The 277,877-nt window shown below is 47.5% G+C and overlaps 31 protein-coding genes, 1 long non-coding RNA gene and 5 pseudogenes across 44 annotated transcripts; 13 read left to right on the forward strand and 24 right to left on the reverse strand.

Annotated features, from left to right (window-relative positions):
* The first annotated feature begins 6,538 nt into the window (after positions 1 to 6,538).
* On the forward strand, positions 6,539 to 7,527 carry LOC117859801 (uncharacterized). The gene has a single exon (XM_034742981.2). It carries the CDS (start codon positions 6,691 to 6,693, stop codon positions 7,123 to 7,125), a length of 435 nt encoding a protein of 144 aa, XP_034598872.1. The 5' UTR covers positions 6,539 to 6,690; the 3' UTR covers positions 7,126 to 7,527.
* Positions 7,528 to 17,231: 9,704 nt separating this feature from the next.
* On the reverse strand, positions 17,232 to 20,048 carry LOC117861204 (uncharacterized; annotated as a pseudogene).
* On the forward strand, positions 19,963 to 24,141 carry LOC117861205 (AP-3 complex subunit sigma). 8 transcript variants are annotated; one of them, XM_072294470.1, is made up of 9 exons: positions 19,963 to 20,102; positions 20,224 to 20,340; positions 21,540 to 21,663; positions 21,860 to 21,902; positions 21,982 to 22,043; positions 22,346 to 22,442; positions 22,874 to 22,944; positions 23,341 to 23,432; positions 23,522 to 24,141. In XM_072294470.1, exons 3-9 carry the CDS (start codon positions 21,595 to 21,597, stop codon positions 23,586 to 23,588), a joined length of 501 nt encoding a protein of 166 aa, XP_072150571.1. In that variant the 5' UTR covers positions 19,963 to 20,102; positions 20,224 to 20,340; positions 21,540 to 21,594; the 3' UTR covers positions 23,589 to 24,141. The 8 variants fall into 8 exon arrangements, with proteins under 8 accessions (XP_072150571.1, XP_072150569.1, XP_072150570.1 ...); XM_072294468.1 differs by having other exon boundaries at positions 21,569 to 21,663; XM_072294469.1 differs by having other exon boundaries at positions 19,974 to 20,112; positions 21,522 to 21,663.
* Positions 24,142 to 26,456: 2,315 nt separating this feature from the next.
* On the reverse strand, positions 26,457 to 28,396 carry LOC117861948 (BTB/POZ and MATH domain-containing protein 1). Its single transcript, XM_034745459.1, has 4 exons — positions 28,379 to 28,396; positions 27,213 to 28,154; positions 27,017 to 27,119; positions 26,457 to 26,893 (listed from the first exon to the last, which is right to left on the reverse strand). The coding sequence occupies exons 1-4, from the start codon at positions 28,394 to 28,396 to the stop codon at positions 26,457 to 26,459; spliced, it is 1,500 nt and encodes a 499-aa protein (XP_034601350.1).
* A 1,983-nt stretch (positions 28,397 to 30,379) lies between these two features.
* LOC140223258 (BTB/POZ and MATH domain-containing protein 1-like) lies at positions 30,380 to 31,463 on the reverse strand (annotated as a pseudogene).
* A 9,700-nt stretch (positions 31,464 to 41,163) lies between these two features.
* On the reverse strand, positions 41,164 to 41,703 carry LOC117859909 (BTB/POZ and MATH domain-containing protein 1). The gene has a single exon (XM_034743107.2). It carries the CDS (start codon positions 41,701 to 41,703, stop codon positions 41,164 to 41,166), a length of 540 nt encoding a protein of 179 aa, XP_034598998.1.
* Positions 41,704 to 44,163: 2,460 nt separating this feature from the next.
* Positions 44,164 to 45,614, reverse strand: LOC117862170 (BTB/POZ and MATH domain-containing protein 1). The gene has a single exon (XM_072294564.1). The coding sequence runs from the start codon at positions 45,359 to 45,361 to the stop codon at positions 44,345 to 44,347; it is 1,017 nt and encodes a 338-aa protein (XP_072150665.1). The 5' UTR covers positions 45,362 to 45,614; the 3' UTR covers positions 44,164 to 44,344.
* A 1,336-nt stretch (positions 45,615 to 46,950) lies between these two features.
* On the reverse strand, positions 46,951 to 47,604 carry LOC117861949 (BTB/POZ and MATH domain-containing protein 1-like). Its single transcript, XM_034745461.1, has one exon. It carries the CDS (start codon positions 47,602 to 47,604, stop codon positions 46,951 to 46,953), a length of 654 nt encoding a protein of 217 aa, XP_034601352.1.
* A 3,100-nt stretch (positions 47,605 to 50,704) lies between these two features.
* LOC117861950 (BTB/POZ and MATH domain-containing protein 1) lies at positions 50,705 to 52,301 on the reverse strand. Its single transcript, XM_034745462.2, has 2 exons — positions 52,280 to 52,301; positions 50,705 to 51,748 (listed from the first exon to the last, which is right to left on the reverse strand). Exons 1-2 carry the CDS (start codon positions 52,299 to 52,301, stop codon positions 50,706 to 50,708), a joined length of 1,065 nt encoding a protein of 354 aa, XP_034601353.1. The 3' UTR covers position 50,705.
* Positions 52,302 to 58,352: 6,051 nt separating this feature from the next.
* LOC117861951 (BTB/POZ and MATH domain-containing protein 1-like) lies at positions 58,353 to 62,220 on the reverse strand. The gene is made up of 4 exons (XM_072294780.1): positions 62,196 to 62,220; positions 61,170 to 61,357; positions 59,658 to 59,728; positions 58,353 to 59,145 (listed from the first exon to the last, which is right to left on the reverse strand). Exons 1-4 carry the CDS (start codon positions 62,218 to 62,220, stop codon positions 58,353 to 58,355), a joined length of 1,077 nt encoding a protein of 358 aa, XP_072150881.1.
* Positions 62,221 to 62,343: 123 nt separating this feature from the next.
* LOC117861952 (uncharacterized) lies at positions 62,344 to 63,775 on the forward strand. Its single transcript, XM_034745464.1, has 2 exons — positions 62,344 to 62,530; positions 62,964 to 63,775. The coding sequence occupies exons 1-2, from the start codon at positions 62,344 to 62,346 to the stop codon at positions 63,773 to 63,775; spliced, it is 999 nt and encodes a 332-aa protein (XP_034601355.1).
* A 1,153-nt stretch (positions 63,776 to 64,928) lies between these two features.
* LOC117859611 (BTB/POZ and MATH domain-containing protein 1-like) lies at positions 64,929 to 65,550 on the reverse strand. The gene has a single exon (XM_034742752.2). It carries the CDS (start codon positions 65,496 to 65,498, stop codon positions 64,929 to 64,931), a length of 570 nt encoding a protein of 189 aa, XP_034598643.1. The 5' UTR covers positions 65,499 to 65,550.
* Positions 65,551 to 74,857: 9,307 nt separating this feature from the next.
* On the reverse strand, positions 74,858 to 76,727 carry LOC117861954 (BTB/POZ and MATH domain-containing protein 1-like; annotated as a pseudogene).
* A 2,175-nt stretch (positions 76,728 to 78,902) lies between these two features.
* LOC117859579 (BTB/POZ and MATH domain-containing protein 1) lies at positions 78,903 to 83,137 on the reverse strand. Of its 3 annotated transcripts, none has more exons than XR_004641221.2 (3): positions 82,819 to 83,137; positions 80,767 to 82,591; positions 78,903 to 80,634 (listed from the first exon to the last, which is right to left on the reverse strand). XR_004641221.2 is itself a non-coding variant. In XM_034742712.2 (2 exons), coding segments are annotated over exons 1-2 (1,020 nt in total). In that variant the 5' UTR covers positions 82,820 to 83,137; the 3' UTR covers positions 78,903 to 81,572. The 3 variants fall into 3 exon arrangements, 1 of the variants encoding a protein (XP_034598603.1); XR_004641223.2 differs by lacking the exon at positions 82,819 to 83,137 and having other exon boundaries at positions 80,767 to 82,295; positions 82,415 to 82,554; XM_034742712.2 differs by having other exon boundaries at positions 78,903 to 82,591.
* Positions 83,138 to 84,788: 1,651 nt separating this feature from the next.
* On the reverse strand, positions 84,789 to 86,122 carry LOC117862110 (BTB/POZ and MATH domain-containing protein 1). Its single transcript, XM_034745620.2, has one exon. The coding sequence runs from the start codon at positions 86,001 to 86,003 to the stop codon at positions 85,113 to 85,115; it is 891 nt and encodes a 296-aa protein (XP_034601511.2). The 5' UTR covers positions 86,004 to 86,122; the 3' UTR covers positions 84,789 to 85,112.
* Positions 86,123 to 93,253: 7,131 nt separating this feature from the next.
* On the reverse strand, positions 93,254 to 94,696 carry LOC117861955 (BTB/POZ and MATH domain-containing protein 1). The gene is made up of 2 exons (XM_034745466.2): positions 93,956 to 94,696; positions 93,254 to 93,614 (listed from the first exon to the last, which is right to left on the reverse strand). The coding sequence occupies exons 1-2, from the start codon at positions 94,694 to 94,696 to the stop codon at positions 93,381 to 93,383; spliced, it is 975 nt and encodes a 324-aa protein (XP_034601357.1). The 3' UTR covers positions 93,254 to 93,380.
* Positions 94,697 to 96,461: 1,765 nt separating this feature from the next.
* LOC117861957 (BTB/POZ and MATH domain-containing protein 1) lies at positions 96,462 to 97,466 on the reverse strand. Its single transcript, XM_034745467.1, has one exon. The coding sequence runs from the start codon at positions 97,464 to 97,466 to the stop codon at positions 96,462 to 96,464; it is 1,005 nt and encodes a 334-aa protein (XP_034601358.1).
* A 1,625-nt stretch (positions 97,467 to 99,091) lies between these two features.
* Positions 99,092 to 100,724, reverse strand: LOC117861958 (BTB/POZ and MATH domain-containing protein 1-like; annotated as a pseudogene).
* A 1,480-nt stretch (positions 100,725 to 102,204) lies between these two features.
* On the reverse strand, positions 102,205 to 103,449 carry LOC140223259 (BTB/POZ and MATH domain-containing protein 5-like; annotated as a pseudogene).
* Positions 103,450 to 106,273: 2,824 nt separating this feature from the next.
* LOC117859933 (berberine bridge enzyme-like Cyn d 4) lies at positions 106,274 to 108,148 on the forward strand. The gene has a single exon (XM_034743128.2). It carries the CDS (start codon positions 106,320 to 106,322, stop codon positions 107,895 to 107,897), a length of 1,578 nt encoding a protein of 525 aa, XP_034599019.1. The 5' UTR covers positions 106,274 to 106,319; the 3' UTR covers positions 107,898 to 108,148.
* Positions 108,149 to 112,630: 4,482 nt separating this feature from the next.
* On the reverse strand, positions 112,631 to 113,660 carry LOC117861959 (BTB/POZ and MATH domain-containing protein 2). The gene has a single exon (XM_034745468.2). It carries the CDS (start codon positions 113,529 to 113,531, stop codon positions 112,719 to 112,721), a length of 813 nt encoding a protein of 270 aa, XP_034601359.2. The 5' UTR covers positions 113,532 to 113,660; the 3' UTR covers positions 112,631 to 112,718.
* Positions 113,661 to 121,699: 8,039 nt separating this feature from the next.
* Positions 121,700 to 129,303, forward strand: LOC117860623 (type II inositol polyphosphate 5-phosphatase 15). 3 transcript variants are annotated; one of them, XM_034743970.2, is made up of 11 exons: positions 121,700 to 122,754; positions 123,646 to 123,898; positions 123,980 to 124,784; positions 125,472 to 125,596; positions 125,726 to 125,810; positions 126,252 to 126,405; positions 126,502 to 126,539; positions 126,628 to 126,895; positions 127,067 to 127,190; positions 127,329 to 127,689; positions 128,486 to 129,303. In XM_034743970.2, the coding sequence occupies exons 1-11, from the start codon at positions 121,911 to 121,913 to the stop codon at positions 128,873 to 128,875; spliced, it is 3,447 nt and encodes a 1,148-aa protein (XP_034599861.1). In that variant the 5' UTR covers positions 121,700 to 121,910; the 3' UTR covers positions 128,876 to 129,303. The 3 variants fall into 3 exon arrangements, with proteins under 3 accessions (XP_034599861.1, XP_034599862.1, XP_072150754.1); XM_034743971.2 differs by having other exon boundaries at positions 126,502 to 126,533; XM_072294653.1 differs by lacking the exon at positions 121,700 to 122,754 and adding an exon at positions 122,801 to 123,200.
* A 2,199-nt stretch (positions 129,304 to 131,502) lies between these two features.
* On the reverse strand, positions 131,503 to 134,089 carry LOC117861388 (cytochrome b561 and DOMON domain-containing protein At3g25290). Its single transcript, XM_034744933.2, has 3 exons — positions 133,349 to 134,089; positions 132,087 to 132,341; positions 131,503 to 131,989 (listed from the first exon to the last, which is right to left on the reverse strand). Exons 1-3 carry the CDS (start codon positions 133,952 to 133,954, stop codon positions 131,690 to 131,692), a joined length of 1,161 nt encoding a protein of 386 aa, XP_034600824.1. The 5' UTR covers positions 133,955 to 134,089; the 3' UTR covers positions 131,503 to 131,689.
* Positions 134,090 to 143,353: 9,264 nt separating this feature from the next.
* Positions 143,354 to 144,591, forward strand: LOC117859861 (auxin-induced in root cultures protein 12). Its single transcript, XM_034743041.2, has one exon. The coding sequence runs from the start codon at positions 143,447 to 143,449 to the stop codon at positions 144,233 to 144,235; it is 789 nt and encodes a 262-aa protein (XP_034598932.1). The 5' UTR covers positions 143,354 to 143,446; the 3' UTR covers positions 144,236 to 144,591.
* A 2,766-nt stretch (positions 144,592 to 147,357) lies between these two features.
* LOC117861411 (large ribosomal subunit protein eL32z) lies at positions 147,358 to 149,528 on the forward strand. The gene is made up of 4 exons (XM_034744965.2): positions 147,358 to 147,506; positions 147,628 to 147,719; positions 148,910 to 149,091; positions 149,214 to 149,528. Exons 2-4 carry the CDS (start codon positions 147,630 to 147,632, stop codon positions 149,341 to 149,343), a joined length of 402 nt encoding a protein of 133 aa, XP_034600856.1. The 5' UTR covers positions 147,358 to 147,506; positions 147,628 to 147,629; the 3' UTR covers positions 149,344 to 149,528.
* A 26,785-nt stretch (positions 149,529 to 176,313) lies between these two features.
* Positions 176,314 to 180,530, forward strand: LOC117861960 (large ribosomal subunit protein eL32z-like). The gene is made up of 4 exons (XM_072294781.1): positions 176,314 to 176,325; positions 178,558 to 178,698; positions 180,078 to 180,130; positions 180,257 to 180,530. The coding sequence occupies exons 1-4, from the start codon at positions 176,314 to 176,316 to the stop codon at positions 180,384 to 180,386; spliced, it is 336 nt and encodes a 111-aa protein (XP_072150882.1). The 3' UTR covers positions 180,387 to 180,530.
* Positions 180,531 to 183,059: 2,529 nt separating this feature from the next.
* LOC117860317 (uncharacterized) lies at positions 183,060 to 185,770 on the forward strand. Its single transcript, XM_034743587.2, has 2 exons — positions 183,060 to 185,324; positions 185,444 to 185,770. The coding sequence occupies exons 1-2, from the start codon at positions 183,885 to 183,887 to the stop codon at positions 185,621 to 185,623; spliced, it is 1,620 nt and encodes a 539-aa protein (XP_034599478.1). The 5' UTR covers positions 183,060 to 183,884; the 3' UTR covers positions 185,624 to 185,770.
* A 10,106-nt stretch (positions 185,771 to 195,876) lies between these two features.
* LOC117859610 (transcription factor bHLH62) lies at positions 195,877 to 198,378 on the forward strand. Its single transcript, XM_034742751.2, has 8 exons — positions 195,877 to 196,609; positions 196,708 to 196,947; positions 197,037 to 197,102; positions 197,212 to 197,280; positions 197,376 to 197,447; positions 197,545 to 197,760; positions 197,848 to 197,941; positions 198,034 to 198,378. Exons 1-8 carry the CDS (start codon positions 196,199 to 196,201, stop codon positions 198,069 to 198,071), a joined length of 1,206 nt encoding a protein of 401 aa, XP_034598642.1. The 5' UTR covers positions 195,877 to 196,198; the 3' UTR covers positions 198,072 to 198,378.
* A 3,042-nt stretch (positions 198,379 to 201,420) lies between these two features.
* Positions 201,421 to 208,936, reverse strand: LOC117860887 (jacalin-related lectin 19). The gene is made up of 3 exons (XM_034744308.2): positions 208,096 to 208,936; positions 207,761 to 207,958; positions 201,421 to 207,645 (listed from the first exon to the last, which is right to left on the reverse strand). The coding sequence occupies exons 1-3, from the start codon at positions 208,096 to 208,098 to the stop codon at positions 207,397 to 207,399; spliced, it is 450 nt and encodes a 149-aa protein (XP_034600199.1). The 5' UTR covers positions 208,099 to 208,936; the 3' UTR covers positions 201,421 to 207,396.
* Positions 208,937 to 209,083: 147 nt separating this feature from the next.
* On the reverse strand, positions 209,084 to 211,866 carry LOC117860886 (ras-related protein RABA5c). Its single transcript, XM_034744307.2, has 2 exons — positions 211,292 to 211,866; positions 209,084 to 209,485 (listed from the first exon to the last, which is right to left on the reverse strand). The coding sequence occupies exons 1-2, from the start codon at positions 211,626 to 211,628 to the stop codon at positions 209,169 to 209,171; spliced, it is 654 nt and encodes a 217-aa protein (XP_034600198.1). The 5' UTR covers positions 211,629 to 211,866; the 3' UTR covers positions 209,084 to 209,168.
* A 779-nt stretch (positions 211,867 to 212,645) lies between these two features.
* LOC117860888 (uncharacterized) lies at positions 212,646 to 213,817 on the reverse strand. Its single transcript, XM_034744309.2, has 3 exons — positions 213,433 to 213,817; positions 213,187 to 213,263; positions 212,646 to 213,109 (listed from the first exon to the last, which is right to left on the reverse strand). Exons 1-3 carry the CDS (start codon positions 213,506 to 213,508, stop codon positions 212,843 to 212,845), a joined length of 420 nt encoding a protein of 139 aa, XP_034600200.1. The 5' UTR covers positions 213,509 to 213,817; the 3' UTR covers positions 212,646 to 212,842.
* A 2,466-nt stretch (positions 213,818 to 216,283) lies between these two features.
* On the reverse strand, positions 216,284 to 219,533 carry LOC117861961 (uncharacterized). Its single transcript, XM_072294782.1, has 3 exons — positions 218,669 to 219,533; positions 217,052 to 217,266; positions 216,284 to 216,872 (listed from the first exon to the last, which is right to left on the reverse strand). The coding sequence occupies exons 1-3, from the start codon at positions 219,435 to 219,437 to the stop codon at positions 216,549 to 216,551; spliced, it is 1,308 nt and encodes a 435-aa protein (XP_072150883.1). The 5' UTR covers positions 219,438 to 219,533; the 3' UTR covers positions 216,284 to 216,548.
* A 1,429-nt stretch (positions 219,534 to 220,962) lies between these two features.
* On the forward strand, positions 220,963 to 229,829 carry LOC117860452 (uncharacterized). The gene is made up of 14 exons (XM_034743744.1): positions 220,963 to 221,356; positions 222,045 to 222,144; positions 222,258 to 222,385; positions 222,583 to 222,772; positions 222,865 to 222,977; positions 224,382 to 224,465; positions 224,541 to 224,589; positions 224,674 to 224,765; positions 225,165 to 225,294; positions 225,442 to 225,518; positions 225,608 to 227,244; positions 228,181 to 228,537; positions 228,619 to 229,356; positions 229,468 to 229,829. Exons 1-13 carry the CDS (start codon positions 221,328 to 221,330, stop codon positions 229,155 to 229,157), a joined length of 3,525 nt encoding a protein of 1,174 aa, XP_034599635.1. The 5' UTR covers positions 220,963 to 221,327; the 3' UTR covers positions 229,158 to 229,356; positions 229,468 to 229,829.
* A 2,939-nt stretch (positions 229,830 to 232,768) lies between these two features.
* Positions 232,769 to 241,256, forward strand: LOC117860453 (uncharacterized). Its single transcript, XM_034743745.2, has 14 exons — positions 232,769 to 232,976; positions 233,675 to 233,774; positions 233,915 to 234,042; positions 234,278 to 234,467; positions 234,568 to 234,680; positions 236,225 to 236,308; positions 236,385 to 236,433; positions 236,520 to 236,611; positions 237,029 to 237,158; positions 237,317 to 237,393; positions 237,486 to 239,128; positions 239,350 to 239,697; positions 239,779 to 240,515; positions 240,753 to 241,256. Exons 1-13 carry the CDS (start codon positions 232,948 to 232,950, stop codon positions 240,306 to 240,308), a joined length of 3,513 nt encoding a protein of 1,170 aa, XP_034599636.1. The 5' UTR covers positions 232,769 to 232,947; the 3' UTR covers positions 240,309 to 240,515; positions 240,753 to 241,256.
* A 985-nt stretch (positions 241,257 to 242,241) lies between these two features.
* On the reverse strand, positions 242,242 to 244,471 carry LOC117862101 (uncharacterized). The gene is made up of 2 exons (XR_004641890.2): positions 244,328 to 244,471; positions 242,242 to 244,235 (listed from the first exon to the last, which is right to left on the reverse strand). It is a non-coding gene; the product is annotated as an uncharacterized lncRNA (long non-coding RNA).
* Positions 244,472 to 245,378: 907 nt separating this feature from the next.
* On the forward strand, positions 245,379 to 250,198 carry LOC117861544 (putative disease resistance protein RGA4). 2 transcript variants are annotated; one of them, XM_034745114.2, is made up of 3 exons: positions 245,379 to 245,793; positions 246,223 to 248,728; positions 249,829 to 250,198. In XM_034745114.2, the coding sequence occupies exons 1-2, from the start codon at positions 245,488 to 245,490 to the stop codon at positions 248,710 to 248,712; spliced, it is 2,796 nt and encodes a 931-aa protein (XP_034601005.1). In that variant the 5' UTR covers positions 245,379 to 245,487; the 3' UTR covers positions 248,713 to 248,728; positions 249,829 to 250,198. The 2 variants fall into 2 exon arrangements, with proteins under 2 accessions (XP_034601005.1, XP_034601004.1); XM_034745113.2 differs by having other exon boundaries at positions 246,223 to 248,724.
* Positions 250,199 to 263,864: 13,666 nt separating this feature from the next.
* LOC117862210 (uncharacterized) lies at positions 263,865 to 273,783 on the reverse strand. Its single transcript, XM_034745740.2, has 2 exons — positions 273,311 to 273,783; positions 263,865 to 268,186 (listed from the first exon to the last, which is right to left on the reverse strand). Exons 1-2 carry the CDS (start codon positions 273,596 to 273,598, stop codon positions 263,993 to 263,995), a joined length of 4,482 nt encoding a protein of 1,493 aa, XP_034601631.1. The 5' UTR covers positions 273,599 to 273,783; the 3' UTR covers positions 263,865 to 263,992.
* Positions 273,784 to 277,877: the final 4,094 nt, after the last annotated feature.

Raw genomic sequence — 277,877 nt, forward strand, 5'->3', positions numbered from 1 at the left:
TTACTCCTAGGCAGGAAGAATCCAGCACCACTAATCTCACCCACCAAAAAAGTCTCCCAAAAACGAAGCTGCAAATCTGAAGAAGAGGGAGAAAAAGGAGAGGTGGCGTTGGATTGGAGATGGCCTGAAGCATCGTGGCGAAACGGGACGGGAACTGATGCGGCCTGTCGCTTTGCTCCTCTCCTTCCTTCCCGATCGCGAGGGAATCGATAAGGCGGCCGATATCGCCCTTGTCCCCTTGCTGTCACATGCCCGGCCACGGGTCCCCGTCGAGCAGATGGGATCTTGGCGCCTGGTATTCTCGTGGAGCCTCTCTCGCCTCCAACCACATCATCGTCTCGTCGCCAATTCGCCATTGATCCACCATCCATCCTTGAAGAAAAGCTGGCCTTTCTGCGGGTGGTTGGCGGGATATTTGGCGGGAACGAGGCTTGCATTGCATTGGCTGGAATTGGACGGTCCGTGGTTCTTGGGCACGGGCAGGTGTCGAGGTGAGAAGGGGACGTTCGGATCCATGGACTAATTTTAAGTTCAAGTTATACCGGATGTTTGATACGAATTAGAAGAATTAAATGTGAACTAATTATAAAACTAATTGCATAAGTTGTGATTAATTCGCGAGACGAATCTATTAAGACTAATTAATTCATGATCCGCACATATTTACTGTAGCATCACATGGTCATATCATGAACTAATTAGACTTAATAGATTCGTCTTGCGAATTAACCTTCATTTATGCAATTAATTCTATAATTAATCTATATTTAATACTTCGAAATTAGTAAATATACTAAACTTCAATCCTGGAACAAAGGAACAAACAGACCTTGAATTCGCGTGGAAGATCTGGGGCATGATTGATTTGATTGGAACGGCTGCGACGATTGGGGATTGGACAGGACACGCCAGCGCATGCAAATGTTCAGTCGCCAGTCGCCACCGGGGCAGCGCGGCTTTTAATTTACCTTTTGAGGTTTGACTTGGCTGCTGAGTGGCTGCACAGGCCAGAGACAACAGAGAATGCTCAGTTTATCCAGCTGCTGGCGTTGTTGCTATGCTAGCTGATGATCCATTGCTTTTCCTCGGGTTCAGGCTGGATTAATTCGGCGGAACAAAGTGGCTGTCAGTGGATTCGACTGTCTGCCGTGTGTGAGATCCTGTGGGCAGTCGGTCTATGTTTTATCCAAAACCGTCGCTGCGATTCGCACGGGGTTTCGCTTTTGCCGTTTGGGGTTCTATTTTATTTTATTTAGGCGACGGCTCAACGAAAAGAGGAAAGGAGCCGGGAACGGCGCGAGACTAACGAACGAACTGCCGGGCCGAATGGCAGTCGCACCGGTAATGTAGGCCGTTGCACCCCGAGATCAGCGAACCGGGCCGAATGCCATCTCCCTCCCCCTCATCACGACGGGCCCGCTGGATTTAGTTAGGTAGGAAGCCGGCGGCCCGTCGCGCGCGCTTCAATCCATGGGCCGCGGCCCGGATCGCAAGTAAACTGGGATCAGACACTATCAGAGGCACACCATGTATCATCGTGCTCCTGCACACAAAACAACTCGCACGCAGACGATGATCAGCAGCGCTCTCACATTCGACGCGCCAGATCAAGAGATGACGATCTACAAGCAGTTGGAGGCACGTCCTTGGCAGATCCTGCATCCTTGGAATCGAAGGAGGCAACGCGTGAATCCATCCACTGGCTGGCTGCTGCACATGCCGATGCCGCCAACGCCCATGAATATTGTCAGCTCCATCGGCGCGGCCGACCGCGGTGGGGTCGTCGGCGTCCATGCATGCCCGTGGCCATGGATAGGATGAACGCCCGACACAGCACTGCGTGGGATCTGCAGGAGCCACTGCTTCCTTTCCGCCGGCTGCAGATCGGGCCGTCGATCGATACCTATCTTCAATGAATGAAAAAAAGGAAGATCATCATGTCCATCAGTACGGCCGGGCGCCGCCGCGCGCGGTCCTGCCAGCGGCATGCGGTCGGCCGGCCGGCCGGCGCGGCGCGACGAACACAAGGTCCCCCAAATTCAACAAGCAGCCCACCATCGTGCTGTACGTCGTCTGCCGAAAGGAGCTTCTGCTCATCCACCGCGCATCGCTTTTTACAGGTTTAATGTGCTTCTAAAGTCAGCTCTCGTAGCCATGCATAGGGGCCACTCCATCCTGCTCCCTGCTTGCTGTCCGTATTTCGCCCGTACACGAATCTGTGTCGTTACGCACGCATCAGCTGCGATGTTGCATGTGGTACACGGCTTTGGTTGCGATCTCGCAAGCAAGAACGAGATCGATCGGAAGTGGCTACGCTGCACGCCTAGCTCCGACCTCCGGTCACGTATAAATGATGGGAGCCACCGTGCATGTGCCGTGCGTGTGCTACAGTGCAAACTTTCAGCACTTTCCCTGACCGCACTGTAGACGAACGTGCAGGATACGCTCCTCCCGACTTTTCCACCCCTGTGGGTAAATCTCGTCACACGTCAGGCCACGTCACGCACAGCACCTTTTTTTATTTTTTTGAGAAAAAAAATACAAGAAGGAAAAAGATACAGTGCGTGCAGTGCGCTGGTACTAGATTACGTACCAAAGCTTTTGTTTGGTCCACCAAATATAATCCATTCAGATTTTGCTGTTTAACTAACAAAGCAGAGCATTGGATCCCTGCGCTCAGTCGTAGGTTGCATGGGAAGACAAATGGATGAGCACGTCCCGCGACCAGCGGCCGTGACAAGGACGTCGACATGACGTACATCGCCCGCCACATGGCCCACATGCATGTGGGACCCCATGCAATGTTACTTGTCCCGCCGCGGGCCTTCTTCTTAAGTTCTGATCATCCGCCGTCTTATCCTTTTAACGGGCAACTTATAAAAAAAAAAGTACTCCTGCATGCTAGTCTGGATTATACAAGCATGCATGTTCGCAAAGTGGAGATCCGTATTAGCCGGCCATCATTATCCGTGCGTGCTATATTGTTTTATTGTACTAGTACATTTGAGGGAGAGCTTTAGCTTAGGACAAACAAGCCAAAAGCCTATCATTATTGCATCGCACGCAGTGCATGTAGAATTATAGCAGGGTGGCCTTTTAATTGACATCAAGAGCGCCGATCCAGCTCTCCTACTATAAACCGGGAACAATGGATAAAGTCCATCGCATGCTTCGGGTTTCGAAAATTAAACCTCGCAGGAAATTAAAGCAATCCTAAAGAGAGACAGCTAATAGTGGCCGTCCATAAGATACAGCTAGCAGCACTGTACCACCTACTAAAGTTTAGCACCTGTCACATCGGATGTTTGATACTAATTAGGAGTATTAATTATAAGCTAATTACAAAACTAATTGCATAGATGGAGTCTAATTCGCGAGATGAATCTATTAAGTCTAATTAGTCCATGATTTGATAATGTGGTGCTACAGTAACCACTTGCTAATGATGGATTAATTAGGTTTAATAGATTTGTCTCGCGAATTAGCCTGGATTCTGCAATTAGTTTTATAATTAGCTCATGTTTAGTCCTTCTAATTAGCATCCGAATATCCGATGTGACATTGCTAAAGTTTAGCGTCTAGTATCCAAACACCCCTGTCTGTCGCTCCTAAAAGGATAGGAAAACACCCACTGTGGAGTAAGAAATAACTAAAAGGGATTCTTCGCTAGTTCGATACGAGGTGAAGCAGCCTTTTGAAAATTCCACATTCGGTAGTCCGATTCGATCGGCAGAGGCAAGTGATGCGCGCGACTCCACGAGCGCGAAATTTATAATAAATGTGGATAATGAATGTGAATTGATGGAGGATGTAAATTCAAAAGGGTGCGGTGTCGAAAGGAACAACGATTAAATGACATATTAAATGACATCTTATTTAGAAACCTTTCATTAAAAAAACCCCAAAGAAACCCATTCGGGGGCAGACAGCAGAGGCCCCATCATCATCAGCCTTTTCTGTTGCTGCCAACTAATTCGGCCCGCTGGGTGGGCCGGCCCCGGCCGGGCGGGTGCGGAACGAAGATCTGGCCCACCTGAGGCCCCCTCTTAAACTGATCAGTGATGTCCCTCCACCTTCTCATGCAAGCCAGTGGCAATCTTCGAAATTCCTCCACAATTGGAGGGCGTTCTCCACCTCGCGAACCAGATCCGTCGTCGTTTTCCTCAGAGAAGCAGCACTGCAGCAACGTACACCGGAAAAAGGCCATCGACCATGCAGTTCATCTCAAGCAAAGCTACTAAAAATTCATGTCTACCACAACTGCTTCCTGAATGCAAATTTCAAATTCGAAATCCTGTGTCCACTAATAGCAGTAGTAGAACTTCGGTCGAAAGAAAAGGACGCAGCCGCCAGACCCCTTTCTAAAAACCGCACAGTTTCCCGCGCTCGCGCGATCGTCCAACCCAATCATGCACCGATCCTTTTTTTTCAAACGAAGGCCATGTAGTAGGAGTATGCTGGATGGTGGATGAGTGGATCGGTTGGCGTCTTGCCTCACTCACCGGCGTGTCGCCACTCGGGGAGGCGCTTCCGTCTACGCAAATACTACTCCGTGGTCGTAGTCTACGCCACCGATCATCATCATCTATCCCAACCAATCCATCCATCAGCTATTCAGCTACAGCCCACGAAATAAAATGGGAGAAAAAAAAGGGTGCCGGGAGATGAGAAAGATCGACCAGATATATAGATGGGTAGGACAGGACGCCATCTCTGCATCTAGGGCATTCATTATTGCGAAGCTGACTGCGCAAATCAATTTCAAACCACCCAATTTATTAGATATCCACCCCAAAGCTGACTGCGCATATCGATTCAAATCGTGGATTCGTGGTTCGCAAACAATTAATTCGGATCAAAGTTTTTTCTACTAGTACTGATAGACAAAGGGGCCGTTTGATACGAGGTGCTAAATTTTAGTAGGGTCACATCGAATGTTCGGATGCTAATTAGAAGGATTAAGTATGAGCTAATTACAAAACTAATTGCACAGATAGAGTCTAATTCGCGAGACGAATCTATTAAGGCTAATTAATCCATCATTACCAAATGGTTACTGTAGCACCACATTGTCAAATCATGAACTAATTAGGTTTAATAGATTCGTATCGCGAATTAGACTCCATCTGTGTAATTAGTTTTGTAATTAGATTATATTTAAAACTACTAATTAGTGTCAAACATCCAATGTGACAGGTGATAAAGTTTGGCAGAGAAGGGTAATTCATCTGTCAGTCAGGACAGTAGGGGCCGCGTGCACGAGCGCAACGTCACCTCGGCTCCAGGCTCTCTCGTGCGCAGTGTGCTAGTGCCTAGTGCTACAGCTATCGTAGCTCCTGCCTGCAACCCTGCACCGCACTGCATTGGACGTTGGTGTTTGTTTTCTGTCAGTTGTTCTGTCCAGCCCTACCAGGTACCAGCGGTGGCGCAGGCGGCAGCGGCGACTAACCGGCTGAGCTGTGCGAATCAACGTCGCCGGCCGGCGGCGTCAGATGGGGCCAAGCCACGCTGGCGCCGCGCGCGCGGCTACTTGCAAGCTACGACCCTTATCACCAGCGCCCGGGGCGATGCGCTTTCCGGCCTCCTCCCACTACCGGCCCATCTCTTTTGTGCCGGCGACGACACCTCACCGCATGCATGCGACGGCGCGATGCGTGCCGGTGCCGCGCGCCTTTACGCCCCGTTTTGCTTTGCTCGCTGGTGATTCCTCACGCCATCATTGCCTCTGCCCGCCCGCCCAGCATGTCTTCTGCGTCTCATCTCACGCAAGGGATCGATCGTCCCCGTCGGCCGGCCGGCCGGCCGGCGCGCGCGGCACGCGCAGGGCGTGCACGCACCGATCTGCGGGCATCCGGCCGGCGATGTTCATGTGTGTGCTACTGCCACGGCGGCACGCGACCCAACGTGCGTGAGGATTGATTGGCATGGTTCGAGCCTGTCCGGGCTTGCATGGGAAGGATGCGAGAGATCCTGTCTGTATCTATCCACGTCATGTTGTTTTTGTTTTTCCTATATAAAGTCTGTTGACATGGTAGTGTAGTTTACCTCAGGGGGGACAATTTAAAAGGCGAATTTATAAATTGTGTTAGCAACAATTGCTATCTCCCCTCCACCTCCCTTATTCTTTTTTTTTTCTCATAATAATAAAAATTGGTATATCCGTTGGACTACCTAATAAAAATTCTTCTTCTTGCTAAAACTAAAATAATTTTTTTGTCTTAATTGTGCCATAATATCTTGTGCCATAATTTTTCCTTTTTCCTAAAAATAAAATATAAACAGCATTTACTAAAGCCTTCTACACAAAAATCCAAGACACCAATTATTTATTTTCAGGAAAATAGGATTCCAAAATTGTTAAATCCAGGATATTTTTTTTGGAACGCATTAGTTCCAGGATTGCTATTACTCCTTGTGCCTTTTACTACAAGGCCAAAGTCGATGGGAGCAATAAAGCTGGGCCCACCCAAGCCGATCAAAGCGGTTTATCCCCCCTGTTTCCTTCCCCTCCCCTCTCTCTCTCCCTAGACGACGACTATTTAACAGCCTCGGCGGCTTGGCGCTACCGCCTTGCATACGCCTCCCCTCGTTTCACCTCCTCCCTCCCCCAATCTCTTCTACTCCCTCGCACCCAACGCCTGCGCTCGCCCGTGCCCCCCTCCCGCGGCCAGAATTGCGCGCGCAGGCCAGATGAGCTCCACGGCCGCCACGGGGGACGTCCTCCCGGCGCTGCCGCCGATCAGGACCGCGGCGTCGCAGGCGCCGGAGCCCGCGTGCTCCTCGGCGGCCTCGTCGTCGACGGCGCCGGCGCCGGACGCGGAGTCTGTGACCTTGCCCGCGCCGGGGCAGGGGAAGGCAGAGGAGGAGGCGGAGGCGGGAGGCCAGGATCAGGTGGGGGAGCCGACGACGCCGACGTCGGAGGGGAGCAGGCTGCGGGCGCCGGCCGAGTGCCCGCCGGCGCCGCGGAAGCCCGCGTGGGCGCCCCCGGCGACGCCGCCCGCCGCCAAGCGCAAGTTCCCGTCGTCCGCGGCGCCGTCGGCGCGGCGGGCCTTCTTCCCCGTCGCGCGCGACCTCACCACCGTGTTCCGGGCCCTGCCGCCCAAGAAGCGGATCCGGGCGGGCTGACGGCCGAGCGGCCTTCCGGGGGCCGACCGGCGATCCGCGCCGCCGAAGCTCAATTGGCAGCCGATTACGGGCTCCATGGTACCATGGTCGTCGTCGATTCGTCCGTGGGTCCGTGGAGTTCTTGCAAGCCGTGACTTTCTCCTCGCCCTCTTCTTCTCCTTCCTCTCTTGGTTTGCACGGCCATGGCATGGTACAGAGCTCTCGTACAAATAATGCTTTGGTCTATTTTTTTTATTTTTTCCTCTGTTTATTTAGGGGGGTTGTGTGGAGTAGAAATTGTAGAATTGGGATATTTATAGGTGATGATCTGATGAATGGGAAAGTGAAAAGTTTGTAAGAGAATTCCCAGAGATCTGTTCATTATTTATTAAACTATAGCTCACAGCTTATCAAAATTACAAACTTTTGCCTCAAAAAAGAGACCATGGGCTCAGCTCTGTTGCTGTGTACTTGTGTTTGCTTTAGGATGGCCTTGGTTCTTGTGTCAATTGCAGAGGAAATATCCAGTGGCATGAACAAAAGCTCAACAAGAATTGTGGGCTTGTGGCTGACAGTAGACGGGAGAGAAGCCATTCTGCACATGACGAGGCAAAAGCAAAGATCTTTCCAGTTCTAACCGAATTTGATCCAGATGTGCAAAAGTGCATTGTGAAGCCTGGTGGTGATCAGATCTTCAGAATTAGTTGGTTGAGCTTGTTATGCATGGATCCATGGATGCCTGGATGGAGTGGGGTGGAAGGAAGGCGAAGAAACGTGGGTGGGCTGTGGATGTACTTTCTGCTCTTTTGTCCCGGCACTGGTGAGGGGAGATAGGCGCTGCTGCAGAGAATCTTCTATTCATGAGAGCAGCATGCAAGGCAATGGACCAATGGTGGCCAATGGCATGGTGCATTTTTTTTCCCCCTTTCACCTCCCTGGCTAGTCCTTATTTATCTCTGTAAATTTCCTGAGCTACATGCCTGCCTGGTGATCATGGCACATTCCCCCTGCGGGCACGGTAAAAAAAAAAAAAAGAAATCCCAAGTTGCAATTGCAACAGGTGTCTGTTCTTCAGATTACTGCAGAATGGCAGGCAGGGATGAGGAGGAGAAGCCTCTTGTCTCTCCGGAGAAACAGCGGCGTCAACAGTCACATGCAGCCATGTGGAAGCCATTGGGTGGATGGATCCATGGTGATTGGGCGCGTGGTGGGAGGTTGGGTTGGTTGGAGCGGAAGCTGGGAGCTGTGGATGCATGCTGGGTGACTTGGTTCGTTCGTTCTCCCTGGTCAAGTGGGGGAGAGAGAGGGAGAGAGAGGGAAACAAGGGGAAGAGGCTGCAGAAACTTTCTTTCTTCCTCCCCTCCCTTCACATGGGCTGTTGCACACTTGCATCTACAGGCAGTTACGGGCTGCTATGCTCCTGCCTCGGGAGTAGGTCTCAGCCTCCTAGTTGTTTTAGGAAAGCCATCATGAGAGTGAGAGAATCTGAGAAGGGAGAGACAGGAACAGAGCATCTTGTTGCCTCCTACGCTGGGCGGAGCAGCTGGTGCGCGCCCGTACACTGGCGCGGAGGTGGCGGTGGTGCTTGTGTGAGACGGGGTTGGGGTGGGATGGTGGCTAGGCAGGCTAGATTCTCAGGGGGCCATGTGCAGGGGATGGAGGAGGACGACGCGTAGCGGCAGGGGGAGCTCGGAGAGGATCAGGGGAGGCGCAAAAAGGCAACGCCATGGACGGGGCAATCGTGTGGCTGACTGCCTGTGATCTCGCACACACGCTACTGGGTTTCTGAGGTGCTAAATTTGGCCAGAAGATGCGCGTTATCGGCGGGTCCAAGCGAAGGCTGAGCAAGCATGCATCTTCCCTTGAAGCTGGCACTAAAAGAAGCATGACATTTTTTTTTGAAAAAAGGAGGGAAATTGTGTACACTGTCGGTAAGACGGTAACGTAGTATTAACTGCATTTCTCCGTTCCAAATTGTAGATCGTTTTAGATATAGTGTACCTATAATTTGGAACGGGGATAATAGAGAGCCACTTGGTTTTGTTAATAGCCCCTTTCCGTTGGAAAAAAAGCATTGCCAAATCAACATTTACTATTCTGTAACGTCGGGTCGGGCAAGCAGAAAAAATAGAAGAGGAGGCGATCGGGGATGAGTTGGAGCTGCTGCCAGGTCCACACCAAGATTTCCAGAGTAGGTGAGCAGAACGTGAGAAGGAATAACTTCTTCCTCTTCTAAAATAAAATAAAATTAAAATTAAAATAACCGTACTACCTTTCTCACCAACCTTCCTTAACAATGTGTCCTCGTAAACCCCTACGAGGAGTGTTAACGAACCGGCAGGCGGTATGTCCGGGATGATTCCGTTGGTTGGGCGTTCGGCCACCATAAAAAAAAAGAGGAGGCGATCCATGCCAGGGCTGCCAAGTCAACCGGGCAAGTAGCAGCACTGCAGCAGCCTAGGATTCTTGGCAACGAGTTAACGCCACATTGACCTTTCCCCCCTCCCTCTCTCCATCGCACGAACGCACGGCGTTACCACAGCAACAGCAGTTAAAAAAAAATTAACTGTAGGTCACTTGATCAGACAGAGCAGCACGGCATCAGCCCCCAGGCAGATACGGGCTGGCAGCACTCTGTAGCCTCAAGACTGTAGCAGCGTGCGTGCGGGCAGTAAAAACGACAAGGCGTACGGTACCTGGCGGCGTCAGTAAAATCTGGCGACGAATTTTCCACGCCCCCTCCGGCCGGCCTGCAACTGCATGCACGCTAGCTTTGATGATGCTTCGACGGTGTCCTTTGCCTTGGGCTCTTGTCACCACCACTGTCCCCGTCCCGTCGTCTCCCATATAACACTCTATGCGTGCAGTTGCATGGCTCGTCTGACAGAGGCGATCTGATCTCCCTCTGCTGCCTGCTCTGCTTGTTGGCATGGCGTCCCTGACAGCGCACGGGCACCTCGTTACTGGTTCGCCGTGACCGAGCCCTGTCTGTCGGCGTGGGGGATCGATCCTCCTCGTCCCGGTCCCGGGGCGTAGCGTAAAGACAGCGGCGTGGCGTGCTGGCTTGTTGCTGCCAGGAGCAGGAGTAGTAGTACTTGACTGTTACCGGCAATAACTGCCCTCATCAACGCAGCTTATTATCGCTGCTCTAATCAGCCAGGTCAGCACCACACACCAATGTACCCTGTGCCATAAAAGAACCCAGCCAGAAAAAGTACGGCGCATTGCATTTTCGTTGCTTATTGCAAGGTTACAAGTCACCACCACCGACACGCTTGTATAATGTTGCTTCTGGATCTGAACTTGATCCATCTGGTAGATGCGTCTCTGTTTATTCACTTGCAGAATATATTGGAGCCATATTTTCTTGGGGGTGATCTGACTTTATTTTACATGCAACTGATAACCAACCAGCTGCCACTGCCACTAATTCTTTCTACTTGTGGTTTCTTTAGAGCGAAGAAGAAGAATAACCTAATCTAATCAACCTGGGATCTGATCTGAGGGAGAGGGAGAGGGAGAGAGAGCAGCTGAGGTGGGTATGCATGGTACATACCTTTCACTTTATCCTTTGCTTTGCATCCAATGCAGCATTACATTATTGTAGTATACTAACATAACAAAGAGGATCAACGCACCCCATCCAGATGATTCCTTCCCCAATAAAAAAAAACTCAGCGGGAACGAGCAAGGCAGGCTGATACTGTAGATCCAGTTGTGGCCACTTTACCCAACCACTACCAGCCACCCCCGATCTCCCTTCCAGCCAGCTTCCTTCTTATTCCCTTGCAAGACAGTCGGGATGATGGCATGGCTCCTGATTCATTGGTAGAGAAATGACTTTCCATCCAACTAAAAAAGTCTCAGTCATTTTTGATCCGGGACTAAAGAGCCTCCTTTAATTCCAGTTGTAATAGCTAGGAACAATGAGGGAATGTGGTGGGGCATTTAGTCCAGGTTGGTGGTTCCAACCGGGACAAAATCCTTTAGTCCCGGTTGAAAACAACAGTCGGGACTATATCCTCTCTTTTTTTATTCCTCCGATGGACTCTCTCCACACCGGCCTTTAATTTATCACCCCCACCGGCAGCCCCATCTCTCTCCCCACTACCTTATCCTCTTTCCCAACCCACCACCGGCCTCTCCCTCCCTCCACCGCTTCCTCTCTTCCCTCTCCTTCTCTCTCCTCCCTCCACTATCTGCCGCGGGGCCTCCCCGGCCGGGCTACCTAGCCGCTGGGGCGCGGGCCCTCCTTAGCCGGGCCCCAGGGCGCTGGCCGCCGCCGGTGTGCAGGCGAGATGGCGAGCGGGAGAGCTTTTGGATACGAGAAGCCGGTGAATGTTTCGTTTGTGAGTGATTCTGTAGTTTGTGATTTGTTTGTGAATGATTCATTTGCGATTGTGCTGGTGAATCCTCCGTGTGTTGTGAATCAAATCGAACTCATGTGCTGTGAATCAAATCTTGTGCGAATTGATTGGTTGTGTGTTTTCACTTGTGTGATGGTCATGTGAGATGAGCATATATGTTTTTTTGCTTAAATTTGTGAAGAGTTAATTATTTTGATTGTCTCTGTGGTGGAGTTGGAGCCCAAGGAGGTGGTACGGTGGTTGAGGCGGTGTGAGCAGGGATGGGGGGGCAGTTTTTTTTTATTTTTTTGAACCTTTTAGTCTTAGTTGGTAATACCAACCGGGACTAAAGATCGACTAAAGGAGATCTTTAGTCTCGGGTGAATGACATTGGACTAAAGAGGGGATCTTTAATCCCGAATAATCAGTTCCGATTGGTTTTTCGAGAGATACGAGGCTTACCAACCGAAACTAAGACTTTGCACTAGCGAGAGGTACGGACCCATGTGTGCCCGACGCTAATTTCTTTTGTTTTGAGATAGCACGCAGTATATGGTGGAATTTGGTTACTGAATGTTAGGATTTTTTTGTTCGGTTCAGGGGGTCTGTATATTCTGCAGGTGCAAAGTGGCAACAGAGATCCAGATGAGGGAGACGGCCATCGGATCCTGCATCTGCCTTTGTCAGGGGGGCACCGAGCTGACATGAGTAGATGGATGAGATCCACATCAGGATCAGAGTTGCCCCTGCATATGGACGGATCATGCATGGCATGGCATGGCAGTGGCACACCAAAGTGTGGTGTGGCAGATCTAGAAGGAAAGGAACAGGCACCCTCCCTCCCGGGTCTCTGTAACAGCAAGCAACTTGGACGCTGCCCAAAGGGACCCACCCCTCCCTGTTTTGTAACGGCATTTCTTTAGGATAGAAAAACAAAACGCAACGGAGAGAGGGCGTCACTACTGTTCTAGGAGTGCTGTAGGTACTCTTTTCTTTTTCTTGAAGACTGACCGACCGTGACGGTGCTTTTGAGCCCTGCAGGAGGACAGTTTGGTTGGAAAGTGAGGCCGTCACATCACTCTAGCTAGCCTGTGGTAGTACACTGCAGTAACACCAACACAGTAGCAAAAGCAAAACGGATACTGTTACATTTCTAGTTGGATTACCCTTACTTTTTACAAAGCATAGAAATTTATTGAGACTGAGAAAAACGATTACTGCTACTAAATTTTTAAAAAGAAATGTGTTTTACACCCTGAAAGGCCGGCCAAAGCACCTTGCCTCTACGGCGTCCTCTGAAGTGTGCGCTTTCAGCAAACGCCTTTCCTTTCCTCACATCTTGCAACTGAAGCAACACTGATGAGGGTCCAGTGAGAGTGGCCTGGCACCAGTTGGTCTGGCAGGACAGGCAGGTGAGAGTGAGAGTGGCACGAGTCCAAATCTTGATTCTCAAGCAAAGGCCATGTTCCCTCTGCCCTTGCCATCCCCATCTCTTTTTAGCCTTTTGACCACCCCCAAGCCTTTTTGGGGTCTGGGTTGGGGCGCACACACCGCTGCTGCATGGGATCCAATGCCATCAGATCAGAGAGATCGCTTCCTTCTAGGATGATCTCCCTCTCCCTCCCTCTCTCTCTGTAGTATGTGTGCCGGCCGGTGCTGAGGTGAAAGAAGAAGCTGAGCCAAAAGCCTGCAGCTGGAAAGGCAGCACGGCGAGATGGTGGAGCTGTTGAAGGGATGCTTCTGCATGCTCCGACTCCGATCCCCCACCATTTGGTGTTTGATATTGTTCCTGTCCCTCCAAAGCTGGGGGTGGCATCATCATGATGTGGAGCCACCAAATTTAGTACTGCAAACCCCCATCCATCCATTGTCCATCGTCGTCTCTGATGCCGGGGTAGGATCATAGGAGCACAAAAATAAAATACAAGATACCTTCTACGATGCATGAGGAAAAGGTGCCGTGCCGGCCTCGGAATTCGAGCAAAGTATCCAGCTTATTTTAGGCGATGAGCTACTAGCTCTCCGTGTGGCGGGTGAAACAGTTATCACAAGCCTTGCCTTGCCTTGCCTGTGTGTGTGTGTACCGTTATACTGTACTATCCAGCTTATACTCCCTTTGTCCCTTCTCATGTCCTTTTTCGCCTGTTGCCTGGATCATCTGGGCCGTCCGACCTCCGATCGAACGGCCAAGATTGCTTTCCAAGGGCCCATGTGTCGAACACTGGTACTACAGGTAGCGCTCGACAAGCGCATGTATAGTATAGTAGGGCCGGCGCGGCAGCATAGGATGCTGAAAGGAAGGAGCAAGGCCGTACGGCGCCGGATACGGCGTACGCTTCCGTGCCTGGCTCGGAGTGGCAAGAAAGAGCGCCGCCAGAGGTCCAGACTTGAGAAAGCAGAAGTGGCCCTACGCGTATATGCTACGGTCCAGGAAAAGTTCATCCCATACGGCCACGGCGTAGTACGTACGTACAAAGGCGCGTTTAATTCAGGGGGAAAACCATCATTACACGCGTCATGCATGTGGAGAGAGATGGCATTGGATGCTTAGAAAGGGTTGATGATTTTGCTGGTCGATGTGATGCTGCTGGTACTGGAGCTGTAAAGCAAGGCTGGCTAGCTGCTGATGCAGATTTGCAGCAACGAAGAGAGCAATGCAGGAGTGGTGGTAATTGGAGCTGCAAGGTCCAAACCGTATGTGTCGGGGACGGATCTATCAGTATGCTACCACGACTGCAGGTCGATCGATAGCAGGCGTGTTACGGTTACGGGGGATCCACACGTTTAATGTTACGGCGGCGAGGAGGATTACGGGGCGTTACTGCATGCGTATACATCTCATCACCCCCACGCCGCACGGCGATCTCCAAATCCGATGGTGCGTGCGCGAGGCGCCGTGCCAAGTTACGGTGCCCGGCGATCAGTAGTGATGCACAGCGCTCGCTTTCAGCCTCCTGTTCGCCGCCGGTAAAAGACAACCCGCACGGGCTCAGCTGGCCTCTCTGGCACGTACCACGTACGGATGGCCGGCGTTGTCGTCGTGACAAGTTAACGTGCTCACGTGAATCCGATCCACCTCATCAAACTCTCTCCGAAGCCAGCGAAAGAAATGCCTGCAGTAAGCCAGTAACGGAGAAATGATCCCGGTCACCGCCGGCTGATCGATCGACCTGTGCGTCGCGACGACACCACCGGCACGCACGATGACGGTTAAGCGTGTCGTCACCGTGCACGCTCCAGGCAGCGCTCTGGATGGATATCCAAGCCGCCGCCTCCAACCAAAACCTGCGGCCGCCGCATGGAGGAGTCGCGCACGGCCGATCGGAGCCCCCAATCGTCGTCACGGGCGATTGGAGGCCATGGAGATGCACGTCGCTACCGTGTCTGTCGTCCGCGACCGCGGCGTGCTGCCCATGTTGCCCTGTACGTCCTGCCTGCCTGATGCGACCGATCGGATCCAGCGCCAGCGCCGGCGCCGGCGCGGGGTGGCAGTGGGTCGCTACGGCCTAGGGCGGCGTGCATATTCTATCCGGTGGATTCGATCAGGATCAGGTTCGCTGGGAGTCATGATGACACGCGGCCTTTTCTTTCGCCGGGTGTTTGGTCGTCTACCACTGTTCCGGGTTCCGGTTGCGTCTGCTCGGCACGGTGCGAGCGTCACTGCAGGCTGACCACCTGCGTGCACATTTGCAGTGGCTACTGCTTACTCCTTTCCTCCATCTCACAAAAAACTGTTCGTTTATCTTTTAAAATTTATCCCACAAAAAATATCTGTACAACTTTCAGATAATCCAATAAATACTCTCATAATACCTTCTGACTTAGTTAACAAATCATTATTTACTCCCATGATATCCGAGCTAGACTCGCTAAACAAAGAACGCTAATAGTCCGACAATTACTGCAAGCATGCATGCATAATTAATTCTACTTGGTAATCCATCCAATTAAGAAGAGTTATTAGAGGTACCTTTAACTTTTAGTATTGCTAATAGTTTGTCTAAAATTTTTTAAATGAACAATTTTTGTGGAAAGGAGGGAGTACTGGCTAGGCGCGCTCCATCCTTTTTGTCACCTTGCTCCGATTCCTCATCTGGTGACACGACTGAACATAACCCAACTGTTCCTCTTCAGAGTTGAAAACGCTAGCTAGGTTGGTGACCGAACGTGGCCACATCATCGTTTTCGCATGGAAAATAGGCATGCTATTCGATAATCAACACTGCTAGACTGCTTCAGTCTTTTTGTTCTTTTGTTACCAGGTAAATAAACTCCAGTTCAGCTGCGGATTGTAGGAGTTGACCTTCTGCAACTCTCAAGGTGCACGCATCTACAAGCCACTATCCAGAAGACAAATCGTATCATTTTTTTTGAAATTAACGAATCATATCATACCACTATATTTTCTCTAGGTATACCGGCCTGCTAGACTTTTGACAACCCTGAGAGCCTGCTCCTTACGTACTCCCAAACCGCGAGTCAACGAGCTGAGGACTACGCAGAGCCGATGTGAAGACAAGACAGCCCGGCCAAACCTGCAGAGACTTCAGAACCAGAGGCACTCCGCACTCAGGCACAGGCACAGCCTGAGAAAACACCACACGCGACTCATCCGAAAGTGACGTCGTTGTCCACGTGGTTTATCTGGTCAGCTGCACAAATTGGACGTGACACAGACCTGACCAACTTTCTACGCACGATTACACGTGCAGCGTGCCTACCCGTTCCAAGTTCTCGACGCGAAACGCACGTACCTGACCGATTTTACATGCGTGAGTTTCGCCGTTCAACGTTCCACGAACCTGGCCAAATTTCCAGGAGCGAGTCCATCTCACCGACTACCTTTCGTTCAGCACTCGAATTTGAATGAATTTGAAACGAGCTGAGACAGTAGTGCAGCCGTCAGAAATGCAAACGCTACCCGGTAAGCGGTTGTGGCCAAGGCCGACGGTAGGTATTGCCGACACCTCGTACAACTCAGAGTCAGAAAGTTGAGGCTTGATGAGACAGGATCAAGATCGTTGCCAAAGGTGCAAGAGGATCTTGATCGGTAGCGACAGGCGGTATGCACGTTTCATCTGGCACTGGCACCAACCGGCCGCGTGACAAGGCCGTCAGAGACGAGTCCTCGTCAGCGTTAGCAACACCTGTGGCCCCACTTTTGGCCCATTGCTCCGTTTCCTCGTGCAGTGACAGGACTGAACATAACTTATTCTCTTCAGCTTTATTTCAAAAAAGAAAAGAAAAGAAGCAGCATCACTTGCGCATGGAAAATAGGTCTGCTTATCAAATGCTGCTACTACTTTAGTCCTTTTGTTCTATTATCAGGTACTGCAGTGAACTACAGTGCAGCTGCGGTTTGTAGGAGTTGACCTTGGCAACTCTCAAGTCTCAAGGTGCAGCTACAACCTGCTATCCAAAAAGACAAATCATCATGCCACCCGATTTTCTCTACTAGGGTATAGGTATAACGGCCTGTCTACTTTTGACAATGCTGAAAGCCTGCTTCTAAACATAATCCGAAATCACAAAGTCAACCAGCTGAGCTGCAGAGGACAGCTAGGCCGGAGTAGCCCATCAACCATCAAGTGCTGTGACAATGAAGCTGGGCCTTTTTCGGTCCGATTATTATTGCTCATGGACTTATGTTTCATTACTGTGCTTGCGTACAGTGTTTTTTTAATAAAAAAATCAGTAAGTGCAAAGAAAACTTTGAGCAGCTGTTGCTACTAAAAAGTTCTACAGAAGCTACAGGATTACACAGATGCAATACAGTACATGTAGATAGCAACTTTTGCTAATTTTACTCAACAAAGTGTTTACATACATAGAACCCTTCATATATACTCAAGGTAGAAAACAAAATATTGCAACAATTGGTCATTGGTGTTGCCTTTACAGTTGCTTTCTCTAGTGAAGATGGCATTAAAGATTATATTCCAAGGGCGACTTTCTCTGCATATAAATGATAACTGGTAGTCTGGTACAACGTAGCAGCCGTACCTTGCTGTTATAGAAAGGATATACATGGCTGTGTCAAGCTTGCTAATCCATGTGGCTGTAAAGTTTCAAATGCACTACCATCAATCTGACCGAATAGGAAGCCTGAAAGCTGCATTCATCCATTGTGGATGTCCCCACAGGCCACAGCTTGATTCTACACCGAGAGCTCCATGAAACCCACCTTCTAGCTATGCAGTGCCAACTTTCTACCAAATGAATCACAATTTGGAAGGAAACAACTGAATCCTAATAACCAAACAAGCAAGCCAAATCGACGGAGGAGAAGCACAGAAATGATTGGACGGCAGGAAAGGAAGCAAGAAACACCGGGGAGCATCATAGCGCAGCTGGGCGGGCAAGAGACGGCACACGCTTCCACGCTGAAACCGCGCGCACAATGAAAACTTTGTCAGCCACCAGCATATCTGCCAACGTCACAGAAAAAGATATCTGAGTGAAGTACAGACTTACCGCCATAACACAGGTTCAGGACTCAAGATTCATTTGAAACTGCTCACCTCTCGAGCCACAAACACGAGGTAAAGCATTACTCTTCCTGTCAACGGAAACTACAAGGCATTTCCCTTGTACATTGCTGGCCATAAGAAACAAGCGCGCTGGCATTTAAGCTTGCAAGCTGCATTAGCCGAATCCAGGGGGCACCGCAGGATCATCATCATCACCTGTTGTGTCATCCACAACAACTGGCTCACCTCCATTTGGCTTCCCTTCACTACAATTTTCCAAATTTGGCGGTGACTGCTGCTTCTGCGCTGCTGCTGCTGCTATGTTATTGTGCTGATTATCTCTGAAACCAAAACCTGGTGGTTCCAACGGATCATCATCTTCCACCTCGCTGCAACGGTGGTTGGTGTTTTTGCTGGCAAAACTTGTTGCTCTTTGCCCATCCTCTTCAGCTTCTTGGAAGAAGGTTCTGGGCCCTTTTCAGGGTTCAGTATCCTAATGTAGACAGCTTCCACGGTTCCCCTTATATCAGTTTCATTTGACTGGATGGTGTTCCATACCTCATCCGATATTTGACCCATTATTTTGCTCCTGATATGGAAGAGCAGTGTAGCAACAAGTTGAGTTAGTAATCAATATCTATTGTGTACATTTAAGAAACAATAACATTTGAAAGCTTTTACAAAGATGGGGCTCAACTTACCCAATATCTTTATTGATTGCATCACAAAGGTCTTTTAGTTTTAACTTCTCAGATCCATCTTCTTGTAGTACCACTGACTGTTTTACCTCTGATGATTTTATTGCGCAGCACCTCCTGCAACAAAGATATAGCATGCCATCAACTTATAGAAGTATACGCCATTAATAACCGTTATAGTTTGCAATCTACATCTACTGAGCAAGACGCTGACCATGTAAGAGGTTATACACCCATCTAGCAACATATATTGTCACAAAGATTTCAAATTTCCCAAGAGGCAAGTGATACAACATATGAGCTGTAATTAAGATGTTATCACAGGAAATCTACCAGATGCGCACTAAACATGGTCGAAAGGTTCATGTCTCAAAAAAGAAAGAAAGAAGGAAAGAAAGAGATCAAGGAAATTTCTATTGACAGAGCTTACAAAAATAAAGTCACTATGAAGAAGAGGGCATTTTCATCAGATAGATTGTACAACTGGGAAAAAATATTAAAATGAAGTTGAGCACTTGGTAATCAGCACAGCTCATGAATAACAATAAACAAACTCAACCACAGCAAGAGAGACTCCCTGTCCCTGGCTTTGTTCTAAGGCAGGGGAGCACAAAACCCTGGCTGGGTAGAAATGCGAATCATAAATAACAACACAAAACATCATGCTGACAACATGTGTTTATATGAGAAAAAAATATACAAATTACAGTCTCTCACATTTATATGTCAACAGATGACCGGATAATGATAATTATGCAACATCACTAGAGGTGTACCAAATATTCCCCGAAAAGCAAGAACTGACAGATGACTGGAACAATTGGTGCTCTCCACCATTTGTGTTGCAGTTTCGGATAACTTAATACGAACAGCATGATACATGGAACTGAGGCTATGATTTGAGTAGTTATCTCTACTCAACAGCGTTGCAGCAGCTCGACAAGGTCAAGCCATAATGTCAAGACCATCAGTTCAATGTGAAAAGCTTTTAAAATATTTAGCAGTTACGGATCACTAGCTCCAATCCACTGTAACCATCTCTGGCACGGCACTCACTAGTGGTGGATGATTTAAGTCTCCACTCCATTTATAGTCCTAAATAAGGGAATGCTGCATCGCAAAACCGCTCCATCTAAAATGATCCCTACAGAGCCCCGTATCCCTATAGGCCTATCAAGTGACGGCGATGAGCAATACACCGAATAGACTATACGCATCAAAGTTCCACAGCGCAGGATTACGGACTAGGAACAACCAAATCGCAAAACGTTAGGGTAAAGGATTTGGGGTGTTGATGTTTGGGGGGAAAAACTTACGTTGTCCTTGACCTTCCGAACGATGGATCGGCGGAGGGCGTCGAAACCGCCTTCGTCCTTGAGCCGCCCCACGACCTCCGCCGCCGTCGGCGGCCGCAGCTTGGGATCGCTCATGGGATCGGGGAGTGCCGGCTGGAAGCCTCTCGATCCCTAGTTTTGCTGTGAAGGGTGAGCACGGGTAATGTGTTTGTGGGCCTGTTTGGAACTTTGGATCTCCTCAATTGGGCCCTCCCGACTCGCGCTGCACGCGCCTCTCACTTCCCACCGGATTTGCTCGGCTCGTCCTCAGGCCGGCGACCTCCGCTCCCGCAATCGCATCATCGTCACACCGGCGTCGCGGGGCTGCAGCTTTGGTTGCTGGACGGCAACAAGAGGCCAAGAGCGGCAGCACCTTCGGCTACCTCAGGTAACCAAGTTCGTTGGTGGCTAGGTGGGATTCGAGGAAGATATGGTCGGGGTGTTGCCTAGGGCGATCCGATTTGGAACCGATCGATTTGGGTTCTGCTGGATGCCTTCCGAATTTTATGGTTTCGCACTTCCGGAATAGTAGCGCCTCTGCTCTAGTAGAACATTGCTCTACATTTCGCGGTTTTTTTTTATCCCCAAACGATGGCACCAAGTACTAGAAACCCAGTAGATAATTCCTGTGATGAATGGCATCGAGTCAATCGCTCCTAGCTTGCCGGTTTAGCATTCAGCTTGGCATCTAAATTCTGATTGCTTGATGCCTTGACCTGTTCGATGCAATGTCTAATTCGAACCGTACCACAGGTTCTGAATGTCGTAGGAACAATTCATCCCAAATGCATGCTCAAATAACCCAGAATCTTTTTGTGCCCTCTTTCGTTTGTTGCTGGCTTGCTGCACACATAAAAATATGGCTAGTGTTCACGCTGGTACTACCGTACTAGTACTATGCGGCTAGATGAAATTAGAAAAGGGAAGGAAAACAAATAAATTTGTTGACTTGGATCTATTAATCTGAAAGGGAACAGCTAATTAATTTCTGAAGTGAAAACAAGGTCAGATGTAGTTTAACAACAGTTGTGGGGAGCAATCTATTCGGATGCGCAGATATGGGTCTCTTGAACATGAGCTGTGTAGAGCAGGAAAGGAAGGTTACTTAATTTATCTAGCTACAACAGGACTTGCATACTGGCCGGTTTGCAGTATGTCCAGATTTGCTTTTCTGTCACCTCTGATGCAGGATGTCGAAATTTGGTGCAGAGCTTCTTGTACAAACTAGAATTTTCATTCAGTACAACAGTGCCGGATGTCAAAATTTGGACATAACTACTGCATGTTAGGATTGGAATGGTACACTTTTGACCTTATTTATACCAAGGAAATGCAATGCAAGTGGATGGTCTCAACAGATGTATAGGTCAATGTGATAACCTATGTTGGCCTTGTGTGGTTAGTGACCTATATATTGTCTATCTATCCCATCGTCCTCCTCCACTAGTCCACTGTACCAATAAAGAAGCTTATAGGGGCAGTGACATCAAGGTTACATTTGAATTGTTGTATTTCACACCTTTGTTGGAGATGTCTTCCAAGTTCACAACGATGGCGATTTCTAATCAGGACTCCTCTGCTGACCAGCACTCACGATCTGATCATTAACCTTCCAGCCGCTGCCACCTCCTTGTTGCCGGCCATGATTCAGGCGGTGATGGTGATCAGTACCCAGGCGAAGCCCCGCCTCCTCAAGTTCTACAATTTCCAGGTTCAGAATCCTCTCCTCTCTTCTCCATAGTCACCCCCTAACCCCCTCTCTTTCTTTGCCACCCAACAAGTGCTCGTTCAATTTCCGCACCCAGATCAAGCACTGCTTCATCCATGGATCATTTCGCATGGATTACGTTAATGAAGCAAATCTTAAATTCCCTTAGTTCTTTACATCTTCCTTTTCATGGTTGCAGCCCCCGGAGAAGCATCAGGACCTCGTCCGCAGTGTCTTCCAATGTATTTACGGTTCGCTTTGTCATTTCTTCCTGAATTTTATATGGATGCTGTCATTGATCTGTGGAATCTCTTGTTGCAGTACTATCTGCAAGGCCGGACAGTGCGAGCAATTTCGTCGAGGTCGATTCAATCTTTGGCCCGGTAACAATATAAGGGAAAATCTTATGCACTGTATGCAAATGCTAGCAATGGATGAGAATATTAAGATTTAAGTGCTCGAAAGCCAATTGCTTTCTTTTCCTTTATATATACAGATCTGTATGTCAGTCATCTGTATGTAATATAAGCTGTGCTAACTGCTCAGTGAGCATGCAATGTTGTAAGCTAAGTATTCCTTACTAAGTTTGGGACTTCTGTCCCATCTAGGTTACATTTGCTCATATTATTGACAGAACGTTGATGAAGGTCAGAAAGGTTTGATTTTTCTTCTTTGTGCTTTCCAGGGAACAAAAATGGTGTACCAGCATTTGGCCACTCTATACTTTGTTTTTGTCTTTGATAGCTCTGAGAATGAACTCGCCATGCTTGATCTCGTACAAGGTAACCTGACTTATTGATTCTATTTTTTTAATTTAGTGGATGTGACAGGTATATGTGTCATGCCTAATTAAAAGAGGATGTCATTCTCATCTGCATAAGGAATGAAGTATATTCAGTGCGCAATCATGTTCATCTGTTTGACTTGTCTTAGTAGTCATTAACTGTCTACTGTGCTTGTTCCAGTATTCAAACATCGTTTCCTGCAATTTTCTATTCTGTATTTGCGATGCAATATTTTTCTGTTGCTAAGTACCTGTGGCTGTGATGTAACTACAGTAGCACGTTTTTAACACTCTTCTCTGTCCACCAATTCTGTCTAGCTGCTAGAATTTTCATATTATACCTCACTGTCACAGTGTCATGCAAGACTTCTTTTGTCTATCTTCAACAAGGAGACTGATTACTTTGTATGACCTTTGTCTTGTGCACAGTTTTTGTCGAAACATTGGAAAGATGCTTCAAGAATGTATGCGAGCTTGACATTGTATTTAACTTTAACAAGGTGCATTGTTATATTCCTGCTGAAGTTCCCGTTTAACATTGATCCTTCATTTGCATATTGCATGCCGTTGGGTAGCAAAAATGTGGAATGTAGAAGTTTTTGGATACTGCATCAAAATTTTTCAAGGGTAACTGGGTTATCTCTAAGTACAATAGGAGGGCCAAATTTTGGCTCATTAGCTCTGTTGATATGCTGGTTTTCCCTTGTTTCCTGTATTCTGCAGTGTCCACAGTGGATAATACTTTGACATGTTTGTATAAAAATGCTCAATTTATAAGACAAAATGTCCCAATGATTCATTCCACCGGCCTTGCATTTCTTCCGGTTCCTTTCATAGTGACGTCTTGTACTACTTGCATCATGCTCTTCCTTGGCTCATGTTAATATCCGGTGCAGCTGCACACAATTTTGGATGAGATGATTCTTGGGGGACAGGTAATTGAAACAAGTTCGGAGCAAATAATGAAGTCCGTGGAAGAGATTGCAAGGTTCTACCCTCTGCCTTCACCGCTCCATATATAGAGCACACTCTTAATTATTGTCTAATTATAACAGCACTCTCCAATACTTGACACAGGCTGGAGAAACAATCAAGCACAACCAGCCTCATACCCAAGTCGATTTCAGATCGTTTCAGCCGTTAAGCTTTCACTCACTTCTTGATCTGAAGTCTGAACATTGACGGTGTGAGCAGAACCGCAGAAGACATTTGGTTGGCACTCAAGATTACATTCAGTTTGCTTTAGTTCTCTAAAGACTCGATCGTCCGGAAACCTGTCATTTGTTATTGGCAGACATGCATGTCTCGTTGAACCATCTCATTCTTCAGTGCTCGTTTGCAAGGAAAGTTTGGGAACGAATTAGAGTGTGGTCTGACAATCTCGTTCGAGTGCTGGTACAAGACCTGTCAGCAGAAGATTGCTGGAACAATGCAAGAACCTGACCAACTTACCTTAACAAATTCGAAGGCGCGAAGCAGCTGTGCTCATGTACACAGCATGGAATATCTGGAAAGATAGGAACCGGAGAAAATTTGAAGATAGAGCAATGACAGCGGCGCAAGTCGAACAAGAGACTGAGGCAGAAATTGCAATAACAAGGCTGGCCTGATGAGATCCCATAGTTGTTACGTTAGTCAAATAATACAGTTTGTGTTTGAGACACAATCATTTTATGAAATATTGTGTTGGAACAACATGCATTTTTCTTCCCCTTAAATGATAATAGACGTGGCCGCCGGCGGAGAAGTTGCCGGAGACCCGGAGGCCGGATGGCGAGCTCCATGGCTAGTCGAGCCTGTACTCGAAAAATCCGGAGTCCAACATCTTGACACGTTTTGGTATTCGCAGCATTGGAGAAGTTGATTGGAGATATATTCTGCTAGTAGGATCAACAAATTTCCCCGCGAATCATTTGGATTTGGAGTTGGAGCCCCTCCAAACTCGACGCGCTTGGAAACGAAAAACAAACAGAGCAGCAGAGTCTTGGGCCTGAGAAAGGGAGTGTTTTCAGTACAGTTGGGTTTGGATTGGGCTGAGCCATTTTGCCTTTACACTGTGTTGGACCGCACAATGTTGTCATGGGCTTTCATTGCGTGCCTTTTCACTAGTGAAAGTGTGTTGGACCGCGTATATGAAAATTACCGGGGGCTCCTATATAACTTCCGTGTGATAGGAACAACTGGAAACAAACAGCCCACCACGGCCCAAATCTACTGCAATCCTGCAAGCAGCGTGCCAGGACCAGCGAGGCAGCACAGCAGCGTGAAGGATGGTGGCAGGGTTTTTCTTTTTGTTTTTATAGTCCGTGTCAACGATTCAATATCTTTTGTAAAATACTTTTCATCTAGTATGTTGAGAACGCACTCAATATTTCAAATTTCTAGATTCAACATCTATTCAAACTTAGTTCAACAATTTCAATGAACAAATTCAACATTTTATATGCAAATGTTGAAACAGTATATCCAAATTGCTGAACACGTATAGTCAAAATGTTTCAATGTCGAAACAGTACATTCTAAATGTTTATCTTTAAAAAATATTTTAAAAAACAGAATATATTTATATTGAATCTTATTTTGTTGCATAAATTCTAACTAAGGCCATGGTTTAAACGATTCCAAAAATGATTTATAGTTTGGAAGAAAAACGAGTTCACTCGGAATCAATTCATCCGTGCAGCCACCCATGTGCGCACAGCTGTCCAGGTGCACTGCCGCTTGCCCTCCCACTAGACTCAATCGTGTTCGTTCATCCCGGTCTGCACAAATCTCAAGCATTGGAAGTCATTTAGAGAAAAAAAGTTCCAGAAGCCATATAGGATCCCTCTCTCAACCAATGCGGCATACCACCTACTTCCAAGATCCAAAGATTCCAAGCGCTTCAAAATTCTTGCAAATTTTGCGTAAGCATCTGGTCACTTGCAATCTTCAAAGATTGTTGACATAAAAGATACAAGGCTAGCAACAACGACAAACAATAATAAAGCCTTTTTTAGTCCCATGCAAGTTGGCGGCTAAATTTGAACTGAAACCTACAATAGCCTGGAACTGTTCTACTCCTCATACAGGTGCAAGAGTGCCGAACCTAGAAGACCATTAGTCCATTAGTCCCATCGCACCTGTCCCTTAGCTGAAAGCACATAGAATTCGACTTCAATATTTGGACGACACATGCTGCGGATCTTCTCACATGTCTCCTCGTTAGTGGAGGATTAGAGAACATTATATTCTTGATGACCAACTTTCTTAGGATCGGTGCATTGCATCTGAATAGGTGCTCCACAAATTCTAATGATGAGAACTTGTATAGGAAGAGATTTTTAGCTCTTCAAGTGAATTGAGAGAAATGTCATCAATCCCGCGACTCTCTTCGAAGCGCCAAGGGCAAGAAAATGGGCAAAAAGCCCTGGAAATAAGAAAAGGGCAATATTACTGTACTACTGGAGAATATATATACTAAAAAGTTCAACTTCAGGATGTATAAAAAATAAAAAAACTAAAAAGCTTAGGAATTACTGATAAATTGTACGAGCAATTCAATCCTATGGAAAGCGTCCGGGTACTATTGCAACTTCTCAAGAGATGCACCACGGCGGGTGCCAAGCCATGGCCATTATTCGATAAGGATATGCTTAAGGTTTTACACTTGGGCAGCTTGTTCGTTTCATTCAGGAAGCTTTCATAACCCGCTGTTCCCTGACATGAGAGTAGACACAGAGTAATGGCTAGATCACCAAAAAAAAACAATTCTTTTTGAAGAAATTAATTGATACACAAACATACCCATGGAATGTGGATTCGCAGTTCCAACTCATCGACTTCATTTACTCAAAAAAAAAACCTCATCGACTTCATCGAACTGCCTCATCAGGATGCCACAACGGATCCTCTACTCCAAATTTCAAGCTGCCGGAGGCGACGGCCGACATGTACAAACTGGTGGCGGCGAGGATCGTAGACATCACCATGCCAAGCTAACTCGGCAAGCTACGGGGCAGAGATACGAACCTCAATGGCGTCGGATAAAGACAGGTGGTGCAGTTTCGGGGCGACTATCTCCAGCCGCCGTGTGTTCTTGAATCTTGACCCATAAGAAGACTGAACACAGCGAGTCGGAGCGTATGGTGAAATCCGAGGCAGCAACCAGTGTGACGCAGAGGGTCAGGATCCTCAGGCTCGGGCATCGGGTGCAGACAAGAGCGGTGAGCTCGCCGCCTTCCATGCGGCCGTATTGTATCGTCAGCGAGGTCAGCGCCGTGAACGAGCCCGGCGGCGGCAGCCGGAGCCTCCATGGTTTTGCGAGGAATAGCGTGACGCTTTTCGTTCCCTTGCACGCCGGGAGCTCGAGCTCCGCCGCCTCTTCTTCCCCGCCGTCGCCCTCCGGCGGCGAAGGCACGAACAGGGAGAGCGTCCCCACCACGCGCTGCGCGGACGTGACGAACACATCTGAAAACGAAGTTCTACGGTTTGGCGGATTGTGCCATCGATTGTACAGAAATACAGCATGCATTCAAAGTGTCATTGGATCGCTCGAGTTCTCTTCGGATACGAAACAACTGACAGAATTACAGTTAGGTGCACAGAGATGCATCTCAGTTGTAGGATCAGGGGCCATCAAGAACAGTAATACAGTGTCGATCAGAAACTTTTCTGAGACGATAAAGAGAGAGAACTATTGTTCAAAAAAAGATCAAGAGAGAGAACAATTAACCCTGCACGTTGGTAGTAACGTACGCAGATGCAGATGCCGGTTCTAAGTCTGAACCCGTGCTCTTATCTCATCGATCACGGATGGGAAGCTCTGCATCAGCCGCAGGTACCCCTCGGTCAGCACCGCGCTCCTGAAGTTCTTCTCCACGACGAAGAAATCAAGGCACCTGCTCTTCAGCTCCGGGCAGCTGTGCGTCTCAGCGCAGCCTAGTATTGTCGCGACATTCTCCGCCGATACACGCTCCCACAGCTTGTGGGCGCACATGAGCTTCAGCCTGTCCAGCTGGTACATGTCAGCTGCTGCGAGCAGATGCTGGAACAACTCGATGGGGGAAGAGCCCTCGAGCTCTTCGTCTCTCGGCAGCGCATCGGTGTACATAAACCGCAGCAGGATCTGGAACGTCGCGGGCGTGATGCCGTGCAGCGAGATGCAGCGCATCTTGGCCTCCGCCATGGAGCCGAGGAGCTGCGCCTTGAACACCGGCGAGCGGGCGGCGAGCACCGCCCGGTGAGCCCGGAACTTCTCGCTGCCGACGGTGAAGGACACGTCCGAACCGTCGGCACCATCCAGGAGGCGCCCAAGATGGTCGCCTATGTCAGAGCATGGCACAGATATCGGGTCGGCACACAGAACTATGGCTCCGCACATGAACGTGATACGGCCATCCATTATGTAGGTGGATTCTAGATCTGCCCGCTCCACGAACTGTGGAAATCCCCATGCCTTGTTGGTGCCGTACACTTTGACGCACCGCCGGGCGTGCGACGGCGACGGCGACGGCGCGCCGTCTCTGCCAATCAGAAATGCGTCAAAAATGGCCTTGACCTTTTCGGATTCGCTGACGAGCTTTAGAAACAGAGAGAGGTAAACGCCATTGTCGGCCTTCCGGTCTCCGTGTGGGTAGCAAAGTATCCTCCAGATGTGCCCCCCAGAGGAGATTTCGTCGGAGTGGATGAGGTCGCCGATGGCAAGGCTCTTGGTTCCTGCGTAGTCGAGCTTGAATTCGGTGAAGCCGGAGGCAACATGTTGACAAGGAGCTATTGCTAGTAGTAGAACACATAGAGTCGTCGTCAGTGCGTTGTACTACTATAAATACAAGGGCCACGACCGGTTGGAGTGCGGAGTGCCAGCGGGTTTGGAATGTGAAGGGCTTGGTTCAGAGAACGGGACTCGGGAGTCGAAACGACGGTCACGCGCTGAGAAGTATCGGACGTACGCACCAGCCGGATGACGCCCATTCCCGCGCGCGCAAAGCGCCTCGAGTCACAGTATATGTTGGCCATTCCTAATGGGTGATTTCATATTTATATTTTCTAAATACAACATAAGTAAAACATTTAATTCATGGTTAAAATACTCATTGTTTTTTAGTTTACAGGTAAGACACAAATTACCTTGAAAATAGTGTATACAGAGTTTCATCCCATGTAACTCATTTCACCTTTCTCTTCGTTAACTCTTAACTCTTTATCACATCATCAAAAATGCTGACATCCTACCCTATTTAATAAGATTAATGAGAATGAAACTTCTTACCATCATATGGCATATGCATGTAGGTGAGAGAACAAATCATCGCTAGGGGCAGTGGCACTCGCTAGCACGTGATTCCATGCTAGCGAGCCGGAGCAATTAGTGCAGGACACCATCGTGTTCCAGTGCCGCTCCACCCAGTTCTCCTACGACGGCGGCGCCGGCGGGCTAGGCTGCTAGGCTGGCGGTGGGATTGGGACTGGTGGTGGTACCGTGGTAACAGGGGATGAGAAGCCGCCGGCCAACTGACGGGCGGCGGACCCCTGTGATCTCGCGCAGATTCTCCGGCCGCACGCACGCTTCCTCGGCAGCTCCCTTCACCAGTTCACCTTCGCCGGAGCGGACCCTCCTCGGCTGGACGCGCCCAATGTTGTAGGCCGATGGCTCCGCGGTGGCACACCGCGATAAGCCTCCGCCTGCAGCATCGGCTGCCTCCTGCCTCCGGTCGCCAGTTCCCGTGGCCGCCAGCTTGCCTAGGTTTCATCTCGCGGCCGCGCAGGCGCCTTGCGGAGCGATGACGGCCGGCGCCACCTGAGCTGTGTGGGGGCGGCGGCGCGGCTCACGCTGTACGGCCCGTCAACCTATGTGTGTGTGGGCCTTGAGTAGACGGCCGAAATGGAGGCCCAGGTGCTAGCCCGCAGCTTGAATCCGTCGCCTTCGAGCCCAAAAGGACTGGTGTCAGTGTGAAGAAGGCATTGGCTACTGAAAGAAAATCTACGCAAAATTGACTGCTAGTTTGTGTTTTGTTAGAAAAAGGACTGCTAGTTTGTGTAAGCAGATGCAAGAGACATCATCAATTTGCCTACCATCAGGTTTTGCTTCCTCTGCAAACCAAAGTACAATACAATATAATAAAATGAATAAAATCAGGGTATGCCCAAATAATGTTTTCGCTGTGCACAAAAGCCGGCCAAGAATTGGGGGCAAACATTGAAAAACAACATAACGTCCGGAAATTCAGAATTTCAAATAAGCTTTCACCTACTAAGCTGGCTATCATGAAATTCCTGCATGTAAGCAAGCGAGCAATTCCCGGCTCAAATTATGAAAACAAAATATAACAAGAGGTTTATGAAGTTGTCTTGCAAATCATGAGGGTGTCCTGATTGATTCTTTTTAGACCAAGAGCACCTTCTCTTCATTCATTATCACAGTACAGTACATGTCTCAAGGAGACAGGCATTGGGATAGCCAGAAAAAATAACTCATATAGTCATATATGCCAAGGCCTCCTTAGCACAAACATGAGCAGCTAGGTTTGCTGAACGCCTTACAAAAACAATGGAAAATGAAGAGAAGTTCAAGCTAAGCTCTTTGGTTTCAGCAAGTACCGACATGATCTCCTTTGAGTTACCGCTTACCAATGCATCCGAACAGAAGATCAAGGAGAAGTCTGCAAATGGCACAGAATTGTGGCGCGATAACATAAGTACTTTAAGCATGCTTCGTGCTTGAATAGATGGGATAGCATTCATGGAACTACAAGATTAAAGGTAGGTAGTCTATAGTACCATAGCAAAAATAAACATCTCATCAAGCGCAAAAAAGGTTCAACATCAACCGCAAACGTAACCCTGCTTCATGACAGTACTCCCCAGATAATAAAGAAAATAAAGCAACCATGCAAGTAACCTACCCAAGGCAGGACAAGGCCAAGAGAATAAGGAGAAACACGGCTAGGGTACTAATTAATATAGCATGATCTCCACAGCTTTGGGTCTGGTTTGTCTGAAAATATCCTTGGCCTGCGTCGCCTTCTTGTAATCACTTGGCAGCAATTTATTCCAAGACTGCAAAAGAAAGAGTGTTCAATGAATGAATGATCCCATTTGATAAAACCCATGCATTTAGTTTCAATATGCTAGAAATATAACGAAGAGCACTCACCAAAATAAATGAACACCAAGCACTATGTCATGTCCCAACCCGGCTTCGCACCTCAGTGATGATAAACGGAAAATTCTGCCTCAGCTGCATGAAACCCTCAGTTAAAACAGCCTTATTGAAAATTTTCTCTGCCACAATGAAGCCAATGCACTTTTTCTTCAGTTCTAGACAACTGTACATCTCAGCACAAGCTAAAGCATCAGCAACTGTATCCACTGACATATTTTCCCACAGCTTTTGGGCACATATAAGTTTCAATCGGTTCAATGCATAACGGTCGGCAGCTGCTAACAGATGCTGCAACACCTCAGAGTGAGAATCCCCAAGCTCATCTTGTACAGGAAAGGCATCCATGTACATGAATCGAAGTACGATTCTAAATGTTGCAGGGGCAATGTCGAGTAGGGTGATGGATGACATTGTAACCTCGGCCATGATACCGAGGAGCTCGGCTCTGAAGACTGGTGAACGGGCAGCAAGCACCCCACGATGAGCATGGAACGTCTCGCCGTCAACAGTGAAGAAGGACACATCTAACCCATCCATGCTATCCAACAGCATGCCAAGATTTTTTCCAATGTCCGAAGGCGGCACTGGAATGCCGCTATCATGTAACACCATGATGGAGCATACAAACGTGATCTGTCCGTCCCTCACATAATCTTTCACCAGATCCATTTGACTCATGAACTGAGACCACCCAAACCTGACACTGTCCCTCTGGAACAGATAAACCCCTGTCCTTTTCGCAGCAACTAACGATGGTTCACCATCCTTGTCCATCAAAAAGGCCTCAAATACGGCCTTGACGCTCTCGGGTTTGCTGAGGATCAGCTCCAGAAAAATTGCGAGATAGCCGTTCGTCTGGGTTCCGTCCCGCGGGGAAAGCAGTTTATCCTCCTCATGTGCACGCCGGCAGAGATGGGATCAGAGTAGACGGCCTCACCAGCGGAAACATTCTTGATTTTCACGAAGGGCAGTTTGAACTCGACGACGGCGGAGGCGGAATCCATCGTGGTGGTCTGCATCGCCGCCTGCGCCTCTGACGTGCGTTGCCGTTTGATCCCCTTCATCGTAATCGGCGAGGAAACTAGCACAAGATCATTTTTTTTTGAACAGACAGTAAGAGCTTTGCCAAATTTTTATTAGATGAGAAAGCAGAAAGAAAAAGAAAATACAACTAGCAGAGCCAACCGGCCCCCCACTAGGCAAGGAACAACTGATACTCAACTAAAAACAGAGAGCAAAAGAACAACGACTGAAAAGGAGGAGGCTCGCAACTCAGGAAAATTGCATGGGTTTCAGCCTGAACTCCACTTGGATAACTGTAGTTGCTGGTGGTCTTCCTTTATAAGATAAGCTACCTCCTCCACGGTCTTCTTTGATGATTAAATGTCCTACGGTTTCTTTCCTTCCATATGTTCCACCAAAAATATATGACCAATCCATTAAAAAATGATCTGTTCTGTGTCGATATGAGTTTCCAGCCTTTTTTTTGGTCCGTTTGTGACTGGTAGATGCTATAGGGTAAATCATGTTGCCAACTTGTTCCAGACCGCTACGGTGTAAGTGCAATTTTTGCATAAATGTGTCGGCGTTTCCGGCTCAGTGTTGCAAAGTTTACAGATCGGATTGTGTGGCCATCCCCTTTTTGCTAAATTATCTGCCGTAAGAATTTTTCTATGTAAGAGAATCCAGGCAAATATCTTGCATTTGGGTTCTGCTTTTGCTTTCCACACCGAAGTAATGTTCATTTGCTTTGTTCGTCCTTGCAACTGGATGAGGTATGCACTTTTGGATGAGTATTCGCCGTCCGCTGTCCAGCGCCATTTGATGTCATCATCAATGTCTGGGTTGCGCTGTTGCGCGTTGATTTCCTCCCATAATTGGACATACTCTCGTATTTCCTCTCCAGTTGTGAGGGGGCAGATTTGATCCAACCAATAGTTGTTCTGTAGCGCTTTTGCGACTATGAGATTTTTTCGTCTAGATTTCTGAAAGAGTTTCGGTGCAAGGTTTTTGGGAGCTGATCCATTTATCCAATAGGAGTGCCAGAAAGAAGCCTTCTTGCCATTGCCTACTGTCACTATTGTTGATGCATTAAAAAGCTCCCTATCAGCTTTGGTACAGGGATATCAAGTCCTTTCCATGGTTTATTATCATTTTTCTATTGAAACCAACACCACCTTAGTCGAAGGGCCCTTGCTAATCTTTCTATGTCCAAAATGCCCAATCTTCCCTACTCCTTTGGCATACATGTCATTGTCCAATTAACCAAGCAATGTCCCTCATGGACTTTCTCCGGTTCTTCTCCTTTCCAAAGAAAACCTCGCCGCAACCGATCAATCTGTTTTATGAGCCATTTGTGTATCGGGAAGACCGTGAGGTGGTAGATTGGTTGGGACGTTAGCACACTTTTAACAAGTGTCTCTCGTCCTGCCAATGATAACATCTTTCCTTTCCAACCTGGTAGTCGACCTCCAATTTTGTCTATGAGCGGCTGGAATTCAACTTTTCGTAGCTGGCGTGTGTGTAGGGGTAGTCCTAGGTATTTTCATGGGAACGAGGACACCTTGCCCGGGAATTCTGTTAGCGCTTCATTGACAACTTCGGCTGTGCATCTTATGGGGAAAATTTCAGTCTTTGCCATGTTTATTTTGAGTCCTGAACATTCCCCAAAAAGTTTTAGAATTTGGTTTATGCGTTGGAGTTCTGTCTGGTTCGGGTTTGCAAAAAGTGCGGCATCATCGGCATAGAGGGAGCAACGCAGTTTCGCTGCCGCAGGTAGGACCGGTTGGATAATGTTCATTCGTGCTGCGAGCTCTAGTAATTTGTGTAGTGGATCAATGGCAAGAATAAAGAGCATAGGTGACAACGGATCCCCTTGTCTTACTCCTCTGGCATGTCGGAATTTTTTTCCCAGGTGTCCCATTGAGCAGCACTCTGGATGATGACGTGGCTAGTAGCGTGGCGATCCAGTTCTGCCACTTTTGTCCAAACCCCACCGCTTGCATTGTGTCGAGCAGGAAGGTCCAGTTGAGAGAGTCAAAGGCCTTTGAGATGTCAAGTTTTATGAACAGGGCCTGTTTCTTTGCTTTATATAGTGCCTTGATTACACTCTGGACGTATATGAAGTTATCATGAATACACCTTTTCTTGATAAATGCACTTTGGCAGCTTGAGACGAGATCATTTAATTTTGGCGCCAGCTGGTCTGCTAAGATTTTAGTGATAATTTTTGCGAGACTGCTTATGAGGCTGATAGGTCGGAAATCTGTAACTTGCATGGCCTCCTCTGTCTTTGGGATAAGGACAATATTTGCCTCATTTATTAAGTACAATCGTCGGGTCCTGAGGGAATGGAATGCTTGTAGGGCTGCGACGAGATCCACCTGCACTATTGCCCAACATTTCTTATAAAAAAGGCCTATGAAACCATCAGGTCCCGGGGCCTTCTCAGATGGCATGCTCATGATCACTCTCTTGATCTCTCCTGTTTCAAAGGGGCTTTCTAGTTCCCGTAGATCATGTAATTGGTAGCCTAAATTGGCCCAATTTAAACTTTGTGTTTGTATTTGCGGCGTGCCCATTAGTTCAACAAAGTGGTTATAGATGATTTCCTCCTTCTGTTGGTGATTATTCGTCAGTCCTTGTGCTCCCATTAGTGCCGGAATATGCAGTCTGCGCTTCCTATTGTTTGCGTGGAGCATGAAATAGCGTGTGCAGGCATCCCCTTGTCGTAACCATGTTAGTCTGGAGTGTTGTTGTGCTCTTGCTCGCTGGATTGTCGCCAGGCCTACTATTTTTGCTTTCAGATATTTACGGAAATCCAGCTCCGCCAGTGTGAGTGATCTTTGTTCCTGTGCTGCATCTAGGAGGAGCAAGGCTTCATTTGCGATGGCTTGTCTAAGGACCAAATTCCCTATGGTTTGCCTTCTCCATAACTTTAATGCTTTTGCCATTCTGATGAGCTTGACGTGTAGGCATAAAATTGCATCTTGTGTGTTCACCTGTTGGTTCCATACCGCTTGCACCGTCTCCATGAAACCTGGCATGTCCACCCAAAATGATTCAAATCTGAATCCTTTGTAGTTTTGTCGCTCTACATCTCCAGTTAGGAAGAGTGGGCAGTGATCCGAACCTCTTGTATCCAGTGCCTGGAGGTCTACATTTGGAAAGAGGAGGTGCCATTCTGGTGTTCCAAAAAATCTATCTATTCTTGTTAACGTTGGATTTCCCTGCTCGTTACTCCATGTATATCTCCTGCCACGCAGGTCAATTTCCATCAGCTGCGTCTCATCTAGAGCTTGTCTAAAACTATTCATGAGGTGCCTATTGAGCCTGTTGTTATTCTTGTCTTTAGCTTTATAGATCAGGTTAAAAACTCCTATGATTAACCACTCTTGGTGGGATCGTTCTTTTAGTCCTTTTAGCTCTTCAAGGAAAACCAATTTTTCCTGATCACCCTGTGGTCCATAGATGCCTGTGAGTGTCCAGGCTATGTTGTTATCTTTCATTGTTATGGTAGTTGAGACCGTGTGCTCGGTGGTGGAGCTGTTGCTCATATCAAAGTGTTGTTGTGCCGCAGCTATGAGGATGCCACCTCTCGTGCCTATCGCAGGCAGAGTTGTATAATTTGTTGCAAACTACACGCCCAATGTTTCTATTACTAGGCGTGTGTTCCACTGGCTGATCTTTGTTTCCTGTAAACAGATGATTGTTGCTCCGGTCGAGTGGACTATATTTCGAACAGTCGCTCTACTGGACGAGCTATTAAGACCTCGCACGTTCCAACACAGGATATTACAATTTTTTTGAGACATGAGGAATGACAGACCAACTTGAAAAGAAACGACTTGGCTTGCTCTTATGGTGAAGCAAAGCCTGCACAGTACCCAACTGGGCTGACTCACAGCTTCTACTTGGGCCCTGGTTAACAGGTTCAGTGTACAACAAGTAGGCAGTCATAGACCCCCTAGGCCACACCGTCCCATTTGGGATTACATGCCAGCATAGTTCATCTAATTTTAAGACTGACATCAAAATAACAAAAGCGACTAGATTGAGGCTCAAAGCCTGTCTACACTTCCTGTGCCTGACCGACAGCATCTGGGCTTGGGTTGATCCTGCTGCGCTTTTTCTTGCTTCTCGCCTAGTTGCCTTGTTCTACCAAAACTCTGATAGCCTCCATCTTGGCATCATTTATCGGCTGCGGAAGGTGTTTAGCAAGCTGATTAGTATCATGGAGATTTGTACATTTTTTTCGAGGTGACAATTCTCCCAGTTTGTTGACAAGAACCTGCTGGGCCAATTGGATTGTGTCTTTTCCTAGATTTAGTTTTGCTTTACTGGCTCTGGAGCTTTTCCTTTGTGTTGGTGCTGTGTGGTGAGCCATTGGTGGAATTGGATTTATGTTTGGTGGAGTACTGAGCAAAGGTTTAGAAGGCTTGCCTGATACAAATTGTAGGAATGTGGCTAAATCATCTATCTGGTTTTGCTCATTCTGAGCCACTCTAGGAGTTGGGGTGCTTTCGGTGTAGGCTATTGTGTGTATCTCTGGTTCCTGGGTGTTGTTAGGATCAGCAACTATGGGTGTCTCAAGCTCTTCACAGTCAAGGATACTCTCTGCCTCAGGTTCTTCACCGTCAGGGAAACTCTCTGTGTTGGGTTGTAGTACCGTCTCTGAATGAGGTGTGATTTTGGTTGCTGCAGTTGGGTTGTTTTGCTCCTTAGTGAGACTAAGGTTGTAGTGTTGCTCAACTAGTAAATGTAGGGGGGGACAGTAAGGATGCCCTCCGTCTCAGGCTCTTCATTTACAGAGACACTTTCTGTGTATTGGATTTGTTTAGTGGGCTGTTGTGCCGTTTCTAAAATGGGTGTGGTTTTGGTTGTTGCAACTGGGTTGTTTTGCACCTCAGCAAGAGTAAAACAATTTTCTTATTCAACTAGAAAGGGACAGTAAGGAGTGCTGGGCAGACCTACCGTTCTGCAGTCCTCAACTCTTCTTCTTCCCTCTCATTCTCCCTGGCAGCCATCCCCCTTGGCGAGGCTATTGGAGACCATGTCTGCACGGCCTCCAGCATTGCCATGATACGGCTCTCCTTGGATGGTTGTCCTGCATAGACAGTAACGTTGCAGCACTCATCTAACATGGGATCCACCCGCTGAATGTCCTGGCGCGTTTGATTTTTGACAATAAATTGTTCAGGACATAAAGTGCAAGTGTTGTTTAGCTCACCTATGACTTGGACGAGTGGATCAGCGAAGGAGACTCGTTTGCCTGTGCATTTCTTCCTCCACATCGCCTGTTGTCCCAGCTTCCTTCCTGCTCCTGGTTTCGTCATCTTCTTCGCAGCTTGGTTAGGTGGGAAAGGGGCTTTGTTGCGTCCTGAGTGGCCCCTATTGCCTCCTCTGTACCTGTTGGTGCTGTAACAATCCTCCACCGCGCCCCGACAACACGTCATGCACCCCCAGGATGACTGGCTGCGTTGGCGTCTTGTCCCGCGATGGAAGTTTTCGTCGTAGTCGTCGTAGTCATCCCGGTGTGGGCAAAAGTCACGTCCGTAGCGGTCGTCATGGTACTGTCCGCGACGGCGTTCCCCCTGGGAGTCCGGTGCACCATAGTTCCAAAGGAACTCGCGCCGGGGCTTCCTGTTGCCTTCTCCTCCTTGCCCATCATTGAAGGAGAGGTCCTCCACAACGTCAAGGTGGACGTGCAGCTTGTAGTCGTAGGTGCTTTTGTACCCCCTGGGCTGGTTGTGGTGGAGCTCTCCATCTTCCTGTTCCCTATCTGGATTGAAAATTGTCAGTAGTACCTTCTTTGGGATCTTACTCAGATTGGCACACCACGCCCACAAATCATATGTGTGTGTGCGATCCTGGCGGCGAGTGTGCCCTTCGATGAAGTGGATGGCGCAGTTGGGGATGATCTTGGCTAACACTTCCTCAGACCACGCGTGCACGGGCATGCCTTCTATGCGGAGGCGCACCCTGAACTCCATCATGCTTTCTCTCTCTCCTCGCCGCTCGGTCTATGGCTCGAAGTTGTACACTCTTCCTCAATGCAGCACCTCTCTGTGATGGATGGCGCGGTGGTAGGCGCGGCTGTCGGCGAAGATCAGGTACTGCTTGGGGAAGTGCTTGACCACCTTGATCTCGTGGCGGTCGATGTGGAGCTTCTCGTCGAGGGTGTCGATGATGTGGTGGGGCGCGGTGTCGTGGCTATTGCCGTTGAGCCAGCACACAGCCGTCTTGCCGATCATAGCTTCCCTCTTGCGCTTGATTGCCCCTGTCGCCGAGACAGCGCAGACCGCCTGTTCCGGCCTTGCATGTGGGTCACCTGGGTATGTCGCCATCTGCCTTGCTTCTCCCTTCACGGCTTCAAGGTAGGAACGGCCTGCTGTTGTTGTTCTTGGCTCTGTGTTAGTTTTGGGCGTTGGTGTTGGCAGAGTGGTAACTGCTGGGGGTGGGAATGCTGTTGCTGCTCCTGCTGTTCCTTTATGCTTGCTGTTCCTAGGTGAGCAGGAGCGGGCGGTGTGCCCTTGCCCAGAGCAACGCCGGCATTTGGTGTTGTGCTTGCAATTTGCCACTCTATGGTTTGTGGATAAGCAGTTAAGGCATTTCCCCTTGACGTGCTCCCTGTACCTCATCCTTCCCCTCTCCTCCTCAGTTGGTTGCTAGCTCTGTTGGGCTTCTCTTGAATGCTGCAACTGCTCTCTCTTGTGCCACCAGTACGCTGGCCTCACTACTTGAAAACCGTGCTCATCAATGGAGGCAAGAAACTTTGTGCTGCCACTACATGATCTTGGCGGGGGATGTTGCTGCGATTCCTGTTGATGTTTCCTGGTTCCTTCCCAAGGGGTAGGGGCGCGAACATTTACTGAGTTCGCCGGTGACCTCTCTGCCTGCCTTGAGCTGTTCTTCTCCCCTTTGCTGTCCGCTGCCTGTGCCTGCTGTAGAGAGTGTCCTTGAGCTGTCGCAGCGGCTTCATTGCTCTTCTTCCTTGCCTCCTGCACTGGTCCCTTCTGCTCTGACTTCCCTCCTTGCTTGCTGACCTTGGCGGTGTCGGTATGATGCTGCTCTGTTGGCGCGTAGGGGGGGTGCTGTTTGGTGAGCCTTTGAATGAGATCCAAAGTCAGTGGGTCTTCTCCGGCATGGCCTCCCTCGAGCTCCACGGCGCCTCTCCCTGCCATGAATGCCTGGTGTACTTGAAGATCCTCCACTAGATCCGGCAAAATAATGTCTTCCTCCGTCTGATTCGCGGTAGAGCATTTCTGCTTGATTTCTGGATGCGCTCGGCTCGACGACTCAATCTTCCAGCGGATTTCCTCGGCGTTCGGGACGGGAAGTTGACCTGGTGCGATCTCCTTTGTCTTGGGGTCGATCTGGTTGGGGATGGCTTGGGAAGGTGGATCTGGTCGGGGTGATGCTGTCTCGGTGGTGGATGGGTTGACAGGGGTGAGAGGTTGAGGGGATCTGGATTGGGGGTGTTCGGGGTTGCAGACGCCATGAGCGTCGCCTCGCCCAGGTGGGAGGTGGGTGGGGGGTGAGCTGGCCATTAGAATGCAGGATTGCAGCACAAGATCATTCGTTGATGATAATTTCCAATTCGATTTCTATGGACATAACAGCCATTTAAAGAAGAAGAAGAAGAATGAAGAGGAACCGGAGAAGATCAGCACGCCATTGGGAGACGCTTATACCTTCTTGCGTCAGGGTTTGTCTTGGATTAGCCCGCCGCCATCTTCCCGCTTCCATCTCCCTCACCACCTCCTTCATTCACGATGCGGTAAGCCTAGGGGAACTCCTCCGCGACATCATGACGGCGATGGCGATCAAGCAATGACTGGAGTCTCGATGTAAACTAGATACGTTCCCCGTGCGACCTTGAAAACTTTGAATAATACCACAAGATGCTAATCCAATGGATAGGGTTAGAGATAACATTATTTTACAATTTAGTGCGCGCTGGCCAGTAGGTTTTTTTGCGAATCCCTGCCCCTTCCATCGCGATTCAAATCGCCACCACCACCCCTTCCGTCGCGATCCGCCGCCGCCGCCAGGCGCTTGTGCTCGAGGTCGCCGTCAAGGCTAAGGATTTGTCGCCAGAGAGGGAGACCATGCATGATGCGTGTCTTGATGTAACAGTAGATTCTGTCGCCGCACAGAGAGAGACCATGCATGATGCGTGTCGGGCGGACTCGAGAGGCCCAAACAGGTCCGTTAACCGTGGAAGGCTTTTACTTCCGTGGACCGTGGTAGGCTGCCCCCGCAAGCACGCAGGCTTACGTTGGGCTAGACTGGCCACTGAAAGAATAAAAAAAGAAAATAAAAAAAGAATGATCACTGAACGAAGCTAAAAGAAGCGATAGCTGACACCACTTTAAATTTCGTGCCCGCTTATGGTACATTAGTCCAGGTTCTTTTTTTTTCCGAGTAAAGAGAGCTTTACTATACTTGTGGAGTTCTTACATTCCTTGTCAACCAAATGTTGCACGCGCAGGTTGCAGGATGGAAATTTTCCTCACCAGGCAGCACTGGGAAACAAACGTCTTAGCCAGGGACTAGCAAACTCGTGGGCGATCTTGTTCTCTCTCTTTACATGGCTGAACACATTAGTCAAGGTTCTTGTGATTCATGTGCTCATGAACTAGGTGTGAGTGTAGAGGCTAGACCTAGTTCCGATATGATCCGGTGTTGGTACGTTGTTCCTGGGTGCAGAGGGACCGACTCAAAAATTGCTAAAATGATTTAAAATGGAATGCCGTGTAATTAATTTATGAGACATAAATAAACTAAAATGACATGCCATGTAATTAGTTTGCTCACTCATGTGTTGGAACCTGATACATTATCACACAACGGCATGGCTTGATCTCGTCCCGCATTAACAAGTACAACAAAAGAATTGCTAGCAAAGATGCAAATACTATAGCCAACAAAATGGCACGAGATAGAATGTGAAATATAATGTTCTAAGATTCAGATCACCTTCTTTCACCTTCCACGGAGTGGTCTTGCGTTGGCTATACAAAGAACGCCCCCTGCCCAGTGGCTAATATCCCAGTGCATTGCATCATGATATTAAATATCAATCCATAACGATCACATCATAGAATTGATTTCCCATTAGATTGGTACATATGTAGATATAGTACATTTAACGCAAAAGTGTATCATGCTGTTTCTTATTTTGAGCTCTCACATCAATTAATTGGTGTGGTATTTGTGTATGAAAATGGATCCATGATATTATATTTTGTGCCCAAACATAATATCATATGCTAAAAATTGTTTCTTGTGCAAGATGCAACTTCCAGCTCCTTATTATTTAACTCTTTGTCACATCAGCAAAAAAGAAATCGTAAGTGGAGTAATTAATATATACATGCTTAATCGTAAGTGGAGCAAGAAATTCTAGCCCCCAGTTTGCCAAAAAGAAGCACTTCTAAACACCTCACTGAACTATATACATGCTTAATTGGACGCCTGAACTATATATACGCCGCCGAGATGTCTCACACTATGTCATCATGTCTCAACCCGCTAGCTCTCGCACTTCAGCTATAGTAGATGGGAACTTCTGTCATAAGTTCTTGAAACCCTCGGTTAAGACGACCTTCTTGAAATTTTTCTCATCCACAACAAAACCAAGGCACCTGTTCTTTAATTCTTGACAGTTGTACATGTCAGCACAAGCTAAAGCATCGGCAACAGTATCAACGGACACATTGTCCCACAGCTTTTGTGCACACATAAGCTTCAATCCGTCCAATGCATACAGGTCAGCTGCAGCCAGTAGATGCTGCACAATCTCAGAGGGGGAGTCACCAAGTTCGTCGTCTCCAGGAAAGACATCTGTGTACATGAACCGAAGCATTAGCCTGAATGTTGCAGGGGCGATGTCATGTAGGGTGATCGACGACATTGTAGCCTCAGCCATAGAACCGAGGAGCTCCACGTTGAAAACTGGCGAACGGGCAGCAAGCACCGCTCGGTGAGCATGGAACGTCTCGCCGTCAATGACGAACGGCACATCCGACCCATCTGTGCTGTCCAGCAAGTTGCCTAGATGTTTTCCGATGTCATAACGTGGTGTCGGGATAGAATTTCCATGTAACACCATGATGGCGCACACGAATGTGATATGTCCCTCCTTCAAGTAAATTTTGACCAGATCCGTTTGCCTTACGAACTGAGGCCAATGCACCCAAGCTTTCCATTCTCCATTTGGAACACATGAACCCCTATCCTTCTCGCAATACCCAACGATGGTTCGCCGCCCTTGTCCATCAAGAAGGCCTCAAAGATTGCGTAGACGCTTCTGGATTTGTTCATCAGGAGCTCGACGAAGATAGAGAGATGGCTGCCATCGTCGTTAGCCTCTTCTATGCCACGCGGGTAGCAGTTTATCCTCCACGTGTGCCCGCCGGCGTGGAAGGCGTCGGAGTGGACGGCCTCACCGGCGGCGAGGTTCTTGGTTTGCTCGTAGTTTACCTTGAACTCGAGGACAGCCGAGGCCGAATCCATCATAGTGGTCTGCGCGTGGGCGTGCGCCTCCGGCCCTGGCGTGCGCTGGCGTTTGATCGCTGAATATATAATTGAGACGGAGTAAGTAAATTTGACAAGAAATTATCAAAGAATTATCCGTTTTATCACTGAACGAGACATCGATATATACAAGAGCTAAAGAATTAAAATTAATCTTGATGAACTGCGAGAACCAACGAAGAAGGCCGGGAAGAGATCGATGGGTGCTCACTGTCTGTGTCCGGCATCCGCGAGTGCTTGGGCTTGCTAACGAACATGCAGCGCCGCTTGACTCCCCAACCTTTAGGAACCAGCGGTTTCATTCGCTCTCCGACCTCCGGCCACCGCGCCTCCGCTTGCCTCACCGGATTGTTGGGACGACGCACCCGCGGCCTGAGCACCTCCACCTGGGGCGTTGTTCTGATGGAGCGGCCTGTTGGCGGGAGGCCCTGGATTGCGCGACGACGACCCTCCGCCTCCGCTCGCCTCGTCGCCAACTCCCGTGACGAGAACTCGGGACTCGATAGGGTTTGTTCTTGTTCCTCTCGAGCCAAGGCGGTGGCGGTCGGAGCTGTCAGAGTTGGGTACCGAGTCGTCGTGGGTGCGGGCCAGATGGGCTCATGTGGCCCAAACAGGTTCATTGTGTGGTGAGTTGGAGCTAGCCCAGTATACTTTGAGGACCAAAATTCCTTCTCTCGAACTTGTAGGCTGCTGCAGTAGGGGAAGAACACTCTCTCGAACAACTGTCTTGAGATATTGTAGGGGACTAGGATGTAGGCTATGCATGTAAACTTTGTAACTACTCCCTCTGTTCCCAATTTACTCCCTCTATTCCCAATTGTAGATCATTCAAGAAAGTCAAATCATTTTATATTTGATCAAAATTATAGAGAGGATTATAAATATTTATGGCAACGAGTAGATATGCTATGAAAATATATTTAATGAAAAATTTAATAGTACTTATTTGATATAATAAATGTTAGTACTTTATTATATAAATTTGGTCAAACTTGAAATGTTTTGAGTTTCCAAGAAAGTTGGAATAACTTACAATTTGGAACGGAGGGAGTAATGAATAAATCCTCCAGCTTTAAAAGAGAACTCCGGAACAGTGTTGCTGCTGCTCCCTATCAGCTGGAGTATTATCGTGTCAGCTGCAACGAAATCATGAGACAAGGGGACCTGCTAATCTGAATATGATGGGGAAATGTTTCCATTGCAACTGACTGCAATCAGGTCGTTTGAATAAATTCCGATCCCTGGCTTTGTCTAAAAAAAGCTGTCTCCAAAAATGTTGCTGCCGTTCCCTATCAATTCGATTGTTCAGCTGAAAGGAAATTGCAAGACGATGGAACCTGTTAATCTTACTATGATCGGGAAAAGGCTTCCGTTGCAACTGATCGCCATCAGGTGGTTTCAAGCCCGGAGTACAAGGCCAGGCGCAGGTTCATGGTCATCCTAGAGGACATAAAAAATACAAGGGAGGACTTGGGCTGCTAGTATGTGCAACAGTGTAACCACACGTTTAGCAGCTCTAAATCTGCTTTGCGTCAGGGTTTATTTTCCTCAAAAATAGTGCAGGGGGAAAAACATTATGACGAACCTGAGAAACATCATAATGCTTAATTCTGAGGTTCGGAACAAAGCAAGTGACCAATTCCGCTCATGCATGGGCCCCCAAAGCAAGGTTAGGGACACCAGCCAGGGAGGCAGGGAGGGAGGGAGGGACACAGGGTATCACTTATTTAAGTTACCGAGCAAATCAAATAGCTAAGTCAAGAAACACTTCTACGGATCAGCCGTTTCAAAAAAAGAATTATATGGATCGGTTCGATAGCATTCATGAAAATAAGACTACAGATAGTTAATAGTAGCAAGCAAAAGTAAACATATCGCTTTCAAAAAAATTGTAAATTTTGTCAAAAACTTCCAGTTTAACCCATCTTTAGGATGCTTTTCTTAAAAAAAAACATCTTTAGGAAAGAGCACAGGGCCAAGAGAACAAATTACGGAAACATAGATAAAGACAGGATACTAGTAGTTATGAGCAATCTCCACACACTTGCACTGGAGCTAAGTGGCAATCTCCACATGTTTGCACTTAAAACATAAAAAAGAAAGCAAAAATTTGTTCCAATAACAGGCTTTAAAATGTATGAGATTGCAGTCACTAGAGATATCTGAACACCATGCTACTGACACTATGCTTCAACACTTCTGAGCTTCTCACTGCGTCATGTCCCAACGCTGTCTCTCAGCTCAGCGATAATGGATGGGAACTGGTGCACTAACCTCGCAAAACCCTCGGTTAACACGGCTTTCTTGAAGTTTTTCTCCTCAGCAAAGAAGTCAATGCACTTGTTCTTCAACTCTGGGCAGCTGTACATTTCATCGCAGGCTAATGTAGTGGCAACTGTATCCACCGATACATTGTCCCACAACTTCTGAGCGCATAAAATCTTCAGGCGGTCCAATGCATAGCGGTCAGCTGCAGCAAGCAAATACTCAAACATCTCCACTGGAGAGTCCCCAACAAGCTCCATGTCTTCAGGCAAGGCATCGCTGTACATGAACCATAGCATAGCTTTGAACGTTGCAGGAGCGATATCATGTAGGGCGATGGATGTCATCGTAGCCTCGGCCATGGAACCAAGCAACTCCGCTCGGAAGACCGGCGAGCGGGCGGCAAGTATAGCTCGATGCGCGTGGAACGTCTCGCCGCCAACGGTGAACGACACGTCAGAACCATCTGCCGTATCCAGGAGCGTTCCGAGATGTTTGGCGATGTCTGAAGGCGGCGCAGGAATTCCGGGAAGTCTGACGAGGCCAGAATGAACAGAGCTGTCATCATGTAACATCCTGATGGTGCATAGAAACTTGATCTGCCCGTCCGTCATGTATTTGCGAACCAGATCGGTTGATAAGGTTCCTGTCGCGGACTGAAACCACACGCAGGTCACACAGCAATCTTCAAGCCGCCATGTCCTTTTCGCGGCAATCAGAGCTGGTATCCCGTCCTTGTCTATCATCATCACCTCGAAGATGCATCTGGACTTGCTGCTGGCCTTGCTCAGAAGCTTGAGGGTGATGCAAAGCTGCTCCGCATTGCCCTGATAGGGATAGTAGCTTATCCTCCACATGTGCCCGCCGGCTGGGATGGCGTCGGAGTGGACGGCCTTGCCGACGTCGAGGTGCTTGGACTGCTCGTAGTTGACATTAAACTCGACGACGGCCGAGGCAGAATCGATCATGGTGGTCTGCGCCGCCGTCGCTGCATAATTATAGGGCAGGGAGGGAGTAAATCAGCTGACAGCAAGATTCAAAATTTACCGTTCGTAATACAGTAAATCGGCGGTACCATCATCGTCGCCGACGCTCGTCATCCCGTGGCGCCGCCGGCTCTGTCGGACTCGGTAGGTTTTGTCTCCAGCGACGGAGGCGGCGTAGCCGGAGTAGGTAGCGAAGCGAAACGGCGAATCCCCCCCTGGGTTGGTGGGCGTTCTCCTCATGAAGTCCAAGAAGGGTACGGCGTGGCACAGGCTGTGCGGCCCATCGTAGCGCGAGAGACCACGCGGGTAGCCCAGCCCATGTGTGTGGGGCCGGGCTCAAGTGTCCGAGATAGGCCCATGGGCTCTGTTACCCATGCCTACTTAACTCTGGAACGCCTGAACGGAAACAGAGGTTGAGAGGCAGCAGCATCGTGATGTGCAACGTTTACCTTCTCCCCCTTTCTATGGAACAGGCAGAAGCCTCTCGGTCGAGAAAATTTGATGCATTTTGGAATGTGTTAGAAGTCAGAAAACACAACGTACACCTGCAAACGAGAAGAAACGAACTTCTGCATCTGAATTTGACTTGCAACTTGCAAACGACGGGACCACGAAATCCACAAGTTCACTCATGAGACCCTTTGGACCGAAGGAAAGTAAGAGAAACAAAAACGCCAAGTTCTGATTTGTAGGTTCAGAACTTGCTTGGCATCACATAAATCAGAATTCAGAACTTTAGAATAATTGTCTGCATTCTTCGGCGGATGCCATGGCTCACCGTCGGCATCGCCATCAGGGTTGCTTGTCATGAATTTCGACAATGATGAGGGGCCGGCACATCTATGTGTTCCATGCAGCTCCCTCGCCATGGAGGAGGAAGACCAGGAGGGAAGAACGGCCATCTATCAGTATCACAGCGCGTGCAAGATCGATCTGATCGCAGCTTGCTGGTGAATATCTAAAAGAACAGGCAAGAAAAGGATAGGGCGGTTAAACCATTTAAATTAGAAAAGAAAACTGAGATAATATAATGTGCTAGGATGAGATTGGCTTTCATCTACAAAACAGCTGCGCTCGCTGTCAGAAAATCCATTCACCTAAGTAAGTGCACAACTCCAATCCTGTTAAAAACTACAAAAAAAAATGAACTGTTTCCATAAAGGGGTCCCGGGTATAGTGTATAACTGACTTCAGCTACCGAATGAATCAAGAAGTAGAAGCTCACAATGAAATCCACAGAAGGCACAAAATTGTGTTCCGATACTACATGTAAACATGCTAAAAAACTGATTCGGATCAGAGATGATGAAATGCTTGAAGAGATCGCATAATAGTATAGTACTCATCATGGAGTTAAGATTACAAATTGTTACTAGTTGATACTAGAAGCATAGCAAAGGTAAACATATTTTCTCATAAGCTTAAAATCTTAAACTAAGTTCAGGACATGGCCTGAGAACAAAGAAACCGAACACCTGAGCTACGCATGACTGCTTGAACTAAAAAAGATGACGATTAAGTTTCAATTCATGAAAAGCATGCCCCTCAAATTCCAAGAGGCTTGACAAATATCAGATATCACTCGCCAAAACAACCGAACACCACACTGAGCTATGCTTGACTGCCTGAACACAATGCTGAACATTATGCTTCCCGCCATGTCTTGTCCCAATCCTCTCTCGCACCTCAGAAATAATAGATGGGAACTGCTGCACAAACTTCACAAGACCGTCAGTTAACGCGGCCTTCATGAAATTCTTCTCCTCGGCAAAGAAGTCAATGCACTTGTGCTTCAACTCCGGGCAGCTGTATATTTCAGCGCAAACTATGTTAGTGGCAACCGTATCCACCGACACAATGTCCCACAACTTCTGGGCATGCAAAAGCTTCAGCCGGTCCAAGGCGTACCGGTCGGCCGCCGCAAGCAAGTACTGAAGCGTTTCCGTTGGAGAGTTCCCAAGCTCGTCATCTCCAGGTAAGGCATCTGTGTGCATGAACTGAAGCATGAGTTTGAATGTTGCTGGAGCAATCTCATGAAGGGTTATTGAGGACATTGTAGCCTCAGCCATGGATCCAAGGAGCTCCGCTTTGAAGACCGGTGAGCGAGCGGCAAGCACGGATCGATGTGCGTGGAATGTCTCGCCATCGATGATGAATGACACATCCGTTCCAGCCCTGCTATCCAGTAGAGTGCCGATATGTCGGTACAGGTCTATCCTCCACATGCATGTGCCTTGCCAAGATCAAGGTGCTTGATTTGCTCATAGTTTACTTTGAACTTGATGACGACCAAGGCAGAGGAATCCACCATAGTGGTGGTCTGCACTTCCACCTCCGGCCCTGACATGCGCTGTCGCTTGCTCACTGCATGATTAGGGAGGGAGTAAATTTTACTTGAAATTATCGAAGAATGTATCGTTCATAGTACAAAATTTTGGTCGTGCCACTGGAGTTACCATCATTGACCACATGGCCGACTCCATTCATCCTGTGGCACTGCTGGATCTCGGAACGCAATAGGTTTCGCGTCTAATGGCGATGGGCGGAGCTATGTTAGGGTCAGTGAAGCGAATCGCACCTGTGATTAGAGGAATAGGCATATTACTTGCGGGTAGAGACTACTCAAACCTGTATGCAAAATATCATACCCAAACCTACGCCCTCACCTTGCTAGTCATCGTTACCCATCTGGGGTCAGAAATGAAACCCATGCCCGTCACCCGTTGGTACACATGTATCCCTGACATACCCTTAGCAACTTGGTCCTCCAGTCAAGGCTCCCGCAACACGGAGAAGCTCTGGCATGGCGAGCTCAGGTAGATCTGGCGCGTCGAGCTTCAATCTGGTGAGGTGTGCAAATCCAGTAAGGACTCCGACGAGGTGGGGCGGATTACAAAGAGAGGATGAGGTTAGGGTGGGTGGCGGCTGCAAGCAGGAGACCAATGCGCAGCTAGGAGGAACAAAAAAAAGGAACCCTAGAATGTACCTTATATATTAGTAAGTGGGTACCGCCAAGAACTTGAGCTTGGATTCGAGTCGTTGAGCCGATCAATTTGTGTTTTCACCACTGAACTGGCTATTGCCTCGATTGGAAGAATAAAAAAAATAGTGGAACTTAAGGGGTGCAACGTAACTCTTGGTGGCAGAAAGAGTTCAACTGGAATCTGACTTGAGAGGGTGCTTGAGGCAGAGGATACTTTAATGGGACTGGCAGCAAACGGAAGAAGAAAGAAATCTGTATCCTGTCATTGGATCATGAGTGAATCTGTTATTGATCAGAAGAGAATTTATCAGATACTTCACGAATACTACAAGAAACTCTTTAGTAGGCAAAGTGCGTCTAATGTGATTTGCCTGAGAATGCTTGGGAAGCAAAATATTGCAGTCCGACCAGGTGATGGCACACGAGGTGCAAAACAAGAAGACAACAAAGCTAGAACAAGGTAATTAGTCAGGGTTAGTTCTTCCTTGTGATTTTAATTGGGAAATTGGAAACACAAGAATGGTAGTACTTATATTGTTCATTTATTTTTTTGGTTTTGCCAAATGAGCATATCTTCCAAATTTTCTTAAACAAAACTAAATTGCATGGTATTGGTAGTTGCAAATGAGTTATACAGTTTAAAAATAAGGATTGTGCTGTTCCATGGTTCAGAAAAAAAAAGATACTGACATAGGTTTGGTTTGGTTTGGTTTGAGTACAGCCACAGCTCATGCCTAGGAGACATAGGAGAGAGCAGGAAAATAGTGGAAATAAAGCTTAGCAATTGTTGTGGTATCGAAACTTCTCTCACCAATCTGTTTCGCTTATCTGTGACGAGGAACTCTGAACACCAGCCCTCTGCGCGGTTTCTCTCTGCATGGATCGACACACCAGAATCAGACCAGACATGGTGACGATTCTGCGGGAGTACCAATGATGCAGCTCCATCGATGACAGCGACATGGTGTCGAACAGGATGGAGACCTGGCGTGTTGACCTCACCCATGGCATCTCGGCTCGTACTTACGCCCGCCGGATCAGATCGACTATACGATCCCCAGCTTCTGCCGTCGTCGGAGGAGAGATTCTTGCGGCCGCCGGCTTCTGCCATCATGGGCGGTGCAAGCAGTCGTGCGCGACAGGAAGAAGAAAAGGCCATCTGTGCTAATTCTAAGGCGCAGAGAGATCCGATCTAATGGCAAAAGGTACGAGTTCCATGTAGCTCGCCGTGGAGAAGGCGCCGGCTGCATCTCCAGACTCTAGTCTTGCTGACATCGATGTGATCGCGGATGAGATCGGACTCTGCTCCATTTTTCACCACAAAATAGAGGAGGAAACGCGATAAAGGATGGAAGTAGTCAGGTGAAGCAAGACATCATAGCCATATCGCACAACTCCAATCATGTTAAAAACTACAGAAATCATATGGACCGTTGTCATGAAAGGGACTCAGGGTATCACTGACTTCTACTGCCAAATGAATCAACAAGTAGAAGCTCATACTGAGAACAGAATTGAAGGTAACAAAATTTTGTTCCAACACGACAGGTAAACATGTTCGAAACCCAATACCGGTGGAAGATCAAATACTTGAAGATATTTGATCGCTTTCATGGATTTAAGACAACAAAATTGTTGTACTAGATTACAACTGAAGCATAACAAAAGCAAACATTTTCTCATACACTTCAAACATAAACCAATCGCAAGACATGGCCGCAAAGAAACTGAACACAATAATGGGCTATGAACTCGGACTTTGCTCGATTTACCACAAGATTTCAGCAAGAATGACATGTTTATAGGAGAAAAAGCTATACAAGATGCAAATAGTCAGGTGAATCAAGATATAGCCATGTCATCGCACTCAACAGATCCAATCATGTTAAAAACTACAGAAATCATACGGAGTGTTGTCGTAAAGGGACTCATCGTCATCGCGGTATGACTGACTTCTGACTTCTACTACCGAATGAATCAAGAAGTAGAAGCTCACACTGAACACAAAAGGTACATAACTGTGTTCCGAGGCTGCAGGTAAACATGATAAAAAAAAACCAAGACGATTGAAGATATAAATACTTGAAGAGATCTGATAATGTTCATGGATTTAAGAAAACAAACTTGTTTCTAGGTAATACTGGAAGCAAACAAAAGCAAACATTTCTCACAAACTTCAAACATAAATTAAACCAACTGCAGGACATGTCTGCAAACAAACTGAACACAATAATGAGCTATGAACTAGCATATATAACAAAGAAGGCAACTTTAAAGATTAATTTCCCGCCTCACGAAAACCATGGTCTTCAAGTTCCAAGAGGCTTCAGATGTAGCACCACGTCATATCCCAGCAAGCCTCCTTCGCACCTCAGTGATAATAGATGGGAACTTCTGCCCCAGCTGCATGAAACTATCTGTAAGCACAATCTTCTTGAAGTTTTTATCTGCCACAACAAACTCAATGCACTTGCCCTTCAGTTCCGGGCAATTGTAGATCTCGGCACAAGCTAAAGCATCACAAACTGTTTCCACTGAAACATTTTCCCACAGCTTCTGGGCACACATAAGCTTCAGCCTGTCCAATGCATAGCGGTCAGCCGCAACAAGCAGATTCTCAAACATCTCGGTTGGACAGTCCCCGAGCTCTTCGTCTCCAGGCAGGACATCAGTGTACATGAACTGAAGCATAGCTTTGAATGTTGCAGGGGCAATGTCGTGCAGGGTGATGCACGACATTGTTGCCTCGGCCATGGAACCAAGCAGCTCCGCCCGGAAGACCGGCGAGCGGGCAGCAAGAACAGCTCGATGTGCATGGAAAGTCTCGCCGTCGACGGTGAACGACACATCCTTTCCCTCATCGGTGCCATCCAGTAGAGTGGCCATATGTTTCCCAATGTCAGAAGGTGGCACGGGGATAGGATTGTCAGGTAACACCGTGATGGTGAAAACAAACTTGATGTGCCCATCTTTTACGTAATTGTGAACCATGTAGTTTTGGCTGGCGAGCCACTGGTAGTTGCCGTAGTACCTTTGCAATGGCGGGGGCAGCTTTGAAGAGATCATCACTGGTTCCCCATTCTTGTCTATCAGTAATACCTCGAAGATGGACTTGATGGGTCTGTCGGACATGATCTGACGCTCGAGGAAAATAGAGAAATGATCATTACTTATGGCTGCTATCTCATAGGCCCCGCGCGGGTAGAAGTTTATTCTCCACACTTGCCCGCCCACAGAGATGGGGTCGGATTTGATGGCCTGGCCAGCGGGGAGGTGCTTGGTTTGCTCGTAGTTTACTTTGAACTCGACGACGGCCGACGCAGAATCCATCATGGTGGTGGTCTGTAACTGCGCCTCTGGCCCTGACGTGCGCTGCCGCTTGCTCTCTGCATAATAAGAGAGGGAATGAATTTGACATGCTAGAAATTTACTGTTCCTAGTTAACAGAGGATTATAGTCGTACCACTCGTGCTAGCCTCATCGCTGACTCCCGTCATCCTGTGGCGCGGCTGGCTCTCCTAGGCTTCGACTCCAATAGTGGCGACCGGAGCTAGAGTAGGGTAGCAAAGAATCACACCTGCATCATGGGGGACATCGAGATTAGCAATGGCTACATGCACATAACTCGTAGTTACAAAGGTATTCAAACCCATGTCATGGAGGACATGCGAAAAAAATCTATCTCCTCGTCAAATAACGGAGTTGTTGTTTTTCCATCAATCACCATACAAGACGGTTGGACCTAGATCTAATGATCCATATCGTCTCTTCTTTCCCCCTATCTCCTTTCTTCAACGCCCGACGTGGCTGCGCTCGATGCCCGACGTGCAATGTCGCCTATGGCATAGATGACATGCTCGTCGCCACCGCCCATCGGTAATCCGTATGGGCAATACCTCCTAGCTACCTCCACGTACTGCCCATCGAGGGATTCCCCATCGCCTGACTCCCCCCTCACCGCCAGCTTGCGATCCCACAGGCTAATCCCAAGATCTAAAAAATCCCCATCCTTAGGAGAGATTGTGGGTGATGGACGGACAAGCAAATCCTTACAAGGAGTAAATCTGGTAAAAAAACTATCACAAGTAAGAAATAAAACCCACACAATCGCCCCACAAGCACCATGTACCCACGCACACAACCGTATGTCTACCATACCTTTGACAATTTTGGCATGGAGTTAAGGCCCCGGCACAAAACAACTTGGGTAGATCTTGGACGGCGAGCTCAGGCGGCCTTGCGGTGAGGTATGAAGATCCGGTGAGACTGCACTCCAGTGAGGTCAGGAGATGGCAAGGAGCGGATCTGACGGGGTCGGGCACTTGGGTGTTAGGGGTAGGGTGGCGGCGCCATGGTAGAGTCCAGTGCGCAGCTGGTTGGAATGGCAGGGAAAAGGAAACCCTAGCACATACTTTATATACTTTTACTTGGGGGTCCACATGTAAGGGGTTGGAGCAAGTTAGACTTGGGTTTTTGTCGAGGCGGGTTAAAGAAAAAGATAGATTTATTTTGGGCCTAAAATAGCTTTCCAAGTCTGTTCTAAACTTCAAATAATCCCAATGGGTAGCTAATTTGTGGTGGGTTTGGGTTGGGCCAACATGGCTTTTATATTGAGAAGTAATTTAATTTAATGTAGGAACTGCAACTGTACAAGCACCCTAGAGGTGTAGGTTTGAAACAAATAGGTAAAGAATCGTAGGGAGTTATTTTTGCGTTGGTTCACCCATATGTACCAAATTGCCGCTCTAAACTTGAGCCAATTTGGACTGGCCCACCTATGGCCCAAAGTCTAGCTATGTTTTGGACCACAAAAGACCAGAAAGGTAAGTTTACGATGCTTATTAAGAGGACTTGGCAAATATATGGAGGCCAAAAAACATTGGCCTAGCCCAAAACGACATGCAGGATGCGGTGCAATGCAAGCCGCGCCCCATTATAGCACACATACCACACATCCAAAAGAGTGTGGGGGTGGTCTGGGTGGTCGAAATAGGGCATCTTTAGTCGTGAACATTAATCTATAATGGCTCTTGCTATCAAGGAATTTGTTTGAAAACACTATTGATTGATTTTCAGGGGAAGAACTAGTGGGTCCACTGATTTCTAGATTTTTTTGAAAGGAGCGGGAGGGGTAAACCCCTACTAATTATATATTAAGAAAATGAAAGAGTACAAAGGTAACGGCAAAAAACTAAAGAAGAAGAAGAGGAAGAGCAACAAGCTAAGGGGTTACAGTGCATGCAACCATACATCCATAGAGGGTACTAAGGCAGGACGCGCTCTATGAAGTAACATGGAGAATTCAGATTTGAATTTCCTTTTGCACATTTCCACTGATGGACATCCAATCATTCCTTGTTGTCCAGATGCTCCATAACATAAGGATTATGACTTTCATGAAGAAAGGAACTGCGAGCTTGTTCTTGATTTGTCTGAAGATATGAAGAATTTGTCTGGTGGTGATAACTGAAATTCCAATTGAGTTCCAGCATGCTTCGGCAAAGTTACATCGGAGGAATAGATGTAACTGATTCCTAGATTTGTAATATCAACATGTGATTTGTGACTGCAATTCCATGAGTCGAATAATACTCTCATGCTGGTTGCCTGTAACGTGTTTCTTGATGCCTTGTTTTATTTGACGAAATGCCACTCCCGTTCACCATCATCACCATGGCTTCCAAGCATTATGAGAATTATGATAGGAATCCAATGTTTTAGTTTACCTTTTAGCAGCAAGGAGCGACTGTTGTATATGAAGCTTTAGCTAACCACTTCCCTTTCAGATATCTGATTCACTACTTCCTTGTGTTTTTTTGTGCCTGGTTAGTTTTCATTGTTCTCCTTCAAGCTTTCCTTTTTATATCTACCAATCAAGACTTGATGCTTGAGGGAAATCTTGATTCATTTCACTGTGTTCGCATGTCAGGATTTTTTTTTTGCAATGACATACTTGGATACATTAACTGACCGAGGTATGTTTGGGCGCCTCAGCAGGTTCTAGCTCCTCGGGTGCAAGACACACATCAGTCCATATTCTGTTATGAGTGATAAGCCAGGCAAAAAAAATTGCATTTTGGTGGGACACAGGCCTTCCAGATTGAGCTGATTTGCGACGATTCTATGCTTCCCAGGAATTGTGCTTTGTAAGCTGAGTTCACGGAATATGTTCCATCTGTGGTAAGTTTTCATGTGATGTGACCTTCGTGGTCTTGGTTAAGTTGGACGTTTTGAACTAATGACCACAATTCCACGAACTACTCAAAGTAACAGGATGAGGTCTCTTATCCAAGTGCTTAGGGGTAAGGTGTGGGCCACCGTTCTTTTCTTTTTCTTTAAAATGTAATGTTGTATAAACTTGGTGCTATGCCTTCGGTGTGAGCCATAGTTCTTTTCTTTTTCTTTCAAATTTAATGTTGTATAAACTTGGTGCTATGTCTTTCGGCCGGCGGCCTTGTAACCAAGCTGAGTTACAGAAGCTCATTTTTCCCAAGCTCATTTTTCCCATTTCCTAAATGGATGATGCTGCACGTCACAAAAAGGAATTGGTCCGTCTTGTCGTAGGGTATGTCAGTGTCCACCCATGCTTCTTCCGACGATGCCCATTCATGCCACAACCATCAGACCCGCAATGCTCTCACAATTTTCTCCAGGTTCAGAATGCCCAGACTGCCGTTTTCTTTGGGGAGTCAGCTCCTTATCCAGTTTACTTTGCACTTCCCTCTGTTAGTTCCCTGCTGCCAGCCCAGAGAAATCGCTTTCTTATTTTGTCGAGGTCTCGCAGTACTTCATGTGTCGTCCTGAGTGCCGTTAGCAAGTAGACCGGCACTGCAAGGGCATTGAGTGACTGGCATGTGGACTAGGTGGTTCAAACCCACATGCCAGTGACTTTTAGTGCCCTTTGCGGTACTGTAGAGGATATTGTTAGGAACTTCCAATGGAGAAATTAAGACACAACAAAATGTGCTGCGATTCAGAAAAGGTCTCATCTTGTGCGGACCGTGGACCGGTGGTGCAACCCGGTGGTGCAATAATCGGAGTGAGTTCTTGCCACTAGGCAAATGCGCGAGGCGCGATTCCAGTTATATAGAAACAACAAGATATTTAAAAAGTGTAGCATTGTCTTAGCCACATCACTAACTCACGGTATGTTGACGGCAGTTAGTACGTCAATTTGTGAACCGTAGGCACACGGATCAGTTGTAGCTCTTCCCTTAGAGTACTCCCCCAAGGTTTATCAATTTGTGGAACAAGTGAATTTGCACCTAGTTAATATAATTAACTGAAAGCATGTGTATGAGATTGATCTCTAAGCAATCTAGATCAAAGCAGGTAGAGAGAGTAAGGGTGTGCACAAGATAGATAAAAACGCTTGTTGTCGTTGTCAAGAATAGCGGATCAAGACTACGGCAAGTAAATTTGTTTTTATGCGCGTAAGGCTCGGATGGTCGCATGAGAGGACACGGGGGTTATACTGGTTCGGGCAGGAATAGCCCTATGTCCAGTGTAAGCGGCTGCTCGTGTTGCTCACGCAGAGTTTGTAGCAGGGGTTACAAACAGACGAGAGAGGGAAGTTGGTCCCAAGTCTCTGCGGGTGTGCACTGATGCTCGTGAGGAGAGGGTGTGAGTTCGGTTAGCTTCAGAGTCATCCCTTGCTCAGTTCCCCCGGTCCTCCTTTTATAGCGCAAGGAAGAGACGGGAGTTACAGTTGAGCCAGGAATCAGGAGAAGTAAAAGAGATAAGCAGGTAAAGTGAAGCATAGGGGGAAGGACCGGGTCCCCAGGGTCGCCACCTTCCCCTCCGGTCTTTATCTCCCGTCAGCGTGGCCGCCGGAGGGGGGCGGCTGTCATTGGGCCCTGTCGACGACCCTCCGGTCGACCGTCGTTGCCGAGCGTGCGAGATGTGCGTGGCGTCCGACCGCTGTAGCCATACATGATGATGATGATGATGTCCGGGCGTGGCAGCTGTGCACGTCGTGGGGGACTGCCGACCCTGTAGCCCCGCGTGCTGACCGGGAGACGCAGCCGTCATGTCTCTGCCGTCGGGCCGAGCAAGAAACCGGGCGGCGCTCCCTCCTATGCTAGGGGGCACGAGTAATGAGTACCCTACGGCGAACAGGGGAGGTAGCGTACTAGGACGGTGCCGCTGTAGCTTGCGCGGTCGTGGCTACAGTGTACCGCTCGAATACTGTGGCGAGTCACGTCGAGGAGCGCGGGCGCCTTTCTGCGCGCCAGAGCCGCATCGCATTTATGGCGAGGTTGGTGGGGGCCCACGAGATCTGCGCCCTCGTCCGCCGGTCTGCGCCCGCCCTCGGGCGAGGCGGATCCTTGTCCTGTGGGCCCGGATGCGTCCGACCCCCTGCGCCCGGGGTTGGGCGAGGCGGAGCCTTGCGGCGAGGGGTCGGGCGTGTCCGACCCTGGGACCATGGGTCAGGCGAGGCGGAGCGGAACACTCCCCGTCCATGCTGAGTCGGCGGAGGTCACTGTCGCCGCTGGTGGGCCCAGGCCCTTATTACCGTTGTTTAAGGGGCATAAGAAGGTCGTTAATATTTTCTCCCAACACTTATCCTAGGGATTTATGATCACTTGCAGATGCAATCGCCAAGAGTTAACAAAATAGATCTAAGTGTTATCATGAGTGGATGTGAACCAAGCCCAATACTTTCCCTCCCGCATACTAGTCACTACACAGGGGTACTCAACTATTGAACAAAGAACATGGCAAGATGATTGTTATAGGAAAGCAAAGATGCAACCTAAAGTAGCGCTGGCCGGTCATTCATGAAAGTACATCATCAAGATATGAAAGATAATAGATTGATCTCACAAAGAGGTTCGACGATTACAAATACAACCTCGAGGACAAAAAGAGACTTTACCCTATGATCTTATACATGTTGATAAATTTTAGGGTAAAGGATGCCCTGTAGATCAACTAGACTGAAGACGACGATGAACGGGGGCAGGAAAGACCTAGGCCGATCGGCCTGGGTACCATTGAGCCGATCGGCTCAGGGGATTTTCACCTCCCATGGTGCTCCTCTTCGCGTGGCCTCCTCTGGATCCAATCTTTTCTCCGTTTTTCCTACTTGTGGCGGCGGTGGATGGTGCTTTCGTGGTGATCTCTTCTCTCGCTCCATCTCCCCCTTTTCCTTGATCCAATGGGGTTGTATTTATAGTCCCTTGTAGGCGGCGGCTCTGGGTCAATATCGGTGGAAAAACCCTACAGGATGTCGTGGACGTCACGTTGAAGAAATGGGGGCTCGACCGGGCCTAGGATTGGGCCAGGCCGATCGGCCTGGGCCCTTTCTAGCCCTCCTGGTCTGCTCCTTCCTCGTGCTAGCTCCCCTCGACGACTCATGTTCAAATATTTATTTAGATCCCTGTGAAAACCCCCTTGATTATGTCACATTTCCTGCCAAAACACAACATGCTCCAAAATACAACTTGTATGCAATAATGGGGTTATTTCACGTGCCAAGTGACGGTTAGTGTAATAATAAGCATGAAAACACTAGTTAAACAATATTAAAAGTGTGTAAATAACGAGCGTCGACACGGCACCATTTCATTAGCAAACAAGTTAAACAGTACAAACATAGTGCAGAATTACAATACAACAATGCAAGTACTTCCAACAGGCCTTAAAGAACAGATAACACTCATGGAGTAGAGACTACATAGAGCATAGCAAAAGTTAAATCATCTTTGAAGCTTCAAGCATAACCCTAATTCAGTACAGGTCAGGATCAAGAGAGCAGAGAATCCAAAACAAAAGTATGCTACTTTTTAGGCAGCCTCAAAAGCTTTGCACCAAATTTATCTGACAATACCCTCCACCTTGCCTCAGTTATCAGAATCACCTGGCAGCAAAATAGCCCAAATGCCCAATACTACAAGAATAGAGATACCAGTCACTAAGATATCTGAACACCATACTGAGTTATGCTTGAACACGTGCACTATCTACATGGAGATCTATTGCACAATGTCATGTCCCAACCTTCTCTCGCAGTTCCACAATAATCGATGGGAAATTCTGACCCAACTGCAAAAAATCCTCTGTTAAGACGGACTTCTTGTAATTTTTCTCAGCTGCAAAGAAGTCAATGCACTTGCTCTTCAACTCCGAGCAGCTGTACATTTCAGCACAAGCTAATGTAGCAGCAACATTATCGACAGACACATTGGCCCACAATCTCTGTGCACAAATGAGCTTCAACCGGTCCATTGCATACCGGTCAGCCGCGGCTACTAGATGCTGCATCATCTCGAAGGGAGAGGTCCTAAGTTCGTCATCTCCAGGCAACTTGTCAGTGTACATGAACTGAAGAATGATTCTGAAAACTGCAGGGGCGATGTCATTTAGGGGGATGGATGGCATTGTAGCCTCAGCCATGGATCCGAGGAGCCCGACTTTGAAGACTGGTGAACGTGCAGCAAGCACCGCTCGATGTGCGTGGAACATCTCGCCGTCGACATTGAATGATACATCCGTCCCATCCTTGCTATCAAGTAGCCTCGCAAGATGTTCTCCAAGATCTGAAGGCGGCACGGGAATAGAGTTCTTACTTACTACCATGATAGCGCATACAAACGTGATGTATCCCTCTGTTACATGATAACTCTCTATTCCATATTGCGAACGGAACTGACGCCACCCCTGTTCAACTTGTTCATCTTCCTCATTATTGAATATGAAGGACCGAAAGGACGACCAGAGGGGGGTGAATGGGAGCCTATAAAAATTCTCAACGAGAACAAGGCCTATGTCCCAAACGCAGCTCCAAAGCACACCGTGCGTTCAATCTCGACGCAAGTCAACTCGTGACAAGCTCACCATAAGAACGATAAGAAACGCTTAAATCACAGTGGAAAACACATCATGAATTTACTCCATCAAATTTGCACAAATGAGACAAAACAAAGTCACTACTAACCATAACTTATCTAGGCATGGAAGGATTAGCAATTAACTAAGTAAAATAAGCATGATTAGCAAGACAAATAACTAACTAAGTAATCACTAAACAGGATCACAAATGAGTAATTAAACTAAGTAGCTAAAGTATCAGACTAATATGGAAGAACGAAATAAAAACTCACTGAAGGCCTGTGTTGCTTGCGCATGGCCCTGGTGGCCTGAAGACATCCAGCTAGGCCTGCTACGTGTAAACTCCTTCACCTGGGCCTCTCCGCTGGGCCAGCTACTCGTGCTGGGCTGCCTCACACGCACGGCCTGCTTAGCAGCTGCTTGGGCCGCCGGCCTGCTGACGGCTTGTGAAAGCCAGCTCGCCTGGGCTGCTGGCTGGGCCGGAAACGCCTGAGCGGTCTGCTCTGCTGCTGGCGTCCACCAAGCGACGACTCCTGCGCAAGAAAGAAACAGACGCACGAACAGAGAACGAACAGCCAAGAACACTAAGAACGTGGGCCACACTTCAATTCAAAATTCCTTTCTCAGTACTCCACAGTTCGAAACGAAACTTGAGATAAGGATACAATACCCGAAGGGAAAATAGATTCATGAGACAACTCTCAAAAAAAGCTCAAGTATTCATTGTAAATCTTGAAGAAAATCAAAACCCTAACTCAAGAACACGATTTGGCAAAATTCAAAATTCAAGCCGGATTCGTGAGGGATTTGAAGGGGATCATATCAAAGATGCTCCCTAAGGTCCTAGCAACATTTCCCTTCAACCAAACTCACGAGATCCGGCTCCAACATGATGAATGAAAATTCCTCAAAAATAGTTCCGAAAATAGGGAAAAAGAAAAACGCTCGGGAATCAAAGATTTAGCACGATTTGAGACAACAAACAAAGCTAAATCACGAGAACATCTTCTATACAAGATGATGACTAGCCTCCTCCCTTCATCCACCCACTAAAGATGAAGAAATCAAGAGAAAAGAGTAATCACTCTCTAATCTCCCTCTCTCCTCTCACTTTAAGCACATGACTAGCCTCTAAGCTAAAAGATAATGAGTTGCTAAGCAAAGAGGTGCTGAAATAACCAGCCCCTCATCCCTATTTATAGTCCAGGACGAAAGATAATACTACCCTACAGCTACAACTAGGATAACTACCCACACAGGGGTATTTTGATCCAAGTTTCTATCCGCGCATCGGACGGACACGCCGCCTTCACGACTTTGCTTCATCTCGACGCAAGCTTCGGGATGACGCCACATGCCCTCCTTCTCGAAGCTCCGGCCGCACCGGGCTCGCCCCCGGTTTTGAGGCCTAAATCGGGAAACCTGCCTGTGTGGTGGTTTTGAGGCCCAAACCACCCAAAACGTCCATCTTCACTTGGCCGCCACGCGACCTCCTCGATGTCGACGCGTGTCCGGCCTCCGCCAAGCCTCCCGCTCGACTCGACCGACGCCGTCTCCATCTCGTTATGTCCTCTCGCCATTCTGTGCACCATGTGGACCGCCCATGACTTCGCCCGGACTCCTCGAGTCCATCGGTCCAAGCCTACTTGCGTTCATCCTTCACCGCCCTTGATCCATCGGCATGAACCTTTCGCTTGACCTTCACCGCACGCCGTCGACCGTCAGTCGCATCCTACACCTGCACATCACAAGCCAAGAGCAACATCAAATCAACACAACGTTGTCAATCACTCATCATCTAAAGGTGACCACCATTGATCCTCAGAATACATAAGCTAGCGTTCTTGTTGCTGAGGTGGAATTCTGTTGGCCGTTTCCTTTCAACCAGGCCCCGAAGATAGCCTCAACGCTTGAGGATTTGTTAAGAAGCTCAAGGAAGAAAGAGACATGTCCGCCTTTGTCTCTCCCACTGACCCCACAAGGGTAGCAGTTCATCCTCCACATGTGCCCACCGACGGCGATGGCGTCGGAGTGGACCGCATTGCCAATAGCAAGGTGTTTGTTGTGCTCATTGTCCACTTTGAACTCGACTAAGGTTGAACCCAACATGGTGGCTTGCGCCTCTTGCCCCATCTTATGGCTCCTCTTGCTAACTGAATAAACTGCAAGTAATTTAGCAATAGGTAATAGCAAATTTGAAATTTCTTAAATCTGTTGGCGCTAATGAATGCTTTATGCTTATAACTACTTTACTAGCAAGCAATTAAAGCAATGAGTTATCATAGATTATTTTGGAATAATGGCAGGGTGCTCTAGTGTTCACTTCAGAATTCAGAATGAGTTGAGTTGGACAACCGATTTGGCACAGTGATGTGATTGGCGGCACCATCAACTAATCGAGCAAGCGGTTGGTTCTTAAAACATCTCAAATTTAGAATGTCATAAAACTTGCTGATGAGCTTCTGGATTTGGCGCACTTGCCAAAAATTCCTAACATTTAAGCTAAATAAATAACTTATGCTGCAAGAAGCCAACAAGAGCAGAGCACAAGATTGATTCTCACCGTCAATCCTGTCGGCGGTGGTGGAGAAAGTGGACGACGGGCCGATCGCTCCGGGTGGATTCGTAGCGCGTGCCTGCCTCCTTCCGTTGGCCGCCTCCTCCCGGTGGCCGCCTCCTCGCCGCCGGCTAGGGTTCGTGTCGCGGCGCGGTTGCGGAGACGAGAAGCAGCTTGGTAGTTGGTAGTAGTAGCAGGGGCGGTGGTGTGGTCTGGCCGGCGCAGGGTCTGATCTCGGCAGGCCCAGACAGAGAGTGAGTAGTGTTGCGCTGCTGCTTGCTGGATCAACCAACTGAGCAGCCCGTCGTGATTTTACACCGCCAAGGCTCTCCCTCTCAAGCCCCGCCCACAAACTATGATCTGGGCATTTGACACTGTGAACTGGGCTGGTTTGACGACAAATGGTGCACCTGGGTTCAACAGCTCCTACAAACTTCACTGACTGCAGTCCTGGTCGCCCAGGGCCATGGATTCCTTGTCGCCGAGGGCTCCGGCAGGGTGATCCCATGTCTCCCTATCTGTTCCTCTTGGTTGCAGATGTTCTTCAGGATCTGATCAAGAAGGACGGCCGAGTGCGCCACCCGGTTACTGATGGGGCGGTCATGTCCATTGCTCCAATATGCGGAAGATACGCTAATCTTGCTCCGGGCTGACCTGGAGGATGTTGCAATTCTGCGGACTCTGCTTGATCAGTTTTCCAAAGCAACCGGCCTCCTCGTGAACTTCACCAAAAGCACCGTGGTGCCAATGCATGTCGACGACACAGACATCTGCCAATGTATCCAGGTTCTGGGCTGCCGTTGAGAAGGGTTCCCGCAAACGTACCTTGGTCTCCCACTGTCCTGCTCCAAGCTTCGTCTCGCAGCCTTTGACCTATACATCGCACGGGCTGATCGGTACCTGGCCGGATGGCAATCTGCGCTGCTCAACCACATAGGGCGCGCGGTTCTGGTAAATTCAGTCCTCGACAGCCAGCTTATCTACTTGATGTGCGCCCTACAGCTTCCACCCGGCACAATCGCATAGTTTAATCAAAGGAGGCACGGCTTCCTGTGGGCCGGCGAAAAGGGAGCGTCCAGCGCCAGCTGCCTGGTGGCGTGGGAGAAAGTGCAGCACAGCAGAGAGCGGGGAGGACTGGGAATCACAAACATTGGGGGTGCAAAACTCGTGCCTTCTCCTTAAACTGATACACCGGCTTCATCACCCACAAGGCTCGTCGTGGGCAGCATGGGTTCACCGTCACGCAAACATCGCCACCCTCGACGGTGACCTCGTCGGCACCCACTGGGACGCCCTGCGTGCGCTGCTCCCCCTATACCGAGCTATCACCACGGTGCAGATCGGCGATGGGTGCACGACGGCGTTCTGGTTTGATGTATGGTGCGGAGAAGATTGCTTGGCTGACAAATTCCTCGCCCTTCTGAGCCACTGCAAGCACACTGGACAGACGGTCGCTGATGTCCGGGAACGCGGCCTCGAGCAATACCTGGTGCCACGCCTATCCATCAGAGCGCGTGAAGAGCTTGGGATGGTCCGGGACATCCTGGAGCACGTTCCCCGTCATGACTGCGACGACAAGAGAATCTGCCCCTACTCTGCGCCTGATGGGAAGCTGCGCACGGGGCCACTGTACAAGCTCCTGCTCGCCGCGCCAGGAAGCGATGACCCGATGGCCCAGTTCGTCTGGAAGAACTCGGTGCCACCTCGGGTCCAGCTTCTGGTGCACGACCGGGTGCAGTGCTGCTCGAACTTGCTGAGGAAGAAGGTCATCGACGATGCACGCTGTGAGGTATGTGGGTGCGACACAGAGACTGCTATACATATCATCCTTGAATGCCCGTTCGCCAAAGCGTTCTGGCGTTCTCTCGGCTTCCGGGGGCCGGAGGGACTGAAGACGGCGACGCTCAACTCTATTCCCCGCCCGGACAACATCCCTAGCCAACACTTCTCCACCTTTGTGCTGCTGTGCTGCTGGCACTTACGAAAAGGAGGAATGGAGTCATCTTTCGGGAAGACAACATGACACTCTGTCAAACCCTGTCGGCTTGCAGAAGCGACGCGGAGCTATGGCGATGCCGCATGAAGGGAAACGAAGCTGCCGTATGCATCACATGGTGTAATCTGTTTGTTACGGCAATGTAAACCATATGAAAACTGCTGTAACTCTGTGACTATCAAACGGGATTCTCTCCCCTTCCGTAGCCATTAAAAAAAAAACTATGATCTGGACGGCTGGGCCTCGGTTTCCATCTTAATTAGGACGGGCACTGAGCTGCCATGTATGTATATTCTCTTGTTCATTTAATCGATTGTGAAATGAACAGCAGCTCATATTTATACCAGTAGTAAATAGTAGAGGAGCTTGGAACCGGCGGTTAATGGAAGGAATTCAACATTCCATATCCAAAATAAAAAAGAAGCAGAGAGGAGCTCTATTAAAAAAAAAACTACAACTGATAAGGGAGTCTAAGGGGTTTACAGCCACAGGAAGAGATGTAAGACAACACAGAAAGTCTGAAACTTTTTTTTTAGGTCAGTCTGAAACTGAATTAAACAACGAAGAAACCAAACAATACAACAGATGAAACCGAATGATGCTGCTCTCCACAAGAGTCGCCGTTGATTTCAGTTACTAAACGAATTAAATGGCACAGAACTGTATTAGTACGACAGTACAAGCACCTCCAACATGCTTAAAACGATCAGATCATAACACTCATGGACTGGACGACTATACATACATTATAGTTAGGCAGTTTGCAGTACCAGAGCAAATTAGCACTAGTAAACACATCAAATTATAGTACAGTATAACCTAGCTTCAGGACATGACATGGCCAAGAGGACGCAGAAATAAAAACAAAACAGGTATATTAAGGTCGCATAATATCCATAGCTTTGATCTCTGCAACAATATCCTCCACGCCATATCCACAGCTATGCAGCTGATCTGCGTGACAATATCATCCACCTTGCCTTGCTTATCAGTCTCACCAGACAGAACAAAGTTTAATACTACAAGAAGACAATTTCAAAGCTTGAAATACATGAGGTGCCAGTGACCAAAACATCTGATTTCTGAACACCATGCCCAGCCATGCTTGGACGCCTGAACTATACACATGGAGATGTATCACACTGTCATAAGTCATAACCCAATCCTCTCCCGCAGCTCATCAACAATTGAAGGGAACTGCTGCACCAACTGAACGAAACCCTTTGTCAACACGGCTTTCCTGAAATTTTCCCCCGTTGCAAAGAAGCCAAATGCACTTGTTCTTCAACTCCGGGCAGCTGTGCATTTCAGCGAAGGATAAGGTAGCGGCAACCGTATCAACAGACACATCTTCCCACAGCTTCTGTGCACAGATAAGCTTCAGCCGGTCCAACGCATACCGGTCAGCCGTGGCTAGTAGATGCCGCACCATCTCGGTCGGAGATTCCCCAAGCTCGTCGTCTGCAGGCAATGCATCCGTGTACATGAACCGAAGCATGGCCCTAAATGTGGCAGGGGCAATTTCATGGAGGGTGATGTTTGGCATGGTAGCCTCAGCCATGGAACCTAGGAGCTCAGCCTTGAAGACCGGCGAACGGGCAGCGAGCACCGCTCGGTGCGCATGGAACGTCTCGTCGTCGATGGTGAACGAGACATCGTCCCCGTCCATGCTCTCCAGCAACGCGCCGAAATGCTTCCCGATGTCCGAAGCCGGCACGGGAATGGAGCTGCCACGCCCACGAGCGACCATGACGGCGCACACGAAAGTGACTCGCCTCTGCCTGCAGGCAACAGTTCTCCAGATCATGATGCGAAACGAACCGAGGCCAGCCGCCCACGCGAGCATCCCCTTCGAACAGCTGAACGTCGTCCGTCCTCTCCGCACCCTCCGGCCATGGATGGCCGTCCTTGCCCTTTACGAAGGCCTCGAAGATGGCGTTGACACTTGCTTTGCTCACCAGCTCGAACAAGATGGAGGCGTGATCCTTGTGTTCCTCCCCGAGCCCGCTCGGGAAGTAGCGTACCCTCCACATGTACCCGCCCGAGGAGAAGGCGTCGGAGAAGATGGCCTCGCCAATGGCAAGATGCTTGGTTTGCTCGTAGTCTACTCTGAATTCCTGGAGATTGGAATCAGTAGCCTGCCACTCCAGCCTTGCGGTGCGACTTCGCTTGCCCACTGCATAATTAGAGCACCAATCAAACAAATTGGCAGTCGAATTTAACAGTACACCATAAAGAATTCAGCCCCACTTTCCAGTACTCCTGCTTGCTAATACAGTAATACACATTTGATGCATTTGAGAATTGAGAACAATCCGAAGGCTAGAATAAAGTCCCTATGCAGTTGGGGTGCAGCAATCCAAAGAGGGGCACACTCACTGCCTAACAGCCGGAGATGGAACTGGTGCCGGCGCGCTGGTGGTGGGGACCGGAGATGAGTCGCGCCGGCCGCTCCCCCGTCCCCCGCTCCCGGCTTGGGTCGTCCGGTCGCGCGCACGCTCCGACCTCCCGCTTGCGCCGGAGAGGGAGATGTCGCCGCTCGCCAGCGGAGAGGGTTTCGTCTCGCCGCTGCGGTTGCCGGCACAAGAGGAGTATCTGTGACTCTTTTGAGTTGGAGCGCTCTTAGGTAATAACTTCTCTCTAATGCAACTTCACCTAACAGAGGGCTCGCTCTAATGTAACTTCCCCTGACAAACCGGGCCTACATGTCAGTGACCACGTCGGGGGGCCTACAGGGCTCTAAATATTAAGTTGAGTGTAAGAGCATCTCTAGCTCGGATTCACTTTAAAAAAACGTTCTCTCTGCAACAAACTACCAAAATCCAATCTCCAATACATCCCTATCCCGTGGGATCCATAAGTTATTTTTTTCTTCTCTTTTTACTCCTCCGTGCCTCCCTTCTCCCGGCTCCCTTCTCTCCTCTCAATCCCTCGCCGCCTCTCCCTCCCTCCCTCCCACCATTAGCGCTCACCCGACCCCCGAGGCCCCTCCCGACGGAGGTGATCGCCCAGCTAACCTTGCGCCGGCCCCGCCTCTCGCGACTATCAGGGATAGATCCCCAGTACCCACAAGGAAGGAAGGAAATGAATTCCTACTAGGATTCTCCTATAATCGACTCTGACTAGTCGGCTTCACCAACAAAAGTCACGGCTTCACGACGATCACCATAACTTTATCGACAATCGTCCACGAATCAAGCTAAGTCACATTTTTAATTATTTTATATAATTTTTCCAACTTGTTTTCCGCATGCAGAGCAATGCGCCGAGTACTTTTGTGTACGCCTCTTGATGGAAATTACCCTCCAGATCTACACTTTGTCAATTATTCCTGGGGCATGTTAACTGACAGCCATGGGCTTGGTACACCGAATTATGGAGGCTATAGCCACGGGTTTTGTGCACTGAGTTCCAGAAGCTCTGCCAACAGGCCTGGTAAATCGAATTTCAGAGGCTACAGCCACGGGTTTGGTACACTGAATGCTGGAGGCTTGCAGCGACTACACCCTAAGGAGGCACAAATCCTATGCGTGGCAACACACGCTCTCCTGGTCAAAAAGGCAGAAAAGTCTCAATGACTACTTTACGCTCAATCGCGCAGTCTTTTTATCGCAATGCCGCCTACTTATTTTAAATGTCTTCTCTTAGCGGTTGTTAATTTACTCAAGCAGAATACGCCTCAATTCGTGAAAGCCTCGAATCTTCTGTCATACCTAAACTCTAGGACGCGACACAAAGATCTCCATAGCAGCAGTGCTAGTACGCATACACGAGAGAAAGATCTCACACGCAGTGGCAATGGCTAAACAGGGATTGAGAGTCTAACATAACAGGCTAACTACTCGGGAGAAATATGACCGAAATAAGAGCATGGCACACAACATTTGCTACATAATGTATGCATCCTTTTTTTCAGATCAAGCTTCGACGACAGTCGTCGTCTAGGACGCTCAGCGTACCTCCAATGGCTCTGCTAGCTCCCAGGCTTGGGGGCTAAGCGCCAATTACTACTCGGAATATCTCCAATGGCTCAGCTAGCTTCCAAGCTCATGGGCTAAGCACCAAATAACTACTCAACGTGGCTTCTACGGCTCACTTGTCGCATAAGCTCGAGGGCAGGATGCCGCAATACAACTCAGATGATGACTGGCGTGAAGACTAAAGACCCTCGGATTGATTATTTAATCATTCCAAGGCTTGAGGGCTGATAAGCTACACCTAACAGTTGATTTTTTTCAAGATGAAAGAAGAAGATTCAAGATTTTATTGACCCTCAGCCTGATTCTCTGATTCAACCTAAAGCTCGGGGGCTACTCCATATGAAGTGCGACTTCTGCCACCCTACATATCACATTCCAAAGATAAAGATTACAAAATCAAGACGATCAAGGGCTTGAGCACACCATAGCCTCATGGTAGCTTTGAGGAACTTTGAATATTCAGCCAGATAAAGTACTCGAAGAGCACTAAAACTACTCGGTGAGAATCTGAAAAGTACTCGAAGACTGCTACATTTGACTATGAAGCGCTCGGGGGCTTGTCGTGGACAGATCCCCAGTACCTGCAAGGAAGGAAGAAGACGGACTCCTACTAGGATTCTCCTGTAATCCTACTAGGACTCATACCATGTAATCATACTAAGACTTCTCCTTGTAACCGACTAGTAATCCCACCCCCTGGAGGATATAAAGGAGGGCAGGGGTCCTTAGATCGGTAAGCGAAGATCTCATAGAACTACAATAGAGGACCAGATCCTCAACACCAAACAACATCCAAGCGCAGGGCGGCACATACAACACCCCAAACAGGATGTAGGGTACTACGCTACTCTGGCGGCTCGAACCTATATAAATCTATGTCTTGTGTCCTCGCTTTTACCATCAAGTTCCATGTTCGGTGATCCCCCACCAACCAATCTACTACCTTGGGATAAACCTCGGTAGGTTGCCGGGTATAAAACACCAACAGTGATGGCAGCGCTACCCCCTTCCCCGCGCCACCTCAAGACGGCAGAGCTCGCCCAACCTAGTCGCCATGGCCGCTTCCCCCTCCTTCTCTCGGTGGCGACGTAGGGAGCCGCATGCTCCTCCTCACAGCTATGGGTGAGGTGGAGGTGCAGCGGCAGCACCCGCAAGCTCCTCCTCCCACCGGCGGCAGTCCAACCTCCAGCACGATGTGGGCCCGCACTCCGGCTATGGCGGCGCCGCACGAATCCAACGCCGTGGAGCTTGGCAAGGTGAGTGCCTTCGACCGAAAACTTCCGCGCGCCACAAATAAATGCCGATAGGGGAGAGTCTGTAGCAGGTTGCTTCTCCCCTTGTTTGAGGAGAAAAATCACATGAAGATTTTTCTGCCCTTTGGAATGGTGCGGGCGTGCCACTAGGTACACAAAACAAATAGACAAAAGTTAGGGAACAGAAACTTTATTCATATTTAATAAAATACAAACACCAGTTCCCTAATACACATGTGTGCTCCATAGCATGTTGTTGGACAAATCTGACTTGGATGATGTGGTCTTCTGGTTCCCAGGGCCTAGAAAGGATCCTAGTTAATTACCTCTGCAAGTCTAGTTTGCAGAGCTCCTCTGATTCCGCTGTTGTGGTCGTCGTCTTTAGTCTTCACTTCACGTTCTCCATGCATGCGCAGTGTTGGTGTAGATGTGGGCGTCGACGTCGTCCATGGCCTCATCGGTATCCATGAGCCGGTGTAACGCAGCTGGGACATCAGCTCGGCCCGCCCGTGCCATCCGACCTTTTCGGTCGCAAACGGCAGTGTAGTCGATGTTGTTGAAGAGCATGCATGAGGAAGACGTGTAGCTGAACCATCGTGGATGCTCCGGCAACATCGTCGAGGTAGAAGTTGTTGAAGAAGGGGCCTCGCACTACCAGAAACAGGAAGGTTGCCGAGTGCCTGAGGCACTCGGCAAAGGCCGAAAAACTCTCGGCAAAGAGTTCGCCGAGTGTAACACTCGGCGAATGGCACTCGGCGAACTTTCCTACGGCAAATGGTGGAGTTGCCGAGTGTCGAACATCGAGCACTCGGCAAATGATTTGCCGAGTGTCAAAAAGCACTCGGCAAACATTTTCGGAAAAAATAAAAAAAAATAGAAACAGCCGCCGGCCATCGGCCGCCGGCCACGGCCACGGCCACGGCCACGGCCACCACGCCGCCACCGGCCGCCACGCCCGCTGCCGCCCGCCACTGCCGCCCGCCGCTGCCGCCTGCCACCACGCCGCTGCCGCCACGCCCGCTGCCACCCGCCACCACGCGCCAGATCCGGAGAGGAGAGAGGTGGGGGCCGCCGGATCCGCGCCGGAGGGGAAGAAGGGGGCGGCGGCGGGGGCGGGCGCCGGGCGCTGGGCGGTGGCGGGGCCGGGGGCTGGGCGTCGGGCGGCGGCGGGGCTGGGGACTGGGCGCTAGGCGCCGGGCGGCGGGTGGCGGGGCGGGGGGCGGCGGGCGGCGGGCGCTGGGGCCGGGGGTGGGGGGGAGAGAGAGGAAGAGGTGAGGGAGTAGTACCGGCGGAGGAGATCGAGGGGATAAGGCCGGCCGCCTTGCGGTTGGGATAAGGCCTTGCGCGGTTGGAAAAAAAAAAGGTCACCGAGTGTCCTAGGTGACACTCGGTGAACGGTTGTTTGCCGAGTGTCTAACCTAGGACACTCGGCAAAGATATTTTAAAAAAATTTAAAAAATATCTAACAGTTTTAAAAAATTGTCAAAAATTTACATGAAATAATATATATTCTCTATTGACTATACAAAAAGTTTTGTAGTCAAATCAAAACTCGACCGCCATTTTAACTCCAAATCTTATGCAATCCTTCTCAACGTTACTATTCTTCTTCTGAAATGCTTCGGTCTGTAAACATCGTACGTGACGAAATGTGCAAAACATTCTCAATTTTTTTCCACAGCCTCCACCTATGATATCATCACATCATGACAAATCTCATGATTTTCAGACTTTGCTTATTTTTTTTATAATTTAAAAATACCACTGCCACACGTTCGTGGTCGTGTTTCCTGAACAAGATGTTCGAAATTTCTTGTCATTTCATGGGTTAGGTCTCAAATTGTGACGAATAACATGAATATCATTTTTCTACTCATTTTGTTCCATAATTTGAATCACTTGCAGTTCAAATTTGACTTATACCAAAAATTTCCTTGAAATGCAATTAATTAAATAAATATAGCAAATAAATCCAAAAATATACCAAATTTTAACATGGAGTACCACATGTTCTATGTGGGGAGTAGAAAAAATTTCATGGTGAAAAGAGGAAAAAAAATTATTTTTTTGCCGAGTGTCAAAAAAAACACTAGGCAAACCCCCCTATTTGCCGAGTGTTTTTTTTGACACTCGGCAAGCCCCCCTCTTTGCCGAGTGTTTTTTTTTGACACTCGGCAAAGAGGGGGCTTTGCCAAGTGTTTTTTATTTGACACCTGGCAAAGCCCCGATTTGCCGAGTGTTTTTTTTTGCCGAGTGTTTTTGGCTTGGCACTCGGCAAAGAGCTTGTTTGCCGAGTGCTCGCAAAAAAAATACACTCAGCAATTTTTAGCTTTTCCGTAGTGTCGCCGGCCCGTAGGAGGGTGTCGCGGAGCTGGAACATCAGCTTCCCCCTCCCGCGTCGTCCGCTTCATCGGTGCCGCACAACATGCAGTAGTCGATGTAGAGGTAGTAGATGCGCAGTCAATGTAGCTGATCCGGGTCGACATCGTGGTAGCTTGATCATCGACGTGGTCACTTTGAAATAGATGACTCTGTTAACCGGAACAGAACCGTATGAGCATGAGCTAACCGGGCAGAAGATGCTCCGTCCGTGAAAGTCTTCTGTATAGGTGCTTGCATGCTCATCAGCATCCTATATACGTGCATGCATATGCAAGTGCAAAACACATGCATGCAGCTACACCCAGTGCACGCATATTGGCACGTGGTGAAGTTTGATGACGCTCGTCTCCGATCGGAGCTGTCCTCACCGTCTCCACTAGCCGCGTCAGCTCCCAGCGCCTCATCGTCGCTGCCCGTCCTCCTTGCCACTCGCGTCGTCCTCCGCCGTCCAGAGACGCCCACAACAGCAGCGCAGCTTCTCCGCCATACGGCGTGGACTAGGTAGGTGATGGCCCAGGCACCGCTCCGCTCGCCTTGCTCGCCGTGCTTCTCCTCAGCTTCTCGGCTCCGGCGTGGTCGCCGGCTCCTGGCAGCGACAGCGAACAATGAGTCGTCGATGACGGACGTGAGGAGCACCGCCGACTAGGTGATGATGGACGCCGATCCTGGTGGAGTGCGCCTCAAGTCGTCGTCAAAGTGGCGATGATCTCTGGATCTTGAACGTCTCGACGGAGACACGGGAAGCCACGAACTCGGACGGGCTTCCTTACTTGCTTTCCAATTAGTTCACTGGTGAGCATGCATGCACATATGCACGTGCATGGTTGCATGCCCTATGAGACGCGTCTTCTTGCTTGCATCTCGGTGAACGTCAGTCCTCGTGGCTGCGCATATGAGCGCCTCCGGACATCGGTACGGTGCCATCTTCGTCTTCCACGGCATCTTCGTCGTCTCAGGGGCACATGACATAGTGTCGTCTTCTGGCGCCGCCTCTTGCGTCCGGCAGCCTTGTATCATCATGGCCCGGCTCCATCAGTTTCCGGCCACGTGCGGCGTCGCTGTCGGCTGTGGACGTCGCATCTTCATCTCCAGGCTCTGGCTTCTCACGTTCCTCCACTGCTCCTCCGGTGTGGCCGGCGTCAGGACGAGCGAGCGATGGGACGAGCGGACAACCTCACCGTTTGTATGCATCTAATCTCTAACAAAAATAGAGACGGAACCCGGGATCAACCTTCACCGCCGAAGACGAAGAGAGGAGCCACGGCCTTCTCCCACCTTGCTTGACGTGCTCACCGGCTTCATGTCGACTCCAGCGTGGTCGTCGGCCTTGCTGCGACGGTGGACGAAGGTGTTTGTCGATGACGGTCACAGAGGCGTCGGCTGGTTGATGCAAGCTCCAATCTTGCGGGCGTTCGATGGATGAAGGGGCTGCGGCTCCTTGTTCCCTCTCCTGGCGGCACCGATGGAAAAAGATTTTCTTTTTCCTTACGTGAAGGAGCAGGCCTGGCCGATGGATCCAAAAAAAGATCCCCTACATGAAGGGGTAGGGCTTTATATAGGCAGGAGGGCAGGTAACTGCCTCCGGACTCCACCATGGCGCTGCCAAGAGTTTGTTTGACGTAGTGAAATATCTACAAGTCAGTTTCATTTGCTTGCCATCCACGTTGATCGTACGTGTATACAGGAGCGGAATCAGTACGTGTATACAGGAGCGGAATCAGGACGAACACATCGGGGGACTAAATAATAGAGATTAAGGGCTAGAGCTAGAGATTAACGTTGATTTGAGACTTTATCTATAGTATTTTACAGGTAAAATCAGGCTCTCGGGGGGGGGGGGCCTAGCCCCCTGGATCCGCCCCTGCGTGTGTATGTGTAGCTGCTTGTATTTCTCCCGGCCATTCGTAGCACGAGCTTTCCAGACTCATCTAGCTGGGCCATACCAGTCGTCTCGCAGGCCCGGCTCGAGTCTCAATTGTGTATGTAAACGCCTAGGATAATACTGTAGCAATTGTACTGGTTCCATATGCGTACATGAAACTAACACATGCAAAGCTAGTTCTCTCTATCTCTGTTTCTTATCTTATCGCCTAGACTTTGTACAAAATCTCATCAAACGCCCCTACATCAAGGGGAGAGGAGCTAAGTTTTTGGCAATTGCTCAAAAAAATTTGGTACTAGGGAACATATCATATTGGTAGTCTGCTGGAGCTCTCTCTCATCTCCAAAATCTTTAAAATGGTAGTTTTTTGGTATTGGAGGTGGATTTGAGCAATCTGCTAGAGATGCTCTAAGAGCATCACCAGCAGGTTCCTATCCCCAATCCAACTATGGAGGTTTTCGTAAAAATTAGTGCTCCACCAGTCTTCCTTTACTTTTCCCTTTTCCTAATAATTATTGAGACAACCCAATAATTCAACGCAACTTTCCCTAAATAAAGGAGTTGTGACTCTCCCAATACGATAGTTGGATTGGGATGATATTATTAGAAGACTGCAAAAGCAACTCCTCCAATAACAATGAAAGAGATATTTGGATATCGCAATATATTAGTTATTGGAAAATATTTATTGGGATTGCTGGATATGCTCTAATGAAGAATAACAACGGTTTCTGAAGATCTAGAAGAAAAAAGACGACATTGGATCTGAATGAAGGAATAATACCTTTCCCAAAAGAAAGTATCGTACTCCCGTTGTACCGAAATGTTTATGACCATTGCTTTTTGTCACGATGTATGAACATTGATCTTGTTCAAAAATATAAAGGTATTTTAAGTATTACTTAACTTTTTATATTTATAATAAATTTTTTAATAAGATGAATAAAATATTTTGATACGGGTGCAGTACTGCTTAAGAACGGAGGGAGCACCAAACGACGCTGGCCTACTGATCTGTGAAGCACATCACGTACTCGACTCGCCGTTGGTTTCAGTTACCAAACGAATCAAACAGTTGAAGCCCATATGACACTTAAGAAACGGTGCAGAATTGTGGTACGACGGTAAGCAATTCCAACATGCTTAACAAGGTTAGAGAGCTCCCGTGGAGTTCAGACTTCAGATTACAATTTACATAGTCAGGCAGTTTGCAGTACTAGCATAGAAAAGGTAAACAGCTGACAAGGTTGAGCACAGCCCACCCTCGGGTTCAGACTACATTGTTAGGCAGTTCGCAGTGGCATGGCCAAAAGGAACAGAGAACGAGAGGCTACCAAGTGTGCAAAATACCCATAGCATTGTGCCTGATCTGTGTAACAAACTGACAACATCCTCCACCTCACCACCTGATCTGCGTGACAACATCCGCCTTTCCTCACTAATGGCAATCCGCTAATCCTCCAAGGCTCCAACATAATCATCTGGCAGCAACTTAGTTCAAGTACTACTAGAAGGCAATCTCAAAGTGTCACTATGTTTGGACACCAAAATATCAACTGATCTCTGAGATATCAGTCACCAAAATACCAGCCATGTCTGGACCTGCACTACATCATAACCCAACCTTCTCTCGCAGCTCGTCAATGATGGAAGGAAACTTCTGACCCAACTGCACAAAACCCGTGGTTAGCATGGCCTTCTTGAAATTTCCCTCCATCACAAAGAAGTCAATGCACTTGTTCTTCAACTCTGGGCAGCTGTACATCTCAGCACAAGTCAAGGTAGCAGCAACTGTATCAACAGACACATTGTCGCCCAATTTCTGTGCACACATAAGCTTCAGCTGGTCCAATCCGTACCGGTCAGCCGCAGCTAGTAGCTGCTTCATCATCTCAGAGGGAGGGTCCCCAAGTTCATCATCTCCAGGCAAGGCATCAGTGTACATAAACTGAAGCATGACTCTGAATGTTGCAGGGGTGATGTCATGTAGGGTAATGGAAGACATTAACGCTTTGAGGACTGGCGAACGGGCAGCAAGCACCGCTCGGTGTGCATGGAACGTCTCACCGTCGATGTTGAACGAGACATCAGTGCTTCCTGGCAGGTTGCTGAAATGTTTCTTAATGTCTGAAGGCGGCACAGGAATGGATCAGTCATGAACAACCATTATAGCGCATACAAATGTGATGTGTCCCCCTGTAACGTAATATTTCTCATGATCAGTTCGTAAAACAAACTGAGGCCAGCCACCACCACATCTATCATTGTCCTGTTGGTCTTGCAACAGTACAACATCTGTCCTAGCTGCAGAATAGGGACATGGCTGGCCATCCTTGTCCATTATGAAGGCCTCGCAGATGGCATTGACACTATTGGATTTGCTCACCAGCTCGATGTAGATAGATACATAACTCTTGTGTGACTTTGTGCACCCATGGGGATAGTAGTGTACCCTCCACATATAACTGCCAGCGGAGAAGGCGTCAGAATAGATGGCCTTGCCAATGCCGAGGTTCTTGGTTTGCTCATAGTCTACTCTAAATTCATGGAAAGCTGAATCGATGGTTCGCCCCTCCAGCCTACTCGTGCGGGGTTGCATGCTCACTGCATAATTTTCAACTAAATTGAGTCTCAACAAAAAAAAACAATGGTAATCAATTTTAACAATGAAACATCACAGAATCAGTGTCCGTGACTCTGTTTGCATTGGAGGTGGGCCTGTGTCCAGGGCCATGGGCCGCGGTTCATTGGTAAGCTTGCCTGCACGTGGACTACAAAGAGCGAGCACCAGAAACACAAATGGCACCAAACAGAATAATACGAAACAGATATCCTCCTTTCCTGTTCATCCTCTCCTCTAATATTGTTCATCTTCCCATAGATTTCCATTTCCCCTTTAGCTTCCCTTTCTGATGAACCTCTAGTCTTCATCCTTCGATTTCCATGGTATGCTGCTTATCCCAACTCTGTATTGTACCCAGAACTCAAGTACTATATCTATTCGGTTGTTATTGGGATCAACAATGCAGGTTTCTAACAGTTGTCAGTTTCTAAAAGAATGTACATATGCTACCCCTTGATTTAGGTCCTAAAGTTATCTGTCACCATCTCATTTAGCTTCATCTACTTTATAGCATACCCTTTATAGGTGCTAAGGTGATTGTGATTTAAAATATTTAATTTTGTTACTGAAATAAGTTGATATCATTACCAAATCTTAGCATTGGTGCATTCTAGCCTCAGCATCATGTTCATGTCTACAACCGTCAGCACTGATGCTAACTCATTTCTCTCTCCCATGAATTCTCCCTAGCACCAACGGATGCCATGCTCTAATTCATCCACCTTCTAATACATATTAGGTCAATGTGGCACCAATTCCTATTGGAAAAAGAAAACACATCTATATCACAAAGGAGCATACCAGCATGTTCTTCGATGTCCAAAGCTGGCACAGGAACAGAGCTGTCACGAACAACCATGATGGCGCATACAAAAGTGACGTGTCCATCTCTTAGGTAATATTTCTCCAGAGAAGCCTGTGAAACCCAATGACCCCAGCCGCCCAAGTTTTTAAAATCATCACCTTGGAACAGTTCGACACCTCTCCTGTCTTCACACGGGGACCATGGGTGGCCGTCCTTGACCGTTATGAAAGCCTTTACGATGGCATTGACATCTGCCTTGCTCATCAGCTCAAATAAGAGAGAGATGGAACCTTTGTCTCCATCTGCCTCTCTGAACCCATGCGGAAAGTAGTGTACCCTCCAGAATCCAGATGTACCCACCGGCAGAAAAGGAGTCAGATGTGACGGCCTCGCCAGTAGCCAAATGCTTCGTTTGCTCGAAGTCTAATCTGAATTCCTGGAAAGCGGAGTGAATGGTCCGCCGCTCCAGCCTTGCCGTGCGACATCGCTTGCCCACTGCATGATTGGCATATAAATTGAGTCTCAGCCAGACAAATTGGCAGTCAAATTTAACAATACATAATCAAAGAAAGTAAGCGGTTCCAATACTCCTACATTATTTTCTAATACAACAGGTAGCTCTCATGCTGGTTCTTTTCAAAGAAAAAAATATTTTCTGATGCGCATTTGATGCACTTGAAACCAACTCAAAGGCTAGATAAGTCCCTAAGCGGTTGAGCTACAGTAATCCGAAGGAAAGAGGGGCCACTCACTGCCTAGCTCCGGAGATGGAACTGGTGCCTGCTGATGGAACTCGATCTCCGGTTTGCTTGTAAGCATCGCTTTTATCGAGTATTCTAGACTTTGATTAATGGCGCATCGCTTTAATCTCGTCTAGTTTACTTACCGGTTATCGATTATTACCCCCCATCTCGTAAGGCTGCATCGTTGGACTTCTTGCTAGATTTGGTATAATCAAATTTATCCTGCCTCTATTAAGATCTATCAGCTACTTTATCTTCTAAATTTGTTCTAAATTTGTTGTGTTGCTTCAATCGTCGTATTAAGAAAAGTCCAACAGAATGCTTTTTCGTCAAGCGATAGTTTCTTATTGTGGCCTTTGTTGAGCTTTTACCATGCTTTTATCTTGTCGCATCTAGATTCATCGGCTTGTAGCCTTTGATCTATCACCCTGCTATCAATGCTATCTCGATTAGGTTCGATCGGATTGATAGTGACGACAGATTAATTGTTATTAGCTAGTTGGTTCTATTTATGATAATTTATTCGCTCGATGAACGCCCAACCATCATCGGACTACTGCCGATGGTTTATGCTCATCGCATGTTTATGCGTGATTCGGTTTCATAGCCGATGACCTACATCCACGATCGTTCAACATGGTTGAATCAGACTGATAGCTGATGAGTTATCTGGTTACTAGCATCGGCCAATAGGTGTCCAAACACTAAGTTCTAACTTTGGCCATTGGTTCATCGGCCCTTTGCATTACAATTCTATCATCTAAGTTCTAACTTTGGCCATTGGTTCATCGGCCCTTTGCATTACAATTCTATCATCTAGCCGATGAATCACCATATGTTTTGTTTGTCCAAGTTTTGTTTTTCCAAGTGTTGTATCAGATCAGCATTGTGATTCTATTAACTGGCCGATACAACATCATTGCATATCTTGTTAGTGGCAGGATCAAACTGACTGGCCGAACCTCAAGAAGCGAAGGACCTGCACCGGAGCTAAGTAGATCTCCCAGGCCTTTGTGTGTGGCGCATGAGAGATCGACGATCGATTTTTTGCACCAACAAGTGGTGACTTCGTCACTGAGGATTTGCCAATTCAATCTTTCGGAGGTACTCGTAGGAGTAGGGTTGCATGCGTGTATTCGTAGGAACTAGCATGCGTGCGTGTATGTGAGCATCTGCGTTTATACTGTGTGATTCGCAAGAATATTACCTTCGAAAAAGAGAGTAATAGGATTATCTTTTCCAAAAATAATAAAGAATAATAAATATGAACAAAAATACATCGTGTAAGAATTTTAGCTTCGTCAACCTCAACCAGGTGAAATGGGCAAACCGGTTATGCGGGAAATCCAAAATTTCTTCTCTAAGCAAGTGAACTGTTCTAGTTACCAAACGGATTAAACAGTGGAAGCTCAGATGGAAATCTGCAAGTGGTGCGTGAATTGCGATGCGAAAGTACAAGGAGTTCCAAGATACAGCAGGCTTGAAATGAGCAGACAGCAGTCATGGAGTTATATTTAGGTAGCTCGTAGTAGCATAACAAAAGTAAAGCATCTCAAAAGCTTCAAGCATAACTAGACTACTAAGTATGCATACAATCTCCAAGTCTACATAGCTTCACAAGCCTGATCTTTGTGCCAGTAGGTCCACCACGCCCCCATAGACCTCGCCTCGAGAGCTTTGATTCTTTGAACCTGATCTGTGTAACAACTGTCCTCCAACTCGCCCCTTGCTTGTCCTTATAACATCGCAGCAACTTATAAAGTCGATTTTGAAATCACACTATGCATGAAAATCTATGAGATTCCGGTGACCGAGATATATGAACACCATACTCAGCTAGCATGCCTGAACTATACAAGAGATGCACTGCACATTGTCATAGCCCAACCCTCTCGCAGCTCATCAATAATTGAAGGGAGCTGCTGCACCAACTGGAAGAAAACCTTGGTTAACCCGGCTTTCTTGGAATTTTCCTCCCAAAGAAGTCGATGCATTTGTTCTTCAATTCCAGGCAGCTTTACATTTCAGCGCAAGCTATGGTAGCAGCAAATGTATCAACAGGCACATCTTCCCACAATTTCTGCTCGCACAGAAGCTTCAGCCCTTCTAAATGCATACTAGCCAGCTGCATCATCTCCGAGAGAGAGTCCCCAAGCTCATTGTCTCCAGGCAAGGCGTCTGTGTGCATAAACCATAGCATCTGTGAACTGTGAATAAGATAACTGAACACCATACTCAGCTATGCTTGTATGTCTGAACTATATAGGAGCTTAGGAGATGCATTGCACATTGTCATTTGTCATAGTCCAAACCTCTCGCGGCTCATAAATAATAGAAGGGAATTACTGCACCAACTGGACGAAACCCTTGGTTAACATGGCTTTCTTGACATTCGGGCAGCTGTACATTTCAGTGCAGGCTACGGCTGCAGCAACTGTGTCGACAAGCACATCTTCCCACAATTTCTGCACGCACAAGCTTCAGCTGGTCTAATGCATACCGATCAATTTAGCAAGTAGATGCCGCAATCTCTGAGAGAGAGTCCCCAAGCTCCTCGTCGCCAGGCAAGGCATCTGTGTACATAGATCCAAGCATGGATCTAAATGTGGCGGGGGTGATGTCATAGAGGGTGATGTCTGGTAGCTCAGCTTTGAAGACTGGCGAACGAGCAATTGAGCATAAGCACTGCTCAGTGAGCATGGAATGTCTCGCTGTCAATGGTGAACAAGACATCCACTCCATCCATGTTATCCAGCAACCAACCGAAATGTTTTCCAATTTCTGAGACAATCATGAATGAGCATGATGGCACATACCAAAGTGATGTGTCCCTCTGTCAGGTAATGCTTCTCTAGATCAGCCAGTGAAACAAACCAACGCCAGCCCATTCATCATCATCCATATGGAACTGTTGAATATGAGACTGCAGCCTAGGAACATGGCTGGCAGTTCTTGTCCACTAAAATGACCTCATGGATGGCATTTGTACTTCTGGACATGCTCAGCAGCTCGAAGGTGATATACTTGCCACTGTCAGACTCATCACCCCCAAGCAGATAGCAGGTTACTCTCCGCTTGTGCCAGCCGGCAGAGAAGGTGTCTGAGTGAACAGCCTTGCCAATGGCGAGATGCCTGGTTTGCTCATACTCTAGTCTGAATCGCGGGAGCAGAATCAATAGTCCACCTCTCCAGCCCTGGTGTGAGGCATTGCTTGTTCACTGCATAATTGGCAAGTAAATTTGGCATACTATCACAAAGCCACATCCTAATACATGAAATTAGAACCAATTCAAAGGTTGGGAAAAAAGATTGCAGCTGCAGGAATTAAGACACCGAAGAGGGGCACTTACTTCTAGCCGCAGGAGGTGATGCTAGTTGGACTGTAGGGTGGTGGCTGCCTGCTGATGGTGGATAGCAGAAATGAGGCTCCGCAGGCATCTCCTCTGTTCTTGGCTGCTCCTCCGACCACGCATACTCTCCGAGCCTCCATCCTCGGCACCTCCCCTTCCCTTGCCAAAGCCACAGTGAATGACGCTGGGCCAACGGTGCCTCCCCTGTTCTCCAGTGCCTAGCCTCCTGCAGCAAGCCTCAGCCAGACCCTGCGCCTCTCACCACCCACTAGGGCTCGTCTCATGGTTAAGTGGCAGGCACAAGAGGGTTTTTAAGAGGAAGCACAAGACAATGCACAATTCCAGTTTGTAAAAACAAAACGAGAACATGGAGTAGAACATGTCTTGTGCACATCACGAACCAAGCCACCATTGGTTTCAGTTATCAAACAAATTAAACAGTACAAGCTCAGATGTAAGTCAGCAGATGGTGCTGAATTGTGATACAACAGTACAGGTGCATCCAACATGCTTCAAAAGATCAGATAGCACTCATGGAATTAACATTACACACTAAAAAGTTCACAGTACCATAGCAGCAATTAAAATCTCAAAAGCTTCAAGCATAAATAAGCTTCAGGATGTAGAGAACAGAGAACAAAAGTTGAGCTAAGAAGTATTCATAATCACCATATCTCTGCACCTGAGCTGTGTGGAAGTAAATGCTACAAGAAGGTCAGTTCTAACATCCAGTGTAGCAGTCAGCAAAAAATCAAAACACTATATGCTTGAATGCTTGAGCAATTACATCAGGATGTCACACCATGTCATGTCCCAGCCTTCTCTCGCAGCTCAACGATAATGGACGGGAACTGCTGCACCAGCTTCACAAAACCCTCGGTTAACACGGCCTTCTTGAAATTTTTCTCCGCAGCAAAGAAGTCAAGGCACTTGTTCTTCAACTCCAAGCAGCTGTACATTTCAGCACAGGCTAAGATAGTGGCAACTGTATCCACTGACACATTGTCCCACAACTTCTGGGCACACAAAACCTTCAACCGGTCCAATGCATACCGGTCCGCCGCAGCAAGCAAATGCTGAAGTGTCTCGGTTGGAGAGTCCCCAAGCTCAGGCAAGGCATCTGTGTACATAAACTGAAGCATGACTCTGAATGTTGCAGGGGTGATGTCATGTAGGGTGATAGATGACATTGTAGCCTCGGCCATGGAACCGAGGAGCTCAGCCTTGAAGACCGGCGACCGGGCAGCCAGCACAGCTCGGTGTGCATGGAATGTTTCACTGTCAATGGTGAATGAGACATCCGCCCCATCTGTGCTATCCAGCAGCGCGCCTAAGTGCTTTCCGATGTCTGAATCTGGCACAGGAATAGAGCCCAGCACAGGACTAGGGATGTCACGAATGACCATGATTGCACATATAAGAGTGATGTGTCCCTCTTCCTCCAGATCACTTCGTGAAATGAACTGACTCCAGCCCGTGCCAGCATTTTTGTCCCTGTTGAACAGATGAAAACAAGACCAATGTGTATCCTGTAAACATGGATGGCCATCCTTGTCCATTAAGAAGATCTCAAAGATGGCATTGACACTTGTGAATTCGGTCAGCAGCTCGAAAAAGACAGAGAGATAGTCGTCGTCATCACACTCACCGTCCCCATATGGGTAGCAGTCTAGCCTCCACATGTACCCACCAGCAGAGAAGGCGTCGGAGTGGATGGCCTCCACTGTGTCGATGTGCTTGGTTTGCTCATAGTCTATTCTGAATTCGTGGGAAGCAGAATCAATAGACCTCCTCTCGAGCCTTGTTGTGCGGCATCGCTTGCCCACTGCATGATTTGCAAGTAAATTGAGCAAACAAAACAAAAGGTACATGTGGCAATCAAATCTAACAATAAGTCATCACGAGGTTAGCAGCTTTCTAAATGCATTGCTAATGCACAGTGGGGAAACCAATTTAAATACCAAAAGTAATCTAACATTTTGTCCCTGAAAGAAATCCTTAATCAGTTAAAGCTACAGGAACCGAAAGAGGAGTAAAATTGGGGGCACTCACTGTCTAGCCGCCGGAGGTGGTGGTGGTGGCGGTGGAACAGATCCCTACTTGTTGCTGAGGGCGACCGGAGATGAGGTGCTACCGGGCGCTCCTCTGTCCTCCCCGCTCGCTGCCTCGCTAGTTGGTCGCGTGCACGCTCCGCGCCCTGCCCTCACCTCTGCTCGCATCGCATTGCCGGAGAGGGACACCTACTGGGCCCGCTTGCGGCGGCCAATGCGGCGACGGGCCGGCCCTCGCGTCTCTCGCCGCCCTCTAGGGTTTGGCTCGCGGTTGCGGGACGCCGGGGGCCGGTGGCCGTCGAGGCCGAGGGGGCAGCGCCACAGTGGTAGTAAACGAAAGTGTTGTGTCCGTCGTTGTCAGACGTACCATATAGTGATATAGATGGGCCAACTGGGCTCAAAAGCCCAATGTCTCGCCACATGCTTCGACGAGGGCCCTGTAAGAACAAGTTTATCTCATTTTCTCCTTTCTTTCTTTTTCTCGGTCGGGATGCCATCATGCCGATGAACTACCATCCATTCCGCACGTTTTGGTCGTAAACTTACTTGTCTATGATGCTTTACATGCCAGTTGATTACGAGTGTTGTACTTTTCATGACTTGATCAATATGTAAATGTGTTAAAGAAAGGAAAACACATGTAAGGAAGGAACAAATTTCCCTCGTAATGTACTCGTGTGTGTTCAAGCACGTTCACGAAAAAAAAAAACAAATTTGCTTCATGTAAGGAATTTCTATCTAAAGAAAAGAAAGGAAAAAAAGACACTCCAGGAAAAGAGGCTTGGCTACTACTTCCTCCATCTCAAATTATAGATCGTTTTAATTTTTCTAAGTTCATAGAACTTGATATGCACATAGAATTTGACTTTTCCGCATACCCAATACCAACCCCATCTTGAGTCAATTTGCCCTCCTCTCCCTACTCCCAAAACCTGCGGGGAAAAAAGACGGAGGGAAAAAATGCCACATCTGAAAAAAAAAAGTCCAAGTTTTCGGCCTGCATATGGATGATGTGGCGACCAATTTTTTTTTGGAACTGTTGGTTGAAGAGGTATTTTGCCTCCCAATAATTTTTGGCAAAATCCCAAAACTAGATTTTTAGGATTTTAAAAGTAAAGTACTCTTGGAGATGCTCTTATCAAAAAAGTGAACGGGTAAAATGAGTAACAACATAGTGTGGCAAGATCACAGAATGCTTTACTATTAAAAATTACTTTGAGGCATAATCTTACAAACTTCTTCTTTCAAAAAAAATCTTACAAACTTCCAAAATGAACTTTTTTTATCCTATATGAATCTGCAAAACACATGTCAATTTTGACTAAAAACTTGTTACACCAAAGTAAACCCACAATTCCAGTTGAAACCACAAGCGCATGGAGTATCCTCCGAAGAACATCCAGTTACCAAACTAACTAAACAATAGAAGCTCAGTTGAAAATTTGCCAAAAACAAAAACGGTGCAAAATTGTTAATACGATAAGTGCATCCAACATGCATGCTTGAATGGATCAGAAAGAACTCATGGAGCAAAAAGGATACATAGTTGGGTAATTCATACTAACAAAGCAACGCTAACATCTCATAAGCTTCAAGCATATTAACCCAGCTTTGGGACAGAACACGGCCAAGAGCACAGAGAAATAAAAGCACAACTAAATATATGAATTTGCACTATCCATGGCTTTGAACTTTAGTTCTGCAACAATTTCTTCAACCTTAACTCAGTTACCAGTATCATCAGGCAGCAACTTAGTTCAAATACTATAACAAAGCAAGATTAATTAAAATCCCAAACGCTCAGAATTTAATTAAAATCCCAAACCTCAGAAACTTATCAAGCAGTAGTCACCATAGTATCTAAGCAGAGCATGATGATAAAAGCTACGCGCAATCAATCACTGAGCTATATACATGGTCAATATGGGGATGCCAACTTAGTTCACTGATCAAAGCTTTTACTGGCCATAGCGAAGTAAATATCTCAAAAGCATTAAACCAAGCTTCAGGAAAGAACAGGGCCAAGAGAACAAACAAACATAGACACAAACACACCATTAGGCTACTGACTATGCATAATGTCCATGCATTTGCACTGAGCTGCGCAAATAACCTCCACCTTGCATCACATGTATCATTAGCACATTGCATCAACTTGAAACAATACCGTGAGAAAGCAAGTTCTAAGCTCCAGTATGCTTCAAAACATATAAGGTAGCAGCCACCGAAATATCTGAACACCATACTCAGCCACGAATGCCTAAAATATATACATGGAGATGAATCGCAACGATGTCATGTCGCAGGCCTCTTTCGCAGTTCAACGATAATGGATGGGAACTGCTGCACCAGCTGCACAAAACCATCAGTTAACACAGCCTTCCTGAAATTTTTCTCCATTGCAAAGAAGTCAATGCACTTGATCTTCAACTCCAGGCAGTTGTACATTTCAGCACAAGCTAAGGTAGCGGCAACTGTATTGACAAACACATTGTCCCACAATTTCTGAGCACACATAAGCTTCAGTCGGTCCAATGCATACCGGTCAGCTGCAGCTAGTAGATGCCGGATCATCTCAGTGGGGCAATCACCAAGCAGCTCGCCGTCTACAGGAAAGGTGTCTGTGTACATGAACCGAAGCATGAGTTTGAATGTTGCAGGGGCAATGTCATGTAAGGTGATGGATGGTGCTGTAGCCTCAGCCATGGAACCAAGGAGCTCCGCTCTAAAGACCGGCGAGCGAGCAGCAAGCACCGCTCGGTGTGCGTGGAACGTCTCACTGTCAACGATGAACGACACATCTGCCCCATCTGTGCTATCCAGCATGTTGCATAGATGTTCTACAATGTCTGAAGGTGGTACTGGAATGGAGCGGTCATTTACAACCATGATTCCACAAACGATCCTTATGTGTCCCTCCTCTGTTACATAATCTTTAACCAGATCAGTCTGTGAGACTAACCGGGAAAACCCCCAAACGTCCCATTGGAGTTGGAACAGATGAACCCCTGACCTTTTCCAAGCGGTTACTGATGGTTCCCCGTTCTTGTCCATCAAGAAGACCTCGAAGACGGCACTGACACCACTGACCCAGGGTTTGCTCACTACCTCAACGAAGACAGAGAGATACTCGCCCTTGTCATACACCGAATTAATTCCACGCGGAAAGCAGCTTATCCTCCACATGTGGCCGCCAGCAGAGAAGGGGTCTGAGAAGATGGCATGGCCAGCTTCAAGGTGCTTGTTTTTCTCGTAATCTAATCTGAATTCCTGGAAACGGAAATCAGTAGGCCGCCCATCTAACCCAGCTGAGCCGTGTTGCTTGCCCACTGCAGAATTGGCAGCTAAATTAACCAAAAACAAACGATGGCCATAAAATTAACAACCAAACATCACAAAATCAGTTATTTCTAATCCTTCCACCGTCTAATAAACATTAGGTAAAATGTTGCACAAATTCAGACTGGAAGAAAAATCTTTAACCGGCAGGAACTGAAGAGGGAGCACAAGAGGGGGCACTCACTGACTAGCCGCCTGACGTGTTGGTGTCGGTGGGACTGTTGCCTTCCTGTTCGTGGGGGCGATCGAAGAAACAGTCGCGCCGCCGCCCGCCGGCCGCTCGTCTTCCCCGCTCCCAACTTGGGTCTCCTCCAGTCGCGCACGCACCAGTCTCCCTCCCCTTGCCGGAGAAGGACCCCTCCGCGACTCACGGCAAATGCCGCGACAGGCCGATGGCCCCTCCCCGACTCTCCAGCGCCTTGCCTCCCGCAGCAAGCCTCCGCCGGACCTCGTGTTTTCGCCGCCAGCTAGGGTTTATATAGCGGCAGCGCGGCCGGCCGGCGCAAACCCCACGGGCCTCGTAGACGGCTGGGCTTAGCGAGTTCAGACATGGGTTGGATGGGCTGGCTAACTGGGCTGCCAAGTTTCAGTCCAGCCTAAACAAAAGGCCTGCTCATGCAGGTAACAACATCTAGCTGGTGGGCTCGAGGTTCAACATCATCAGACTTTTTTTTAACGATCCAGGCAGAAGAACTGCCGAATATATTAAAAAAAAAAAAGATGAAACTGAATGTACAGACAACCCAACAGTAACTGCAACAATTATGATGGTCGGTTGGAACGGACATTAACATGCACTGTACACACCAAGATACCTCTCAAATCAACTCAACAACCAATACCGTGTAGTTGGATTAAATCATCAACATAGCCAAACTCAACGCAGCTCAACAACCTACTCCGGGGCCGATCGGATCGAGACATCAACAGGAGCCGCACAACACCGTCACTCCACTCAACTCAAATTTGCATCAAGCACCACACCTGCAACTCCCTGCAGGTCTTTCGCCAACGCCCTAAGCACCTTACCCACCACCAGTAGCTACTTTCCTTTTTTTTATCTTTTTTTCTTGAAGAAAAGAAACTAGTCACGCCTCCGTATTAGGCATGACGTGAGCTTCCAAACAACACCTCCAACGAGGAGTGTGACGCCACTTGCGCCACCATCGCCTACCATCAGATGGTCTGCACCCAAGAAGCACGGGAGATGCTGGGGAAAATAGGCAAGTTGATTGACGCTTCCAAGGAAGTAAATGGCGCCAAAAAGCATTGTCATCATCGGCCCATTGAATGGGCAAGGCTTTCGCCATAGCTCCAAATCCCCAAGCCGAGTCTAACTGCAGGCCGCAACCTGCCCTTGCTGTGCCACAGGATGTGTTGCGTAGGCGGGCGTCCCTATTGCCACCAAATGCCACCACGTGCGTCATAGGCATCCTTGCAGTGCACAACAGCAAAGGTTGACACAAAGCAACCCCCGGGTGGCTCCGACGAGCTATTGCCACATGCTGAGCTGCAAGGTCCCCCACGTCGCTACCACTGTAGGGCCCACGTACAACCGCCGGCCAAATTGAGCAACCACCATTGCAGGCAGGCCCTTAAGACCCCCGAGCCACCTGCCCAAGGCTCATGCGAGCAGCCACTACCGCGCCTATGGGTCCACCAGAAGGTTTGGACAATCCCAAATATGGGGCTGGATATCTGCATGTGTCTGACATGGAGACATGGCGCAGGACGGTGTGGTCTACATATAATATACGGGAATTAGTCGAGGATTAGGAAAGTACTCATTGTAAACAGAGTAGAACTCCTCTAGTTGTATCTGACTATTATTCTTGTAAACAACCAACTCGTAACCCTGCCCCTGGATATATAAGCCGAGGCAGGGACTCTCTTCAAAGCAATTCAATACAACTAGCGCAATACAACATACAGGATGTAGGGTATTACGCTATTCAGTGGTTCGATCTAGTCTAAATCATGTGTCGGCGTCCACCTTCAAGTTCCTAATCTCAGTGAGCCCCACCAATCAATCTACTATCTTAGGCATACCCCTTGGTAGGTTGCCGGGTCTAAAGACCGTTAAAGACCCTGAGCCTCCTGCCCAAGGCCCGCGCGAGCCGCCGCCGCACCCCAGGTCATGGTGACCACACCCACCAGCAACCTGTAGTCACCAAGGATGAACCACCGCAGGAGCTGCACCTTCGCACAGGTGGCGCCGCATAGCGCTGAGTCAGCAACCTCTCAACCGAGCGGCATGAATTCGGGTGCACTGATCATGGATCCAAACCCCCAACGACGAGACCATGGGGCCGGCGGTGTGGGCAGTGAAAGTGCATTTAGGCCCCTAAGTGGGTTTGGTGCATTGAATGGCAAAACGATTAAAGGACTAACTTGTTTGTCTAAGATTGTGAGCAGAATTCTATTCTTATACTCATATTGTAATAATGACTCATGTGTTTGAATGAGTATCATATAGCTCAAAAGGAAGATAGCAAGCAAGTGTGTAATCCCATGATACAAATAAAAGATCAATGACAAGCAAGAGTAAAAGAGAAATTTGGGGACGTATTCTATGATGGTTGATCTATAACTCTCCAAAGCATATAATGGCTTGTTTGATAAAGTAAAGGGGATCATTAAGAAAAGAATGGTAATATTCATAAGTGGATAGTTGCAAGACTTCATGCACATATTATAAAAGGGACATGTGTTTTTTGAGTTATCTATTGGTCTTATTATTGGAAGCTTGCAACTCATAAGAAATTCTTTATCAATCAAGAACAAGCATTTGAAGCGGATTTCAAATGGGATCTTAGTGTTGATGTCAAAAGCAAAGCTAAACTCATAATGGCTTGAATGGATGAAGAGATCAAGCAAGAGATTTGCAATGAGGTACTGAGCAAGGTTTGGTCAAGTGGTGACTTGAGCCATGAATGATGCTAAGGTGAAGTGGCTATCTTTTTGGGATTTCGAGGTATCAAGTCAAGCCTTATCGAGGGTAGTAATGCAATGCATCTAATATATTTTGGTTGGTAAAATGGAGTGGCTTAAGGATTCAAGTATGTCTTACATAAACAAAGGAGAATCCTAAGTCACTAGCTCAAGATGGAGAATCCTAAGTCACTAGCTCAAGATGGATGGGCTCAAGATGACAGTTATGTTAAGAGCCCTCAAAATGATTGTTGATCAAAGTATGACATGGATGAAGACTTTCAAGCTCAAGTGGAAACATAGTGTTTATATTTATTCTAGAGCATAAGTATGCTGTACTATCAGGAGGGATGCAACATTAGCTAATTGACAACACCAAAAGTGCTCTTAGTTGACCTATGTGAGTTTTACCTTGAGAAAAACCCCTGAGTGAGCTAAAAGGTTCCATATCAGCTAACAATGGTCGGTTTCATCCTATAGGTCGATCAAGGGTGAGTGTTGAGAGTTTTGGGTCTGGCCGGTCTGGGAGACCGGTCTGACCGGTCCAGGTGTCCTGGTGATGCTAATTGAGAGATCCGAATTATTCTGGAAGATTTTTCGGAATGAGTTTTCTGAAGAAACTTGTGGAAATCTCTGGATTGGTGACCCAACGGCTAGTTTTCAAACTAGACCGGTATGACCGGTTTAGTCAGTGTGTATAACAGCTAGTTTTTGGGCTATGGGGTATTTATACCCCACGACCTCTTCTTTTGGAGGTTGTTGTTCCTGAGGTTGAAATAGTGTCCTTTGTTCATTCTGAGCCAGGCAAAAGCCAAGAGAAGCTCTCCCCAACCCCTCTTCGTGAGATTGTGTGATTCTTGTGAGATCTTGTGAGTTGGGTAGTAGAGAGAACACAATTGAGAGTAATTGTGAGCTGAGAAGAGCAATCCATAGCTTGAGCACTTGTGGTTGATGTCAAGAAAGCATTGGAACATTTGTTACTCTTGGAGAAGTGTTTCCTAGATGGCTAGACGTTGCCGGCTAGCTCCCAAGGTGTGGTGAGCAGCGGCAAGTTTGTGAGGGTTGTGATCTTGCCTCTGCAAGGAAAAAGATCAGCTAGTGGAAACGAGGGAAGTGGTCAAAAGGGACCCGGCTTGTTGGAAGAGAGTTGAAATAGACTCATATTCCAATAGGCACCTCAACGGAGACGTAGGATTCACAGGGTGAATCTAAACTTTGAAGAAATAAATCCTCGTGTCTCCCTTTGGTTTGCCTCACTTGTTCAATTCTAGCATAATATTTATGCTTCCGTTTCGATCTACTTGGGTGTGCTTTTTTGTGTGTGTAAGAACAGTGTTATCCTGCAGGAAACTACCCATAGAAGTTACACTCCAAGTCTTGTTGGTGCTAGAAGTTGAAGAGGGGATCGAGCTGCACATTGGTGTGCCTCACTGCACTTGACCGGTCAGACCGGTCTAGGTAACTGGTCTAACCGGTCTGTCCAGGCAGCAGGATTTAATTGGGTTAAAATTTGTTTAAACTATCATTCACCTATTCACCCCCCCTCTAGGCGACATCAAGATCCTTTCAATTGGTATTAGAGTGAGGACTCACATCCAAGCTTAACCGTCGTGAGAAAAGATGTCGACACCGAATGAGGTAACCTTTGACTTCAAGCCACTTGCATGCGATGACTCGAACTACAATTCTTGGTCAGCTCATATTCTTGATATATTTAGGGTCATGGGTCCTCAAATTGAGCAAGTTGTTGATGTGAGCATTTGTCCTCCAAATCTTGAATATTCCAAACTAACCCAAGAGGAAAGGAAATACTCACAACTCAACTCTGAAGCAACTTGCATTTTGACTCGTGCTTTGAGTGAAGAGGTATACGATGTATTAGATGCTCTCATGGATGAGGATGAGGATCGTCACATAAGTCTTGATGCACATCATGTATGGATCACTCTCAAGGAAATGTATGGCACAGGTTCTAGACAGGAACCGGTCAGACCGGTTGGGCAAACCGGTCAGACCAGTCTAAGCAGATATATCAGCCCCATGTGTAACATGGGTGTTAGTCAAGAACCAAGCCAAGTTTCATCTTCTCCTCAATCCATCCCATCAAATGATGAAATTGATGTGTGCTTGATGGCCAAGAAAATTAAGAAGGCCAAGAAAGGAAAAGGCTAAAAGATTGAAAGCTATCATCAGTTCATCACACACACATAGAGAGAGGTGGGTTGATCGTGGAAAGTTGCAAATGATTTTCTGCTCTCCCCATCCATGAATATGCCTTTGCCTTGAGGTAGTAGGTGCATGCCGGTCAGGAAGAGGCTATGCGCGGGGCCGCGCGGTGGTGGAGTGCCGGCCAAGTATAGGCGGCGCGTGAGGTCGGGCGCAGGTTCGATTGGAGTCCGAGCAGGGAGGAAGGAGAGGGGGTAGGACGGAGCGGCCATGGCCGGAGCTTGAGGCCCGTACTTGGCCATCGCAAGGAAGAAGGAGCAGGGTGGGTCACGGTGAGGTGAGCTCGTGCTTGGCCGCAGCGGCCCGCTGTCTGGGAAGCTGCTGCGCGCGGGGCCGACGGAGGCCACACGGTGGCTAAGCGGGTTGCGGCGTTGGATGGGATAGGGGTAGCGATTGGGCGGCATGGGTGGACGGGACGGCGGTGGCTATGGGGCGTGGCGGCAGCGGCGGTGGCTCCTGGAGCACAGGTGGATGAGATTGGGGCGCGGGTGGCCCAGTGGCGGGGCGCCTTGAGCGGAATGGGTCGCCGAGCTGCTCGCGCACATCCAACATGCCGTGTCCAAGTTGCCGGGCTCCTCCCCCTGCGCCGGAAATTCCGAGGATGAAGCGATTGAGGAAGGAACCCCCCCCCCCCACACACACACACATATATGCGGGGTGATGGAGGTATTTTCAGCGTCCACGCATTTTTATAGGAAGGATGGGGGAGCTGTTGGAGGGGTAAGTTTTTTTATTTTCCCTCTAAATAAAGTTTTGGGGTAATTTTAAGGAGCTTTTGAGTTGCTCCAAGAACTATTTATCAGAAGATAGATCGGAGCCCCCGCTGGGCCTTCTCTTCAGTTGTGATCTTGTAGAGCGAGAGTGTCCACTTGTGTATTTTCTTGAAAAGTGCATACCGCTCGTGATACAAAATTCTTATTTCGAGTGATCTTTCAGTTATTATGAAACAATTCAAGCCCCTCCGAGAAATTTACTTATGGAATAATCGAGTGTTTTGGTAATAAGCAAACGTCTCATGGCGTGCGTGCCATTGATTTTTTTTCAAATCACACAATAGACGTGGACGCTCATGTACATAAAGGAACACTTGCTCCTACAAACACACACAATGCATGCCATTGAATTTAAAAACCAAAGCACCGGCATCGGTTCACTTGAACCATGTTTGGAGAGGTCAATTCTCGCATGTGCGAAGTATAAATGAGCCGGTACGAGCTGGCAAAAATAATGGATTGTCCCGTTTAAATAATCCAGTATTTATACCGACTTAAAATACAACCGGCACGAATATTCTTAGGATTATTCGTGCTGGTTCAAAATTGAGCGAGTAAGGATAATCTATTATTTGCGTCGGCTCGAAATTGCGCCAACACACGGGTAAGTTTCCATCTATGCTATCCAAATTTCAGCTTGTATTCAGAAATTCATAACCTTTTGCATATGGACTTGGATGGAGATAAACATTATATGAAAATTGTGCGGTTTGACAAGATTTAGAATTTTATAGTTAAATATTTTTTGATTTGAAGTCATTTAGATGCTCAAATAATGGATCAAAATGTTAGACAATAAGGATAAAAAAGGAATAGAATTTCTCTAAATGCGAAGATGTACGGTGTAGGTGGAACGGCAAGGAGAGGTCGTGAATTCAAAGGCTACACACCGCACATGTACATATTTAGTGTGTATTGTGATTTACTATGCTAAAACGGCTACAATTTATAACGGAGAGAGTGGTTAATAGTAGCATAGCAAAAGCAAAAATCTCAAAGAACATTATTATAAGTTATAACCCAGCCTCAGGACACGATTGCCAAGAGAACAAAGAATTTTAAAACGCAACTAGGCTACCAATTTATACATGATCTTTTTCTTTGCACCTGAGCTGTGTACCAATGTACTCACCATGCACATGCTTTACAATGTCACTTGACAGCAATTTTGTTCAATACTGCGAGAAGGCGAGACAAGTTCCTATGTACTTGGGAAATATGTCAGATATAGCAGCCACCAAAATGCCTTAACACACCATACAAAAAATTATGCCTGGACACGTGTTGCACAATGTCATAATCGTAACCCAACAACCCTTTCTCGCAGCTCATCAATAACTGACGGGAACCTCTGGCCCAACTGCACGAAACCCTTGGTTAACACGGCCTTCTTGAAATTTTTCTTCGCCGCAAAGAACTTGATGCACTTCCGCTTCAGCTCCGGGCAGCTGTACATTTCAGCGCAATCCAATGTAGTGGCGACCGTATCCACCGACACATTGTCCCACGATATCCTGGCACACACAATCTTCAACCTGTCCAACGCATGGTGGTCAGCCATGGCAAGCAAACGCTCAAAAATCTCAGTTGGAGAATCCCCGAGCTCGTCGTCGTCTTCAGGAAAGGCGTCTGGGTATATGGCCTGAAGCATGGATTTGAATGCTGGTGCTGCAACAATTTCGATGGGTATTGCTGCACCAACTGCACAAAGCCATCGGTGAGCATGGCGGCTTCCAAGTTCTTCTCATCGGCGAGAAAGGTGATGCACTTGTTCTTCAGCTCCAGGCAGTTGTATGTCTCGGCACAGGCTAAAGTAGCAGCAACTGTATCTACAGATACACTGTCACGAAGTTTCGGATCACAAATAACCTTCAGACGGTCCAATGCATACCGGTCTGCTGCAGCAAGAAGATGACGCATCATCTCCTCGTCTGCGGCCGGCAAGGCGTCTGTGTAGATGAACCGGAGCATAGCTCTGAACGTCTCGGGTGCGATGTCGTGCAGGGCGATGGAAGGCATGGTGGCATCAGCCATGGAGCCCAGCAGCTGCGCCCTGAAGACCGGCGAGCGGGCAGCCAGCACGGCCCGGTGCGCCGGGAACGCCTCGCCGCCGACGATGAACGAGACGTCCGAGCCGTCGGCGCGGTCCAGGAGGCGGCCGAGATGGGCCCCGACGTCGGGCGGCGGCGGCAGGGCGTCGTCGTCGAGCACGACGATCACCCCGCACATCACGGTGACCCAGCCGCCCGCCGTCACGTAGAGGGAGTCGAGGTAGCGCCGCGTCACGAAGCGGTGCCACCCCTTGGTGGCGCCGCGTTCCGTGTAGACGTCGGCGCGCCTCCTGGCGTCGCTCCACGACGGCGTGCCGTCTCTGATGATGGCGAAGGCGTCGAAGATGGCCCTGACGTTCTTGGAGTCGTTGCTCACGAGCTCGAGGTAGAGGGACAGGTGCTCGCCGGCGTCCTCTTTCTTGCTCCCACGAGGGTAGCAGTTGACCCTCCAGAGGTGGCCCCCGGCGGAGATGTCCTCGGAGCTCACAACGGCCCCGATGGCGACGTCCTTGGCTTTCGTGTAGTCGAGTTTGAACTCGACGAAACGGGAGTCAAGCATCTTGGCACGTTAATGCTTGACTTCTCTGCCGTCCGCCTCGCCGCAGGCCTGCATCCCGTACGCCGCGGCTCTGCAACGCCGCCTCGTCGGTTACTTAGGCTCTCTTTGTTTTGGTTAGACTTCCAAACCTGCTTTTACTTTTGCAAAAGCCAAAAGCTAACTAAAAGAGTAAAAAATCATATGTGTTTTTGCTCAAAAGCAGCTTTCACTCTAAAACAAATCCAAAAGTAGGTTCCCTGCTTTCACCTGCTTTTGGACAAAGAAATTACGCATCTACCACTGGTTATGGAGGATACCGATTCGTTTTCCCCTTCTATTCCCGTAACCCGCACCAACCGCCCCCAGCCGGCCCGCCACACCTGGCCGCCGCCCCAGCCGCACCCGACCTCCACCCCCACCCAGCCGCTGCCCCAGCCAAAGCCCCCAGCCGACCCCACCCGACCGCCGCCCCAGCAGTGCTGGCGGCCATAGGCACAGCGGCCAGCAGCTGCCTCGTCGACGCTGGTACCTCTCATTCTGCGGTGGCTAGGGTTCGTTTTGTTGGTCTTTTTGTTGGTCTTTTTGCAAGTCGTGGTTGTTGCGGCCCCACAAGGGTCTCATGAGCCTGGGCACGTAGCCAGCATGGTAGTGTGGCCATCGCTCATATGTTGTTTTTCAAATAAAATTATATTTTTTCAAGGTCCTTTTTCATTACGAAAAGAATACATAGCACGACCTACATTATATATTATGATATGGAAGGCTTCCCGAGCACGGTCGCTTAAGTGTTCATTGTTTAATACATGCCGCTCGTATGTTGAGGCTATTTATATTTTTAACTCTTAGACTACCCCACCGTCGTGCAACCTACCTTCACCACAGAGCTTCCTACAACCCCACCCCTTTTCTAAGGTTGGTAGACATTGAACCTCCCCGACACCCAGCAGCCAGGAAGCCCAAAGGAAGAGGAAGAGGAAGAGGAGAAAGCAGCGGATGAGAGGATGGGTTCTGGGCGGAGGAAGAGTAGGAAGACATCGCTGATAGGTGGGATCCGCGTATACACAGATGAACATGATATGAATAGATGGATATATGTGTCTCTTCATATGTGCTACAGTTTTTTTTAATTTGAATGTGATGAACCCCTATGTGCATACGTTATCATACCTGACGTTTGTTGCAACCTTTTTTTAAGTAACATCTGTAGAGGTGCTATGTATTTTAAGAGAACATGATTTTTTTTAAACTCCGACATGACAAATTTTGGGTTTGTATTATGATATTTTTGTTCGGCCGATTTGATCAAAACATCATGCAGGGAGACCTGCGTGCATGAGTGAGTTAGTCAGGGAAGCCTGCATGCATGATTTGTTAAGATTAGCGCCGCCTATTGGAAGGAAATTTTAGGTTTAACGGTCTATGGTTGGGCAGACCAACAAACGAAAGCCTGCATGCATAACTTACGGATCTGCGAGCATGCATCCAACGAATTTGTTTTTTCCCACGCAAATGTTTCTACTAGGTGATCAAAACTGCTGCATGTTGGAGCAGGGAGTTTCCACAGTAAAAATAAGCATCTAATTAACTTTTCTCTTTAAGAAAATGAAGGGTCCACATCCATTTATCTTACCTCGTAAAGAAGTCAGTAAATTTAATTATCGGATAATGCAGGATAGCATTCAGTAGCATTCCTCAAATCATCACAAATTAAGCTACGCTTCAAAGCCTGCAGTGGACATCTTGGCATGGAACATGGATGCATATATGTTGGCATGTACGTATACGACTATACTCCCAACTTCTTCCTCAGCTCGGCAATAATCCATAGAATCTTCTGCACCAACAGAAGAAACCAATCGGTTAACAGGGTCTTCTTGACATTTTCCTCCTTGGCAACGAAGGCAATGCAGTTCCTTTTCAGCTCAGGGCAATTGTACATCTCGGCACAGTGCAAAGCAGCTCCAACAGTGTCTGTTGACACATACTCCCACAGCTTGTTAGCACAGATAAACTTCAGTCGATCCAGTGCGTACCGGTCAGCCAGAGCGAGCAGGTCCTGAAACATCTCGCATGGAGGGAACCCGAGCTCATCATCCCCAGGCAAGGAATCCGTGTACATGAACCGGAGCAAAACCTTGAACGCCGCGGGATCCATGTCGTGCAATGTGATGGATGGCATCTTGGCGTCTGCCATGGAGCCAAGGAGCTGCGCCTTGAAGACCGGTGAGCGGGCGGCGAGCACCTCCCGGTGAGCAGGGAACGTCTCGCCGTTAACGACGAAGGAGACATCGGAGCCGGCGGTGCAATCCAGCAGGCCGCCGAGATGGCTCGCCAGGTCGGAATGTGGCACGCTGGAGACGGGCTCGTATTCGCCGCCGACGACTATGACCCCGCACACCAGGGTGACGACGCCATCCACCATGTAGAAAAACTTGAGGTCGCTTCCTGTCGTGAAGCGATGCCACCCCCACTCCTTGAAGCCGTCCGGTAATGGGTAGACCTGCATGCACCTTCTCGAGTAGAAGTGGGACAAGCATGGCTTGCCGTCTCTGCGCATCACGAAGACCTCGAAGATGACCTTGACGCTTTTGGGCGGCTTGCTCACGAGCTGGAGGTAGATGGATAGGTGGTCGCCGTACTTCTCTCTCCTGGAACCAGGAGGGTAGCAGTTGATCTTCCAGACTTGGCCCCCGACGGAGAAATCCACGGAGCTGACGAACTCCCCGGCGCCGGCGGCGAGGTCCTTGGTCCGCGACAAGTCAAGCTTGAACTCGAGAAATCGAGGGTCCATCGTCTTTGCACACGTTCTGTCTCTTCCTGAATCCTGATACAGTTCTAGTGAACATTAACATCAATCGATATCCTCTTGACCAACCGCCTGCCGCCGCTTGCCGTGTACTACTCGCCTAGGGTTTTCTCCTTTTTCTTGGGAAAGCGATCAGGATTCAGGAGGCGCCTGGATCGGCCACGCACTGAATTGACTGGTGGGTCAAAAATACCAGGACAGCTTAATTTCCAAATAGTACGGTTTTATTCTCCATGGAAATAAATATGTATTTGAACTACTCCCTCTGTCCCTAAAATAAGAAAAATGTGTTTTTAATCCCTCAAGTAACATTCATCCCTTATATTTTATTTGGTGCAAACCAACCCTTTTAACTAACATGGGTGGAGAAAAGACTTTTATCCTTAACAAACATCTCGGAACAAATTAGACCAGGGACTAAAGAGGTTTTAGTCCCGGATCTAAATTTCGTAGTCTGTGAAGACCCATTTTGTAGTCCAAGAATTTCTAATGTTTTTTTACACAAAACCCTTTAGTCCTGGTTGGTATTAGGTGGTCTTTAGTCCCGAATTCTTAGTCCTAGTTAGATTTTCGAGCTCTATCTTGCTCTCCAACCGGGACTAAAGTCTGTTTTTCTACCAGTGTAACTAAACCGGTGCATTACTTATCATCCACACCTTAGTTTAACAATAGTTTAATGTCATCTAATGGCGGTTTATGCCACGTAATCATCTAACTAATTCTTGCGTACCAGTGTGGCATAGTCAATACTTGTCGTTTGGATACTATCGTGGTTTACAAAATACAGCTTGGAACTATTAGAGTATTTTTTTTCTATTACAATATTTCTTTTATAAAATTAAATGCATATATGACATCACGTAAGTGCTCTCCAAAGCTACTCTATGCATGGCTTTTTTTATAAAAAATAAAAATTTTAAAAATTATTATTAGTTAAAGTTTTTAAAGTTTGATTGGATTCTTGAATAAAACATGTAGACCTACTAGGGACTTTCCTGGAGACTTGGAGATTAGTTTTTTTTAACGTGGAGAGATGTTCTAACAACTGGCACGGTTATTCAGCACATTTAACAGTCTACAAAGTTTTTATATTCGAGCTAGAACATTTTTTATGCGAAGTTATAACATTTTTCTTGAGGGGAATATTTTCCTTTATTTTACCTACTATATAGAAACATTCAAGTACCATAAAAAGTGACTTAGGCGTAAACAGAATCCAAATCGATCTCTGTGGAATAAACCAATCATAATACAAACTTAGAAGTCAGTTCAGCATTTAGAGAGGGTGATCGAGAGCACCTGAATACACCATGAAGCTATGCGAACGCCTGCGAGCTATATATTACATTAATTTGGTCATCCATGACACATGCCGCCTTCATGGTGTAAAAGGGCAGGAGGGAGGGTTTATATTCTTGTATACATTTTTGTTACACAAATGTTATTGTCTCTTGGTGTAGTAGATTTAAAATATTTACACAGGCTGTTGCAACCGCCATGTGGGCCCTGCATATTTTGCATGATACTCAAAATACAAGTAGTAGACAGTAGCCGTGACACTATTGTAAACAGAAAATACAAGCACCTTATTAATACATTCAACTAGCATTCACCCAAATCTCGAAAAGACACAAAGATATGCTTGAAACAACTGAAGTACTCCAGTATTTGTTGGCATGTGCAGGCAGCAGGCCTCTATGCCCCGACCTTCACCCTCAGCTCAGCGAGAATCGACGGGAACTTTTGCACCAACTGAACAAAACCATCGGTTAGCACAGCCTTCGTGAAGTTCTTCTCGTCCGTAAAGAAGTCAATGCACTTCTTCTTCAGCTCTGGGCAGTTGTACGTCTCGGCACAGGCCAGAGTTGCACCGATTGTAGCTTCATGGCACACAAAAGTTTCAGGCGATCCAGTGCGTAGCGGTCGGCCGCGGCGAGCAAATTTTGAAACATCTCGAACGGAGTGCCTGCTTCAAGCTCGTCATCTTCATCTTCAGGCAAATCGTCGGTGTACATGTACTGAAGCACGGCTCTGAACGTCGCGGGCGCGATGTCGTGCATGGTGATGGATGCCATCTTGGCATCCGCCATTGAGGCCAGGAGCTGCGCCTTGAAGACCGGCGAGCGAGCGGCGAGCACAGCCCGGTGAGCGGGGAACTCCTCGCCGGCGATGATGAAAGAAACATCGGAGCCTTCTGTGCAGGGTGCCAAGGTGGCTCCCGATGTCAGAGGGTGGAACATCTTAGAGTCTAAGGGGAGGGTGGAACATCTTAGAGTCTAAGGGGTTGTCATGCACAACCTTGACCCCGCACATGATGAGGAACGAGCCATTGGTCATGTAGAACGACTCGAGAACGCTTCGCTCCACGAACCGTGGCCAGCCCAGTCGTTGATGTTGCCGCTACCCTTGGGTGGGTAGACATGCACGCACCCCTTATGATGGGACAACGATAGAGCGCCATCTCTGTCCATCACGAAGGCCCCGAGGATAGCCTTGACGTCATCTTTGGATTCGCTCACAACCTCGAGGAAGACAGATAAGTAGCCACCCTTTCCCCGAGGTTTTAAATTCCCGGCTATAGCTGCTGCTATAGCCCTCTATAGTTATTTAAGGTATGGTACCGCTATTTACCCTCATGTATAATTTGACCGCTATAGCCCTATTTAGCTCAGCTGTTTTAGCATTTTACCTTTTAATGACTTATCCCGCTATTTAAAACATTGCTTTCCCCCACGCGGGTAGCAGTCGATCCTCCAGGGGTGCCCCTCAGCGGAGATGTCATCAGAGCTGACAGACTCGCCGATGGCGACGTTATTCGTCACCTCGTAGTTCAGTTTGAACTGATGCGTGAAACTACAAGAGTCGAATGACATGCTGCCATCCATGTTTAGTAGTTGTAGAAGGGGATTGCAGATCGATTAGTCTGAGCCTGACCTACGCACACTTCGAAAGAGGGGATCGAAGAGATCATCGTCTCGTATTCTTTTCGTTTTCGAGTACATGCTAGTCGAGTTCAGGACGGATATGGTCCGCACCCAGAAATTCAAGTCAGCCCCTTTTTGGTGGTACGGTATTTTTCTGCCGCAATTAAATTTTATTCTCACATGGTGTTTCATATATCCTGGTCGTTATTCGACCCGTAGTTAGGACTTAGGAGTCGTGCCGCACCTGGAGGCTAGAGCTAACGATCGAGATTGTTTCCTCATTGTTCTGCTTCGCCTTCCACAGCTCTGCCTCCGGCATCGTGGACCCTAGGCACCGCCGCCGTGAGCCTATATGAACCCATCCGATGCCATCACATGATGTTTCCTAGTAGGTCGCATATAACGTAACTGAATAATTGTTATACATGTTTTTACTGCAAATTGTGGGTCACTTTTATGGTTCAATTTTTGATGAGTTGGATTTTGCCCAGGACCCAATGCAAGTCTCGTATCTTCATGAAAATGCAGTTTTTCGCTTTCTCTTCATTCATTACCTATGTGACATGATACAATATTGGGACTAGCCTAAGCACGTACTAACAATGACATGTTGGCTAGCTACAAAAGATCTGCATTAGATTTTTACTTACGCAGCGAAGAGAAAAAAAAATGAAAAGAGATAAAAGCTACCCGGTAATTAGTATAGTCAGTCTATAACATAATATTTCAATACGCATGTAGCATTATTTAGTTATTACCCTATTACACGTGAACCCATATTAGTTTCGAAGAACGTGCTATAGCTTGGCCGTAAGATAGGTTATCTATTATGATATTTGTTAGCGACGTGGATGATCTTATAGCTAGCAAGGTTTTTCTTTTACCATTGGAGATACAATGCTCTTATAGTTAGATGCAGCTGCACTCGTTTTTCACGGGGAAAAAAGGCGTACCTTTCTAGATTAGTACATGTATACGTTGTCGAGTGGATGATGCATGCGGCCCATTGGAAGATCTTTGACTCTAGGAGTCAAATTTCATATCAAGGATTCCGAGCGATGATACTCAGTGCGACAGCCGTCGGGTAAGGGCAATCTCGGCTAACCATTTTTCTCAATGCTGATTCTAAGGGGAGTGATGCTCCCATCTCGTGCCATGTTCAGGGCATCCAAACAAACCGATAGTTGGTTCTAGGTTCAATGCAACACACTAAAATAAAAACGGGCGAATCCTCATGGTATAACCAATAAGGGTTCCTATGAGAAAACATCCCGGCACCTTCTAAATCCTAACCGATTCCATAAAAGTGATGGATCAACCTGAAGGTCATCTCTTTCCACCTTCATGGACGCACGGCACGATAATAGTGACCGGTCAGTGCCACCATCATAATGAAGTTAGTTGCTTCGCCAACCGAGTTTGACTGTCAAGTACTCAACAACCCAAGGAGCTGCTGGTTGCTACTCCAAAACATCATCAGTGAAATTCCACCTTAGATTAGTATTCATGTTGATTACATTACATATATATACTCAGTTCCTCGTGCTAATGATGTTCAAAAAATAATATTTTGGTATAGAAAGAGCTTCCTAGTAGCCAAATTCATGAACTGATTAGTATGGTTAATGCATCGGTTATATATGTTGCATGGACTACGGAGTAGTAAATTAGCTTATCAAGTGGATGAACCACAAAACATTTGCATGCAGCAGTAAAGTTGAAGTAGGCGCGGCGCAACATGACCCATGGTACGAAAATACGAGTACACGACTTGAATTGACTCATCTAGCATTCATGGATCCCAAACAGATAACATAATACAGCTAGTAAAAAGCTATCGTTATTAGATGCCTGAAACCCTAGTATGTGTTTTGTGTACCAACATATACCCTTGTATGGTGCATGGAGCAGTATGTTGGTATAATCCATGCCTCTATTCCCCGAACTTCTCTCTCATCTCTGCAACAATCGATGGGTACTTCTGCACTAACTGAAGAAAACCATCGGTTAGCACGGTCTTCTTCAAGTTTTCATCCTTGGCCACGAAGGTGATGCACTTCTTTTTCAGCTCCGGGCACATATAAGCTTCCTGCAGCTTCCTGCACAGGCTAAGGTAGCACCAACATTTTCTGTCGACAGGTTCTCCCACAGCTTCCTGGCACATATAAGCTTCAACCGATCCAACGCGTACCGGTCGGCCATGGCGAGCAGATCTTGAAACACCTCGGTTAATGGGGAAGCTCCGAGCTCGTCGTCCGCAGGCAAGGTGTCCGTGTACATGAACCGAAGCATGGCCTTGAACGTTGCGGCCGATATGTCGTGCATGGTGATGGATGTCATCTTGGCATCCGCCATGGAGCCGAGGAGCTGCGCCTTGAAGACCGGCGAGCGGGCCGCGAGCAAGGCGCGGTGAGCGTGAAACGTCTCACCTTTGATGATGAAGGAAACATCGGAGCCGTCGTTGGAATCCAGGAGGCGGCCGAGAGGTGGCTTCCCATGTCGGATGGCGGCACGTCGAGAGGGTCGTCGTCGTGTGTGATGATGACCCCGCACACTATGGTGACCGAGCCGTCCGTCACGTAGATCGACTCAATATCAGTCCCTTTCATGAACTGATGCCAGCCCCACTCCTTCGATGGTGGGTAAACCAGCAAACCCCGCCTCCCTGGATGAGATGACGACGATGGCTTGCCATTCTTGTCCATCACAAAAGCTTCAAAGATAGCTTTGACATTCTCGGATTCGCTCACAAGGCGGAGGTAGATAGACAAGTGCTGTGGAGCGAACTCTTTGCTGTACCCATGAGGGTAGCAGTTAACCCTCCAGACTAGGCCCCCGACGGAGATATCTTCGGAGCTGACATGGTTCGCCAACGGCGAGGTCCTTGATCTCCGTATAGTCGAGCTTCAACTTGAGAAAACGAGCATCCAGCATCTTGCCAGCACTGCGTCAAAAACATAAAAGGAAGAATACGCTCAAATCACAGACCGAATAAAATTCTCCTCCTGGCAATTAAATCACGATTTCCCAAAGAAATGCACCATTAGTGATATACTTATTCTCCGTTTCTTCCAAAAGCTCATATTAGGTCTCTGCGTGCGAATATTTGTTGCCAGCTTGCTGAGGGGAGATGTGTGTGATCAATCATCAGTGTAATTGTGTAACACCATGAGCTTGTGATCCGCTTGGGATTTGGTACTTTGCATCAGCAACTTGACATTGTATCCCGGTTTAAGCAAAAGCAAATTTTCTGTTCTCGTCCAACATGAACGTTCATATGCTGATGTGATGTCTGAATCTTTTAGTTTCTCTATTCAATTTGTGAAGCAAGGAGGTCTTATTATCTTGTCTTCTAGAATTAGAAAGTATGAATCTGGATGTCTAAAGTGTAAGAAGAAAAATAGATTGAACTAGTCCAGACTCCAGACTCAATAGGATCATCTTCATAGATTTGTTGTGAAAGAATATAATATCAAATTACTTCTGAAGGGTCCCAATCTAATGGCCTCTCATACGATTGCAGACAAAATTATTAACGTCAATTACATTACCAAGCTAGCAGAAACATACCATGTACCAGCCAAAAAAGAAAGAAAGAAAGAAACAGACCATCAATTTTGAGAAAACCTAAGAGCACGCACACGAGGATACTCACCTTCGCAACGAGGACGAGCTGGTGCCGTGGTGGTGAGTGGATGGGCGTAGTGGCCACCGGGCCTGTAAAATTCTCCCACGCTCGTCGCGTGGTGTGGGCTGCTCCCAGCGTCTGTATCGGGGTGAATGCAGCCCGGCAGGCTCATGAGAAGACAAGAAAATCTCGGCTCCCGAGCCCGCAACTTCATGTTGGCCTGCTTAAGTGTGTACACAAAAGAATGAGAAAACAGGTACGTATACGAAGACTACGGAGTTGCCGTACAAAAAAAAAAGGATTACGGAGTTGCATCGTGGTGCTGGCACAATGAGAATCACATGAAATAACGACTTCATCTATCGAATTGTTAATTAATTGTACATGTAGTACTCCAAGGACTTGAGGAGATAGGACGACACGATTGTGGTCCGGCAAATACAAGGACTTTAGGGGATACAGTTAGAATTTTGGTGGAGTCTCAGTCAACCAAACACTTTCACACCTATTTTTTCTTGTACAAAACGGTAGCTTGACATTTATCCTCCACGTGCTGAAAGTTGAATTCTTGCATAGTACAATTTTTTTTACGAGAAGGCTTATCTTCAACTTCCATGCAATGGATTTTTCAACGTTAGAAGCATAAATCTTTAGAGAATATCCATGGTGCAAGGATATCAATTGACCAACAAGGCCTAGAGTGTGGGCCCACATGGTTGGAAACACAAAATCTCTCATTTTAGTCCATCAAATATTGTCGACATATCTCTTATTACCCTCGTTAGTTGCGGGCCGTAATATATTTACAGACTGCCTTTAAATATTACCCTTTTTATGGGGGGCATTGTTGTCCGTTTCCCACTTGTCACCTGTCAGCTTCGGCTGCAGGCATTAAGCTCTTTCGGGTAGGCTCCTCGATCCGGTCCTCATCAGTGTACCAAAGAGGTTTGTTGCCAATTCAAAGTCTAGCTTTTTTTAAAAAAAACGTGGCAGGTGTGTCAGCTGCATATAGATAAACTTGACCTGCACATTCATGGCATGTTCTGTTATTAGCAGATGCATGCATATACACCGGGGCCATGGAACGGTACTTCTTGTTGTAGACGGCTCTTTTACTGACGAGGTTACGTTTCAAGGTAAGATATAGTGTCCAATTCAGACTCTAGCTATTGCTACCTAGCTAACAGACGTGTCAAATTCTCTGCGAACAGAAAAGACTGATGACTTTGGCAGCTCCAAGTTATGTCTTTCTGCATTTTTTTATGTGTGCCCATAACAGTCTAGGTGACCTTCTTTTTAGCATTTTTCTAAATTGAGGTGCCGATAGCAGGGCGAATCAAGAATGGATACCCCTTAACCCCCCTCCATTTTTGAGAGGAAAGAAGGAAGATAAAGGGAAGGAAGAGGAACCCCCCCCCCCCCCCCCCCCCCCCCCTGAACTCCAAGGCGGCTGGATCCGTCATTACCCGATAGTGTTCATGATATGATCTTATACTTCACAACAGTTCTACCAAATATTAGGCAAAAAAAAAAACGTATCACCCCCGATTATAGTACCTGGTTACCTAAGTATACTAGACTTTTAAATAAACTGTTTGGCACTTGCAAAGAAACAGTTATGAAAAGTTACTATGTACTCTTGCAGTCCGAGCCATCTAAACTAAAGATTAAGATATTTCTCTGTTTGGGGTTAGAATGCTTATTTGCTTTCTTGGAGCTAGTATCGAGAATTTATTTTTTTTGTTGGCTTAGCTCATCTAAGCACTAGTAATTAACTGTAAAGATGGGCAATGTAAGGCAAGAGAAATTAGTTGCTAAAGTTAATTCTGATGCCGAACTGAATCAAATCAATCAACATATAAATCAACGGTTCAATAGATTCAATCATATATGGTTTATATATTTACAGTTATAACTTCCAAGTCTACTCCCTCCATCCCAAAAGAACTGTAAATTGTCTTAAGTTTGACTAACTTATATGTAGAAGAGTATACAAAATTATTATATCAAATAGCCACACTATAAAAATATATTTCATGGTAAATCTAGTTATATTTAATTGATATGTAAAACTTGATATTTTTTATATAAATATGGTCAAATTTAAGATGATTTGACTTAGAAAAAACTAGAATGGCATGTGCTCGACGGAGAGTATAAAAAAGAAAAAAATGTTTTATATTCTGAAATGAAGAGAGCCACAGATGAAGTTCAACGCAAACTGTCTATATATACATCTCTAGCGCTCCAAGCCCTCCACACACAGTTGCCACTGACGCATCAATCATGGCAAGAACACCAATGATCTTGCACCTTCTTCTCGTAACCCTTTTCATCCTCTCCAGCAAAACAGCATCCTCTTCAGCTTCCAGCGATGTCGATGCATTCCTCGGCTGCCTCTCCGCGGCCATTCCGCCTTCCCTCATCAAGACCCCAGCAACCAACTCCTACTCTGAACTCCTGATGTCCTCCGTCCGCAACCTCCGCTACGTCTTGCCGGGCACGACGAGGCCGTTCGTGATCGTTGCGGCCACCGAGCCTGCTCATGTACAGACCACCGTGGTCTGTGGCCGCCGGCATAGCGTTCGCATCCGCACGCGCAGCGGCGGCCACGACTACGAGGGCCTCTCCTACGCCTCCGTCGACCCCCACGAGCGCTTCGCTGTGCTCGACCTCGGCGAGCTCCGCGCCATCCACATCGACGCGTCGAGAGCCGAGGCCTGGGTCGGGTCCGGCGCCACGCTCGGCGAGCTCTACTACGCCGCCGCCGCCGCCAACCAAACGTTCGGGTTCCCCGCGGGCAACTGCCCCACCGTCGGCGTCGGCGGCCACCTGAGCGGCGGCGGGTTCGGCGCCCTGTCGCGCAAGTACGGCCTCTCCGCCGACAACGTCCTCGACGCCGTCGTGGTAGACGCCGAGGGGAGGCTGCTGAACAGGAGCACCATGGGGAAGGACCTCTTCTGGGCCATCCGCGGCGGTGGCGGCGAGAGCTTCGGCGTCGTCCTGTCGTGGAAGGTGCGGCTGGTGGCCGTGCCGGAGACCGTCACCGTGTTCAGCATCCGCCGGTCACGGAACCAGTCCGCCGTCGATCTCATAACCAAATGGCAGGCGATCGCGCCGGCCCTTCCCAGGGATCTCTACCTCCGCGTGCTCGTGCAGAACCAGCAAGCGGCCTTCGTCGCCCTGTTCCTCGGCCGGTGCGACCGCCTCGTCGACACCATGCGAGCTCACTTCCCTGACCTAGGAATGGCGGAACGGGACTGCCAGGAGATGAGCTGGGTCAAGTCCACCGTCTTCTTCTTCTTCAACACGGCCAACATCCCAAACGAGGTGCTCCTGAACAGGAGCAACGCAGACTACTTCCTCAAGGTCAAGTCCGACCACGTGCAGGAACCCATGCCAAGGCAGGCGTGGGAGAGCTTGTGGTCGAAGTGGCTCGAGAAGCCCGAGGCGGCGCTGGTCATGCTCGACCCCTACGGCGGCGTCATGGGCAGCATCTCGCCGTCGGCGACGCCGTTCCCGCACCGAAACTACCTCTACCAGCTCCAGTTCTTCTCGTTCTGGTTCGAGAACGGGACGGCGGCGCTGGAGAAGAGGATGAGCTGGGTCAGGGGAGTGTACGAGGATCTGACGCCGTACGTGTCCAAGAACCCTAGAGCTGTGTACGTGAACTACAGGGACCTGGACCTAGGGACGAACGAGTTGGACGGTGGTGTCACCAGCTACGCGAAGGCTAGGGTTTGGGGAGAGAAGTATTTCAAAGGTAATTTCAAGAGGTTGGCAGCCGTGAAGAGCAAGGTGGATCCTTTCGATTTCTTCCGGAACGAGCAGAGCATCCCTCCTCTTCCTGCTAAAAAATGGTAGAGCACCATGCATTTGGTGGATGGAGATCGAGGCCTTCTCGTCTCGTTGCAACGTGCAGTGTGCAGTGCTTGTGGATGATCGATACGTGCCAAGGAATTTCGTCTCTCTGTAATTTCGTGTGTGTGCTACTACATGTATTATTGTTTTCACATTTATTATTTAATTTCGTGGGTTGGAATAATTTGCCTCTGTGAAGTAACGTGTACCTTGTTGGCTTGTTGAAAATGTACATTGTCTATTACTTGTCCAAACATGAGCTCTGCATAAAATAATAGCTAATCTGGAAGGGGCAGCGAGTCTATTTCTCATTGATTCACGTTGCAATATGGATCATGTACGTAACGTCGACGGGAACGACTTTCGATGGCACGTTGCTAGCTAACGTGATTGGAGTTTCACGCGTGGTAACGGGGTGTGGGAGCAGAGCACAAACTAAAATATTTCTACCGGTGTCATCTAAGATCATTCTCAATGGACATTTCATATTTGTGTTTCCAAAAATGCCACATAAGCAAGATGTCATTTAATTCACAGTTGGAATAGCTCCACATAATATAAAATTTTGTTTTCTTATTGTTTCCAAGGCTACATGCAAGATACATGCATATATATCTTGGAACAGTGTATGCAAAGTTTCATGGTGATGAAACTCATTTCACCTCTTTCTTCATTAATTCTTTGCCACATCATAAAAACGTTGGCGTGTCACTTTATTTAGGGGGTATTTGAATACACCCCCACTAAAGTTTAACACATGTCACATCGGATGTTTGGATGCTAATTAGGAGTATTAAACATAGGCTAATTACAAAACTAATTGCACAGATGGAGTCTAATTCGCGAGATGAATCTATTAAGCCTAATTAGTCCATGATTTGACAATGTGGTGCTACAGTAACTATTTGCTAATGATAGATTAATTAGGCTTAATAGATTCGTCTTGCGAATTAGCACAAGGTTCTGCAATTAGTTTTATAATTAGGTCATGTTTAGTCCTCCTAATTAGCATCCGAACATCCGATGTGACACTGTTAAAGTTTAGCACCTAGTATCCAAATACCCCCTTAATGAGAATGAAACTCCCACCGAGAATGGTACAAGGAATTGAAACCATGCATGCGATTAAAAAGGTCAGGAGGCATGGAGCAAAACAAAAGAAGAGGTAGAGCAGCTAACCTGGTTCAACATTACTGTTCGTGACTTCGAGTAGCCGAATCTCATCGCGGACTAATGATCATCCCTTTTAATTTCTCGGAGCGTCCCATCAACGATATAACTATTCTGTCCTTTTCGCTGATCAGATCAACGACGTAGCATACCAACCGTACCTCCATCAGCAGCCGGTTTCTGTGTTCCTCCCCAGGTACTTGCTACACCGGGCATAGTTCCTACTATACACAGAGGGGGATGACAAGAGCAGTATTTCTGTACCATTGGATCATTATTAAAAAAAATTATGTATATTCTCTTATACTGCCAAATGCTCTTGTATCCTCCCCATCTATGAACCTGGTGGTAGCTAGATGCAATTTGCAAAATCTCTTCCCAATGCCTCACAATGCTATCGATAGCGCATATTCCGAAAGTACATGTCAGAATAATCATATAACCATATCAAGTTGCTCTGCATATTGCAATATATATGATGGCATCATATCAACTCATTTGTTGACGGACTATTGTGGATGGACGTTTATTTTCAGCCTTTTCCTAGTGAAGCCACATTATCCTTCCAATCTTTTTTCCATACATGTACTCCACGCTGAGAAAATATTTTGAAGCAACATGGTACTAGTTCTGGCTTTCTTATACTCTTTTCCATGTGAGGTGGGCGAATAAGGTGCGCCATCTATTCCCATCATCACGAAGACATCAAATTAAGATAGCTTTGGCTTTTGATATTTTGTACCATTGGATCATTATTAAAAAATATATGTATATTCTTTTATAATTTTTTATTAATATGGTAATTTAAGGTTCTCTTGGCGAACATGGTGGCTTCTTCTAACACTACATGGTGGATACCAGATTTTTATTCTTCTTCTGTGTGTATTTAGGAAGTAACTGTATTGTAAATAAGTCAAGTTGATCTGCATACTGCAATATATATGATGGCATCATCACGTTGTTGACAGATTATTATGGATTGACGTTTATTCTGGGTATTTTCCTAGTGAAGCCAACATTATCCTTCCAATCTTTTTTTTCTACACCTTAACTCCACGTTGAGGAAAAACATTTTGAAGCAACATGGTACTAGCTCTGCCTTTGCTATACTCTTTACCGTGTGAGGTGGGGCGAATATAGCGCATCATCTATTCCCATCATCACAAAAACATCAAAGATAGCTTTGGCTTTGGCATTTTGTACCATTGGATCATTATAAAAAATCAGTGTTGTATATTCTTTTATACTTTTAATGCCGTATTTATAGGCTCTCTCTCCCTCTTGGTGAACATCGTGGCTTTTTTTTAACACTAGAATAGTACTAATATATTTTGTTATTCTTCTTTGTGTATTTATGAAATAACGACCATTACAATAAAGTCAAGCAGCTCTGAATACTGTGATATAAATGGTGCCACCAACTTATTGTTGACCGATTATTATGGATGGACGTTCATCTTCGGAATTTTCTTAGTGAAGCCACATTATCCTTGCAATATTTTTTCTATACGCAAGGTCTGAATTCCACGTTGACAAAAAAATCTTTTGAAGCAACTAGGTACCATATATGCCAGTTAGTTATCCTCCAGACGTGTCCTCCAGCGAAGATGTTCCCGGCCGAGGCAATAAAAAAAATGAGGGCAGTTGCGTTGTCTTCTCCGATTGCACGTCGCCGACCTTCACTAGTCAATCATGGCGGGTTTCTTATTCGGGTAAGGAGCCAGGAGCCCAACGTGGTGATACGGTGATGATTTGGTCAACTTGTGCTGCCTGGCTAGCTTTATTCGGGTAAGCAGCCAGGAGACCAACTTGTGATGATACAGGAGAACTCTCACGTCGGCTGTGCCAATTGGGATGTCACACGTGGCCTGCCTGGATGCACATGGGCAAGTCAACGCCGTGGCGTTTAGGGCACGGTTAGTTTCCAGCACATCGCGTGCGTCAGGGCGCACCAACCACCGCGCGCGGGGGCGTCGGCTCCGGCGGCCTCCTGCCGGTTAGATGCGGCCACCCGCATCGGATTTGCATCGGATTTGCTGACCTGAGAGAAGCACACGCCCGTAATCCACCGGCGATGCGACAGGAATTTTTTTATTTTTATTTTATGATTTCGTAGAAATAAATAATCGATCCAAAGATTTGTACCGCCGCATCTAATAGCGGAAGCAAACTACCGCCAGTTGAATCAGCGGTAATTTCCACTTTCAAAAAATCATAACTAATTTGTATGAATTTAGATGGAGATAAATTTTATATGAAAATTGTAGATCTCGACGAAACGTACGACTTTGTAGTTCAAAACTTTTTCATTTGATGTCATCTTGATGCTCAAATAATCGATATAAGTTTCAGATCTAAAATTCAAATTTTAGATCCGAAAATAGGCAGCACACACTCAAAAAATCATAACTAATTCATATGAATTTGGATAGAGATAAGTTTTATATAAAAATTATAGCTCAACTACAAAGTTATAGATCTCGTCGAGATCTACAATTTTCATATAAAGTTTATCTCAATCCGAATTAATATGAATTAGTTATAAGTTTTAATATGAATTAGTTATAAGTTTTTTAAAGTGTACTTTCCAGAGGAGGGAAGTTACTGGCGGTAGCCTGCTTCTCCGTTTGGCGGTAGCGATCTATTTCTACAATTTTTTAATCAGCTATATATTTATGCAAAATTATAAAAGAAAAAATTAAAAAAAATTCCGACAGCGCAGACGGGCCAAGCGCCTCGACGACGGGCCCTAGCTACCGGCGCGGGCGGGTGGCGATGGGCCCGTGCCGAGCGAGCCAGGTGGCTGGCGTTGGTGTGGGGCCGCTCCACCTACCCGGCCACGCCATCACGGCCCGGTAACAGGGAAAAGATTTCGGTGTCCAAACCGATGCTACATGCTTCCGTCAGCTGCACCGCTCTCACTTGTAGGGAAAACAAAAGTTGTAATCCCCAGCGCGTTTATCAGCTGAATCGAGGTGTTCACGACGGTCACAAACCCACAGTGCTTGGGACCAGCTTTCCGTGTGGTTAGTTTTTTTTACGGGACATGACTCTTTATTCATCGAAGAGTTACAAACTCTTTGAGATAAATTTAACAACCAAACTTGCCTACCAAACTTAGCATAAATCGCGCTCCTTGGTTGGTACGGTGCACGGAACCCAGCTTGGCCTTAGCGGGGCTCGGTGCCGCAAGAAAAACAGGCCGCGGTGGGTCGCCCGCTCAGCGGCCTCACTTTCATGGGCCACCACGAAGGGCGACGAAGGGCGCGCAGCCAGCCTCTGAAAGGCCGAGGACGGAGAAGGTCCCGGCCTGCTATACGATTCAAGTTTCTATTTTCTGTCCTCAGGCTGAGTGAGACTGCAAGTTTGCAAGCAGACTTCACGCTTGTATAAACAGAGAATCGCATATAAACAAAGAAGTATATGAAGAAGTCTTGCACCGTGCTAGTGGCACAAAGAAAATCAGATGCAACAACGACTTCATTTATCGAATTGTTAAATGGATAGTAAAAAGTTCGCACAATAGGACGACACAATTGAAGTCCATAAATACGAGGAATTTAACAGATACAGATAGAATTCGCGTCTCAAAATAGTTGTGCTTCAAACGCCTGAAGTATGCATAGGTTGGCAAGTGTGCCCGCATGCATGCCTCTATTCCCCATTAACCACCTCTCTCAGCTCAGCAACAATGGACGGGAACTTTTGCACCAGCTGAACAAAACCATCAGTTAACACAGCTTTCTTGAAGTTCTTCTCCTCTGCAAAGAAGCCCATGCACTTCGTTTTCAGCTCCGGGCAGTAGTATGTCTCGGCACAGGCGAGAGTAGCAGCAACCGTATCCACCGACACGCTATCCCACAGCTTGCTGGCACACAGAAGCTTCAGGCGGTCCAACGCATAGCGATCAGCCGCAGCGAGCAGATCCTGGAACTTCTCGTTCTCTGTTGCAGAGTCCCCGAGCTCATCATCTTCTCCTGCCAACGAATCCGTGTACATGAACCGAAGCATGACCTTGAACGTCGCGGGCGCGATGTCATGCAGGGTGATGGATGACATTGCAGCTTCCTTCATGGAGCCGAAGAGCTGTGCTTTGAAGACCGGGGAGCGGGCGGCGAGCACCGCCCGGTGAGATGGGAATGCCTCGCCGTTGACGACGAATGAAACGTCGGAGGTCTCCGGGCAATCGAGCAGGTGGCCGAGATGGCTCCCGATGTCAGAGGGCGGGACGTCCAGGGGGTCATCATCTCGCACGACTATGACCACGCACATAATCCTCGCCCAGCCATTGGCAACATAGAGCGACTCAAGATCGCTTCGCTTCACGAACTGCAAAAATCCACACGCCCTGTAGCCCTCGGGTGGATAAACCTTCACGCACCTCCTTGCGTGGGACGACGATGGCGCGCCGTCTCTTTCCATCGCGAAGACATCGAAGATAGCTTTGACGTTTCTTGATTCGCTCATGAGCTCAAGGTAAATGGATAAGTACTCTCCATTGTCCTGTTTCACGGATCCACGCGGGTAGCATCTGATCCTCCAGACGTGCCCTCCGGCGGAGATGTTCTTGGAGTAGACAGCCTCGCCGATAGCGAGGTTCTTGCATCCTGAGTAGTCAAGTTTGAACTCGAGGAAACCTGCAGAGTCTGACATCTTGACACGAACAGGTAACTTGCTATCGGAGTTATGAGCACGGCAGTCCACTTGTAGTTACCCAAGTGGTTGATTTGTAGGTGAGAGCGATTACGACACCAAGAACTCGAAAGTGATCACGAGAACACGAAGCGGACACGGGTTAGGTTTTTAGACAGATTCAGACCTCCAAAGATTGCTCAAGATTGATCTGATGATCTATTGTTCGTTGCCGGGGGCACCTTGGCTGCCTTATATAGTCTGACAACCAAAAGTTACAAGTCGATTTGAATTCTACTCCGTATTAGAAGGTAATTTAAGTCGGATTACAATACGCGTCCCACGGTATCCTGGTAGATTTGAACGGTCTAGTTGCCTTGACGTGCACTCCAATTAACTTCGTGTCCTTAGTCCGTATGCCCTGATCGGGTGGACCCACTTGTCAGATCCAGTCAGTATTTTGATTGGTAGGGACCTATGAGGTATCCATATCCCTTGATTATTTGTAGAGCAAGTGAAATTGTGCACCATTAAAATTGGACACCTCTGTATATGATAGCCCGCCGGACTGAACACTGCGAGTGTGGGACGGACCATGCCAATCTAGAATTTGAAAGGCCCTTTTGGGTTCAGATAAAGAAGGGGAAGAGATCGTTGCTTTGTTCATTTAACTGTGGAAGAAGGAACGATATATTGTTGGTACTATCGCACACAATTGCCAAGGAGAGGAAATGATCGATCGTCTCGTAAACATGTGAAGATAATTCTCGTTAAAAAACCCATTTCAACGCGTCGCGCCCGTCCATTGCAATCCACATATGAATGCGAATGCGACACGTATTGTAATATTCCTTTAAAACTTACAAATATTAAATTGAGTGAAATTTTAAAAATTTAAAACTTTTTGTTTGAATTGTGTGCTCATTTAAAAAATTGGAAGTCAAATGCTATTCTCATATGAAAACTCTTTAATAACTAAATCTCAAATCAATTTCAAACTTGTGTGCTAGTTTGTTTTGGTTCTTTTTGAATTTTATTTGGCTTTCAAATCTCATTGTGAATATAAAACAAAAATCTAAACTAACTTAACTAACCCAAAATTCAAACTAAATATAAAACAAAAACCTAAACTAACTTAACTAGCCAAGGGCAGCCCGCGACCCCACCGGCCTAGCCCGCTAACCTATCCCTCTACCTCTTCCGCACCGGCTTGCTAGCTAGCCCGGCTGACCCGCCAAACCGCCACACCACCTCACCCTTCTCTTCTCTCCCGCTGATAGGTGGGACCCACCCATCAGCTTTATCCCCTATCTCCCGCCGACCCTCTTCTCTTCCTCCGCCGCCGCTGCCTCGCTAGTACCGCACCCGTGTGCCCTTCCTGCTCCGCGACAACATGAGGAGCGCCCACGCACACCTCCCCGCAACCCTTCCAAAGCGAGGAATTCCCCGACTTGCCCCTGCCGCTCCCGCCGGCTCGCGCCTTCGCAACCCCTAAACCCTAGCCTCCGAGCCGTTGGATGGCCGCCACACCATCCTCGGGCGCGAACGCCGAGGATGGACGACTGCGCTAGCCCGTGCCCCGCACCGTTGCCCTAGCCCCCGGCCGCGGGCTATAAATAGCCCCAGCCAGCAGCCTCCCTCGCCATCCACAACCTTTGGGGCTTCCCCCCTTCACCGCCACCACCAGCCGAAAGGAATAGAGGGGAACAGGAGAAGAGAAGAAGAGAAGAAGGGAAGAAGGGAAGGGAGGGAGGAGAAGCCACCGTCAGCGAAGCAGGTACCGCACGCCGTTGACGCATCGTGGGGAGGAGGCCGAAGCTGAGGAGGACAACAAGCCGCCGTCGTCCGTGCTGAGGAGAACCGCAAGCTCGCCACCGCCTTCAACACGTCGACCATTCCTTCCTCACCCTGCCGTAAGCACCGCCGCCTCTCTTTCCCCCTCTCTCAGCCCCAGCCTTCGCTGCCGGCTACTTACACTGCACACGGCACCACCACGCCATGACCGGCGGCACGCCGTGACACTCCTGGCCGCGCGTGGCCTTGTGGCGTCACGGGACCGAGCCACCGAGGCCGCCGGTCATTTCCACGGCCGGCTAGCCGGCACAACCACGCGGCAGCAGCAAAGACCCTGCTCGCCAGTCCACGCCCGCATGCCTAGCCACAGCCAAAGGCAAAGCCTCTGGTCAAGCCGCTGCCCCTCCGCACCTAATCAACCGAGAAGGACTTCTACAAGTCTGATCGAGTTATGAGCCATTGAATGGGGTCAGTTTGTTGAACGTCGCAGCGACCAGCAGGCTGGAGTGGGATCATCATTTGATGGATTCATGCCACGGATTGAAGCATAGAGTACGTGTTACACGAAGTCGACACGAACCTCGGTCGTCTTCCCGTGTGACGCATCAATGATAATGACATCAAAGAGAAAGTTTGGTTCGCGTGTCTACTCACTTGTGAAAAGGATGCGAGGCGACGATCACTTCGATCCCCTCGATCTCTTTATCGCACTTGTGAAAAGGTCGGGGCCGGCGGGGAGGGGCGGCGGGGGTGAGGGCGGGGCCGAGGGAGGGTTCTCTCTCTCTTTTTAATTTTTTTACTGATTATCTCAACCGGAACAACAGGTACTAGTGGACCCTCCTCTAGTACCGGTTCTATCGTAAGAAGTTTTTACTATATCCAGTTAACAATTCGATAACTGATGAAGGCTTTGTTGCGTCTAATTCTCTTTGTGCCAACTGCCAAAGTGGAACTCCATAATCTTCGTATACTTCCATGTCTGTTTTCTCAATGAATTTGTTTGTATGCTATATTGTGTTTGTTTGCAGAGCAAAGTTAAAGCCTGCTTGCAAAGTTGCAAACTCTGAGTCTCTAGTCTGTCTGTCTGCTGAGAACATGAGATGAACTGGAATCGTAGCAGGCCAACATGACGTAGCAGGCCGGGGACCTTCTGTGACTTTACCAGATTTTCTTGGGCCGCCTGCTCACTGATAGAGACGCTGGGCCGCAGCCTGTGTGGTTGAACAACGTTCTCTCTTGCTTGTGTATGTACCACCACTTGCACTACGCAAATAATTTCTCAATCATCCTTCCTTCCCGTTTCTTTCCAAAAAAAAAAGTAAAAAATAGTTTATCAGTGTGCTTCAAGGAATTTCTACATAAAATGGTTACACCTAATAAAAAAAACTGCACCCTCATGTCATGTGGTCGCAAATGTACTGTAGGACAAGAAGAGTGACATCACGAACGCAAATACTGCCGCGGATGAGCACAAAGCACCATCCCTGCCAATCAAATCCGCTCCAATTAAAGACGCAAGGAACATCACAAATCCGCTTGTTGGTTGAATGGTGTGAGCAAGCAGCGCCACCACTCATCCAGTCATTCTCATATTGGATATTTGGAATCGGCACCCTGAAGCTTGACGGCTAGCTAGCACTTCCATTGCATATTTGCATTGGTGGTTAGTAGTTAGAAGAAGCTTTGTTTAGTTGCAGTGGTCACGTCGCCGGCCTTCATTAATCAATCATGCATGGTGCGTGGGTTCTTAATGAGGAGTTTTGAACATTTTTCAGCTACCCCTCTGTTACGTGGGTTCTTAATGATGTTTTCGCGGACCTTATATCGTCACAAAACCACCATGCAACAGCAAATGACGATTTCTTTTTGGCTATAATGATAACTTTTATGATGTTCCGTAATTTTGTCACTAAATTTGCTCGGATATGAAATTTTATGACGTTTTCAGCTAGAAACGTTATAGATCTATGACGAGAACAAATGTGTCATAAAATTTTCGTCATAGATGAACACATTTCTTGTAATGAATCTGCGGACTTGAGCCTGAAGATGCAGCATATGCAGTAGCAGGATGCACGCGTGCCAAAGCTCTGCTGACAGAAATCTGCAGTACACCATACCGTAGTGGTTTTTGCTCACACTTAACAATGCGTCGTAAAATGCTAAGCCTGCTTTAATATTGTCTCTCTGCAGAAATTGGTCGGTACGTAATAATCTCACACATGGAGACACATATTTCTCTATTGCAGGTTCAGTGAGAATAATTGAATCAATGTTGAATAATATGTCAATCCAACATTCTATGTGTTCTTGGAAGATGTAGAGGGTAAGCGGGTCATCGGTGAACCGAGGGCTAAAGAGATAGCAATAAATGAGATTGCAAGAGCATCACGGTCAGTACTTATTTGGAATTCACTTGAGCAAGGATGGCTAAAATTAAATGCGGATGCAAGTTTTATAGATACCACCAGGTATGCAAGTACAGGTGTGGTAAGGAACCACAATGGGGATGTTGTGATTTCAACCTGGCTTTTGTTTTTTTGACTGTCAATCCGTAGAAGAGGCTGAATTTGCAGCTTCTTGTGAAGGTTTAAGGCTGGCTGTGCAATGGTGCCAAGGTCCAATTATCCTGGAATCAAGATAACAGCATATGTATAAGAAGCTTGATGTTGGGTGAAAGGGATCGATCAAGTTTAGCTTCATGGATTGCTGATGCAAGGGAGTATATGTCAAGGATAGAACAATTTGAGTTCCAACATGTAAAGAGATGCTAAAATTCAGTTGCTCATGAGTTAAGTCAACACGCTCGCCGAGTTAACTCAACAATGATGTGGTTACGAGGTATTCGTGAGTGTTTCGAGCAATTAGTCCTCAGGGATTGTATTGTAATCTCGTTTGACGTTGAACGTCATGATCGATACGCAGCAGGATTGCACCGTCTCTCTGGATCTGATCTTTCTTGTTGCGGGTTGTTCGCACCCCACGACCGAATCTTGGCCGTGTGTATTTGACTCCGCGGATGCTATTTGCGGGTGCTAATCAGGATCGCGTTGGTTGAGTGCACGTAATCATCTCCTCCTTCCGCGTCAGCTCTGATACACCGATGATCCGGTCAACTCGTGCTGCCTCTCCCTCGAGCTCCTGTAGCACGTAAATTTGTCACACGTGGCCTGGACGCATCATCAGGTCTCCACGGTCAAGTGTCAACGCCCGTCGCATTTGTGGTAGCAGGGTTAGTTTCTGGCTTTCTGCACCCGCATACGTCACGGACGGGGGCAGGCCGGGGCGAGGCGCGCTTGATAAAAACAAAGCCGGCGGCGGCACGCGTGGAGGCGCGGAGCACCACCCGCCGCGCGGCACGTCGGCTCCGGCCTCCCCTCGGCTCCTCCTCGCTGAGATCACCACCCCCCCGTCGGATCCGCTGACCCTGCGGGACAGAGACATGGAAGCGCCGAGCCGTTACGCCGTTGCCCATGCCCACGACGAGCCGGACCCCACCGGCGCGGGGCGGCGAGGGCGATTGGCCCGCGCGGAGCCAGGTGGCGCTGGTAGTTGGGGGCCGCTCCACCTACCCGGCCATGCCATCCCGGCCCGTCATCTCTCCTGTCCCGTCCCGTCCCGTACTCCCGCTCCCACGCCGGCCGTTTCCTCGGCTACGCGAGCCAGACACAGACAGCGACGCGGCTGCGCTGCCGTATGCCGTTGCCTGCGTCCGCGCCCCGCCCGCGGGGCGCGCGCGTCGCGGCGACACGTCCGCGCGGCTCCCGGCGTGCTCGGGTTGACCTGCGCGGCCACACCGCGCGCGGTGGAAAGCTCTCCTCCGTTCCGTTCCCCTGTGCTGCGACGTGCGGGGTCTAGTCGCGGCTACACGGACCGGGCCGGCGACTAGGATACGGCTAGGGGTTGCGACGCTGGCACCCCGGCTTTCGGCCTACATCACATACAACTGGTTCTTCCTGGAGTAGTAGCGAAGCTTCATCTCCTTTTTTTTTTTTTGTCTTTGTTTGTTTTTAACAGTAGGTCGAGTGTGAGTGAAGGCTGGTGGCGCGTGTGGTCGAGTTCTAGTGGTTGGTAGCCGACTAGCCGCACAGCTCGGCGGGCCTAGCTCGTCCTTTTTCCTTTCTTTTGGGCACGCAGGTAGGATCGTAGGGGCAGAAGGTTGCTTCCAGCTGAAAAAGATTGTGCCTCCTCACGTGGACTCGTCGGTACTGTCATGTCCTCGCCCATTTTGTGTGTGACTGTGTGTACGGGCAGGCTTTAGTTTTCTGAATATGCACAAACAAATAAGAGAATTGTGTATCGTTCGAACGGTTGGGGAGGGAGCAATTATTCCCTAAGATAACATTTCCTGCATGATTGATCTGAAGCGAGCACTGTACTGTATGTGCACATAGAAATCATCTCCCAATAATTTGCATGGCCCTCGGCCTGTCGACAGGCCATCTGTGCTGTGGCAGTGTGGAGTGTGCAGCAGCATCCTTATGCCAATCCAACGTCACCGCCAGATCGGAAAAGATAGATCAAAAGCGCCCGCCCCCAGGTCCACAGCTCCACGATCTTCCCAAAGACTTTTTTCACTCGCACTCATCGATGGCCGGCTGACAGCCACCAGTGGTTGGCCCTCCAAAGCCGACGCGAGTGCGCTCGAGGCAAACGATCCGGCCGCCGCCGCCCACTCGCCGCACGCCTATGATGGCAAGGACGCCAGCGCCACCGGCATTGCCGCTGCAGTGGTGCTCCGCCCCCTTGTACGTACGATGAAAGCGGCGTCCCTTTCCGGCGAAACCCGCCGCCCCTGCTCGACCGTGGAGGGAGGTCAGGCAGCCAATGACCGACGCTGAGGGTCACGCCGAGGGCCAGAAGTCGTGGCTCCGTCATCTCCTTAATGACGGTCGGCACCTGCATAGTTTCCATTTTAGCCGACGAGGCTGACCTGACAGCAACCTGGTTTTTCGGATTATTCAGAGCCCCGCCCCGGGAGAACAACAAGGGAGGCGATGATGGCCAACTGTCAGGATCCGGTTCGTTTAGCCGGATTCGTGGGCAACCGAAAGCGAGAGGCCGGGAGGCGGAAAGGTGAAATCGCCGGCGTTGCCGATGTGGAAACCACACAACACAAGTGGGGGCGCCGGGCGTGCCCGGTCTCGCTGCTATGGGATTTCGGTGGACATGGTCTAGAACCGTGATATGGACCGGGCAGATTGCTAGGCATTGCTAGGTGCTTGTAAAGGGTAGGGATAAGAGAGCTCGGCGCGGTTAGGTTTGGCGAGATTTGGAGGAGAGAACGAAAGTGATATTGGCCATCGAATTCTTGTTCTATGTGTATGTCATTGCGTTATCTCTTAGTGTAATGGGTTATCGATATCCCATCATTAGAGTTGCATAACACAGGTGATGACAAAAGTAGTTGTAGGATTTGACATAGTTTGCACTATTAAAGTACGCATGCTATTGCCGTGTGAATATCGTATCGATATTGTCATGTGAACTATCCAGCCTGATAGTACTCTTATAAAATCTTATTTACATGAAACTTTAATCATATTGATATTAGATACTAGACAATAATAATGGTCTCTCAACTTCTATACTAGAAGAGTGAGACTTAAAGGAGTGTTTACTTGCTCGTCAGACTTTACGCTAGCCGCATGTGAGAGGCTTCCATAAAAATTAGGTGTTACTTGGTTGGTTCGTCACAGAGCTGTAGCAGCTATAACAGTTTCACGTTGTTCTTGTATCATAACTGTAGCGTTCATCAAGTTTCACGCCATCGGGGATGATTTAAACATTTCTCGTCTCCTACCTCAGAAAGAAAGAAAGAAAGGCACCCAGTGCAATTAAAAAAATAGTAATATCACAATACTTCTATATCAGTTGGGATGTTTGAATGTGAATTACATACGGCCATATGGAATGGATTTTTTGAAGTTATATTCAGAACACAAAGTGACATTTCACACCTCAAACTGATTCAAAGAAGAGCAGCTTTCCGGCAAACAAAGTAACAATTGCCAACTCCTCCATGGCTCCATCTCGCGTTACACGCCTTCCACCATCACGGTGAAAACAGGGCATGGATTGCGTGCTCAAAACCTTGACACCGCTACGGCCGCGCCGGGCGGGCGGGGACCCTTGCCATTTGGCCGTGGTCCCGGTCCACGAGGCATCCACCCATATAAACCCATGCCTCCGTCCACGCTCTCACAGTTCCCTCCCCTGCACGCTGCACGGCCCCGCCCCTGCTTCCCCTTCCGCTCCCGGCCCGCAACGGGTGGCCTCCGTTCCGACTCCCCCCACATCTGGCCATCGCCTCCATCTCCGGCGCTCGCCTCCCACTCCTGCCCCCCTCGCCGTCTCCGCCTCACTCCCAAATCCCTACCCGAATTCTAGCTCCAATCTCCTCCGCAGCAGCGCGCCGGCATGGAACCGGACGACGACGCGGCGGCGCGGCGGAAGGGCGTCGGATCGTACGGCCAGTCGCTTCCGCGCGCCTCGGAGCCCGTGCCCGCTCCCGCGTCCGCCCCCGCGTACGCTCCCTACGCCGCGCCGCTCGTACACAGCTTCGGTGACGAACCCGTCGCCTCCCCCGCCTCGGCGCAGCGCCACGACCCCGCGCGCTGCGCGACGTTCCCCCAGCGCCACGGCGAGCCGGCGCACGCCCCCGCGGCCTCCTTCTGCGCCTGGCCCGGCGTCGGCGGCGGCTCGGCGTCGGCGGTGCTGGAGCGGGGCTTGTCAGAGTACGGCGGCGGCGGCGGCAGGGCGCTGCCGGAATTCGTCGGCGCCGGCGGGGGCGAGGGCATCTTCCGCGTGCCGCTCCGCGCGGCGATGCACCCGGACCGCCCGCCGCCGCTCGAGGTGCGGCCCCACCCGCTACGGGAGACGCAGGTGGGCGCGTTCCTGCGGACGCTGGCGTGCGACCCGCGGCGGCGGCAGCTGTGGGCGGGCGCCGAGTCCGGGGTCCGGGTGTGGGGCCTCGACGAGGTGTTCGGCGGGTGGCCGGGCGGCGCGGCGCGGTGCCGCGGCGACGAGGAGAGCGCGCCGTTCAGGGAGTCCGTGCCGACGCCGCCCGCGCTCTGCGCCGCGGTGGACGGCGCGAACCGGCTGGTGTGGACGGGGCACAAGGACGGCAGGATCAGGGCGTGGCGCATGGACCTCGCCACGGCCGCTGGGGTCGGCGGCGGCAATGCGCACTTGTTCAAGGAGGCCCTCGCGTGGCAGGCGTACGGCCGCACGCCGGTGCTCGCCATTGTCGTCACGTCGTATGGTGAGAAGCTTTTCTTGCTTGATCATCTCGTTTGATTTTGCTTTTTATTGACTGCTTCTAGCAATTAGTCAGTGCCACTTTTTCAGTAACAAAAGGTGTGCCGGTAATTGGAAATGCTCGATTTTACTAGCTGATTTCACGTGAGTGAATGGTGGTAGGGTAGCGAAGACGTTCTGGGACTTGCTAGTCAATTGTTATTGACCAGGTTGCTAATGAGGATTTTGAACCCAATTTAGACTGTCACATGTTTCCACCGTTAAAACCTTAGATATAGTTGCCGAATACTTTATGGCCAAGCTTTGTTGCTTTGTATGAGTTGGGGACATCTACATATAGAATACTAGTGCTAGAAGTTATTCTCGAATGCTGCCATTCCCTTGTCTTTTGTAGGTGAATATGCATGGATTTAGCACATTTGGCACCTCTTACTAGCTGGAGCAGTTTTGGTAGGTACTAGTAACCTTTGTGGTGTCTTTTTGTTGCTAAGATTTTGACAGCCTACTCAAATGAATTAGCCTGTGAAATCTTGAATTCTCATATCGTAGACAACTAATTTGCACAAGCCAAATAAGTCCTTTTTGTTGCTAAGATATTCTGTGATGTGTTCCATGATCTATATGATTCTTGACCAAAAACTATTTACTCTGGACTCTGGAGCCTACCTGCAACGAACCTTTTCTTTTTAAAAATGACAGTTAATTGACAGTAAAGCTTATCTTCTCAGTTCTGTTTGGATGCTTTCCTTTAGCATTCAATCACTATCCATCAATGGCTGAATCACTAGATGTTTTCTGTTTGATATTTATTCATCTCTGCTGCTTAATATGGATGGAGATTAAGAGGGGCTGAAAGTTATCCAAATTAGTTGTTTCACTAATCTCTTTGAAACAGGTGAAATATGGTCAGGATCCGAAGGAGGTATCATAAAGGCATGGCCTTGGGGAGCCATTGCTAAATCTCTCTCTCTGACATCAGAAGAAAAACATATGGCTTCCTTGCTGGTGGAAAAATCTTATATTGACCTTAGGAACCACGCTACAGTCAGTAACGTGTGCTCGTTGCCTGCTGCTGATGTGAAACACATGCTTGTGGATCATTGCCGAGCGAAAGTTTGGAGTATAACAAGCATGACATTTGCTCTTTGGTATGCTTTGATAAGTATAGATATATTTAAACAGTTGTCTCAAGTTCATTTGCCCATAGTTATTTTCTTATGCTTTTACAGGGATGCTAGGACTAGGGAGCTGTTAAAAGTATTTGGCATCGATGGTCAAGTCGACCTAGCTCGGCTAGAGGCCCATGTGATGCCAGAACAGTTCATAGAGGAAGAGATTAAAGTAAAAGCCACAAAGAAGGAGAAACCACAAGGTTCTTTCACATTTTTCCAGAAATCTAGGAATGCCTTGATGGGGGCAGCCGATGCTGTGCGCAGAGTTGCAACAAAAGGGACATTTGTGGAAGATAACCGGCAAACAGAAGCAGTAACCCAAGCAATGGACGGGACAATTTGGTCAGGTTGCACAAATGGATCTATCATTGTGTGGGATGGAAGTGGGAATAAACTGCAAGAATTTCATTATCATAGTTCTTCAGTTCAATGCATAAAGGCACTTGGAGAAAGGGTGTGGGTGGGTTATGCCAGTGGCACTATTCAAGTCATGGATGTTGAAGGTAACCTTCTGGCAGGATGGACCGGACATAGTTGCCCAGTCATAAAGATGGCAATTGGTGGTTCTTTCATCTTTACTCTAGCACATCATGGTGGTGTTCGAGGATGGCCTCTAACTTCCCCAAGCCCTCTTGATGACATTCTACGGACTGAATTGGCTAACAGGGAGCTGTCATATACAAGGCTAGAGAACATTAAAATACTGGTTGGAACTTGGAATGTGGCACAGGAGAAAGCTTCTTTTGAATCACTTAGGTCATGGTTGGGTAGTGCGTTGTCTGATGTTGGGTTAGTGGTTGTTGGCTTGCAAGAGGTCGAGATGGGTGCTGGAGTTCTTGCCATGGCTGCCGCCAAAGAAAGTGTAAGATTACTTTACCTCAACTTGGTCATCTCATTTCTTGTTATGCATTTCAGTTCAATCAAGCAGGAATATTTTATTCAGGTAGGCAAAGGTTGCAAGTAAAAACTGAAAAAAAGTTCTGTGTTTAAGAATTTTAAATTGCTGTACTCCATCTGTTTCATATTCCAAGGCAGGGTACTTCCTCTTTCCTTGTTAAAAAATATATGGCCTCTTTAAAAATAGAGGCACTATTTGGTTAATACATTCCACCTAATACCATTAATTCACTTAAGTATTTCTTTTGTCTACGCCATATTATGAAATGGATTGTTTGTACCACAATCCAATAACACCCTACCGTTTTTACCGTGTTATTTTGCATTCTTCTCTTAAGTGTTTATCTAGAGTTTATGTTTCTAATGTTGCCAATAGGAAGGAATATTGTACTTTCCAAAGCATGAGGTTTCATCACCAAACTCTAGTTCATAGACTTGTCTATTACTATGCACTTGGGAAGTTGGGATTGTACAATTTCCCTATGCATTATTATTTACTATATGTTGATCTTTTTCCTGCTGCTTTCAGTCCAATTTAGAAATGTGAACATTACCAACTACTACCGTTTAGTGTAGTATGTTTATTGCTCTTTTGGGTATAAATTCTCTAAGGTGAATATTTGATTCAAAAATATCTTGCTTATGGCCTTAGGTAGGGCTTGAGGGCAGTGCCAATGGGCAGTGGTGGATAGACAATATTGGCAAGACACTTGATGAGGGGATATCCTTCCACCGAGTCGGGTCGAGGCAGCTGGCTGGATTACTTATTGCTGCATGGTACTTACTATTCATGGAATCATTTCTTAATAAGGCATAGTAAATTTCTGTTCACATGATTATTGTATATTTGTACTTTCATACTGTTGTTATCTGATCTTTATGGATTTTATGTATGACTATCTGAAGGGCTAGGAATGACCTTAAGCCACATGTTGGTGATGTTGATGCTGCTGCAGTGCCATGTGGCTTTGGACATGCTATTGGCAACAAGGTAAGTGATTGTCGAGGCATCTTCACTTTTTTTGTCTTTGAAGGTACCAGTTACCTTTTTTTTCATGTGTCTATTAGCACTCGCCAACCTGTAGCTCTTCCTTCTGTGTAACATCAAATAACAAATGGTTCTGCCAGAAAAGGGAAAGCAGTAACTGTCTACAAGTATTTATTTGAGTGATGGAATATGTTTCAGCTAAAGAATAAAATTGTGCTCCTTCTGTACTCGTACAATGGAGAGCAATCTTTCTGCATGTGTTAGGACGAAAGAATTCAACTGATGCTTAGATTTTGAAGGTTGAAATCTCAGCAATCAGCAGAAAACTCTCCCGACAAGTTAATGATATATTGGAAACCAGTAGTTGCTTATTCATTTCCACATCTGACTCCAAATTTCGTCTGAATTTGGCATTGTATAAATAACAGGTGATGCTTCTTGCAGGGTGGTGTGGGATTAAGAATAAGAGTCCATGATCGCAGGATATGCTTCGTGAGCAATCATTTTGCTGCACATCAAGGAAATGTTAGCCGCCGTAATGATGACTTCAACCACATCTATCGGACAATGTCTTTTAACAAACCACATGGATCTACAGGTATTTTCTTGTCAAATTTCCTCTTAAAATTACTGTGGTTTATTACTTTACTACACATGACATTTATAACACGTTTTCTTTATTGTTATACTACAGCTTCTGCTACATCTGTCCAGTTGCATAAAGCAGTGAGTGTATGTGATCATCAAACTGTTACAGAACCGACTAGGTGTTCTTGTGGAAATTAAGTGTATTTATGTATGCATATTTTAATAATGGCAGGCCAATGGAAATCAAGCTGATGAAGATATACCTGAGCTGGCAGAAGCTGATATGGTTGTGTTTCTTGGTGATTTAAACTACCGACTTGATGGCATCACCTACGATGAAGCAAGGGATATGGTCTCTCAGAGGAGCTTTGACTGGCTTAGAGAAAGGGATCAACTTCGAGCAGAAATGAGGGCAGGAAATGTGTTTCAAGGAATGCGTGAAGGTCCAATCAGATTTCCTCCAACTTACAAATTCCAAAGAAACCAACCGGGTCTCTCAGGTATTCTCTTTGATGCTTTAAGTACTTGCTAGTTAGAAAGTTCCATTCTTGTTACATGGGAAGTCCCAAATGTTTTCTTCTTTTGTCCCAGTTGATTCATACAGCTACTTCAGAGTTGAATTTTTCTCTAGAATACTTCTGAGTTGAACTTATTCCACCAACTCCATGTAGGGTATGATTCGAGCGAGAAGAAGAGAATACCTGCTTGGTGTGATAGGATACTGTATCGAGATAGCCGTCCTGTATCAATAGCTGAATGCTCATTAGACTGTCCTGTTGTTGCTGCAGTTACAGCGTAAGATTTTGCAGAACCTGGCCTTTGTATTCGTTTTTTTAATTTTGTTTTGAGGTAGAGAGAGAGTTACAGGGCTTATGTGATCCTTCTGTAGTATATTCCTCCAAACTTGATATGTTGTTTTTGCTCCTTTGATAGGTACGAAGCTTGCATGGATGTCACAGATAGTGATCATAAGCCAGTGAGGTGTACATTTAGCGTTGATATTGCAAGAGTAGATGAGCTGACAAGAAGACAAGAGTTTGGAAAAATAATCGAATCTAATGAAAAAGTGCGCTCTTTGCTCCACGAGTCACATATTATTCCAGACACTATCGTCAGCACAAACAACATTATATTGGAAAATCAAGAAGATGTTATCCTTCGAATAAGTAACAATTGTGAAACAAGTAAGGCTGCTTTTGAAATCCTGTGCGAAGGCCAATCAATCACAAAGCAGGATGGAACTAAATCTGAGCTTCCTCCAAGGGCTTCCTTTGGCTTTCCATTTTGGCTCGAGGTAGAACTGATCTATTTTCTCTGTATGTACATTGATGTTTTTTCCTACTTTTTATTTTGTTTGGTCCTACAAACCTCCTTGTGTCATACCACAATTGCTACTCTAGACATCATATACCATAGCTTCAGCTGCATGGCATTTTAATAGGAACCCTGGTAGTCGAAGCATATCTTAAATTATAAAGTTAGGTTCACACAACATTTAGCCTGCAGGGTACCTGTGACACTTTTCCTGTATTCATTAGGAAAAAAAATACAAAAGTTAGGTTCATAGTTCTTCCAGAAGAACAGTGTGCCACCTCTATTAAATGTGTTGTATTTCCACCTAGATTGATGATCGTTCTTTTGCTTGTAGGAAGTTATTGTGCCCATTAGTCATTCCATTCTGAAGGCCATTCTTAGTTATAGGGGATGTAGTATTCTAGAAACACAAAATTTGTTGTAGAACAATGGAACATGCTTTCCACTTATATGAGGCATATTTTGCTAACTGATGCTCTCTTGGGAACTATTCATGACTTTTCTCTTCCTAAGTGAAGCAAAATCTGATCAAAGACAAATCATATCAACTTGTACCAAAACAGTTATCGAGATGCTCTAAGTTAGTACCATTTTATTTGAATAATTTTTTTTGCAAAGATATACCATTGAACCAAACAACTATGCAAATACAGTATTTTATATTTATAGAAAGAATTTTCCCTTTTTCTGTTTCTACTGTTCTACTATCTTATTGCACTTTACCTGACTTTTATGCATAACAATAAATTCTTATCTGACCCTGTAATGTTAAATAGGTTCAACCATCAGTCGGTCTCATTGAACCAGGAGAAACAATGGAAGTTTCTGTGCATCATGAAGAATTCTTCACAAAGGAAGAATTTGTCGATGGAGTACAGCAAAACTCATGGTGCGAAGCCACCAGAGGCATGGGGGCTGTTCTTTTGGTTAATGTCACTGGCAGCGCCTCGACTGAGACCATCACACACAGGATCAATGTCCAGCATTGCTGCCCAGTGCATTCAGCTCCCCCACCCGTTAACCCACACTCCATTACCGACAAACCCAGTGATGTTGTGTCAGGTTCCAAGAATCACCAGTCGAATCACTTACAACGTTCTGACTTTGCAAACTTTGGCAGCTCAGAGGTGCATGATTTGTGCGGTGTGCGAAAGCGGAACATGTAAAATTGAGTCCAGTTTCTTTCTTTTGGTGTTGTAGTTGTTCTGTCAAGTGTTTTTGCCCCCGGTGGAGTCTTAGATTTCTTGCCTAAGTTGGGGGAGAAGTGGCTCTGCTCGTCATCCTGTTCGGTACATATGCCTCACCATTCTTTGTGTAGCAAAAAAAAAAGGATAAAACAAAGAAGGGATGAATAGTTACTAGCAGTTACCTGTAGTTAAATTTGAGTTTACCTTTTGCTTTTGAAGTAGTACATGCGGAGTTAAAATTATGTTGTTAGAGGGTGGAATGTAATTGTAAAAAGGAAGTTGTGAGTTCTGACTGATTAACAGTCTGTATAAATTACTTCATTGAATCGCCGTAGTGGTTTCTACACAAAGGCCATACATGTAACTCTTACAGGACATTCTCATTGGTTAATGGGATTTCTTTCTTCTTTCTTTGGTGCAGAACAGAACCAATACCAACAATGTTCATTTTTCTCTCTCAATCCCACAAGGCCCAATTACAGCTCACGCTCAACAAGTACTGGGCTTTCGGTTATGAACGTTTGGGAACCAGAAAGCAGCATCCAAGCTGTCTGCTGTTGCTGTCGAGTTGCATCGAGTGAGCTGATGCTTTGCTCCTACTGCACACACGCACAGCTGCTGAGCTGCTCCTATAACAAAGCCAGAAATTTTTTGGCCGTCGCACTCATCATAAGTCGTTTGATGCTTGGTAGTCACTTCAACTGAACTTTGTCAGGCACTACACCTCACCTCCTACGTATGACATGCAAATTGCTTCAGAGTTGGTCTGAAAACTCAGTTTTCAAATCCTTCTACCCACCAACACGCCAACTGAAGGTGACCACTAGAATGTTTTATGTTTGGGGTGGATAGAAGTTGAGCCAAGTGCAAGCCAAACAAACTTTGCAACTCCCCATTGAATGATGGGTCGTACTCACATAACCAGATTGTTCAGCAGTCTTGACAGCCGAACAGCTTTGGCTTGAAGTTTGTACTTGACAGGTTGACAGATGATGGCAATTGAAATAGAATAGGAGAGATCCTCGTGAGCAGTTAGGTTAGGTCAAATCTGTCGACTGATCTGGTCAGAATTTGGTGTACACCAGTCAGAAAAACTGCATCTCATTTGAGGTACTAGTGGTTGGGTTTGGCCAAAGCTCACTGAACTCGACTCCAATGATCAGGCACTTGGGTTGCGGATCCACTAACACAGAAAACTTTTAGAATTTGAAAAAGGTTTGAGTTGGCAGGAGATTACAAGGGTCAAGGGAGCCTCCTACCATCTGGAAAATAAGGCTTGTGGAACTAGTTTGCACGCCATGATCATATATTAGTATATCATCTTGTTTATCCCTAAACAAAAAGTTCAGTTACATCTGCAGAACGTAACATCATTTTTATGATGCAAGCAGAAGGATCAAGTGGAGGCACAATCACAAGTACAACTACTGTTGATTGCACCCATTACAACTGCTCTCAATGTTTAGAACAGAGTAGCAGATTGGCAGGAGGGCTGTGTTTCCGTTTCAGGCTCCGGCATTGGATGGCCAAGTGCTGCTTCCGTGCGTGAACCACCTAGCTAATCCTATAGTCATCATGCCATCAACATGAGAACATGCAAAGTGTATCATCATTGTTCTAGTTGGTGGCTTGGTTTCATCAAAAGCTAGAGTACATATGGTTTCATTCTGTGAGCTGTATGCTATGCCGGGACATGCAAATTCAGGCTAAGATGTCTTAGCTTGTACGGCCGCAGCACACCCACCCACCCACCCGGCCGACCGGCCGGCTCCCGAGCTGGAGGCGCGGCGGCGTGCGTCGCGCCCGCTGCGCGGCGGCGGCTCGTGTGGCCGTGGCGGCTCCCGCGGCTGGCGAATCTGCACGAGGCGTGGGGCTGAAGGCCTCCTTGCTGCGACGGCTTTGCGCTGGTCACACGCTTCGTGGATTTTTCCTCGTCGGACAGGCCGCTTTCCGACAGTTTTTCCTGTGGCTTGCCACGGCCTTTTTCCTCCACCAAGGAAAAAGGTTGCCGACCGACTCGCCACTGGATTGAGCAAGCGCCACAAACTTTCCTCCAGTTCTCATTGCTGGAGTGAACCCAAGCTAGCCACACACGCCACACTTCTCCCTGAAGTCACACTTGCGCATATACGACAAAAGCGTAAGCTGATAGGGGAAAATGAGAACTAAACACAACGCATTTGCAGCAACACAAGATCAGCAAATCGCACGGCGAGATAGGTTGGCACTTGCAATTTTTGCGTTCTAGAAGCATGACGCCGTTCTAGAAAAAGAAAAAGAAAAACAACCATCACACTGAGTGAAAGTGGTATCTCTTGCCTCACTTTTTACCACCATCGGAGAACAGTAAAATACACACAAGATTTAGCAAGCAGTACACTCGACGTTTTCTAGATGTTTCACTTTTCTTTTCCAGAAGGATCATGCTTCCACTAGTGGGGTTTATACGTGTATCTCCTCTTCTCAGCTTCAGACTGCTCACCAACCACTGGGTGGCACACCTCGACAGCTCGTCACCCTTTTTCGCAAAAGGGAGCAAACGGCATGACTCCAGAACACAAGTGCATGATCAGCTCAGCATTCACAAGAGAACAAAAAGCAGGCAATGACCAATGCCACTAGTATCACTCATCTCCGGTATAATTGTGCAAGTATACACACATCTATCATACAAAAAAAGAGAGATACTAAGAGAGATACTAAGATCACAGGACCTATCGCCCCCTACATCTGCACACCAACACAAACACTGAAGATAAATAGAGGCCAAAGGACCCTGACTATGGAGCTCTATTACATAGATAGCGGCAAGTGGCCGTTCCCGTTGCCATTGTAGGTCTTGTTGTCCTCTTTCCTCCGCTTCAAGACGATGCCCCATGTAACGACTTCCAGAATCAGGGCGATGGCGCCCAGGATGCAGATCGCGATGATGTAGGCCGTCTTCCATTTCTGGTCCACGCTCAGGATCGACATGCCCTTGAAGATGTTGATGATGCCCAGTATGATGATGGTGTAACCGATCGAGTGGTGGTAAACGTTCCAGTAGAACCGGTACTTGTGATCCTTCTTCGGCCTCAAGAAGAGCGCAAAGATCTGAATGGGAAAAACAAACGCGCATAAAAAACTATTAGCAGGGGATTCGGATTTCAACAGGTAAATGAGCATCGTGAGAAGAACATGGTGTATGTACCTGCAGAGTACCAAGAGAAAATACTGTGATCCCAATGTTCCTGTGAACTGAATAGGTGATTCCCTTGGACAAGTTTCCAAGATGAATCCCAGTTGCCCATCCAGACACTCCGACGCCATAGCCGATCAGCTGGCAAGCTACGTGGAGGTAGAACCATGCGGGATCGGCTGATTTGAATGTCTTGAGGTATCTCGCAAAAATGGCTCCCATGGGCAACAGAAGACCCCAGCTTACAGCATTCAGGACTCCATGGGTCTACACAAACAATTGGAGAAATGAGAAATGTTTTAATAAAACCAGCAGGACTGGACAGTGTACCCAAAGCAAACTCAGAAGGTAACAGCTGTTCGGTGCTAAATGACCATAATGATATTTTTTTAATGGAAATGGAAACACTACTTTCTTATTGAAGACTTCAGTTGTCACAACTCAGTAGGCACCTACCTAGGCACTACCGTCACAGCTAGTAAAATAATATTGAGAAATCCATGTCAACGATTGTCTCGATTGCATAGGATTGATGCATGTTAGCAGCACATGTCTTTGTGCTTTTGAATGCTTAAGAACATGCGTTTCTAGCCACCAAGGGTTGGAATAATCCAAGCTGAAGTGCTGAAGTCCACCAGGGAAGGATAAAAACTGACTGGACTTGAAAATTGCAGCACCGATGCATCCAAATTCGAAGTGTACGGATAAGAGAAGAACCTATTGCTGGTATGCCACACATGAACATACAGTCAACAAATGCCGTCCGCCGTACAGGACAAGTACAGTTGATTAGCAGGTTTGAATCGATTCAATGGAGCAGGACGAATTAGTGAGGACAATCGTAGAACATTTCACATAACCACTGCCACGAGTTCCTTTTTTTTTCTTGTCACCTTCATACATACTCCTACATTCTAAGCCTAAAATTAAAATTGATAGATTTCCACGCTCTTGCCACTACATCATCATGCAACAAGCTTAATTTGATTTTTTCCCCTTTTTTAGGTGGGGCGCGGGGAATTATCTTGCTTGTAGCAGTAACGCTTCATATAAAACAAAGTAACTCGTTTCCAGAACAAGGCCAAATGGAAGAGCTTTAATCCAAAAAAAAAGGTGAATTCTTTACGCAAAAAATTGAATTAGAGTTCTGTGTTTTTCCGGATGAACTTGAAACGGGCACCAAAAGCACAAGGATTCAAGAAACAAGCAAACCACCCAATACGAACAGATAAAGGTAAAATCAAATCTTTAAGGCGTGAAATGGAGCAACTCACATTTCTCTTCCTGAGGATGTTCCCCCCTCCGCTGGCGGCGGTGCTGGCCCCGGTGAGGAGGTTCAGCTTCCCCTTGGAGTTCAGGTTGTCGGAATTAGTCGTTGAGTGCATACCGATGGCCCCGCCGGAGAATGGGCCTACCTGCCAGACCTGGTTCACCTCCCCGGTGCCGTTCTGGAGCTGGAGGGTCCCGAAAATCCGGACGCGGCCGTCGCCGCCGCTCTCGGCGGTGAGATCGGACGTCTTGTAGGAAAGGGGCCCCGGGGAGCCGAGAGATAACCCGGATATGCTGTACGTCTGCACCTCGTACCCGCCTCCCTTGGGCACGGCGACGAGCGCCTGCGTGCCGATCATGCCCTCGCCGGTCGGGTTGAGCCCCCAGGCCACCCACCCGCCGGAGGGCGGGGCGGCCAGGAACGCCACGGAGAGGGACGACGCCGCAGCGTCGTAGGTCCAGTGCACGGACGCGCCCAGGCGGGGCAGGTCGGCGCACGCCGCGAACACCCGGTTGGCCGAGAACTTCTCCGCCCCGCAGGCGGCGGCCGCACGGCGCGGGGCCACCGCCACGGCGAGGACGAAGAGGACGAGGAGCCGCGGGAAGGACATGGCCGGACGCCGCGGGCGTTCTTGCGCGCACTAGGCTCCAAGGAGGGGGAAGGAATCTCGTGTGGGGAAACCGCAGAAAGGCTGCGGATTTTTGGGTGCGGAGTTGGAGCTCGGATGCAGTGGGTGGTGGGGCGGCAGGGGGAGGGGAGGGGCGCGGTTAATAAGGCGAGGCGGAGGACACGTTGGACACGTGGCGGCCTGCGATTGGGCCCGGATTGACGCGGTCAGAGGGCCGGTGACTCGCTTTGGAAAGGTTTTTTACACGCTCAGACGAGTACTGCGCCATTGTCATGCATGGATCGTTTGAGGTTTCCTCTTTAATCCGTGGTAGTAGTAACTTATGGAGGATCCGAAGTAAATGTAGCATGGTAAACTGATGATTCATTCCATAAGTATGCACAATTGCCAAGAGAGGGTCATAAAATGCACAATTTCAATGTTATTTGTGGTTTCTTAGTAGCAGAGGACATAGTGTTCCTCTTTTGCGATGACCAACTTCATGGCTTCACCTTGAGCTCAGTAATCGCATCTTGTGCTCTAGGCAGAGAAATGCTATTGAATTTGATCGCCACAATTAAGCAATGCAATGTTCTCGAAGAAATGACATGGTTGATGCACTACCACTTCTTCTTCAGCATTTGCTGTAGGTGCAAGCTAAAAATTCCATATTGTTCTCTACATAGATTTGTGGTAGAGAACCAAACAATGTGTAGTATTGACGTTTTATTGAAATGTTAGATAAGGATGGTCTAAAAAAGCACGCACAGTTCACAGTTCAGAGATGAGGGAGGCGAAATCTTAGCTAGACTGAAAAGGTGTGCTTCCACCCCCACAGGCCGTCGTCAATCGTCCGCTGGTGTTCAGGGACAGGAAGAGCTTCCAACCAACTGTAACGAGGGACGTGCGCCACCTATGGTGGCAATTTGGTTTGAAACGTTTCTTTTTTTGTTGCCTACAATCCTCTAGCAATTTTTTTTTTGTGAAAGATATCCTCTGGCACTTTTTTTTCGGAAAGATATCCTCTGGCACTCTAGCTAGTAGCTTGCCCGAGCAACCACAAGTCCACGATATCACAACAGCATCGAAACGCAAGGCGTCACCGTCATCGTCACCCTTCCGTAATCGCAGCCGCCTCCTATCTTTAATGAACCCAGCCCAGAGGCTGGGTGGCGCCTGGCGGCCACATCACGCGTGACATCGAGGCCGAGATGATCTGTCCCACGCACGATGCAGGGATCAGCGCCATGCATCCCCCGGAAACAGTAGTAAAATGCTTCCAGAACAACGCCATGCATGCATGCATGCATCCTGGACCAGGTCAACGCGTGCTTAACGCCGCTGCCCCGTCTTGTGGGGTTGCAACCAAGGAAGGTGGTGGCGGAACTAGGAGTCTAGGACGAATCTGAGCACATGCCATGGACCGCATGGCGCGCTTTGATCGCTTGCATCTGGGCCTGCGCGGCGGGGGCGGTCAGTCCACCCGTGCCACGGACGGCCGGCCTCACCGGCTCGCAGTTACGCTTCCGGGTCCAGAGTTTGGCAGCAGCGCCAGCCACGGCAGGGACGCGTCCGCGGCCGGCAGCCGGCAGCCGCGCGGAAATGCGCTCGCCGCGGCGCCCACGGCACGCCCGGTCGCGGTCGTCCGTGTCCTGACTGTCCTCTCGTGTTCCGAGCGTTCCCACGCGCCGCGCGGCTCGATCCCAGCCGCAGTCTCCCCTCTCCCAAGTCCGACCACGGCGCGGCGCGGTGACGCGCGTTCGCGGCAGGTGCAGGCGCGGAGGGTTGGTGACTTTGGTGGTGGGATACTGGGACGGTGGGATAGAGTCGCCGTTTTACCTGATCGGGAGGCTCACTCAGCTCAGCTGCTGACCTGACACCTGAGCACCATGTGGTTCTAGGCAACGTGGTTTGGGGAGAAAACACAACGCGGGCTCGCGCAAGCCGTGACGCGCGCCACGTTGTGGAACTTGGGGCTGTCCTGCTCCTGCCGGAATCGTTGGAAACCGGGAACTCCCGTCTGTGCGGTCGTACCTGTGCTGTGAGCTTTGGGGGCGACGGCGAGTGCGCCGTACGCACCAGCGTCCGTTCAACGGCCCGGAACGCACGTCAGGGGGCGCGGAAAAAAACACCGCGTTGCTTGCTTGTTTGCTTGCTGCCTGCCGCCGGCCGTCGGCTGCTACTTTGGTTCTCGAGCGAGGTTTGTCGCCCCTGTGCGCCGATCGGCGCGGACCACGAAACGGTTGGGCGTGTAGGTCACCAGCGTAATGACCGCGATCGACCGATCGATCGGCCCGTCGCTTTCGTCCGTTCCCACCCGGGTGTCCCTCCTTTTCCTGGCTAGCGTACGTGCGCCCAAGTTCGCGCTTCTTTCGCGTGCACACTATTACAGCTCGCATTCAAGGGGAAGGAATGACGCGTGCGATCGAGACGAGTGTTCAACACCCACCGGTGTGCGTGCGTGTCTGTGGTCGTCTTGCCGCCTCGTGAAGACGATACCTGCTGTGATGAGGGCGCCCCGTACGTCCCATGGAGTATGGACGCGACGGAGGATCCAATTCGGGTGTCGCAACCACCAGATTCGTGAAAGAAAAAAAAGCAGAGACGGTCACTGCTTGGAAAAGCGTCTTCAGTACCCGTTTCTAACTCCCTTTAGTATCGATTATGTAACCAGTATTGCTACTTCGGTATAAAATGTATTAAAAAAAGAAAAAAAAAGGAAATTCCACCGGTTTGAGCTCGAGCCGCACCCCACCTGAGCTGCACCCCGCCGGCCCGACCGCCCAAGCCGCACCCCACTCGAGCCGGATCCCGTTGTCACCGCTCCATCTGCCGGATCCCACCACCACCCCCGGATCCCATCGTCGCCGCTCCATCCTGTCGCGTCGAGCCCGCTAGCCGCTGCCGCTCCGTGCCCCGATGGCCACCGCTGCCGCTCCTCACCTCAGGCACGAGGTGAGGGGCGAGCAAAGAGGGGAGGGGAGGGGAGGCCGGGGAGGAAGGTAGTGAGAGGGTCGGCAGTGGCGAAGGGAGGGAAGGGTCGGTGGAGGGGGAGGGAGGGGCCGGGTCGACACCTCCTCGAGCAAGGGGGCCAGCCGGTGCAGACGGAGGGAGGCGGAGGATAAGGCTTGCGTAGAGGAGGGAGTGAGGCGGAGGATAAGGCTTGTGCGGGGGAAGGAGGGAGGCGAATGGATAAGGCTTGCACGCGGATAGAGGAAGGCGGAGGATGAGGCTACCATTTAGTATCATGTGGAGACTTCACCTGGTACTAAAGGTCATCCATTACTACCGGGTGAAGCTTTCACCTGGTACTAAAGGCCCTCAGGCACATTAGTACGGTTGGAGGTTCAACCGGTACTAATGGGTGCCCTTTAGTATCGGTGAAGCCACCACACGGTACTAAAGGGGGTCACGAGGGGTTTCTCGGTGACTTAGTCGTGAAGCCCGGTACTGATTATCACATTAGTACTGGGGTAAAATGCAACCGGTACTGAGTCTCGGGATGAATGATGAGTTTTCCATTAGTGGGTATAGACGATATCCTACCGAATCATCCATTCGTACGCTTCGAACTTCGATGGCTGCAACTCCGGCACGGCGAAGCACCCGTCGGTCTCACGCCGATGAGTTAATCGAACCGACGAAGACCTAGACTGGTCGGGAGGCGGCAGGATCGGCACGCACCTATCGCATCGTGTTGGTAAGCTGCCGCACCCGCACGGGCGTCGCCGCCCCGACCGTTCAGACCAGCGTGCCGAGCCAATTCGCAATTTCACATCCAGGTCGCCAAATCTGGAGGTTGCTCTGTTCGTGCACTGCGGCCACGACCACGAGAGGGATCACGGATGGGGAAAGGAAAACGACGGGAGCCAGGCGACGACGGGGGCTCGGGTTGGCGCGTGGCGACGCCGCGCGATTCCAATTTCCATGCGGCCGAGGCCCCCGAAAAGGACGGCGGGTGGCTGGTGACCGGTGCGTGTGCCTTTGGTACCGCGGTGGATAGCGACGGGGCCCCTCTGACGGCACCGTGACGGCCGCATGACGTACCACGGGCTTCCACTGCCGTAGCCAAGCCGAGCCGAAGCCGCGCCCGTGCCTGCAGGCTGCAGCACAGGGAGATGAGATGGCGGCTGTGCTCTTGCTGCCTTGTTGGCACGGACTGGATCAGCAGCTTGACAAAGCCACTGAAAATCGCCACTAGTTTTGTCCGCGCCATGAAATGTACGGTGCCTGCAGCAGAGAAAAGGTTCAGGGGCGAAGTCTGCAAGACTGCAGCAAAAGTTCAGGACGGGAAATCGCATGATGGGAAAATCGGCCACCAACAACAATCAACGCCATATCGATCAGGTTACGGCGATCCCCAAGCATGCATGAACATCCGCCGTGCGTGACGCATTCGCGTGCGAACAATGTACGAAGTGCAATTTCCAAATAACGACCTCTTGCAAAGAAAAAAATTCAGAAATTCAGAGGCTACTGACATCAACGCTCAGAAATTCAGGTTCGCAAAAAAAGGACGCTCAGAAACTCCGGCCAGCCAGCCACGCAAAAAGTCGGCGTCGCTCGTGTCGGGATCTCGGGGCTACGCGGCCGAAATGGAGCTGGTCTGCTCGGTCCGGCGACCCTCCGTTCCGGACAAGGAAGCATTCCTGATACAGCAAAAGCTGCTGAATCTTCTCGTGGAAAATCTCAGCTTCGTCCAACAAAAAGTTTATGAGCTTCTGCAAGCACTTGCATCGTGCGGTCTGCCCAATGGCTCCGGCGAGCTCACGCCGCCGCCGCCCTGCCCTGCCGCCCTGCGCTGTCAACCCATTCACCTCTTCGACCCCCTCGCGTGTTCTTACCACTCTTACGTAATCCGCAGTAGCACCTTTTATGCTTCGTCGCCACGTGACCGTATTCTCAGCACGAAAAAGGAAGCCCGATTCTTTACTAAACTAATTTTTTCAAGACTGCCGATCGTGCGAATCCGAGTGTACGTCGGTATCGTTGAAACACGGCCCTAGTACGTTGTCAAACACTCAAACCAACCAAGCTTTGACGCCGGCCGATGGCAATGCAATACGGTTGAACGGCAGGTACCCAGTACACTCATGCAATGCAAATTAAAGTAGGCAGGCCGGCCTTGCTAGTTGCTAGTCACGGTTTCACATTCCATCCCGGCCGGCCTGCACGGCGTAGCAGTTTTCCAGGACAAGTTGCGGTTGGTACGTACGTGTTGAGGTCTAGGGGCAAATTAGACCTTTTACACGATTCCTTAATCGATTTCAAATTCTCTAAACGTTGCTATATTATAGGACGGAGAGAGTACTCTCAAAATCTAGGGGTGAAGTCAAGTGTTGACTCCGTGTCAGTACTCGGAGAAAATGGGCATGGTTGGTGGGATGGGAAACAATTTGCTAGATTTTCCGAGCTTTCTTACAGGGAATTCGGCTCTTGGACTGTGCCCTTCAACCACGCTCGCTTGACCCGATCGACCTGTGCTCTGTTCGGCTGAAACCCAACGGGCTAGCCGGCGAATGAACCTGGTCCAATTACTATTTCTGTTATCGTTGGACACAAGCCAAACTAATCAAGCAGACAGCTTAAGAAGCAGCATGTGAAGTATAAAATGCTTACCAAAATCGTGATAAATTGTACAATTTAAGTCCTTAGCGTAGGAATTCAGACTGAAAATGGACACTTTCTCTATTAGTACATACTGGTAGTTAACCTACTGACTTCTCTTCAAAAAGATTACAAAATGGGCAAAAAAAAAAAGAAAAAAGAAGAAGAAGCCTCTTTCCAGGTCTTCAGAGCGGCCCTAGCTACCAAGCAGGAAGGGACTACTCCTGTGTCCTGATCGGACCTGAAAGCTGGGATCACACCGGCGCACGTACACCTAATTAGCGGCTAGGTGTGAACGTCAACTGCCGTGAAACCTAACCACCCAACAAGATGGGGGAATCCATCGATCTGGGAAAGGATGATCTCGCACCTGAAAGCATCGTCCGTGCAGCAGCTTTCCATCTGCCTCTTCTTTTTTCAGGAGGAAGAAAGGCCAGAAATTGAGAGACTGTACAATAAAGTTCAGAGGTCTTTTCACTCTCCAGTCCATCAGCATGTAGACTTGTGTAAAGTGGTATGGTATGCAAGACAAAACTATTTGAAGAGATAATACTAGGCGTGCGTGCATAGCCCCTTACCTAATCCGAAAACATAACCCTTAAGAGTACTTTTTTAAGCTCCAATTGGGATGTACTCCCTGTCAGAGACGAGCAGAGATAGAATAAGGCGTTGCCCCGCCGGCACGGCCATGGCCAGAAGTGTTTCAGAGACCATCATCACATGCGACTCAATGATCTATACCTCGATCATTGAGTTGCTTATACACAACGTTCTCGTACTGCTAAAACACAGACCGCAATGACACTACGACAGGGACCTCTGAACTTTTGGCCTGTATAATATAACAGGCCCAATCCTGCCCGTTTTGGCTCTTCCTCTCGCCCTTGCCTGCATAGCCATGCTTGCAAGCAATAATCAAATCCAAATGCAGCAGCCTGCTTTCTGCATCTCCCAATCCTTGACGCGTGGATGGGTACGATGCCTTGCCTGGAGTTTTGTATTGCTGCTATGATCTGACTGCCGAGCTGAACATTTGGCAGGGCGTGCGGCAAGCGGAATCAGCAGTGATCACGGGTGCAACCGTCTCGCGTCCAGGATACCCAGATGCGCAGTTGCTGAGCTTGTTCTCTTGCCCGTTCGTTAATCCTTCCGGCCGGTGCAATTTGCAGAGAGAAGATATGGTAGATTAATGCTACCTTGGGTATGCTTTGCTAGGTACCGGACGGCGATGCAGGTTCACAAGTGAAGAGACAAGCAGACAACAGGAGTGTGTGTGTGGGTGGGTTTCAGTCTTTCAGAGAGGTGACAAAAAGGGTGAAAGATTCAGAGCTGCCATTGGCCGATGGTGGCCGCCTAAGACGGCTCCAACGTATCTGAACACGTTCGTAAATCGTAATATATGGTCTGGTCTGGTAGTAAAGACTGAAAAGAACATTGGAGCTCAAGGGCGTGTTTTAACTGGTTTGTAGATCTTCCAGATCCATTCAGACTGAAAAAAAAAATGCACAATCGCGACTAATCTGCTCCCACATGCCTATGTTTCGAATCAACCCAATCTCCTGCATACACGTTGCTTCATTCCGGAACATGTGAGTTCAATCATACATTCAGACGCTTGCTGTCCTACTACTACTAGTTCATCCAATTCAGAAGGAACCCAGATTTCTTTTGCATTCGGACGATGCTACCCGAGGATCAAGGTTGCATCATCAGTCGGTCACCCCCTTCGTCATCGGCCAATTCCGTCGTGAATCACGGGTCAATCTTCAACGCCAACCAGTTGCCCTGCATCTAATGCGCGCAGGGCACGCCGCACGGTGCCGAACATGGCATGGATCCTCGCGCGCCTCTGAATTTCTGAGATCAATACGACCAAGGGCAGGCAGGCTCCAGTCAAGAACGGCTACTGCTACTGCTACTTGGGTCATGTTTAGTTCCCTTCAAACTCCCAACTTTGACACTATGCAAAAAGAAGATTCCCCATCACATCAAACTTGCGGTACATGTATGGAGTACTAAATGTAGATGAAATCAAAAAATAATTGTACAGTTTTGTTGTACTTTGCGAGACGAATCTTTTAAGCCTAATTAGTCAATATTTGGACAATAATTCACAAATACAAACGAAACGCTACCGTTGCGCATTTATGACAAAATGCCAATTTTGCCACTCCCAAATTGGGAACTAAACAAGGTCTTGGACTCGTAGACCACTCGTTATACCGTTGACAATTTGACCCTGTGAGTGAGTGAGTGAGGTAAGAACGCAACGCCCGTCTCGCGGGAAAGTCAGTGTGGGCAGGGACGAGTTACTCCTGCAGCGATGTGTTCGGCGGTCAGCTGCTCTGACGAACGAACGAAGGCGAAGGAAGATCAGGGATCAATGGAGTGACGGACACTTCATCCTTCAAGCTCGTCGCCAGTGTCCACGTCCACACCTCGCCGGCGACCTGTCTGAACTCTGAAGTCTGGATCCGGAGAAGTAACAGGCAGTTCCGTTCGTCTCCTCTCGCCACTGCCGTTGGGATCACGCACGCCACGCATCGGCTCCCACCACATGGACCTCCAAGAGTTTGCGACGGAAAGGAAGTTTGGTCAGGTCCCTCCCAGAGATGCATCATGCATGGACCATCATTTACCATTGGATTGGGTTCGGAGCTTCGAGGTTGGCAGGCAGTGGTCTGACCAGAGAATGGCCGCCTAATCGCCGCTGAGTGGTGGGTGGCATTGGCAAGGCTCCTAACGCGCTGGGGCTCGGCGCCATGTGCGCGGCCCTGCCTTTCCAGCGCCTGCCACGCCCGTCTCGTCCACGCCGTGCTGGTTCTCTTCCGGTTGGTTACTTGGTTTGGCATCTGTGCCCCGTCCTGGTTTAGGCCCAGCGGCGACGAATCGCATCTAGCTCTGCTCGCCCGCCTCGGAGCGCCGCGTGTGGCGGTGGCCGCGCGTCCTCGGCACGTTCTGGATCGAGGGATGCAATTAGCAGTAAAGAGCGGCTCGTTTCGCATTCCTTTTCAGAAATCCATTCATGTAGTACGGTTGACGACTCCTTTGCCCACCAGGATTGCAGGGATTTTTGACGCGGAATCGGCTAGGTTTTGCGAAAATCAAGAGAGGCTTTGCGGACCCGTTCCATCTCAAAATATAAGTCGTATTCTGGTTCATTAGGACAGGACTTTGATTAGCAATTACTCAATTTTCATATCATTTATGGCACAAAATTTAACTACTCCTTCCACCCGAAGATACTATTCGTTTTGATTTTTTAGATACCTAATTTTTATTATATATGCATATCGAAGTCATATAAAAAACAGACGAATAGTAATTTGTATTGGAGAGAGTAAGTTCTTACTGACCTTAGCATCATTTGATGCATGAATATAACAAGTAGAATTATGTTCAAACCCACACCATGTAAAAAAGCGCGCCTATGAAATTCATAGTATATGTCTACTCGATTACGTTTTGAAATCACTACTAGTATGATCTTGTATGCTTAAAGACTTGTTCGGGAGGCGCGATTTTTTTAATTCCGCTCGATCTTGAAAAGGTCAAAACTCAAAAGGGGGTTTGTACTTTGTACGCGCCAAAGATTGTTCATACTACTTTCAGCACATTACCGTAGCCTAGTTTTGTCAGCAGTTGGCACGGTACTCGGTCACTCACTCACTCGTGGCTACCACACGCAATAAACAGTATTTTTAAAGCCTAATCAAGCCCTCCAAATGCGGAAACCCCCCTAATAACGCTCATAATTGCCAATCAATCCCACTCCTCCCCTTATAAATCCTCTGCCCCTGCTCACACTCCCACACAGCTCCACTCCAAGAACAGCAAAGCCCACGCACACCGAAGCAGTGAGCGACCGCCAGCCAGCCCAAACCCCACATGGCCGCCTCCGCAATGCTGCTCCTGTTCCTCCTGCTGGCGTCGCCGGCGGCCACGCGGCTGGCCTCCGCCGCCTGCGCGAGCGAGAAGTTCCCGGCGGGGCGGGCGTACGCGACGTGCGAGGACCTCCCCAAGCTCGGCGCGTCGCTGCACTGGACCTACGACGCGTCCAAGAGCTCGCTCTCCGTGGCGTTCGTGGCCGCGCCGGCGGCGCCCGGCGGGTGGGTGGCGTGGGGGCTCAACCCGACCGGCGAGGGCATGGCCGGCGCGCAGGCGCTTGTGGCGCTCAAGGGGTCCGGGTCCGGGGCCCCCACCGTGAAGACGTACAACATCTCAGGCTACGGGCTGGGCGCGTCGTCCCCGCTCGAGTTCCCGGCCACCGAGCTCGCCGCGGACGCCGGCGGCAGCGGGGGCAAGATCCGGGTGTACGGGAAGCTGCAGCTGCGCAAGGGGATGAAGGCCGTGAACCAGGTGTGGCAGGTGGGGTCCTCCGTCACCAGCGGGGCACCCGACAAGCACGCGTTCGGGGCCGACAACCTCTCCGCCAAGGCCAAGCTCGTCCTCGCCGGCAGCAAGGCCGCCGCCGCGGGCTCCCCTTCCCTCTCGCCCGTCCCCGCGCCCGAGGCCGGCGGCCCGTCCGCGTCCGGCAGCGGCACCGACAGCGGCGCGGCGTCGTCCATGGCGCCGTCCGCGGGGAAGAGCCCTAACGCCGCTGCGCTCACCGCGGCCGGTGTGTCCGCGCCGGCGCTCCTGATGATGGCGCTGGTGGGTTTCTTGGTGACGGTATGATGATGGAGGTAGATGGATTCTACCAAGCATCATTCATCAGCGAAGGTGGCGGCGGCGGTGGGCAGGAGAGGAAGTATTGCGCTATTTTTGCTGGGTTTTTTTTTGGCTGGGGGAGGAAATAAACATTGTTGCTGTACTTGTTGGTTGTTGAATGTTGAGCTGTTGTTTGGTAGCATTAGCATAGCGATTTACTGTAGTTGGAGACATGTCATTCATCCGGTCACATGGCCCTAGTTCTTTCTTGCCGCAGCGCTCTGTTTCTGATGAATCTCTGGGTGGTGGTGTTGTCGTTGTAGCAGCAGAGTTGTCTGCAGATGATGCAGTACAAGCGTTTGGTACGACGATGCCTTGCCTAATCCTCTGGTAACCCTCTTGCGCACATGATCGCCGGCGACGCATGGATTCGTCAGTGTTTTCCTTCCATGGCGTCCCGGTGTTAAAGGGCCCGGGAGAAGAGTGCGATGACGGCGATCTCACCATCTCAGGGCCAACACCTTACAGCTGGCCATGATCTGATCAAAGGAGCTAAGCTAGCTTCGCGGAACTATTCTGTGCGGCGCAAGTATCGATCGATCCATGGATGGGAACGTCGATTAACATCTTTTCAGCACATGTTGTTGGGAGTGATTGATCACTCTGTTCCCGTCCCGTTTCTTCCGAAAGATGATGGCCTACTCTGTGCCTAACTCGATAAGCCCTGCTCTGTTCAGCTCAGCTCATCATTCCCTGATGAAGATCAGGCGCCGCATGATGGGAAGAACAGCGCACTACGCCATTACAGCACGCATGCGATGCGCCAACTCTCAAATCCAATCCAAACCAAACCTAACCATGCAATGCAAGCAAAGCGCGAGAGAAATCAGTGGCGTTGATTGCATGGGGGGCTACACCAATTGCAGCCTGCAGTGCAGCTGCAGGGTGTTTTTTTTTTAACATAACCTGCTGCAGGGTGTGTGACCCAAGGGAAAAGGCGGCAGGCAGGCAGCCCGCTAGTTGGAAAGGAAAGGGTAACCGCCGAGAGGACGCCGGCCGGCAGGGGCTCCGCGCGGTAGGTGGCGGTCGACCGGGATATGATTGAGCTCTTTTCCGCTGGAGCAATGGAGCATCGCTGCGCTCCTGCCGTGCCTAGATGAGTCACGGGCAGAGCGAGGTCGGGCCAGTGAGAGCAGCCGCCGCCACCGGCAACCCATGGTGCGTTCGGTTCCTAGCCTGCGAAACCGAGAACCCCAGCGCCGCGCGCAGGGCACATGGCTGGCACAGTTGCCGGCGGGAAAATGTCTGCGTGCGGACGGGGAAATTACCGCGTGTCTGTGCCTCTATGCGTGCGTATGGGTGCACATGCCGCCCGCCGCTGCGCGTGTCGGCGTCGTCGTCTTCGCCGTCGGTCTTCGGGGCCGGGGCGACGGCTGGTGGGGCCGAGCCTGAACCGGTGAACCCTCCTGTCTCTCTGTCTGGATGCTGCGCGGTGCGCCGTGCGCGCCAGCCTTGCACAAACCTTGGTCTGGTCTGTGGTCTGGCCGGTGCGGCAGTCTTGACAGGTTGCATTCATGGCCGACGGCGTACAGGTAGCTCCCTCTCCCCAAATGTTATCTGATAGGGATTTGAGCGATTTTTGTATTTTCTGTATGATTAATCCCACAGATACTAGGAATACGAGGCCATGTACATTACAGATGCAGTACATGCTGGATATTTCTAGATGAAGAAAGTTTTATTTCGACATGGAAAATATCGTTCTGCAGCATGATCGGATAATTTGTTCGTTTCGGAGCCTCTGAAAGTTCAGAAACGTGGGTGAGAGTGGCCGAAGGAAATTTGGCAAAATATACGTTTTGGTATGCTCCGAGGGTCGATTTAGTCCCTTAATTTTTAAATTGGTCAATCTAATCCTTCAACTTTTATTTCTAGGTCAAACTCATCCTTATAGTGATATAATACTCCGTATTTGCATAAGATTAATGCGAAAAGTTCTTTTTGCCCTTAGCTCCTTCTCCCCTTTCTCAATTTCCGTTGTCACCATTTGCGCTATACAAGGTTATGATGCCACAATCTAATCGAGCGAACCTAGATAGCCATCCTAGCTCTCATCCCCTTTATCTGCTTGTAGCACCACTGAGCAGGCGAGGTATAAGTGGAACAGCTGCCATCTCATTTCTCTTCGATTTGAGCTTCATATCAACCAGTTTCCTTTACCCTTTCTGCGTCAGCAAAGCAAGCAATAAACAAATACAAAGCACAAGCACCAATCGTCAAACAAGGCAGCAGCAGCTGCTCGCGGTCCAATTTCTCTCCTCAAGTAAGCCACCAGCAACAACATGTCCTTTTTAAAGACCCAGACAAATCAGCAGTTTACAATCCTTGCTCATAGTCAATTTGCCACACCAGTCCCTCTCTACCTCCATTGATACTATGGCGAGCTTCACAGTACCGCAAGAATACTCACAATCCATCATAGTGCTGACAGAAATTTGGGGGGGCAAGGGTAAAAGTGACTTTTCACATTAGTATGGAGCACCATATGAGTATTTGGACGAGTTTGATCAAAAACTAAAGTTGAGGAACTAGATTGGCCAACCTGATAGTTAAAGGATGAACTTGACTCTCAGACTAAAGTTAAAGGATCAAATCATCTATTTTGCCTAAAAATTTACAAGTGACTTCACAAATTTGTCCCCCCTTTTTTGTTCTTCTGAGTTTCCAACTTTAGCGAGCAGGATGTGGTGGCTTGGGCTGGGCTGGTTTTAGTCTGCACCCAATAAAAATGCAAATGCCTCTCGGCCTCAAAACAATTTCGTGCGGAAGCAGGCCAATTTACGCTACCTGCAAAACCCCCAAAAGGGCGCATATTTAAAGCAGATCCAGCCAGCTCAGCAATGAATGAGCAGCCCTCTTCCTCCCTTTTCTTTTGGGTTGGCCTCAAAACAATTTCGTGCGGATCCAGGCCAATTTACGCTACCTGCAATACCCAAACGGGTGCATACTTAAAACAGATCCAGCCCAGTGCCCTCTTCCTCGCTTTTTTCGGTCGCCGAACAAACTTGGGCCGTCACATTTTTAACCAAACGGAGGCCCAACACCAGACGATCCCGTCCAACCCAATCCCACCGTCCGGCCGCAACTGCCCGCATCCTAGCCGTCCATCCGACCAGTCTCTCCTCGCTAGGGTTTTAGCCCGTATAAGAGCCCCCTCGCCACCCCCGAACCCCCGCCTCCGCCGCCTCGCGCTTCGCCCTCTCGCTTACTCCCCTCCCGGCGTGCTCCCGATCCGAAGGTGCGCCGCCTCGCCGGCGAAAATTTCCCCGCTGGTTTTCCTATTCCTTTGCTCGTCGACCTCGCCTCACGTTTGCCTGTTTGTCTGATGTTTGTTTTGTCGGTGGTCGATGATGGAGCAGAGATGGCGGTGCCGCTGCTGACGAAGAAGATCGTGAAGAAGCGGGTCAAGCAGTTCAAGAGGCCCCATCTCGACCGCTACAAGTGCCTCAAGGTGCGAAGCTTTTAACCTCCTTTGATCGTTCGCTGAAATGGAATCTCTTGCCTTGTGCTTCGTTCTTGGCAACCGGATCTGTGTGCTTGGTTGAGTTTCCTCTGTAGAAGCTTACTGGTTCGTCAGCTCCTGATGGATGGATGCGTTCCTTATCACATGGATGTGTTGTTTTATCAATACGTGCGCTTGTTTAATTGTACCTAGATCCACCCCGATTCTAGTAGCTCTGGTTGATCTAAAAAAAGTAGCTCTGGTTAAGCAGCTTACAAAACAGCATGATGATTCCCTTTGATTTTTAGAAGTCAGTGGTAGAGTGCTCTAAACAGTAGCATTTTGAGCCGGTTGGAAGTTTGAATCTGCCACACAGGGGTCTGTTTGTTTGGTTTAGGAAGTGTATTTGGGCTCCCACAGGTGTTCATATTGCATCATGGATACTGTCCTGAGCACATTGTTTTCCCCGTGTGCAATCAAATTTTACACATTTGCTCGATACCATGTACAAGAATAGTTAGTATCCACTTGCATTTTGGGGTGGCAATAGATAGTGAACGTGTTATTTATCTCTTATCCTGATAATTTTTGTGCCATTCAATGCTGCTGTGCTCATTGACCTGTGCAGTGAACTCCTCTTCTGAAAGTCTTATCATTTGATTACAAGTTTCAATAGCTGGATTGAAATATTTTGTGGTTTTCATTTGAGGTGAGGGTGGTTTAGAGAGCACCAAATTGATCTTTCACTGAATATATGATTACTGTTGTCACATTGGAGATTGAAAAATAGGGATTCCTTTCATTGGCTCTGTATAACCATTTGTTCTGTCCATTTAGCTCACTTCAAATTTTGTATATTAATCTCCTGGAAATAGTGGGTCAAGTGTTGTCATGAATGAACCTGTTTAATTCGTTAGCAATTTTGATTATGGCATGGGCCTGAGTTTGTATAACTTCCTGACTCTAGTCTAGCTCAAATTTAACTTCATGTTTAACTTGATTTCTTACTATTTGGCTGGCTGTGTTACTAGCTTATTACTTCACCTGGGAGTGGGGTTATTGATGTGTTACTGTATCTGAGTGTTACACGCAGATCTCTGTCTAGTGTGATTTCTTTACCTCGTATCTTTGTATTAATCTCTACCTGCTAATCGTACTGTATCTTTTGCAAGGCTAATTTCCCATCATTTATTGTGCAGCCAAGCTGGCGCAGGCCAAAGGGTATTGACTCCCGTGTTAGGAGGAAGTTCAAGGGATGCACCTTGATGCCCAACATTGGTTACGGCTCAGACAAGTCCACCAGGCACTACCTCCCCAACAAATTCAAGAAGTTTGTGGTGCACAATGTCTCTGAGCTGGAGTTGCTCATGATGCACAACAGGTATGAATTTACCAAAGCTGACTGTAGAAGTTAACATGTGTTCTCATTCCGACCTGTTTGCCTGTATGATCAAAAGCTGTTTGTAGTTCCTTTTACTGATGCAATGCCCTTCCCTTATGCAGGACCTACTGCGCTGAGATTGCCCACAACGTCTCAACAAGGAAGCGCAAGGAGATTGTTGAGCGCGCTGCTCAGCTCGACATCGTGGTCACCAACAAGCTCGCCAGGATCCGCAGCCAGGAGGACGAGTAGGCTGGGTTACTCGTCAGTACGACTGCTGGCTCTAGTCTTTCCCTGCTGTAGGAAACTCTGCTTTGTGTCGGTGTTACTACCGAGGTTACCTGTTATGCCAACCTTTTTGCTATCAAGTAGCGGCTCTAATGTGGCAAATTCTACCGTTACCTTCCTATCTGAATTATCTGCATGTTTTTTGGACCTGTCTTTTGCATGCAGTTGCTGATATACCTGTCATCTAGATTGTAGAATCTAGTTATGGCAGTTTACATGTGGAATATGTGTTCTCAGAGCATCTCCAAGAGTGACCAACCACTTTTGGGATCAAAAGTGAAAAATAGTGCTCCAACAGTTGTCCAACCTCATACCCAAAATTTCCGCGTGCCCAAAACCAGATCTATCCTGAGCACCAAGGCACCAATCGCCACCGTTTCTTCCGGTCTCTCTCAACTTCTCTCCCGCCGGCATCCCCCTCGTGCCAATTTCCCTTTGCAAGGGCCGCGCGTGCCTCACTGCTCCACGAGTGAATCTCGTCAAACAATGTGCCACTTTTGGTTGTTCTTCAACGTGAGGTCATCCAAGTAGATAGCTGGAAATAATTTTAGCAAATAAGCAATGGCTAGCTTCTTTTTTCTGGATTGGATCATATCGATCCAACTGGTACTTGAATTTCGCTTTGATCTCGCGTGCCTGTTCCACTGCTGCCACGGTGCCACCTGCCCGTGCACTCGTGTCTGCCACGCCTAGTTGCGCCGCCCACACAGCATCACTACCCTGAACTATGAGTAACCCTTTGATTCTTAAACCAGCTTACTATTCACCATATTGTATCCCGGTTTTGCTGACTAGGATGCCGGTTTGCTGTTTAATGGCGACACGTGGACCATCCAACGTGGCAATAAAAAAATGAAGTGCACATAACCCCCTCCGATTCAGCCCGACTCAGGTGTGCTTGGTCTTCTATCCTCGAGATATTGGCCACCTCCGACCCTCCGTCATCGCCGAGCACCTCGCCGCCGCCCACTGCGCCGCCATGGCGGCTCGGATGTCATCGTCCAACACTACCAAGTGCAGCGCGTCGTCTCCGCTCATACGTTGGAGCCATGCACCACGCCTGGATGTTGTGCCGTGCTCGCCTGCCTGGGCCTTCGCTTCCGCTATCGTGGTGTGGTGCCGACGGGTAGCCGCCGGCGAGAGGCCCGGCCGTGGCTGCAGCTCAACCAGGGGCCACAACATCATGGGGACAAGCAGGAGGGACCAGCTGATCCAGGAGGAAGAGCAGCCGCATCTCGCACCATCCAGGAGGAAGAGCAGCCACATCGCTGAATCTTTTGGATGGAGAACGGCAGCGGCAGCAAGTTCAGAAGCAAATTGACAGAACCCAATGCATATCACTTGAGAACTCGCTACATAAAAAAAAACAATTAAGTTCACCACATGCCATTGGTAAAGCTTGCATCCTCCATCCTAACCAAAATCCATAGAGCGCACAACAACAGATCAAAATCGAACCACAAATAGAGCCAAATAATAGCCGAATTGACCAAATTCAGTGCTTACCAAGGCCCTTGGGCATGTGTAGTACCTCGACCACGCCGCACGGCCATGGGATCCCGCGCGATGAGCAGGGCCGGCGGACGGGACGGAGCAGGGGCGCCAGCGGACTGGATCGAATAGGGGAGCGCTGGCAGGCGGGGCCGAGCAGGGCGGGCGCCATCAGACATGAACCAGCAGGGGAGCGCCGGCGGACTGGATCGAGCAGGGTGAGCGCCGGTGGCCGGGGCCTAGCAACGGGCGCCATGGAACAGGAACGAGCAGGGGAGCGCCGGCGGGGCCGAGCAGGGGCGATGCGTTGGTTCGAGCCCTTGCCTGATGGCGGCAGGAGCTCAAGTGGGCTCGATTCGTTTTGCCACGTTGGACTGCCCATGTGGAGTCATTAGTCAGCAAAACAGCCATCCAGTCAGCGAAACCGGTTTTGATTACTGACTAAAGGTGAATAGTGATCTGGTTTAGCACCCCGACCTTCCTGCAGTTGCAATCAATGCATATAAATGAGAGGAAGGTTACCCCTTCCCTTCTGCCCGGTCAGGACTGAACTGGAGCTCCCATCCATGATGGTGCCTGAGCTCAAAGTAGAAATGGAAAATTGAAAGCTCATTGCACAAGACCGGCGATTAATCGGGCTGCGATGGCGCCATCGGGATCTGGTGCGTGGGGGCTACGGTTCCAACTATGATGTTGGCAATCGCAAAAAAGGGATTTGGGATATAATAATTTTAGTGTTAGGATCTTATCTATAGCAATATAGCATTATATACTCAAAGGGGTATTTGCAAGAAGTCAAATGAAGAATGGTGGCAAAACTCCTACCTTCGGGCATGTGGGGCCCATTGTGCCACGCCACGTCCGTAGTCGTATATGGTCCAAACTTGTTTGGATGTGTTTTGACATATAGGCCTAGTTGCTGTAGCTATGTGTGCATTTTGAGAGTTGAGAGATCTGAATGACACTCGTTGCCATGTTAGCAGAGTGACAGTGCACTTTACTCGTAAGAGACTAATACAAGGGCTTCCTGATTTCCACTCTCGATCCTAGACAACCAAGTGCTCACCCACAAATCTTAAATTTTGCTGAGTACAACATGAGAAACTCAATTGATAATAGTGTAGTTTAGTAAATAGGTATTGCAATTCTACAATTGTCAACATCCATATTGAGACCTTTAGGCTGTTAAAAAAACATTCTTATCTGTAACCAAACATCAGGAATTTCAAATTTTAGACCTGATGATACTGGCTGTACAAAATGTAGCAATTGGAATCTCACATGTGAAATGTAATCTAAACTACCACACAGAAATGGACTAAATCAAGGTCTAGCAAGCTCCTGAAACAAAATTCAACAATTTATATGTTTGAGAAATCAAAGATGGTTTTGAGAATACTTGAATGCTGAAATGCATCCCGCATGATATCCTCATGCTATTAGATACCAAAGAGGCATAAGCTTGGATGGCAAATACCAGGCAGAGTAACTGTCATGCGTTAATTTTGCGAAAAACCCCCCTGCAAAAATAGATATAACAAGTGAGTTTCGTGTGTCAGTTTTACTGTCCATGTGTAGTTTTACGTCTCTGTGCACAGGACGCGTCATGACAATGCAAGATTACCCAGGACTACGAGAGATTCAGCCGGCCGGTACCACCATCTCATATATGTGCTGGATCTCCAGGTGATAATCTATATTATCTTAGCTTATATTATGCTTTACCAGGTATTAGTTTCACAGAGCTAATTGTGCTACTCTGAGTTGCAGGGAAAAAGAGAGATGCCAAATGCAATGGCATGGACCTTGCCCTTATGCCCTCCCTCCCGGGTACCGGCTGCCGGTGCTTTAAAGAAGCCCATGAACTTGAGTAGTAAGTTAAAAATGACAGGAAGGCGGTCCTCCTGGGGCAGATCGACCTGCCCGTCATTGATCAATCATGGCGGGTTTTCTTATATGGGCACGTTGAGCTCGACAACGTGATACCCGCAGCGGACGAACTCCCTAGATAGGAACATTGTGCTACTTTGGATGTAGCGTAATAATGTTACACGTGGCCGGCATGGACGCATCAAAGTCTAGCTACATGCCGGTCAGGTGTCGACGCCGTCGCATTTGTTGCGCGGTTAGTTTAGTTTCCGCATACGTGCATGTGAAGAGTGGGGGACACGAGACGATGCGTGGGTTCGCGCGATCACCATCCACCGCGCGGCACGTTGGCTCCGGCCTCCTGTCGCTGAGATCACCGTCCAGTCACGTCCCTCCGATCCGGTGCCTCCCACCGCGCTGGTGCAAGCATACCTGCTACCAAATGCACACGACGTCACGACGGCAGCGTCTGTTATCGATCCCAGGCGATGCATGGCTCCAAACTTCCCAACTCCCACCACCTCCCAGGCCAAGCAGAGGCGCCGGACACGGTACACAGGCACACAGCGCTAGCTGCAAACGGAAGAAAATTAGACGCAGGACTCCTGCAACCGAGTCCTGGTGCAGGACGGCCTCAGATCACGACGCGTGGGCAGCCTTCCCGATCGAACGCCCGCGCGAGGAGACGAGCCAGCGCTGAAGAAGAAAAAAATAGATGAGCCAGGAACGAGCCAGCAAGACGAGCCACCACGCTGAAGGAAAGCCACGAAGACGAGCTAGGAACGAGCGAGCCCCTCGCGCGCGTGCGGAAGACGAGCCGGTGGAAGACGAGATGGCGCTGACGAGCCCTTCTCTGATTCGTTTCACGAACAACATCCGGGGCCTTCCATAATCTCAGGACGAAGACGACGACCCGGCCGTGGTGCTCGACACCTCCGGGACGGCGGGGTTGTTCAGCAGCTGGTGATCGCAGGATCGCGGGCCCGCAGGCGTCGTCGGGCGACGCGTAGAGGCCGTCGTCGGTGCCGTGCTGCCGGGCGACGCGTAGAGGCGTGTCCGCGGTGCCGGTCTGCGGCTCCCCAGCGACGGCGGCGGCCTAGATGCGCTCGACGAGGCAGGACTTCCATCCAGAGGTAGCGCATGAGGTCCTTGAACTGCGCCTCGATTTTCTACTCACGGAATCACCGCATGCAGGAGCTATCGTCTTCCGTATTATCGCTGCCTAGGGTTTGAGCTGTCGCGCGTGCAGAATCAAGTGGCGGCGACCTTGCGATCCATATGGCGCCATCGGGTCTGGAGGTGGAGTCGTTGGAGCATGACCTCCTGGGCAGCGGTGACGGAGCGAGCGACAGTAACGGTGATTAGGGGCGGATGAGGTAATCGTAAGGAACGTGAATAATAAATTGAAGTGATAGTATAATAATATGTATTGTTGTAAGGCACCTTTAATTCTCGACTCATTGTACAACAGGTGGTTGATGAAGTTGCGAAAAATTATTTCATCGTTCCTGAAGTTGGAATGTCTTTTCAATCTGAGGAGGAAGCTTATGATATGTACAACACCTATGCAGGCAAGGTTGGGTTCAGTATTAGAAAGAGCGACACAAAGCGTCGAAGAGATGGCAGTATCTATCTCAAATATATAGTTTGCAGTAGTCAAGGTCATCGACAAATTGAGTCATCAAAGGACACTACAAGGACAGGTTGTGATTCTCGTATTCAGTTTAGTGTTAGCAAGGAGGGGGTTTGGTCAGTGCAGAAGGTTGTGTTTGATCAGAACTATTACCTTGCAAGTCCAAATAAAAGACAGAAGCTTAGGTCCCAACGACGTGTTCAAGAAGCGGACAAGAAGCTAATTGGCCAGATGAAGGAGGGCGGGATGAAACCAGCCCAAGTGTTTGAGTTTATGGTCAATTTTATGGAGGAGCCGACAAAGTGCCATTCTCACGGATTGATTGTAACAATGAGATTGGTCGGCAGCGCAGAAAATACTTAGAATCCAATGACGCACAAACATTGTTGGAATACTTAAAAAATAAGCAGATAGAGGATCCAACATTTTTTTATGCCATTCAAATAGATGAAGAAGATGGCAGGATGGCTAACTTCTTTTGGGCGGACGGTCAATCTATCATGAATTACACATGTTTTGGTGATGCCGTGTCTTTTGACACCACGTTTCAGACTAATAAGTTTGAAATGCCTTTTGCTCCGCTCCTGGGAACCAACCATTACAAGCAGACTATAATTTTTGGGTTTGCATTATTGTTTAATGAGACTATTGAATCATTTGTTTGTCTATTTGAAACCTTTTTAACAGCTGTCAGGTAAGCATCCCAACACAATTTTCACTGATCAAGATGCGGCCATAGCAGGTGCAATTGCTTATGTATTCCTAAACACAAGTCATCATCTTTGTTTGTGGCATATTTATCTAAATGCTGCTAAACATCTTGGTCATGTAATCCAGCAGCATCCAGAGAATTTTCTTCCTGATTTTAAGGGATGTGTCTATGAAGATAGATCTGAGTTTTACTTTAACAAGAAGTGGGATGAATTGTTGTGTGAGTACAACCTTAAGGACAATGAATGGATGTTAAACCTATATGATTTGAGGACAAAGTGGGCTGCTGTGTATACCGTGACTCATTTACAGCTGATATGAACTCCACTCAAAGAAGCGAAGGTATGAATAACGTATTCAAGAAAATGTTTCTTAGGAAATTGTGTATTTCGGAACTACTTGAAGAATGTGACAAGGTTTTTGTTAGTCTTCGTAATAACGAGTTGGATGAAGATTTTCAATCACGTCGAAAGAGTCTAGTTGCACACATACCTCTTTTGAAGACTGCGGTCGAGTCATATACAAGCCGAATGTAAAAGAGTTTCAGGAAGAATTTAATGAACAATTTTCATTCTCTTGTAAGTTGTTACACACTGAGGGGTCGATTTTGACATATACGGTTACACATATGTACTATGATTATGGAGCAACGGTTGTGTTCAACAAAGTAGATATTACCATTACATGTGCTTGCAGAAAATACGAATCCATAGGTACATACAAAAATCTTTATTGCAATAGTATAGTTTATAATACAAAGTAATGAAATATGATATCCACATATAGGTTTACTGTGCAAGCATGCCCTCAAAGTCTTCAATGCAAACAATATTTTCTTGTTGCCATCTCAATACATATTGAATAGATTGAAAAAATATGCAAAGAAAAGATTCTATATTGAGAAACAAGAATTTGAAAAGGAAAGCTTGAAAACGCATGCTGCACGTATTGCACGAAAGGCGACATCCATTGCATTGAAGTGTTCACTATCCAAGGAACTTCTTGTTGATTTGGAGAATGCCATAGATAAGTTGGACTTGGAAGCAGATAATTCTCTAAGCAGGATGCAACAAAAAGCCAGTGAGGTCCCTCTAGTTTCAACAAACTGTGTTATAGATACATTAAGAGGTAAAATATCATTTAGAATTCCTCGGGTGATAAAAGGCCCAAAGAGTAAGCGAGGGACCATCTCCCTTGAAAAGAATAAAGGGAAGAAAAAGAAAAGTGGTAAAAAGCAAGGTACTACTCATATCAATTCTACATGTTTTTATCTATTATATGCCAATATAGTTAAATTGATATGTTTGAATATAGGACAAGATTCAACAACTGCAGTAGAAAATAGATCCGAAGTATACGAAGGTGCTAATCTAAATCAATTTATCGTAAGTCATATGTGTTGGACTAAGTCCACTTTTCATATTTGAATTCCTTATATGCAACTATTTATCGTAAGTCATATGTGTTGGACTATATCCACTTTTCATATTTGATTTGGTACAGGATTTTAATGATGGTGAAAAGGATGTTAACAGTATGGTGCCAAACTCTGCAAATGATGTGCATGGACAATCTTCGTCCATGGTTGCTCCATTGATCCAAGGTAGCTATGCTAATGCCATAATACCACAATTTAATATGTACAGAGATTCTTCAACCGTGGGTGCTCCTTATATGCAAGGAGGATATACAAATCTCTTACTTGGAGTTGATCGAGCTGCCACATTACAGCCGGCTGTTAAAAAGTTAATTTTTGGTGGAATGCCAAATCAAGAAAGTATGTAACCTTTGTTGTGTTACCCATAATTTTATTTGGATCTGTATTATATCAGTTGGTACCATGTAACTCATTTATATTGTTCGATAAGGATCACATCACCCTTTATGGACCTGTCATTTTTTTTTACATATCACTTCCACGTACCACTCTTTAGATTTAAACTTTTTCAGATTATGAAATATCCCAAATTTTGTTTGTGAAACGAATCAGAGAAGCTGTGGCAACAGATTCTGTAACCCTTCGTTCTGGAGCCATGAGGCGAGAGGAGCTCCTGCAGGCGCAGAGAAGCCCTGCTAAGCGTCGGCTCGTCTTCCGCCGGCTCGAGAGGCACGCACGCGAGGGGCTCGTCTTCCTAGCTCGTTTATTTTTTCTTCTTCAGCGCTGGCTCATCTTCCGCGCGAGGGGCGCGGGCGTTCAATCGGGAAGGCCGCCCACGCATCATGATCTGGGGCCGTCCTGCACCAGGACTCGGTTGTAGGAGTCCTGCGTCTAATTTTTTTCCGCTGCAAACGACTCTTCCGCGAGGACTAGTGCGTCGCTCAGCTCCATCCCTTGACGCGGTACTCGATCGGTGAGCCGGTTCGTGAGATCAACTTCGCCGACCTACCCAACAAGCGAGGACTTAGAACTCGCCTAGCGACGTGATATCGGATTTTGTTGCACCTAGTTGTCTTTTTGGTCAATGGTCAATTGCTTGCGTGACCCTGCGCGTCTCTCTTCTTACTTTCTTGACTACTTTCTATCTTATGAGCCATTGAATGAGGTCAGTTCGTTGAACGTCGCAGCGACCTGCTGGCTGGAGTGGGATCATCATTTGATGGATTCATAGATGGCCACGGATTGAAGCAGGGAGTACGTTACACGAAGTCTACACGAACCTCGGTCGTCTTCCCGTGTGACGCATCTACGACAATGACATCAGAGAGAAAGTTTGGTTCGCGTGTCTACTCACTTGTGAAAAGGATGCGAGGCGACGATCACTTCGATCCCCTCGATCTCTTTATCGCACATTGAACGTACCGTTAAATTTGAAGTGCTAGTACCTATCCCAACAACTTCGTTTCTTGTTCCTGCGACGATCGATCTCCTCCGCGACTCGGAACTCCAAGCGTTGGTCAGGCTCATCTTTCTGTAGTCTGTACAGATGTAGTACACGGTACTACACCACCCATCTTTTCACATCCTACTAGTAGGCAGTAGCACTATATATACACTGAGATGCACATACACTACTGCTCCCAGTCCTAGGCAACCCCGTTCGTCCAGCTACTGCAAACATGAGTGCAATCATGTTCGACTCCCGTAGTTTCACGCATCAGTTCAAGCTCAACTACGAGAAGACGAAGAACGTCGCCATCGGGCAAGCCGTCAGCTCCGAGGAGATCTCCGCTGGGGGGAATCGGCACCCTGAAGCTTGACGGCTAGCTAGCACTTCCATTGCATATTTGCATTGGTGGTTAGTAGTTAGATAGAAGAAGCTTTGTTTAGTTGATCGTGCAGTTGGAGACTCCAATTGGCGTGATTTATTTCGTGAAGCTTCACTCGGTCACCTCGTCTCTTCAAGATCAGATCACTGCCCAGTTTTGCTAAAAGTTGCTAAAGAGGTCTGGAGGCCCCCAAACAAGCCGTACCATCGATATGAGATAATGTGGGAGAGACATCATGCATTGCCAGAAATAATTCGCGAGGCTTGGGAAAAAACAGCTCAGGGAAATGATCTTGGGGATATTGCTGAAACATTGAGGAATGTTATGGGTAAATTGAAGAGATGGAGTTGGGAGAATTTTGGTGCAGTCACTAGAGAAATTACCTCTTTACGTGCTCAGATCGAGGTACTGAAGGCAAGCAATGGGCCAGGTGAAGAAGTGGAATTAAGGAAAGCAATGATACGTATGGATGAACTGTTGTATAGAGAAGAGATGATGTGGCTACAGAGATCTAGAATTTCTTGGTTGAGGGAGAGGGAGATCGAAACACAAAATTTTTTCATAGTAAAGCTGTCTGGCGTAGTAGGAAAAACAAAATTAAAAAACTTAGAAGAGTGGATGGATCCTGGTGTAACCATCAGAATGAGATGGAGGAGATGGCGTCCAAGTATTTTGAAAATTTATTCACAAAGGATGGCCACATCCAACCAAGCATGCTGTTGGACCAAGTGGAATCTAAGGTAACACAAGAAATGAATACAGCTCTATGCAGGAACTTCACTGATGAGGAGATAGAGAAGGCTATTTTCCAAATTGGTCCACTAAAGGCACCCGGGCCAAATGGTTTTCCTGCTATGTTCTTTCAAAATAATTGGGAGGTCTTAAAGAAGGATGTGGTGGCTGCAATAAAAGTGTTTTTGATACCTGTAAAATGCCTGAAGGTGTGAATGAGGCAGCAATAGTACTAATTCCAAAGGTGGATAATCCAACAGAATTGAAAGATTTTCGTCCAATTAGCCTATGTAATGTCATATACAAAGTTGTCTCTAAATGCCTAGTAAACAGATTGCGGCCTTTCTTGAATGTCCTGATTGAACAAGAGCAGAGTGCCTTTGTGCCAGGAAGAATGATTACTGATAATGCGCTGATCGCCTTTGAGTGCATTCATGCAATGCAAACAGGTAACAGGTATGCTCAATCTTTCTGTGCTTACAAGCTGGATCTTTCTAAAGCCTATGATAGAGTGGACTGGGTGTTCTTGGAAGGTATGTTAAGACAGCTGGGTTTCTCAAAACAATGGATTTCTTGGATAATGGAGTGTGTTACCTCAGTGAAATATTCTGTTAAATTCAAGGGATCTTACAGAGATCATTTAAACCATCACGTGGCCTTCGGCAAGGGGATCCTCTCTCTCCCTTCTTATTTCTGTTTGTGGCAGATGGCCTGTCCTTGTTAATGAAAAGAGCTGTTGAAGCCCGCCAATTACAAGCTATTTCCATTTGTCGTCAGGCTCCTCGTATCTCTCATTTGCTTTTTGCTGATGATACTTTGTTACTGTTCAGAGCAACTGGTGAACAGGCCAGAAAAATCAAGGAGGTGTTATGAATCAAGTACCGGTCAACTAATCAATCCTGAAAAGTGCTCGATAATGTTTGGAGTGGCATGGCCTCAGGATGCCATGGGCAGTGTCTGTGGCGAGCTGCAAGTTCATAATGTAGCAGGTGAGGCTAAATACCTGGGCCTGCCTACACCTGAGGGGCGTATGAAGAAAGGTCGTTTCCAACCACTTCAAAATCGGTTTGGAAAAGCATGAATGACTGGAGCGAACGTAACATGTCTCAAGCTGGAAAGGAGATCCTAATTAAGTCTGTAGCTCAAACCTTGCCAACATATATTATGGGAGTTTAAAATGCCCCTTGTTGACGCCCAAAAGTGGCACGGCCCGAGATACATGAGGCTAAGATCAAAATTGATTGGCACTAACTCTTGATATTTTGCAAGTTTGACTTGAATATGAATTGTGCAGGACAAAAGGGTCGTTTTGGATGCTCTGGACGTAATTGTGCTAAAAAGGACGAATCAACACTTGGAATGACACCAAAAATAGCAGATATGGCTGATATGACAGAGCCATCCTGACCGACCTACTGAAGCGGTCTGACCAGTTATTGGTCTTGTGGCTGATCCGACAATCCAGACCGGTCACCCAACAGGTCAGACCGGTCAGATTAAAGTGCTCAAAATATAGATTGGATATCACCATTGCGTAGATCTCGTCGAGATGATCGAAATGCATATGTGGAACGCCTAATTTGGAGTCCGGATGAGAGATTTATAGCTTCGACAAGATTCAGCCCTGGGCTGACTGGTTAGACTGGTTTGGATGGGCGGTCTGACCGGTCTACCCAGCCCTGGGCTGACTGGTCAGACTGGTTTGGATGGGCGGTCTGACCGGTCTACCCAGTCTAGTCCGAGCTAGGAGTTGTATTTTGACACGGGATTTATGTAATCTTCGACTCCTACTGGGGCAAGACCTCCCCACCCTATAAATATAAAGGGCAACGGCCGATTGAGGGATCCCAATCGAATCAATCTACAATTTACTTTTATCTTCTCAACCCTAATACTTTTCCAACCTCTATGCTATTCATCTACTGTTCTCCACGACCATAGATGGCGTTCTAGGCTTGCTGGTCGACCTAGAGCACGCCTTTGCTAGTTTGCTCATAAACTAGTCATTCTTCGCCACATAAGTGCGTTGGTTATCCCTTTGCTGGTTTGCTCGTAAACCTAGCCGTCCTCCACCATGTAAGTGTGGTCTTTACCTCCTCGAACGACTGATCCGGGCCAAACCTCAGGAGACCGATTTGACCAGGTTGCTGGACCGGTCTGACCGGCCTGTGCAGCATCTCTGCCATTCGGTCCGTTCGCGACCCGTGCGATATAGTGCACTCGTGTGTTAGCCGAAAAAGGCGTCAACACTCCTCACTCTTTGTGATGACTTTATGCAAATTATAAGGAATTATTGATGGGGTGCATAGAATGGTCGAAGGAAGACACATTGGTGTTCTTGGGAGACAATGCTACAACCAAAGAGTAATGGTGGATTGGACTTTCGGGACTTGCGTCTTTTTAACCGAGCTTTGCTAGCTCAACAGGGCCTGGATAGTTTATGTGCAAAGGTCAAATATTACCCGAGGGAAAATTTGTATCCAGGCTAAATATTACCTGAGGGAAATTTGTTGGATACAGTATTTGGTGGCAATATTTCAGCCACAAGGCGTTCCATTATGTATGGACCGGAGCTGGAAAAAAAAAGAATTCTACAAAGAATTGGAAATGGCAGTAGTATTCAGATTTGGCGAGATAATTGGATTCCTAGAGAAGTTTCTTTGAAAGTGGTAACAAAATGCAGAAGGCCAAGAATCAGGTGGGTCTCTAACTTATTTGAGAATAAACATAGAGATCGGAACTGCGGCCTTACTAGAAGTATTTTTCTACCAGTGGATGCTGATGCTATTCTAAAGATAAGGATTCCCACTAATGAAACACGAGATCAAATTGCTTAGCATTTTGAGGAATCAGGGTTATTCTCAACAAGGTTTGCATATAAATTGGCTCCGAGGATGCAACGTCAAGACCAGATAGCATTGAGTACAGAACCAAAGAGGAGGGAGAAGCTATGGAGCAATATCTGGAAGGATGTGCCACCAAAAGTACATATGTTTGCATGGAGACTTGCCTCAAATGCTCTTGCATCGAACACTAATAAGAAGGCGAGGCATATTATTGAGGATGATACCTGCACAATCACTACAAGAAATCTTCCGACTAGTAACGAACCAAAGAATGTCATAAACACATTTTTTCATCATAAACCATGATTTATGATGCAGGAGTGACGAAAACTCTTCGTCATTCGTTGAGCGTCATAAACTGCGACTAGTGATATTCCTTATTTTGGTGTGTCACTAAGGTTATGACGAATGAAAATTCATCCCACAAGTCATCATAAAACTATTTCCGAGGTTGCGCCACGTTAGACAAGAATCCAATGTGGCTCCGACATGTTAGCTGTGTTATGACGATTCTGGTACGTCACAAATTGAAGCCCGGTTCATGTAAGAGCTTTTTTAGCCCAAATTTTATTGGGCCATTTGTAGCCCAAATGAGGTTTCCATGCAATATTTTTTTATGAAAAAAATTGTTGCAGGCCATATTGGGCCAAAAATTTTTGTGTGTCAGGCCCATGTAACAAATATTAATTAATTTAAAATCCAACTAGATTAATCTAAAGAATTATTGCATTCTTATTGCTGACTGCATACAATTTTGACGCCAATTTCATATATACACATACTATCCATTTTTGGCTCGACCTAATTTACATGGCAACAGTGGCCCAATTAGCACCCCATCTGTTTGGTCTAGAACAAGTAAAATTTACATACACACAAATGAGGAAGCACAAAGTTGCACCGAATGCATCTTTCAAAGGGATTTGCACAAGAACAGCAGCAGTAGCAGGTATCAACAATCAAATTCTTCACCATGAACTAGACTTCTGATAATCATGCTTCATCATTTTATACGCTGTAAAAGAAATAAACTGGTGCATGAAACATGAGACATTAACTCTGCAAAAGTGACACTTGACTCTTTAAATAAACTAAAAGTAAACTAACAATGTTTATGGTTGTAGGTGCAGCCCTACGTAATAAGACCACAAGCAACGGCTTTGCTTACATTTCTTATTTACTTCCATCTTCTCAAGAATTTCTAGCAGCCTTGCAGTTAGGGATGGCAATCGGGTGGATCTGGACCTGAGACCCGTGGGTTTCAGATGGGGGCGGGTCTGGAATTCCCCTCACGGGTCTCGGGTTCAGGAACCCAGGGCGGGTACGGGACCGGGTTATGGATTCCCCCGTCCCACGAAGCACGAAGCGGCTGCTGGCCTGCTCCCACTCCATCTCTCACCTGCCGATCTGGCCCATCAGACCTTCTACTACCACAGCTCCCGACTCACCCCCTCCATCTCTCATCTGCTCGTGCTACCTCTTCTCCATCTCTCACCCGTCACCCATGCACCTAGAGGCGTTGACGACCAGTGCGCCGTCGCACCCCCGCGTGGCTGGCCCTATCCCTAGTGGCAGCGGCGGCCAGCCCCCCTGCGCGGCCGCCCTACGACCAAGACGGGGCCATGGACGGTGGCGGCGGCGGATCTCCTCCTACCTGGCGGCACCACGCCTCTGCCGCGCCGTCCCCCCTCTCTCTCCCCGCGCCGCCGGCCGCTCCCTCCCTCTCTCTCCACGCCGCCCCCTCCTTCTCTCCCCGCGCCGCCGGCCAGGAGGAGGGTGCGGTGGCGCTGGTAGAGGTGAGGGGCGGCAGCGGTGCTGGCAGAGGTGAGGGGCTCGGGTTTCGGGGTCTCCGTCGGGTTTCGGGGCCCCGCGGGGTTTGGGGATGGGTGCACATTTTCACCCGAAATGAGATTCAGGGCCGGATCAGGTTTTATTCTCGGGTTTCGGGAACAGGTTCACGGAAGTTCCACCCAACCCCGACCCGTCCCGTTGCCATCGCTACTTGCAGTGAATTCGTCAACCTGCCTTATCCTGAAATTAGGAAATGACAGATTTCTGTTGATACGACTCCTTATAAGCTTATCAAAAAAAGAAATCATTGTACAGCTAGGCAAATCAAAAATAGGCTAGCCGCTCAATAATGTTTAACAGTCTAACAGAGGAGTATAAATAAACTACTGAAAGGTAGTAGGCACAGCTCGAGCATCATGCAGACAAGCCATCCACCTTGTTGGATGGCATTAGTGACCAATGTAGAAGAGAAGTAGTAAATAACAGAGCAAAAGACTATGGCAAGGAAAAAGTTCCATTCCTTGACAATATGAGGCCTACAACAAAGTCCAATGGTCCTAGTTTAAATATTGTACTTCATATGGGTAGATCAATTGAATGTTTTAGATTTAAAACCACATGTCAAGATGTAACATTTACCTCCCAAATGGTGACACAGGTTGAATGTCTCACAGCTCTACAAGTCTCTGTTCAGTACCTAGGTGGTCATGTAACTTTGGGTCGAGCACCTGAATAATAGAAGCAAGATGCTGAAGCTGGTTTGGTATCCAGAGTGTTAAAATATTTAGATCAGAGCACAGAGCAGGGAGCACGTGAAGCAATATTCAGATCAGAGTAGACAGACATGTAAATCCTAGATTGATACATGTATGCTCTATTTATGATATCATTTGGTCAAGCTATCAGGTTAACATTTCAATACACCATCATCTCTATTAGAAGTTCATGTCCAACAAGGTTAAATAACATTTGGTCAATATTATTCTTTTTGTGCAGTACAATCTTTTACCTCACAAAGGAAACAGAAGGTTGCACCCTCTTGATGCTACCTGAAAGCATTACATGCACGCTACTACTGATTTTTTTTACAGAAAATAGAATAACTAAAGGTCCAACTGCACACTTGTGTTTGATGTGTTGAAATAAAAATGGCTATTATTCTACTACCAGATTGAAGGATTTAAATTCATAAACAAATTTTATTGTAGCATGGATTACTGACAGATTTTTAAATCCAGGTAATAATAAACAAGGCAACCATACACAACAAATTGATCTAACATCTTATTTCCCACATGCTTGTTCATAGAACATTCAGTCAAATATGCAATTCAGACTTTGCCAAGAATGTGCCAGAACTCAATGATTAAATGGTAATTTTCAGATATACCTTGGTGCTTTTCTCCTGCCTAGTCAAAGTTGATAGGTGGTGGTTTTAACATGCAGTAGATGAGCTGAGGGGATGAGAAGGGACAGAACGGACATTGCGGCTGTCTAGTGCGTGTCCATGCTCCCTTGTGCTGCAGTAATGCCTCTGCCAGCTGCGATACGTCCACATCCATTTCCCTTAGCCATAACTCCACGCAACAAAAGTCCTCCCTTTCCTATGCGCAAACAAAGAGCCCAATCCACATTCAACCACAGCGAATAAAACAACCCACAAACAATATAAGGAATCAGGAGCAAAATCGAATGGAAAAACATTCTTGTTCACCTGGTTTCGATGGAGCCGCCTGCTGCATCCCCAAGAGCCGCCGCGTGGCATGGGGTGATGCGCGTGATCCGTACCAGCGAAGGCAAGCAACAGGTGGTTGTTGACGTTCGTTATTGACACACTTTTAGTACTATTTAATCAGTGTTTTCATTCTTAATCTTATATTGACCCGCCCCTTGGCACCTAAAATAACTCCATTATTACATATTATTGTATTTTAGATTATATTGCATTATGACAGGAAATACGACATAATCAAGGGGGTTTGCATAAAGAACTTAATGGATAACATGGGTCGTCGAGAGAAGCCAACACGAGGAAGGAGAGGACTAAAAGGACCATGAAGGGATCGGCCAAGGACCCTCTGGGCCCATCAGCCTGACCCATTCCAGGGTCCAGTCGACCTTCCGTTTCTTCAGCGTGAAGTCTACGATAATGTCTAGGGTTTTTTCACCAACATTGACCCAGAGCCGCTGCCTACGGGGAACTATAAATACCCCTTCATGAACTTCAAGGAAGAGAAAGGGGGAAAGAGAGAGGAGAAAACACCACGTAAACACCATCTATCACCGCCACAATGAGGAAAAACGGAGAAAAGATTGGATCTAGAAGAAGCCACGCGAAGCGAAGCACCAGAGCAGGGAGAAACCTCCCAAACCGATCAGCTTGGAGGTGCCCAGTTCTTTCATGCATGGTGATTACATCTACAAGTGATCCTAGATTCCTAAGACAAGCGTTTTATCTATCTTGTTTACATTCATACTCTCTATCTGTTTTAATCTAAGTCACTAGTTTGTTAGATCAATCTTATCATATAAAAAAACCTTCGGTTACATAGATTAGTGCTTAGTTAAGCGTGCAAATCCACTTATTCCACAGATTGATAAACCTTGGAGGGAAGAGTTACCACTGATTCATACGCTTGCGGTTCATAAATTGATGTGCTAACTGCCATCAACAAGCTTTTCTGGCGCCGTTGCTGGGTAACAACTCAGTTTTGCTATGTTTAACTTTGTATTAATTTTTGTTAACCCCTAACATCTAACTTTTTCTCTAGAAAAGAAAACCTTTATTTTTGTTTTTGGTGTCTAGATGGCTCTAATAAATCACTACAAGGAGGAAGGAGAAAATTCGCTAAGGGACTATGCAATGCCATTAACCGATCAATTCGATATGTAGAAATCCGACTCAGTGCTTGCAGCCAAGGAGTACATCATGGATAAAGGAATAATTGACATAGCTGGAAGACATCCTTTCCAAGGAGTGGAGACTGATAATCCATATAGACACATTGAGTGATTCACGATGCTATGCAACACGCTACAACAAGGAATTCCGCCAACTTGGTTCAAGTGGAATCTATTCCTGTTTTCACTTGAAGGTGAAGCGAGATGATGGTATGCAAAAGCTTCTTTCGACACGAAGGGGAATTGGGAGACACTGATGATAAAGTTTTATGAGAGATTTTTCTCTATTAGCAAACTTTAGAACCTTCGGAAGGAAGTTATCATGTTTGTGCAAGAAGAAGATGAAGGAATAGATCAAGCTAGTCAGATTCAACGAACTACTCGAACAAGGACCTAAGCTTGGATTTTCAGGTGATGTGTTGTTGTATACATTTTATTTTTCACTAACCCAAAAATACCGGGAATTTGTTCAAATGTGTGCAGGAGGAGACCTTATGAAAAAAGACACTTAGGGAGGTTGCTCAACTTCTACAAAAAATCGGCGGAGGAGCAGCCGTAAACAGAGAATGGGATAAATATCAATCTGGGGCATGAGAGGAAGGAAATCAAGAACATATACTTGCTGGAATTTTCAGAAAAGAACTCTAGAAAGATGAGAAGGAAGACCTGTGGTGAAAAAAGAAGAAGAACCAGCACAGATAAAGGAGAAACCTACCCGGTGCATCAAATACGACAAACCAAAAATATCAGCAGCTCGAAGCTTGGCCCTGCGGAAGTTTGAACAAATGGATTGGATTCCTATCGATTTCAGCGAGATATTTGATAAATATAGGCCATATCCAAATCAAAAGGGGTCAACCAGTGCCATAGAGATGGATTTTCCACTAGAGAGACACACTGGGTATATGCTTGACAAGGAAACAGTTGGAGAAATCATTCAAAAACTTTTCAGCGAAGAAGTAAACCCAGAATATGTTGTTGAAGTAAAGAGAGTCATGGGAGTAAAACCTGAAGCATCACCTTTCGCCAGCCTAGTGCAGATATACGCAATTGGGATCAATAAAAACAAGGGAGTGTATTTGCCTACACCGCATATTGACTGCATGATCAATGGGAAGATTATCGACAAAGCACTCTGTGATATTGGAGCACATATAAGTGTCATGTCTTCAAAACTTTATGATAAACTTTTTAGTAAGACTTTGCAACTTGCTCCAACACCAATTAAATTGATCATGGGAGATGGTAGAACAACCGAACCTTTGGGTGTGCTTAGAGATCTAAAAGTTGATATCTCAAATAAATCTATACCAACTGATTTCTTTGTTATTGATCCTTCCCATGATAAACATGATGATATAATCCTTGGTAGACCTTTTCTTAAATTGGTAAATGCTATGCTTGATGCAGGAGAAGGCAAAGTAACAATTAATTTTGATGGTGCTAGAAATACTTACAATTTTCTGCCTGCATCTTGGAAAAATTTGCATCTATCTCCTTGTAACGAGGAGGTAGAAAGGGTATGCTTTGCTAAAAATTTTAGGGAGTCTTTATTAAGAGCAATGGAAAATAATGAGGATGACCAAAATAACAAATTGGGAGAAGAAACTAAAGTATTGTCACCTCAATATGGAACTCTGGAGGAAGAAAAATTCGAAGATATTGGAGAATTGATGCAACAAAAACCAGAAGCACCAGATGTTGAGCAGAAGCCGTTACCCAAGGGATTAAAATATGAATATTTTAGGAATAACAAGACGTATCCAGTCATTGTTAGCGACGACTTAAGCAAAGAAGAAATTGAGAAGTTGCTGAATTTATTGAGAAGACATCAAAAAGTGCTTTGGTACACGATCAAAGACTTAAAAGGAATTGGTCCAGCCTTCTGCACTCATCGGATATAGTTAGAAAATCAACATAAGCCAGTTGTGGAGGGACAGAGAAGACTAAGCCATGCTATGCACGATGCAGGAAAGAAGGAGGTGATCAAATTGCTTAATGCTGGGATTATTTATCCAGTACCACACAGTGAATAGGTGAGCCCAGTGTATTGCGTACCTAAAAAAGGAGAACTTACTGTCGTAACAAATGAGAAGAATGACCTGACCCCTCAGAGGACGGTAACAGGGTGTTGGATGTGTATCGACTACTGGAAGCTGAATAAGGCAACTAGGAAGGATCACTTCCCTTTGCCTTTAATTGATGAAATGCTTGAAAGGTTATCAAAGCATTCTCACTTTTGCTATCTTGCTGGATGTTCCGTGTTCTTTCAAATTCCTATACAATCAGATGATCAGCATAAGACCACGTTCACTTGTCCATATGGAACTTTCGCTTATAGAAGGATGCCTTTTGTATTGTGCAATGCACCTACATCTTTTCAATACTGCATGATGGCTATATTTTTAGATTTCATTGAAGATACCATCGAGGTATTTATGGATGATTTTTTAGTTCATGGTACAAGTTTCGACAACTGTCTGGAAAATCTTAATAAAGTTCTTAAGCAATATATAGAAGTTGATCTAGTTCTAAACTTGGAGAAGTGCCACTTTATGATGAAACAAGGACTAGTAATTGGGCATGTCATCTCAGAAAGAGGGATAGAAGTTGATAAAGCAAAAATCAAAACTGTGGAAAAGTTGCCTCCGCCTATAGATATAAGGTCATTGAGAAGCTTTCTCGGACACAGGATTTTATAGGAGATTCATTAAGGATTTTTCAAAGATCACCAAACCATTGACACAGCTCCTGCAAGAAGATGTGAATTTCGAGTTTGATGAAGACTGCCTCTAAGCTTTCAGAACTTTAAAACAATCGCTCATTAGTGCGCCCATCATTCAACCTCCAGATTGGAATCTACCTTTCGAAATAATGTGCGTTGTAAGTAATTATGCTATTGGGGCAGTCCTTGGATAAAGAAAAGAAGGGAAGGTACGCGCAATTTACTATGCTAGCAAAACATTAAATGAGGCTCAAATAAATTATGCAACTACGGAGAAAGAATTGCTTGCGGTAGAGTTCACTTTTGAAAAATTCAGATCTTATATTGTGAACTCCAAGGTGATTGTGTACACCGACCAAACTGCGCCTAAAGATCTTTTGTTCAAGAAAGATACTAAACCACGTCTGATTTGCTGGATATTGCTGCTACAAGAATTTGATGTGGATATCAGAGATAAACAGGGATCAAAAAATATGGTGGCTGACCATTTGTTGAGAATGTATCAACAAGATGATGAAAAAGAGCCTATTGAAGATCAAATGAGGGATGATCATCTATATAGAATTCTCGACAAGGATACTTGGATGAATGACATTATTAGAGCAATAAAAAGAGCTCCCTTGAATCACTTACACAGGAATGAAAGGAGAAAAGTGGTTGCTGAAAGTAAGAAATACTATTGGTCTCCACCTTAGCTATATAGATATGGAGCCGATGGAGTATTAAGAAGATGCATCCCAAGGGAAGAAAGGGAAGCGGTACTTCAAAAATGTCATTCATCTGAATATGGAGGACATTATGGATATTTCAAAACTCAAGCAAAAGTCTGGGCAAGAGGATTTTATTGGCCAGAGATGCATGAAGATGCAAAGATATTCGTTGCTACTTGCCCGGAATGCCAAAGAACAGGAAATATTTCAGCTAGAAATTCTATGTTGTTGAACTACAACTTGAAGGTGGATTTCTTTGATATTTGGGGTATAGATTTCATGGGATCATTCTTAAAGTCACATGGATTTGATCACATATTGGTCATGGTTGATTACGTGTCTAAATGGGTAGAAGCTAATCCATATTGGAAGGCGTCAACAGAAGAATCAATTCACATGATCAAGACTATAATATTTTCCAGGTATGGAGTGCCAAGAATTTTGATCAGCAATGGAGGATCACATTTCACAGGAAAAGATTTTGGCAAATATCTATCAAAATTGGGGATTGAACATAGAGTATCTATAGCCTATCATCCTCAAATGAATGGACAAGCAAAAACTTCTAATAAACAGTTGAAAGATATCCTGAAGAAGACAGTGATCAAATGAGGGAAGGATTGGTCAAAAAAGTTAGATGGAGCATTATGGGCATACAGGATGGCTCAAAACACCTATAGGTATGACCCAATATCAATTCGTCTATGGAAAAACATGCCACCTTCCCGTCGAACTCGAACATAAAGCTTATTGGGCTATAAAGGAGATGAATCTTGATGTTGATGCTGCAAGAGTAAAAAGAAGAATTTAGATCAGTGAATTAGAAGAGACGAGGCTTAAAAGCTTACTACAGTGTAACCATTTATAAAGAAAGGATAAAGAGGTGATTCGATAAAAGGCTTCGCAAGAAAGAATTTCAAAGAAGGAGCAAAGTGCTACTGTTCAACTCTAGGTTCAAACTCTTCGATAAAGGAAAATTGATGAGCAAGTGGGACGGACCATATGTGGTTTATTCTATATCACCTACCCAAGTAGTAACGATTATGGGCATCAAAGGAGATCAATATGTTATGAATGGATAGTGACTAAAGGTATTCTTGTAACTTGACATCGTGCCCATCAATTATATTGGCGTTTACACCATAGAGGAAGAATGGCCACGTCAAGCCTGATGACACTAAAACAGGTACCTTGTACATACTCTATCTTACATTATATTATTTTCTTTTGAATTTTTATGTGGTACTCAAATATTGGATATATTTTTAGACGTACGCGCTGCCACGAAAAAGCGAAGAGTAGAGGGACCAAAAACCCATAGGCTGATCAGCCCAGAGACCCCAGGGCGATCGGCCTGGAAGGTTTTCACCTCCGATTTAGTTCCCCCTTTCCCATCTTTGGTAATGACAGAACATGGAAGTGAATTTTTGCGGGAAGGAGCGAGGAAGTTTTTTGGAAATGCATGGATCCTTGGCCAAGACTTCAAGAGTATATAATGAGGTCAATTGGAGCTCGAGTTTCACATCTATACAAGCAATTCAGATCCACCCAAATCAGAAAAAAAGTGCAATGGCAACATCCAGGAGCTCGGGAGACAAGAGGGGGCACCAACTGGCGAAGGAGGAGGTCATGCCGATTGGCCTAACCTTCCCAGGCCGATTGGCACCAGCCCCTCCCTTGGCCGCCACCTTCACCCTTCACATGGAAGCTAAGAGGTGCAAGTTAGGTCCCCAAACTCTGCCAAGGACCGCTCGTAACGCTTGCATCAGTGTTGGAGGCAAGGCGCCGTCAGGAAAGCTCGCAGATCACAAGTTCATCATCCTCTCGAGTGATGATGAGGCACCGATGAAGAAGAAGGAGGCCGTCATCTCTCCCACAATACGTTCAGTAAGGCTCCTCCGGATCAAGCACAAGAGATATGTGGAGAAGACGCCCGAGTACTCACTGGCTCACTATGGAGGTGATAGCGATTGGGAGGCCGATAGGAGCCCTGGATCGTGGGGTGCTGCAGGCCGTGATGATGAAGAAGATGCCAACATGTACTGCGATTGGGCTAATGAGATGAAGAAAAGTAAGGAGGAAGAGGAACGTCGTAAAGACAAGAGCAAAGAAAAAGATCTAGAAGACAATGGGCTAGAACTGGAGGAGCATGATCGTATGTGTTGTACCTCTTGCTGGAAGAACATCCACTACCTCTTCGACACCGTCGATACATCATACAGGCCTTGCAAGCTCTGGATAAGAAGGTTGAAGACAGTGATCGCCATCAGGAAGATGACTTCAAGTTCTTGCAAAGGAACGTGAGGAAGCTCTTCGGGATGTGCGGCAATATGAGGAAGAACAGAGCTAATTGGGAACGAAGCAACAACCGTCCCGTGTGCAAGCAGTGCGGCCAGCATCACTAGTGCGTTTACAAGCGTCTCTCCCTTTGTACTTCATTCGGTTATGACGAGAAAGTCGTAGATTTTAAGCGTGGGGGGAGATCGCCGCTCGTAAGGAGTTTTTGAATCTAGTTTGGTCGAGTCGAGTCATGTCAGAGTCTAAATTAGTTTTTTTATTTCAATCAAAAGTAGATAAAGTAGTAGTCTTCTTAAGCTTCTTGGAAGACTTAGGCCTAGATCGCTACTTTTGCGTCTTTCTGAGAAGAGGCATGAATAAAATCGAGGATTGTGCGAGTGTTTTTAGTGTCTACCTTGACTTGCTTCTCTTTTATTTTGCTTTACAACTTTGGATCATGAGATTTGTCTTGAATTCTAAATCTTAGTTGTAGAGTTTAGTAATTGATTTGTTTATGCAATATCCATGCTTTATCATGATCAAGTGTTTTGGTTTGGATTATCCTTTATGAGTAAGGTCTAAATTGGAGGTGATTTAAAATTTTATTGCTTAAAACCTTTGCAAAAACAAGATTGATCAAGTTCTTTAACCAGGTTGAGAGTTATTATTTATCCTAGCCAATGCCTAAAAGGATTAGTTCGTACCACCATAAGCAGATTCGACGCTTTGAATTGAGTTAGGATAGCTCTCTCTTGGTCTGCTTTAATTATGAGCATTGATCTGTATCTTTTACCATCTCTGATTTCTAACCTCATCAATATTCAGCAATGAGAGTTGTTTACTGGAACAATAATATTTTCTATTGCATTCATAAACCTGAACCAAATATTTCTTAATTTTATTACATATTCCTTGAACACAACCCAATATTCGAAGATCTGTTCGGTTTCTGATCGAGCTTTATGAAAAATAAGGAAAGGTACAAGAAAAGGAAGTTTCACCAGGAAGTTGAGCCAGAGTGGAGGATAAGAGAGGCCAGGCCGATCGGCCTGGGGTCTCCTTGCCTCAGTTTTCGCGCAGCAAGTTCTTGGAAGGCCTCTGGAAGGATCTAAAACTAATTTTTATGATGTGGTGTTCATAGGAGGTTAGGAGAAGAGATAAAGAAAGAAATAAAGAAGGAAGGAAAGAAAGAAAAGTATTGAGAAAGAGAAAAGAAATAATAGAAGAAAAAGAAAAAGAAATAAAGGAGGAGTTTTTACTGTCATAAAGATCAAGATAGGTTCAAACAAAAGATGAACTTGTTTATAGAACAGATTTTCATTCCAATCATGTGCAATCCGATGACGAGGACATCGCTTGGGCCTGAGAGTCACTATTTTATTTGCATTTGCACATGTCCACCATTCTATATCTTATCATCCTTGAAAACCTCACATTATGTGGATATTCTTATGATCAATGGCTCAAAAGGTAGGCAACCACTAAAGAATTTTCTTAATTCGATAATATAAGTATTGATTCCATCTAGCCTTACCCAAGCTCCACCATATAATTGAGTGATTTTTAAGAGATGAGAGCTTGCATATAAGTAGGATAGCCACTATTCATTTGAAGGACATGTAAGCACCTGGAAAAGAATTCTTGTTTCAATTTTGTTCCAGGGAGATTGTTTTATGCCGAAAGAAAAACCCTCCGAAGAAAGTCAGAAAGTAAGTGTAGTTGATTCTTAAAGTTACTTGATCTAAATAATAGCTGTGGGGAATCTTTGCTTAGATAAATCTATGAACACCCATATTTTGATTATATTTTCTGCTCCTTGGATCTTATGTTTGAAGGCTAGGTACTTCATTCACTTGCTCAGGTTTAGTTCAAGATCTTTGTTCAACTCTGCTGGAGAAGTTTATAGTCGGTTGACTTGCTCGAGGACGAGCAAGAGCTAAGCATGGGGGGATTGTTGACGCTCGTTATTGACACACTTTTAGTGCTATTTAACTAGTATTTTCATGCTTAATCTTATACTAACCCGCCACTTGGCACCTGAAATAATTCCATTATTGCGAAGCCATTATCTCTTGATATATACTGCGAAGACATTATATCCTGGTGATTTTCATTTGAGGGTGTTTTAGAGAGCATTTTGGGGGTGGCTATAGATAATCAACGTGATATTTATCTCTTGATAATCAAATTATTTTGTGGTTTTCATTCGAGGGTGGTTTAGAAAGCACCAAATTGATCTTTCACCGAATAAATTATTACTGTTGTCATGTTGGAGATTGAAAAATACGGATTCCTTTCATTGGCTCTGGATAACCATTTGTTCTGTCCATTTTGCTCACTTCTAAGGCCCCATTTGGTAGAGCTTCGGTGTGGCGGATCCACTTCGGATTAGCTTGATTAAACATGATTAAGTCGCCTAATATGCGAGACTCATGCCTTAGTCAAGTTAACATGAAGTGCCGTCGGATTTCATCCGATTTAACCACTCGAACAGGACCAAATTAGCAAACTCACACGAAGGTGAGCGGTTCCAGAGAATACAACAAGTCCACTGAGTTAACAAATTAACCATTTAGTTGGGCCATAAAACACCATCAGAGTTTACAAGGTTTGAAATAAAACCACAGAAGATAAAACAACAAGCGGAAGCTACTTCGTCGGGGTCGGACATCCCTGGTGAGGCCAACCGGGACATCAGTGATCCCGCTCCTCGCCGTCCGAGGAGGGATCCCACTCGACCGTCCAACCCGGAGGGAGTTGGGGCGGCCAAGTGCCAGCGGAAAGGGGCTCAGAAGCAGCAACTTCACCTGAAAAAGAAGAGCCACAACAAGGCTGAGCTACTAAGCTCAACAAGACTTAACCGACCGGGAGTAGACTACTCTACCACTTCTAGACATGCAAGGCTCTTTGGCTGAGGGGGTTTGCTTGCCAAAAGCAACTACAGTGGGTCCTTGCTTTGAAGTTTTAGCTCAGGTTCCAAGTTCATTAACCAGTCTAAGTTTGCAACCTACTTCGAATCAAACATAGAACCAACCAAAGGTATATACATCATCATCAAGACCATGTCATTATCAGATTCCTTTACTTACTCAGGGTGACATAGCGATCAAGTAGTCTCAAACTGTGAGAGGCAGACGAATCGATTCGAGTTTCTTAACCATGCATGGCGAACCTAATCTCACGACATCCGCGTACCACAAGGGCCGCTTCCTGTGTCGGCCGTCCCCATTAATTCCCATGCGCATGTCAGGTCCAAACTTCCCTTGGCATGCAATGCTCCATAGTCCCGGTCTCTATCGTACTGTGACCGCACTTGCACCCACATGATGCACCATGGGAACCTCGTTCCAGGGACAGCAGGGGTATAAGCCACGCCCTAGTTCAATTAGGTACTAGGCTTCCCCATCCCATACTAGGTATGAGATTAGTACTTTCAAACACTTGATCACGAACACCACCACTGTCGGGCCTTAGCAAGTTTCATAGACAGACGGGGCGATCAGCCGACCACCAAAAAGTTACCCAAAACCCTGCCCCGTCCATCGTCCTTATAGTTGTAACAGAAGGGTAAACATCCAACTCCTACAACTCGCGAGTGATAGGGAATCACTCGGCTTTTATCGTTTCCTATTTAAGCAAGCATCTACTCGGTCCAACAGCTAGTGTTCAGATCAATGGAGCTAAGTTATGCATCTATGGTTCCAAACAACTCCTATACGAAAATGCACAAACATGTTAAAGAAGGCATGCGCAAGTTTGGGAAACACAGGGGTTTCATGCATCCGGGGCTTGCCTTCAAGCGAGAAGGAAGGAAGCTGTTCTTCTGCTTGGGCGGCTTCGGCTTCTGGGGGCAGGAGCTCAGCTACACCGTCATCTTCTGGCGCCGGGTGCAGCTCATAGTAGCCGTCGGCGAGACGCAGCTCTACACGAATGCAATGCATTAGTTAGCGTTTAGACGGTTATTTCAATAGCAACACTTGCAAGCCTGAGCCCAGAAACTTGCGACAAGTTACAGGAGGGTGGGGAGGTTCAAAGGAGTCGATGGAGATCAAGGTATAAGGGTCAGGTGGGGAGGAACTTATGATCTGACCCTTAGACTAGAGGAATAGATGTGTTGGGGGGTCCTCAGACTTGACGCTGAGAGTCCCCGAGTTTTACACATATACCCTCGGTTCAAGGAAAAAGATACAGCCGAGCCCTCGGGCGAGGCGGAGAAGGGTCAGCGGAACAGACAGGGGTCGGGCGGTCAGCAGGGGTCGGACGAACAGAAGGGGTTGGACGAACAAAAGGGGTCGAACGAGGCGGAAAAGGGTTGGACGAACAGAAGGGGTCGGACGAGGCGGACAAGGGTCGGACGAACAGAGGGGTCGGACGAGGCGGACAAGGGTCGGACGAACAGAAGGGGTCAGACGAGGCGGACAATGGTCAGCAGCTTACCTTCGTTTCACAGGTGAAGTTTGGGGTCAGGAAAGGAGCAGACTTGAGCGGAAGGACTGAAGCACTAAGACTTGGGAGGGGGCGATGTCCGGCGGTGCTCCGGCGGCGGCGGTGCTTCTTGTGGACAACAAGCAAGCTTTAGCACAGCACGGAGGGGCAAGCGGCTGGGTGGATTGGGAAGGGCGGCCGGGGAGCGGAGAGGAGAGTTCCGCAGGAACTTAGGCGGTAGCGCTTTGAGCACGAAGCAGAGGAACGGCGGTAGAGCGGTGATGGCGAAGGGGACTCCGGTGGGACTCTGGCATTCCCTTTTATAGCTGCGCAGCAGAGAGAAAGGGTTGGAGCAGCGCGAAGACCGGGAAGAACGATGGAGTGCGCTGCTGGGGCGGTGATTGAGCAACGAGAGCGGTGGAGCAGGACTTCGGGGATGACACCGGCGGCCACTGGGCACCGATGACAGGGCGGAGCAGGCGTGGTTTTGCCGGTGGTTGAGATTTGGCGGAGGCGGGCGTCGTCGTGCGGTGGATCTGATGGAAGTGACCGGGGGAACGGCGCTAGAAGCGAGGTTGCTCAGGTGAGAGGTCAGGCGGGCCGTTGCTGCACGGGCGAGCGCGAAGCAACACTCCGTCGGAGCGCAGCGCTGACAAGGAAGGAAAGGAGTTGTCGCGGCCAGGGCCGGGGTTGGCGGAGGAGGAATCGTCGCGTAGCGCGGACCTGGGCGGCGCGACTGTGGAAGGGCTACGGAAAAGACGGGAGACCTCGGGCCTTGCAGCCGGGATCTGGCGATGTGATGATGGGCGCGGGCGGCGAGATGCTGCAGAAAGGGTAGCAGGGGAGCTTCCGCCGCGATTGGGGAAGGGGGCGCGAGAATCCATCCGGTCGCGGGCCGAAGACGAGGCGGAGCGGCGGGCGTCGGAAGAGTTGAGCCACGCGGCTGGGGAAAACTGAAGCGGGCATGCAACTCGAGTGCGCCTGTCGCGGAAGATCTGGGGAAAAAAGATCTAGTGGGCTCACCGGTCAGTCTCGGTGGTCCACTGCTCGAACTGAGGGGCGATGCTGCGGGATGGCTTAGGAAGATCCGACGGTGGGTTGGGGGTCGGCGGGGTCGGAATTGGGGAGACCACGGCGAGGGGTCGGATCGCAGGGGTCGAAAGAGCTGGAGGTTGAACACTTAGGCTTGGAAAAACTAAGACAGGTGATCAGGGGCTCGGATTAAGATTGACGCGAAGGATTTTTGTCCGAGGCCGTCACATTCGGCTTCTCATAAAATGGCTTCGGCTTCGGCTTCTTCGGTGGAGTGGCTTTTTTAGTGAAGCCGGTGAAGCCACTTTTTTCGACTTCTCCTCTCTAGTGTAAGCCGTTTTGCGGCTTCTCCCCGGCTTTGATGGTGAAGCCGTTTTGAAATTGACCTTTTGGTAGGGCTTCACCAAAAGCCGGTGGAGAAGCACTTTGAGAAGCCCTACCAAACGGGACCTAATTTTGTATATTAATATCATGGAAATAGTGGGTCAAGTGCTGTCAAGTATGAACCTGTTTAAATCGTTAGCAATTTTGATTATGGCATGGGCCTGAGTTTGTAGAACTTCCTGACTCTAGTCTAGCTCAAAGTTTTTGGTCATGTTTAACTTGGGATTTTGTACTGTTTGGCTGGCCATGTTAGCTTATTACTTCACCTGGGAGTGCGTTATTGGTGTGTTACTGTATCTGAGTGCTACATGCAGATCTCTGTCTAGTGTGATTTCTTTATCTCATATCTTTGTATTATAGCCCTACCATCTTAATTGTACTGTATCTTTATGCTACATGACATGTTGTTTGCAAGGCTAATTTCCCATCATTATTCTTGTGCAGCCAAGCTGGCGCAGGCCAAAGGGTATTGACTCCCGTGTCAGGAGGAAGTTCAAGGGATGCACCTTGATGCCGTACAGCTCTGACAAGTCGACCAGGCACTACCTCCCCAACAAATTCATCAAGAAGTTTGTGGTGCACAATGTTGTTGGGATACGAGGTAGGCTACACTAGCGCAAATCACAAATTTCTACCGCGTAAATCAGGAAAACTGCTGTATAAGGATCACGGGATTACCACTTGACGTACTACTGGTGCGGAAGATATAGATTCGCGTCGATGCAGCAAAGTCGATCAGCGTAGTCATACGTAGTTGATCACGTCGACGTCCAGCAGCTCCTCAGTAGCTCGTCCACGTGCAGCAAGATCGCCCTCGTGCCGTGGCTCGTCGTCAACTCGTCGTGGCTCGTCGGCGGCTCGTCGTGGCTCGTCGGCGGCTCGTCCAAGTGCTGCAGGCGCAACACCTCCAAGGTATCCACACGTGCAGGGAGGAAGCGTCGTAATCCGGACTGCTAGATCCGTGAGTTGCAACAGGCGAGGGCGTGGGAGGCGCGGCAGATGTGTTTCGCCAAAAAGGTGTAAACCCTAGGGCGCCCCCACCCCTCTATTTATAGAGGTTCCTAACGGGCCTCTGGGTCCGAGGCCCATTAGTACTTCTAAACCTAATCAAACTCGGATCACATCCGAATTGGGCTTCCAGCCCCTTAAGTGTGTGACCCTATGGGTTCGGATACGTATAGACATGGCCCGAGTACTCCTACTCAGCCCAATAGTCGGTAGCGACCTCTAGCAAGACGTGCCAATTCCTATACGCACACGAAGATCATATCAGATGAACCATCACAACATTATATACATGCTATTTCCTTTGCCTCACGATATTTGGTCTAGCTTCAAGCCGACCGCTCTTTCTCAATCCTATGATTCGGAATCCCTTTGTAGGTTAACTCTTAACCATACGTAGCATGGCCATGCATTTTCGGATCCGATCACTCGAGGGGCCCAGAGATATCACTCTCAATCAGAGAGGGGCAAATCTCATCTTGATTGACCATGTCTCATAGCATGCTTCTTGACAAACCCGAAAGCTACCTTTATAACTACCCTGTTACGGCATAGCGTTTGATAGCCCCTAAGTAGGTCAATCCACATCTTGAATACATGCGACAATCTCAGGTCTAAGGACAAAACGTATATGTTGTTTGAAGAGAGAACTACTTCTCAGTTGGGTCAGTCCTAGCACATGTCTTCACATGTGTCCACATTATTAGTTCAACATCTCCATGTCCATGACTTGTGAAACATAGTCATCAACTAATACATGTGCTAGTCTAATATTCATGTGTGTCCTCATATGAACTCCGACTAGGAACAACTTCAGAATAACCATACAAGTAAAGAGTTTCACACACAATTCACATAATTGCAAATCAATTCAAGTAACCTTTAATGGATATTTAAGGAACATAATATATAAATCATGGATACAAATGGAATATCATCATCTCTATGATTGCCTCTAGGGTATACCTCCAACAAATGTCTCTGAGCTGGAGTTGCTCATGATGCACAACAGGTATGAATTTACCAAAGCTGACTGTAGAAGTTAACATGTTCTCATTCTGACCTGTTTTCCTGTGTGATCAAAACCTGTTTGTAGTAACTTTTACTGATGCAATGCCCTTCCCTTGCTCACATACAGGACCTACTGTGCTGAGATTGCCCACAATGTCTCAACAAAGAAGCGCAAGGAGATTGTTGAGCGTGCTGCTCAGCTTGACATCGTGGTCACCAACAAGCTCGCCAGGCTCCGCAGCCAGGAGGACGAGTAGGCTGCTTGCTCGTCAGGACGACTGTTGCTTGTCTTTCTCAGCTTTAGGAAACTACTCTGCTTTGTGTCGGTGTTACTACCGAGGATACCTGTTATGCCAACCCTTCTGCCTATCAGGAGCGACTCTAGTGTGGGAAATTCTACTGTTACCGTACCCCCATCTGAATTATCTGCATGTTATTGGGAACTTATCTTCCGCATAGTTGCTGTGGATATACCTGTGATGATTCACAGTTTACGCGTTGAATATGCGATGCACAGTTCAGTTGTGTGCGTTAAGCATGAGAGGAATTGGTATAGATCCACAAGCACGTCGCGGCACCGTGCCGCACAGCGCGACCAGATGTTAGTGGTTCGTTGGCTCAGCTTGAGCCTTAATGCACTGTGTGGTTCGTTGGCTTAGGCTAGAGTGTTCGGAAACTAAGATGGGTAGCCTAAGAGCATGGACGTTTCTACATGTCAGGGATCTCATAGATCATCCCATGCAATGTTACATAGAAATTTTGATGATGCAAAGGAGAGAGAGTGAGGAGAGAGAAATAGGTCATTATTTCACGAAATAACCGCCTCATGAGCTAAATTTTAGACTATGAAACAACTCAACAACCATTGTACAAATTGTTATTGTCGTGCAACTCATAATATTTCTTTTTTCATATGCACAAATTAAGAAATTATATAGCTCTACTAGAGAACTTAAAAGACAACCCATTATACAGGTTGTCTGGTGAATCATCTCAAGATTACGTCTCGATGCATGAGACCGCCTCTTAAATGATACCAATATACTTGCCCTAAGAGCATCTCCTTCCTAAAACGGCTAAAACTGCCTAAAAGTCTGTCATACGAGCTGTACGAATTGCCCTCTTCTCTCACGCAAGAGAGGCCAACCATCGCATTTGGAAATTTCCGCCTCGTGCTATTGCCACGCCACCCACACTAACTCTCTCCGTCTTTGAGTGCCACCCCAGCCCGCCCCGACCAGATCTCACCGCATTGCCGTCTAGGAGTCGAAAAATCACCACTTCACGTATGAACTTCAAATTAGATGAATTTTTTTAAAAATCAGTTGAAATTTTCTTTTATGCATATGTATCTCCCTAGTTTATCGGGGTGGACCAAAATTAGAATTGCCAAATTCGCTTGGGAGGATTGAGTAGTCAAGCTCCAAAGTTTCTGCATGCTTTGTAAACAACGAGCTTGATTTCTAGAGATCACAACTGGTTGAGCTGAAAGTTTTTGTCATTGTCCATTATGTGCTCCTAAGGACAAAAAATATAAAAAAATATCTGAAAAAAGTGTTCCAGAAATACAATGACAAGTGAAAAAGAGAAAAAAAAGAAAAATAGGGGCACATACTGATGTCGGCATGGCAAGGCCGCCGGCTGGAGCACCTCTCTGAACACAGATCCGAGCGCATGGGAATCTATCAGGTTGGGCTGGAGATCGATTTGCCGGTCTACGGCGCACTCACGCACAGCCCACAAACCGCTGCACTCACGCATGGCCCACAAGCCGCTGCTCCTCGCGCACTTGATGGAGTGGGTAACGCTAACGCATCCAGACCGTCCAATCGGTGCCCGATCGCCTCTCCATCCCTTCTAGATGAAAACGATCGGGAACCGTTGGGAAAACATAACCACTTTCGTTACTGTATTTTTTAGTCAGGAACAGGAGCGGGAATGGAAAAGTCGGACGTTAAAACGAAATCTATATTACGAGATATTGGGAAAGAAACATTTCGATTGGGAGCACGTCGATAAAGATCGGGAACCGATAACTCTAATCGGCACGCCAACACATGTAACCACTTCAAACATTTAGTTCGACATAATAGTTACAACCATGCATATGGTATATGCAAACGATACATAAGCAAGGGGTGTTTGGATACTAGGTACTAAACTTTAGCAGTGTCACAACAGATATTCGGATGCTAATTAGGAGGACTAAACATGAGCTAATTATACAACTAATTGCAGAACTTGTCCTAATTCGCGAGACGAATCTATTAAGCCTAATTAATCCATCATCAGCAAATGGTTACTATAGCACCACATTGTCAAATCATGGACTAATTAGACTTAATTGATTCGTCTCGTGAATTAGACTCCATCTGTGTAATTAGTTTTGTAATTAGCCTATATTTAATACTCCTAATTAGCATTCAAACATCCGATGTGACAGGTGCTAAACTTTAGCCGTGAGTATCCAAACGGGCCTAAGGGGGTGTTTGGTTCCACGGACTAAAGTTCAGTCCCTATCACATCGAATGTTTAGATGCTAATTAGGAGTATTAAACATAGAATAATTACAAAACCAATTGCACAGATGGAGGCTAATTCGCGAGATGAATCTAGCCTAATTAATTCATGATTAGCACATATTTACTATAGCATCACATTGTCAAATCATAGAGTAATTAGGCTTAATAAATTCGTCTCGCGAATTAGCATCCATATGTGCAATTGATTTTATAATTAGCTCATATTTTGTCCTCCTAATTAGTATCTAAATATTCGATGTGACATTGATTAAACTTTAGTCCGTGGAACCCACCACCCCAATAAGTCTGTTAGCTGTTAGATTAGCAATGTGAGAAAAAACAACTGACGGTGCTGGCGCTGCTCCTATACTATGGGCCTACTCACGTTCTTTATTTTCCCATATAGCCCGCTTACGAGAGAGATAAGGCAAATCTCCATCTGTTCTCTAGGCACAAACACAGCAGCCTTATCCTCTCCATTGCTGCACAGGTGGGTAGCTGTAGCTGCGGGCGTGCGGGCATACTAGAGAAGTGGCGAGATGGGGCAGCCGCTGAGAAGGTGCGTCGGCCAGAGGGAGGAGGTGCGGTGTGTTGGTGAGATGCAGCGGAGGGACAGGGGCCATGCGGTGACCGGCGATGGGAGCTCAGCGGCGCAAGACCTGCTCTCTCGTAGCGAGCCTGAGCGGCATCGGGCGAGCACCAGATGAAGTGCTTGGACGGCGTGGTCAACCTTTAGCAAGCTGGTGCGAGCAGCGGATGGGGATCCTTCTGCAGCTAGTCTGAGGAGCAAGGAGATTGGGCGTGGGAGGCGGGAGTCAGTCGCAGAGGTTAGTCGGGAAAAATCCGGTGAAAAAACTGGAAATTCCCGATAAAAAACGGAAACCGACAATTTGGTGGGGGAAAACCTTCCAACCGATTCCGATCCCGATTTCGTCAGATTTTCTCGGATTTTTTTCCTATTTCGAATTTTCCTGTAAATACGGTATTCGATCGGTATACACGGGATGCGGTATCGGTCGGTACGGGTAGGTTTCTACTTTCATCCTAATCCCTTCTGCGCTGGTCCGGTTAGGTTTCTCAATCCTCGCAGAACGCAGATTCCTCTTTGCCCCAGCGTCGCCTCTTGCGCTTCCCGATCTAATCCCCTTCCTCGCCAGTCGCCGCCGGCGCACCGCCCGCCCCCTCCTTCCTTCCCTCGCCCGCCGCCCACCCCCAACTCTAACCCCAATCCCCATGGAGGGTGGCGCAAGCGCAAGCCATCCACCGGGTGAAGTGAGTGGCGGAAGCCATCCTCCTGGTGAAGTGCTGTTGTCTCGCTCCGTCCAGTTCAAGGATGAGATGGTAGAGTTCATCGAAGAACAAGGACTCCCGTCGCTGGAGAGCATCATGGATGCAGCTCTCGAGGGCATCCCGTCGTCGAAGAGGCAGACCGTGATGCAGCGTGAGATACTGCATTATCGGGAAACGGTGGAGAAGCAGGCAGAGGATGCCCTTCGCGAGCGCAAACTCTGCTGTCCCAGTGCCACGAAGAAGGTCCCGGTGGTCTTCACCGGCGGCGATGATCCTGTCTTCTACGGTCAGGCGCTGCAGGGCATTGAACCCCATTTCATCCAGGTTGCCCACCCCAACGAGGTGACCGCCCTGGCTCTTCGGGTGTCATGGCCACGTTACTCTTCCTTCTACAGCTTCCCGCCTGGTGCCTTCATCTCGAGCGCCGACCGAAACATGCTCGTCCTATATGTTGGTCCTTACCGCCCCTGCCTCAGTCTACGGGGGTTTTATCTCGCGTACGATGTCTGGGCAAACTCAATCGCCGTGATCCCACAGCTGCCATCCGGATCCGTGTCCATGTTCACCCACGTTGGCATTGGGACTGGGGTCGCTATCCAGAGCCGCGGCGATCAGCCCGGAGAGTTCATCCTCGCTGAGCTCCTGCTCAAAAAACAACGAGGCCGCCCCTCAAGCAAAGGCACCCTTTTCAAGTGGTTCTCATCCGGCCCTGCCGCCGGTCAGTGGATTCAGACTGAGGTGGTCCTCCCTCTGCCTACTAAGCCTGAAGAGCACGCGTCACGTTCCTCCTGTACCTTCTGCTCCGATATTGTCTCTGTGTTCGGAACAGCTGGGCTATGCTGGGTTGACTTACTTCAGGGGATATTGATATGCAATGATGTGAGCTCTGCCCATCCCCAGTTCCGTTTCGTTGGATTGCCCAGAAAGCCTACCATCAAACCTGGCATTGAGGGCCGGGGGATGCCGGCAGCACATAGCTCCATTTGCTATGTCGAAGACACCCTCAGATTCATCACCATTGACAACTATGGCCACAGGGACCCCTTCTGTGCGACCCTCTCCATCTGGGCCCTCCAGGACATCCAGATACCGGAGTGGGTGTTGTTTTACTCATTTTCCTTTGGAAATATCCAGCTTGACCCATTCTACAGAAGGATGATGCCCACTTTCCCTGTCCTTAGCATGGCAAACGAACATGTTATCTATGTTACTGTTGCTGCTGATCTTACATCGGTTCCAGGGAAGCTGGAAGAGTGTGTGCGGCATGTGCTCTGCATTGACATGATGCATGGCTGTGTCGTGAGTGTTTCCAACCTCCCTCCAGGAAGTGGGCTTACTCCTCCCAACTTCCTAGCATGTATCTTCGGCAGCTGCCTTCACAAGGTAACTCTTATTGACATCTTATCTTTTTTATTGCGAATGGATAGTAACTAATTGGTCACTACGATTGTTCGCATCTGATTTATTAGTGTCTCACTGACATCTCATCTTTTTACATGTAGAGTCCTTGCAATGAAAACCAAGAGTGTGAAGAAAAAATAAGCATGACGGAAGTTGATGCTGTGCGCCTCAAACAACGTTCTTTCAGATCATTTGAGCCTCTGCATGGGCAATCTGCCACAGGTAGCAGGAACTTGAGAGGTTTGGCTTCCTTAGTGGATGACTGTGCCTTCAGCGAGTGAGGAAGGAAATCTTCTCCGTAATTGCTACTATCTGTTTGCAAACTTGCAATACAGAAACTTTAGTACAAATACTGTTGACTTGACCTCAAGATGCACTTCTTTTTTGTCTGGTTTCTTTCTGGTGTTCCAGATTCTGGTGTTTCCACTTATGCCTGAAGTTTTAAGTTCTTTCTCATCAGTTCCGTGGTCAGCATCCTGATCACATATGCATCGAGATAATTTCCAGAATGGCATGTTGTTTGTAGCTCTTTGATCAGTATGCTGAGCACCTAGGTTCATCGACACCCGTTCCCATGTTTTCTGTTAAAAATAGCAAACCATTGGCATCCATTGTTGTCTTATACAGCACAGTTTCTGAATGGACACAATGGCCACATGCCATTTCTGGAAACCAACAGAAATGGTCAGGCAGAATACATTAGGTAGAAGACAACCTGATGCTGTTGCTAAATATTATATCAGAGAATTGTCACTTTTGTTCATTCACGTAAAATTAGAGAGTGATGGATCAAGGCATATATATAATCATGCCCTTACATTAGCGCTATATACAACAAATAATTTACATTTTTTGTCTGAACCTCAAGCATCATACCCTCCTAGCAGGATCAAAAGGGGAAAGAAAAGCTGCCTGATCATGCTTACAACTGCTTTGCATCCAGTTTCGTCAAAAGGGTGTTAAATTGCTATGTCAACGAGCATGTTTCGTCTTGCTCGGTTGCTCTTACTTCCTAGTCATCTGCAGAAAACAATCTCCGAGCGACATGCGGTCTCTTCCTCTTCTTCAGAGTGTCATCTCCAGAGCAGCGATCAGCCAAGTTCTCCTTCATTGCTTCTTCTTTTGCAAACTCGTCTTCTTTCAGGTGCTCAGAATCAGAACCCAGCTTAGAACGACCAGGATAAGATTGTGTGTTCTTTTATTCGCCTCCACAATAGCTACTTCTGTGAGGCATTAGTTCCTCCTCTGGCTTCACCATGTGTCAGTTGTCAAGATTTGCGGATCAAGACTTAGACTAGTAAATTTCTTTTATGCGCATAAAGCTTTGAATGGTGGCGTGGGAGACACGGGGTTAGACTGGTTCGGGCAAAGGAGGCCCTACGTCCAGTATCGAGGCTGCTCGTGTTACCCACGCGGGGTTCTGTAGTAGGGGTTACAGATGGGCAAGAGAGGGAACTGATCCCAGGTCTCTTGTGTGTGCTAGTGCTCTAAGGGACTGTGAGAATGTGCTGTTGGCTTGAGGAAAAGAGTCTCTTCCGTCCCGTGACCCCCGGTCCTCCTTTTATAGCACAAGAAGGAGCCTGGGGTTACAGTTGAGACCGGCCTTAGGAGAGGAAACAGAAAGGATAAGCCAGAAAGAAAAATAGTACAAGGGAGGGCCCCGAGGCCGCCGCTCCCGCTTCGGCCCCCGGTCTCTGCCAGCGCGCCCGACGAGGGAAGGCGATCTCCTCTTGATCTTGTCGATGATCTCCCTGGTCGCCGTCGCCGTCGAGAGTGATGATGAGCCTCAACCTCGGCATCCGTGCCCGCCGGGGAGGAGGTCTGACTCTGTTGCCCCGCCGGTTACCGTAAGACCCGAACGTCGCGTCCCTGACGCTACCATTAGGAGCACAGGGCGCGAGGGCAAGCGATGCGCCCTCCGGTGTCGTTCGGCGTGGCTCATGAGTACCCTGTGGCGAATCAGAAGGAGCCGCGGCCACTGCAACCCGCGCCGCACGGCCGTGCTCCGGTATTCGTGACCGGTTACGTTGGGGACGCCGCTCCCTTGTGGCTTGACAGGGCCGCGGCGCATTTATGGCGAGGTTGATAGGGGGACCCACGAGATCGTTATCCTTATCCTCCGGTCCGCGCCCGAGGGGAATATCCGTCTCGTGGACCCGAGTGAGTCCAACCCCCGCGTCCAGGGTCGGACGAGGCGGAGTTTCTGTGATGGGGGTCGGGAGCTCCCGACCCCGGTTCCCCGGGTCGGACGAGGCAGAGCCTTGCGGCGAGGGGCCGGGCGCTCCCGACCCTGGGTCCGCGGTCGGACGAGACGGAACCTTGCGGCGAGGGGTCGGGCGCTCCCGACCCTGGGACCGCGGTCGGGCGAGGCGGAGCCCCATCATCGAGGGGTCGGGATTGTCCGACCCCGGGGCCCTGGGTCAGGTGAGACGGAGTGGGATGTTCTCTGCTTCCACTGGGCCGGATGTGATCATAATTACCGCGGGTGGGCCTGGGCCTTCGTGACTGTCGCTTTTAGTGGTTTTGGGAGGTCGTTAATATTTCCCCCAACACATGTGTTTCTTTATCTGTGAGTGTGTAGAACATGGCAATACATCAACAGCATTCGATGGAATAAAAAATACAGGAAGCCGAATTAAATGGATGGGAGATAACGGATGACTAGTATTACACAAACATTTCAGTGAGAGCTGTTGATATAATCCTTTTCTAACCATGCAAATCCTCGCTCAGTTTAGAACCAAACAAGGTATAACACAAGCAGTCATTTGGAAGCATTTCGTTCGAGCATTACAGTACACGGCATCCACATCAATTTCGTGATCTTGCTTCGCCAGCTGGCCACCTTCCGCTGGCTCTGTTGCATTTCCCCCCGAGCAATTTGAAATGTCATGTTGGATCTAGTTCAGAGGATTACACTTCCTCTGGCCGTCCGATCATTAATCCAACAAAAAGAGATATATCTTGCAGTTAGATATACGGTTTAGGATCATTTTAGAGTACCGTAGTAAAATTTAAAAAAAGAAGAACATAGAGCTTTTTTAAATAAAAGAAAAGAAAAGAAATGTAAAAGCTTTACCCGGAGAAAAATCTGTGTGAGCTGCTGCAGTTCCAGTTCCAGTTGCAATTACCAAGCAGCTCACCGAGCCAGATCCAGCTAACTTGTGTGTGATTGTGTCCCGATCGGCCGGTTTAAATGCTAGCAGTCTAGCAATTACTTGTGTGATTTGTGATTGTGACTTGTGAGGGTAGGTAGATTAGTTCAATCCAGGTTTAAGCGCTAGCAGTCTAGCACATCACGAAAAGGGGTAGTAAATGGAATGAGAGTTGCACATCGCAACATGGCGGTGCCCGTATTCAGTTCTTTAGTACAAACTGAAAATGGATTAATCGGAACGGAACTGTTTTCGTCTTCGTCCTGCCTCCACCCCCAGGAATATATCCTATGCAAAATGCTATGCAAAATGCTTCAAGCGAGCCGTTGTACACTTGGGTCATGTTTAGTTCCCTCCAAACTCCCAACTTTAACACTATGTAAAAAGAAGATTCCCCATCACATCAAACTTGCGGTACATGAATGGAGTACTAAATGTAGACGAAATAAAAAACTAATTGCATAGTTTTGTTGTACTTTGCAGGATGAATCTTTTGAGCCTAATTAGTTAATATTTGGACAATAACTTACAAATACAAACGAAACGCTACAGTTGCGCATTTATGGTAAAATGCCAATTTTACCGCTCCCAAATTGAGAACTAAACAAGACCTTGTACTCGATCGGCGGGCCTTTACGTTGTACACTTGTGCCTCAACATGCTCTCGTCTCGCACCCCATGCTCTCCCTCCCTGCTCCATGTGGGCCCTCGGGGGAAATAGATGGACAGCTGAGTGCCTGAGTGGACGTGTGCTTCTCGTTACCTCTATGTCACATAAGATGCACACATTTTAGCACACTAAAATTACTTAAAATTATTCCATAACGGTGATGCACATATATGAAAGATCACGTTAGACTACCTGAAAAAAAAACACGTTAGACTGATGCACAACAAAAAATCTTGAAATTATTCCATGAATGAGAATGCATATATATAATATTTTTTTCATGATACAATTTCTTTTGTGTACTCTAGGAAATATAAAAAATGTTGTTTTCACACAAAATTTGTTAAAAAATGATCCTTGAAAATGCTTCCATAAATGTTACAACAAATGTCTAATAAACGGATGAAGCAAGTATCCAACCACGTACTTTTCGAAAACAACAGAACTCAAATGTGGTTGATGCACGAAGATGCACGCCTTCTTATGCACCTAACATCACAAAATTAAAAATATGTCGTGCATCTTATATTGAAGAAAATGAACATTGCAAAAATTTTAAAAAGTTCATTGTCATTCAAGTTTTCATTTTTGCAATAGCACGTGAACATAAGTACGTGCATCTTATCATAAAATTTAATAGATTAGTAAATAATTTTTTTATGATACACATACTTTTGTATGGACCAGTGTTCTCCAAAATCAAATATGTGAAAATGTATATAGTATAGAACAAATATGACGTTGCACGTATTTTTGTGCAAGCAAAATATTCACAGAAATTTCACGATGCACCTGTTTTGCCAGTAGTACTCTTGTTCCTGCTTAAAAAAAATTACTCCTGCTGTTCCAGCCTTCCAAGCGGCTTGGGTCCGCCCACCGCATGCATGTGCACGGGTCCCAAAAAGCACCGGGCGAATTGACATACTCACTCTATTTCTCTCCGCAACGTGTCACTAATCCACGGACCTAATGCCGCACATCTGGGCGGCTCTGAAGATAGGACCCGGGGGACCATTGAGCGGCTGGACCGACTGCGCAAGGGGCTCTTCTGGAAGGGCAAGACCAAATGCAGTGGCGGGGACTGTCAGGCTTGCCGTTCCTGCGACGATGGCGGTATCGGGGTGAAGGACCTCGCCACCCTCAAAGAGCTTCCTCCTGAAGCACGTCCACAAGTTGTTCACCGACGACAGGAATCCGTGGGCGGACTGGATCCGCCTATGGTATGATGGGGGCTACGCCGACGAAGACACTCCCTGCTGGACCGCCTTCAAGCGTCTCATCCCCGAGTATCGCACGCTCACCACGGTCGCCATCGGCGACGGGCTGACCACCTCCTTCTGGCATGATTCCTGGGCGGAGGTTGGGCGGCGTGCTATCAGCGTCTCGGTTCCCTTGCTATCATCACATCATAACATGTCCTGTTGGGGCCATGAACCTGTTGTTAAGTGTTAATTTGCTACTTGGGAGCTCGTATCAGATGGTTTGTCTGTCACGAGTATTTTGGAATTGTAACGTAGTAACATCAATGTCGCAATGCGCTTATTAATATGTGCCTCATTTTTTTTAACTTGGTGTGTGCAACACTTGTTAGTAAACTAGGTAGATTTATATTTTTTATGAGAGCATTGTACTTGTAATTAACAGGTTGTCTTTACTCTTTAGGTTCTGAAAGATTATCTTGCGATGTGTCCTTTCCTTTAGTATGCTGATGATCGTAGGAGATGTGCTCCTGTGAGCGGCAAGAGCTTGTAGAACTAGAACCGGGAGAGGAGATGGAACAACTCCGCTGCTGGCAGTTCAGTTTTGTGCTTAGGTTTGCGCTTTCCACGGCCCAGTAACTGGCAACTGAGTTTCATGGGCCGAAACACTCGGCCTTTTGGATTCAATATGCAAGTCGAGATGGCCTTTAGGCCTTTTGGGTCTTGGTCAGCTTTCTTTCTGGCCCAACGAGGAGTAACCGTTGCCGGACTCTGTGCAATGGTAGTCCATGGCTCGGTCGACCCTTCTTCCCCCAGTGGCCCAGTCCAGGGGCTGAGAGCTCTCCTCTCCGCCGCCGTCCCCTCCCCCGTCTCTCTCCGTCTGTGTGTCTCGCCACCGGCCTCGGCCTGTCACCCGTCAGGCGGTCCACCACCCTCCAGTCCAAGGGCTCACGCACAGTACCGGCCGGGCCGGCGCCACTGTTCCACCACGGCAAGAATCCCCTCGCTCGTCGGTTGCAGGTTGGTTAGGTCGGCGAGCTTTTCCCCCACCACCCCACCCCACCTATCGATCGGACGCGTCCCGCGGATGCTACAGCGTACACTTGTAAAGCCGGCCACACGCACACTACAGCGTCGCTCCTTCTCCATCGTACAAAGTGACCCATCCCTCCCTAGCCGCACAGTGCCGGTGCTGCACTCGAAGCTACCCAACTCTCTCTCTTCTCCCCCTTGTTCGCCGCGCTTTTAACCTTGTGACCCGAACCCCCCAAAGTCTCCGAACTGTTCATTGTTCCAAGCTTCGCTTCAAAGCTCCGTCCGGCCATGCATGGAGCACCTCAGCTGCTTGGGATTCCGCCGAGCACAACGAGAGAAGATGACCAGTCCGTGTGCGTCGAGGCTTATAGCTACCAACAAAGAGACTAGTGCGGAATTCGCTTGTAAAGCTGTTCAATTATGTACTGTAAGTGGTAGCGCTGCTCATCAGCCTAAAAATACACACTGCTGTTTACCGGACTTAACCGGTAGCTTCGTTACGTACCTTTTCTTCAGAACAAGAAGCGACATTTCCGAGGCATCACCTTGATCTGGTCAAAGTATAAGCGACCTGTTTAACCGGTTAACCGACATCACCTTGCAATCTTTTGTTAACTTGTTAAACAGTTCTATGATTGGATTTACCTGCCTTATCCTACGACGACGCACACATGCATATGATGTAACTTCCTATGGCGAGGCACCAATTTATTCCTAGCACTAGCAGTAACTTTTCGGCTAGCACGTAGCAGGTGACCTTTACTTGGCTTTAACCCACGCCGTCCGCTCATCCTTTTCCCGTACCCGGGAACGAAGTTGACGTCTACGGCGGCGAATTTTTCTCGCAATCTCTCTCCTCGTCTCGGCGGTGATCTGAATCTGACGACCCGCGCGGCGCACGGACAGACGGACTCGGCAGCGAAAGTCAAGGCCGGCCATCGATCAGAATCTACCGTGCTCCTCCTAGTCCTAGCGGCCGCCCTAAAAACGCCGCGCATTCACGCCGCCGTGCCGGGGACGAACAAGGCCAAGCCTACCTGCTGCCACTGCCGCTAAACCTTTGCTGATGAACCGATCGGGCAAGGCAGCAGCGTATAACTGCTCAAGTAGAGCGTAGCATCATCCTTCAAGTGTTTGCCTTGTGATCGATCGATACTCTACGTGCAATTCAAGCACCACATCTGCAAAAGTGTGATTGGAAGGCAGAGACGTTTGTTATCTGAGTAAAGATGACAGGAATCAAGAATGTGTTGGGATTAACTAACGGCACGGTGCACAGTATGCAGAGATAATGGTCAGTTCATGAGCCCGACAGAAGAACCGGAAAGTAAGCGCCGGGATAGGTTAGAAATAGCAGCAATGATTGACCCCAGGAAGGAGAATATCTCTACGAGAGGCAGAGGCAACAACAATGAGCCCCTTGATTTTTCTATACGTTCAGATCCACCAAACTTATGCTGTAAGTTCAGATCCAACAACTAATCAACTATACAAAACAATCACCCTTCCTAAAGCAACACGGCCGCTGGAGATACACAAGCAGGTTCATCCGACGTGGCAACCAGCGTGGCTCTCCCTCCAGTCACTGACAAGGCCCACACGTCGGCCGCCACGTAGGAAGGGTCCACGCCGTGTCGCCATTGCCGCGTCGCTGCACCGAAAAACTCACCTGAAAAAGAAAATGAATTCGGAGACACTTCTTGGATGGACGCCGATGGATTCCCCTTTCCTGCTCAAATGATTGAGCCCTGACGAAGAAGACGGGAAGTTTTAAAAACCCTAGGGCCAGCCAGCCCTTTTTCTCCATAGCTCCACGAATAAACAAGTACATCCTGCTTGTACTAAACTAACCCTTAATAGATGTTGTAGCAGTACTGTCGCCACCACCTAATCTACTCTTTTATTGCTCTATATTCCTAGAAGATCTGTCCATTCGTACGCCTCGGTGGTTAATTCTGTCCCCGGAGACGCGATTATGAGAGAGAGAGATCATCATCAAGTCCGTTGAGCGAGAGAGAGAGTTATGGTCAAGAACCGTGTGTGCTTTGCAGGCTTCACTTCACCTACTCGTCGTCCAGCTTTGTCGACGGGTAGTTGCTGAGAAGGCAGGCAGCAGCAACGAGCAATGCGAGACAGTCTTTTGTTGGTTCTGGCACTGGCAGTATAGTAGCTGGTGGTAGAAATTTTGCCACACGGTTGTGCACAAACACGGACCGGCTATAATGCTATCCATGAATCTGCCGGTGACATTGAGTTATTCCTATTACATTGAATTATTCATATTATAAAATGTTCCAAGTTCAGGCTAAGGTTATTTGTATGATCTTGCAGAAACGGTAGAATTGAGTTTGGAGTTTTTTCTTCAAAATCCGCCAAATTCTATGTATAGCTCGACGCCGACCATTCCCTTAACTTTCTTTTCTTTGATGATGGTCATGAACTAACTTTTTTTTCGGATTTCTGGCGGAATACTGCAGATGAGAATACGGCTAGAGTTGGAGAGAGTTGTTTAACGACGTGATGCATGTGAGCGTCGCGGCGATCCCGAGGCGAGTAGAATAAAATGGGGTCGGCCGAGGAGATTGTTCAGAGATACAGCCAGGGATTAGCTAGAATAATGCGAGCTCTGATTGGAGAAAACCGTTGATTGGCTTGGCAGCCAGATTATTCTACTTGTCAGTCCATATGTTTATTCTTCCGGCTCTCTCTTCATTTCATTGCGCCCGTTGACGAAGAAGAGAATGTGTATGCGATGCCTCGAGGGACAAATATTCAAATGCACGCCACTTGTGAGCTGTCAAATTCTTGCTAGTTTCGCGTATGTAACGCCTACAGCTAAACTTGGTTTGAACGCGCAGTTCTGGCAATTTTTAAAACATCCTGAATCTCACTTCAAATCCACAACACATTGCAGGCCTCTGGAATTACAACTCACAGGATAGGAGTACCTTTGAAGCCGAAGGAATGCTCACCGTTTTGAGCGATGAAGTACATTCATGGCAAGTTGGTAGTGCAGCATCCTGTCTCTGCAGATTTGGCTAGCTTGCATTGAAGCCCCATGCCATGGATGAACTCATGAATTCAGCTTGTGAGCTCAAGGAAGTGGTTGCAGCAGTGACATCGATCAAGCAAGCATGGGGCCCCGGCTTTGGCCTCTCTGTTCCCGTTGTGGAAGTGATCTCGGCAGGTCTCTGAATCTGAACACCATGCAAGCACGGGAACGTCGATCTCTTCAGCAGGAAGGAGCCAGCCGGAAATGGCGATGAAGTGTTAGGCAGCTCGGATTATCCCACGAGGATAATCTCTCTGGAGGATGTGGGCCCACGCACGCAGCTGGCTCTGCAGAAGTAATCGCCATTGCCGTTTTTGGGTAAGCAATTAGGCAGTAGGCATCCAGAGCTCATCCAATTTCTCGACTGAACAAGCCTTATCCTTGAGAGCAGGGACTATGGCCTAGTGCCCCCGATTAGCGTGCATCAATGCCTGTTGCCTATTGCCTACCGGTATGCATCCACATAGTCTTGCATATGACTGCAACTTTCATTAGAAAATTTGGAGCAGTGCATCATAAAGCAAAAGAAGAAGAAGTTTGGTTTATGCTATGGATTTAGGCACAAGAGTTTCCAATGGGCACCCTACTTTTGAATGTGCATAAGAGGTATATGAGGGCATAAGGCATTTGTTAAAGAGCTCAAATTACTCAAAATAGGGGGGCATCCTTTTCACCTACAACACAAAGCCACATGTGAAGGGGCTTGACCTAAGTAGGATAAGGTGTCAAATCTGCTTAGGCTGACTAGCAAAGTACTCATAAAACCCACAAGAACTCGACAAATGGGCTCCATGTATCAATCAAAATTGACATGTGGTGAATAGTCTTGTCAGACACACAAAACCATCTCTCTCTTTTTTTTCACTTCCTCTCTTTGTCACAATTATTATCATCTCATCATCGATCGGCATCCTACCAAGCACCCGTGGCTATCCTCGCCGCAAATGAAAAAGTTTCTAATATCATTAGTGTCGATGAAAAGGTCTCACTTCAAAGGTATCAAACAGTATCAACTGTTGCAAGATATAGCGGCTCCAAAAAAGCCACGGATTCTTAGCTAATGGATTTTGCAATAACGAATATAGCTGGTAATTGCTTAGTCCTGAAAATTCACGGTGACACTGCCAATCATGTTATATCTATGGAAGATTTGCACTGAATTTTGTTGTGCCCATAAATCAAAAAGTTTGTGCGTTAAGCAATGAATTCTAACATTTTCTGGTGTCCAAGTGACAAATTACATGAGTCAAATTCTCCTAAAGTTCAGGAAACCAAACTCCGGATTGTCCATATAAAAAAAATTCGAGAAAAGAAAATCAAAATCTACCACACGGTAAGATTGAGGTTGATAGCCACCGGGGTCGAGGTGTTTTTTACTTCCTAGTACCTGTTACGGCGCCGGCGGGAGAGAGGCTGAAAAGGGAGCAGAGCAATGGCGCAGCCTGAAAAGGCATCCTCCTTCCCACCCCAAACCGAAAAGCTTCCGCTTCCAGCTCCAGCTGCAGCGGGGCATCACCAGTTCACCACCACGCTTTGACCTCCATCCAGCCCATTGCCCAATCCCCCAAGCATCCATCCCCCACCTCCCCTCCCCTATAAAATCTCCTCCTCTGCCTCCGATTCGCCACCTAAAGGAGGCGCCTTTCCCCAAATCCACCGCCGAGAAAGGGAGGACCCGCTCCTCGGACGGTGTTCCCGTTCCGGCCAGTCTACTCTACTCTAGTCTGCTCTTTCTTGCGGCCGCGATGGAGGGCAGGGCCGGCGGTGGTAGGGACTACATTGCCAGCCTGCTGAGCTCGGCGCCGAGGCTCGACTTCGGCGCGCTCGGAGCCGTGCCGGCGATGCTCGACAGCGCCGCGGCGGGGGCCGACGGCGGGGAGGACTGTCTCGAGAGGTTCTGCGGCGACCCGGGGTTCGCGGAGCGCGCGGCGCGGCTGTCCAGCTTCAGCGGGCAGCGCTTCGCCGGCGCCGCCGCGGCCGCCGCGGGGCTCTTCGGGCTGCCGCCGCCGGCGCCCGCCGCGAGCAACGGCGAGTTCGCCGGCTCCCGGGAGGCGTCGTCGGTGTCTGACCCGGCGTCAGCCATGAGGGACGCCAATGCCAAGAAGAGGAAGGCGCCCGCGGCGGCCAAAGGCAAGGGCAAGGAGGCCTCTGCCCAGGTGAGCTTCGCTCTGCTTGAATTGTGCCCGGCTCTCGCTCCTGTCCCGCGTTCCGCGCCACTGACGCTGGAATTCGCGTCGAAATTCTTTGTGTTCAGGCTGGGGAGCAGAAGGATCCGGATGCCAAGAGGTGCAAGACGGAGGGCGCCGAGGGGAAGGATGAGAGCCCCGTGAAGCCCAAGCCGGAGCAGGCCGGGAGCGACAGCTCCGTTGAGGACGGCGGCGGGCAGAAGCCGGGGAAGGGGAAGAATGCCAAGCCGGTGGAGCCCCCCAAGGACTACGTCCATGTCCGGGCCAGGAGAGGGCAGGCCACTGACAGCCACAGCCTCGCAGAGAGGGTACAATTCCCATCATTTCACTGCCATGCTCCCTTCCAGCTTGTCGAATTCGATCACTGCGTGTTGACTCGTCTTGTGTGTTTAATCAGGTGAGAAGAGAGAGGATCAGCCAGAGGATGAAGGTTCTCCAGGACCTGGTGCCAGGATGCAACAAGGTATTAATTGGTGGTTTCAGAATAAGTCTCTGGGAAAAACAAGTACAGCAGTTGACAGCCCTTTGCCGCAAGTTTACTGAAATCTTTTGTTAAAATGTTGTTTGTTTAGGTGATTGGCAAGGCACTCATGCTTGATGAAATCATAAACTACGTGCAATCGCTGCAACGGCAAGTCGAGGTAAGCTGCAGGCATACTCCAAATAGCTGGATCATCTGATGCCATGGGATGCAGCTTTCATAATTCTGATCAATTTTGCCGTTCTGTGGTTTCAGTTCCTCTCGATGAAGCTCGCAACTGTGAATCCACTTGACTTCAGTAACCTGCCTACCCTCCTGCAAAAAGATGTAAGTTTAAAACTTTCCCCTTCTGAACATGTGCTGTGATGGTCCACCAAACAATTAGCTACTTACGTTATTACGTATGCTTCTGTGAAAAATTCAGATCTTCCAAGCCTGTGGCCCTTCAGCGAGTTCAGTCTTCTCCCTGGAAAGCTCCAGCTCAGGTTTTCCATTCAGCGATCAAGGAGACGTCTTCCAGTCGTTTGTTCCGAACGGGTTGGAGAACCAGTGCGGCCTGAACCCGCTGGACCTGGCTCTGTCTCAGGCGACCAACGCGCAGTACGCGTTTCAGGATGGAACTGCCAGCACAAACTTGCAGGTGAGACTGATCCTGAAGCCACTGAACTGAATTGAACAATCGTTCCGAGCATTATCCTAACATAGTTGGTTTGCATCCTTTTTCCAGCAAAGGAACTTCTGGGAGGAGGATCTGCAGAGCGTTTTCCACATCGACAACGGGCAGAGCCAGGAGAATGGCGTCTCAGCGCAGAGCTTTCACGGTGAGTAAAAAATCCCACAAATGTTTCACTGTATCTTGCTCCCTTCGGTTAGACATTTTCACTGATGCGCCCGAATTACCATCCTTAAACAGGTCAATTACAAGCGGGGCACATGAAGATGGAGTTCTAATCAGGGTAGAGACGCCCACCGACCAGCCGCCGAGGGAATGATTTGTACATAGCAGAAAAACCTAAGTACAACATCAGTGGCAGCAGCGGCGACGAGTGAAGCTCTGAATCTAACAGTCTGTGTAGTGTGTAGGCCCTTGGAGACGAATCCCTTTGCCATCATCCTTCCTGGCGCTGTAATTCTTTTTCATATTTTCCCCGCGATTAGTATTCTCAAGATAGCAGTAACAGCCATCATCTGATAGTTTAATTAATTTGTGTATAAGAAGAATACTCCTATGGTGCAGAACATCATTACATTACTGGCACCAGGTTCCTAATCTCTGTACTATGAGCTGGCCGGGTAGCTGGGATGGAAGCACGAAGGAACCACTGCGTCCTGTCACAAATGCTGCCGATGTCCCATCGTTTTCCCATCAGTTTTAGGCTGCATTATTGCTTCTTCTCCCAGGATCCCATCCAACTCCAATCCAAGCAAGCTGTGTTGCGTTGCTGCCAATCCATTAAGCGTAGAACGACGATGTCGTAACCGACTGGGAATTTTTTTTTCCTTCAGGTTCAGAGCTCGTCGTCGACTTGGCTCCCACTGGCGTTGTGTTGTAGTAGTACGTGACTGGAGGCCGCTGTCTGTGCGCTGTTGGCGCGTGTGCGCCTGTCACCGTCGGCGATCGGCCGTCGTCCTCGTCGTCGACGCTCTACCGGTGCATGGCATGACGTGGGGGTAGGTTACGCGTCGCTTTTCCTACGAGGAGCCCTCGCACTCGGTCCAGGCTCGCCCCTCGCTGGATCTCAACTCTCGGAGCCTAACCGCACTGCTCTGCTGCGTACGGATGCCCCCGTCCCTGGCATCGCTGAACAGTTTAGTTGCTCAATCGGTGCTACATGTTGGACAAGTGGATGGATTCAAGTGAGGAAATCCACCATTTGTGGCATTGAATAAACCCGTGTTTTGCAATATCCTCTGGCTCAAAATACATGTCGATTTAGTATTTGTGATATTTTTTTTATAACTTTGACCATTGATATAATCATTTTATAAAGGTTAACTATAGAAAAGATGTAACTAGATTTATCGTGAAAAATAATTTTGAAATATTTAATTATCATTATTGAAAATTTTATATTTTTATAGAAACTGCAAGGAAAACGTCGCTTAGTAGACATTGTTGATGCCGCAAATAACATATATTTTTAATTAGAGAGTGCAGTAAAAAAAAGTCTATGGTTCGCATTTTCACCCAATTTACATTCAGTAATGTCTGCATTTCTCTTCTCCGAGCACTCGAACAGCGATTACAAACCCTTGTAAAGCATGTCTACATGTACTTTGCAGGCTCACGTGTTATCCAGTCTGTGAACGATATTCATCCAACTGGACCAACTCATAATCCTTTCACCTACCCATGATTTATCCTACCGTTGATCTTAACGTGAATGGCCCTGATATGCCCACGTATGCAAGTGCAAGCTCCAAATGGTGATCCACCCTAGAACAGTACAGTACATTGTCAGGCCCGGTCTTTGTTGCCTTCCTCCCTCCCTCCGGTTCATGGACGTGCCTACAGGGACCGTCCCTAAAAGTAGGCGTGCTCCCCTTCTAATTCCGCGGTTAGGTTCGCCGTCGCTCTCGCCGGCCGCTTCCTACTCCCCCGCCGGGAAAACGCCATTTAGCCGCACGCCGCGTGCCGCGCGCGCGCGCGCCCGCTGCTTGTCCTCTCTGATCACGTCCCAGAAACAACAGACACACAGGCTGTGAAAACCCAGTCGCCCTGATCATCCTCCGGCATGTCTCTTATGGCCGTAGCCACGGACCTTGCAGCGAAAGGCTCCGTCCCTTCACAGTCACAGCAGTTCAGCAGCAGCAGCTACACCATGATGGCTCCACGACGACTCTGCGGCCGGCCGGCGTCGCGAGGTCGACGAAGTGTTATTGTGATTTGGTCGTCAAGGACCGTAACAGCACTACAGCAGGAAGGCAGGCCGGAGGTGCCTCGCCGCTGCAGGGAAGTAAGGAGCTACGGCGGCCGTGGCGCCGTCGATCGCGGTCGCTGTCCGGCTCGGGCGGCGACACACCGAAGGTTAGACGTCGCTGTGCGGCGCCGAACCTATTGTCACGCAGCGAAAGCGTCCCGGCCCGGGGCGCGGCGGGGCGTGTTCAATGCCGTGCTCGCCCATTTCTTCTCCCTCTCCCAACCCAACCACTGTTGCATTGCAATTTGCATGAACAGCAGCGCAATAACTCGCGTGCTCGGGATGCAGAGAACCGTGCAAGGTGTCGTGCCATGTTTCTTACTTCGAATCGAGCTCAGGTCGACATGCTTGTTTAGAACGTGTAAAATCAAGAGAAAAATGTTTGGAACATGTAAACTCGAAGAAAAATGCTTGGAACATGAGCAAACTGTTGGAGAATCCCTGTGGTGGTTCAATTTTCCCTCTGACGCTCAAGGTAACAGCAGCGTGCCCTGTCATCATCCAGCAGTAGAAGAGCAACGACCCCTGCTCTGCTCACTCGTCGTCCCGAGTCCGCCACGCCACCGCTCTTGGCGTCAGCTCCCCGGCCTCACCGTCGCCCTCCGTCATCCCACCGGTCCGGCCGCGGCCCACGGCTTTCCGGCCTTCCGGGCCCCTACTTTCCCGGCGACCGGGCCACGCGAGGCGTCGGCGGCTGACTCCCGCAATCGACCGGCGGCGCGGCGCGCGCACCGCCGCTCGTTCGAGCCGGACCGGCACGATCATCACGTGCTCCTTTTCCACCCCTCCGATCCCTCCGCTGCTGCCGCTCTGCTCCCGGCCGCCCGGTCAAGCAGCGTCCCGTTCCGGCCGCGACATGTCCGGGGATCGGACGGAACCCGAATCCCTCTCGGATCAGTCCCGCCGCGCGCGCCCCGGAGGCAACAACCGCTGGCCCACGGAGCCCCCGTTCCGTCCCATTCAGGATCCCGTCACCGCCGTGGACGGGTTGGACCGACGGCGACCGGCCGGGGGTAGAAGACGGGTACACGTACACGGATGGCGATCCGAATACGACGCGTGCATGCATGCATGCAGCCACATACGATCGTGGACGACGAGCGAGACCGCACCGTACGGTACTGTGGCGAACGCCGACGTGGTCGAACTTATAGATCTGAGGGTATGGCGCTCGTTGCTCAGTCATGGCTGCTCCTGGATCTGATCGACGAGGTGATGGAGAGGCGTGATGACAATCGGGCACGAAGATCCGATTAAAAATGATGCGAATAGAATCGAACCGACCACTGCTGCGTCGATCGATCTCATCAATCATCATGTCTCGCGGAGAATTATAGATCGATCCATTCCATGACGGGATCATCATAAATTCATAATCATAAACAAAAACCAATCTATATATATATCCATCATCATAAAATCGAGCATTCTTTTTTCTTCTAAAAAGCTTTGGTTCAGCACCAGCTGAGCTACCCTACAGAGCCCACAAATGTGACCATCTCCATCTGGCTGCAGTCTCTGAAGACGCAAGAAGCTGATCTCAAGTTGAACAGTCCGGCGATAAAGGATATCGGAGTGGATGGGTAATCCATCTGGTCCCGAGTGATGGAGCAGCTGCAAGAAATCAGGGGCGGCCCCGGCCGGACTGGAGGAGGCGGCCGCATCCCCATCGGGCTCGTGCCTTCCCGGCCATCCCCTGATGTGTCGACCCACGCGAAAGCAGGAGGAAAAAAGAGCATCCGCAGCGAGGAAAAGAGTAGAGGAACAGAGGAGTTGATGGATGGATTGATCGGAAGGAGCAATTATGGACACCTCGCAATGATCAACTACATACACGCAATTCAGCTGTTAGGTGCGCCGTCGCCGTCGAACCGATTCGGGACAGCGTGCCGTGCATCCAATCTAACCCTCCCATCTCCTCTGCAAAGTAAGACAATCCGGTGGAATCCTGATTTGCCACAGCTAATTCGCATTTGTGATGGGATAGGACGTGGGGCTTCTGGTCCTGGTCCTCCGTACTGTGCTTGGGAGTAGCTGAAATCGTCGCGAACAGTCACTGATAAGTAGGCCACGAGCCTACTTGTCAGTGACTGTTCGTGACGATTATGTAGTGATGAAGTGGAGGGTGTTGGAAAAGAAAGAAATATCAGCAGCAGCTAGCACTACTTGTGGGCTTGTGGCATGGTCCACAAAAGCATTGATGCCCATGTAAAGAGTTTTTAAGGTGTGGGCATGCAAGCTACTCTACTCCAGCTTGCAATCTACTGGAAGCACAAGCGTCATCAAACCCGGGGCCCTCCCTGTGGGGACGCCGCCAACTAGTTCCTTGCACCGCCATGGCCCAACGGCAGCAGCAAGCCAGCAACCAGCAACCCCCGGTGGGCCGGCCGGAGCCGGACCAGGTGCGCTGCAATGGGGGGCGCCATGGACCAACCTAACCGGCCACGCCGAACGCGTAATCCATGGGGGATTGGCCGGAGGTTCATGCACGGGTGTCATGGGAGGGATGGCTGTTTATGGAGGACCCTGATTCCCCGGTCTGCGTTGGTGTCAGGTGGATCAGGATCCCATGGATTGGGGGAGTTCCGTTACGTCCGGTCCATGATCCATTGATCCGGTGCTATACATGGGGTTCAGCTTTCAGGAGGAGCCATAGCCTTGAAGCAGCTAGATCATTGCCTGAGCCTGCAGGGAGCTGTCATGCCTGGAGGAAGGGGTCTTTTTGGGTTCAGTTTGGGTGTCCCTAGCTTCCTTCTTCCCCACCCACAGCTATGTCCTAGTTGCTGTGATGTGTGACCTCTCTAAGTATGAACGGAGATGACCTTCACTGAGCCTGTTCGTTGCTACACACGTATAAATGTGACCAAATGTGGGTTGGTTCTTTCTTGCATGGCTCACAACAGAAGGAAATGAAAGGTGGTTGCTCGCTGATGTTTTCAGAGTGTGCTAAATGCCTGAATCTGACAGTTGAATTAGGAACTCTTTGGCCGTACTTTATTTTCCACTGTGTCTGAATGTCTGAACTTTTGCTTTAATTTGGCTGTCTGAATGCCATCTATTATCTTAATAAAATAGTGTTAAAACTATTATCTTAATACAATAGTGTTAAAAGAAGTCATCATGTTCGTCGAGCTAAAAAGAGAAAAGAATATACACCATTAGATTTTATGAAGATCTAATGGTTTAGATTAATTCTAAAAAGTTGAAAAAGAAAAGAATATATACCATTAGATTCTGCGATGATCTAATGGTCTATATTAATTCCAAAAAGTCCATTTCAAATACTACTAAAAGATTTTATATATAGATTCAGAATTTAGAAAACAACGAAATTAGCATTTGACTTTTATGTTGATTACGATAGATAAAAGATAAATTTGGAATAGAAAAAAAAAGAGATACAACTCTAATAAAGAAGAGTAAGTTGATTCGAAGGTCAGTTTACAACGTAGGAAGCTATACTTTCTATGGTAATTTGCATATATAGAAAGTTCGGAATTAATGTTGGATGCCTAAATTTAGCAGTAACAAGTAGCTTGGAAGCATCAACGCTGTGATTCTTATGTATTCGACGTAAAACCACTCCAATATTGAGTTGCCAAGCAAAACCTAGCATGCCACGGATTGAAATTTCTTGCTATAAAAAATGGTGGAAATATAAAGTTCAGTAAGATATACTATAGAGCTGCAAAGGCAACTCACAGAGAAAGGTGATGATGCGCTAAAGGAAAAACCCAAATTACTACTATGTACTATCATCAAAGTTTGGATAACCCTCTGAACTATAGAACCGTTTATTTAACCACCTGGGTTTCAAAAACCGGCTCATTTTTCACCTTTGACATTCAATTCAAAGTGGTTTTGCCACGTGGATGGTGGTTTTGATGTCTGAGATGGCCACATCATCACTTCTCTCATACCTCTTCTCTCCTATGGTGTTGCATTGCCACCTCTCTCTCTCTCTCTCATGCCATGGCGGGGCACGGGTTGCGGGTCATTCTCATCACGACGGCAGCGCGTGGCTTCGTCAACGCTAGCATCGCCCTAGGCGCTGGCAGCGGGAGCGCCTTGAGTCTCACGACTACCACGTGGGTGGACCGGGTAACGACTGTGGCGGCAGGAGTGCCTTGAGCGTTGCGGCCGTCACTTGGGGTGGACCGGGTGCCGAGCGCAAGGGCGGAGGTAGAGCACGGCACGACAACGACATTGTAGCAATTGGCCTTGCCCACGGCATAGTCAGAGACCGCGGCCCCGATGTTGCAACGCGTGGTACGCCAGCACAGCTAGATGGTGTGCAGCGGTAGGATAGGCGATAGCGCAACACGGGGATGGTGTAGGGTCGCGTGAGAGGATAACGAGTGGGGGAGGAGCTCACCGGAGGGGGAGAAGAAGAGAGAGGGAGAGAGAAGCCGGGAGAGATAAGTGATGACATGTCCATTCCGGTCATTAAAATCGACATCCGCATGGCAAAACAACTTTGAATTGAATGCCAAAGATGAAAAATGAGCTGGTTTTGGAAAATAGGGGTTTAAATAAACGTTTTTATAGTTAAGGATTATCCAAACTTTGCTGATAGTATAGGAATATGTGTTAACTATGGCTTAGGTTAAGCAACATGATTAGATGAGTAGCAAGGGTAAATGGATAGGTGTGACTGACAATGCATAATCTATTACTAATGGTGCATCGTCGACAAGGTCATTGGCCGTAGATTGATATTACTTGGAACTTGCAAGAGCCACGATGATAGGGTGCCAATTTGCAGCCACGGCAGCAGACGAGCACAGGGCATGACTTCTGCCTTTATATGAGCAACCCATGAGCCTGTATTAGGTTTATATTTTAATAAATTCATTAATAAAATTAAAAACTAAACGCCAAATTTATGGATCGGTTGTATGTGTGGATTAGTTTATAGAGTCTTTTGAAATAAAGAGCATATAAGGAACTACTTTGAGTACAATAATTTGTTGCAAATAAATGTGATAGTAAGTATAGCACGTTTATTTCAAATTATTATTAGGGAGAAACAGAAGAAATAGAAGTTCACAATAGAAAAAAATATAGAATTGAATCTAGCCGTGCTATTTGCATGGGTCACCTTGTTCAAAATGTTCTGAGTGTTTAGTGTGCACAGTTTTTTCTTGTAGCATAGCATCGCATGAGAAGTGCACCAAGATTTTCATGCTGAAGGACTAACAGCGGGTGGTTGATAGAGACGACATGCGTACCTTTTCTATTTGAAGTGAAATTAACCAGCCCTAAGCTTTCGGCCTTAAATTCCCCTCTCAAATTAAAGGAGACACTGGACCAAGCAAAGGACACTGAACCCAGTGGTCGGCTACCGTTAGACTTGTCTGCTGGATAGCTGGAGAGGCCCATGTCGCAGTGGGCGCGCGCACAATTGGCAGGCTCGTGCCAATTCTCCCTCCATGAGACCATGACAGATCCCCTCCCGCTTCTCAAGGAAACCCAACAACGGATTTAACGCAATGGAGTCCAATTTTTTTTAAGTTAAAAAATGCATTTGCATTCGGAGAAACTCCAGAGGTGTTTGATGATCTCATGCCGTAATTCATACTATTAGGAAATCACATCTTAACTAACGGTTAAATAAAACACCCCTCATAATTTTTACGGGTTGTGTTACCCTTTGATTTCAGCCGATTAGTTTATTTAGACCAGATTTAACGAGGGGCACATGTCTCTTTTCCTATCCTTATTAATACTCCCTCCATTCTTAAAAAAATCATTTTAAGATTATTCTAAGTTAAACTTTTTTAAGTTTGACCAAGATTATAGAAAAAACTATATATATTTATGGTATGAAATAAGTGCCATTAGATTTATCATGAGATATATTTTTATAATATACCTATTTGATACCATAAACATTGATATTTTTCTTTATAAATTTGGTCAAAGTTGAGAAAGTTTGACCTGAGACAATCCTAGAATGACTTGTTTTTTGAATGCAGGGAGTACGAGCTAAAAGCGTATAGGATCCATCATATTATATGATGGATAGAGTATGAGTTTGAAGAAAAAAAATGTTGTGAAATAATCACCTATATCCCTATTACTAATAAATAGGTAAATGACACAACTAGTTCCTTTTCTTTCCCAGCATTTAATTTGAGGCGTGGCATGAAAACATTTACATAACTACACTCTTGATATCCTCCATGCGCAAGCATTGTGATACATGTTCTTCGAGGTCATGGTTCAATGAAAGTTTTGAAACTTTTGTTATTAGTAACTTTTACAAGATTTGGTTTATAAACATAGAAACCATTCGTCTATCTTCACCATAAAAAAGTATAGTTTTATAGTCTCAAAGTTTGAAGGATTTATAAATATATTTTAATAGAAAAATTGAGCTGAGCTAGATAGTAGTATTTTCCAGGCCCAAGCCTTTGCCATCTTTGGTCAGATTTGTCCATGGTTCGGCTCGACGCAACAAAGCTGTGTTTTCATTTGTCCCTCGAGTCCCAAAACTGGTCGGCAACACAGAATTCGATTCAATTTCCATCTGCTTCGTTCGTGAAGAAATCCTGTCGAATACTTGCGAGGTGCCTGCTGTCTCCTTCCATTGCTCCGTATAGCTCTCAGTGACAGAAGACCTACAGGCTACAGTATGTGACGCTCGTCAGGGCATTGCTAGGGATAGGTCAGTACTAGGCTCCATGGCATCTCATCTCGATCCAGTTCTAGTTCTAGCTCACCTAGCCAACCCAGCGACGGTACAGAGTACAGACAGACACCCCAGCTAGCAACCATCTACCGGCATTGCTGGGCCGCCAAAGTCTCTGCTGCCTGCGCCAGCCCACGCCACCTATGCACGCGCTGATGCGCAACCGGTCTCGGCCATGCCGTGCACGCGTGCCCAACGTGTGGTAGCACTTAGCAGAGGCACGAAATCGTAATGGCTCGCGGCGATCCAGTGCGCCTGCCGCGGCATGCGGTCCAGGCCCTCCAGGGACCGTGGCGTCGATGCGGCGCATGTGGCCTCGCTCTCGCTCCCCTCCGCGCGCTAGCCCTGCCTTGCCGTGTCTTCGGCAGGGCGCTCGCGATCGGTGTGGGCTGGTCTGCGCGTGGGGCGCGTTGCAGCTTTGCAGTTGCAGCGCCGGGTGGTGCGTCCGGGCCACGCAGCCATGCGTGCTGTGCAGGCCGAGCGATAAGAGAATCACTGGCGTGGATAAAGAGCAACAGTGGAAACGTCCGATCAATGGCGAATTTACGTACATTTTACTGCTACTAGGGTACAAGGCGAAGAACATGTACGGGGTGGCGACTTACATGAGCGGCCGTAGCTGTCAACACGGTCATATATCTCTGTTCAGTTCTTTTGTGTGTTAGCGTGGTTGCCGTTCTACCTTGACGTAGGTTCCGATGGCGTCGAGGTGGCGGCCGGAGCGCGCGTGGAAGCCGACGATCCTGCCGCCGGCCGCCGGGAGCGCGAACGGGACGCCGTCCGGGCGTCCGTACGGCCCGTAGGCGCGGCGGTTGCTGACGAACGTGAGCGACCGCACCACGAAGTTGCCCTCGAACTCGCCGCAGTGGCCTTCCACGCTGGTGAGGTGCTCGTCGGGGCGCAGGCAGATCTGCGGCATCGCGCTGCTAGTCGTCAGAGTGGGACGAGAAAACGACGGCGGCGTGTCGTGTCACGCGCCACGCACGCGCACGCCACGTAACGGATCGGGAACGTGACGACGTTACCTCGGCGAGGCCGCCGCCGGGGCCGCCCCAGAGGTCGGTCCACTCCTGGCGGCCGCCGCGGTCGTAGAGCACGGAGACGGCGTCGACGGTGTCCCCGTGGCGGACGACCACCTTGACGACGCGGTCCACGCCGCGGGTGTCCACGTCCCGGGCGCCCCCGCCGCCGCCGCCGCAGGGACCCATCCGCACCACGGACCCCTGCACGAACGCGTCCCATCAGGGAAAACGTGGAAAAAGCTAGCCGCGGCGTCAGCAGATGATGCACCTGCTGACCTGCACGCCGCCACACCGCTGGCAAAAGGCAAATGCTGGGCTCCATCCCTGCAGGTACGTACCATCGATCGCTGCACAAGGAGGGCCTGCAGTGCAGGCTTTGGCGACGGGTTCGTTCGTTGCACTGGCGCTGGCTGGCGATGGGACGGGACGGATGGCTCGAATTTGTGGCGCGCCACCAAGTCAACCGCGGGGCGGATATGGTTGGCTCGTCGTGGTACGTGGCAACGTGCTCGGCACTACTACCTCGCGCGTTCTACGTGGCGCCGTGTAATAGCTGTATGTTTGAAATTTCGGGGAGACAGAGCAGGTAATGCCGTCTGCCGGACAGGCTGTGCGCTGGGTTTTACGGGGTACTTGCGTTTCCTGACGATTCGAGGCATCCACGTCGTCGATGCAAACGCAGGTCCTCGCCGGTGTCCGGAGCTCCGGAGACACCAGACGTGCGGCTGCACCCCGGCGGCTGGCTCAGCCTCTGGTGCTGGTGCGGTGCCAGCCCATGCCCATCTGGCTCGCCGTCCTCCCTCGCAGCCACTCCTTTGCACGGCCCACCGCTCCGCTACTGCTTGCTGCGCTGCAGCAGCAGGTTTTCTACTCACAGAATCGGGCCGCGGCACGCATACCTGCTGCACGGGGCATGGGGGATGGGCACGCACAGTGCACGCGCAATTTTACTGCCCAGTGCCGCGGCGCAGGCTCGACTTCCGTCACCCGGCCGATTCGGCCCAAATACTCTCCCGCAATCCCAATTCGTTACACGTCAGTTGTGCTCACTTCAGTTACCAGGCCACAGATGCTCTTGGATCTGTGTCATTCCTCTCCCGGTTCCTTTCTAGTGGCCAAAAAAGAAGAGCGAAAACTTGTGCTCCAACAATCTTTACAAAACCTGACAAATCGAGTTACACGACTCTTCCAGTGAACAGCGCAACGCAGTTGGCGCTCCAGTAGCAACTATTCCCTTCCCTTCCCTCCCCATTCTTGTAGTCCGCAACTCGGGTGTAACAACAGCAAACCAAGAGAGTCGATTTTACAGTTTATAGGCAATATCAATAACCAAAAACAAAAACTTCATATCATATTCATATCTCAGCGAGACCCAATCCAATATCCCAACAACAATGTACTCTAACCCCACCTAGCAGCACCCGAACCGGCTTGCCTGCTGCTTCTGGTCGTCTTTCGAGTCGCCGTCGATGCTCACCCTGTTGAGGGAGAGCTCGGCCTTGTACGAGTCCGAGTTCAGGATCTTCCGGCTCACGTTGCTGTAGATCTCCTTGATGACGATCTCGAAGGCCGTCTCCACGTTGGTGGCGTCCAGGGCCGAGGTCTCCATGAAGAACATGCTCTCGGCTTCAGCAAGCGCCTTGCCTTCCTCGACGGGCACCTCGCGGATGTTGTCCAGATCACATTTGTTGCCCACCAGCATCTTGGCTACAGTAGTGTCGGAATGCGCTGCATAGGATTTCCAATGATGAGTTAACCACTCCAGCAGAATTTCAGGGGGGGGGGGGGGGGATAAATGGGTTATGTACAGGATCTTAGGGAGACAAGGCAGCAGTACACAAGCGCAAGATATGAATTGTTGTGAAAGTGTCACTGGCATGCAAGAAGAATTGCAGAATAGGGTTTGTTGCTTCATAACGAATGGACTGTGACTGCAATCCCAATCAAGGGATAACTGAACCTTTTCAGTTAGTGCAATGAATGTAAAGTAGCAGGAATGGTATAAGAAACCAACACTACTTTCAAGCATGATCCTTAGACAAGGGTGTAGTGTGCTATTGAGTGTGATATCAGCTAACAGTCTGCTGATTATCTTCAACATCCAAAGTTAGCACAGAAGAGCACTACTTGCTATAGTTAGTATGCAAGATGCAAGTTGCTACTGTGCTACAGAACAAATACTGATATGCATTTTGGATATGCTATGGATTTTTCCATTATCAATAAGTATGCAACTCAGTATCTTGAGGGCCATTACTACCGTAGCTTACCCTTCCACCAGCTTTCGCATGTGTGTACAAATGAAATGAACCTATGCAGGCATTTGTCCCTGGTTCTCACAGTCAGAGGTTCAAAGCTTGTCTCCGCAAAAGTGAACTCCTAATAGTACTACAGCGATCAAAGTCATGCTATAATTCATCTGATAATCCCTGTGACAAAGAATAGCACCCATGCAGTTGCAGGCTTGCAGCAAGCATGTTAGGCAGATCTGTAGCAGGTGCATGAATGTCGCTACGTACTGGTGCTAGCAAATGAAACTCATGAAGTAAGCCAAGAAACCGCATTCACCACACCTCTTTCATTTTCTTGCCTTCTTCTTCGTTACTACGTTCTTTCTTCACAATCCTCCCAGCAACAGCCCTGGCCATCTCTCTAAGCCCCGCCTTTTCTTGCTGGTTCCAGCGACGCCAAAAACCCAAGCGTGAACCATCCCACCTCCTAGCCCAACTGGAGAGCACCCATCTCTTACAGTGTCACGACAAGCGTGCACATTGCTACCGGCAAACACTTGCCTCCAAACAGCACCCCAACAAGCGTGCACATTGCTTCTGGTGGCAACGCAAGCATTATATATCATTTTGGCATGTTAGTGAAGCACTGAAGCATAATCAGAATAATGTGAGCATTGTGCTCACTCATCAAGACCCTCCTAGAGGTCCTAGCCAACTAAAAAAACTCCACGCAGAATTAGTAACTGCTTCCAACTTCCTAAATCCGTAAACCGCGGAGACAGCTTTCCACAAAATTTACTCTACAACTTTCCCGAATTCGAATCCAGTAGCTTGCACAAAAATTCTGATCGAAGTGGTCCAACCAACAACACATTCATTCCTGAAACATTCCCCAAAAAGTCAGGCACCAGGATTCAGATCCAGATTCAGACCATGTCGCCGAATCCATCTGGCCTAGCACTCGCTGTGCGCCTGTGACCTCTTACTATCTAAAGAATTAGCACCTGATCCAATCATCAGCAATGCATCCCTACAAGCTACTATACGTGAACCAAAAGCGAAAGGGATATTCCTTTTCCCTAAATTTCTCACTGGACTGGATTCTGCAGCCAGCTACGCTTGAGCAAAACATAGGCCCCTTCCAACCAAAAACCACCCCAGATCTACACGATCCTAGCGCATCAATCAAAGCCATTGTAAGCAAGTATATACTAGTATCAAGCAAGCAAGCAAGCAAGCGATCGAGCAAGCGAGCAAGTAGCAAGCAGAAGAGAGCGAAGCGGCCGTGGGGGTGTACACGTACTGTTGAGCTCCTGGAGCCATCGGCCGACGTTCTCGAAGGTGGAGCGTCGCGAGATGTCGTAGACGAGGAGCGCGCCGAAGGCTCCCCTGTAGTACGCGGAGGTGACGGCGCGGAAGCGCTCCTGGCCCGCGGTGTCCCAGATCTGGGCCTTGACCTCCTTGCCGTCAATGTCCATGCTCTGGGTCTGGAACTCGACCCCGATGGTGGCCTTGGAGTGGAGGTTGAACTCGTTGCGCGCGTAGCGCGAGAGCAGGTTGCTCTTCCCCACCGCGCTGTCCCCGATGATCACCACCTTGAAGAGGTACTCCTCCGCCTCGCCCTCCGAGTCGTCCCCCATCGCTCGCTCGCGGCGCCCGGGGACGGACCTGCTCCGGAGGCTCCCTCGCTGTATGTGGCTGCCGCCGCGCCTCGCCGCGCCCGTACGTCGTCGCCTCGGGAATGCGCGAGATTTGTAGCGGTTTCGCGGTGGGTTTTGGCCGAACGCGGCGCGGGTCAGGTCGGCGCGGCGCGGCGCGGGGGCGGGGGCGGGGGCGGGGCGCCTCCACTGGTGGCCGGGCCGGAGGTGTGGTGGTGGGGTGGTGAGGGGAGCGAGACGAGTGGGAGACTAGTGGGGCGCACGCGCGGGGGTTGTTTGGGTCGCTGACGGGTGGGTCCGGGTGCCGGGGGGCGCGCTCGGCGGGGCCGGCCTGTCGGTGGGGCTCGGGAGAGGCGGGGCGGAGTCGTGGGGTGCCTGTCACGCCGCACCCCCGCGCCCCGCGGCTGCCTTAACTCGCGGGTGAGTTGGCGCCTCGTTGTCCTCCGATGGGCGACGTCTCGCGGGCCCGGGCCCGGGCCCGTTTCGAGGGAGGCACGGGCGTCTCGGTGTCGCTCGACTCTCTCGCATTCGCTTGCTGCCTGCAATTTTCCCGGTGCAGGCTCCTGCGAAGCAAGCACCCCAGCTATCATCAGACGTGCTGAGATTTGGGTATTGTAACGTGGATATTGTAAGACTTCACTGTGCTACGCGAAAAGGAAACCCGCAATACGTGCCAATGTGATGCGTCACCACGACATCCGCGATCCGCCACCTTCTTGTTTTCTCAAATCTCAACAAGGAAAAACTTGCCGGCTACGACCATTTCAAGGGAGGGGCCGGGTACAATACGATACAGAGGAGAGCATCCTGCGTCCTTTTGTTTTGTAGCAGCGAGCGATCGATCGAGCCAGTGACGGAGATGACCATTCGGAAGCACGCGTGCAAGTGGCAGATCAAGTACACAATAACATGACAACACACAGTCACACACGTCCATGGCTAGCTGAACCCTGAAGACTAGAGAAAGACAAGCGTCACTGATCATCGGTAGTGTACGACTAGAGTATTGTGGTAGCGGTCACACACACCTCCGCTTTATTCAAGAGGCCAGCCGTCGGCGCGCCATGCGTGCACAAAGCATCACAGCATCTCCAAAACAAGCAACACGTACTACTAGGAGTCCAGGACTAGACATGCAAAGATGGATCGACGTGCAATGTGTGCGAGAGACTCGAGACACGCCGAGACCGGCGGGGCTACAGATGGCAGACGCATTTGTAGTGGTAGGCGCTGTTGATGGGGTCGCTGGCGTCGATGGGGACCACCTGGACGCTGCACCTGTGGCGGCAGCCCCGGCACTCGTTGTAGGTGCACGTCGTCGGAGCCCTCGACCCCACCAGCATCCTCCTCCCGCCGCCACCACCGGCGCCCGTCGTCGTCTGCTCCTTGTTGTTCATCAACGACGAGGCCGGCAACCCACCATCACCGGGCGCCGGTGCTTCATCCGGTCTCCGCCGTAAGCCCTAAAAACAAAGCATGAGACCGGATAATATGCTAGATGCATGCACGCCGCATCATGTAACAACAGAGTCAAAGATACCTGCTGCAGCTGCTCTGTCTGATGAAGGACTTGAATCGGCGGCGAGGTTGCTCCGGCGCCTACTACGGCGGCGTCACCTGTTTGAATCGCATGAATGCATTGCATGCATATGTGCACAGGAGATCGATAGCGTGAGAGATAACATAGTACTTAAGATCGGACGACGAGGCATCGTCATCTACTGATCGTTGATTTGATTGTGATTTGGACATTCATAGGAGAATCATGGGTTAGAGTCGTACATACCAATCACGAGAAGAGCCACGAGGAGGAGATGGCACAACAGCACGTAACGCTGCTTCTTGTTTCTAGCTGCTGCCATATCTTGTTGCTCTTAACTGCCGATCATTGATAGCTAGCTAGACACTCGAAGATCCAGTGACATTTATACTACTGCCGATCGAGAGCGGCCGTACGTGTGTTGCATTGCAGGAGGAAGAAGACGAGAGAGATGGTGATCGAGGAGAAAGGTAAGAGGCCCCCCGGCCCGGCGCCGGGCATTACGTGCAGCATGGCATCCGCAGGCGTTCCGGGCCAGGGCATAGTGCACGGTTTGTACGTTGTGTGGTTCCAGCAGCTTCCCGAAATTACCGAATTGCCCATCATCGCTGCATGCATGCATAACAGTCACGCCCAGCACATGTATTATATTGTTTAATCAGCAACTGGATGCTTTTTATATTGTTTCATCAGCAGTCGGGTATTTTTACAGCAGTATATCCTTCGGCACCATTGGGAGACGAATCAAATGCATGGCAAGCCGGTGATTACTGATTACCGCAACGGAACTAGTCAAAACACGCACGTACAAAAAAAAAACACGTACAAGAGCGTACAAGAGCGTCCGGACACCATTTGCGCAGTAGCCTATAGCTAGCGCCTACTGTTGATCAACAGCAAGGTGAAAGGTTTTCACTGTGTTTCTAGCACCGTTGCTTCGACACGAAACAAAACGATGCCTATACCAATGATCGGTGCGATCTGCATTGCGCAGGGTACCGGGAAAAAAAATAGAGGCACCACGGTAAAGAGACTAACCTCCTGAGTCTTCTTGAATCACAACGTAATGACGCAAAGCTCGACGGCAAAAGGTTGAGGATGTGTGTCACTCTCACACGTGTACAGTCAGAGATCTTGCATGCGTACCAGACTGGGAGAATCCGCCGTCGCTCTCCCTGCGCGTGTCATGGCGCGAGCGAGTGGCTCCATGCCTCTGGATAAGGAGATGGCAAAACTAAACACGGCCCGAGTCTGCTGGTCCACCCGGCCCGGAGAGATCATCAGTGACGTTGTTGCAGTCCTATGAACATCCCGTCACAGAGGCCGCTGAGATGGAGACCGAGACCGTCGATCCGAGTGTATAGCTGTATGTGCTATGATACCTGTCGATTTTTTTGACCTGTCAACCAGCATCAAATCAACAGCTCCAAACGTCGTTACAGCTCCTATTTTCCCTGATTTTATCCTATGATGAAGTCCATTATTTTTTTTTCACTGTAAAATTTATCTATCAAACGTTGTCACCTTTCTTTGTTTTACGATGAAAGAAGGGGGTAAAGGGTGAGCGGCGGCGATCCCGAACAATGAATGGGTCTCGAGAACGTACTTCCCCGGGCTGGCTGGCAGGCATATGCAACAAGAAGAAGGCTCCAAAACCGGCGGCGCAGAGCAATGGCGCCCGCGCTGTCTCGGACCGTCGGACGAACGTTCCACGTGACCCCGGATCGCGGAGGCAGAAGAAACCAAACGGGAACCCTGCAGCCTGCAGGGACAGGGACAGCCAGCGCGCGCCGAGAGCCTGTGCCGCTGGGCGCCGCTGCGAGATCTCCCCACCGCGCGCTGACCGCGCTTTGGCCGTCCGGACGGCATGGCCGCCAGGATCCCCCAGATCTCGGCCTCGGCAGCCGGCAGCAGAACGGAGCACGTCCCCATCCCCACCCCCACGCGCATTCATCGGGCTACAGATATAGTCTACAGGCAGAGGCAGGGCAGGCTCCAGAGTCCAGAGCCGGGGCAGCGAGAAGAACAGTGCGGCAGTGTGCGGTGATCGACTAGCGTCCAGCAGCGAGGGCGGCGGCGCCAGAGCAAAAATGCCGGGCGGCCGGGCGGGGCTGGGCTCCCCGAGCCATCTCGTATCCTCGGCCCGATTTGACGTGGAACATGCCCTCTGCGTGTCTCGCGCCGGCAGCGGCACGGCGCGGCGGTGGCCTGGTGCTTCGTCTCGTCCCCTCGCGGATCTTGGCAGAATTCGGCAGAGCGCATGCGCATCTCCGCTCCCCAGCAAAGCTTCATGCGCGGCAGTACTTTCTCTCTTTTTTTTCCTTCGTTTTTGGGCACTCTTTCAAAAGGAAAACGATCGATTCAAATACCCAGAATCAGTGACGTTAGTCTTGGTTTAGGAAATCACCTCGTGTTAGAGACGGGGTCATCATGAGTTGATCACTTGATCTCACCGAATAAATACTGTTATATGTTCATCCTGTTTGTTTCATTTTCATGGCTGTTCGATGCTATCTACTAGTTACCGCATCGCATCAGTTAAAACGGGCCATGCCCATGCGTGCATTCTGTTGAAAGCAAATACAAGAACACGTCCAGCCTTTTTCTGAAGATGTTACCCACCAAGCTCAAGCTGCTAACGAGTACGTAGTCGTAATATGGAGTATTGGTGTGTCCACAACTCTCTGAACTGATGATGGAGAAGACGAAACACACCATGAAAGGACGGTCTCAGCAGACTAGGCGGCTTGGCTTCAGAGGAGTCAAGGATGATTTAGAAGAAAAAAAATTGGCAACGAAGAACGGACGCATGGTCCTTGTTCATTGCAGACTCTCCATATCGACAAAACTAGTCTGCTTATTTGCCATTCTATGGCACCGGCTGCAGAAGCAGAACGTTTAAAGCAACAGAAACATAACTTTTCTTGCAATCAGCAAGTTCACTTTTGTTTCCAATTTTCATCCAAGAGAATGCAACTGCCTCCATATACTGCAACACGAGTATCAGGAGCCTGGTTGAATCCTCCCAACTCTCTTTGTTTCTACTCCTGCATTGTATCCTCATTACCCTTCACATTTTCTCGTGAAAAATAGAAAATTAACTCAGAGAGTTCATCACACAAATAGTCAATTCGTTCCAACTTGCTCACTAGTGATCGAATTGGGAACAAGAAGAAAAAGAGGGGCTCGTCTTCTCTTGTTGAGGTAAGAACAAATGGTCTAATTTGTGACTGCCTAAGAATTAGAGTCAGTCAAGCTATTTCGTATGCACTAAGACAGTATGATGGGACAAGTGTAGGACTGATTCCCAATAATATATGAGATCGCAATAATACCAATTCCTTCTGTTCCAAGGCGAAGATTCAATCACTTGTGGGCGACAACAGCTTCCTGGGAGGGTGAGGCTTGGGGTGGTTGTGCTCGCCGCTGTATACAATTTCAGCAACCTGGCCATCTAGTGTTGTCTCCACCTTCCTCTTCACAGGGCAGCTTGGATGAGTGCACTTGTAGTAGCTCCGTGGGAACTCGCTCCTTTTCACCTTCTTTTGCCCATATTTCCTCCAGTTGTAGCCATCAAATGACAAACGAGGCTTCTTGGCAGTGTGGCATGCTGTTAGATGGTCACAACAGTTGGCCTGCTCTGTATCTACCTCCATTTCCTCATGTGTGGTATCTGAGCCAGCATCCTGCAAGTTAAAGTTAGCACATAGTTTAAACAAGATCACATGATGGTGCCTTTCGATATGATCATTAATCTAATTGATGACAGATACTTGAATTTGAAGTATCAGCATGAGAAATTTTGTTGTTATCAGAAAACATGTTTTTTGTAAAGCTAGAAAAATATGAACCGAGTGAGACTTACTATGGTTGCGGTCATTTCTGTCCGAAGATCACTTGGTAGCGATGGAAACCGAGTGGCCTTTGGCCTAACTGGAACTGTCTCCTCCAAGACGGTGATGGGTGGGGAACCGGTGGCAGTGAAGTCTTGTAGGAGCTTTGGCAAGGACCTGAAGCTGGAGAAAGGCCTGGACGCCACAGGCTTCAGAGCAGCAATCTTCTCATGATGTTGCATCTTCCCTGATCAAAACACAGGGGACATGTTATGGGCTCGTTTGCTGGCAGAACATACTGGTGGAAGGGAACTCTAATCACCACAGCAGCTTGTTTGCTAGTTTCTAGAAAAGAGAGAGGGAGAAAACACAAGCTAATGCAAAAAGGAACCGGGAAGCATAGAGAATTAATAGACCATATACTTCATACAGTAACCGACCATTTCATGGTGAAAGTTGCAAACTTCAGCAATAAATTAATCAAGTTGCAGAACATAGTCACATCGGAAAAAAACTGAGCAAGGAAATAAAGTAGTGGAAAATCAGGAGAGTTCGCATAGGTGGTACCTTAGTCCTGTGCTCTGTTGCAGCTGTAGACTTGTGGAAGCAATGCAATGCAAGGGCAACAAGTTAAGGGAGTTGATCAGAGGAGAAATAGGTAGTTAGTTAGGGCACATGCATGTAAGACTGTTAGGTATGGGCACAAAGCAGGAGGGTAGATATAGACCAGATCTGCCTTTTTTTAGGGCAATATAACAGATCTGCCTTATGGATTTGGATCATCTACCATCAAGCTGTGGTTTGCAATTAAAATGTTGACAAACAACGGTATGTGTGAACTCAGGTACTATAGCGCTCATTATAGCAAAATATTACAGCACATTTGATGATAAACCATACCAACAGAAGGCATAAATAAGAAAAATAACAGGAAAGCATAAACTACAACTAAACATAACAAATCCAGCTTAGAACAGATTCGAGTTTACCTAGTCGACGGCAGGCAAGTCCTGGATGATAGACTTGACACTTGCATGTTTTGCAACATAATTTGCATAATCAATGAAACATTTGAGTAATAGACACGTAACCACATGTAATGTAGCTCCCAAATTCTGGAATTCCAGTGAACATCAGTTTCAGGAAACCACACTTCAATTGTTCTACCAACCAAACAGTTTGCCTTTTTCAACTTAACTCTCAATTATCATCCAAACAATTGCACCTGCACTCAGTTAGAATCGAAAGGCATTGGAACATAAACACATCTTAGTTACTAGTGCTGAATTAGTCAGACATCCAGAATAAGCCATAAACTCCAAAGCCAATCCATCCATACACAACTACTTTGCAAGCATAAGCACAGTAAGATTATACAATTTTGATCATAGACAATGTTTGTCAATTCGTAACAGGGTTTTGCCAAAACTTAACTCACACAAGGGACAAATGTGTTTTTCCAAAACTTTGCTTACAAAAGTGTTTGTGCTCTGCTTGTTCTCCCTCTTCTCAAAGAATCCGATACAGCAAGAAACCCCTTGATTAAGATCAACAACAGCTACCAAACTTGAGAAACCAGTTTACTATACCAGGTAAAAGCTACTGCCTGTCGTTCCTATCGATCTTACACAGATCCAACAATGATCCTCAATCAGTGTTGCTTGTCTTGTTGCCCTCGGATGTTGAGCTGGCCTTGGCCTTGTCTTGGATGAGGGTGTTGATTAGTTGCAGCAGCTCGCCCCTCATGGCCTTGACGCTGTCGGCGTTCACCTCCCTCCCCACCGCCTCGAACCAATCCCCTCCCCGGTGGCCGCCATGGCCACTCTTCCACCAGCCGCAGATGGCCCTGGCAATGGCCATGACGTAGACACCGCAGTCGTAGCCGTTGGGCTGCATCGGCGTGGGCCCCTCCACGACCGGAACGGTGGCCCTACTCCTCGAATCGCTCTGGAGCAGGGGGCGGAGCGCGTCGGCGAGGTGGCTGGCGACGGGGAGGTTGGGCGCGCCGCGGATGCTGTCGTGGTGGACGAAGCGGGGGCCCGAGGGGCTGGTGGTGTTGTCGATGACGAGGAGGGTCCAGTGGGAGCCGCCCTCGGGGACGGAGGCGTCGGGGTTGTCGTTGACGGGGAGCAGCACGAGGCGGCGGGAGGCGAGGCGGAGCGGCTCGGCGATGGAGGCCGGGTCGGGGAGGTTGGAGAGCAGGTAGGGGATGGAGGGCGGGAGCAGGAGGAGGTCGTCGCCGAGGTCGGCGGAGAGGTGGGCGAAGTAGAAGGCGATGAGGCGGTCGTTGATGAAGCGGGGCCCGCGGAGGATGGCGAGGTCGGAGCGGATGAGCACGACGTCGCCGTGGCTCAGCACCCACTCCTCCCCCTTCTTCTCGCCGGTGGAGGTGGAGGTGGAGCACGAGCCCGTGCCCATCGCCGCCGCGCCGAGGATTGCCAAGCAGGCCGCAGGCGTGCACCTTTGCAGGTTGGTCCTTGAGAAATGAGAAGACGGGCGAATCGCTCTTTAAGGGGCAGTGCTTGTGATTTACAAATAGTTGCGGGCGTGAAAAGGAAAAGAGGATTTCGATAGCGGTGGGCGGTGGACCTTGGAGTCGTGTGGGGTCCATTGGTCGGTGAGACAATTGGCATGGGATCTGGTAACTCAATGGTAGTGGGTCTGCATAGCTACTTTAGGCTACTTTTGCATTTTTTAAACAATTTTCATGTAAACAACCGCTAAAAACGACATCTAGATCTTCTGCGTTACGCAATTCTACTATGAAAGCTATGGCTCGACCTACGAGTTCCATTGGCTATAACATCGCTGCCTGGTATGGTGGTATTCAGACATTTGAGGTTGATGTGCACGAATGTTGTAAAAAAACTCATTTCCTTTTTCTTGTATTAGGAATTTTCATCAATATAAACTTATTTTCACGATAAGAATTCAAAATATGTAGACTAGTTAAGCATATCCTATTTAAATTGTTACGTACACGTACTTGTAACATGAAGAGTTATACTTTAAAGAAGCAAAGATTGATGAAATATTGTCAATGATATTTAGCCCGAACATGTAATGGTTTTAATGAAGCATCAAAAAATCAAATATAAATAGAAAAAAAATTCTCCAAGGATGATGGATGACCTATAATTAAACACCATAAACTTATGCCATATAGACTAATCACAATTCACCATTGTGTCTGATCAAAACAATATGTATTGCCTCTTAGTTCAACGAATATGAATAGCTCTAAACACTACTTTTTTTACTCTTTAGTTGATTTTTACACCCATTACTAAGTACAAAATGCAGTACTCGCTCATATATTTGTATATGTTCACTTCTTCACAAGCACATGTACAAAAAATATCTACTATATTTAGCCTAAAATACCGTGTTCTTTAAGAATTAATTGAACGGGTTAGGTTTTTAGATGGTAGTCATGTCATACTTCTCTCGTGGCATATGCATAAGTGTTCTTTCAAATTTTTGGGACTACATTTTCAACGAGGCATGATGTTGGTCCCAACATTTATTCGCACCAACAATGCTCATAACTGAGATACATATCCTTCCTTCTAGTTGAGCTTCTTGCCCTACTTTTGACCATGCGACGAATGCCACAGGACGGTCGCTACACGACAATCATTAATGTTGTCATTTTTATTGTATGATTCAACAATATTCTATACCTTCTTCTAGCATATCTTACGAATTTGATTTACTATATATTTTATAAATTGTTGATATAGTAACTTTTCATTTATTCAACTACTGCAATTAATAACTTTTGAGAAAGAAATGCTATATCACGTTGTCACCGCGGATGCGGAAAGGGAAAGAGACGCGACGCAAATTGCGAGTGGTGTGTGCTTTGCTGGCCCTTTCGTCGCCCTACCTGCGCGGCTGCGCCTTCCTCTTCACTTCTTCCGTTCGGTTCTTCGTCCACGGTCCACCAAGGCACCAACGCAAAGCGCACCCCCGCCGGTCCACCCCATACAACCACCCTTCCTTTCGCCTGCCCACCCAGCGCACCCAACCCAAGGAAGTCGGAAGCCCATCCATCTGACCTCGACTCCCCTTCCCTCCACCTCCAGTCGCCGGATTCATCGACTCGAGTCGAAATCCGATCCCGCCGCCGCGCCCCAATCGCCGTCTAGGGCGTTCCGTCAGCCAGGCCACCCGACACCGCCGCCACCCCTCGTCTCCTCCCCGACCCCGAGCCGTTTTGACAGGCTTGGACGCCAGCGATCCCTCTCTGCCCCGTTGCCCGCCGTCGCTGCCGGCCTCGATTGGAGTTGGAAATCGGATAGGAAGATGGATCGCCACCTGCAGCAACAACTCGGGTACGCAATCCTTCATCTCTTCTCCCGCAGTTTCTCTGTTTTTTTTTTCCGTGTTGGATTGGAGTGCTAGGCTTGAGCGGTTGAGCCTTAGATTCATGGCGGGAGGGGCTGAGTAGCGCGGTAGGCTGCGAGGTGCAGAGCAACATGCCCACAGGAGGGGCGCGCAGCGCGGCAGGGGAGGGGAGGGGAGGGACGCGTAGCACATAGAGGAGGAGAACGAGAGGTTGAAGAAGTCGCGTCAGATCGATCGGTTCGGGAGTCAAGACGGGCTCACGATGGGCCTTGTGACGTAATGCTAGACGGGGAGAAATCTAGTGCTAAATCTGAAATCGCAGAAGAGTTAGTGGTGCGAGGGCAAAACAATTCGGTTTTTGGAGCAATTTCGCCTAATTTATCATTATCATTAGTCAGTGCGTATATCCCTATAGCAACCGGATGAAATCAGCTATGAAGCGTTGGGGGTTGCCCCCCAACTTCTAATATATTTCTAGCAATAGATTTAGGTTGGATGACTGATTAGTTAGAATTGGGTTTCGATGACCTCTGTTCTTTGGACACTCTCAAGCTGCTGATACAATAGCTTTATGATTGATTATAGTTTGTGTCGTATCTGTTCTGGTCTGGGGTGTCTTCTTCTTCCTCATATTTGCATTCTAACAGCTCTTCCTTTTGACTTGGCATCCATCAGGACTAACATGAGCGATGATGGAGACCATACCTGCCCGCTCTGCGCCGAGGAGATGGACATCACTGATCAGCAGCTCAAGCCGTGCAAATGCGGATATGATGTATGTATATCAATAATCCTCCTATCCTATCAATAAGCCACTGCAGCAGCCACCACCACTATAACCTCAAGCAATGAGCAGCCATTTACTCAATTCTTCATCTACATATGCAGATTTGCGTCTGGTGCTGGCACCACATCATAGACATGGCTGAGAAGGAGGAGACAGAGGGCCGCTGCCCTGCATGCCGCACTCGCTACGACAAGGACAGGATTGTCAAGATGACTGCCACTTGTGAGAGGTCCGTCACAAACTTTCAGCAGTCATGCTTTCTTTCACCAATTTGTGTTTTACCAGACTATTTGGGATTATCCTTTTATCATAGGAAACATGTGAAGCTCAATCCTTCCAGCTTTTATTTCAGTTCAGTTAACCTGACCCACTTGTGAAAGGTGTATTATAACAAGTTCCAACTTACGTTTATTTTCATGGAAACAGGACGGTGGCAGAAAAAAATGCAGAGAAGAAGCACAAGACCCAAAAGGTTAAGCCAAAGGTGGCATTGGCGGCAGCAGCATCAACAACAACATCTACAGTAGAAGCTAAGAAGCATCTGATTGGTGTCAGGGTTATCCAGAAAAATCTGGTGTACATAACTGGGCTACCCGCACATTTATGCAACGAGATTGTGAGCACCATATCATTATTCACAATTAGATCCGTTCAATTTCTGTGACATGTTTAAACTTTAGTTCTCATACCAACGCTACTTTATTTTAGGTACTTGAGCGTAGGGAATACTTTGGTCAATATGGGAAAGTTTTGAAGGTTTCGGTTTCCCGTCCTACTGGGCCTCCTTCCCAGCAGGCATCAGCAAACAACAATATTAGTGTGTATGTCTCTTTGAACCTCCTGTTGTACATGCATGATCTGTTCTTCCTTCATGTGCAGAGACATTATTTTGGTTTTGTTAACCAGCTTGATATATCAAATAATTATCCTCCACTTTTATGCAATTGCATGTTTCAAGTTTGTATGCTTCCTTGTCGTACTAGAGCATTAGTATTATAAGAAAGTAACTGAGATTTCAATTGTATTTGGTTGTTTTCTACTGAACTTGTTGAAAGTCATGAGGATTGTATCCATATTCTTGCAAGTAGCACAGTCATTTTAAGGTCTGACCTACTTAGCAGTGTGATTTGCCTGTGGCCACCTGATTTATATTGCCATGCTTGATAGTAGTATCCTCATTGCCAGCATAAGGAGATGTGATTTCTGGGGGTTTCAGATAGATGCAAAGTAATATCCTACTTAGCTGTGATTTCTGGGAGTTTCAGATGGATGCAAAGTGTGTTTTCAGTCAGTGTGGATTTCTGCATCATCGGTGACACCTACCTGATTCTTCTGGATGAGACATTCCACTGTTTCTGGGCTAAGCTCAAAACCAATCCTACATGTGTATAGATATAGAATAGAAATAATTCTTTAAATGAAATGGCAGATTTTCTTGGTTCGAGATCATTGTTTGTTTCCTGGGAATGTAAGATTTTCTTCTTTGGTTTATGTGTGATTTCCTAGAAAGTTGCTGGATATATTCTGAAATTGTGTTATGCCAGAAATATGAATTGCAGAATAACTTGAAGAACAAAAGTGAGGCAGCTGGAATACGTCATTATGTGTCCTCAGCAATTTAGTAACCCACTGTTCATAATTAACCAGAATTGAGTTAGGGCTTCTTCAGTGTAGAAATCACTGTATCACACTGTTTCTCATCAACACTTTCTTTACATAATTCTTCCCATGTGTTGCCATGTGGCTCTGACTTCTTGGTTTACCTATGCTTATACATGCATGCAATTACATAAACCAATTAGTTTTTCCCTGAAGATTATAGATTATATTGCCCACTTATTTGTTGCAGATCTATATAGTCCTAAATTGTTTAGGAACCTTTGTTATTATTTTCTTGCATGTTGTTGCTACAAATTACTACATTCGCAAATAAGTGATCTTTTGTGTTGCGTGCAGTGAAAGCATCTAAACTTTGACCACCAATACCTATTAATATAGTTAGATCGAATATTTGAAAACGATATGAGCCTATTTGTCTTGAATGTAGTTTAAATATGTTACAATAGAAACTTGCAGTTAAAAGGTACATATTAGTGACTCTATGGATGTTTAAAACATCACTTATTTGTGAATTGGACAGCAGGGAGTTTTTGTTGGTATAAGAGTCTGATACAGAAGCTCTGCTCTTGTTTAAATAATGACTGATTACTGTCAAATATGCACAGATATATTACTTATGCCAAAGAAGAAGAGGCCATCCGGTGTATTCAAACTGTACATAATTTTGTCTTGGAAGGAAAAGTTTTAAGGTGAGCTTCTATACTTTGTTCTGTTCCAGAACATCTACACAATGTGCTAACTCCAATGGATGTTGATTGTTGCAGAGCATGCTTTGGTACTACGAAGTATTGCCATGCATGGCTGCGGAACATGGTACAACTGTTGCTTCATGCTGATAGCTTTGTTTACTAGTACTCCACCCAATCCACTCATCCGGAATGTTTCTTGACTTTTCAGACATGTGGGAATCCAGATTGTCTCTATTTGCATGAAGTAGGCGGTCAGGAGGATAGTTTCACTAAAGATGAGATCATTTCAGCATATACGAGGTAGTACTGAGCTATCTTGACAGATGTTCTGGAACTTCAGTTTCTTGTTCTCCTTCCTTCCCTAAGCTACCGTGCTAGTCCTGGCTAACATTTTCCCTCTCTGCCTACACACTACTTACACATATTGTGGCTCTGTTTGGCACTGTGGCTGCTTTTCAGAATCACCCATTTATCTTTCTTCTTCTGATATAATAGTTAGTCCCTTGGAGCCATACCAGTAAAATCTTACTATGTATAAGCTGTTGGTATTCTTTGTAAGTTGATTTAGAAAATGGTATGACTGCTTCAATGTGGATGTTTAATGTATTAAGTATTGCTTTGATGAACTCCCTGTGTTCTAAAACAATTTTCATAGTATCAATTGATATTTTCCATTCACTCACTCTATGTTCCTATCAGGACTAGGGTTCCCCAGATGGCATCTAGTGTTTCACAAAGACGTGCAGGCACTGTATTGCCTCCTCCAGCTGATGATTTCTCTTACAGTGCAGTGGTATCGGCCAAGCATACAGTCAAGAATGGAACACTTGTATGTTCTTTATACTGAAATTCAAAATTCATTGGAAGACATGTTGTTTTGTTAGCTTTCATCCTGCTTTCCAGTCTAGGGTTAAACTGTTGATATTTTCTTATGTGTTGGCTTACATACTGCATTAACTGGCCTTGTTGTGTGCAGAATACCACCAACCAGCCCAGACTTTCACCTCCAAACAGTAGTTCTGGGAGGTCCACGCTTCCACCAGCTGCCTCATGGTATGGTACCTCAGGAGTGTACTGCTATCTTTCACTATATGTTGAAAATGAGAACCATGTTATTGATTTTTCCCCTTTTCTATGTGCAGGGGGCATCGTGATTTGAATGCCCGGACAACAGCTAATGGGGTGACTCCATCTCAATCTCATACGAAATCAAAATCAGAGCCACAAATTAATTCATTTTCAAGTTCTTCGATGATTTCGAGTACAATAATGCCTTCTTCATGGAATGATGATACAAATACAAGTACAGCACCAAAAATTTCTGAAGGGCGGCAAGTGTCACAACAAGATAGTACATCTAAAACCATAGAGCCGTATAAGCCTGGTATTGTGAAGGAAACACATGCTCTATCATCACTTGACATAGACTTCTCCACAATACCTTCAGCTTGGAATGACGATGACATTGTAGTGTCAGATGGGATGTCAAAAGGAAGCAAGGAAATTCAAGCTGCGAAAGAAAATGGAAAGCTAACCCATCTAGCATCTAAGTCACCAATATCACCTAAGAAAGACACGACAGTGAACATTACCAGCAAAAGTCCTTCAGATTTGGTATCAAGTCTAGCAATATCGAAATCAGATGTAAAGACTGGCGATAGTGATAGCTCAGTTAGCAACATTACTCCCAAAAGCCCTACTTCAAATGATGTAAACTGCCAATCTAGTCTTGCTGCCAATGAGAAAATACTGGAGGATATTGAACCCCCCAGGGAGATTGACACTGAGAAGCTATCTGTTCAGATATCTTCGATAACTTTAGATGGCAATGATGAGGCTCATAGTATGGCAGGAAATCATCAACCAGATGCACTGCCACGCACGTCTGTTACCGTGCCGATAGGCCAGAATTTTGACAGAGACCGATCTTATATGAAGCTTGATGGGCTCCTATCTTTAGAAAACAAGGATACACTTCTCTCCTGTCAATATGGTTCTGATAAGCATCTTGATTGGACTTCAGAGCAGCCAAGTTGTAGTGCGACTCCTTTAAATGATATGGTAAATTCTACAGCGATCACTGACAAACTTCATGGTAGGCTGATGGATGGTTCAGATCAACCATCATATTCATCATTTGCCCGTTTTCCTAATACAGTAGCCACTTCACTGTGGAATGATACAGAAAGTAACCCTACATTGATGATTGGTACTAAACCTTCAGAGATGCAGCCTGGGTTTTCTTCAATCAATAAGACTCATGCCTTGTTAAGTGGTTGTCAAGATGGGCTAGGGACTGTATGTACACCTGGTAATGTTTCTGGACATCCTGGAATGGGAAGTCATCAGCCTGGTGCAATGGGTTCAGTAAGAACTGATAGTGTAGGAAGTTTTGACAAGACTGCAAGTGTAAATAAGGATGAGAGCAGAATAATTTCTGATATGTTGTCATCAGAGTTTAATCTGTGGGATGATTCATTTTCATCTGCTAACAGTTTTGTTAGGATGCTTAGAGAATCTGAAAATAATGATGTCCCTTTCACCCTGCCTTCATGGAAATCAGGATCCGGAAGCAGAGAGTCCAGATTTTCGTTTGCTAGGCAGGATAACCAAGGAAACTTGGATTCATCTCTCAGAAACTGTGGTAGTGATCAGAATTTCAGTTTGCTACCCCAGATCTCTCGAGGAAATTTTTACCAGAATGGCCATGCATTCCAATCCCTGGAGAATGATGTTCACAATAGCAACTCTCTTGCTGTGTCAGATATGGCAACTACTGGTTAGTACTACCCTTTTCACTTCTTTCCCTTTCTGAGCAAAATGACAGGTACTGTAACTGAATGATCTTATTCTGTTCTGCACTTTTTTTCGTTGAACATTGGTAAAAATATTCTGACTTCTGCAAATGGGTTCTTGATCTATCTTTGTATCCTGTAATCTTGACAACAAATGAGGCCCTCTTTAATTAGATCCATTTGATGGCCTTAGCCAAAACAGTGTCTGTTAAGCTAGAGACACCTTATTGGGTCAAAACCTGCCTAATCCACACAAAAACACGCGGATGCTGTTGTAACAGTCAAGATTACAATTTTGTTAAAACGGCACCTCTAATGAGTCTTTAGCAGTCTGGATATTAGAAAATTTGAAACTGCATGCAAACAGAAACAACTGCACCTTTCGCCAAATGCCTCCGACTTGTTACTGTTCTGAATATCTAAAGTTTAATGCACCTGTAACTACATGTCTGCAAGCACATACTGTACAAAACTCCTTTCACAGATTTTGGAGCATATATGTGGATAGACCAGATGTACACTGTACCCCTCAAGTTTTTGTGCTAAACTGCTATTTGTGCATTCGGAGTGACATCACACATATGGTGTATTTAGTTATTTGCAAAGTTCAGATGGTCATGGAACTCTGGAATATTGTTGCTCAATTAAGAAAGGATAACAAAAAATTCATCTACAAACTATTTTCAGTAGATTTTTACACATCACAGTATAACTAGGTCAATATCTTGAGATTAATGTTGAGGAGCAAAAGGTTGCTTCATGTTCATTTATCAAACAGTTACAAGTCGGGGGCTAATATTTTGTAGAGCTTATTCAAGTTGTGGGGTGGGTGTGTTGTTGATCTGTTGGCAGCAATTCTGTGATTTTGATGTTTTCATCAGTGATAAGTTTGTGTGCTTATGAAGTATTTGCCTTTACAGGTTCATCAAGATCTAAAATATCCGCACCCCCAGGATTTTCAGCACCAGCAAGAGTCCCCCCTCCTGGATTTTCTTCCGGATTTCCTTCCCAGGATGGTCTGAATCCCCCTCCCGGGTTTTCTTCTGGAATTTCATCTCAGGAAGTGTCCAAGAACCCACCGAGATTGCCTTCCCCATTTTCTTCTGGATTTTCATCTCAGGATGGGCCTAATCCTTCTTATAGATCCTTTTCTGCATTTGCTTCTGGACTTCCATCACAGGATGGGCCTAACCCCCCTTCTAGATTCCCTTCTGCATTTACCTCTGGATTTTCATCACATGATGGGTCTAATCAGGTGTATGGCTCAACATACCCAGGTTTGTTTACCTTTTCAATATTCTTTGCTGCTTCTCGTAAAACAAGTTCGACTTCTCATACCTTTTTGCAATACTTGACAGAAACTCTTCTCCGGGACAATGTTTTGGGCGGCAACAGTAATCATTATCAAGCTCCGTTTGGCAGACACACAAGTGACATAGAATTTAATGATCCTGCTATATTGGCCGTGGGAAAAGGGCGGATGCCTGGAATTGGTGATTCAGGTCTGGAGATGAAAAATACCCCTGCTTTTCCAGCCCAGTTGCAAACACCGAACAATGATCCAAGGTTTCAGTTACGGATGCAGCCAAATGTGCAGTCGCATCAGAACTTGAGATTCGCAGACCATATGCAAGATGCCTTCAACCCTATGAATGATAATTATCTGGCATCCAAATTTTTACAGCAGAATCACGGTCCTGTATCCCCTTATGCACAGATGACACAACAACCCAGAAACTCACAGCTTACAAATGGTCACTTGGATGGGTGGAGTGATTTGAGACAAGGGAATAACGCCCTTATGTCAGACATGTCAAGGATGTTATATCCAAGTGAAGTGAATAGCTTGCACATGCTTGGTTCTAATGATATCTATACCAGAGCCTTTGGAATGTGATTGTCTCCTGGGAGCTGTGTGACTTTGAGGTGACATGTTTTAACTTGGGAAATTTGTTGAGTTGTGAAAGTAACTGGTCGCACAGCACATAGTATACCTCTGAGGTGGATGGTGGTCTTGTGCACATGAACTTGCTCGTGAGTGTTTAGTGGGATTGAAATTGACCAACATGGACCTTCCAGACCTTCGATACTACCAGGTATGCATGTCATGGATTGGTTTTTGTTAGGAACAACCCTTAGGAAAGAAGCTGCTCTAGGTATGCACAAACAAATTTCTGACCTCGCTTGGTTTACTGGTTCATGATCAGGTTCTCTCTTTTATGATATGCGAAGCGAGTGAAAAGAAAGATGTCTCGAAAAGAACAAGCAACTGAAGCTGGCTTGAGGATGCTGTGGTGGTACTGTGTGTTTTCTTATGATGATAGCGGTCGGTGTGCGTAGTAAGAGTAACTTGTGGTTGCTCCCTCCCTTTTCTGTTGGTGCACAAAAGCCGACCCTGATCCAAGCTCTGGTTGGTGTCTGGCTGGCTATTAGATGCATGGTGTGTAGAGTCTACCGGGAGTGTGTATAGGGCATGTTAACGAGAAGGATCAACCTGCTCCCGGTATGCATGTATCAACTCGATTGGGTTAACGAGAAGGTCATAATCTGCTCCCAGTATGCATGTCAATTCGATTGTGGGTCGTTTTGATTTTTTCCAAATTGTGGGTCGTTTTGATTTTTTTAGATTGATAGATATTATATGCATCTAGACATACGCTATATCTAGATGCATAATAATATTAATAAACTAAAAAAGCTAAAACGATCTACAATTTGGAGCGGAGCAATATAGATATAGATAGCTATACTAATGGCGGACGGGAAGTTCGGGGTCCAGGTGCGCCGGGTAAGATGTCGCGGTAGACAAAGCGGGGGCCGGACGAGGAGGGCACTGTAGCAGGAGGCGGCCGTCGTGGTCGGTGGAGGGGTGCGCGAAGTAGAAGGCGATGAATCGGGGCCTGCGAAGGATCGCGATACTGGAGTGGATGAGCACCACGTCACCATGGCGCGGCTGAGTGAGACCCGGTGCTTCCCCATGCCCATCGGCGCTGCGCGCGGAGGATTTGCTTGCTGGCGCTGCTCGACGAAATGACGCAGCGCGATCCGTCGCCGTCAGGTTCGCGGTGTGTTTTTCAGAATAGTCCCTGAGAGAGTGAGAGGAAACGCACAGATCGCTCAAGGAGTGTACTTGTAATTTAGAAATAACAATGGGCGTGCAAAGGAAACGGGTTTCCATCATCGCTAGGGTGACCGCTTGGCGTCTGTGGGGGTCCATTAGTCAGTCGGCCAGACAGCTGGCATGGCACCTGGTGACTCGACGGTAGGTGAGTAACCAAAGTAACTTTTGCTGAACTTTGCATTTTAGTGCTTAAAAAAACTGATAACCCAGATCTTATGTGGCTATGCAACTCTAGTGTTATAGCTATGGCTATCAATTCCCGTAATAATCATCCTCCAGGAAGATGCTCACGATTAGTGCTTAATTTCGACATCAAAGGAATTGGTTACTTTCCCATGCACAAGAATTTACAACAGCATAATCAAAGAATAAGCAGTAAGGCTGGGTCCTTGCAAGTTCGCTTGAGTCAAGCTTTTCTAGCGTACGTAGGTGTATATAGCCAAATGTTACAAATTAGTAGTACCATAAACCCATACAGGAGAAGAATTTAGAGCATACATGAGAATAGAATAGGATGGAAAGAGCCAAGCCTCAAACCTAGTATTAAACTTCATGTTGAAAAAAATCCACGACAATAGTCTCTAACTTTCTCACTTCCAACTCCAAAGCATCTGTCTTCGACTCAGCAAAGCAGTTTTTATTCTCCAAAGCCTAACCCCATCCCCATAATAAAAAAGAACACTAGATGACCGTCCAAGGCATTGCTAGGCCTAGGTCAAAACGAAGGCTAGCTCTATGCAACATCAAAAGGATGCCATCTTGTAGCTAGATGACCGTTCAAGGCATCGCTAAGGCCTAGGCCAAAACGAAGGCCAGCTCTATGCAAAGAGAGCCATCAAAAGGAATGCCGCCTTGTAGGACGCGATGTGAGTCGCGGCACCGTCACCACCTGTTCGGAGTATTTTCCTCAATCTTTCTTGGCCCACTCCCTATCCCCCACAACGAATCGAGCCGAACCATATCAATCGATTGATTTCATCGCGCTGCATTAAATTCCTAGTATTTTCCTCTAGGGTTTCCCTAGCACCCCTCCCCCACAAGGAATCGAGCAATCGAAGAAACCCTGCACCCTCCTCCCTTCAATGTGAGTTTTCTGTTTCACTTGTCTTTTTCGGCTCGATTTGCTACAATCTCTGTAGAATTTCATCGCTCTATTTATATAATTATGATTGTTGTTGCATACTCCCATAGCAATCAAATGAAATTCGCTTTGAACTAATAGGTTTTTATGCTTCTGGTGGTAGATTTGTGTTGGATGTCAGAGTAGTTAGATCCGGACAAGATTCAATTACACATCTTTTTTTTTTGCCTATGCACCTTCTTCCTGCTCATATTTGGATTGATTTTCTCTTTGTTCTCACCTCTTATTCATCAATATGGCCACGAGTGGCAGTGGAGACTGCACCTGCTCACTTTGCATCGAGGAGATAACTATTGCTAATCAACAGTTCGAAGCCATGCAAATGTGGCTACATACAACCACTCATCATCTTATCTTATCAATCGTATTGTAGCCCACCTTATTTAAGTCTCTTGATGTTTATCTGACATATTTGTTGAGCCATAATATTCACTGATAGAGCTACACATAGGCCAAAGGGCCATGCTCCGCCAATTGAAAAGTCTATTAACAAGAAACTAAATTGTTGCTTATAAATTAATAAGTACACGTTAGGCGATATATTAAAATAAATGACCCATGTTAATTGGTATTCTAGCTCCGCAACTACTATTCTATTCATGAGTTTATTAATAATTTGCACCCAAGACTTAAGGACAAGCATAACTTTTAATTTTAAAACCTAATGCAAAATAATCATTTGGTAGAACATATATGGTGCTTTTTTATAAACATAATGTGTAAAATGTAAAAAGAAATATGTCTCGTGGTCGTTGGACAACACTATATTACGCATTATTTTTGTGCAAGTGGATTTCCATCGCATTGCATCTAGTAAAAATGTTATGGATTTTTATATGATCTTGAACTTAACATATTTAGTCTCTTATCATCTTTTCCCGCAGCATAAGGTTGCCTTTGATACTCTTCTTTATTGCCGGCTTCGCTTGTTTGTCACCTCTAATATCTTTTACGCAATATTTTTTGAAACGATTTGCACAACAAATTTATCCTTCGTTATCCGATTCATACCAAGGGGAGTTGTAGTGTGTCGGCTCTTAAGTAATGCGATTTGTTTGCCCTTTTCTTTTACATCTCTACCTTTTTCTTGCAATTTTTCTGGCTCAGTTTCCTACAATTTTATTCAATTTTACTACCATGTGCTCAATAACTAGGCGAAATTAAAACAGAACCGGTTGTATCCTGTACCGCTGTTCTTTCTTCAGGATTTCAGGGGTGTGTCCACGCCCCTCCCCCCCCCCCCCCCTCTCAAGCGTCCCGTCAGCCAGCCAGGCCCGCCCCGCCCCTTCGCGAGCCGTTTTGACTGGCCTGAACAGCGAGCTGTGTCTTTCCTCATAGCCCCCCCGCCTCCGCGCCGCTCTTCCCCGGAGACCTCCCCCTGCTCTCGCCGCCGTCCTCGATTGGAGCTTGGGATCAGATAGGTAGATGGATGCCCATGCGCAGCATCAACGCAGGCATGCAATCCTTTCTCTCTTTATCTTTCAATTTCTCGTTTTTCGGTGTTGGATTGGAGTATGGATCTCGAATAGGATAATATTGTTTTCCCTTTTCTTCAGCTTTATATTGTTCTCGACGGTCAAATTTCTTTCACCACCTCTTCGAGTGCTGGACTTGAACCCTGATTAGTGGCGGGAGGGGCTGAGTAGCACTCTGCCCGCAGGAGGGACGCGCAGCGCGGTAGGGGAGGGGAGGGACGCGTAGCACAGGGAGGAGGAGGAGAGCGAGAGGTCGGAGAAGACGTGCTAGATCGGTCGGTTCGGGAGTCAAAAGGCGGTTTGATGGAATGCTAGATGGGGAGAAATCCAGTGCTAAATCTGAAATCGCAAAATAATTAGTGGTGCTAGGGCAAAACGATTTTGAGGGATTGGATTTCCCCCCTCTCCTGATATAGTATTTACTAGCGCGATAGATTTAGGTTTTATGGCTGGTTTGTCTGGTTTGTTAGGAAAATCGGGCAAGGTCTGATGCCCTCTGTTTCTTTCGACACTTCAATCTCAAATGTATTTCTCGTGAATATTTGGGATCTCAAGTTTCTGCTAGAATAGCAATGATTGATTACATCACATGCCTTTTCTATTCTGGTCTGGGGCGTCTTTTTTCTTCCTCATATTTGGATTCTAACAGCTATTCCTTCTGACTTCTCATACATCAGGACTGCCATGAGCGACGATGGAGACCACACCTGCCCGCTCTGTGCTGAGGAGATGGACATCACTGACCAGCAGCTCAAACCATGCAAATGCGGCTATGATGTATGTATATCAATAACCTTCCTATCCTATCAATCAGATTGTACGCCTTGGCCGTTGCCTCTGCACAACCGCCACCACTATGACCTCAAGCAATGAACTGCCATTTACTCAATTCTTCGTCTATGTACGGACCTCCACAGATTTGCGTCTGGTGCTGGCACCACATCATAGACATGGCTGAGAAAGAGGAGACTGAGGGCCGCTGCCCTGCATGCCGCACTCCTTACGACAAGGACAGGATAGTCAAGATGGCTGCCAATTGTGAGAGGTCCGTCACAAACTTTCAGCAATCGTGATGCTTTCTTCCACCCTCCTAATGCTTCTGTTCAAAGGAATCTATTTATGTTTTAATTCTAAACTGTACAGCATCTGGGATTACCCTTTTATCACAGGAAACACATGGAAACAATCCTTCCAGCTTTTATTTCAGTTCAATTAACCTAACTCACTTGTGAAAATTTGTAAGAACAAGTCCCAACATATGTTTATTTTCATGGAAACAGGACCGTAACAGAGAAAAATGCAGAGAAGAAGCACAAGACCCAGAAGGTTAAGCCAAAGGCCGTGGCAGCAGCAGCAGCAGCAGCAACATCATCTACCGTAGAGGCTAAGAAGCATCTGGCTAGTGTCAGGGTTATCCAGAGAAATCTGGTGTACATAATTGGGCTACCTGCACATTTATGCAATGAGAGTGTGAGCAACATATAATTGTTCCCAACTAGATCCGTCCAAGTTCTGTGATGTGCTAAAATTTTAGTTCTCATACCAACACTACAATTATTTGTTGTTTTAGGTACTTGAGCGTAGAGAATACTTTGGTCAATATGGGAAAGTTTTGAAGGTTTCAGTTTCCCGTCCAACTGGGCCTCCTTCCCAGCAGGCATCAGCAAACAACAATATTAGTGTGTATGTCTCTTTGAACCTCTACTGTACATGCTTGATCTGTTCATGCCTTATATGCAGCGACATTATTTAGGTTTTGTTTAGGTACTGATCAACCAATTTGTTATACCAAAATGATCATCCACCACTTTTATGCAATTGCGTAATTCAAATTTTCATGCTTCCCTGTAATACTAGAGAGTTGGTATTATAAGAAATTTAATTGAGACTTCAATTGTGTTAAGTGGTTTTCCATCGAGTTTTGGTGAAAAGATGACAATGTATCCATCTTGTTGCAAGTAGAGCAATCATCTTTAGGTTACTCTGACCTACTTAGTAGTGTGATTTCCCTGTGGCTACTTGATTACATAGCCATTCTTGAAACTAGCATTGGTATCCTCATTGCCGACATTAGGAGATGTATATCTTTGTTGCTGTGGGATTCTTGGAGTTTCTGATAGATGCAAGGTGTCTCCTCTCAGTCATTGCTTGATTCCTGCATCATCAGTGGTACACTTATCTGATTCTTCAAGATGGGCCATTCCCCTGTTTCTGGGCTGAGCTCAAAACCCAATTCTGCTTGTATAGACACATGATGTAAATATTGATCCAAATTTAATGTCAGATTTCTTGTTTTGAGTGCTTTGTTTTTTTCCTGGGAATGTAAGATTTTTTTCCGGTTGCTGGGTAATTTCCAAGAAAGTTGCTGGATATATTCTGGAACTGTGTATACCAGTAATACAAACTGTAGAATAAATTGAAAGAATAAAAGTGAGGACCGTGGAATATGTCATTTTGTGTATGCAGAAATTTACTACCCCACTGTATATAATTAACCTGAATTTAGTTATGGTTTATTATTAATCAGAATGTAGTTATTCATTAGGGTGCCCATTCTGTCATTAATGTAGAAATTATGTATATATTGAACTTTGTGTGCTAGCAACCTGCCTATCACGGAGCGTATTTGAGTGGTCTGGAACTAGAATTCTAAAAAACACACTGTTTCTCATCAAATTTTCTTTTGCATAATTCTTCCTTTGTGTTAATACATTGCTGTGACTCCTAAGTTTAGGTGTGCTTATGTATGCATGCAGTTACATAAACTAGTTAGTTTTTCCATGAAGATTACAGATTATGTTACCCATTTATTTGTTGATGATCTAGATAATCATGGTCCTAAACTGTTTAAGAGCCTCTGGTATTATTTTCTTTCATGTTGCAACAAATAAATCCCTCCAGTCGCAAATATGTGACCTTTAGTGTTGCGTGCAGTCAAAGTATCTAAAATTTGACCATCAGTACCTCTTCACATGGTTAGATTGAATATTTGATAAAGATATGAGCCTATTTGCCTCGAATAGTTGTTCAGTAATATTATGATTTTGCTGTACTTTGTAAATATATGTCAATAGAAAGCATTAGTCAAAGGTACATATAGGAGACTTCGTGGAGATCCAAAACATTACTTATTTGTGACTGTAGGGAGTATTTTGTTTGTATAAGAGTTAGATACAGAAGTTCTGCTCTTGCTTAAATAATGACTGTTTGCTGTCAAATTTATACAGGTATATTACTTATGCTAAAGAAGAAGAGGCCGTCAGGTGTATTCAATCTGTACACAATTTTGTCTTGGAAGGAAAAGTGTTAAGGTGAGCTTTTATATTTTGTTCTTGATGTAGAAGTTTTACACGACATAGTAACTCAAAGGGTTGTTTGCTGTTACAGAGCATGCTTTGGTACTACGAAGTACTGCCATGCATGGCTGCGGAATATGGTACAACTGTTGCTTCATTCTAATAGCTTCATCTACTAGTACGCTACCAAATTCTCTCATTCTGAATGTTTCTTGACTTCCTCCAGACATGTGGGAATCCAGATTGCCTCTATTTGCATGACGTAGGCAGTCAGGAGGATAGTTTTACGAAAGATGAGATCATCTCAGCATATACGAGGTAGTACTGAGCTATTTTAATAGATGTTGTGGAACCGTAGTTTCTTGTTCTCCTTCTTTCATTCATTTTAGCCCTATGGTGCGAGTCCTTCCTGGCTATTGCTTTCCTTCTTTGCCTACACTACATCGACACATATTGTGCCACCGTTTGGCATTTCGTTTGCTTTTTAAATCACCATTTATGTTTCCGCTTTTGGATATAGTCATTAGTTCCTTGGAACCATACAAGCAAATCTTACCATGTATAAGCTGTTGGTGTTCCGTGTAAGTTGATTTGGAAAACATTACATCTGCTTCAATGTGGATGTTTATTATAAAGTACTGCTCTGGTAAACTCTGGTCCCGGCGTGCTAACTGCTAAACAACTTTGATTTTTGAATTGTTACCTTCCATTCACTCTTCTATATATTCCTATCAGGACTAGGGTCCCCCAGATGGCATCTAGCGTTTCACAAAGACGTGCAGGCACTATATTGCCTCCTCCAGCTGATGATTTCTCTTACAGTGCGGTGGTTTCAGCCAAGCATACAGTCAAGAATGGAACACCTGTATGTTCTCTATGCTGAAAATTCAAAATGCATTGGAAGACATTTCCTCTTCTTCGTTTTTTTTTTGCATTCATGCTGCTTTCTAGCATATGTTAAACTGTTTATATTTCCTTATGTATTGGCTTACATACTGCATTAACTGGCCTTATTGCATGCAGAATACCACCAACCAGCCCAGAGTTTCACCTCCAAACAGTAGTTCTGGGAGGTCAACGCTTCCACCAGCTGCATCATGGTATGGTACTTCTAGGAGTCTTCTGCTATCTTTTGCGATTTGTTGAAATTGAGGACTGTGTTACTGATTTTCTTTTCCTTTTTTACTTGTAGGGGGCATCGTGATTCGAATGCCAGGACAACAGCTACTGGGGTGACATCATTACAGTCTCAGAAATCAAAATCAGAGCCACAAAGTAATTCATTTTCAAGTTCTTCAACGACTTCAAGTACAAGAATACCCTCTGCATGGAATGATGATACAAGTACAGCGCCAACAATGTCTGAAGGATGGCAGGTGCCAGAACAAGATGGTACATCAAAAACCGTACAGCCATATAAGCCTGGTATTGCAAAGGAAACACAGGCTGTATCATCATTGGAATCATCAGTGGACATAGACTTCTCCACAATACCTTCTGCTTGGAATGACGATGACATTGTAGTGTCAGATGGGATGTCAAAAGGAAGCGATGAAATTCAAGCTGGGAATGAAAATGGAAAGCTAACCCATCTAGCTTCTAAGTCACCAATATCACCTAAGAAAGACACGACAGTGAACATTACCAGCAAAAGCACTTCAGATTCTGTATCAAGTATAGAAATATCGAAATCAGATGTGAAGACTGGTGATGGTGACTGCTCAATTAACAATATTGCTCCTGAAAGCCCTACTTCAAATGATGTAAACTGCCAATCTACTTGTCATGCTACCGGTGAGAAAATACTGGAGGATACTGTACACAGGGATGCTGGCATTGACAGTCTATCTGTTCAGATATCTTCAGTAACATTAGATGGCAAAGATGAGGTTCATAGTATGGTAGGAAATCATCAACCGGATGCAGTGCCATGCACGTCTGTTGCAGTGCCCATGGGTCAGAATTTTGACAAAGACCAATCTCATCTTAAGCTTGATGGGTTCCTACCTTCAGAAAATAAGGATACTCTTTCTTGTCAATATAGTTCAGATAATCATCTTGATTGGAGTTCGGAGCTGCAAAGTAGTAGTGCGACTGCTTTAAGTGATATAGTAAATTCTCTAATGATCACTGAGAAACTTAATAGTAGGTTGATGGATGGTTCGGACCAACCATCATATTCCTCATTTGCCCGTATTCCTAATACATTTGATACTTCGTTGTGGAATGATACAGAAACTAACCCTGCATTGACCATTGGCACTAGAACTTCCTCACAGATGCAGACTGGGTTTTCTTCAATCAATAACACTTGTTCCTTGTTAAGTGGAGGTCAAGATGGGCTAGGGGCTGCATATACACTTGGTAATGTTTCTGGACATCCAGGAATGGGAAGTCATCAGCCTGGAGCAATGCGTTCAGTAAGAACTGATAGTGTAGGAAGTTTTGGCAAGACCTCAAGTGTAAATAAGGATGAGAGCAGGATAATCTCTGATATGTTGTCGTCAGAGTTTAATCCATGGGATGATTCATATTCAACTGCTAACAATTTTGTTAGGATGCTTAGGGAATCTGAAAATAATGATGCTTCTTTTGCAATGTCTTCATGGAGATCAGGATCTGGCAGCAAAGAGTCAAGATTTTCGTTTGCTAGACAAGATAACCAAGGAAACATTTTGGAATCGTCTCTCAGAAACACTGGTAGTGAGCAGAATTTCAGTTTGCTACCCCAGATTTCTCAAGGAAATGCTTACCGGAATGGCCCTGCATTCCAGTCCCTAGAGAATGATTTTTCCAGTAGCAACTCTCTTGCTGTGTCAGATATGGCAACTACTGGTGAGTACCACTTTTTGACTAATATACCCGACTGAGAAAATGATGAGTACTGTAATTGAATTCTCTTATCCTGTGTGTTGCTCTTTTTTTTTGTTAGTGCGCATTGGTAAAAATACTCTGACTCATTCAAATGGATTGTTGATCGATTGGTGGTAATTCTGTGATCTTGATGCTTTCACCAGTGATAAGTTTGTGTGCTTATGAAGTATTTGCTTTCTCAGGTACATCATGGTCTAAAATATCTGCACCTCCGGGATTTTCAGCACCAGCAAGAGTCCCCCCTCCTGGATTTTCTTCTGGATTTCTTCCATCCCAGGATGGGATGAATCCACCTCCTGGATTTTCTTCTGGAATTTCATCTCATGATGGGTCTCTGCCCCCTCCTAGATTCCCTTCTGGAATTTCATCTCAGGAAGTGTCTAGGCCCCCACCTAGATTGCCTTCTCCATTTTCTTCTGGATTTTCATCTCTGGATAGGCCCAAGTCCCCTTCTAGATTTCCTACTGCATTTTCTTCTGGATTTTCATCACTGGATGGGTCTAATCAGGTGTACGGCTCAAAATACCCAGGTTTGTTTATCGTCCCAACATAAAATTTTTGCTTCTCCTAAAACAAGTTTGATTTCTCATACCTTTTGCGGTGCTTAGCAGAAACTCTTCTCCGGGATAATGTTTTGGGTGCCATCAGTAATCATTATCAAGCTCCGTTTGGCAGACACGCAAGTGACGTAGAATTTAATGATCCTGCTATATTGGCTGTTGGCAAAGGGCGGATGCCTGGAATTGGGGATTTAGGGCTGGATACCCCGGCATTTCCAGCACAGTTGCAAACATCAAATAATGATCTAAGGTTTCAGTTAGGTGTGCAACCGAATGTGCAGTCTCATCAAAACCTGAGATTCACAGACCACATGCAGGATGCCTTTAACCCTATGAATGATAATCACCTGGCATCCAGATTTTTAGCACAGAACCATGGTCCCATATCCCCTTACGAGCAGCGGCCACAGCAACCGGGAAACTCACAGCTTATAAATGGACATTGGGATGGGTGGAGTGATTTGAGACAAGGGAGTAACACCCCTATGCCAGACATGTCGAGGATGCTATATCCAAGTGAAGTGAACAGCTTGCACAGGCTGGGTTCAAATGATATTTACAACAGAGCCTTTGGAATGTGATTTGTCTTGTGGGAGATGCAACTTTGATCTGCCATCTTCTTACTTGTGGCGTCTGTGGTGTTGTGAAAGTAACTGGTTGGCCGGCACATAGTCTATACCTGATGTGGATACTGGTGCTGTGCTTATGAACTGGCACATGAGTGTTTATTGGGATTGAAATTGAGCAACATGAACCTGAGCTATGGTCCAGCCCTTTGAAATTACCAGGTATGCATGCTGCTACTTCATTCAGCTTGTGGTACTATCTGTAGGCTGTTTGCTTGTTACACCCTGTACTTGTGTTTATGAGATCTTGGTGCAGCATTGACTAGTTCTTGTCAGGGAAAACCTTTCGAGTTGTGCGCGGTATTTGTTATGCTTCGTGTGGTTATTGAAAGCTGCTGCTTGATGTGGTTGTGCACAAACGTTACAACCTGACCATTTGGTTCGTTGCTCGATTACCAGGTTCATTCTGTTCATTGATATGCGAAGCGAGTTGAAAATAAAGATGCATGTAGAAGAGCAAAGCAACTGAAGGTGAAGTAGATAGACATCTCTTATACATGTGGTTCGTGGTTTGCAGCTGTGGTGTGACTTGTGAGGGGAAAGAGTTCAAGAAGAAGCTAAGGAGGCATAGGTTGACAAGGGAGATTGAATGAATCAACATCTTTGAGGGCTCCCCTCTCGTTTTTGTTGTGTTCCACAGGCAGGCAGGCTGGATCAAGTTCTTGGTGATGACGCGTTGGTACAATTTTCATTGTACATGATTAACACCTGTGTCTGTAACTTGGCGGCGTGGTTGCACAAAAGCTCTCGTTGGTGTCTGGTTAGTGGCATGCGTCTTGTGTTGCGTAGGGGAGTGTATCTGTTAAGAGAGGGGAATAAGGTTGTATAAGCCGTGCTCCATGTTAACAAGAAAGTCGTAATCTGCTACCAGTATACTAGTATATCGTACCCATTCATGATTTATCACTGGACCTAATTACATGCCGTCCCCTCACGAATACCCGATGTGGTCATGGGTGAGTGCGTGCGCGAGTATGCGAGCGTTTGCTTCGTGCAACGTTTCATCATGAAAAAACAATCGATTTGCCGATCTCATAACACGCGTTACAGATGGAAAAAAATGTGAAATTGACGTTAAAGAGAAGTTTCCATCACAATCATAATGGAGTGGGAAATTGCCGTTTAAATGCTCCGGTACTCTTAGGTTCTGTTTGGCACGGCTCCACTCCTAAACTCCAGCAACTCCATCAAAAAATTCAGCCAAACACCCCAACTCCAAAACTCCATGGAGTTGCCAACTCCATGGAGCTGTAGTGTAAATGGAGGTGGAGTTTTGGAGCACCTCTTTTGCTGCTCCAGAAACCTCTCTTTTGAACCTTCTCGTGGAGTTGGTGGGTAATTACCCACCAATGCCACTGGTTACACAAAAAAACATTTCATTCTATTCTCCCTTCTATTCTCTCGAGCCCCACTCGCCGCTAGAGCCCTGCCCGTCGCCGCCCCCGTGGCCGGCCGGCCGCCCGTCGCCCGCCGTCGCCCGCCGCCGCCCATTGCCGCGCCCGCCGCCCGTCGCCGCGCCCGTCGCCGCCGCCCGCCGCCCGTCGCCACCCACCCAGCCGCCTGTCGTCGCCCGCCGCCGCCCGCCGCCCGTCGTCGCCCGTCGCCACCCACCCAGCCGCCTGTCGTCGCCCGTCGCCGCTCGCCGCCCGTCGTCGCCTGTCGCCACCCACCCAGCCGCCTGTCGTCGCCCGCCGCCGCCCGTCGTCGCCCGTCGCCACCCACCCAGCCGCCTGTCGTCGCCCGTCGCCGCTCGCCGCCCGTCGTCGCCCGTCGCCGCCTGTCGTCGCCTGTCGCCACCCGCCGCCCCGTCGCTACCCACCCCGCCGCCCGTGGAGGGTCTCCCGTGTACGGCACAGTGCAGTGGAAAAAGGGGAAGAAGAAGATGGGATAGAGAGGATGACAAGTGGGGCCTTAATTGGGGGGCAACAATGGCAATCCACACTGAAATCGATCTTTTTTAGAGCTGAGAGCACCCATCTAGCCAAACACCTCATTTTTGTTCTGGAGTTTTGGAGCGGAGCTGGCTCCATGTGAAGTTCTGGAGTGGAGCAGCTCCACCCGGAGTTGGAGCTATGCCAAACAGGACCTTAAATCCTAATCTCCTCTGCTTGTGTCACCTGTTGCACGGCTCCATCGTTTACGTGCATGATTACTACGGGTAATGGGCACGATATCACCATGGACCCGTGCAGCATGGCGACTCTGTGGATGAGCCCCAGGGATGGTGTTGCATCCTGGCGAAAGCCTGCAGCGCGGCCGGCGGCACGTTGAGTGGCGCTCGCCGATCGATGCGCCGCCGGTCAAGCGTCGCCGACTCCTGCGCGTACGCCCACTGCATAGATCAGGCCTTTCCACCCTACCCCGTATGGTTGTCTCATGTCGCCATCACCTGCACCTCCGGGCCTGCTCTGAGCCGGCCTGGTCCGCCAGTGGAATGCTCGCCGGCGGGGGCGAGCGAACAGGCTCGCCGTCCCGCTGGTGTCTGGTGTCGAGGCCATGGCCGTGCGTGCACGTCGTACGGGATGGCGGCGAATCCCAGGACGCAGCCGACGGCGTCAGGTCCTGCACGTGGTTGCCGCCTGCTTTTGTGGAGAGAGTGGACGTCTGTGCGCGTACGCCACGGCGTGCATAGATCAGCCGCGCCATGGCACGCCGCCGGCCATACCTATCGACCGGATTAGACAGACGGGGGACGGCCTTGGCCGAGATCTCCGCCGCTCGGCCACGATCCTCCATTGTTCAGCGGCAGGGTCTGAAGAGTCCGACGACCCGACTCGCCGGAGCTGGAGAAGGCACTCGAAAGTCCCAAGAGGAGCGGCAGGCCGGGGAGGTGGGAGTTGAACAGGGCGGCCAGGTTGACGCCCGATCGAGCTGAGATCGGCGCGCAGAAGCTAGTAGAAGAGGCGCTCGATCGACGGAATAGAGGAGGGGCGGGGGCGTTATATAGATCGAGGATCAGGCACGCCGGCGGCGGAGGAGGATGTAATCAAAGCAGTAAGCGTGTGTCTCGCACGTTGATGGAGCAGTAGAGCACCACCACCTCTTAGCCAAAAGTGATCGAGCCCATTCCTTTGGCGACGCTCCTGTGGCAAATCTGAGAAAGTCTGAACACCTACCACATTTCTGATAGAGCTAGTAAAGTTCAAGTACACGGTACGCCTGCTGTCATCGTGGATGAGGCAGTTGTGGAGAACTTATATTAGACACGAGATCATACAAGAATCGAGACCTTGTCTGTTTATTACATCCTCTGTCTTGTTCCTAAGAAGATCAAAGGGCATCATGTCACGGGTACTTGTGGCGCCGTGCGAGATAACATCATCGATCGGTGCCCCCCGATGCTCCTCCGTTGGTTGGTGACGAACCAGCTGAGCGAGGTCACGAAATGATCCCCATTTCCAGTTTTGTAGGGCCTCATTAAACAAACTCTAAAAGAAGAGGATGCAATATCCTCCTCCTGTTCAGCTGAACAACCACGGGCAGACAGGAGATGCGATTTCGAGAATGGCACATGCAGGTGAGTGCGTGTGCTGTCTTCTCAGTGCCTGTGGGCTGCTTGGGCGGTGTCCTGGTGCAAGCTCTTCAATTCCTAAGATCATTTCCTTTCCTTCTTGGTAGGTGCTCGTGAACAAACTCCGAAAGAGAAGATGCGATGCCCCTCTTTTGCTCAATCATAGATAGGACATGTACAATGCAACATATAATCATAATACGTAACCGTAGAAATAAAATGAAGTTGATGATGATGCGTTGATATAGTTTTGTTTGTACAAGATGATGCCGGTGCCTATATAACTTGGCGGTGGTTGTTAGCAAGGAAGTCGTAATCTGCTACCCCTTCTTCCGCGGGCAAGTTAAGATCAAATGCATGATCTACTTCATCTGTTCGGACAAAGGATGATGGAGGATAAACATAGTGAATGAAAGATGCGCAAGAGATATTTTTTTTAAAAAAGAAGAGACTAAACACTGACCTTCTTCCATCTCTTCCTGAAACAATGGTTCATCCAAATCAAAGACATCTTCTGCGATAGCATCCCAGTCCACTGGAGCATTAGGATCATCCTCGACAGGCTCATTGAGGTCACAAACAAAACCTATGTTTGGCTCTACCATTGTGTAGGAGATGCCTTGGAGTGGCGCCTATGGGTACCGTAGTATTTATAAGGAGCGAGCCTATGGGGTGGCAACATGGTTCTGAAATTTGAAGCTTGCTTTTTGGCCGCTGAAATTTTGGCAAAAAAAAAAATGGCGCTCCATTGCTTCAGGTTGGAGCTTTGACATGCAAATTTCTTCATTGGCCCTCGGCCATGCCACGTCGGCGGCAGGAACAAACGTGATTGGTTTGCATGGCTGTGCAGTCTGCTTGTTCCATGCATGTGGATTTGGCGCGGAGAGAAAACAGCGCAGGCGCGCGGCAATGAGATAGCCCGGGGGCGGACGAATTTGCATGCGATGGAGGGAGGCTGACGGACGGCTGCATGCGAGGGAGAAACCGATGCGCATATTAATCGCCGGAGAGTGATTACCGAGAATTATTAAGTCGCGGAGAGAAGATTACGATGTCTAAAAAAATCCGGAGGGAGATAGAGAGAAGAATTATTAAACCAAATTGCCACGCCACTTTCAACAAAGGGACTCTTAAATTGCGAGCAGTGACGTTTGTTGAACATGCAGGTGTCCATTGAGATTAAACAGCGAGATGAATCCATTAAGCCTAATTAGTCCATGACACCGTAACTATTTGCTAATAATGAATTAATTAGGTTTAATAGATTCGTGTCGTCGTTTAGCCTCTATCTATGCAATGCATTTTGTAAATAGTCTACATACGTATCTTAACATTCGATGTGACAGGGTAGGATCAAACACACCTAAATATGGAGATGAACAGACAGGATTGAACATCGTACAGTTAGTCTCTTATCTGCACAGTCCATCGAATAAAATATTGACTCAGCTAGGCCGAGAGAGGGCCTAAAACAAAATCGCTGAGACACTAGCGCTGCTCTTCGGCCTGAACAGAACTACTTGGTGACTGGCAATCAGACACAGAGCTCGACGGGGTATTTGCCTTGCTTGCTCGGTGGTAGCAGACTGCCAGTCAGCTAGACCTCCCTTCGTCTCGTCGGAAATGTTCGACCCCATCAGCCTCGCGTCCGCGGCGGCAACATGGGTGGTGAAAAAGCTGCTCGACCGCCTCTCCAGCGCCGCCATCAACGCGCTGCTCAGCTCCGAGGGCCTCGAGAAGGAAGTCGCGCACCTCAGGGACGCGCTGCGCCGCGCCAACCTCGTCCTCGGCGCCGTGCCCGCCGGGGCCGCCGCCGGCATCAGGATCGGGAACCAGCAGCTGGTGGTGCAGATCAACCAGATGCAGCGCCTGGCCGCCGACCTGGCCAAGCACCTCGACGAGCTCGAGTACTACGAGATCAAGGAAAAGGTACACCCCCTTTTGCCCTCCCTCCCTCCCGTCTGTTCCTCAGTCCGCCAGCGAGCCTTTGCAAGAACGGGGGGAACTACGGAGCCAAGGAGATTTTTTTTAGCCCCTTCTCAATTTCTTTTCTTCAGATCTCATGAAGGGGAGATAACAAGTGCAGTTGCAGTATCTCAATGAAATCACTTCCGGTTTGGCACACACAGCACATCCATAATAGTTGGAACAATTTCCATGTGCCCTGAAACATTAGTGTCCATAACGTTTCTTTTGTGCTCTGTGAAATCTTAATTTCCCTTTTTTTCTAATATTTTTTTAGATTCTCATTATAACCCCGCCCCTACCATGTCAAAATTATTTCATTGATTTGCGTCAGTACATATTGATACCAAGAAGTGACCTTTGACTCTTGCACTCTACATTTACTATGAACAGGTTAAAAAGATGAGCCCGAAGAGCAGCAACCAATTTGCATGCAAAGTGAAATCTATCACTCAAGTTGGACAATCGAAGCCGAAAATCAATAAATCTGACATACCACATATAAAAGATGCTGTGGATAATCTGCATAAGATTTCTGAGGATGTCCACAACGCTCTACTGCTAGAGAAACTTGATGGAATCAACCGATCGACTCAAAACACAAGCACAGACACACGTGAGGCGGTAGAGAACTTCACTGAAGCTAAGGTGTTCTCAAGAGAAGAGAAGAATGAGATTGTGGACCTAATTTGTCACCATGCATCAAGTGATCAAGAGCTTTTTGTTCTTCCCATAGTTGGTGATGGAGGTATTGGGAAGACAACACTTGCTCGGTTAGTGTACCATGACCCTCAGGTAAAAGGTAAATTTGACATCATGATTTGGATCTATGTATCTGCCAACTTTGATGAAGTCAAGCTCACACAAGGGATTCTGGAACAAATACCCGACTGCGAATATAAGAACACTAAAAATCTTACTGTGCTTCAACGTTGCATCAAGAAATATTTGACCAAAAGATTTCTACTTGTTTTGGATGACATGTGGGAAGAGAGTGAGGGTCGCTGGGACAAGCTATTAGCTCCACTTAGATGTACACAAGTTAAAGGTAATGCAATTCTAGTGACAACTCGGAAGTTGTCTGTTGCCATCATAACAAGCAAAAAAGAGGCACACATCAACCTGGATGGTATGAAGGAAGATGTATTTTGGCGTTTCTTCAAACAATGCATATTTGGTGATGAGAATTATCGAGGCCAAAAAAAGCTGATGAGAATTGCAAAGGAAATAGCCACCAAACTGAAAGGAAATCCATTAGCAGCTAAAAGTGTGGGCACACTTTTGAGAAGAAATATTGATGAGATTCACTGGAGAAAAATTTCAGATAGTGATGAATGGAAGTTAGAAAATGGGATAGATGGCATTGTGCCAGCACTAATGCTCAGTTACAATCACTTATCTTACCACCTTCAGCTGCTCTTCTCATATTGTGCTTTGTTTCCAAAGGGTTACAAATTTGACAAAGATCAGCTGATACGGATGTGGATTGCACTTGGCTTTGTCATGGACGAAAGAAAGAAACTGGAAGATGCAGGAAGCGACAGTTTTGATGATTTGGTTGACCGGAGCTTTTTTCAGAAAGATGAACACTACTTTGTTGTACATGATCTGATACATGATGTAGCACGAGAAGTCTCACTACATGAATGCCTTACAGTTGATGGCTCAGATCTTCAAAAAGCCTTCCCATCAGTTCGTCATGTTGGCATCTGGACTGAGTTGGTTTATAATGAACAGAACATAGAACGTAGTATAACTTTTGAAGAAAAGCTAGATCAAATTCAGAATAATGTTATCCTGACAAGCTTGGAGAGTTTAATGCTGGTAGGTGTGTATGATGAGAACTTCTCGACAAAATTTGTGAAGATTCTGGATCAATTGCGTTATATCCGGGTACTTAAGATATCAGCAATGCCCTTCAATGCTGAACTTTTGCTATCCAGTGTCAAAAAGTTCATCCATCTTCGCTATTTAGAACTGAGATTTGATTCTGACTTGCATAAACCTTTGCCTGATGCAATATGTAAGCTCTACCACCTACAGGTACTAGATGTCAGACATTGGAGAGGTCTGGATGACTTGCCAAAGGGTATGAGTAATCTTGTCAACCTACGCTGTCTGTTTGTTCCAGGGTCAGGATCATTGCACTCAAATATATATCGAGTTGGTCAACTTAAGTTTCTACAAGAACTGAAAGAATTTCGGGTTCGACAAGAGAATGGCTTTGAAATTTCACAGCTGGAAAATTTAAATGAAATCAGAGGGTCGCTTAGTATTTTTGATCTCGAGAATGCCACAAAGAAGGAAGAGGCATATCGAGCAAGGATTAAAGACAAAAAGCATCTGCGAAAACTTTCACTATCATGGGGAACTGCAAGCATAAGTCCTGCTGTTCAGAAAGAAATAATGGAAGTTCTTAAACCACATGATTACCTTGACCAGCTTTGTGTCCTCAATTATGCTGCTGCTACTCCATCATGGTTACGAGAAAAATTCTCACTCAGCAATTTAGAAAGCCTCCATCTCCAAAACTGTGCAGCAATGCAGATCCTACCACCATTTGAGGAGATGCCATTCTTGAAGACTCTCTCCTTAGTTGGTATGTCCTCTCTGAAAGATGTCAGGATTGACTTTGGTTGTGGCAGTGCGAATAAAGATACAGCTTCCCAGTCCTCTGAGGAAGACGAACTCGAGTTAAGTGAAATCGAAATATCCAAGTGTTCAGCTTTAAAATCCATAAGGCTTCATTCCTGCAAAGCACTGACTAAATTAAGCATCAACAACTGCGAAGCACTAGCTTTCTTGGAGGGTTTGCCATCTCCAGATCAACTGAAGCACTATGTTGTCCATGGATGCCCTCAGCTTCCACCTGGTTCCATCTGATATCAACTATCTGTAAGTATGTCTTCAGTAAATTACCTCAGAATTTTTTTTACCCGTTGATAATCTCTTCTTAGTATACATAGCCCGTCATTCTCATATACTACTTCACGGAAGAATAACTGGAGTATTGGATGTTGCATTGATTTAAAGCAATGATAATGAATCAAAATTTGTATGCTAATAGATTTATTTCTTGAAGACTTGATTCCTTCAGATTTATACATGGGCCGCAGTCCATTTGAAACATAGTTCAATCTAATATCGTGCTGTTTTCAGATCATAGCACTTGTTCCACTGCATAATTTGAGAGGACTTTTACATTACACAACATTGGTAGTATATACTTGCTAGTATTTTCTAGGGATTTTTTTGGAATTGGCATAACACACAACATTTTGATCTAAAATGATAACATCATTATGTAATATCAATCTGATATTTGGCCATCTAAATTGCTTGCCGCTTTTTTTTTACAATGTTACCCTCAGTTATTCCAAAATACTGGCAAGTGTTAGCGGTAAGAGAGAATACTAGAATACTAGTACTAACTGATTTGGACCGTCGGATGCAAAATGCTAACAAGTATATACTACCAGTATTATGTCTTCCATCAATTCACTAATTCAGTATGAACATTGTAGCATTTGTACAAAAAAGTCGCTAACTTGGTCCGCCATATCCTCTGGTTTGAGATTTTAAGTCAACTATTGATAATAAAATAACCTAGATTCCCTTTTTTTCTATTTTTATTTGTACAGTGTAAACAAGCAGTTTGAAGGAATGTCACAAGATTTGGGTCACGTGATTATATGAAAACCTATGTGCTTATGTAGTATTTATTTTCCTAAATATAACTTATAACAAGTGGATGATGCTAATCCTGTATTTGGTTAGATCATAAACCATCGTAAGAAAATGCATAATCGTATGAAGTGCATTTGATCCACAGCTTCACAGCATCGTTTAATGTTTTCCTTGACCCCTTTCATGTAAATGTACGAAATGTACATCTGCAGTTCTTTTGTACATCACATAATATGTCTCCTCGAGAAAATTGCATTTTGTAGTGCTTTTGTCCGTCAATACCAATATTCTATTCCTTTATTATGATTTCAGAATTAAGAAGCGGGGAGATCGAGCTGCTGATTGGTTTGTCCTGGATAGACCGGATGTGGGCAGGATCGATTATTCTAAATTTGTCGTTCTGACTATTCTCATTGGAGGCAACTTGAACTAAATAAAATGGGATTGATTTGTCTCCAGATAGACCGGATGATCCGTAATGAGGTGGTATAAAAGCTGTTTGCTTAGATGACTAGATGTATGGGACAAATCCAAGAATATGTTTGATTAGATGTATTTGATGATACGAGAATATGTTTAGTTGCTTAGAAGACATGTATTACATCCTTATATAATTTAATTATTGTACAAAAATAATTTATGCAATTATCAATACTCTGTGATAATTAGTACAAAATGCTAATCATTGATAATGACAGTTAATCAATGCTTAGGTTACCAATAATCATCAAAGCGTTATGTTATTCTGGTTAATGGAGCGCAAAACAATTGCATCAGATAGATTGCTATGCTCGATCACAAAGCCACAAATTAAAGAAATATGTCTCCAGGTTGAGAAGTGCCTTGCGCATTGTGTGGCAAGACTTAAATATAATGTTATATATTAATACATAATTTTACTTTCTATAATCAACGTATAGGTTCTAAATGATGTTAACTATTTGGTTTGCATCTTTATGGGAAAAGAAAAGCCACGACATCCAAGATTTTCAAATTAAAACTTTCGATAAATCACCAAATTTTCATATCAACCAAAAAACATCAAATGAATTATAATACTAACAATTTTAAAAAGAGCACAACATATGAAATAGTTCAAAATGCAACTCAAAATCGGGGAGAAATGAATACTAATCACTAAGGAAAAAAATTATTTAACTTTGAAAAGTTTTGGAAAAAGAATCAAACCCCTAGGCTTGCGTCATCTATGCTTAGTTTCCTTGAAGAGTACTGCAAAGGATCGGGATGGTACAGGAACATAAGAGCATCCTCGTATACCCCTAAACCTGTCATATCGGGGTTTTACACGCTCCTGTAGTTCCCTTTCTAACCTTCAATAGTCCAAAATTATTGGGACAGCCCCAATACTCACTCTCAACCCCCAACTTGCAACTCCCCAATATCCCACTCATGGTAGGCCCCATCAGCCAACCACCATGTGCACCACCTCTAGCCTGCCGCCGATGGTTGCTGCCGCCACCATGCCGGCCTTGCTCCCCCTCCCCCCACGCACCGCCGCGAGCCACCCTGCCCTACGCCGCCGCATCCAGTCGTAGCTATTGTGTCGCCTCGGGCCGTGACTCGCCGCTGCCGCGTGTCACCCCGCCCTGCAACCCACCGCACCTCATGCTGTCGTCCCACCCCACGCCCGGCCGCGCCTTGAGCTCTCGGCGCCGCATGTCGCATGCTCCACCATGCACTACCTCGGGACACTGGGGCCATGCCCCACCTCGACCTGACACATCGAAGCTCGCCATCGCTAAACTGTATCGATGCCCTCCGTTTGCCACCGTTGCCTAGAGATGGAAGAGAGAGGTAGAGGAGAGTGGGAGACATGAGAGGTAAAAGATAAATATAACACGTGGGACCCATGAGTCAGGTGATAAAGGGGATAAATTATTTGGGGACTGCAAAAACATCTCCCTCAATACCTCTCCCAATATTACTGGAGCAGCCCTAACACGGGGACTGCTGAAGCCTGGAGATGCTTTAAAACTCACGATTCCCCTTGCTCCCTTAGGCACACCATGTGCTAAGTTCAGTGCCACAGCCTGTCTTCCCTTGGATCCTCTTCCTCGAGCCATGAGCAAATGCAATAAGGAAAGATGGACAGATGCGGCATTTCAATCTCTAGCAGGTTTAAAATCCCTTCCTAGAAGTGCTTGTTAGACATCGTTGAGGATGGGACGAACTCACGGATCACCACTCCTTTGTATGCTTTATTCCATTGAATGATTCCATAGATTAATCTAGCATGACACTTTTCAATGGAGAGAGCGGAGAGTACTTTTGCACTGATAAGTACAGCCATTATGTACAAATGATATGGGAGAATAAAACATCAATGTAACATTCTGGTCGATGTTTAAGAAAAATCTGAGTTCTTGCCAGAATCAATGAATCATATCAATCAAAAGATAGACAGGTTCTTTGGAACGCCAGAATGGCACCTTCTCTTCCCAAATGTAGACCTCCAGGCACTGGCTACCAGAGGCTCGGATCACTATCCACTCTTCTTAACTGCAGATGTGGAGAGGCAAAATTACAAAGGATTCAAATTCGAATCATACTGGGTGAGCATGCCAAGATTCACTGAAACAGTGCAGGAGGCATGGAACCAACCGGTGAACATGCAAGACGCAATCCTACGCCTACATGTCAAGCTCATTAGAACGGCGAAAGCGTTAAAATTATGGAGAAGGCAAAACATATATAGGGAATTTGTCTCTTAGACTAGCCATCGCAAATGAAGTTCTGCTTCTCCTAGATGCAGCACATGAACAGAGAACCCTCACGCTTGCGGAGTTGGAATTCCGTAAATACCTAAAAGCAAAAACAGTAGGCCTGGTGACAATTCAGCGAGCAAGAGCGCGACAACTCACATGGTTACGAAAAGGGGACGCTTGCACACACTTCTTCATGCTTCACACAAACAACAGGAAGCGAAGACTGCATATTCCGGCACTGATGGGAGCACAAGGAATGACAAATAATCACCAACAGAAGGAGGAAATCATTTACAACCATTTCATTGAATTGATGGGCACGCCACAAATACGAACACAAAGCTTAAATTGGGCCAATTTAGGCTACCAACCACACGACCTAGTGGAACTGGAAAGCCCCTTTGAAACATAAGAGATCAAGGGCGTGGTCATGAGTATGCCATCTGAAAAAGCCCCGGGCCTAGACAGATTCATAGGCCTTTTCTATAAGAAATGTTGGGTAATAGTACGAGGAGATCTTGTGGATGCACTGCAGGCATTTCATTCCCTCGTGACCCATCGATTGGATCTGATAAATGAGGCAAATATTGTCCTTATCCCAGAGACAAAGGAGGCAACGCGAGTTGCGAACTTTTAGCCTATCAGTCTCATAAGCAGTCTAGCAAAAATTATCACTAAAATCCTAGCTGATCGATTGGAGCCAAAATTAAACAATCTCGTCTCAAGATGCCAAAGTGCATTTATCAAGAAAAGATGCATTCACGACAACTTCGTATAAGTCCAGAGTGTAATCAAGGCGCTGCACAAAGCAAAGAAACAGGCTCTATTCATAAAACTCGACATCTCAAAAGCTTTTGACTCTACCAACTGGGCCTTCCTGCTCGAAACAATGCAAGCATTGGGGTTCGGTCAAAAGTGGTGGGATTGGATCACCACATTATTAGCCACATCATCATCAAGAGTACTGCTTAATGGGACACCTGGGGAAAAAATTCCGACATGCCAGAGGAGTAAGACAAGGTGATATGTTATCACCCATGCTCTTTATCCTTGCTATTGACCCACTACATAAATTACTGGAGCTAGCAGCACGAATGAACATTATCCAACCGGTCCTACCTGCGGCGGCAAAGCTTCGCTGCTCCCTCTACGCCATGATGCCGCACTTTTTGCAAACCCGGACAGAACAGAACTACAATGCATAAATCAAATGCTGCAACTTTTTGGTGAATGGTCAGGACTCAAAGTAAACATGGCCAAGACAGAAATCTTTCCCATAAGATGCTCGGCAGAAGTCATCAACGAAATGCTAGCAGAATTCCCAGGAAAGGCGTCCTCGTTTCCAGGAAAATACCTAGGCCTACCCCTACACACACGCCAACTACGAAAGGTTGGATTTCAACCGCTCATAGACAAAATCGGAGGACGACTACCATGTTGGAAAGGGAAAATGCTATCTCTGGCAGGATGAGAGACACTTGTTAAAAGTGTGCTAACGTCCCAACCTATCTACCACCTCACAGTCTTCCCGGTACATAAGTGGCTCATAAAGAAGATCGATCGGTTATTGCGTCGAAGTTTTCTATGGAAAGGTGAAGAACCAGAAAAAGTCCATGGAAGGCACTGCTTGGTTAGCTAGACAATGACATGTATGCCAAAAGAGTGGGGAGGATTGGGAATTCTGGACATAGAAAGATTAGCAAGGGCCCTTCGGTTACGATTAGCAAGTGACGATAAACCTTGGAAATGACTTGATATCCCCTTTACCAAAGCTAACAGAAATCTTTTCAATGCTTCAACCATAGTGACGGTGGGCAATGGCAAGAAAGCAATATTCTGGCACTCCTCTTAGATAAATGGATCAGCTCCCAAAAACCTTGCACCGATATTTTTCCAAAAGTCAAGATGAAAAAATTTCACAGTCTCAAAAGCACTACAAAACAACTACTGGTTGGATCAAATCTGCCCCTCACAATCGGAGAAGAAATACGAGAATACATACAATTATGGGAAGAAATCAATACGCAATAGCGCAACCTCGACATTGATGATGACATCAAATGGCGCTAGACAACGGATGGGGAATACTCATCCAAAAGTGCATACCTCATCCAGTTACAAGGTCGAACAAAGAAAACTAACATTACTCCGGTGTGGAAAGCAAAAGCAGTTTCCAAATGCAAGATATTTGCCTAGATTCTTTTACATAGGAACATTCTTACGGCAGACAATTTGCCAAAAAGGGGATGGCCACACAACTCGACCTGCAAACTATGCAATACGGAGTCAGAAACACTGACACATTTATGCAAAGACTGCGCATACACCACATCGGTCTGGAATAAGTTGGCAACATGGTTTACTCTACAGCATCTACCAACCCCAAATGGAGCATCTTCAATTCACAGTTGGTGGAAGAAAGGCAGGAGGCTCATATCGACACAGAACAGATCACTCTTTGATGGAATTTTCATATATTTTTGGTGGAACATCTGGAAGGAAAGAAACCGCAGGATGTTTAACAATCAAAGCAAGACCGTGGAGGAGGTAGCTTATCTCATAAAGGAAGACCTCCAGCAGCTGCAGTTGTCCAAACAGTGCGACAGCCAAAACGCCCCCCTTATCGTCTAAGTTGAGAGTCTTTTTCTCTTTCAGTTTTTTTTCCTTCTCTTCGCTTTCATTTTTGTTAGTTGGGTGTTGTAGCTTTTTTGCCAATGGGGTCCATCTGGCTCCGTTAGTTGTATTTCATTTTGTTGCTTCTTCTTCTAATAAAAATTCGGCAAAGCTCTTGCCGTCCATTCAAAAAAATAAAATAAAATGGGGTCCTACTAGTTAGTGGGATATCATCTGGGCCCACACGGGTGGGTGTGTCGTCTTCACGCAGCCGGAAGTGTTCCCTTCACGTATAGTTGGCCATATGGCCCGTGACCCGTGGGCTGACCCACAGCACGGTTTTTGGCCCCGTCCAGCCACGGCCCGGCGCGGCGGACATTGTGCCCGCGCCGGCCCGGCCTACACCACGGGCTAGGCCTAGGCTGCTACCTCAGCCTGCGTGCTGGCCCAGCATGGCCTAGCCCATTTAGCCTGTTAGGATTAAGTGGGCGGACAGGCCTGTTAAGGCCCTCTCGGCCCGCATATAAAAGCACCTAACCCAAGCCCTACCTCCCTCACTTCCTGTCCTCCGTTCCACTTCCGCCGCCGCCTCTAACGGCCCCTGCGCCCTCCGCCGCCTCCCCCGCCGCTTCTCCCGCCCCCTCTACCGCCTCCCCCACTAGCTGTTGCTTCTCTCCCGGCCCTCCGCTGCTTCCCCCGCGCCGCTTCTCCCGCCCCCTCTGCCGCCTCCCCCACTAGCTGCCACTTCTCTCCGGCCCTCCGCTACTTTCCCCGCGTCCTCCGCTGCCTCCCCCGCCGCTTCTCCCCCACTAGCCGCCGCTTCTCCCCCACTAGCCGCCGCTTCTCCCCCACTAGCCGCCGCTTCTCCCACGCCCTCCGCCGCTTCTCCCCCGGCCCTCCGTCCCCCTCTCCCGAGACGCGTGCCACGCTCACAGTGCCGGCTAGCTATCCCTGGACCTCGGCTGGTGGCTCGGTAGCCTCGCCCCGATGGCCCCCACCAGGCTCAGCTCCAGCAGCCTCGCTCTGCCTGTGTTGCCCCTTGCCGCCGAGTTGATGGTCGTGCTCTGGCACTTGTCTGATGGTGGTGGTGGATTTGGCGAGGAGAGGCTCCCGTGCATGGTGGCGCAGTGCGGTGCAGCGGGCAAGGGCGAGTGCGGCGAAGAGGAAGAGAGGCCTCGAGTCCGCGACCGCGAGGAACGGAGGAAATGCTGCGAGCACGGGGAAGCTATTTTTTATGCCGTGCCGCGGGTCGGCACAAGCACAGCAAGGCCGTTAAGGCCCGTTGAGCCAGCGTGCCGGCACGGCCCGCCTAAGAAGGCTGCAGGCCGTGCCTGGGCCTCTCCTTCCGCACGTTGGCCGGCACAGCCTGGCATGGTTACTGTGCGGGCCTTAATGTGCCGGGCCTAACCGTGACGGGCCAAATCCTGCTCGTGCCAGGCCGGGCCAGGCCGTCCGCCATCTATACCTTCACGCGACCGGGGGCGCCTCCTCCAACTATCACGAGAAATGGAGGCTGAGCACCACTACGCAGCGGTTGTTCGTATATCTTCTATCCATTCCACGCCGTCATGATGTGCGACGTCAGTGCATGCATCTTCCATCTATTCCACATAGTCATGATGTGCGTCGTCAGATAGATCCGTCTTATCGCATGGTAGTTGACTTCAGTGGGTTGCCAACCACCTTGGCAGGCCCCACACGTACGGGGCCAATCTCGACCTATCCGCAGGCGTGCGCGTCTGCCCGCGGCCTCCTTCTTGACCTCGCCCTGGCGGGGCAGAAAGTCGGGGGCCTCCGACCCTTCACCATAGGTCGGGGCGACGCGGGAGGGCTTCGTCGATAGGTCGGTTGCAATGGGCCCACCGGGTGTTGGTGTTAGCTATGCTCACCATTGTAGCATTTTACTCAGGAGTATTCCAAAGTATCATATTTTCCCAAGGAAAGTACTGTGGCCTAGAATATTCAAAGTTAAGGCTCTATTTGGTTCCTTTAGTCCATGGACTAAAGTTTAGTCCATGGACTAAAGTGGTTGTTTGGTTCCTTGGACTAAAATGGACTAAAGTCATTAAATGTTGTGGAAGAAAGAGCCTTTTACCCTTCTTCCCTACCCCTGGTACCCCTGCGCCTACTCCTCCCGTCCGTTGCCGTGGTGCGCTGGTGGTGGTCCATAGCCGCTGCCGCTGGGGCAGTCCCTGGCCAGGTGGCCAGGCTCCCCACACTTGAAGCATCCACCGCCGCTGCCGCCATCAGTGCTGGGGCAGTCCCTAGCCATGTGGCCGAGCTCCCCACACTTGTAGCAGGCGCTAGATCTCCTCTCGCCGCCCTAGCTGCGGCGGCTGCCGCCAGATCCGACCCCGCCGCGGGAGCCGAAGCCTCCCCCACCACCACTGGAGCAGCCCTTGACGAAGGATCCATCGGGGCCGGTGACATCGACGGCCTTGGTGCGGTCGTCGTCACCCTCCGTGATGGAGAACTCGACCTCCTCGCCCTCGGTGAGGGAGCGGAAGCCCTCGAACTTGATCGACGACTGGTGGACGAAGAGGCAACGGCGGCGGGAGGGAGGGAGGGGAGGGGAGCAACCAGCGGCGGGGGTGGGAGGGCCGGGTGGGGGGACCAGGGGTAGGGGTGTCCCCAACCCCTTTTAGTCCACTTTAGTCCAGTTTTGTGGACTAAAGGACTTTATTCCACTTTTAGTCCAAGTGTTTGGCTTTTTAGTCCAACTAAAGTGCGGATTTTAGTCCAAAATGCTTAGTCCATGGGAACCAAACACCCCCTAAGTGAGGGTCTACTACATAAGCGACCGACCGACCACCTTATGCGAGGGTACGCCGGATAAAGAGATAGGCGTGGCTTGGATCACCGAGCCAGATAAACCTACACCTAGGGAGCTGAGTGAGCTGTTGGGAGGACAGAGAGTGAGTACTGGTTCCTAAGATTTTCTACTAAGACAAAGTATCGAGTAAAGGGGGAATAGAAGAGAAGTGCTAGGATGAAGGTGAGCTAGGCTGTCAAGTCGGCTACCTCTCCGAAAAGCAACTTCCTCCTAGGTATTTTCAACCTCTTGTCAGGGCGCCGCATCAAGTAGGGAAAGCCTACTCACCACTAACCTAGGCCTAACAGAGCCAACCCAGCGTGGGGATTTCAAGGGATAGACAGGGTGTCACCACCTGCTATCTACCTCCAGACCAGTGAGTTGGCAAGTCCAGGTACTCCCAACAGAGGTCGAGAGCAAAGCCGGACTGGAGTCACCGAGATGGTAAAATAGGGGTTAAAGGCTTATAGGCCTTACTGACTAAGCCTAAGTTCTACTGCTTTAAGGTTTGTGTAACATCCGCAAAAATCACCAACTAAAATCACTCGTTAAAAATCACTTTCAAAATCTTTTTACCGCTGAGCTCCCGGAATTCTAAAACCTTCCCGGCAATTTCGCCATCCCGGCACCCAAGCCGACAGCCATCTTTTACCCCTTCCGTAATTTTCGCCGTGTGCCGGTCGACAGACCGCCGCGCGTGCTCCAACTGCGTGCCGCAATTGCCGCCGGTTTCCCCTTTCTTTTTCTCTTTCTCCCCCTCCCTTTCCTTTTTCGTTTTCTCCTTCCTTTCTTCTTCTTATTTCTTCTTCCTCCTTCCTTCTTCTCTCTCCTCTTCCTTTCTTCTTCCTCGTTCCTGGTGCCACTCCTCTGGCCGTCCCCCCAGCGCATTCACTCCCCGGCGCCCAACTCTCCTGGCACCATACCTTCGGCTGCCTACCCCCGCGTGCCCCGGGACCCGCGCCGCTCGGCCCGGCACCGGTCGCGCCGGCACCCCCCCTCGGGCGTAGCGCCCGCCGGCCAGCCCCGTCGGCCCGACCCGCCACCTTCGGCCCTCCTGCGCCACCCTGTGCAAGGCCCCGCCTCCGGCCCCGCTCCAGGCCACCCACTGCCGGCCCCTACCTCCCCTCCGGCGCCACCCACCGCACGCCACCGGTGCTGTGCCGACCGAGCCATCCCGCCGGCCATCGCCCGGTCCCCTACCGCCGGCTACCCTCGTTGGCCTATAAAAGGGCCTCACCGCCTGGCTCCCCACCCCATCCTCCATCCACGCGCTGCCTTGCTCCCTCCCTCACCGAGCACCACCGCCGCCCGTGCGCCGCCGCTTGTGCCGCTCCTCCCGTGCGCCGCCGCCACCCGAGCCACCACCGGCCGCCCCCTGTCCCTCTCCAACTCCCCAAGGTAAGGGGCAAAATGGAGCCCCTCCACTTCCTCCACCCCCCCTTCGCCCACGGCTCGCCGCCGGCGAGGCCCGGCCGGCCGGCCGCCGCCGGTCCCCAACTCCCCCACTCCCTCTCTCTCTATTCCTGGGAGAAGAAGGAGAAAATTCCCCAAAATTCCGATGTGACCCCCTCTTTCTTCCTATTCGCAAACGAGTCCCTCCACCACTCTCAAGAGATTCTTGCAGATCAGCCCCTCCACTCCCGAAAATATTTACCAATAAGCCCCTGGTTTCTCGCGGTTTAGTCCTAAACTCCTTTTTAAGCCCCTAATCCATGTTTAACTCGTCATTTCATGCGCCAAACTTCCTCCAATTAATCCCAAATTCGACCACGTCATCCTCCAGTATACTTCCGCCGATCCATATCCAAATTTCCCAAAAATACTCTTTCTACCTATTTTCCGTTCGCGTTTTCTGTTCGGAGCTCAACGGGTAAAAACTGATTTTCTTTTATTTATTTGTGTGCCCGTTTGTGTGTGCCATAGATCACGGAGTGCCCGAGGAGGAGCGCGAGGAGGAGTTTGACCGCGAGCCCGAGCCCGAGGACCAGCAGCACGAGCCGGAACTCCCGGAAGGCTTTGAAGATGGCAAGTCCAATCTCACCCTTTGATGCATATTCAATTCCTAGTTTTTCAAACACAACTTATCGGCCTGTTTTATAAAATGCATATTGTTTTATTGCAAGACATGGGTGGATAGCCACCCCTTGATTGTTATGATTATTCCTTGTTGTCCTATGTTTATCTCTAAATATGACTTGCTCTGTTTAGATGATAACTACTGCTAGAACGCTTAGGAATTTGTTACTCAACTTCAATCATGATTACAATGGTTTGTTTGGAGAATAAATGTGTGTGTGTGTTCAAATAGGAAAATGGGTTTCCGGGTTCAAAGACAAGGAATGTGTAGATGAGATGGATGGGTGTTTCTTGTGTGAAATGCTAGATCGTTGTGCTCGTACCTTAGTGGTTGAGCAAAGTTGGGAGATATCCATCTTGTCATGGTTAAGGACCGAGTTGATGTGTCATCTTGCCTAATTCAACCATCGTGCAACCACTCGACCATTGTATGGGCAACGGCTTAGCATAAATCCCACTAGCTGAACTGTTAGTCTTCAGGTGTGCTGGTGAGCAACGGGAGCCCATGGAAAAGGAGTAAGATCTTGGTGACTTAGGTCCCGGTTACGATCTCATGGATGAGTCGTTAACCTCTTGGGTGCTTCCGTGTGGACTAGTCAGTCTTAGCTAAGGTGGGTAATGGCTTTGTTAGGATCCGCACCGGCACTAAGGTGATCATGCTGCGGTACCCTACTTGTGGGAAAAGTGTACAACCTCTACAGAGTTAAAACCTATTCGGGTAGCCGTGTCCACGGCATTGGACGAGTTACGGCTTGGTCACATAACTAGCACCTGGGAATGGATGGTTTCATGGTGTGTGTGTGTTGGATCTTGGAAGTGTCCGGCAGTTGTGCCGTGAGCTATGGCGGATGGGGAGTCTGATAGCAATAAAACTTGGATCCTTTGTGTAGGATCAACCCCACTCAATGTTTCGGTTACTAAAGAAAAGCTTTACAAAAACTCTTTTGGAAAATGAACCCGTGCATGTGTTGAAAATCTAGCTTTATTGCAAATGAACCTTAGCCTATCCTTGTTATATCCTGTGCATATACTTGATTGTATCCCCCTCCGTGGATGGGGTTGGACTTGTTGAGTACTTTTGTACTCACCCTTGCTTCGTTGCTACAGAGGAAGACCCGGACTTCATCGTCGAGGAGTTTGAGTAGGAGGTTGTATCCGCACCCAACGCTGCCTGTGGTGTTGGCCTTTCCAAGATGCTTCTGCTGCCGTGTAGTCCCGAGTGCTGTCTCTTGGCAATCGCTTGGTTAGCCGCTGTTATTTATTTGCTTCTTATCGCTGCGTGGCTTTCACGTCCACTCCCTCGGGAGTTGTACGGTAACTGAATTATCTGTTGAATAAATGTGTTATCAGCCTCCTGGGACTGATATTTGCATCACATTTAGTCTCTACTTATGTGGGGACGCTTCAGGTTGAGTATCAAATATAAACAAGTAGATAAAGATACTCTTGAATAGAGAAAGATAACTATATTGATAACTTGAGTCTTACAAAGAAGGAAAACTAGAAAGATACAAAGAGCTTTACTAGCTATCCGAAGACACCGATCCTCCGAAACCTGGGAAGCTCCCGACTCACTCTAACTCCCAACTACTCTACTCTACTCTCGCTAACACTAAAGTATGGGTTGATCCTGAGCTCTCCGATGATCTGATGAAGAAGGCTGCCTCCACACCCCTATTTATAGCCTTGTTCCAGAAGGTTCCGGCAAATCTTTCATGACTCTGCGCAAACTATAGCAATCCATCGCAAAGTGCTTATGGTGTAGGTGCCACGGGCACTGGTTCTTCAGGAGCTCACTGAATGGAGTCCTTTCTTGATTCCTGCCGCCTTTCTTGGAAGATGGGACATTACCGTGACAGTATTGTCTGGCTTCCTTTTGCGATTTTGACCACCCGAGTAGTTGCCTCAGTTGTCATTGTTGGGTCGATTGTTATGTATCATCTATATGTTTGGGATTGACATGACACCTTGTCCGTAGTCGTTTGGATCTTCCTCGGGGTAGTCGGGGTCTTGAAGGTCTTCTGTGTCGTAGCTCGGGTCTGAACAGAACGAGATACGGTGTAAAGTAAATTAAACAGCATTATATCTAGGAAAAAACTCCAAGAAAGCCAAATTTAGAAGTTCCAAATAACACCAAACTAGCTACAAACAGTATGGGCTCAATTTTATGAATTTAATACAACTGGTTTCATATTTTTTGGAGTTAAAATGAATTGGCTATGAATTTTGAAAGATTAAATGATTTATTTAGTTATTTAAATAATTTCAAAAAATATTTATTAAAGGTGACACGTGTTAGCTCATGTTGTGACATGTGGCAGCATGAGAGTGCGCCACGTGTTTGCTGACGTCAGTGTTGACCTGGTCAACGGTCAACGTTGACCGATCTGCGGTCAACTGGGTCCCACCGGTCAGTCGGTGGGCCCCATGGGTTAGTGGCCCCATGGGTTAGTTAGTGGGCCCCACTAGTACGTCCGGGCCTTGGACACATGGCAGCCACGTGGCACACTCTACCCTATGTGGCCCTGCCACGTGGCACCTACGTGGCAGCCACGCGACACGCGGCGGCGGCGTGGCGCAATGCGGGTTAGCGCGCGGCGGTGGGTGAAGGCAAGTGCGGGCGCAGGGCGGTAAGCGTGATGGCGCGAGGCGTGCGCGCGGTCATGGGGTCGCCCTCAACCACGGCGGCACGCGGGGCCCCTGCAACCCCGGCCCGCGGCAAGGCAAGCTGTAGCGCGCACCTGCAAGCGACTCAAAGGCTGAGCACAACGGCAAGGTAGCAAGAGAAAGGAGAGGGGGCGGCAAAGCTCACTGCGGGGTGAGGAAGAAGAGGCAGACGGCGTTGGGCAGCAGTGGGCGGCGTTCCCTCGGGCTCGGCTTCCTCCGGCGCGAGCTTCCTCCTCCTTCTCTTTCCTTCTCTTCTCTTCTTCCCTCCTCCTCCTCCTTCCGTTCTCCTCCTTCCTCCTTCTCTTCTCTCGGGTGGTGGCAATAGGGAGGAGCCCCGGGTGGCTTAGGATGGCGAGGAGGGGGCGCCGGGGGGTCCTATTTATAGCGGCGAGGAGTGGCTAGGGTTTCAGGGGCGCGGTGTCGGCGCTAGGGTTTCTGGGGAGCGGCGCCGGCGAGTGGATGCCCGGGATGCAGTGGAGGCGAGGCGCGAGCGGTGTGGCGTGCATCTGAGGCCGCCAGCGTGAAAGTGGAGGAGCGGGGTAGGTCATGGGCGCACGCGGGTGCGGGAGTGCATGCCAGAATGGACGGCGAGGCGCGGCTGTCCCATCCTGCGGGCACGCGCTGGGCGCGTGGGCGTATGACCGGAGGTGGAAGAAGAACAGAGGCGTGTTGACGAGCGGGGCCCCGTGTGGCGGTTAGGGAAAAGGAGAGGGGTGCGGCGTGGCCTGGTAGGTCGTCGGGCTGGCTGGGCCGGAGTAGCCTAGTAGGCTGCACGGGTGAGGTGGTGGCTGGGCCATTGCGGCCTGCTGGCACGGGTGAGGGAGTTAGTGAGCTAGGCCGGTGGGCTTCGGCCGGCCTGGTAGGTTAGTGGGTTAGATAGATTTTGTTTTTATTTAGATTTAGGTTTTGATTTATATTTAGTTTGAATTTTGAATTAGGTTAAAAATTCAAAAACACACACAAACTTAAGATTCAAATAAAATCCAAAAAGATCCAAATCAATCCACACGAGTTTTCAAAAGATTTGTGATTTAATTATTAGAGATTTAGACGAGAAGAGAATTTGACTTTCATTTCTAAACAAGCACACAATTCAAGCAAAAAGTTTTTAAGTTTTTGGAAATTTCACTCAAATTAATATTACAAATTTTTGGAATATTACACCTATTACCTCAAAACTCAAGCTCATATTTAAATTTTAAATTTAGCTTTTAAACTTATACTTTTTATTTCATAGTTTTACATTAAAATGCACAGGCACTATTACTTCTTTTTTTTAGAGAAGGAAATATTTATTAATATTCCAGCCTCCGTATGGATCGATACGTATTACTATTACTTCTTTTTAACCACATTACATTTCATGACGATTACGCATGATACGATGGATGATTTACTGTAAAGCACATGCAGAATCAATGAATCATATCAATCAAAAGATAGAAGAAATAGAATTCAACTGAGTTCTTGCCAGAATCAATGAATCATATCAATCAAAAGATAGAACAAATAGAATTGTTATACATAACTCCTACGAAGATGCAGTATAAAATTCGAAAACTTCTTTCGGATCTCAAGGGAGTTAACAGGATAATTGTTCCACATCGGTTCCATCAATACTCAAATTTATTTTTCGAACTCTAAGTATCTCTCGGCACGCCACATTTAACTCCTCGCTGCAACCATAGGCCTCCAAGTCCGTCAGTGAATCTGGCAGGCCTCCCACCGGCAAGGAAGTGATGCAGCTACAGTTGCCAATATGTAGTCTCTTCAGTGATTTAAGAGATCGAAGTTCTGCAGGCAATGACTGGAGATGCACAAAGCCCTCCAGGGAAAGAGCTCTCAAGGAGGTAAGAAGCAGCAGCCCTTTCGTCAAGATGTCCACATTGCCATGTTGAGCATCACGATGCCCATCGATGAACAATGTTTTGAGAGAAGTTAACATGCTGCATACGGGCAAACAGAGGACACCAAAGTCATCGGCATCGAGCTTTTGAAGTGGCAATGAGAAGCTGTGCTCGCTGCTGACTTCTTTGGCTGCTGATACCCATGATCTTGTGAAGCCCGGGGATCTTTTAACTCGCAAATCTTCAAGACTGATGAGGTATTTCAGACCTTCCCATGATTCAAAAGCAGGGCAGTCCACAATGCATAGTTTCTGCAGTGCAGTACACGAATTCAAGTCCAGAGATGCTAAACTTTTATTCGCCTCTATGGCCAGCATTTTCAGACTGCTGAGTGATGCTCTGAGCCACTGCAGCAACTCACAGTTCGTCACCCTCAAATCCCGCAACGCCGTACATGACTCTAAGCCTTCAATTGATCGTAGCGAAATGCAATCTCTAACACACACCTTTTCTAGTGCAGTGCAAGAATTCAGACTCAGACATGACAAAGACGGGCATCCCAAGACCTCTAAATCCACAATGGAAGAGACTTGTGACAAGTGCAGAATGCTGTCTTGGACGCCAGTTATGCTGAGTTTTGCCAAATAGGATGGAGATATGTGGGATGCTTCTCCTGAAACCATTCTAGATAGCAGAGCAATGCAATTTTCTATGACAGTTTTTTCAAGAGATGCGAATCTTCCGAGGCCGTGCTTGCATGAAAAGAGCATCACTGAGCTCGGATCTTCTTTTCCTCTTGTGAAAGAGATCTGCAAACTTTTCATGGTCGTCAAACAGCCCGGAGGGATGCGCCACGAGCCTTCTTCCGTTTCATTTTGTTCATCTGTAAACAATCCTACAGGTAACGACGTTACCCCTACACAGCTGTCTACCTTGAGATTCTTAAGTAAGCCAAGGTTCAGCAGGAGTCGTGACAATTGTATACCTGTAATGTTGCACCAACTAAATTCGAGTTCTTCAATTGATGGTGGCAGAAAGAGCTCAAGGTCCGTAGCAAATATTACAGTGCACATGAACATTCTGAACTTTTTCAATGACGTCAACTGTTGGAAGCCGTCCCACGATCGCTCTTGGCGTCTCACGGTGGGATTACCCCGGATTTCAAGCTCTTGCAGGTTCCTGAGTTTGTTCAATGCAAACAATCTTTCATCTAGCTTCTGAATATATTCGTTTCCTTCGATTTGCACACCTATCCCATTTGATATGCAGGATGGTTTTAGCCGAAGTCCGCCAAATCCTGGTTGATGATCACAACGCAGATCTATATCTGCTAAAGAATCAATGACTATGAGCTCAAGTAGCGGGATGGTACTCAGAATGAAGTCATTTTTAATCTGAAGCCTGTGAAGACTAAGAAACTTGTGCTCGCTGGAAGACATGAATATCTGAGATAGAAACTCATTCAGTTTAGGACAACCCTCCACTTCGAGCACCTGCAGATTAGCATGTGACTGTTCCTTGTCAAAAAATGTGAACTGCCTCAGATTTTGCAACCTGCGTAGTTCCAGGATCTTGAGAGGACCAACCTCTATTTTTCTAACACGAGACAGGTTAATCAAATGCATCTCCTGGAGAACAGGCAACTGCTGGGGATGTGGAATTGTTTCCCAAAATAAGCAATTAACCAGATGAATTGACCGCAATGAGGTGAGATGGACACCGCTGCTGAGCCAGGATGGTAGCGCGTTTCTGTATGCAACAATTCGCAAATTTCTAAGGCCAGATGGTGGTACAAGGTCCTCGAGGATAGGAACAGTAGACCACGGAATGTGTTGTCCAGATAAAGAATACCATGACAATTCCAGACTAGTTAGGTAGACCTTGTTGCAGAGCCTTGCTACGGTAGCCTCTTCGCGGCGTACCCTGTAAAGACTAGAAATGCTTATTGATCCTCTTAACTGATTCAATCCTTTCAACTGCGATAAGCTAAACTCTCTTGAGTCCCTGGCGTCAAATGCCTCGAGTTCTTGCAGAGCAACCATCTTTCCGATGCTGGGTATTTTTGCATGTAACTCCTTCTTAGCGATAAGATGGCGTAAGTTAACAAGCTTGCATATTCCTCTTGGTAAAACTGTGCTAACTCCCCAGTTCTTCTTTATATCCAGGACTTCTAAGTGGTATAACCTACAAATAGCCTCAGGCAATTCCAACCTGGGACCCTCGTAAAAGCATCCCAGTTCTAGATAGCGAAGATTGAAAAATGCTGAGATGTTGCCTATCAGTGCATTCAACTCAAAGAAGACCATCTCCAGCTTCAACACACGGACTGACCTTACTTCATTGAGTTCTTGACGAAATGTTTCTGCAAAACCCAAGTCATGTGGCCCGAACAGCATCAATGTGCTTAAACTCCTTCGTTGCAACTTGCGAAATGAATTACAGAACTGTCGAAGAAACAGCTCATTAGGATGCACTTTACCATTCGTTTCTGTGTTGTACTGCCGTTCTGTGATTACACTGACATGACGAACAAGCTGCGGTGCATCCGTGGGCTCATTGTTCTCTATGGTGAAGCTTTCATCAGATGAAACCTTCTGTGCTAGATCATGAATCAGATCGTGCATGACAAGTAGGCTTGAAAACTCAGTTTGGTATTCCAGAAAACCCTTATCGACCAGATCATTGAAGTAGTCAGTTCCAATGTCCTCCGGCCGTCTATGCATGTCAGGGGAATATATCAAATCTTCGGCGATCCACATATGGATCAAACGTTCTTTGTCATACCTATGATACTTAGGGAATATAGCACAGTACGAGAAGCACCGTTGAAGGTGAAAAGGTAGATATTTGTAGCTGATCATCAAGGCCGGCATGACATCATTCTCATCATTGCTATGCTTCCATTCACTAGTTTCCAGAATTCTTCTCCAGTAATCAACGTCAAATCTTCTTCTCAATACTTTGCCCAGAGTCTTTGCTGCTAAAGGGTTGCCCTTTAACTTTCCAACTATCTGCTGCCCAATTTTCTCCAGTCTCCGGTCTCCCTTATAGTTTTCATCACCAAAGGCACATTCTTTAAACAAACGCCAAAAATTACCCTTGTTCAAACCTTCTAGTTTTATGCAATCTGAAGCTCCGACCATTGCTGCAACAGATGGATTACGAGTGGTGACCAGAACTGTATTTCCATTGACATCATTGGTAAGTAATAGATTTAGCAGCTCATCCCATTTTTCCTTTTTGTCATCCTCCCACATGTCATCCATGACAAGTAGCACACGTTTCGACTTCAACATATACTCAAGCTTCTCTTGGAGTCGGAGCTCCTCTGATTTCTTGATGTTTTCATGCTTGTCCCCACACAGTGTATCCAAAAGTTCACGCATAATCTTAACTTCATCAAAGTGAACTGAGACATAAACCCATAATAGTATGTCAAAATGCTCTGACACTATTGATTTGTTGAAGACCAGCTTAGCCAGAGTAGTCTTTCCAACACCTCCATGACCAACGATGGCAAGGACAGATAGGTTTGTCCTAGTAGATTCCATACTTGTTAACTTGCTTATAATGAAGTCCTGCTCTTGGTCCCTCCCATAAACTTTCTGTTCAGTATGATAAGGCGACGTCTCCCGAGTATCTGTCCTTGTGCTAGGATTTCTCTGAGCAATATGGTAATCTAGATTTTCTAGCTCAAGAGCGTTGTGCACATACTTGGCTATCCTGCAGCATTCTTCAACGTGTTCACTTATCTCGCGTGAAATATCCTTGTTATGTACAATCTGTAGCGCAGGAGGAGTTGTATCTTCACTGCTAAAAGAACTTCCTGTGGTATCTTGAGCCGCTTCAGGTATATCATTATTCAAAATCTTAATATCGCTTCCAGGTGTCGAGAGAAGCAATTTTTTGTCGTCAATGTCATGCAATAGCTGAAAAAGCATATCAAGATGTAGGATTATTTAAATAGGCTAAACAACTTCCAAAGCCTTTGTGTCATAGTTTAGCATACAAATAAGAAAAATCAAACATAGAATTGCATAAAATTTTGGGATTCCTAAATTTATTTCCAATTAATCGATGCATTGTAGTATAATTCCAGACTTCCCTTACACAGAAAAGGTGAAATTACTTGAACTCCACATAACCTATTATCTTATAAATTGGCCAACAAAATATGTTGTTACACAACTATGTAAACTCTTCTTTCTGGAGTTAGTTCAGGAATTTCTCCGAAGTCTCAAACATCATTCCCTTCTTGCCATTAATAATTTGTGACCACAAATCTCAACGACGTTCTCTTCAACATTTTAACCCGTTATGAACTAATAGTATAGAAATAAATGTATGATAATTCAACATGTAGACTGTTAGCAAACACTGCGTAAAGTAGATTGAATACAAGATTGTTGACGCTCGTTATTGACACACTTTTACCCATGTTTATCTTCAATATTGGCATACAATTGATATCAAAATTATTGATCATACCTAATAATCGGGCCGTTTTCGCATATGCATTGTATTTTGGAGGACATTCTATTTTCGTAGGAAATTGGACTAAATTGGAGCATAATTGGATGAGGAGGACAAGCGACGATCCAGAGAAAGGCGAAGGTCAGAGGCCCCAAAAGGGTCTAGGCCGATCAGCCTAGGGTCCCCTGACCACCTCTCATGCTCGTTTTTTGCAGATACTCCTCCAAGATTACTTAAGGGCTAAGTTTGCAAGGATACAGCAAGATGAGCTCAGGATCAAAGAGGATCAAGTAGAGATTTGGAAGGTCATCAAGGATCAATCTCATCCCGAAGCTATCGACGTGTCAGACCCACATGCAAGTGAAAAGAAATATCCAGAACACATGAGAAGACTTGAAGATGAAAAAGGACGTGAGCGGGCAAAAGGAAGGCCCAAACCGATCGGCCTGGACCCACCTATGCCGATCAGCCTAGGGTGTTCCTTCGCCCCCTCGCCTTCCAATTTCTGCCATGAGTCCTCCAGTGTATAAATACCCCCTTTCTTCATCGGCACGAGTAGGGGAGTTCAGATTCGAAGCAGAAGGAGCTAAGGAACTTGAGGGACAACTACAGAGAGATGAGGGTCGTGCAGTTATCCGTAGGCTAGCTCAGGCTAGGCTCTAGCCGGCGTGATCATCCTGCGAGGAAGATCCACGCTAGAGTTCTGGAGCTAGGATTCACAAGTCGCGGGTATAGCCTTGGTGGAGATCTTGTGATGAACAATCATCCATGGTGAAGTAATAGATATGATGAGTTCCAATTCAATAGCAATCCACATGCCTTCTTCTATCATTTCTACTATTATGAGTTTGCTTATTCCGATCTATAAAGCTTGTAGATTGCATAGGGTGTTCTTGTAGTCATGGTGACTAGAATTGCATTCCTGATCTATCGTAACAGTTAGACATGTGCTTTATGTTCATGCTCTTAGACTTTCTACGCTGATAGGTAGGACCGTGAAAGGGTCTAATATCGTGTAAGGTGGGGGTTTTCAGGAGTCGGACCGAAGATGGTGGTTTAAAGAAGCTTTGAATAAGAATCATGTGTTTGCTTGCTATATAGCTACAACTATAACATATCCATAGTCTAAACTTTACTCTAGATGAGTTACCTCTTGCTCACATCTGCTCATGCTTCTTATCTATCCATATCTTTTCACATTCATCTTGCAACCAGAATCATGTTTTTCGATGCTTAGTTAGTCTAAATCCTATGACATTGTTTACACGGATTGATAAACCTAGGAGGAATACTCTAAAGAAAAAGCTACAACTGATCCGTTCACTTACGGTTCAAACTGGTGCGCTAACAGACGTACAAAGACACGAATTTTTACATAGAAACCGTCAACAAAGACACGAATTTTTACGTAGAAACCCTTATAGGAAAAAGACCACGACGCGATGCGGAGATCTTCACTATATTACTGAGAGTACAACCACATGGGAATATGAGTTGTCTACTTTTCATGTGTATATATAGCTGGCAAAGGAGCACTAGTCTAATAAAGAAACAAATTCACTAAAGATATGACTCTGGTCCTTCCACGTCCTTGAAGAGAGTAGAATTTGAATCATATTTCAATATAGACACTTTTAGTCATGTCATAATCAGTCAATGACAAAATATCATCTCTACATCAAGAAATAAATATTAAAGACGTTTAGTTAGCCGGAGATTATTCAAAAGAAAATATTAGTTTGTACTCCCATGGTTCTCTTTTACTTACATCAATACAATCCACAACACATGCAGGGGTGGAGGGAGCGAGGGCCTATGGATGACGTCTCCAATGGTTGACTCTAAGTTAACTTTAAGCAAGTTGATGTGGAAAAAAGTCCTACGTGGAGGAGAGAGGTAGCAGGAGAGATTAGAGTTTAACTCTTCTCCAAGAGTTACACTCTACTAGCAATTATTGAGCTGCTGATATGCGGGACTAGCTATTATTTTAGAGTCGGAATGGACTCCTGTGCTGACTCTTAGATGATGCGGACAAAAATAAGAATCAGAGTTGAGGACACTCTAAAAACTCCAAAAGCTCCCTTAAAATTCCCTATCTTATTTAGAGGGAAAAAAACTTACCTTCAACAGTTCCCCATCCTTCCCGTTAAAATGCGCGGACGCTAAAAACACCTCCATCACCCCGCATATACGCGGGGACCAGTCCTTCCAATCTTCTCCCTTCTCTTCCACTTCTGCCGCACGATCTACAGCCTGTGAAATTTTATGGCCGCCCATCCACCTCGCCGGCTGCCTCGCCATTCGCGTCGTCGCCAGCCGCCATGATGTCCGCACCATCGCGGCACGTCGGCCTATGCGCCACCGGCCCTCGCCGCTGGCGGGCATCGCCGAGCTGCCAGCATTGTCGACCCGGCAGCGCCGCTCTCCGTGCCATCCGCGCCGAGCCAGTCCCCGTCAAGCTCCGCGAGCTACTAGCTGCGGATACGCTGGCCGCCTCCACACCACCAGGCATCCCGACCCGTCGAGCACCTGGTCGCTGCGGCGGCCGGCGAGCCGCTCCTCGCCTAGCCTGCCTCGTGGAGGAGGCTTGTGCAGGGCGGTGCCGGCGGGCCGCTCCTCCGACCCGTTGAGCACCACGCATGGACCGCCCAGGAGCAAGGAAGGAGATGAGAGAGAGGAAGGGTGAGAAAAAATATGTGCCGCCACTGACAAGCGGATCCTAGGGAGAAGAAAGGAGAACGAGAGGGGTACACGTGCTGACGTGTCTAGTTTTGAAGTATTGGGGAGTTTATTATTAAGGATCTGCTGTGGAATGATATGATTTTGGAAGAAAAATTTTTTAGTAGAGCCTCGAATAGATAATTTTGGAGATTTTTTGGTAGACCCTAACAAAAGACTTTTGGAGTTTCATTGTCGCGGGGCTGATTGTGATGTCGAAGATAGATGTGAATATATATAAATTAACGATCAAATTAGGTGTGACACAAAGATGTACACAATAAAATTTTTGGCATCTAGGGCAGCACAATTAAAGAGCAACTGCAATGTCGAATTTCAAGATAAAACTTTGGGATTCCTAAATTTATTTCCAATTAATCGATGCATTGTAATGTAATTCCAAACTTATTCTTACACGAACAAAATGAAGTTTCTTGAATTCCACATAATCTATTATTATAGAAATGGGCCAACGAAAGGAGTCATCATGTTCGCTCTCAAGATCTAGAAATCACCATATTAACAAAAAGGAAGAACAAAATAACTACCCAATACTGCTATTACACAACTATGTAAACTCTTTTTCCTGGAGTTAGTGCAGGTATTTCTCCAAAGTCTGAAATATCATTTCCTTCTTGCCATTAATAATTAATTACTTGTGACCACATATTTCACTGGACGTTCTCTTCAACATTATAACCCGCTATGAATTAATAATCTAGAAATAAATGTATGCTAACCCAACATGTAGACTGTTAGCAAACAATGCGTAAAGTAGATCAAATAAGATACGAAAGATAGGATTTTTATGTGAAAAACCCTTAGCCACGGAACCAAGCAGTGATCTTCTCATCTTCACTATATTGGGCTGAGAGTACAAACACAGAGAAATATGAGTCATATACTCTTCATGTGCAGCTTACATATTGTATACATAGGTGGCAAACTAGTCCAATAACGAAACAAATTCGCTGAAGTTATGACCCGGTCCTACCGCACGTCTTGATGAGAGTAGAATTCGACTCATATTTCAATATGGACACTTTTAGTCATGTCATTATCAGTCACATGGCAAAATATCATCGCCACGTCAAGAATGAAATATCAAGGACGATTAGTTAGCCGGAGATTATTCAAAAGAAAATATGGGCAGCAATATGGTCAGCAGATTAGTTAGCCGGAGATTATTCAAGGACGATTAGTTATTCCTCCCCTGCTATCTTTTACTTGTCGCTTAGGACATCAATATGGTCAGCAACACATGCAGGGGCGGAGGGAGGGCCTAATTCCTAAGTGGGGCTAAACCTCCTAACAAAAGAAAAATTGCCTAGATTACCTCTAAGAGTCCTAGGTACTTGTGTTTTATGCACTCAAGCTCACTCATGGATTAATCCTTCGTTGCCCCCCTCCCTATGTCTAAATCCCAGCTCCGTCCCTGAACATGCCTTGCCTACTAATTTTTCAAGTACTCCAATACTTTGGTCCATATAATTGGTTAAACTTGAAAATAACTTGAACGTATTTCTTTGGAGAAAAAATATATTAGTAATTAGACAAGCCCCAATACTTTGGTCCATATAATTGGTTAAACCTTTTAAAGTTTGACTATAAACAACATCTATTTGAAAACGGAATTTTATATATGGGCATCTGCATCGACCAGGGATATATACACGCGGTCATTAAACCTCACTAACATCTAAATAGGTGTGCAGGACGATTCGAACCCTAATGGGTCCAACGATGCTTCCGCATCTGAGAACGGAATGAGGAATAGCGGGAAATTTTTTTGAAATCTCTCACCGAATTAATAAGCAAAGGATTTTTCAGCGGCCTATGCGGATTGCGGAAGTGGAACTGACCTTATCTCCATAGTTCTCCTCGCGCTCCTCCTCCCACAGGATGCGGTAGTGATCCAGCTCGCCCAGGAGGTCGCCGGCGCGGGACGCCTTCTGCCAGGCCTCCCTCAGGTGCAGCAGCAGCGCCTTGTTGTGGATCTCCTTTCGCTGTGCCTCCGCGAGCACCGAGCCGAGGCCTCTGCGGGCGCCCATGAGCCGCTCCACCTCGCCCCCCAAGCCGACGCCGGAAGCCCACAGCTGAAGCGCGCCGTCGTCGACAACCCCGGCGCTCGGAACAATCGCCGTGTCCATCGCCTGTCGGCGCCGGAGACGACGGCCAAGTGGGCGCGCGGCGAGGGGTTAAGGGGCGAAATACTAAGGCGTGGACGGTGCGAGCCACGGCCCTCAGCGTCTTCCGTTGTTAAGATTCCTTGGATCGCCTTCTTGTCATCTTTTCATTTCTGCATAAGTTCTCTGCGCTGGAAGGACAATAATGAAGAAAATATCGACTCAAAGGACACCAAGAACAGATGCGCGCGACCAACCTCAGGACAAGGCCAAGCACAGGGACGTACTGCCAATCATCAGTTCATCACTGCTTGCGCTGGCTTTGTTTCCTCCCCAGTACGTGATAGTGATCGAGCACGTGGGTTGCCCGTCCTGCTGCGTGCATTGGTAACTGTTACATGTGCAACTACTCTAGCTAGAAGCCAGATCAATCGTAGAATTAAACAAGGTCAGAGTGGAAGAGCAAATAGACAACTGACGGTTGCTGGCCTGGAGGGCGGCCATGGTGACCACTCACCAGAGCAGCCCTGGGGACGAGGCGACGGTGGCTCGGCCACAAATCGCGCAGTGCCGGAGGAGGCGGCGCGCTGAGGGCTCACTTCCGGTGCCGGCGCTGGTTCCTTCGGATGACGGATGGCACCGACCGCCGGCGCCGGCGCCGCGGCCTTCCCTGCCGGCGTCTGTTGTTGCAAAACAACCCCCATCATTTTTATAAAATACCCCCTAATTTGGATCGCGATTATTAATCGCGATCCGATTATTTGCAAAAGGACCCCTAAAAGTTACAAATAAGCCCTCCTTGTGATGGCAGCTCATTTGGCTTTCGTTCTCCCCTCTCCTCCCGAGTGCCGACCATGCGCCGCCGCCGCTGCCGCCGGCCGCCGGACGTCCCATTCAGTTTCCGCGCAGTTTCCGGTTCAATATCAAACTCTAGAACCATATTTTACTCTTCCGATCCGGAGGACATTCGCCGGCTCCAGCGGCATGGGACGGAAGCGCGCGATGATTTCCTGGCCTCCTTCGGTTGATGGGGCCTCCCATTGCATCGCGTTTCCGGGAAGGTACGGCGGCTGGCCTCCGATTGCGGCCAGGATGCTTAGTTGTAGGCTGGATCGAGCTTGCATTTCGAGTGCTGTTGACGACCTGGCCTCGAGGTACAAGGGAATGGCTCGAGGTCGATGGAGTTTTGCATACGATAATTTGTTTTTTATGAAAGGAATGAGTTTTTGTTTCAATTTGTAATTCGTAAAAAATATGTTTGATTTCTCGGCGGTGGTTGTTAAATTTTATGCTCTCGAACTTTCATTTGCTCTGATCTCGAGCACTCACTTTTGGATCAGATGAAGCAGCCTTGTCTAGTCGTTATGCCAAACATTACAGGCATTCCTCTCCCGTGCTTGGCCTTGGCGTATCACAAAGCAAATACATGAATGATCACGCTTTAGTTGTGAGCTAAATATTGCGTGTATCAGAATGTTCAAAAAGCAACCAGTAGTTTCTTGTCACAGAAAACTGAATAGCTCTATATTTGAGGTTAACCATTAAATTATATAGGAATGTAAATTATTCCATGGGATGAAAGTTTAAAAGTTAGAACGGTCTGATACAATTTGAGCTAACCACTAGAATTTTACAAGAGACTATATATCTACCAGCCAGATAGAGCAATTCTGACAGAATATGGAGACAACATGAAAGCAGTCTGCAGCATCCCCTGCCCTTTATATCGGGCACCAATGAACTATTTGTATCTGGAATCACATCTTCTATTTCCCCCCCTGTTCCTGCGTTGTCTTCTGTTACAGCTGAACACCTGCCTTCAACATCCTTCACTTCCCACATTTGCAGCACAATGCAATGTGTTGTTACTAATATAACCATGATATGATAAAGGTTCTTATGGGGAACTTCTGAGAACAAACTCCTTTTCTTTTCTGAACATCCAAGTTCTGAGCCACCTGACAGGAGGCAGGCAACCCAGATGATTAGAGGTTTTCTTTTACAGGTAGTCCAAAAGAGATGCCTCACAACTCACATAGCCACATAAAAGTAGAAGAAGAAGCAATACCTGGCTACCTGCAGTCAGCTTACAACCATGGAACCAACACACACCTAGCTGCTTTGGACATCGAAAACTCGAAACCAGATTGAATATTGAATATTTAGACAGAACTAGTCCGAATGGCGCGCATATATAAATTTTTTTAGGTGTTAAAATACTATTATATTGATATATTTAATTAGATCAAGAAACCAATCAAAATTAGAAATTAATTGACAATATTTGAACCGCACTCCAAATTAGCTATACGTTGTATTCGTATAATATTTTAATGCTGAAGAATTCGTCGTCTTTACATGTTTAACCTATGTTGCATTGATGCATGTTTGGGATAGAAAAAAATGAAAAAGGAATTAGTTATAAATAATTAGAATAATTTTGTAAAATTATGTTTATTTGTAGAAACAAAATCGAAAATCTAGCTACAATATCACATTACAACGGCACATCGTAAAAAGAAATAAAAACCCGTAAGATGCCTTTTTATTTGAAGAAACAAGATAAAAAAAAGTAGTTATAATATCACGGGATAACAATAGATTGTAGAAAAAAATCAAAAACTCTAACACATTGCAAGGTTCATAGAAGTTACAGTGTCACAATTTAACAATAGATTGGTAAAAATAATCAAGAACCAAAAGCTGGCATCATAGGAAAAAAAACAATACGGCACATGGGACCCACCAGCTTCAGCCAGGCCGCACAATTGGTGGGGCAGTGTAGGGTGTGCACACACGGGAAGAACAAGGAGAGAAGCGGAGAGTTCTGGAGTTTCTTTTGAACTATTGAAGCTGTGGGACCCATGAACAGGACTATGGTGCCTAGAATTGCTCCGATCCCAGGCAGATTAGTATAGGCAGTAGACAAGCACTCATCTTTCCCATCCACTTCACTCTTTTTAAGTCATCTCCCACAGGAACTATTTATCTTTCTCCACACTCCATAGAAAGCACATGTGATCGAATCACTTAGTCTTAGTCCGGTTGGATGCCAATGGTTCTATGTATGAAGGTAATGCATCAAATTCATCAATTTTGAGTCACTTTGGCTTAGCTTATAAGACATCTAAGTCAATAAGGGTATTTTCTCATTGCATGGTACCAGCAATGCTGTTGGAGGTCGATTTTCCACTAAATGTAGTTAATTTGAGCACTGGATGTAACCAAGGCCAATCAAAAACAAAATGCCAACACTATGAATAATTCAACATTGTAAAGGGGATTCTAACTAAGCCATATCTGAACAACAATTCCAAGAATATGAGAAGTTCATAATATAATAAATGAGATTCTAACTCGGCCGCTGGGGGAAAGGCTGCCCCCACAGTATTACACTAAGAGCTCAACCGGAGCCCAGCCGAGAAAGGTCACGAAAGCTGGCCCACCTCATACATGGAGATGCCGCCCCCTGTGGTTCGGGCCTTTACCCGTGCTTTGAGGCCCAACCATGACCAGCCCGTTACACGAGGGCTTCGCCCACCATAGGTCGGTTCACCCATGCTGACCAGGGGAACCAGCAAGTGACATTTTTTTAATACAGCCCCGTTTAATTCACTCCCACTGGGAGTCGAACCTGGGTCTGCTAGGTGCTACTCAGGCGCTCTAACCACTAGGCTAGAGGCCCTTTCGCTAATAAATGAGATTCTCACTAAGCTAAATCTGAAGATTGCCAACAAGAGGAAGTTTGATAGAAGTAAAGAATGGAAGCTTTGCAAAGCAGGGAAGCTGTACATCAACCTTTACTATGATTTAAAAATAGGAGGTAGGTAGGATCATTTAAGTTCAGTTCCAAAGAAAAGTACTAGTCTATTGCAAAAGGGACTCATAAACCAATTGCAGCATACCAACAGGCAACAGTAGTGAGTAAACAGATGAAGGCAATAGAAATTCAAACTATCGAGTTCATTGAATGGACAGATACACAGATCTCCTGCGTGTTCGAGAAAAAAGCTCATTGGATGGACATCATGCATCCAACTTTTGAGCTACTAAAAATATATTGTATAGTTCACACCAAAATACTGAACATATATAATTATGTTTGGATCATGAAGCATAAACTCATGTGGCATTTTCATCTGGATACATTCAAAATTCAATTTCTTATTCTATAACTTTGATGATATCGACCACAGGAAAACTGAAGCAAAATCAGTGATCAAAATTTTAAGATTCAACAAAGACTATAAAAACAACGCAGACAAGCCATACCTGCATACTGTACATTGCAAATATAAGCAGC

The sequence above is a fragment of the Setaria viridis genome, chromosome 6, assembly GCF_005286985.2.
Source record: "Setaria viridis chromosome 6, Setaria_viridis_v4.0, whole genome shotgun sequence".
NCBI classification, from domain to species: domain Eukaryota; kingdom Viridiplantae; phylum Streptophyta; class Magnoliopsida; order Poales; family Poaceae; genus Setaria; species Setaria viridis.

Excerpts from the sequence above, each read along its gene's own strand:
- LOC117861949 (XM_034745461.1), bottom strand. The coding sequence starts at position 47,604 with ATGTGGAGGATAGACCTGTACCGACATATCGGCACTCTACTGGATAGC.
- LOC117861959 (XM_034745468.2), bottom strand. The coding sequence starts at position 113,531 with ATGAGCGAATCAAGAAACGTCAAAGCTATCTTCGATGTCTTCGCGATG.
- LOC117862170 (XM_072294564.1), bottom strand. The coding sequence starts at position 45,361 with ATGATCGATTCTGCCTCGGCCGTCGTCGAGTTTAATGTCAACTACGAG.
- LOC117859909 (XM_034743107.2), bottom strand. The coding sequence starts at position 41,703 with ATGGTGTTACATGGAAATTCTATCCCGACACCACGTTATGACATCGGA.
- LOC117860888 (XM_034744309.2), bottom strand. The coding sequence starts at position 213,508 with ATGGCAGCAGCTAGAAACAAGAAGCAGCGTTACGTGCTGTTGTGCCAT. Across the intron at positions 213,264-213,432 it reads CGTGGCTCTTCTCGTGATTG|GTGACGCCGCCGTAGTAGGC; the intron begins GTATGTACGACT and ends CGATTCAAACAG. Across the intron at positions 213,110-213,186 it reads AGACAGAGCAGCTGCAGCAG|GGCTTACGGCGGAGACCGGA; the intron begins GTATCTTTGACT and ends CTTTGTTTTTAG.
- LOC117862110 (XM_034745620.2), bottom strand. The coding sequence starts at position 86,003 with ATGTGGAGGATAAGCTGCTTTCCGCGTGGAATTAATTCGGTGTATGAC.
- LOC117861205 (XM_072294470.1), top strand. The coding sequence starts at position 21,595 with ATGATTCAGGCGGTGATGGTGATCAGTACCCAGGCGAAGCCCCGCCTC. Across the intron at positions 21,664-21,859 it reads TCAAGTTCTACAATTTCCAG|CCCCCGGAGAAGCATCAGGA; the intron begins GTTCAGAATCCT and ends TCATGGTTGCAG. Across the intron at positions 22,044-22,345 it reads TCGATTCAATCTTTGGCCCG|GGAACAAAAATGGTGTACCA; the intron begins GTAACAATATAA and ends TGTGCTTTCCAG.
- LOC117859861 (XM_034743041.2), top strand. The coding sequence starts at position 143,447 with ATGGCCGCCTCCGCAATGCTGCTCCTGTTCCTCCTGCTGGCGTCGCCG.
- LOC117861388 (XM_034744933.2), bottom strand. The coding sequence starts at position 133,954 with ATGTCCTTCCCGCGGCTCCTCGTCCTCTTCGTCCTCGCCGTGGCGGTG. Across the intron at positions 132,342-133,348 it reads ACATCCTCAGGAAGAGAAAT|ACCCATGGAGTCCTGAATGC; the intron begins GTGAGTTGCTCC and ends TTGTTTGTGTAG. Across the intron at positions 131,990-132,086 it reads TTTCTCTTGGTACTCTGCAG|ATCTTTGCGCTCTTCTTGAG; the intron begins GTACATACACCA and ends TTTCCCATTCAG.
- LOC117861951 (XM_072294780.1), bottom strand. The coding sequence starts at position 62,220 with ATGGCCCTGGGCGACCAGGACTGCA. Across the intron at positions 59,729-61,169 it reads TGAACTGCTACCCTTGTGGG|GAGTCGTCGCTTGGTGGACG; the intron begins GTCAGTGGGAGA and ends TTTCTTGCGCAG. Across the intron at positions 59,146-59,657 it reads CGGCCCAGCCAGCAGCCCAG|CTGCGTTTGGGACATAGGCC; the intron begins GCGAGCTGGCTT and ends TGTGCTTTGGAG.
- LOC117861544 (XM_034745114.2), top strand. The coding sequence starts at position 245,488 with ATGTTCGACCCCATCAGCCTCGCGTCCGCGGCGGCAACATGGGTGGTG. Across the intron at positions 245,794-246,222 it reads ACTACGAGATCAAGGAAAAG|GTTAAAAAGATGAGCCCGAA; the intron begins GTACACCCCCTT and ends TACTATGAACAG.
- LOC117861957 (XM_034745467.1), bottom strand. The coding sequence starts at position 97,466 with ATGGACCCTCGATTTCTCGAGTTCAAGCTTGACTTGTCGCGGACCAAG.
- LOC117861411 (XM_034744965.2), top strand. The coding sequence starts at position 147,630 with ATGGCGGTGCCGCTGCTGACGAAGAAGATCGTGAAGAAGCGGGTCAAG. Across the intron at positions 147,720-148,909 it reads ACCGCTACAAGTGCCTCAAG|CCAAGCTGGCGCAGGCCAAA; the intron begins GTGCGAAGCTTT and ends TTTATTGTGCAG. Across the intron at positions 149,092-149,213 it reads TTGCTCATGATGCACAACAG|GACCTACTGCGCTGAGATTG; the intron begins GTATGAATTTAC and ends TCCCTTATGCAG.
- LOC117861948 (XM_034745459.1), bottom strand. Across the intron at positions 27,120-27,212 it reads TCGATGAGATAAGAGCACGG|TTCTCTCTCTTTATCGTCTC; the intron begins GTTCAGACTTAG and ends TTTGAACAATAG. Across the intron at positions 26,894-27,016 it reads GCATCTCTGTGCACCTAACT|ATGTGTTCGTCACGTCCGCG; the intron begins GTAATTCTGTCA and ends CTTCGTTTTCAG.
- LOC117860317 (XM_034743587.2), top strand. The coding sequence starts at position 183,885 with ATGGAGGGTGGCGCAAGCGCAAGCCATCCACCGGGTGAAGTGAGTGGC. Across the intron at positions 185,325-185,443 it reads TCGGCAGCTGCCTTCACAAG|AGTCCTTGCAATGAAAACCA; the intron begins GTAACTCTTATT and ends TTTTACATGTAG.
- LOC117861955 (XM_034745466.2), bottom strand. The coding sequence starts at position 94,696 with ATGCTTGACTCCCGTTTCGTCGAGTTCAAACTCGACTACACGAAAGCC. Across the intron at positions 93,615-93,955 it reads ATGCATTGGACCGTCTGAAG|ATTGTGTGTGCCAGGATATC; the intron begins GTTATTTGTGAT and ends GACAGGTTGAAG.
- LOC117861960 (XM_072294781.1), top strand. Across the intron at positions 178,699-180,077 it reads AGAAGTTTGTGGTGCACAAT|GGTATACCTCCAACAAATGT; the intron begins GTTGTTGGGATA and ends GATTGCCTCTAG. Across the intron at positions 180,131-180,256 it reads TTGCTCATGATGCACAACAG|GACCTACTGTGCTGAGATTG; the intron begins GTATGAATTTAC and ends GCTCACATACAG.
- LOC117860886 (XM_034744307.2), bottom strand. The coding sequence starts at position 211,628 with ATGGGGGACGACTCGGAGGGCGAGGCGGAGGAGTACCTCTTCAAGGTG. Across the intron at positions 209,486-211,291 it reads ATGGCTCCAGGAGCTCAACA|CGCATTCCGACACTACTGTA; the intron begins GTACGTGTACAC and ends AATCCTATGCAG.
- LOC117859610 (XM_034742751.2), top strand. The coding sequence starts at position 196,199 with ATGGAGGGCAGGGCCGGCGGTGGTAGGGACTACATTGCCAGCCTGCTG. Across the intron at positions 197,281-197,375 it reads CGCTGCAACGGCAAGTCGAG|TTCCTCTCGATGAAGCTCGC; the intron begins GTAAGCTGCAGG and ends CTGTGGTTTCAG. Across the intron at positions 197,761-197,847 it reads CTGCCAGCACAAACTTGCAG|CAAAGGAACTTCTGGGAGGA; the intron begins GTGAGACTGATC and ends TCCTTTTTCCAG.
- LOC117860453 (XM_034743745.2), top strand. The coding sequence starts at position 232,948 with ATGGATGCCCATGCGCAGCATCAACGCAG. Across the intron at positions 233,775-233,914 it reads CATGCAAATGCGGCTATGAT|ATTTGCGTCTGGTGCTGGCA; the intron begins GTATGTATATCA and ends GGACCTCCACAG. Across the intron at positions 234,043-234,277 it reads ATGGCTGCCAATTGTGAGAG|GACCGTAACAGAGAAAAATG; the intron begins GTCCGTCACAAA and ends TCATGGAAACAG.
- LOC117860452 (XM_034743744.1), top strand. The coding sequence starts at position 221,328 with ATGGATCGCCACCTGCAGCAACAACTCGG. Across the intron at positions 222,145-222,257 it reads CGTGCAAATGCGGATATGAT|ATTTGCGTCTGGTGCTGGCA; the intron begins GTATGTATATCA and ends CTACATATGCAG. Across the intron at positions 227,245-228,180 it reads GTCAGATATGGCAACTACTG|GTTCATCAAGATCTAAAATA; the intron begins GTTAGTACTACC and ends TTGCCTTTACAG.
- LOC117859933 (XM_034743128.2), top strand. The coding sequence starts at position 106,320 with ATGGCAAGAACACCAATGATCTTGCACCTTCTTCTCGTAACCCTTTTC.
- LOC117861950 (XM_034745462.2), bottom strand. The coding sequence starts at position 52,301 with ATGGGGAATCCCTCGATGGGCA. Across the intron at positions 51,749-52,279 it reads GGGGAATCCCTCGATGGGCA|AGAGCAAGCGGCAGCGCACG; the intron begins GTACGTGGAGGT and ends CTTATTATGCAG.
- LOC117862210 (XM_034745740.2), bottom strand. The coding sequence starts at position 273,598 with ATGGACACGGCGATTGTTCCGAGCGCCGGGGTTGTCGACGACGGCGCG. Across the intron at positions 268,187-273,310 it reads AGGAGAACTATGGAGATAAG|CTATTGCATGACATTGACGA; the intron begins GTCAGTTCCACT and ends ATGCTTTTTCAG.
- LOC117859801 (XM_034742981.2), top strand. The coding sequence starts at position 6,691 with ATGAGCTCCACGGCCGCCACGGGGGACGTCCTCCCGGCGCTGCCGCCG.
- LOC117859611 (XM_034742752.2), bottom strand. The coding sequence starts at position 65,498 with ATGGTCGCTCGTGGGCGTGGCAGCTCCATTCCCGTGCCGGCTTCGGAC.
- LOC117861961 (XM_072294782.1), bottom strand. The coding sequence starts at position 219,437 with ATGGGCACGGGCTCGTGCTCCACCTCCACCTCCACCGGCGAGAAGAAG. Across the intron at positions 217,267-218,668 it reads CAAGACAAGCAACACTGATT|GGAAGATGCAACATCATGAG; the intron begins GAGGATCATTGT and ends TGTTTTGATCAG. Across the intron at positions 216,873-217,051 it reads CAGAAATGACCGCAACCATA|GATGCTGGCTCAGATACCAC; the intron begins GTAAGTCTCACT and ends TTTAACTTGCAG.
- LOC117860623 (XM_034743970.2), top strand. The coding sequence starts at position 121,911 with ATGGAACCGGACGACGACGCGGCGGCGCGGCGGAAGGGCGTCGGATCG. Across the intron at positions 125,597-125,725 it reads GGATTACTTATTGCTGCATG|GGCTAGGAATGACCTTAAGC; the intron begins GTACTTACTATT and ends GACTATCTGAAG. Across the intron at positions 126,896-127,066 it reads AAACCAACCGGGTCTCTCAG|GGTATGATTCGAGCGAGAAG; the intron begins GTATTCTCTTTG and ends AACTCCATGTAG.
- LOC117860887 (XM_034744308.2), bottom strand. Across the intron at positions 207,646-207,760 it reads CCGGCGGCGGCCTCGCCGAG|ATCTGCCTGCGCCCCGACGA; the intron begins GTAACGTCGTCA and ends GCGATGCCGCAG.
- LOC117861952 (XM_034745464.1), top strand. The coding sequence starts at position 62,344 with ATGGGGCGGTCATGTCCATTGCTCCAATATGCGGAAGATACGCTAATC. Across the intron at positions 62,531-62,963 it reads CGACACAGACATCTGCCAAT|GCTCGTCGTGGGCAGCATGG; the intron begins GTATCCAGGTTC and ends ATCACCCACAAG.